Raw genomic sequence first — 249,715 nt, forward strand, 5'->3', positions numbered from 1 at the left:
CCCAAGCAAAGACTTGACCCTATCAGACTCCTACTAACCAGGACCCAAGGCCAATGTTCTCAAATTTTAGTGTACACCAAAATAACCTGGAGGGTTTGTTCAAACTCAGATTGCTGGGTCCCACCCCCCAGACTTTGCATTTTGAACCAGTTTCTAGGTGATACTGATACTGCTGGTCTGGGAACCACATCTAGGGAACCTAGGGAACCGCCCTGGGGCATTAGACCATGATGTGAACTAATAGAATCACCTAGGAACTTCAAAGAAGCAAATTCTGTGAAACAACCTGGCACATCTGTCTCCACATCAGGCAGAAACAGGATTCATCTGCTACCAGATCCAGGGTTTGGAAGCAGGGTGCATGGGGCATCTGGGTGGCTCAGTGGTTGAGCATCTGCTTTTGGCTCAAGTCGTGATCCCAGGGTCGTAGGATTGAGTCTGACATCAGGCTCCCCACAGGGAGGCTGCTTCTCTCTCTGGCTATGTCTCTGCCTCTCTCTGTGTCTCTGATAAATAAATAAATAAAATCTTATTTTTAAAAAGGGGGGAGAAGGAAGCAGGGTACATTGAGTTAGATAAGGCCAGGTCTGGGAATATAAGTAGATCCTAGAGCTTAAACAAAGACTGCAGGAAGCAATGAGCCCAGAGCTGGAACCATATGACCTGTGTTTCAATTCCTGCCCTGCCCTCTTACTTTGACCATGGACAAGTTCCCTCATATCATTAAAGTACAGTTTCCTCCTCTAGAAAATGGTGTTTGTAATCCTAGCTAGAACCTCAGGGAGTTGAGGTAATCCATATAAACCATGAAAGTATGTTTAGAAGATTCCAAATAAGTTGACTGTAAACGTTGAATAAATTCCTAGCATGGGAATAAGGCCAAGACTTGCACTTTACTGGACTACAAGACCAGCAAAGACCTAGGTACAAAAGCTTTGTCTACCCGATGAAAAAGAAGATGAGGGACACCTGGGTGGCTCAGCGGTTGGGTGCCTGACTTCGGCTCAGGGCATGATCCCAGATTCCTGGGTTCGAGTCCTGCATCAGGCTCCCTGCATGAAGCCTGCTTCTCCCTCTGCCTATGTCTCTGCCTCTCCCTCTCTGTGTCTCTCATGAATAAATAAATAAAATCTTAAAAAAAAAAAAAGATAATTAAATACAAATAACACAGTGGCCAGAGGTGAAAGTAAGGTCTGTGGCACAGATTTTCTGCCCGGCGGGGAGCAAAATACCTCCAACTGGTGCGGACATTTACCATGTGGTTGTATTTAGGAGATCAGGCTTCAGAATAGTCAGAGAAGACTAGAGCTCAAGGCAAGGTATCAATCATTGGAAAATTGAGGTGAAAGACAGAATCCAGTTGTGCTGCCAACATTAGAGGGTGAGCAGATGACTATGCAAAGTTAGGCAGCTGCTGAAGGAGGACTGGGCCCAGGTTCCCAAGCAGGGCTGAGCATACAGCTACAAGTGAAACATACGGATAAAGGCAAAGGAATTCCGCTCTAACAGGAAGAACAGAAAGCAAACAGACTAGGGTATCTATAGGCTTCCAGCCACTTTGGACTCCAAACTACACCTATGCCTAGCAAGCAATATGAAATTTGGATAGCAAGCAATCCAAATCCCCTTCCCCTAGGAGCCGAGTTGAGGTCTGCCCTCTGGTACCCCTCTTCCTGTCTCTGACCACCTACCGTTTGGATTCCACCTGCCTAGATCTCTAGTACTTGTCTTGGCTGATCACCCTGAAATTGACTTCTCACCTGTCTACACCTGAAGTCATCCCCTTCTTAGCTGCAGTGACAATCCCTTACCTTTTGACATGGCCTGTCACCTTGCTGCCCACAAAGAAAACATCAAACTATACTGAACCTGGTGCCCCACACACCTTGTGGTGCTGGGTGTCAAGGCTAATGAGTCCAACTGCACAATCCATTCCTTCAAAATAAGCAATGTTCTAATACTATTCATAAAAATGATTTTCCTGCCCTCATGGTTTACATGTTGCCCAAATCAGGTTGCCTTCACTTTGTTCATCAATTCCAATTGCTTAGCAATGGTTGCCTGGGGTGTGTGTGCATTTTTAATTATTTAATTAATTTTCTTTTTATTGGTTTTTTAATAATTTTTTTAATCAGATAAACATGCATGTTTAGAGTTAATAGTCAAATAATTCTACAAGGTTTATTACAAAAAGGTGGTAGTTTCTTACCTCTCTCAGCTCCATATCTCCCTTTCATGAGGTAATTACTTTCACAACTTTTCACCAATTAAATGAAATTGCTCTCTAAGTCTTTAAACAAGAGGTTTGTAATCTACTGCTTGGTTGCTTTTTTTCTTCCAGTCTTATGCATTATTTATTGACCTCCTATTATAAGATTTACAGATCTTATTCTTTTTCTTTTCTCCATCTCACCATACTCATGCACCTTTCTCATCTTCCCAAAATAATTATAATTTTGTAATTTTAGGCAGACCAATATTTGGAGTTTATAGCATTATTACTATATAAATACCCTTCACATATAATAACTAGAATTATTTTTCCTTTTCTGTGCAACTTTTTACTTTCCTTGGAATTAATAATTGCATTATTGTCTTCTTTTATTTCATTTTCCATATATTTGGCACTAATTTAATACCTATCTTTGACAGTTGTCTAAATCCCTTCTCAAGATTCTCAACACATGGGATAGCCTATTAATTTCATCTTCCTGAACAAGTGTGTTCAGGAACTTTCTAATCTGTTCCATACCTCTATGCGTGGTACATCCACTGTCTTTCTGGTGTCTCCCTTCATTGACCTTCTGAGGATTCCTTTTGCTCCCAGCTTCCTGTGTCTTATATCTAGCTCTTTCTTAGTTTACACCTTTCTTTTCATGGAACACATCTATCAGTCACTTTCTTTAAAAAAGGCAACTTGTTGTCTTTCTAAAAGCTTGTGGGGGTGGGGGAGACACCTGAGTGGCTCAGTGGTTGAGTGTCTGCCTTTGGCTCAGGTTGTGATCCTGGGGTCCTGATATCAAGTTTTGCATCAGGTTTCCTGCAGGGAGCCTGCTTCTCTCTCTATGTCTCTGCCTCTCTCTGTGTGTCTCTCATGAATAATAAATAAATAAATAAAATCTTTAAAAAAAAGGGCTTCTAGGATCTTCTTTGTCATCAATATTCTGAGATCTCATAATAAAGAGCCTTGATGTGGATCTATTTTCATTCATTTGAAGGTTCTTAGTGAACCCTCTCGGTCTGGAAGCTTATGCCTTTCAGGAGAAATTTTTCTTGAATTGTTTCATTGATGAATTTCTCCTATCTTCTCTATTTCCTTTTTCAGGAACTTTCATTATTCAGATGTTGGACCTCTCAAACTGTCCTTAAAAATTATTTTTATTAATATCTCATCCTCTATTTTCCATCTCCTTCTATTTTTGCTTTATTTCAGGGAGATTTACTCCACCTTATCTTCCATCTTTCTACTGAGTTTTTCACTTTTGCTGTTATTTTTTAAATTTTAAGAGTCTATTTTTTTATCCACTGAATATTCCATTTTAAGTAGTATTCTTTCTTATCTCATGTGTAAATAGTATTCTTTTCTTATTTTGTGCAGGCCATGTCTTCTCTCATCTCCCTATATTAATGATAAGCCTTAATTTTTAAAATTTTCTTCTCCTGTTTAGTTTGTTTCTTCTAAGTTGCTTTTGTTTCTGTTTACTTCCCTCTCTCTCTTTCTACCTCTCTCTCTTTTCTTCTCTCAAATGTTAGAGGCTTTCCTCAGATGTTTCATAATCTTTGGTTCTCTGCTCATATTTAAGTGGGAACTGAAAACCTGATTTTAATACAAGCTTACTCCCAAATATGATATAATGTTTACCCTTTTCTCCACTTGGAGTCAATTTTCACATTTTATTGGCCACAGGGGAGGGGGCCTCCTCCACATCACCAGAGGTATTCACTATTTCTTTAGCCACTCCAATCTTGGCCCCCCAAGGTCCTGGGGGTAGCTGGGCATGTCAGGCATGTTCCCATCATCTCAGAGGGGCACTGGATAGTTGTAGGGTGTGGCCTGTTTGATCATGGTGGCATATTTGGTGAAGGAACTGGGGGGGGAGGTATTTGTAGCAAGCCCCCCCACAATGATGAAGAATGCAACCAGCACTGGCTCCGTGGTCTAGGCATCCAAGAGGCAGGCGACAGGTCTCTCAGCCATCCTGGTGGTGGTGGCAACTATGGTGGCAAGGATATAATATTTATCTTAAAGAAAGATCAAGATTGTTTCTGTATCTCATTAATCACTTTCAATCAGAGTCACCAAGAAGGATTCCATTAGTGTCACATTGAACAGTGGATTGGTTACCATTAAAGGCAGAAAATTAGAAATAAATAAGAGAAGTCCACAACGGGTTAGATTTAGAGGAAAAAAATCATCAGAAAAGCTCTCTTCCAAGATTCCTGAAACTATCGAATGTCTTTCCACTGAAATTTTTAAAGAATGAAGTGGATAAACTGACTTTGCAAATGACTTAAGGACTAAATTAGCCAACACTCTCACTTGGGATTTAAATAAGATACTCTTCACAAGACTGACTCACTGTACTATTGTAGTGATGCTAGCAGTCATCCCCAACCACATACCTTTCTCTGAGGAAAGAAAGTTTACATTCCTGGAAAGAACAGTCCTGTGTACCCCTGTCCTCCACCACACCTGAGTAGACCATAAATGGACCTAACTCAAAGTGAGCCTCTCTGATTCTCTCTCGCAGGATATGAGAAATAGGACACTGAGAAACAGTTAAATGGTGGGGATTCCCTGACTAAAAGTTTAAATAGGATCAAAGCCAGAGTTTATACCATGGCCAAACAAAGTAAAAAGAAATAATAATCCATAAGACGGAGAGAATGCCAATATGTAGAAAGCAGCAGAAGCAAGCAGATGTACAGAAAAAGCAGAGATTAGAAAAGGCATAGTGTCACCATAGACTGAAGAAATTATTTTGGAAACTGACTTTCCAGATGATTTGGTGTTTGTCCCTTATCTCTCCTGCATCCTTTCAGTAAATTAACTTTGGACTTGAGCTAGTGTGTATGAGCTTCTGTTCTTTGTCATCAAAGTATAAAATATTCATCAAGTACAATATGAAGGAAAAGATCACATGTCAAACATGGTAACAGAAGAAAGTCTAATAAGTGAGTTATTTACAAAGAAGGACAGAGTGTAAGGAAACCACCCACAGGCCTCGCAACAAGAGGGAGCTGCTACTACTCTACAGCTGAAAGGACAAGAGGAGGAAGCATCTGTCTTAGTCTGGAGAGAGGAGGGACTTTCTGACAGGAGCTATGGTCATAAGTACGTGGACACAGCCAATCCACAGCAGCCTAGCAGGAAGAGAATTAAGAGAATAAATATCCTGACCTATTCCCTTCCTGACCTCCAGCATACCACAGATGCCTCCTACTGTCCAAACCCACTAGAAGACAGAGGGCAAAGGAGCCACCAATGTAGTTAGTGGGTGGAGAAGGTTGGTGAGCAGACCTAGAGAGAAAAATGGAAAATGCCTACCATACAAAGGAAGTTTTATCCACATTTTCTGGGAAAAGCTAGCTCTCCTCTCTTGATCCCTTGGTAACTTCTTTTTAGTCTCCCCGATAACCATGGGTGGAGGAGCACAACAGAAAGTCAAGTGAGTCCCAGTCAAATTCAGTTTCCTCATAGATTACTTATTTACTCATTTAATTACAAAGTAACACCAATATTTTAGTCCTATATAAGACATGTTAGTCATGGATTTCCTTCAGAATTTAGAAATAAAAATCCAGGTCTTCCATTTATGAGCACACATGAATGCAAATATGTGGAAAGCCCATTTCATTTTCCTGCAGAATTTCCAAGGCAAAGATTTGTGCCTTCTACTTCCCTTCTGGCTCCCCCAGAGCATCTTATCATCTTATGCAGTAATTCTCAGTCTATAGAGATGAAGCATAAAATAATCAGTGAATGAGAACAAACAAACACACACACACACACACACACACACACACTCCTTAGATGTCAGAGGCCACATAAATTAGAAGCTTTCTCTTGGAGAATAAGTTCAAAAAAGTAAAATTCTAACTTAAGGATATTATGTTTCCTTCAAATTTACCATTACTCCTAATGAGAACATGTCTAAATAACCTTAAGTTATGATAGAAGCTTAGCACAAGAAGGTCAAAAGTTCTAGAACCACCCATGTGGCTCCATTATGTCTTCATCTCCACAGCAGGCCCTGGCAAAACTCTGTCAGGGCAGGCATTAGAGGTGCCAGTGAGCCTCAATTGCATATCACCCCTGCTGTCTGGTCTTTGATGAGCAGATAAGATTGGTGATGAGCCTTTCATCTTTAGGTCATAGTTCGAGGCACTGCATCAGAGTCGTAGTTAAAAGCTGCTCCTTCTGGAGATGGTGGGAAACAAGTGGGTGTTTCAGCCCACCTCTTCCTAGATGAAAGCTGTCTAACAAAACCACCCCAATAACATTTGGCACTAATTAATCAGTGCAGATTCCTGTGGTGAGGAAAAGGGAGACTGGGAAGAAACTCTGAACTCATATAGACTCTGGGAGAATGTTTGGCCCAATTATGGCAAAACACAAAACAGCCTGGAAATGTTACTTTGAAATTGCTAACTCTAATCACAGGATCTTAAACTGTAAGAAAGGCCCTGTTTACATTATATTAGTGGGCTTGGACCACATGAATATTAACATCCTCCCTTCATGAGTGAGAACCTTTCCATGCTGGTGTGATACTCCTACGTAAGATTATAATACCAAAGGTTTTCATCTGCTCAGTAGGATCCAAGTCTCCCAACACCCAAAGACTCTCAATTAGTTGTATTTTCACTAATGAGTACTGATGCGGATGGGCAGATAGCAATATTAAGTTATGAAGTCTTGGCAGAATTGGTCTGCCTGCTTTCTTAATGTCTGGTGCTTTACCACTCAGATCACCACTCAGATCACCACTAACACAGGCCCAAAAGAAACAGAGAATAGAGATAAAGCTGGGAGGCAGATCTATCTGACAGGGGAAGCCACTGGGCCATCAAGAAGATTAGTTGTTTTAAGATTTTATTTATTTATTCATGAGAGACACACACAGAGAGAGAGAGGCAGAGACACAGGCAGAGGGAGAAGCAGGCTCCCTGCAGGGAACCTGATATGGGACTCGACCCAGGACTCCAGGATCAGGCCCAGGCCCTCAACTGCTGAGCCACCCTGGCATCCTAAAAAGATTAGTTTAAACAAAAACAATGGTTGCACATAGCTACAGGTTAGCAAGACCCAATGGGCTAAAGCACACAATAATCTGTGCTCTCCTATGGATGAGTTCTATGGAAAATAGGGGAAGGGTCAAACTGAGGAGTTTCAAGGGGCTGCAAGGCGACTAGCAAATAGATATCATTTATTCACCTCACCTTTTATTATGATAAAAAAAATTTTTTTAAAGATAAATGAAGTAGATTTCCCTGGTTGGCAAATTTTTTGCAAAACTCCAGAAATGACATTGTGTATTCTCTGTCTTCTGGAGAAGATAGAGGAAAGGGACAATTGGGGAGAACAGTACCAATCCGGTCATAGCATAGATGAGATTGCCTTATCCACTGTGTCCAACATTTGGGACAAAAAATGCCCCCAGATCTAGCAGAAAATATCTATTAGCATTTTCCTTGAACTGAACTCTTGCTGAGTGGATTGCAAAGAGTATGTATTATGATTTCATTTTATGCAGATTTACAAATACAAATACAGACTTAGATGCATAAAGAGCTGACTGGACCAACATTGTGCAAGTCTGCAGAATAGTTACATCTGGATGGTAGGCATTCAGGGGACTTCATAATTTTCAACATCATTTGATTTTCTACAATGACTATGTGTTATCTTCATAAACAAAAAAAGCAGTCAAAATAATTTTCCTTAAACCAATCATAAGCCAGCATATTCAGAAATTTTATTATACAAGCAAGAGAGAGAACAAACATTTATTAAATGCCTCCCTGGTACTCAGGACTGTGTGTGCCACAAACCCTGTGAATTGGGACACCTGGGTGGCTCGGCGGTTAAGCATCTGCCTTCAGCTCAGGGCGTGGTCCTGGAGTCCCCAGGATCGAGTCCCACATTCGGCTCCCCTTGAGGAGCCTGCTTATCCCTCTGCTTGTGTCTCTGCCTGTCTCTGTGTGTCTCTCATGAATAAATAAATAAAATCTACCAAAAAAACCCCTGTAAATTATTATTTTTATTTTACATATAAGAAACAAAAGCTTGGAGTTTGACTAACTTGATCAAGACTTCTGCAAATGTTATCAATGTTTCAGCAGAGCAGAAATCCAAGGCTAACTACTTTTCCCCTTACCTTGAGAAAGAATCCCAGGAGAAGAGAAAGTTTGGAGTGGAAAGCACCAGACTAGATGGTGCTGGCTCTCGAAGCTTCCCTTGAGCCTCTAATGGCAGAGCTGAGCTTTATGGATGCATCAATACAGAGCACTCTGCCCTCCTAGCAGAGATGTGGACAAAACAAATGAAAGCAAGATGTTTTGTGATCGTTGAATAATAGGAAGAGCTGTGAGGAGTCACATGCCACCCATGACACATGTTATGGGGAACATCTTCAGTGAAGGCAGCAGACCATTATTTGAAGTCCAGTTGATCCCACATCAAAGAACAATACAAAGGATCAGGAACCTAGGCTTTAGCCACTCTCATAATCACTTGAGATAGTCAAGCTTCTCTGAGCTCTAGTTCCCCCAGCAGTAAAGCCAAAAGGTTTGCCTCGAAAACCTCTAAAGGTCTTTCCAGTTCTAGGAATCTATAATCCATGATCTAACTCCAACCATTGCTTCTCTTGGATTCATTGAACAATTGCCTTAGCACGTTCAACTGGTCAACCAGACATTGCTTCAGGGCCTGAAATTACGTGTGCTGATGCAGAGATGTAAAACGTCTTTTGTAATCTGCGTAGGATTTGCTACCTACTTAGCTTTGTTTCACAACCCACAATTATCTTTGAAAAACAGACAAGTCTATTTACTCTATATCACCTATGTTCCAGATGGGGCAAATCTTTTCCTCCTCTTCTTACTAGAAAATCCCAAAATCTCAGGTGGGAGTCGGGATAACTCAGGAGATTTGGCAGGATGAGCTTGGAATCTTTCCCACTGGGTCCCAAATGCTTTATTTCCTAAGAGCTGCTTTTGTAAGGCCAGGAAGAAAGGCTGAGTTAATAGTTAGAATTTATAAATAGTTTTGTAAATTAAACAGAATTCTATGTCTGAAAGGCAACCAGTAGAGTGGTTTTGTCTCATATTATTTCCTCACAAGCAAAAATTCAAAATGCCAGTGAAAGCCCCTTGGTGCAGTAGGTAGGCACTTTCTTATCAAAATGGACCAGAAGAGTGAGTTGAACCACCCAGGAAATCATATGTCCACCCCTTAATAATATTAACCAGGAAAATCTCAGAGACAATGATAGCATGAACAATTATAAACATGGGCTGCAGATGGCTGAACACAATAGTCAAACTCAATTGCTATTTGGAAAGAATAAGCTAGAAATGAATTTAAATATGTGGTTCAGAGGTCAGCTTCTAATATTTTATCTGGTGCAATCCATAGCCTGATTTCCAGGGTAGATGGGCAAAGACACTGAGTCTTTCGGATAAGGGAACTGTCTTCTCTGATTTGTAAATTCTGCATAAACAGCATGAAGTCACTATTCAACCTCCTTGATGTATCCTTTTGTTTACTGTGGAGGCACCGTGGCCCAAAGATGCACCGACCTCTCCCTCACTCCACATCCTTCACAGGGCAACTTGTGGCCAACGGGTATATCTAAAGCTTGCTCTTCACGATCTGTGAATAGTCATTTGCAGTACTCATTCCAAGAAATCAATTTTCTAAAGTCTATTTCATAAACTTTAATGAGTTCTCTATTTAAAAAACAACCTTCAAGGGGCACCTGGCTGGCTCAGTCGGAAGAGTATGCGACTCTTAATCTCAGGGTCATGAGTTCGAGCCCCACGTTGGGTGTAGAGATTACTTGAATAAATAAAACTTTTAAAAAATCACAACCTTTGGAACTCTCTATTCAAACATATTTATATTTCATGCATTCTTACTGAGTCATTCCTTCGACAAACCATGCATGTGTCATCTGCTTGCTCTCTAAAATATGATATATTTCAATTCGGTCAAGAATATGTGTGTATTTTTTTAGAGAATTTTTTTTCATTTCTAGACACATGTTATATCTAAGGGTACATCCTAGTCCAAATTAATAAAAGAGTCTATTTGCCTTCCATGCCTTGGCATGTTCCTCCTTTTAAAGAGTCTAATGACTGACTCATATTTTTGGCTGACTTTTTCTTGAATATCAGGTCTTCTCTGAGTAAGCGACCCATCTTCTACACAGATACTGCAATGCTCACCCGCCCACCCATCCCAGCTTAAGTGCTGTTTGTCTTGCTTCCTCTGATAGGAAAAACTATTCAAATTCTGTCTTCCCACTCACTTCTTAAGCTCAGAAAATGGGTCAGGTTGAAGAATTTGGTGCCACCAGCTCTGAGATTCTTATATCTCTACTTTTGAACATGTCATGACTAAGCACCAGAAGGCACTAAATCCACTTATGACTTACTTTTTGCATCCATGGATGCTTTCAAATCTGATTCCAAATGTCAACATAACCTAAGGAACTTTACATACCCATGCAGACAGGATGGAAAGTCATTTAGGGAGTCAATTTAGCCAGTAACGATCATCTTCCCCTTCACCCAACCAATCTCCAATTCTCTCATCTAGGATGTTACCTGTTCCAAAGAGCTCCCCTTGGCCCCAGTGCTACCTACCCATATTTGTTATCTATCACTCCTCTCTGGATGTTTAACATTTCTATCCTTGCGTTTAATTTCACTGTATTATAATTATCTGTTAATAGGTCTATTTCCTCAGTGAAAACAGGAACTAAATATTTTTCATTTTTGATTGCCTATGCTTGATCCAGTCTAACACATAAAAGGCATCCATTCAGAGTGAGAATTAATGATCATTAATGTTGCTCAACTGCTCTCTGAGTCATTTAAGAAAATAAGAATTTTTGACTCAAAGGAAAAAATGTATGCAATCAGTAAGAAAAATATCTGAGAGCCCTCTGTAGAAACTTTTAAAAAAGTATTAGAAATAGCCGCTTGCTCTCCCATGCATTCATGCATATATTTCACTCTGCCGTCTGTTACGATTGGATATTTATGTAACCCAGTATGGTCTACCACCTTCACCACCTCAGCTACCACCACACATATCTCCACCACCACCTCTACATTCTCCACAACCTCCTGCCCCACTCGTTCAGCCTCCTCCATCACTTCCAGTGCAGTACCCACTGCCACCACCATCTCCATCTCCACCTGTCCTTACCTCCTCCACTATCTCCACTCCGTCTACCACCTCCTTCACATCTTCTACTACCTTGACTGTCTTCTTCACCTTATTGGTCACTACCTCCACCACCTCCAGTACCTCCATCACTTTCTCTACCAATTCTTCTACCACCACCCCACCTTCACCATCTTCATTATCATCTCCATCTCCTCCAACACCTCAACCATAACCTTCACTACCTTTATTATCATCACTACTTCCCCCACCAGCTCTACTACCTTCAACTTCACTATTTTTACCACTATTTCTTCCACTCCTCCATCTCCAACTCTATCACTTATTCCATTTGCATAACCTATTGTACTGCTTTTTCCTCTTCCTCCACTACATCCTTTACCTCTCTCTCCTCCTCTATCACCTCCCTCTGCATCCTCACCACCTTCATCATCACCAGTGTTTCTCCTCTTCAAGGATCATCTTCCTCAAATTTATTTGCAGAATATAAAAGAGACTGATTTTATAATCCTTTCTGCTTCTTCATGATCTCTTGCTTTCTTTCCTGCTCCCACTACTTTTGTTTTATTTTCATACCCCATAAACATCTTTAAATCTATTATAAACCTACCAGATATCCTGCTCTCAATACATGTTTAAAAATGAAATTGGTTTGCAAAGCTTCACTGGGAGTTGTAGAAACTTGCGGCAGGAATCAGAGAAGGTGGAGAATACTAAATGTGTGTCCTCCCTGACCTTCAGCAGTGAGTATCTCTGTTCTATGATTCTCAAACCTATGTCTACTGCTGTTCTCAAACCATCACTAGAAAGGGTCCCATCTGGTGGCATTAGAGTAGAAATGTAGGACGATTCTTCCCTTTCTTATAGGCCTTGAAACCAAAATTTTATGGGAAAATGTACAGCACCAGCTATTCCATCACTGACAATTACTTTAGCCAAAGCAAAACAGCCTAGAAACAAGGTACAACATAAACTGGGCATACTGCCTGTTCCAAAGATAATACTGGAGTCTGGACTGCAAACCTAAAAGACCCATCCATTACCAAATGGTTACACTCTTTCTTTCATACATGCATGAATATCACAGCAGAAAAAATACTTAGCTTCATGTTGCATGTGTTTGTGATGATGAGAATGACACAGTAAGAACTCAAGGCATAATGAAATATAAACATACAAAGGGAATTTACCATAAAAATCTAACTTGTCAAGCCCTCTCTCCTGTGGGAGATTTTGATAGAAAGGCATGGAATTTTCAGGTGTTATGGTGGCCACCAGAGGGAGGGAAGTTTGAAGAATGAAACAAATCTTAGATCTATATAGCCCCCTGGAACAGAATAAACACAGATAAAACAAAACTTCCATGAAAGTCATTGCAACAACTAGTTCCAGTGCCACCAATTTGGTTGCCTCTTGTTTCTGTAATTTTGAACACTAGGTTTAAAAAAAAAAAAAAAAAAAAGGAAGAAGAAATAAGGTTTTGTATTTTTTCAAACAAATACAAAAGCTTTAGGCACTGACTATCCATACCCTAACTTAACATTCAGATGAGTCACATTAAGCCTTAAATTTTATTCTCTCACAAGGTGAACAAGGAATGAATATAGAGAAGAGGAACTTTCCAAGGTTGTGATGATCATCACCATGTCCTAAGAAGTAGCATGTGAGTGTTAACCACCTCATTATGGATGTGACTGAAGTATATGCAGGGAAAATCAAGTTTCCAGGAAAATCCCAGGTATCCCTTCTCAAATCTCATCTAGTGACAATGGCAAGGAAAACTTTTGTTTATATTTCTTTTATCTCTTTCAGTTTAGTAGTGTTATTGTAAATCAAAGTAAAGGTTCAGTGTCACTGAATTTAAAGAATTAGTGGCAAGCATTTGCCATGTCCTCTGCCCAGATCCATATCCCTCATTCCCTTGTGCTGTTCAGGCCTCAGCTTAAGTAAAACTCTTTCTGAAAAATCTGGGGAGAACACCTTGTCCAAAATAGCACATGCCTCATTCACCTGTCATCATCTGTCCCCTCATCCTACTTTATGTTCTGTTCTTTTATTTATTTTCTTTTTCTTATTTACCTATCTTACACTGCTTTATTTTTTTCTTCTTATCATTACCCAACATTTGTTGAGCTACTCACTGTCTCTTCCCCCAAGAATGTAAGATCCATAAGAGTTTTCACCCCTTTGATGTCTATTTTTGCTCACCCACAACTGTATCTCTGGTACTTAGGGAGGTGCCTGGCACAAACATATTTGCTCAATAAACAGTAATTAATTAACAAGCACATATTTTACAGATGAAAAGCCTACAGTCTAATTGAAGGAACATTTCTATCTCAAAATAATACAAAATGTTAATACAAGTATAAAATTATCACTGAAAACTAAAATTTGTTTTTGTACATTTCCTTAGCTTCAAAATCTGAGGCTAAAGTCGGTCAAGATCACTAGCTCCTGCGTTTGTTTTTCAAGGTCTTTCATTCTACTCTGCTTTTGAGTTGATGAAAATGAATTCCATCCTTCATGCTCTCCAGGCAGCTCTCTATCTTGGCTCTTTTTCTTCCTTGAAGGAGAATAGGAGGAAAAAGAAGAGAGACAGGGAGGTGAGGAAAAGGGCTTGAGGGCGTATCAAGAGTAAATTATCTGGAAAAATTTGGCCTAGCATGAGGGCTCTTACCTCTAATCTCTGCTTCCATTTTTTTTTCATTAAAAAATTCATCTTCCAGGCGCATCTGGGTGGCTCAGTGGTTGAGCGTGTGCCTTTGGCTCAGGCCATGATCCCAGGGTCCTGGGATCGAGTCCTGGGATCTTCTCCCTCTGCCTATGTCTTTGCCTCTCTCACTGTGTCTCTCATGAATGAATGAATGAATGAATGAATGAATTCATCTTGCAAGATAATCAAGATGAGGTAGGAAAAGATTTAAGGGAAAACCTACACTTTAAAAAAGATCCCACTTTTTTTATCTATAAGACTTTGAAATGACCCCATCTGTAATTTATAATCCTTATAAAGGATAATATCCTTTGTAAGGATAGACCATTGTGGGTGAACATTATCAATTGGGAAAATTGTTTGTGTTAAAATATAAATATATAGGAAGCAAGAACATATGGTCACCTCTGTATACTTGCTTGAATGATGGGTAGAGAAGGCAGCAGCTAAAAACATTCTGACCCTAAAGCCAGAGTGGAAGGTTTGGGTATGCAGGAGCTTTGTGTGTGATGCTAAAGTCATCTTCAGGGTAGGAAACCCAAGCAACAGGGAAGATGGCCCCATGAGCCAAATAATAACTGATATTTTTCAAGTATTTATTATGTTCAAAGTGATTTTACAAGGTTAATTCATTAAATTCTCAGCAACCCATGAAGTATTATTATCAACCTCATTTTATAAACAAGAAAACTAAGGACTAGAGAGGTTTAAGCCCTTTGCTCAAGACCACACAGTCAGCAGGAAGTGAAGCTGGTCTTCAAACCTAGACAGTCTTACCCCAGAACCCACATACTGAGTCCCTGCTTTCAATAAAGATGCTGGGTATAGGCTTTAAATGCTGGGCTCTGTGTCCATAGGTTAGTGCACATCTTAGCCATACATAAGGAGTTAGATAAAAGTATCATCAAGAAGACAGCCCGTAGGATGCCTTTGTGGCTCGGCAGTTAAGTGTCTGCCTTCTGGCTCAGGGTGTGATCCTGGAGTCCCGGGATCGAGTCTCACACCAGGCTCCCTACATGGAACCTGCTTCTCCTTCTGCCTATGTCTCTGCCTCTCTCTCTCTCTCTGTCTCTCATGAATAAATAAAATCTTAAAAAAAAAAAAGAAGAAGAAGAAGAAGAAGGCAGCCCATGAAGGATCAAAGACAAACAACATCTATCATCTACTCAGAAGTGTGCCCTTACTGTCCTGTCCTTCTCCTGCTAACACCACACTTTTGGTCTTATTTGTAGCCTTCCTCTCCCTTTCTCTCCCTTGAGTTCTCTTGGTTTAAAGTGGGAGGAAAGGGTAGGGAGAAGGGGTAGAGGTACAAGCTATCTCTTCTTACCTTTGAATCATCCCTCAGGTCAAAAACAAGTCCAAGAGTATTCTTTGGAATTCTAAAATTCTGTTCAAAACTAATGCATAAGGTATGACAAAGAAACACACAGTACCTGAAACATTTATGAAACATTTCATGTTTTCCTTCTTTCATACAGGAGAAGAAAAAAAACAGGAAGAATATTCCCATCCTTAGTATCATATTCAGGTAAGAGAGTCCTTGGAAAAAATACCAGGACTCCCCAGTTACAGCTTCATAAAGCATAGTTCTTTCTCTCTGTGTTTTTTACTTTATTTATTTATTTTTATTTGAGAGAGAAAGTAGGGGAAGGGGAGAGCAGAGAGAGAGAGAGAGTCTCAAGCAGACTCTATACCAACTGTGGAGCCCAAAATAGGGCTTCATCCCATGATCCCAAGATCATGACCTGAGCCAAAATCAAGAGTTGGACATTCAACTAACTAAGCTACCCAGGTATCCTTGTGAAGCATAGTTCTTTTAATTCATGTACACAGAGCCATTTTCCTTATAGCATTTCCATAGTAAGAGCAAGTACTAGGTTGGGAAGGATTTTACTCTTAACTATATACTGAACTCAGAATTTTTCCCCAACCCTTCATTTTTTTAAACAACAACAAAAAGAATAATTTCAAACAAAAATTACACCACTATGGTGGTAGACACTGTGAGGTGGCATTCATATTCTCCTTTAGGAATGAAGGATTTATTACTCCTTATTATCTCTATGGGAAATCGTCTTGCTGAAAACAGCCACCTTATCCAAGCTGATGTGCTCTTTCAGGCACAGACTCATTTGATGACTAGTTGAAAGTTAAAAGTCTCAGCTCAAGACAAATCAAAAGAGTTATCCCTCACTGATTTTGTCTTATTTTATTTTTCCCTCCATTCCCCTATAACCCTCCCTTTTGTTTCTTAAATTCCACATATGAGTGAAATCATGAGAATTCTTTCTCCAATTGGCTTATTTTGCTTAGCATGATACCTTCGAGTTTCATCCATGTCATTGTAAGTGGCAAGATTTCATTCTTTTTGAAGGCTGAGTAATATTCCATTGTATAAATATACCACATCTTCTTTATCCATTCATTTGCTCATAGACATGTGGGCTCCTTTCATATTTTGGCTATTGTGGACATTGCTGCTCTAAACATTGAGAGGCATGTGCCCCTTTGGATCACTATGTTTGATTCCTCTGGATAAATACCTAGTAGTGCAATTGCTGGGTTATAGAGTAGCTCTATTTTTAGCTTTTTAGGAACCTCGGTACTGTTTTCCAGAGTGGCTGTGTGAGTTTGCTCTCACCAGCAATGTGAGAAGTCTCCCCTTTCTCCACATCCTTGCGAACATCTGTTGTTTCCTGACTTGTTAATTTTAGCCATTCTGACTGGTGTGATGTGGTGTATTACTGCGGTTTGATTTGTATTTCTCTGATGCCGAGTGATGTGGAACATTTTTACATGTGTCTTGGCTATTTGTATGTCTTCTGCGGAGAAATGTTTGTTCATGTCTTCTGCCCATTTCTTGATTGGATTATTTGGTTTTTAGGTATTGAGTTTGATAGGTTCTTTATAGATTTTGGATACTAGCCCTTTATCTGATAAAATATTTGCAAATATTTTCTCCCATTCTATTAGGTTGTCTTTTGGTTTTGTCAACTGTTTCCTTTGCTGTGCAAAAGCTTTTTATCTTGATGAAGTCCCAATAGTTCATTTTTGCTTTTGTTTCCTTTGCCTTTGAAGATGTGTCTAGCAAGAAGTTGCTGCAGCCGAGGTCATAGAGGTTGCTGCCTGTGTTCTCCTCTAGGATTTTGATGGATTCCTGTCTCACATTTAGATCTTTCATACATTTTGAGTTTGTTTTTGTGTGTGATGTAAGAAAATGGTCCATTTTTATTCTTCTGCATATGGCTGTCCAATTTTCCCAACTCCATTTGTTAAAGAGATTCTCTTTTTCCCATTGGATATTCTTTCCTGCTTTGTTGAGCATTAGTTAACCATAGAGTTGAATAACAGACTCTTAACTATAGGAAACAAACTAAGAGTTGTTGGAGGAGAGGTGGGTGGGGGGATGGGGTAATTGGGTGATGGGCATTAAGGAGGGCACTTAATGTGAGCATTGGGTATTATATGCAACTAATGAATCACTAAAATCTACCTGTAAAATAATAATATACTATAAGCTAATTTATTTAATTTAAAGTTTAAAAAAGGGTGTTCCCAGCTTCAAAACTTCTATTACATCTGCTCTTCTGAAGCTTCATTGCAGCCCAGTTTCTGCCTCTGCACTATCCTGCTTCCTTCTCTTCCCTTCCTTCCCTTCCCTTCTCCAACTGATGACCCCAAGATCACTCTCCAATAAACCTCTTACCTGCTAATCTCCATTCAGAGCTGGCTTTCCAGGAACCCCAGCCTACTATACTGATTATGCCAACAATTATAATTACCCCAGATTTTCTGAGTAAAAAAGTTTCAGTTCAATAAGGAACCCTGTTTGCTCTGACCACACCAGCCCAGAAGTAAATACAAATGACATCAGTGGTCCTTCACAAAGCAAAATACCTGGAATTTCAGCCCTACCCAATTTCTTGGTTGTCTTAAAGCCTCTTTAGAATAAGCCACATATACCTATGAATTATGATCTTTCTCTTGACTCCTTGATGTTCTACATGGTTTTTGATGTGAACATTGTGGTCCTCAGGAAGCTTCCTTAAGAGCACATGCCCAATTAAGGACGCGGTTCTACTTGCTCTATATTTCCAATGATCATGCCAAAGTTAAGAGAAATCACCTTCTATTAAGGAGCTACTTTATGTGCTCTATTTTTTCATATTTTCCATAATTTTCTATCTAATGTGTGAGTTATGTCTAAATAGAAGAGAGGGTTTCTCTTTTTTCCCACCTATCATTATTTCATTCATTATAAAGTCTCCAACCCCGGGGTGCCTTGGTGGCTCAGTGGTTAAACATCTGCCTTTGGCTCAGGTCATGATTCCGGGGTCCTGGGAACAAGTTCCACATTAGGCTCTCTGCAGGGAGCCTGCTTCTCTTTCTGCCTATGTCTCTGCCTCTCTCTTTGTCTCTCACAAATAAATAAGTAAAATCCTAAAAAAAAAAAAAAAGCCTTCAACCCCTACACCAGAAAAGAAATTCACCAGAGACTGGGCAAAAAGTTACATTGACACAGGTTTCATACAGAAAAAATGGTCTTGGTTTTTATATTATAAAATCTGCAGGCAAATTTTAGATACAATTTTTAGTTCCTACCATTTAGGTTTAGTTAGTTAATTAGCTTTTCTTGTATTACTAATTTCTAGTTCTATTGCATCACAATCAAGAAATATAATCTGTTTGAAATTGAGCCTTTGGAATTTATTAAACTTTTTTTTACTTATATCTCACACAGGCCTGAAAAGAACGTAATATATATGTTTGTTCTATATCTTTTATTTGTTTGCTCTATCAGTTTCCAAGAGGTGTTTTTTTTTTTTTAAGTTGTAACCATAATTGTTGATCTATGTCTTGTGTTAGGTAAGTCAGTAGTTGCTTTTTATATTTTGTGACCTTACTGTTAGCAGTATCCATGTTCATGATTGTTGTCTTACATCTCCTTTACCAACACACAGTGTCCCTTTTTGTCCTTTACTAGGTTTTTCACTTAAATTCTATTTGCCGTGATACTAAAAGTGCTACTTCTGATTTCTTTGTTTCATATATGCCTGGTATATCTTTTTCCACTCCTTTATATTAAATTTTTCTGTATCCTTTTGTACTTAAGACTTGCAAGTATTATGTACACATCATATGTCTAAATCTTTAGTTTTTAAAATTTTTTCTGTCTTTTGATTGGTCACATTAACTTACTTATATTTGTTATTGTTACACTGACATTTACTTTGCTGTTTTATTGGTGCTATTTGCCATGCTTTCATTTTACTTCCTATTTTTCTTCTTCCTTGATTTCCTTTAAATAATTCACATTTTATTCTGTCGATTTAAGTATTATAATCCAGGACACCTGGGTGGCTCAGCGGTTGATGTCTGCCTTTGGCTCAGGGTGTGATCCTTGGGTCTGGGGATCAAGTTCTGCATCGGGCTCCCTGCATGGAGCCTGCTTTTCCGTCTGCCTGTGTCTCTGCCTCTCTCTCTTTCTCTTTATGTCTCTCATGAATAAATAAATAAAATCTTTTAAAAACAAATCCCAAATTATTGCTGTGGTAGTTATCCTCATTCATTAAGATCCATACCCATGCTCATTTTTCCTAACAATATTTAACATTTATAAATATCTATATCTTCCCCCAGAGCAAGAACTTAAACATCTTCTTATCTTGTGATTTCTCCATATGTCACTCTCCAAATGCCTGAGTTTAATGTTCACACATAACTCACATAATTAGTCTTGTTATTTTTTAAAAGTCACCATTCATACACATTGTAAGTTTCAGTTCCACCAAATACAGCCTTAAACAAAGAAAATCAAGTATATCTAGTCCTCTGCTTACCATTCTTCTGTCTAGAACTATGTCCCTGACCAATGTGTACTGTATATAGTCAAATCAAGTTTTTAGTTTCCTTAAATCCCACTGTAACCCAGCCGCCTCTCTAGCCCTTAAGGTCCCAAGGGAGATGTATACAAAAGAAAGCAAAGTGATGACTTCTGAACACTGTGCTAGTTCCCTCCTCATAAGTTATTCAGCCCTAATTATACTGCCCAAAAGTCATTTCTTTGCCCTTCTCTGACTATTCCCTATACCCAGACTATGTCCTGAATCTTGCAACAGAGGAGAAAGGAAGGACCCAAATAAGGGACACATGCCAGCCCAAGTCATAGATGCAATAATAACAGTCAGCCTGGCACCTTGCAGGCATGGGCTGGGGGACAGCTGCCCTAGGGCCTGAACTCCAGAACAGAGGTCAGCTCACTACTCCAAGCACCTGGAAAAACAAAGTGAAGCCAAGCCCACCCTAATATACTTGGGCGTACAACCCAAATGGCACCCTGGATCTAACTTCCTATTTCCAAGGCTAAAATATTTAAAGGTGTAAAGTTGGGATGAACTGTGATGCCTCTGATGTATAGCTCAAAAACTGTGACATCAACTGTCAATAGAATCACAGGTGAGTGAGGCACCATCTCCATCCCTAGAGTGCTCATAGACAATTAGAGAAGACAGACATGTACAAGAACTTGAGATGTGCATAATAATGAAAAATTTCTCAAAACTCAGAAATTCCAGGGTGCCTGGGTGGCACAGTTGGTTAAGCACCTGACTTGGTTTTGGTTCAGGTTGTGATCTCAGGGTCTTGAGATCGAGCCTTATGTTGGGCTCTGTGCTTAGCATAGAGTCTGCTTGATTCTCTCTCCCACTCCCTCTGCTGTTCCCACTCATGTTCTTACTCTCTCTAAAATAAATAAACAAATCTTAAAAAAAAAAATCAGAAATTTCGAAGAGCAGTCACTGGGACCTACCAACCTAGGAGTACAAGAACTATTAGTAAGTCAAGAGAGAAAAATACTTTCTCTTCTGGACCAATCCCCTAACATACAAATTATTAGAATAGCTTCCCTTCCCCCAAATTGTCTCTTTCACTTTCTACTAATGCTCAAAATTTCTTTCAGAGAAGACAAAGGCTGTCTTTCTGCAATTAGAGAAAACAGGCTTAAAATAGAAGTGCTGTGGGATGGTTAGCATAAGTGGAAATTAGGTCAAACCCATGTGTGAATGACTAATGTCAGATCATTGCCAGTTTTGATAGCAGACAGAGGTTACTAATTCATAAACTCTGAGACCCTAGAGGGCCCAAGAATCCTACTGAAAGAAAACTGGAACACCAAAGAATATGTAGGCATGTGTCACAACATTGTTCAGAGTTTGCTCTGTTGGTTTCTATCTATGGAAAAAACAAATAGAACCTGAAGAGATATTGCCTATCACTTCTCCTCAAGTTGCCTTAGGAAAAACACCCTGTCTTGAAATTCTAAACTCTGTCTTCATCTCCTGGCATCTGGCCCTCTGAATTCCTATTCTGAATCCTACAAATCATAAATATCTCTAACCTAGCTATTCCCAGACCTCTGCCCAGATCTCAACATGTCCTGGCTCCTTTCTTAGCAAGCTAACTTGACCATGTTATCAACTGATTCCCATTACGGCTCTTAAATTTCCTCCAAGGTGTCTCCAGATCCTTTGAGGACAATGATCATCTCTCACATCTCCCCATATCTGTGATTATATGATAATTCCTTCATCATATTAATTTCGTTCACAACTGCTCTCTACTATTCCTCTCATTTATTCCCTTCTCCAAACAATTAGATCTCCATGTGGGTAGACAGTTAGGATAGAGGGTTTTCCAGGAGGAGGGGTGAATCTGATGCCTTTTATGTGCCTTCAGAGCTCCAGTCTGGTTTAATAATCCCCAAGCACCACTTTGCGTGCGGCAAGGTATAAATATATGCTAATAGGAGGTCTGGCTCCTTGTCACAACACATTGCAGGCTGCATTCGTGCAAGATAGAATAAAAAGATTAGATGCAATCTTGAAGTCAATCAGAAAGCAAGAGGAAACCAAAAAAACAGAGCTCAGATTGTCAACAAGGAGAGGCAGAAAAATGACTTGAATCGAATTGCAGTTTATCTCGTTAAGCGTTAAAGGAAACCAATTTCTTTCAGAAATTGGAAGGCAATTTAAACATTTCTACAGTTTTACTAAAGTTTGAAATTTTCCAGTGAAAGAAAAAGGTGTTTTTTTTTTTAATTTCTGCATATCTGACATTTTCCCTGTACTCTCGGAGACTAGAAGGCCCTAGATAAGAGGATATTTAAGGAAAAGAGAGCACAGTTATCAACAAGTAAGGAAAAGAATCTATTAAAGAAATACTCATTTGATTTCTTTAGTGCTTTCACATTTCATGCCAAAGACCTAAGGAAGCTAGAATCGGGTACAAAAAAGCCAGGCTGCAAAAATCTGACCTAGGCCTAGATAAATACCCATGCTGGATTAATTGACAAACACAGACATTACATTCAAACCATGAAGGTCAAATAAAATACACCAATCTCAAGGCCAAGCTACATTCCATTGAAGTTGACATCACAAGTTAAAGACACTGTTCGTTATAAACTCAAGTCTTCATTAAGAAGCTTCTTTCCCCATTCCCAGAAGCATGAACATACTGACAGTGGCCTCTGTTTTGCAAATAGTATAATTGTTATTGCTCATTTCCGTGCTGAAATGTATAATTCTCCCAACCATTTTCAATAGAAATTGCTAACTAAACCTCCTTCGGATGGCTAAGACCAAGTCATCCCCAGGCCCGTGGTCCATTTGGAAGGATTTGCTAGCCAACAAAAGCAGCTTTTTTTTTTTTTTTTCCTGTTATCCCAGGCAATGAGTCCTCAGTAGTGCCAGGAACACCAAGGCCATCATGGTCAAGGGTCATTACCCAAGAGAAGATCAACCAGCGTAAATGAAAGGTGAAAGGAGTACCCAAGTTTTACTCAGTACATATATGTATTGTCCAAATCTTTTACACTAAAAAAGCCAAGCACTGCTTCTGTAAATTTTAAAAATGCGCTTTAAAATGTTTGGAGAAAAAAAAAAAAATGTTTGGAGATAGGACAGCCTGGGTGGCTCAGCAGTTTAGCACTGCCTTTGGCCCGGGGCATGATCCTGGGGACCCGGGATTGAGTCCCACGTCGGGCTCCCAGGATGGAGCCTGCTTCTCCCTCTGCCTGTGTCTCTGCCTTTCTCTCTCTCTCTCTCTCTCTCTCTCTCTTTCTGTGTGTGTGTCTCATGAATAAACAAATGGAGTCTTTAAAAAAAAAAAGATATTTGGAGATAAATATGCAAATATTTGTTCCAGATTAACAAGCCTGAAAACTGCCAACTCTAACCTCTCAGGTGAGCTTAATGGGCAGTTCCTGTGTTAATGTTTGGTGGGAGCTGGACAAAGGTCAAGTGCACCGTCCTGCCACTGGGACTTTTGTCTTCATTCAATCCTTTTTCACACACTCACTCATCCCGTCTACATTTTCTGAACGCTCACCACCTCATGGACTGAAAAAGAAGCATGATGTGAAGCTAAAATTAATTTTCTTAACAAACAAATAAGATAATAAATGGCATCTGGGGCAGCCAGTTGTTCTCTACTACGAAAAACAAAATCTCACACGGGTTCATCAGGGAAAATATTCAGGAATTAGAGAAGTGCCTTCCCTGGTTTTTCACTTCTACTGACAACTTTTCCCTTTCAATAACTTGTTATGTGCCAGGAGCAAACAATATGAAATCCATTCCTAATGAGCAATAATTATAGCTTTAAGAAGCTGTACAATCAGTGTTCAGTGATTTCATTATTAGATAGCACCATAAATTATGCTAATGCTGATAACAGTTCTGGATGAGAGAGGTCCAGATCCGGGAGATTGCACTGAAATTATTTACATCCTCTATTTCTGAAACAATAGACCCGGCAATTTGAAAATCAGATGATCCGATTTATTCTGGCAGGACACACATGTAACAAGTTGCGTCAACCATAAAATTAAATAGGCTTCCTTTTTTTTTCTTTTTTCTCTTTTAAGCATTTCTCCTCAGTTTTCTCTTACCTTGCATATTACCAATCTCCTTTGAGGAGAGACTTCTAATTATTGTAAATCTTGTTTCTCAAATTCCTCAGTGATGGTGGTTGATGATGTCTTGCAACAGGATGGCGTTAGCACACCCAAGTCTCATACAAGCTAAGCTTGAAAATGCAATGCCTGAAAAGTCACAACTGCCTACCTCAGTGCAGAAAAGGGGTACAGGGCTTTGGGCAATAGGGAATTATTGCCTCCAATAATTGAATCCCCGAACTTTCAAAGGTTAGCAACGAAAGGAGAAACTCCAGATGGATATAGCGATCTGGTCCAGGTCTCCCAATTCTATTCTCCCCATGTTTAGCCCTTCCCCTTGGAATTTTCTCACTTCTGTTAATAGTAACACAAGCTACCGTTTTCTGAGTACTAATTATATGCCTGGCCCTGTGCAAAGGGCTTGATGTGCACTATCTCATTCAATCCCCGTAAGAACCTTAGGCATTGAGTCATTGATTCTCATTCTGCAGATAAAGAATAAAAGCCTCAGAAGACAACACGCATAAATACACACACACACACACACACACACACACACACACCATGCCTAAGAATATATAGTTAGTAAGGGGAGAAGCCATGATTCATACCCAGGGGAACCTGAGCTTGCTGCCCTTGGCAGTGAATACAAGAAATCTGACATATATCTGACTCTAAATTCTGGGTCTTCCTGAAGCCTGACAAAGAGTAGCAAAGGGGGAAACTATACCACACAATGCCCAAAAAGAATTCCTCAACATTCTCATTATGTGTTGCCAAAGATGTAGAGCAACTGGAGCACCTTAGAGTATTTGGAGGACACCAATTGGTGCAATCACGTTGGAGAACTATTTGGTAGTAACCAAGGGGAAGCCTACATATGCACCCTGTGGCCAAGCAATCGCACTCCTGGGCATTTGCCCAACAGAAATGACATATGCAGCAGTGTTCACAGCAGCATCATTCAAATTAGTCTCCAAATTGGAAGCAACTTGAACATCCACTGACAGTAGAATGAGCAAATTCATTGTGACATAGTCATATAATGGAATACTACACATGAATGAAAAAGAATAAATTACTGATACATGCAAAAACGCATATAATTCTATCTCACAGAATAATGTTGAGTGTAAGAAGTTAGAAACTAAGAATACATACTCTGTGATTCCACCGATACCAAGCTTAAAAATGTGAAACTCCTCTATGGGAAGAGAAGGCAGAAGAATGTTCACCCCTAGGCTGCTAACTGGGAAGGGTATGAGAGAGCTCTCTGGAATGATGGAAATTCCTATACCTTTTTTTTGGGGGGGGCAGTTTACAAAGTATATTCCTATCTAAGAATGCACTGAGCTGTTCACTTAACATTTTAGCCCTTCATGCAAGTTATATCTCAATTTTTAAAAAGAAAAATTAAACCTTTCTGTCCCCCAAAATCCCAGACATCATGGCAGTTGGTCCCCCAAACTTTTCCTCCTACTTCACCCCTTCAAACTTCACCCCCCACCCCACCCCTTATTCCTTCCTTCTACCTTCTAGATTTATTCTTTTATGTCCCACTGGTAATTTCATGTCCTTCCCTATATAAATCAATTTAGCTCCCTCTGGCTTCTTCCATTTTTCCTCTCTACACATTACTGTAATCAGCAAAATGAAAACACCAGCAGTCAAACCAATGAAATAAACAATTCTCTTTAAAAGAGTGTGCTTTTAGAGACAAATCTTCATTATATGTTTCTATCTCCTCTGGGAGATGGTTAAACTCCCTGAGGGTAAAGGACATATATCCCCAGATGTTCAATAAATGTGGAGTTGCATTAAATGAACACTCTTGGGGTGCCTGGGTGGTACAGTCACTTAAGCTTCTAACTCTTGGTTTCAGGTCAGGTCACCATCTCAGAGTCATGAGATTGAGCTCCCCATCAGGTGCGGGAGTCTGCTTAGGACTCTCTCTCTCCCTCTGCCCTTCTCTCCCACCCTCACTCTCTATTTCTGTCTCTAAAATAAATCTTTAAAAAAAATAAATGAACACTCTTTAACATCTCAAATTATGAAACCTGGGGCATTGACAAAGTTCATATCATCCACTCCAGAGTCAGTGTGGATTAAGGTCATAAACAAGGACATTTAGGGTTGGGATATAAAACTGTGTTTCAAACAAAGGGTTGCAGAAGGAGAGGTCGGTGGGGGGATGGGGTAACTGGGTGATAGTGACTGAGGAGGGCACTTGATGGAATGAGCACTGGGTGTTATACTACATGTTGGCAAATTGAATTTAAATTTAAAAATGTAAAAAAATTAAAATTTTTTTAAAAATAAAACTGTGTTTTGGAAACATTGGCCTGAAAACTACAAGAAAAATACAAGATGGCTAACTTTAATTATCTTGGGTCATTTTTACTATCTTTAGTCTTTTTTTCATCTCTTCCTATCTTATTGCCTCCTACTGAACAAATACACCCAACCAGTTCCCTAGTCAAGAGGAAATAGAATGAGAGTAATTCCCTTAGAGTTTTTAGAGGAGAAAACAAAAAGCAAAAAAAGTTTAAACACCCTATTAAATTATCTAACCTCTGAAATGTAAGAAACAAGTCAGGAAACACAATGACACTCATTTCTTACTTTTATTTATTTATTTTTAAGATTTTATTTTTTTATTCATGAGAGACACAGAGAGAGAGAGAGAGAGGCAGAGATAGTTGGCCAGGCAGAGAGTTGGCCAGGCAGGGGGAGAAGCAGGCTCCATGCAGACAGCCCGATGTGGGATTCGACCCCATGACTCCAGGATCACACCCTGGGCCGAAGGCAGGCGCTAAACCAGAGCCACCCAGGGATCCCCATTTCTTACTTTTAAATACAGCAGACCCTAGAAGGGTTATTCATTTTTATTTTACTGTGCAAGTGGAAGAGTCATATCCCTACTTGCTTGGGAAGATACTTAATGGCAGGCATCTCATAAGAATAAACTGATCCTTCAGATTTGGGGTACACCAGCTACCCGTCACTGACAGAACCTCAAAGCTCAAAATCAGGAGTGAAATGGAAAAAATAAAGATAAAGAAGATGAGTTTCACCTAATACTTGCTTTCAAGTCCATTTTGAAAGGCTATGCCAGGCCAGGACAAATTTAGAGGAGAGAACATCTTTTGTTGAAATCCTTCACCCAAATATAACTAAATGGAAACAAACATCTGAGGTCATGTAAAAGGCTTCAATTATTGGGCTGTCGAAAGCCTATTTGAAGTAGAAGCCATTCTTCTGAATATTGACATACTACAGGTGTTTATAGACCATCATACCACACAAAACATTTCCATGTTTAGAAATGGAATATGCCATTCCTTCCCAGTTCCCCAGGACAGCCATCTTAGTTGGATGACTATTGTATAAATACAGAAGTTAGCTGCTAAGAAATGTACCATCACTCCTTAGAAAGGTATTCCTGTGTTTATCTTCTGGTGAACATGGGCTTGCTAGACATAAACCATTTCTCACCAGCAACAAGTAGAGGTTTATTTTTGTCATTCATAAAATAAACCAGGGCCCAGCCAAAGGAAATGACTCTTGGAGGCGGCCCCGTCAGAGAAGTGCTGTAGAAGTTACAAATGGCTCTGTGGCCCAGGCCATAAACAGTCTTTAGAAAGGCTGGTGCTGAGCTGTTGATATTAAAAATCACCTCATTAATTATGTTTGTAAACAATGCAGCTGTCTGTGCTTGCAAGCTGGCTTCCTCAGCATAATAATATTTGTAACAATAATAACCATCATTTCAAGCATAGCAATAAATAGTCAATCCAAGAACCTCAAGTGAAGTCGCATCTGGGAACTGCCACCTGGTCATTCAAAATACTCCCTTGGAAAGTAGGAAGATTGCTATTTGTTTTCCACACAGAAGGCATTTTATCAGGATCAACTTACTCCACTAGAATTTTTCCCATCTCACTGATTGGAAGGAATTGGTGAATAGCTAGTGTGGGAAGAATAACAAAAGCAAGAGGGAGTCCAGGAGCCAAAAGAAGTGGAAAAGTTGGCCAGAAAAGGACGTGAGGTAGTACCACTGCCAGAGGGGATGATAGGAAAGGGACATAATCCTTCCTCTGCTGAACAATCAGCAAGCTCAGGATTGTACCTCAGAGTACCAATTAACCAGCCATACCTCTCAGCGCTCTTCTGTTCTACATTTATCTGACAAATACTTATTGAATACCGACCCTGTGCCGGGTGTGTACCAGGCACTGGAGAAAATTCACAAGGAAATATTCATTTTAGATGCCTATCGGTGATATAATTGAAACGTGCCTGGCAGACTAAGCAATTATATAATCCAAGTGGCCTGATACTTATTTTCCTTAACATCACACTTTTGGAGCATGTATTTCTAAAGTTATCTCAGTAGTCAAAAAGCCCTTAAAATGGTTAAGGACAAGAGGAAAAATATGTTTTCCGAGTAACATAGGTAAGCTAGAATTACTAGACCTCTTTTCACATGAGAGGACAACACCTTCATACCTCATTTATGCCTCCTCCACATGTAAATTTTGATTCTGAACTTCACCAGAGAGAGATAAATGTGGTATCCAGTTCCAAAGCATTACCCATTTTCTCTGTCTCTGTCCCTCTCTTTCATCTCTCACTCTGTGTATATATTAATTTTATAGATCTTTTTATTGTCTGAACTACACTGGTTGCGTGAGAAGCAGAACAATAGGCCAAGAAGTTCCATTTCACACATGCCATCCTTATAATTCAAATAGGACAATAAAAAGAGAGAGAGAGAGAGATCTATAAACTGGTGATAAATCAGTGTCCTAAACCAAATTAACCATCGAAATAGATTATCATAAAAATAACGCCATGAAAAATATTCTTCACCTTCCTGGTTCAGCTGCCTGTAATGGAGAGAGGGTGTATGTGTGCGTGTGTGTGCATGTCACACAAACATTCAGAGATGCACATGTACACACACGTGAAGAGACCCAGAGGCCATGCAGTTTGTACATGCTGCTTGCTCCTGCAGGAACAGGAGAAGGCTGAGACACCCCAGGACCCATCATTAGCATTTCCCAGCTTCTTTAAGCTCAGCTTTCACTCAGCATCATAAATGATAATACCATGTACCAGGTATTGTGCTAGACACTGAGGATACAAAGTGAGCTAAAGGGGACAATGTTTGAGGACAAAACTTCCAATCAGCGCACAATACATAGACATTAACCAAATGGCTACACAGATAAAAATTTTGAAACTATAAATTTTGATAAGTGCCATTAAGAAAAGACACAGGCTGCTCTGCAGCACATGACAGGGGAACCTATCCTAACACAAGGTCAGGAACAAACGGATCTAGGGAGGTACAAATGGTCCCACCAGCAAGCAGCATCCTACATCATCAGCAGGAGGAGTGAAATCACTGGAGAAGGCTGAGAAGGCCAGGGTAAGGATTGGGCCTGCTGGCAAGGAAAGGAGGGGATGTTCCAGCCAGACGGAACCACATGTACAGACGCTCTGAGGACAGGGAAGAGATAGCACATTCTAGTACTGAAAGTTCACAAAAGGCAGAAAGCAAGGGCAAGGTGGTGCCAGATGAGACAGGGAAGGTGGGCAGAAGCCAAATCGTGCTGATTGTTAAAGCGGGGTAGGGATCGGGAGAGGACATGTATGGGGTCATTGGATTTTCTTTTGCAAAAGCTCATGCTGTTTCCATGTGGAGAAGAGGATGACCTGAGAGAAGCAAGATGCTGGGAAGGCCTCTATCTGTCCCCTTACCAGTCCTCCACGCTTCTAGGTGAGATATTGGACCGGAGTCTGACACTAATTAGCTGTGTGACCTTAGATAATTTGCTTCACCCCTTTAAGCCTCAAATTCCCCACCTGTAAAATGGCAATAATAATGGTTTTAGTGGGGATTAAATGAGATCATGCCTGTGGAGCACACGGCCCACTGTAAGCCTTCAATAAATGTTAGCTATTGGTGGTGCTGGAGATGGAGAGAAATAGATTAGAGAGATATAAATAGTCCCCAGCAAGCAGCCACCCTGCCTAATTCATCACTAAGAAGAGTGACACATTTTCTTTCCTAAGAAAATGTTGAGGAGGTGGGAACAAATGGGGGGAAAGGGATTGGTACCACTGTGAGAAGTTTCCCTGATGTGAAACAATTCTTGTTCCTTCTGCCAAGCACTGCCAGTAATATTTAAACTGTGAAGGGTATCTGAGACCATTTAGAAAAATAATTAAAGTACCATAAAAATATGCATAGATTTTGTATATAAAGTATTTGTGTATAAAGCATGTATTTGTATATAAAATATTTTTAGTAAAAAGTGCTACAAGGGGCACAAGTGTATCTTAAACAAGCTTTGGGAGGATAGCAACAGAAAGATTATAGAAAAGCACCCAAGGTCATAGAGCTGTTAATGGCTAAAAGCCAGGAGTTGAACCCGGGTTAAACCCTAAGTCTGTACCCTTTCCAGGGGGCACAGCCTCCTGAGAAATCTAGGCCCAGTCCTTCCTTCTAGAAACTTTCAATCTAGTCAGAGGAACAAACAGTAAACACACACACACAAAAAGTGCCACTGAGAATCCAATTCTGTAGTTTACATTGAAAATTATGGTGACACTATGAATTGTTTGGGTGTTTTGGTAAGCAGGGTCAAACTAATAGAGCTATAAAATGGTTCTTGCCTTTGGATCTAATAATGTCACTTTGAGGGCTCTATCAAAGAGCATACAGGAAGTTAAATAAAAGGAAGCAGGCTTATTTACTGATTGCCAAAGGCAATTGTTAGTTCCTTTTAAGACAAGTTGGACGATAGGCTATTTACATATCCAAAATTTCTAATGCAGTAAGAAGAAAAAAAAATTATCTTCTGTATTAACCACAGCCTTGAGGACTGAGAGACTTCCTTAATTAAATCAAACGGAAGCTTTTGGTAGAACCTACTTGTGGGAAGCTTAAGGTAATTGATCCTGAAATTAAGCACTCGTTCAAAATCCAGACACAGGACTTGGACTTTCGGTGCATCTCCTGTGGATAAAAACAAACAAACAAACAAACCTCACTCACAAAAACCAGAACCGGTTTCCCCTAGCTGATCCTTGAGGGCGTCCCCTTTAAACTTGCCAGCCTCCTCCAGTAAAAGATAAAATCATGCAGGGCTATGGATTAGCTATCATGTCATTATAGCAGGCACAGCCGTCTGTTACAGGTAAATTGCTAGGCAATGTAATAACAATGCAGTTTATTTACTGTGCAGGGTGCTTATCTACAGAAATGTTCCTGACAAACAAAGAAAGGCACAGCTCAACGCCTTTTCCTTAGAATTACAGACTGAATCTATGCCAGCACCTTTAGAGAATAAAAATGCTAAATAATCCCTATATAAATAGAGTCCCTAAAAACCCAAAGCATCTCTAACAGAGGAAGCAGAAAAAGGCAATTGGCAGTTGGGACATCCACCAGGTCTTCCTCAGGCTCCCACCTCTATCAACCAAATCACATCCCAAGGGGAGGAGGTGTGAGGAGGACCTGAAGAATAGTCCAGCTGAGGCTATGCTAGAGCACTCACTGTTAAATGATGGTGAGGATGACAGCGATGATGACAGCAATGAGGAAGCTGAATACCATTGGTTGCATGCTTGTCACCTGCCATTGTCTTTTTCAACATCATCTCTTAATTACCAAAACAACCCTATAAGGTCAGTCCTACTATTCTTCCCATTTCACAGTTGAAGAGATTCACAGTTAGGAACATGTCCACTAAGCTGTTAAACTGAGATTTGGAACCAAGGCTGCCTCCCTCCAAATCCAGAGCTCTTTATCTTTATACTAGACTGTTCTCAAGAACTGGAGGGACTTGACTGAAGTTGGACTCAACATACAGGCCTCCTGCCCTCCCCTGACATGGGCTCCCACCTTATACATATATCCCTCCCACTGAAGCATCCACCAAGCGCATACCTTGGGGGGCCTACACAATGAAGACCAGTAATACAAGGGGCACCATTTTATTAAAACCTAGTAGATGCCTCTTAAACACGTAGCTTTCCATGAAGAGAATAAGTGAACTAATGAATGAAAGAATAAAGAAACCCAGTTAAAGAGTCTAGAATGTAGTCTAGAGAGACATGACTGGAATGTGATTGCTTTAAAAGAAAGCTATCACTTAATCAATAGTATTAACATATCTGAAGAAAGAATGTGTCCACAGAAGGAAGGGGGTCTGCCCAGAGCTTGGAAAAATGGAGCACTATTGAATTTGGCAGTGTTTATCCAATTGGGCCCAAGGGACAGAAGATGTGCATCTGGTAGTCAATAGAAAGAAATACCAGGATTGTTTGGCTCATTTCAATAGCCTCTGTGTGCCTACAATGTGCCACGCTGTGTAACAGGCACCATGATTAAACACACACACACACACACACATACACACACACATACACATAGTTCCTAGTACAGAGGAACCTACAATGACAGTGGGTGAGACCAATACATAAACAGCTCTTGACACTAAGTGCTACAGCAGATGTATATGAAGCACATCACAGAGCACAGAAGAGATAAACTTAGTCCAAGGACTAGGAAAACTTCCTGAAGTGACCTTGGAGCTGTGCTTCAATAATTTAAGTAGGCATCATCTAAGCCATAAAGGAAACAAAGGAATTCCAGTCAGCAATTGTCCACATCACAGTAAGTCAGGAATAGAAGTGTTAGTCCAAAGACTGAGGATGGAGTACGTTCAGTAGCCTGAGATTTATCCCAAGGGAAATAGAAAAACCACTGAAGGATATTAGCTGAAGAGTAACAAGGTCAACCTGCATTTAGAAAGATCATTCTGGCAGGAATATAAACAATGAATATAAATGTAGAAAAGCCAAGAAATCAGTTAAGAAGCTATTGTCAAAGACCCTGGCAAGGATACTTCCTAGGTCAGTGGTAACTTGGATAAAGAAAAGAGTAAAACTAAATATTGAGGAAGTGATAGTATTGACTGGTTGGATAGGAAGGATTAAGGAGAGGTGAGAAATCTAGGATGACTCCAGATTTCTGACTTTGCTAACCAACTTGATGGTGATATCATGAACTGAGACAGGTAATATGGGAATACAGGAGGAACAGCAAATTTGGATTAAGAAGATGAAAATAAGTTTGGCTTTGAACACCTGAAGTTTGCAGTACTCATTGGACACCCAAGTGGAGCTGTCCAAGTGGGCTATTGGACATGATCAGAAGAGCCATCAGGCAAATATTTGAGCATCATAAGCAAACAGGTGATGCTTAGAACCATGAGAGTGAAAGAGAGTGAATAAGGATAGACGGATGGATGGATGGATGGATGGATGGATGGATGGATGGATGGAATAAGCTAGTTAAAATGAGTTTATTCTATATTAACTAGTTTTAATTTTTGGAAAGTTTCAAAACTTAGCTTTACTTAACAGATAAAAAAGAAGCTGAAGAGAGTAAAGGAAAATAAACCAGATAAATGTTTCTTTGCCGTAAATGGTATTATTTCTTAAAAGATCCCTCTAGGTTAAGAAGAAATGATTATTAAAAAGCATAAAGTGGTTAGAGCTGTTTTAAATATCAACTTCCTGGGGCACCCAGGTAATTTAGTTAGTTAAGTGTTGGACTTAACTTTTGATTTTAGCTCAGGTCGTGATCTCAGGGTAAAACCACTGATCTCTTGATTTTAGCTCAGGTCGTGATCTCAGGGTTGTGAGGGCTCCATCCCACATCGGGCTCTGCAGTGGGCTAGGTGTGGCGTCTGCTTGAGATTCTCTCTCTCTCTCTCTCTCTCTCTCTCTCTCTCTCCCTTTGACTCTCCCCCCACTTCCACTGGGAGCACTCTCTATCAAAAAAAAATCTACTTTCTGCTAAAAAAGATGAGGAAATTTGTACTCTCATTCTTCAACAATATAATGATTACCACTCATCTTTTATTGTGCTACATCATTCCTGAGTCCTTTATTTTTGACTTACCTCTTACATGGCTGCATCATGTCATTAAGCTGTTCTTTTTTCCAGGAAGTATTCACGCATTCTGTATTTCTTGAGTTTGTTGATGCACGATAATGTCTATCTATTGTCTTTTCATTTGGCCAACACCTTGACTAAGTATAATATCCTAGAGTCACTGTTCCCCTCAGAACTTTGTAGATACTACTTAATTGTCTTCTAGCATTGAGTGGAAGTCCAAGGCCAGCCAGATTTTCCCTCTTAATAAGTGACTTGCAAAGCCCATGTCTGGTAGGGAAAGAAAGACTCAAATAGTCTCTCTCAATATGCTCAACTCTATTTTTTAAAGTGGACAAAACTCTTCTCTGGCAATAACGAAAGGCAATGTTAAAAGTTACAAGCCCTTCTCTGCCTCATTAATCTTTTCATCCCTCAAGACTGTTCAAATGTCCTCCACCACCCTCTAAGACTTTGTCCTCCTTCCTTCTAGACAGAATTACTATATTATATAGCAGTTATTACATTTATAGTTGTAGGTATGCCCATTTCCCCACTATTTTTTTTAGAGAGGGAGAGAGAGGTAGTGGGGGAGGCAAAAGAAAAGGGAGAGAGAGAATCTTTTCTTTTACAGACTTTATTTATTTATTTATTTATTTATTTATTCATGAGAGACACAGAGAGAGAAAATAGAGAGGCAGAGATTTAGACAAAGGGAGAAGCAGGCTCCATGCAGGGAGCCCAATGTGGGACTTGATCCTGGGACTCCAGGATCATGCCCTGGGCCGAAGGCAGGCGCTTGACCACTGAACCACCCGGGTATCCCGGAGAGAGAGAATCTTAAGCAGCCTCCATGCCCAGCACAGGCCTAACATGGGGCTCAACCTCACAACCATGCCTCACAACCCTGAAATCATGAAATCAAGAGTCCAATGCTTAACTAACTGAACCACTCGGGCACCCTTTCCCCCCTAAATTTAGAATCATGTTTTCTTGATTGTAATTCCAGCACTTATCATACTTCTAAAATATAGTAAGGGCTCAAATGTACACTGAATGATCTACCTATCCTCCCTCTTCCCCTCATATACTCAAAAGACTCTTTAGGGCAATTGTACTCAAACTTGAGCATGCCTTAAAATCACCTGGAAGACTGACTAAAACATCAATTGCTGGGCTCCATCCCCAGAGTTTCAGATTTAGGAGTTCTGGGGTGGGGCTCAGGAATGTGCATTTCTAACAAATTCTCAGGTGATACTGATGCTGTTGGTCAAGGAACCACACTTTGAGAACCACTGATTTAGAGGAATGAATTGAACAAATCCTTGCAAATCAGGGATAGATAAGGTCCAGATAATAAGCTTACATGTTCCTCCCGAACCATCAAAATCTGGTGGGCCAAACTATTCCTTATTCCATAAACCTAACATAAACCGAAGTATTAGATTTTGTGGTCCATGAGAAAGACATTTTTTGATGTTTCACTTAATTTTTCTTGCTTAATTCAGTTTATCATTCATGATTGCAAGTACCTTTAATCAGTATTACTTCTCATGATTCTCTATTACAGTATATAACTATTAGCTATACTAACATTAATTCAGTTCAATGGTCAGTGAGAGAATAAAATCAGAGGAATTTCATGAGTTTCAGATCACATTCTTCCTCAAAATAAAATAATAACTTAAAAATCCATTCCTCTCTCATCCTTAGTCTGTCTTCTCAGGCTTCTTCTCTGCCTCCTCATTCCCCAAGCACAGAAGATAGTTCTGATTCTCAGCTTGTGTTTAGATTTTGCAAATCACCACTAGGTGCATATTCCCTCCTACACCATCCTTGCCATTTAGCCATTTGTTCCCTGAAGAGAATGGTCTGGGGTCCCAAGGCTTTTACAGCAGTAGCGATTTTTGTACTCCCTTCCTTAAAGTGTTTAACTTTTCTGAGCACTCAATGTTCCCCGGTTTTCTGCACGCTAACATGCTTTACAATGCATTATAATGTTGCACTGCAGTGCCACCTAGAGCCTGCTGCGGGTAGAGACCCAGAGTTAACTGATTCTGTGCACTCTCCACCCTTTCCTTGGCTAAAGGAAAATACGGTCGTTCTGGATTCAAATGAACTCTGTAGAAGAAATTGTTCAGTATAAGGTCGTCTGGAACTATGGATTGTCAAGCTGTCATTTGAAATGGTGTCATCAGCTTGAATGTTTGCTTCACATTAGGATTTTATCTCTGAAAAAAAAAAAAAGGATTTTATCTCTGAAGTTTTGTGTATAAAACATCTTTACGGCAGGGAACCTGAGTGGCTCAGTCAGTTGAACATTTGCCTTCGGCTCAGGTCATGATCCTGGAGCCCCAGGATGGAGCCCCACATCGCATCCGGCTCCCTGCACTGTGGGGAACCTGCTTCTCCTGCTTCTCCTGCTGCTCACCCCACTTGAACCCTCTCTCTCTTTCTCAAATAAATAAACAAAAGTCTTTAAAAATACGTATTTATTTTTTAAAAAACATCTTTGCAGCAAGAGACTCTCAGTGGTGAAGGTATAGAAAAGAGAAAATAGAAGCTCTGGGCCTTTCAGTTCTAATGTCATGGTTCTGGCTGTGGTTGAGCTTTGAGATCTGCAGGATGAAAATCAGCTTGGCCTGTCCAGGGAGCCAGACTGAAACGGAGCACTTGTGCGCTGCGCATTAAGCAAGCAGCAGCCACATTAGAAGCCGAGGGTCCATTAGCTCTCATTTAATGTTTCTTCTCAAGCAGATAAGTACAGGCATCAAACACCCCAGCCCTTTTATGACACATAAATCACAGGTCAGTGCCTTCCATGGAGACTCCTGTTTGCTAAGTGAGTAGTTAGACCAGAAGCTAGGAAGCAACATTTCAGCACACTTAGAGACCCAGGGGGATGAGCCGATTACACAGGGCAAGGCAGGAATTTCTCCCTGCAATTTAGTGATTAAAACCGTCCTCCTGCTTGAGAAGTGGCACATTGTCCCAGACCTTCCATGGGCAGCAGCTTGCACCAACAGCCACCTTGGTCCCCTGCCATTAACTTCTTTCTCAAGGAATTGGTTTCCACAAGCCTACTGGTTGGAGAGTGGGCTATGAGACACCATCTGTTGGCCTACCACTAATTGGACTGAGGTAGACTTTTTTCCCAGACTCAAGCCACAGAATCTCTCTCCTGATCATTCATGCCAAGAGGCACACAGATTGAGGACAGTAGGAGCTAAGCTTTGTTGATGGTGGGGCTCCAAGTAAAGGTCCATGAACTTGGACTGCCAGGGTCCTTGGAACCACCCTGGCCTCTGCCCTTCCTGGGCCTACCACAGCAGTTTTGCTGTGGATTCCATGAGTTTTGTACCTAAAAACCAGCTTCAGCTGATTCAGCTCCTTATTACTAAAATTGCTGTCTGAGAAACCCCAAGTCTTAGAGAGTACAACGATCAGATGCAGGAGGGTACTTCTGCTCCCTAGTGCACTCCATGTGGAGAGATCTTCACAGGCTGCCAATGCTCCTGTCATCCAGCCCAAGGCAGGAGCTGGCTACTCCCAGGGATGAAGGGAGGGAGTGGGGACAAGAGTGGGGTCTGCAGACTACTGCCAGTTCACAATCTCTTACTAGTCTACAACAAGAAAAATACAGAAACAGACAGTGTTTAGGAATTTTTATATCAGAGCACCTGGGTGCCTCAGTCAGTTAAGTGTCTGCCTCCAGGTCAGGTCATGATCCCAAGGTCCCAGGATCGAGTCCTGCATTGGGCTCCCCACTCAGTGAGGAGTCTGCTTCTCCCTCTGCCCTTCCCCCTGATTGTGATCTTTCTCTGTCTCTCAAATAAATAAATAAATAATTTTAAAGGTATTTCTATATCAGTTTTTCAGAACAATTTAATACCTATCAAATCTAATTTTTAAAAAATCAGAGCTTGTATGTTGTATGTCTTTGGGTTTTTTTCCATTCAATTTTCAAGTATTTTATTGTATTTTACCAAAACAAGTCCATTTACAAATGACTAGAAATAAGAAATAAACCAAAAAACCCACTCACAGGTCCTTCACTACCAACAGTTTAAAGAATACTACTCTAAATGCCCCTCCGTGCTCTAGTTCAGAACTCTTGGCCATTTAGCCGTCAGAATCTTGCTTAAAGAAGATAGGAATACAGCTGTACCACCTCTCCGAGGAAAAGCAATGACTCTTGGGCAGAGGTGAAACCTATTATTTACATCTGTTTATAAGGAGGACTCTTCCTTGAATCAGACAGGTCAGAGGCAGGGTCCCCAAACATTCTGGTGTTTGAAACACCTAAGACCCATAGCATCCTGATGGAAATGAGACAAAGTATTCCGAGAGGAGGGCTGGAAGCATTCTCAAGGGCAAACTTTGAGGCTGCATCCAGATGCCAGTCAAGTGGCCCAATGGGCTTCGGGGACTTCTAGTGCCTCTATCCAGTGCCTCTCTCGGCCATCTCCCCAGGTGCCCCCTACATACATACACACACACACACACACACACACACAGGCACAGGCACATGCATGAGCGCGGGCCCACACCTGCACCTTCCCCAAGCAGCACCACCTTCTCTCCTAGCCAGTGGCAAGAGCACAGATGTGCCCGCTCTCACATTTCCTCCTTTCCTCAGAGAGACTCAGCCTGGATCTCACCTTATCCTCCAAGGAAGAGAGGAGGCCAGTGGGGACAGGGATGTGCCAAATCTCTTTAACTCTAAATTCCTCCTGTGTGAGTCCAAAAAATGCAACATGCACATGGAAATAACTTTAAAAAAAAAATGGAGTCCCTTTAACATGTAAAATTAGAGAAGTAAGGGGAAGAGGAGTAAGAAATGCATGGAGAGTGAGCTAGAAAATGAGGGAAAGGCAGGAGAGAATAAAGAGCTAGCACATTCTGGGAGGGCCAGGCCTCTGACTGTCCCAGGGCCCCGCACAATGCACACACATAATGCTCTCAACAAATAAATGGCGAATGAAGAAAAGAAGGGAAAGTTGACCCAGAAGCAAGAGGGACAAGGCACCAGCTGGCAAGCAGCTGCCCACACTCCTCCCGCCCTCCAGACGGGAGGGGCGCAGCGGAGGCAGCAGGCAGGGGTGAGGCCCCGCCACAGGGCAGGGTGACGGCTGTGCACCCACTGCTCTGAAGGGTGACTCCTTGCTGCTTTCCTTCTTTCTTTTTTTTCTCCTTTAAAAAAAAAAAAAAAGTTTTAATGCAGGGAAGAGTCACTGATTTCATTTGAAACAATTCCCAAACAGGATATGGAGCCTCAAACAGCTCCTCGGTCCTTGGCAACTGCTGCGCGCAGGTGTTTCTTGCGAGTGCCGGGCCGCACGTAGGGCGCTGAGACCCGGGAGCCCTGGGAGCCCTGGGAGGTGGCCCAGCGGCCACAGAGCAGCCCGGGGCACCAGGGGCACAGAGCCCAGTGGCCCGACCCTGCATTTCAGGATTTAGACTCTTCCCACGTGCCTCCCTTGCCTCACCTTGCTAACCTCACCTCCAGCCCCCAGTCTTCAATATAATAGGAGTTTTCAATTCCTATTTCTGTAATTCGCAAGATAAAAAACAAACCAGGGCCCCAAAGGCCTACAGGGAACAAATGGAAAAGGGGGAAATGAAGAGGATTGTTTGATAACAACATACAAACAGTCTGGACTTTGACCTCCACAAGCTAAAGCAAACATGTGAACATTAAAAGAGTTGAATGGAAAATTCATCAACAAAAATCACTGCACACACATATTCCTAAACCAAGTTTCTAAGTAAAATGGAAACAAGGAGTACTGAAGTATGAAAAAATATCTCCAATCTGCTGAGCTTTATAAGGCAGCCCTGGACAAACAGTTAAACAAAGAGTTACTGTATAATCCAGCAACTCCACTCCTGAGTATAGTAGCTACACCCAAGAGAAATGAAAACCATGAAAATTTGTACATGGATGCTTACAGCAGTATTCCTCACAGTAACCGAAACATGGAAACAACCCATGTGTCTGTCAGCTAGTGAACGAATAAAATGTGGTATATCCACACACTGGCCTCTTAGTTGGCAATAAAAAGGAATGGGGTACTGACCCCTGCTATATCATGGATGAACCTTGCAAACATGTTGAGTGAAAGCCAGCCACAAAGGACCACCTATTGTATGATTCCATTTATATTGGGTGTCCAGAATATGCAAATCTATAGACACAGAAAATAGATTTAGGGTTCCCGAGGGCAGGGAGGGGGATGAGGGGGTTGGGGAGGACAATTTGAGGGTATAGGATTTCTTTCCAGGAGTAATAAAAATAGTCTGAAATTGACTTTAGTGATGATGGTTTAGCTCTATAAATATACTAAGAACTATTGAATCATACACTTTAAATGGGTGAATTGTATGGAATATGTCCATGTAAAGAAAGCTATGAATAAAAACAAAACAGGAGAAGTCATTTCCCAAGGACAGATAGGAACAGTGGGGCATGCCCAGTAGATTTCACTGACCCCCTCTGGCAAGGAAAAGATCAGGGGAGCATGTTAAGTCTTGCAGTTCCAGAAATGATTTCTTTGCCTCCATGGCTCCTGCTCAAAGACTTCACCCAGAGGGTTTAGGAAGAAGCCCCTCCCCTTCCCCCTGTGTTTCATAATGGAAAGGACTGGTAAGTGCTTACAGAGTTACCCTAATGGAGATATTTGTATTTTTGGATTATAATCATAAACCCTTGGAATATCTAGCCTTAGGAACAATCTCTTTTACTGGATTTCTATGTGTTCCTGGACACCCTTCAGGAGCCAAGAAGGAAGGGACTGCAAGAGGAGCTCTGTGCATACCTACATTTCAGCAAACTTCTCACTTCTTCATGTGGTCAAATAAAATGTTTGGGGGTTTAAAAGATAAATAAACCCTTAGCCATCCAGGAAGAAGGAGTTACCCAGAACATCTCAGCCCTGAAGTTTCTGGACAACTGATATCTCATGGTGCTCTCTTCCCAGACATTACAGGCACCACCAGGCCCACACTCCCCTCCCGTGAGATCCAGAGAGCCATTCACAGGCTTCTGACACATATGTCAACTGCCTCCCTCCACCTGTGGACATGATCGCCACACCTTTCTCAAGGCCTTGCCAGATCTAATAGCCGCTAAAATGCTCTACAATTCCATCCAACGCACAGCCAATTGACCCAGGGCAACAAATGGCCCATGTCAAATGTACCCTAGAACATGGATCACCAGGAAAGTCTGAACTGGGTCCTGGATAAACGTCCAGTGCAGGATTGGTAACAATCTGTTTACATAGACAGGCTAGGAAAGAGGCCAGAAGAAAAACACAGCTAAGTTTGTCCATTATACCAGCCATATTTTTCTTGCCCACAAGAAAATAAGGCACAGCAGAATCCCCCAGCTTCCAACCAAAAAGCTGAAACTGTTACATGATGCTAGATGCTCTAAAGTGCACAAAACACTGCCTGGAAAAATGTCTAAAAAATGGGTTTTCTGGCACTTCACTAAAGCCCCAGAATGATAAATATGGCCAAAGTAGCATCAAAAGCCCCAGAGAGTCAAGACATGAGGTCTCTAGTTCCTATTTACATGTTTTATTTGGATTCTCGCTCACCCAGAGCCCCATTGCTATCAAGCCCTTTCTCTGAGCCTGCTGTACTAAAAGCTAGAACTGGCAACTCAATGCCTGGCGAAGGTTTTTACAAACAACAGGCACTTGGTAAATGCTCTAAGAAATTGATGAGTTAGCTAAAGAGCAGATTAATGATTTCAGAAGTAAAATGGTTTTGAAATCAAGAAGAGTATGTCTCTTACTCATCCCTATTTTTATAATTTCCCCATCACCTTATTCAGAACCTTCTTAAAGTGAATGTAGTCCTAGCATCATAGAGCTCAGAAGGGACCATAGACACTATTCTTGTCTACTGCAATGTCCCAGAGCCACCTTAGAGGACAGGAGGAGGCCAAGGAGAAAAGGCATCTGAGATCTCCAGTCCCACTTTGGTTAGTATGTTAGGATAAGGCACAAACTCTTAGTAACATTGGCTGTCTCTGCCACGGTTAGGATCGGACAGAGTTTTAATCCACCTAATAGCTCTATTTTCACAAGAGGTTCATGAAGGACAGAACCACAGGAGAAAGATCTCGGTGACTCGCTAGGCAGCAGTATTGTTTCTTCCTTTTCATGCCATCCCTGGGACCTAGAGTTCTGGTGGGAAGAGGAAGAGGAGAAAATGACAGCAGCTGCTTGGTGTTCCTGGGAATAAGAGGCAGAGCGTCCAGAGATTATCATCTGTTTAAATTAGTGGCTCTTGACAGGGATACCCTCATGGAACATTTCTGAGGAAGCATGAAAGAATTGGTAAACAAGATAGATTTGCCTTCTGCCCTTATGGAGCTTATGATTCTATTTTATTAGAAGTCACACGGTAAGTGCTAAATAGAAAAGAACTGGAGCCCTGGGCTGAGGAGTAACAAATGGTCTTGCTTTGGACACTCTCTCAGGCTCCCAGTCTAGACTTCGGCTCCAAACATTTATCTGTAGGCCCAGCTCCCTCTGTCATCATCTTACAGGTGTGCCTACATTCTTAGTTCCTATATTTGTATTCCTAATCCTGGAAGATGACTTCCCACTCCTTAATCCTCAAACACTATAATCCATAAACTGTATTTCTGCTGCATTCCTGAACTCCAAGTAGGTAGGCTGGGGCCTGCCTCCTCATCAGCCAGGGCTGTTCCACTTGTACCTATTTCACCTATTAGGCTGTTTATCTAATTTGGATAAAAAGTTTACAAACCATGAATCCAGTTTAATTCCTTCTTTTACATGTGAAACAACAGAAGCTCGGTGAGAGGAGTAGACTTGCCCACAACTGCACAGCTAGTGTATCATGGAGCCTGGCCTAGACTTTAGGGTCCTGACCCCAGGGCAGTTGCTTTTTCTACTGTTCTCCTCTGGAAATCCTAGTAAAAATAGTTTCTCACACACATGTTCCTCATGGAAAATGCCAAGCAATTCTCTGCCCCTGACGATTACATTCATGAGAAATGTTTGTTTTCAGTGTTCTGCAGAGGTGCCCATTTCCTCTTGAAGTAGGGCTTCTCTGATCATAAGTGACAGAAATCCATTGAGAATGCTTAGGCCAAAATGAGGATCTTTATCACAAGGGGCTCATGGAAGTCAGGACAGGAATGCACCTGGGCCCCAGGTATAAGCTGAAACCAGGGATGCGAACAGCTTTAGAAATCTCTAGGGGCTCCTGGGTGGCTCAGTGGTTGAGGGTCTGCCTTCCACTCAGGTCATGATCCCAGGGTCCTGGGATTGAGTCCTGCAGTAGTCTCCCCACAGGGAGCCTTCTCCCTCTGCCTGTGTCTCTGCCTCTCTCTGTGTGTCTCTCATGAATAAATAAATAAAATCTTTAAAGAAAAAAATATATCGGGGGATCCCTGGGTGGCTCAGCGGTTTGGTGCCTGCCTTTGGCCCAGGGCATGATCCTGGAGTGCCAGGATCGAGTCCCACATCGGGCTCCCGGCATGGAGCCTGCTTCTCTTTCTGCCTGTGTCTCTGCCCCTCTCTCTCTCTCTCTTTCTATGTCTATCATGAATAAATAAATAAAATCTTTAAAAAAGAAAAAATATCTCTCCAGATCTGGCTTTTATGTACATTCACTTCAACCTCCACTCTCTACAGACCAGATTTTTCTACTTTGCTATCATGTGGCAGAAGACAGGGTCCTACCTGCTACCACAGTTTATGCTCCTAGGCCTCCCTGCCATTCATTCTTATTTTGGTCAGTTTTAATGAAGAATCAGTTACATATAGTAAAATGTATTCTTTGTTTCATGAGTTTTGACAGATGTATACAGTCATGCAACCACAACCACAAATAAACTATAGAACACATCACTCCAAATAGTTCCTTTGTGCTATTTTCAGCTCATTCTCTCCCCCACCTTCAGCCCTGGCAATCACTGATCTTTCTATTCCTAACATTTTGACTTCTCTAGAATTTCATACAAAGTCATTCAATACGTAGTATTACTTTTTCTATTCAGCGTAATGCCTTTGAGATATATCTATGCTGTTTTTATGAGTATTACTGGTAGGTCCCCTTTTGTTATTATATTGTATAAATATACCACAATTTGTTTATCTACTACTGATGGACATTTGGGTTGTTTCCAATTTGGAGCTATTATGAATCAAGCTGCTATGACCATTCATGAGCAGGTCTTTGTATAGACATATGTTTATGCTCTTGTTTCTCTTGGAGAAATATTTAAGAATGGGATTACTGGGTCATACTTTAAGTGTACGTTTAACTTTATAAGAAACTCTCAAACTATTTTCAAAGTGCCTGTACCATTCTGTGTTTCCACCAACAGTGTGTGAGCATTCCAGCTGCTTCTCATCCTTTTAACACTTATTATGGCTAGTCTTCTTCATTTTGGCCATTCTAATAGTATGCAGTGGTATCTCATTATGGCTTTAATTTCTATTTTTCTAACAAACAATAATGTTTAGCATCTTCCCATATGTCCCATCCATATATCTTCTTTGGTGAAGGACTTAATTCTTTTGTCAACTTTTAGAAGATTGTTTCTCATCACTTCTCAGCCTTTTGGCTAAGATCAAGTTGTGGGTTGTTTCTCTTCTCACTGGGTTGTAAGAGTTTTTATATATTCTATATATGAGTCTTTTATCAAATATGTCTTGTCCAAATATTTCCTCCCAGTCTGTGGCATGTCCTTTGATTTTCTTAACAGTACATTTCAAAGAGTAGCTTTTTTATATATAAAATCCAACTTATAAATTTTTCCTCTTCTAATTCCTATTTATTGTGTCCTATCAAAAGAAATCTTTGCCTAATCCAAGGTCACAAGGATTCTTTCCTATGTTTCTTTCCAGAAGTTCTATAGCTTTACATCAATAGTCCACTTTGGTTTGTATCTCTGATGCCTCTCTCACTTGCTCTCATTCACACTCTTTTCCTCTCTTCTGAAACTTAAATCTCTAGGGTGGGATTCCGGAAGCTTGGGTCAGGCATTCATTCCCAAACCAATCTATTTGGCCAGAGAGCCAGTGAAAATCTCTGACCTCCTCAGCTTGATCACATGCCTGCTCTGGGCCAATCAACAGTGTTCAGAGCTGTTCGCAAAATATGGCTACTATCAAAGCCTATGTGGTTGAGAAAAGGGGCAGATCGGTAATCAGAGAATGAAGATTTATTACAGACTGGAAAGATAACCTAATACATGTCCATATACCCTGTTATCTAGCTCTACTATATAACACATATTGTAAGCAATTAACTTGGAATCTTACAAGGTTTCTTATTATTGAATGAACAGATCTTACCAATATTCAGACATAATTCTCTATATTACCCAATGGAGTTCTAGTCATCCTTCCATGCCAACCTACTAAAATACCACCCTTGCTGTGAAGCCAGACCAGGTTGGCACTACTATGGTACTTAAAATATATTCATCTTCTCCAACAAACTGTTAGCTCCTTGTGGGCAAGAATCTTATCTTGCTTGTCTCTGTCCCAGATGCTAGTTTGATTCCTGACACATAATAGTTTTTGGTAATTTTTAAATGTTGGGTTTGTCCTATGACTATTTATCAAATACCAATTAGATAATAAGAGAATGACAACTTTGAAGACTCTCAAGTGGTAGAATTACTCTGCAGAATATTTAACAAGAAAGATCCTCACTTGAGATTGATGGCTGATTCATACTCAATGGAGAAAAAAAATAAAGGTAGGTAATCTAATATCAATCTCATTCTGACTTTTCACCCTTGCCAGGGGAAACATAATTCAAATGCTTCCTTGCAGTCATGATGTACAATGTTGAGCTGAGACCCACTTGGTAAGGAGTAGTTAGCATGGTGACCAAAAAGCACTAAGATCAGTGGAGTCTACTATATTTAATCTCACATCATTCTTAATAACACCACAGCTGGCATAGATGCTCAGAGAATAGCAGATATTAGAAAGAAGGTCTGTGGTAATTAATTATGATAAATGAAACATTCTGGAAATTTTGCAAAGAAAAGTATGGCCTTAAAATAGAAGTTTCTAAAAAAAAAAAAAAAAATAGAAGTTTCTATATAGAATTTAGGACAGAAATTGCCAAGAAGCAAAGTAGAAGCTACTCGGGTCAGAGTCACAATAAGTTTAAATTAAAACCGCTGTTATATAACTCTACAGGTATTAAACATGAGAACAAAGGCTGTAATTGTCATATATTTCTTGATTGAAAAATAAAACAATTTCTGAACATTTAGAACAAAATCTTTAAACAAAAGAATATATAGGCATGGAGAGCAAATTTCCATCATAAAACCTTTACATAAATCTTAAGCAGTGGTGGAAAGTGCACATCCTGATTCCATTTCAAGTGTCAACTGAGGCAAATGTGTGCAGCAGAAAGACTCAAAGTTGATCCTCTTTTCCCGGGCTCTGAGGAACCTCTATGGGCTCCCATTATTCTAGAGCCTTTAAGGTCCCAGCCTTGCTTCCCACTGACCCCGCCCCATTGTGCTGCATATTTGGGTGATCCTATGGAGGTCCTGCCTACACATGCATCTTTGTGCATGGGTAAACAAAAGTGGCTTCTGGATCTCTCCAGCAAAGGACAGATGACTCTGAATATAGACTCAAAAAAAGATCAACAGGCAACTCAAGTATCTAGATAGGAGGCAGAGGACAAGTACAGAAAAGATTTTTAAAAACATGTTTAGGTTGAGTTGAAATCAGGACTGGATGACTCAAGAGAGGGACATTCAGTCTGAATAGGTGGGAAGCTGGCAACAAAAGCCAAGTCTTGCTTCTTGCTGGAATACCACCTGAGAGCGACGCTCCCACTATCTGGAAGGTCCTGGACTATATTTTGGACTCTATGCACCATCTTCAGTTGCAATATGAATGAGGGGCTTAATTCTTTTTGCCCCTTTATGCACAGGCTATGTATTTGTATTGGACTTCTGATTCTTACCATTTTTTTGCCAGTTTAGAGGGAGGGATAAATCTAAGCTAGCTGGGCACATACAACAAATTCCAAGCAACAGAAAATGTTACATACCTGGTACTGCACTAACTTTGTCATCTTTCTTATAAAGTGAATTTCAAAAAAAAAAAATGTGGACTCCTATTCAAACGATTGCTGTTTTAGAAGTTCCCAGTATTTACTAAAACTTGATGTTTTAGTATCATTTATGAATACGTTTTTGTTTCCTCTTATTTACTGGCAAAAATTGTTTACTGCTCAAATTTTATATTATGGATAATTTATTTACAATGGTATTTCTCATACTGAATTTGGAAATTCAGCGAGATCTCTAGAAATCAGGTCCACTGAACAACAATTGTGTGATACTGGTACTCACACGGGAAGGCTGGTACTCCTATTTCTAAGTAAGAAACAGCTACCCAAAGTTTTCATTTTTCCAACTATCAAAATTCTTCTATTTCACACCAAATCTAAGGGCTATCTATGGCTTGAAAAAATGGAATTTGAAGGAGAGGTATATGACAGGCCAACAAGCTCTCTTGTTCACTTGTCCAAACTTTCCATCTGTTCTATAAACCCAACTCCATGGGGCTTAACCAAAAGTTAATTTAGTGGAAAGCAACTTGGTCAAAAGCAATTTGGCTCAAAGCAATTTAATCAGCATGAAAGAATTTAGTTGATATAAAAATTTGATCGGAAATTATTAACACTAGTTACTGGTATTTTTCTTTCAAGTATTACTAACTTTGAAGCTGCCCCCAACCATGGGTCTCTTCTTGAAAATTACTGAAGATGTTTTTCTTTTAATTTAAAAAACTTGAAGTATATTTTTAGACAATCATTCCTTCTCTCTTCTGTGTATGATAGTGAAAATTTGGAATAACCTAGCTAATGATAGGAGAGGAGTACTACACCTGAGCTGCTACTAAAATCCATGATCTCCCATTCTTAGCTGGAAGATTTTCACCTCATCTTCAGCCCACTCCAACTCCGCCTTCTACTCTCACACTCAACGGATGACTTCACCTCCTTCTGCAGAGAGTAATTAGAAAACACCAGACATGAAGCCTCATGTTCCTCCTCAGCCTTCTGTGACCTTGCATGTGTCTTCCTGTCTCTGCAATGGAGGCATCCTACCTTTATCTAAAGCTGCTCCCTCAGGAACTCGTACTCTGTGCTCTAGAGCTTCTCTCTGTGTCCCTGTGTCTGTGTCTTTCACTGTCTCTCTCCTTCTCTCTCTGTCTCTCCCTCAATCACCCTCTGTTTTTCCAGTGCCTCCTATCTCTCTTTTACTCAATCAGTCACAAGTCTCTTCACCCTAAAAAACAATAAAGACTCTCAGCTTGACATTCCCATTCCTCTCAGGCCCCTCTTGCATCCTCCCCCTCACAGCCAAACTCCGCAGGGAGTCATCAGCTCTTTCTACTTCCACCTGCTCTCTTCCCATTCTCTCCTAAGCCCTCCCCAATCTGGCTCTGGCTAAGATCACCCATGCCAGTGACCATTATATTGTCAAGCTCAATGGACACGTTTCTGTGCTTCGCTTACTCAACCTCTCTGAAGTATTGGCCGGCCAACTATTCTCTCCTTATCAAAATTCCATTTCCTTGGCTGCCATGACCACTCTCCTTTCTGACTTTTCTTTCTATGGCCACTCCTCATTCTCCTCTGGGGACTCGTCTTTTCCCACTCACCTTTTAAAGACCACCATTTCCCAGGCCCCTTTGCTTAGACTTCTGCTCTAATAATAATTAATAACTATTAATTAATAATTAACTTTGCTTAGACTTCACCACATGCTTTCTCTGGGCCACCCCAGCCCACCCTGATCCCGAGGACGATCAGTAGAGCATACTGGTTAAAGATGTGGGCTCTGAGTTTGAATCCCTGGTTCCATCACTCACTGTTTTCCCTCCAGCAAGCCACTCACTAAGCCTCACTTTCTCATCCATAAAATGGGACTAACAATACTTTTGTCACAAGGTTACTGTGATAATGCAAATGTGATCGTGCATGTAAATAACCATGTGCTTGGAGATACGCTAATAATTAGCTCAGTAAGTGCTATCTATCGTTACGATCTTGCCTTATGCTCCAAAACATCTAAAGGCTAAGAAGGTTTAGCTCATTACCAGAAATAATGCAGCCTCACTATTAGTTGATCACCAAGGCCAGAAGATGGGACAAAGCATCTTATTTCTTCAGGTCACCTTCTGACACCTACACGGTCCACTTAGGGGGAGTCTTCTTTGGACACATAACATGCTCTTCTTTGACCAATCTCCAGTCCTCTTCCCCTTCTATCCTTCTGTCCTCTATCAGGGTCCCAGCTCCACCCTGCCAGTATTGCCCCACACAGCCTGGACCACTGCTGGCTCTCGTATGTGGGTACCTCCTTACAGCCCTCCATAGAAGCAGGCCTGGGTTTACAGAGTCTTCTAAAGGGGTCCCACAAACCTATCTCTAGCCAATAATAACTGCCTCTCATAGCATTAGATACTGGGGAGAGGACTAGAAGAGAGAAAGAGGGTGAAGGAGACACAGTGGCTTATTCTACCACTGTATTATTATTTTTATTCTATCATAATTAATAAGTATAGTATATGTCTAGACGTGTGTGGATAAGACGTTCATCTGCACTAGATTGTATTTAAACTGGAATGTAAAGTAGCCAACTCTACAGGCACTAAAATGTCTTACTATACCTTAAACTCAGGATGCCTAATGCTGAAATACCTTTTCTCCCAATATTTCTTCCATTGTATTCACTACCTACCCTGCTTTGCAGAACAGAAAGCTGGGAATCAGCCCAGCCTCTTATCACCTCTCCCCTTCATTCCACCTCCAGCTCTGGAAGATCACCTATTCTTCATGACCCCTGCAACTACTCATAACCCAGATCCACACCAGTTTGGTCCTGAATCAGATGGCCCAGCTCCAAGTCACTGTAGCAATCCGTACTTCTCTCTGTGCTGGTACCATCATGCCGTGGGGCAACTGTGGGCCTCAGCATAACCATCTTTATGCTCTCAGTGAGAGAAAGGCTTGGCATAGAGTAAGTTAGGATGCAATAAATATCTGAGAAAGGAAAGGAAAGAAGGAAGGAAGGAGGAAAGGAAAAAAGGATTGGAAAGAGAGAGGGAAGAAGGGGAAAGAGAAATAGAAGTCAATTGTTAATCTTACAAATCTTTCTTTTGAAAGGTATTTATGAACTTAGATGTTGGGTATCAACTACTCAGACCCATACATATTCCCACCTTGTCTGCCAGACTCAGTTTGCTCTGAGGGCTAGGGCAGCGTGCAATCCCAGAAATTGTCATTTACAAATCATGGAGAGAAGGTAGGAGCTGTCTCATACCTACTGATTCTCCCTTTACCCTAAATATTTCCTACTCTAATTTCTCCTTTAAGGCAGAGAACTTTTGAAGACACGAGGGCAGGCACATAAAATGAGCGCTTAGCAGGCAGACGTGTCCCTGGGAATCTAATTCTGTCTCAGCAATCCAGCTGCCTCTCACCTCCTAGTACATCTTCTTGTCTATGTTAAGATTATTCTACATCAAATTGCTTAAATTTTCTCCTTAACTAGCCCTGTAGATTTCCAACTGCTTTCAAACTATTTATTAAAGGGGCTTGACCTTTTCCTTTGAACATTTTCATAGCATTTAAATAAATCAGAATTTTTCTTTTTTTTAAAAAAAGGGGGTACAATGTTCACCCAGTGAGGTACATAAAATGTCAGTTCCCACTTGTCAGAGATTCATGAGATGGGTTTAGGTGCAATTGGTATATATTGTGATTCTTTTAACAGGCAACTTATACAATGGTGATAATCCTTTCAAAACTGAAACTTACGACATAAAGAGAAACTTCATCATGTGTAACAGTCACCTGTCTAAAGAAGAAAAGCACTTTGCTTCCAGATATGCCAGCAGAAGCAATTTTACCATTTCAATGCACGCATTTTTCTGTTTTGGACATTATCTAAATGTTTCCTCTGAGTTCCTATGGATTCCTGGTTGCCCCTTGTCATAACAGAATGGTGATGGTGATCTAGTTTGGATCTGTCCTTATTCTTACACACATGCATGCACGCGCGCGCATACACACACACACACATATAATGCTTATATTGCTCATGGAAATTGAGATATTTTCTTGCTAGAGGTTTGCTATCAATAGGATCTTGGGCACAGACAATTTTTCAATGGTTTAGGTTATTCCCACAAGTATAAACTTGCCTAAATGCTTGCTGTGTGGTATATCCAACCCCAGGAATCACCAATTACTACATGGCTGCCAGATTGAACAGCTTCTTCTCAGTCCTCGCCTTTATCTACCTTCACAAGCACACAACATAGCTGACAACTACCTCTTTTTTGAAGACTCCTTGATTCTTAGCTTGGGCAACACTATTCAGAGAATCCCAATCCTACACGGGGCAGAAGCCAAGGGAATATGGATGGCACTGGGTTTGGAGGCTCTTAAACCTGCAAACTGTTCATATGGGAACAAAAGACATGTATCTTGGGGCACCTGGGTAGCTCAGTGGTTGAGCATCTGCCTTTGGCTCAGGTCATGATCCCAGGGTCCTGGGACCGAGTCCCATATCAGGCTCCATAAGGGGAGCCTTCTTCTCCCTCTGCCTACATCTCTGCCTCTCTCTGTGTGTCTTTCATGAATAGATAAAATCTTTAAAAAAAAAAAAAAAAAAAGACATGTATCTTTTTTGTGCAGATTCCATCACTGAGCCTGGGCCAATAAGCAGGTTGTTACGGAGTCATGAACTTCCCCTGAGAAGAGGGACTCAGAAGGAGAGAGAAGAGTTAATAGTCCCATCCTCAGCCATGAAAGCAGAAGGAAGGAATCAGGGAAATGCCAGTTAAGGTCTCGGCAAGGGAGTCAGGAACACAGGGAATCAAAACCATATGAATTTTTTAAGATTCTCTAAATCTTACAAGTTTGAGGATTTTATTATTTCCATTATATTAGACAGCAGTGATTAGGGGTAAAATTTATTTCAGAAATAAACAGACAAGTAAATAAGAAAATCCGGTTGCTTGTCTTCAGGGATCCAGAGGCATTAGAAGGAGCTGGGAACACCACCTCCCCAGGGGGACAGAGCCACAGTGGGAGTCAGAACTGGTAACGTCAGCACCCAGGAGGAGGAGAAGTAGGTCGTGTGCCTAAGACCTGTGGCTGAAGACAGAGGAGAGAATGACAGAGCTGTCTGGTCAGAAGAGACGGGGTAGGGTGAGGGGCATGGGGTCTCAGCCTCCTTTGCCAGTCAGTTCCTTTTCCTTTACTTCCACCCTGAAATGCTGAAGATTCTTACATCTAAATTCCCAGTCATGCCCTCTCTCCTGACTCCAGACCCACATCCCCAGTGATACTCTACACACAAGCGCCTGGAGCTCAGCCTATGCGAAATGAACCCATCATCCTCCCATCTCCATCCCATATGTGTTCCTTTTCCAGTATTCCTGATCCCAGTGGAAGATGATGCCAAGCTCCCGAGCACCAAGGCCAGATACACTCCTCGGGGGGATTTATTTCCATACTGAATTGTGTACAGCTCTTGTGCCTTTGTTTACACTGATGGTGGGAATAGCTGAACTTACTGATTTAAGCTAATGTCGTTATCTCTGGCTTAAAGATCTTCGTAACCCTCCATTTCTATCGCCTAGGATCACTTCCCAAAATAAAAGCCCTTGTCTCAGGCTCTGCATTCTGGGGAAACCCAGGCTAGGGGTTTTACCCCTCCCTGTCCTCTGGTCTGAAAGGCTGCAAAGCTACATCTCCCCCCTCCTTCATGCTTGCGTACTACCAGGTTCTACCAAACATCACGTAGACTTTAAAGGCCTAACTGAGCCATGTCTGTAGCCATAACAGTAGGAGACAGGCCAGTGTGGCTGCCAAAGCTCTGTTCTGTGGCAGCTGTGACTGAAGTTCCAGTCTCCAGTCCCTAGATCATAGGCGCCAAGCCATGGGCAGGGGCTCCAGTGGGGTCTCCACAGGACACACCAATTGGGCTGTGCTGCTCCTGGCTGGTTTCTTCTAACCTTGGTTCTCCAGTTTTCCTGGAAATTCCGGAGGCTATTAACACTCTGTAACAAGTTTCTTTCTACTAAAATTAGCTTCTGTGGTTCTGTTTCCTGAGATCAAGATTCCTGATTCGGAGCACCTAGGTGGCTCAGTCGGTTAAGCATCTGCCTTCAGCTCAGGTAATGATCCCAGGGTCCTGGGATCGAGCCCCCCATGTTGGGCTCCCTGTTCAGCAGGGAGTCTGCTTCTCTCTTTTCTTCTGCGTGCTTGTGCTTTCCCTCTCTCTCTCTCTCTCTCAAATAAATACATAAATCTTTATTGTAAAAAAAAAGGAATCCTGGTTCAATATAGTAATTTACAGTCTTACTTAATAGTAGAGACTTGTTTTGTTTTGTTTTTTTAAGATTTATTTATTCATTCATGAGAGACACAGAGAGAGAGAGAGAGAGAGAGAGAGAGGCAGAGACACAGGCAGAGGGAGAAGCAGGCTCCATTCAGGGAGCCCGATGCAGACTCGATCCCAGGACCCCAGGATCACGCCCTGGGCCAAAGGCAGGTGCCAAACCACTGAGCCACCCAGGGATCCCCCTTGTTTTTGTTTTTTATATAAAAGAGAAGATATCACTTTATACTTATTGAGCAGAAATATCATGTATTGAGAGAAATTTTTACTTTCAGGAGGTTTTGTTTATAGCCTTTGTATTTCTATCTATGAGAATTCATTTAGATAGCATGAATCAATGTCTTGGTATCAAACATGAAAGCAACAGTTTTATAAACCTTGGCTTAGAATGTCCTATTAATACTTAGTGCATTTTCATAATAGCTATGTTTTTAGTGCCTATTATGTGTCAGGTACTGACATATTCTCTGCATCTGATATCTAATTAATACTCATAACTCAGAAACTGAAGTTCAAATCTCACAAATTGTAAATGATAGATTCAGTGTTTTAACCCAAATCTTTCTGCCCACAAGCCCATGCCCTCTCCCCTGTGCTATGTTCCTCCCTGACCAAAGGCCTTACTAAAATCTGGGCCACACGCTTCTGGTCAGGTTTCTGGCCTACAGTTCACCCACACTATCAGCCACGCTCCCCAGGGAAGTGCTGGGTTCAGGGAGGACACATGCTAAGTTCAAGCACCCTCCTCAGAGACAGGCGTGTGGTTTGCCTAGTTGAAGTAAATCAGTAAAATATTCCCCTCAACTCACAGCTGCTGTATTAGTAAGAATCTCTCTCCTGTTGAGAGTAGTGAAATAATCTAAAACAACAATACCTTAAACAAATTAGTTTACCTCTCTGACTTTCAAAAAGTAGAGAGGTTGGGTTAGTCCTGAGCTGACCTGGGGCTCCACACTCTCAGGGACCCAGGCTTCTCTGATGTAGCTTCTCCCATTTCCATGGTTACTTCATGACCCATAATGGCTGCTGCAATTAAGCTATCACATGTACACTCCTGCCAACGAGAAGAAGAAATGCACACAGTTCCTTTCCTTTAAGGACGTCTCCCATATGTTGCATTCACCACTTCCACTAATGTCCATTGGCCAGAACTTAGCTAATATGAGTCCCACGGCTGGAAGGAAAGCTGAAAAGTAATACAGGCTTTATTCTGTGCATCCATGTTCCAAGCCAAAAATCTGGGCTCCTTCCATTGTGAAAGAAGGGGAGGACAAGTATTGGGGACAGCTGCCAACTCTGCAACCAGAGTCTTTGACATAAATGGCCCTTCCAGGTTCCTGAAATAATCTTTGCATTTGTTTTCTGGCGTAAACGAGAAATGCCAGTTTGTCTTATGGGAAACTGAAGATCCCCACCAAATCTTAGACTCAGCAGGAATCATCAATGCATGGAGGCAAGCAGGGTGGTCGACTCAGTGACAGAAGCCAAATGCAGGGCAGAGGTGACAAACATCTCATAGTGTCTTAAAGCAATCATTTCATCTCCATGAAGGGATCTTGCCTGGTCTTTCTCTTTCCTTTCTCTCCAGTCTGTATGACAGAGCTGTGATCATCCTTCATGAGCCAGCTCATTCATCATCCATTCCATAAACACGAGGCATTTTCTAGGGACTTCCCTGGGGACATTCACCACCTCCTCGATGGGGACAAATGCCTGAAACAAATAATGGTGCATGCCCCTGTGCACTGAAGATTCCTACAGAGGCTAAGATTCAGCAGGAATCCTCTGTGCAAGTCCTGCAGAGAGTCATCCGAAAACAGACGATTTCCTGAACAAATTGTGACATCACGTGGTAAGTGCTATAGAGGAATAAAATTGTCCTGTGGGAATCTAGAGAACCTCTAGAAGATGTCAGGTGAGAGGTGGCATTTGAGGTGGTTCTTGATTAATTTCTGAAGTCCCCCTATATAGCCCCCCATTCCTAGCACAGTGCCAAAAACATGGTAATATTTACTGGACACAAAACTGAATTACCCTTGGACACTTGGGAGATAGATGACGAGAACTGAATGTATCCTATTGTTCTACAGAGAAGCAAATGGAGCAATCTTTCCAGTGATGTCCGGACAGGTGAACAATAAATTATACCCTCCTCCCACACACGTACCCAAATATTTCTTTATCCATTCTCTTGAAAGATTTTATAAAATCACCTATTATCGTGTTTGATCATCCTTATGGTAAGAATAGCCATGTAAAATGGACTTCCTAGAGCAGCCCGGGTGGCTCAGCGGCTTAGTGCCACCTTCAGCCCAGGGTGTGATCCTGGAGACCTGGAATCGAGTCCCACGTCAGGCTCCCTGCATGGAGCCTGCTTCTCCCTCTGCCTGTGTCTCTGCCTCTCTCTGTGTCTATCCTGAATAAATAAATTAAATATTTTTTTAAAATAATAAAATAAAATAAAATAAAATAAATAAAATAAAATAAAATAAAATAAAATAAAATAAATAAAATGGACTTCTCTCCCTACCATAACTCTAATCACTCCTGATTTTAAAACCTATGAAAATACAAAAACAAGAAGTATTATAAAGATTCATTTGTGGGTAGCTGTAGGTACTTAACATGTGTTATTTTCTTTCAATTCCTTAATTAAGATCACAATCTGGTCAAAAAAAAATAACTTGGTGAGAAATGAATAATATTTCCCAGAAAAGATGTTAGCCCATTTTTCAGAATGGGGGAAGGGCAGGGTGTTTCTACTTTCATTTAAGTTCATTTTAGCTGCATTTACTCTAGATTTCTTATACTAGTGAGAAGTTATAAAAACTAGATATCTAACAGTATTAAAGAAATTACAGTAAATAATAAAATAATATGTACCTGTATAATATACTCAAAAGTTACAACAAATACTTTAATAAGTGATTATTGTAACTTGAATTTTCTAATATTTAGCAAAATGTTTTCTTTTATAAAAATAAGACAAGTAGGGGATCCCTGGGTGGCTCAGCAGTTTGGTGCCTGCCTTTGGCCAGAGGCACGATCCTGGAGTCCCGAGATCGAGTCCCACATCAGGCTCCTGGCATGGAGCCTGCTTCTCCCTCCTCCTGTGTCTCTGCCTCTCTCTCTCTCTCTCTCTCTCTCTCTGTCTATCATGAATAAATAAAAAAAATTTTAAAAAAGGAAAGAAATGCAGCCTACCCTTAAAAAAAATAAGACTGGTATAATTATCTAAAACTAAATTAGAAATTGCTTTAAAATCATAAAACCTTTCTTTTGTTTTACTATTTTGGGGGTTTATTTCCCTTTAATACAAAAACAATGCATACTCATTTTTATAGTGTTCAAGGAGATCAAAATAAAAATAAAGGGAACCCATGATAACATATATATCACACGTAATCATTGTTAACAAATTTATATATATAATTTTTCACATACATGTGGCCAAAAATGAAATAATTTCAAAAATACTGTTTTATAAACCTCCAAAAATTACTTACCTACTCCCTCCCCACCCCGAAAAGACACTGGCCTGTTGACATACTTAATGCCACAGTGCATTCTCAGAAAGAGCTTTGAGAAAGCTAGACAGAGGTGGTGAACTCCTGGACTCTTGTGACAGATCAAGGATTCATCCTGCAAACAATTCTGAGTATGGTTCTGCACGGAACATACTAGAAACAAAGGCTCAATCCTCCTGAGCCTCCATTTCTTTGCCACAACATGAGGATAATGATGCTTGTGTCTCACAAATGCTATACCAAATGAGGTCAGCTTTTTAATGAGCTTTGAGTTTTGGAAAAGTAGTATCACGGTATTTTATTATGTTGTTGCTCGCTCATTATTGGTATTATTGTTATTATATTACCTGGCTTTGAATCCTCAGCTCTCCTTTTCAGAATACCTCTGCTGATTAGCCCCGTGATGCTCTAATCACCCGTGGACTCTGTTGTTTATCAGTTCTAACTTTCTTGAATAAACACTCTTAGCTCTTTTCCATGAACTTTTTTTTTTCTTTCCCATGTGGACAGTGAGGTCCTTGAGGGCTGGGCCTGGGTTTTACAATTGTTTTGATATTTCCCACACATCCTTCCACTACCCTCCAGGCCGGTACCATGGTGACATTTGCGATGCCCAAATCCACGGTGGCTCCTGCCCGTGGAGGAAACACTGTTGTTCCACACAAGCTTCTTTTTTTTGTGGAAGAATGGGAGGTGCAGGCCATGGGGACTCCTATGGGAAGTTGTCCAGGTGGGAATTGCCAATGCTGGGAAGTGAAATGTGCTGCCAGGAAAGGTGACTGCGGCCAGTAACCCCTTGCTGAAGGCCACCTGGCGTGATCTCATCAGGAACGGCCCCTGCAACACAGGGCTGAGAAAAAGCCAAAAATCAACAGCACACCATCCCACTCTATTCTATCCCATGTTCAGCAGCAGCAGGGCTGAGATGAGCATGGGAACCTTTCTCCCCCTGTTCACTTAAGCCTTGTTCTCTGTATCAAATACCAAGAAATCCATTTGTGGACACAACCAAGATAATCTAAAACACAAGTGCCAGTCTTCTAAGGACAGGTAGGATTTTTCTAAACGAAGATTTTTTTTCCTCCTCTAACTCTGTGTTTCTTTTTCTTCTGATTTTAATTCTTCAACAAAATCTTCCTCTTCTCACTCTCGATCAATTCCTTTTTCATGAAATGAACCGCAGTCACCTTTCACTAAGGCAAAACACACACGAACCGTGCCCAGCCTCACTCGGGAATTCACAGATATTTCGTGATTCTGGTCCCACAGGACCGACAGGCCTGACCCTCTGGCCCCTGTCTCCTCACTCACAACCATGCAGGACCAACCAGGGATCCAAGCTTGGAAAATAACAGGCGAGAAAACAGGTGTCTTCCTGAGAGCCCGGTGCTTCCCAGATGGGAGAAGCGATTAAGGAGAACAGGAAGTGTGTCGGCTCCTCGGCAAAGCCAGGGACAGATTGAGGATTGTGCTGTTCTGATGAAAGTGCCAAGGTCATGATTAAATGGTTTGGAAACTATTGTTCATAAAAAGGCACTTGTACAAACGTGAAACTCTCTTAACAGCTCTGTTTAAATTTATCTTAAAACAAAGGCTTGTCACTGAAGAATCAGAGTGCTTCCCCACCATCGTTTTAACCACACACAAACACCACGTAAGCCTCTCAGCTCTTATTCTGGATGCTTCTCGAGTGGCAGCCGTGTCCTCCCTGCCCTTGCTGTGCCCTGGGTCCCCAGAGACCCCATTTCAAAATGCACAAAAGCTTAAAAAAAAAAAAAAGCTTCCCCACCTTTGGAAATGAGTCGCTAATTCTCCACTATGGAATGTTTGGGCCAATGATAAAAACAAAATTGCTAAATTTATTTTCCTCGAGGGTTCTGTGAGGGTCCAACCCATTCTAGAACATTTTCGAGTCACCTTCGCACCTTTTCCTTCTCCTGACCCAGGGTGGATCCTTCAGCACACTGACCTCACCTCCTGCCATTGGCAGGAAAGCAGCCTGGACTCCCCGGGGCATGGCAGTGCCAGGGCAGGAAACGACACAGGGTGTTGCCTGTGTAAACCCTGGCCCGGTCCGGTTACTCCCACTCCCACTCCTACTCAAGTAGGTGGAATGTTAAAGAACCTGATCCCGAGCTTGGGTCTCACAGTGACCCCCACCCCCAACACCTGGGTCGTATGGAAAGCTTCCAGGTGCTGGAAGCAGAGGGAGACTAGGGTTCATGCTTTAGAATGATCAAAGAGACACCGAGGGCCCAAAGATGGCAAAGTGGTTCTAATGCCAAAATTTATGACTGCTTGTGTCATCTGACATTTATAGTCTCCACAGATGGGGAAGATTTACGTGTGCTCCCACTTAGAGGCTGGAATTGGTCTGGCTCTGAGGTCCCCAAGCCCAGCTATTCAACAGAATCACTAGGGTGCTTTCTTTGAAACATAAATTCCTAGGTCCTCACGATGACTGAATCAGAACTTCCAGGAGTGGGGCCTGGAAACTGAATTTGTCAAAGCTCCCTGGAGGTGCCTAATTGCAGAGCCAGGTTTAAAAACAGCTGCACAAGATGGCCTTCTGTGCACCCGTCCCCAGGCCTAGAGACCTGTATGGGTTACTGATTGTCCCTGGAATGCAAGGCCTGCCCGCATGCTCACACACACACACACACACACACACACACACACACACTAAAATGTACTCCCTTAGGAAGAAACAAGAAAAAATGATTATAAAAAAAAAACACACAAATTCATTCCTAGTACAGTAAAAATATTGCAGCCTTGTCCTCTGCCTCTGCCCAAGATGACTCTTTCCCAGCTCACAAGAAGAACTTGAGAGGAGAGAGAAAGGCAGTGAGATGCAAGGCTAATGCCTGAAGCCTGAAGCAGGTTCCATTCTACACAACTGTGTGTCACAGATGTGCACCCCCTTCACATGAGCCACTGTCTGCAGGGTACCCCATGTCATGCTTGAGCTACCTAACTCCTACTAAGGCCAAAGCAAATAGCATTGCCCCCTCACCTGCAAGCCAGGAAGTGGGGGATCCACACACTGATTCCTATACACACATGCTATGCTGGGTACAAGGGGTTGACCTTGGGAGAACAGACTCTCCCAGTGGGGCCGCCTCTGACTCTAACCCAAACCCACATGGTTCTCCTGCCATGGCTCCCTGACCTCAACCCCAATTTAGGAGGGCAGCCTCCATTTGTGCTTTAGACAGATCCATGCAATTTATTACCAATGGAAGAACAGTAATTATATCATCTTCAAACTGAACTAGGTCCCTTCTTGTAGCTAAAGTTCATTTCTTCCACCCTCCTCCAAGAATACCACAAAAAACAAATACTCTTAATACTAAAAGTACCAGAAGAGAGCTACAGACCATTCCTATTTCCTCCAGGAGCGGACTCTGACCCCACACACACATACTCAAGGTAAATGTATAAAAGATGTAGGACCAAAAATCACTTTTGCGCTTCATCCTTTGAAGAAGAAACAGAAGGTATGACAATAAAAATGTTTACGTTATCCAACTTGAACAATACAAATCGATAGCCATCTACAAGGCTGATTTCAACATTTAACCAACAAAAAACAGCAATAACAGTAATTGCCCAACCTTGGATATTTCTATTGTTTTGTTCTGTGATAGCAACTAGAAAAACAAATTGTTTAATAGGCACCTGGCTCATTATGCATTACAAATTAAATCTTCATTTATCTATATGCTCCAAACAGTACCTATCCATCGCCATCACTTAAAAACACATTGCCCTTCTTTCTAGCCTTGTTAATTTCCAGGTGTTAATTAAATTTAAATTCATAAAAGTATCTGTTTAGCATGCACGACAAGATCATCCTTCAATATCCATTACCCACTGTACATTCCGGTGTGTTTACCTACATCTCATCTATATGCCTCAGTTTCAAGGGACAGACCAGGGATTTAACCTGGAATTCAATCTCTCTCCTATTTCGATTCTACGCAAGTTGTCCCCTCTGCTTGGTGCCTTTGTAAGCAACTTTCTTTCAAATTATTGCTGAGAAGAATGACTTCCAGATAATAGCACTTAAATATGGAACAGCAGGATGATAAAGGAATTCTGGAGGAAAGCTATATTTCAGCCCCTTTTCACCAGGCCATTACACAAAAAGAGAAGACTTTCGATCTCTAGAGATCCACAGTCACTTATTTATTGCTATAAGAAGGCTGACAGACAGTCTGAAAGCCACGCAGATAATGAATGGCACTGCTCACCACCAGCACCTAACATAAAACATGCTACCATCCCACAGGGGTGTCCCAAAGGCCTGGGAGAGAATTCGAAGTAGCACCCAGCAGGAAATGATATTCACATTCTCTTTTCTCACTAATGCCAAGTCCTCACAGCAAGCAAATAGGGAAAAAGAGAGGAGAGTCCTAACTCGACAGGTCTGTGTTCTGCTCGGCGCTCTGCCTCTACACCAGAGCACCTCTGCTCTGGCCTGCCTTTCTCAGCTGGAGAGATATCCCTCCCCTAAGAATTTATACTAGGCCTTCCGATGTGTCCGTTCCAGGCCACATGAGGACATCCAGGCTTCCATGACTATTTCAAAAGAGAAGGGAGTATGACACCACAGGCCCAAACAATTACTCTCTGTATCACTGTGTAAGTGAAGGTTCCACAAAGATAAAAACAGGCTATAGTTCCACCTCACCTTCTCTTAGCCCAAGGAAAGGGAAAATTAATACTTTGAGTCACAGTCCTACGGTGACAGAGGCATCCTCACCCCCTCTAGTCTTTCTTTCTTTTTTAAAGATTTTATAAAAAAAATAATAAAGATTTTATTTATTTATTCTTAGAGACAGAGAGAGAGAGGGAGAGAGAGAGAGAGAGAGAGAGAGGCAAAGACACAGGCAGAGGGAGAAGCAGGCTCCCTGCAAGGAGTCCAACATGGGACTCGATCTCAGGTCTCCAGGATCATGCTCTGGGCTGAAGGCAGGCGCTAAACCACTGAGCCACCCAGATGTCCCCCTTTGTATTAGTCTTTAATACAAAGCTTGAAAAACTTCTCTATAAAAAGCCACTTAGTAAATATTTTAGGTCTTCTAGGCCACATAAAATCTGTTTCCTCCTTCTCTTCCTCTTCCTCCTCTTCTTCTTTTTCTTCAACTTTAAAAATGCAAAATCCAGTTGCACCTGGGTGGTTCAGTGGTTGTGCATCTACCTACAGTTCAGGTCATGATCCCTGGGAATGGAGTCCCACATTGGGCTCCCCCCAGGGAGCCTGCTTCTCCCTCTGCCTATGTTTCTGCCTCTCTCTCTCTGTGTGTCTCTCATGAGTAAGTAAACAAAATCTTTTTTAAAAATTCATAAAAGTAAAAATATAAAATCCATTCTTAGCTAGTAGGCCATACAAAAACAGGCCAAAGGCCATATTTCACTTATAAGCCATAGTTTAACAGCCCCTGTCTTATTATAAAATACAAAGTAAAAATTGTCTGAGTTCTTCAATTCATGTCATATACAGATCTTTATTAAAGAAAAATATATCCATTTTTTTGGATAGGACATTGTCCTCTAAGTGTTCATCCATACATCCTGGATATCCCAAATCCCAAACCAAAAACTGCATTAAAATTAAATCTGTGACCATAAAGAATTCCCTTTCACCAGTAGAGATAAATACACAATATAAATTAACAGTACTATTATAAGATGGTGGTCGGAGGATTCCAAATGCCCTTATTTTAATGTTTTTAGATTGCCTATGAATTCAAATCAATCTTGAAAAATTATTGTCTAAAAGTTAGCTGGGATCTCCCAAAAGTCCACAAGTCAGCATCACACATCAAATGTATAGTTTATAAATGGGAGAGGGAACCATAATGCCTTTATGGACAAAACTCTATTTAACATAACTACAGTCTCACAGAAGAAATGTGTGGCAAAGCAACAACTGGAAGTAGCTACCACCATCTTTCTTTCTTCTCCCCATCTTGCCTCATCTTGCGCACCCCCACCACTACTTCATCTTGCGCACCCTTCCACCTCTTTGAATTGACTGCCATCCCTGGTATTAGTTGGCATAGTGATCAGAGGACCAAACTGTCAGCTCCTAAGTTCAAAAAGCCTTGTTGCAGGTAAAACACTGATGAGGACTGGAAGTCAAATAGATCTAGCTAAGCCAGGTTTTTCCACTTTCTGCATCAGCCCATCATTCCAAACTGGAAAGAAAATAAAACAAACAATAACCACCTTTGAGTTAAGGTAAGGAAAAAAAAGTTTAGAAAGGGAGATAAGAGGGCGTAGAAAGTTAAACATTGGCATTGGAAGGAGTGGGAATCTAAGTTAAAGTTTGAACATCCAGGATAGATGACTTGTGCTTTGATTCCTGTCCAGAATTATGAAAGGCAACCGTCTCATAGAGGTGCCCTCTCCAAAAGTGCATGAGGCAGGGGTAACAAAAATAGCCCTAGACACAACACAGATATTGGAATTAGCCAACAAGGACTTTAATACAACTACTACAAATATATTCAAAGATTTAAAGGTAAAGATAGACATAACAAGTGAAACAATGGGTGATCTTAGCAGATAAACAGAAACTATTGAATAAAACAATGAAAAGTCCAGAACTGGAAAAAATAATATTTGAAATGAAAAATTCACTGGATGAGTTTTTCAGCATATCGGTCACTGTAGAAGAAAACATCAATGAGGGGCACCTGGGCACCTAAGTCAGTTAAGCATTTGCCTTCAGCTCAGGTTGTGATATCAGGGTCCTGGGATCAAGCCCCATGTTGGACTCCCTGCCCAGCAGGGAATCTGCTTCTCCCTCTCCCTCTGTCTCTCGCCCCACTCGTACTCAGTCACTCTCTCTCTCAAATAAATAAATAAAATCTTAAAAGAAAATATCAATGAACTTGAAAATGGGCAACGGAAACTAGAAATTGAAGCACAGAGAAAAAGAAAGCTAAAAAAACCCAACAGAGCCTCCATAGCCCATGGGTCAATACCAAATAGTCCAACATAATTGGTATTCAAGTCATAAAAAGAGAGGAAAGAGAATGAGACATCACAAGGAAATATATATGAGTAATATAATGAAAATATAATGACATAAAATTTTCCAAATTTGATTTAAAAAAAATACATAGCACCCCACAGATCCAATAAGCTTTACAAACTCCAAGCAAAATAAACACAAAGAAAAGTACACCTATTCACATCATAGCAAGCTGCTGAAATCCAAAGAGAAAGAGAAAAATTTTAAAGCAGCTAGCAGAAAGAAGCTGTATTACATGTAAGAGAACAACACTGAAGATTACTATTGATGTCATCAGAAACCATGCAGTCCAGAAGACAATGGAACGGCATCTTTAACGTGCTCAAAAGAAAAAAATTAAACCATCAACCTAGAATTCTATAGTCAGCAAAATATTCTTCCAAAATGAAGGAAAAATCAAGACATTTTCAAATTTGGGAGAACTGGTCCTTAGCAGACCTGCGAAGCATTTAGAAATGTTAAAAGGACATTTTTTCAGGATGTAACAACATAAGAATTCACTTATATGTAAACAAATGAAAAGTTCCATAAATAAAAAATATATGGGTAAGTATATAAGGAGCATTTTTTTTCTTGTTTCTTCATTTTCTTAAAGGATAATTAACTAGCCCATCAATAGATGAATGGATAAACAAAATGTGTTAAATACATACAACTGGATATTATTTAGCTTTAAAAGGAAATGAAGTTCTCATATGTTCTACAACATGAATGCTAAGTAAGATAAGCCAGACACAAAATAACAAATATTATATGATTCCAATTATAAGATACTTAGAACAGACAAATTCATAGAGATAGAGAGTAGATTAGAGTTACCAGGGGTTGGGGGCACTTGGTGGCTCAGTCGGTTAAGTGGAGGACTCTTGGTTTCAGCTCAGGTCATGATCTCAGGGCCATGAGATCGAGCTCCAGGCTGACATTGGAGCCTGCTTCAGATTCTCTCTCTCCCTCTCCCTCTGTCCCTCTATCCCCACTTTCATGCTCGCTTGCTCTCTCTCTCTCACTAGAATAAATAAATAAGGGGCACCTGGGTGGCTTGGTTGGTTGAGCATCTGACTCTTGGTTTCAGCTTGGGTCATGATTTCAGAGTCATGAGATCAAACCCCATAGTGGGGCTCTATCCTCAGCCTGGAGTCTGCTGGAGATTCTCTCTCCCTCTCCTGGTGTCCCTACCCTGCTATAAATAAATAAATAAATAAATAAATAAATAAATAAATAAATAATAAATCCACTTTAAAAACTAAAATAAATAAAATCTTAAAAAAGAAGAAGTTGGGGATCCCTGGGTGGCGCAGCGGTTTAGCGCCTGCCTTTGGCCCAGGGCGTGATCCTGGAGACCCGGGATCGAGTCCCACGTCGGGCTCCCGGTGCATGGAGCCTGCTTCTCCCTCTGCCTGTGTCTCTGCCTCTCTCTCTCTCTCTCTCTCTCTCTCTCTGTGTGACTATCATAAATAAATAAAAATTAAAAAAAAAAAGAAGCAGTTACCAAGAGCTGTAGGAAAGAAAGAATAAAGAGCTATTGTTTAATAATTAGAGTTTCTGTTTGGGGTGATGAAAAAGTTTTGGAAACATATTGGTAATAGTTGTACAACATTGTGAATATAATTAATGTCAATTAAATGTACATAGAAATAGTTAAAATGGCAAATTTTTTATGCATATCTTACCACAGTTGTTTAGTTAATAATGCAATACACCCAAATCATTAAATTATATACTTTATATGGGTGATTTTTATGTCATGTGCATTTATATCCCAAGAAACCTGTTTTTTAAAAAAAGACAATTGTATAATACCAAATAACAATGTATTGTGGTGTTTATGAGAGATGCAGAAATAAAATGTCATAAAACAATAACACAAGGATGGGAGTGAGGGAGGTAGAAGCTTACTATTGTGAGAGTTTTTTTTAAGATTTTATTTATTTATTCATGAGAGACTTACAGAGAAAGAGAGGCAGAGACACAGGCAGGAGAAGCAGGCTCCATGCAGGGAGCCCAATGTGGGACTCGATCCCGGGTCTCCAGGATCATGCCCTGGGCAGAAGGCAGGCGATAAACTGCTGAGCCACCCAGGCTGCCCTATTGTGAGACTCTTAACATTTATGTAAGGTAGAATAATATAAGCTGGAGGTAGACTGTGAACGGTTAGGGCGGTATACTGTAATACATGGAGTAATCACTATGTACATACCTACCCACAGACATGTATAAAGCATAGCTAATAACCAAACAACAAAAAAGTAAACAAAAATACTGGGAAAATCTGTTTCCAAAGCAACCCATTTTCCTGGGAGTTAAACTTTGTTCTAGAAGGTACTTTTATCCTGAATCACCTCCTTCCATTGTTTAGGAAACATTACAATATTATCTGTTAAGGCAGAGTTTCCCAACCAGAGCTCATTGGTACGCCACAAATGGGTTATGGACATTCTGCAAAACATTGATTCCCTCAGCCTTGGAGATAGCAAAAGGGCATGTGGGATGACCAACCACATCAGAGGTCACTTCTAGCCTCAAATAGCCTCATCTGGCACTCCTCACAAAATGGCCCCAAAGCTGAGCAGAATCCAATGGCCACATTGTCCCTGCAGGCAGCCATCTCCATAGTCCTCACCGCCTGCTAACATGCACTTGTACAGCCAAAGGAGATGCCCACTCCTGGCCATCTACAGAGCGCACGTTCTCTGTAAAGCAGACCTCTCCCACAGTGAACAAGGGGATCTTGAAGCTACTAGAGAAAGAATTTCGTGCTCCCGGTGTCCAGGGAATGCAACATACAAGCATGCAGCCCAGAATGCAGCTGAGCAGTGAGGGTCAACTGTTGGGGCTGGGGGTTCCTCAGAGACATATTCTAGGCAGTCATTCTAAATATGTCTCTGTATACATGAGCTATTTCTCCCTATTTATGGGCTTATGTTCCATTTTAGTAGCATCCAACTTACCTGCAAGAGATTGTTCAAATCATGTATGCTGCTGACATGCAGAAATTCTACTGGATCAAAAATCTATCACCATCGTAAGAAAGTTTAACAACGCACTTGTCAATAAAAGTAAGGGAGGAACTGCCACACTTGTAAATATAATTTAAGCTGCGCTAAAATGGTTGTTTAAAAAAGTTTTACATGTTTTATCACTTAATTGAGTAAGCAAATTTTTTTGTTTAGTGACTATCATAACTGAAGAGATCATGATTCTAAAGCCTTGATTAGGAATTGCATGTAACCATTTCAAATAAAATATGAAATTAAAATGTTATGTTTATGCAAGCAAGATCAAGCTTCACATTTAAAATTTTGGAAAGATCTTATTTGTAAGATTTATACAGATCTTACATTTAATATCTTCCCTAAAACTTTTTCATTTCTTTTTCATAATTATAAAAACCATGTATCAGAATTATAAGATATATAACAGATTTTTTTTCACCAAGCTCTATGGAGATGCTCACAAATCTCCCATTTGATTTGATCATTTGATCATTTGATCAATCTCCATTGATCTCCCATCAACATGCTGTACAATGACATCTGTGTTTGTCAAGATGTGACAAAAAGTCGGAAACTGCCTAGGAGGCCTGATGGCCAGTAGGGGGACCTCTGGAGAAGGGACAAAGAGTAAAGCTCGCACACACAAAGGCAAGTCAGAAGTAGAAACCAAGATCATGTGAAATTTTTGTGATAATGTTTTTCCAATAATAATAATAATAATGTGTTTCCAAACCAAAATAAAGTTTTCATATCAACGTGCAAGCACTAGTAGAGCAGTCACACACTGCAGCTAGCTTGGGCATGACACAAGGGGAGCTTTGAGCTGGGTTCTGTCCCTGGCAGCCAAGATTTCGAAATGATCCATTCCTCGTGGGAAGGGGATCTTGTAGCCCAGATAGTAAATACACTTGAAAGCTACACTCTCAAAGGGGCAGCTACTATTAGTAAGAGAAATTTATTGCTTAAATCAGAAGTCATCAGAATTTATATTAGAAGGGCCAGATTGTAAACGATTTAGACTTTGTGAGCCACGTGGTCCTTTTCACAAATATTCACCTCTGCCCTTATAGCATGAAGATAGTTGTACGTAATATAAAAAGAATGAGCATGGCTATGTTCCAATAAAACCATAAACACCAAAATCTTAATTGTGTGTAATCTTCACATATCCATTTAATACTCTTCGTCTTTTGACTGTTTTTAAATGTTTAAAAATATAAAATCCATTCTTAGCTCATGACCTGTACGCAGTGAGCAGGATTTGCCCCACAAGCTATAATTTGCCAATGCATGGCTTAGATGAGGTGATGATACTCTATTGCCCTCCTGAGGCAGGAAAGGTAATAGGTCTTCCTGATTTCAACTGCAAGGAGAGCAAAGTGGAAGGGACTTGCCAGATTTACTCCAAGGCTAACTACGATTGGAAAGAATAGGGAACAACTGGGTGGCTCAGAGGTTGAACTTCTGTCTTTAGCTCAGGGCGTGATTCTGGGTCCCAGTATTGATTCCCACATCGAGCTCCCCATGAGGAGCCTGCTTCTCCCTCTGCCTGTGTCTCTGCCTCTCTAAGTGTCTCTCATGAATAAATAAATAAATAAAATCTTAAAAAAAAAAAAAAAAGGAAAGAATAGCCCAATGAAACACCTTGCCCATCTTCTAACTCTAGGTATATTTGTGATTGTGAGTAATGCTGTGTTCTTTATGCTAACAGACTCTTACTGCCATGCCCCCTCTAGATTCTGTAAGGTTTAGAGATAAGATTCTAGTTCTGTCTTAGTCTTGAATATTCTTGCACAGTGATATCCATCATGATCTTCCCACTGGCATTGGAGTGAAAGACCTTGAGTAACAGGCACTAGAAATTCTCTGACATGGTGAAATAATCTTTAAGTAGAAGGGGGAACCAGTCTTGGAATAGGTAGAAATGAGATCAGGACATCTCTTTCCTCCTTAGAATCAGACTATGGGTCCTAAAGAAGGGAAATTATCACCTTACGAATGCCATTCTGAAGCAGTTCCGGGTCTTTAAGGAATGCAGAACTTTGACTTGATCAGAATTTAAAAAGGAATTGGGGAAGGAATGAGGGCAAGCATAGTTCATAAACATAAGGTTGCTAGATTTGGAAAATAAAAAAATATACCCAGTTAAATCTGAATTTCAGATAAGCAACAAACCATTGCTTAGTGTAAATATGTCCTAAATATTATATCCTAGGTTTTATGTGACAGTCCTAGGGGCTGTGGTGAGGGAAAGAGCTATGTTCCCCAGCACTTTCTGCAAAGAGGGAAAGAATTGGGACTTCTGGGGAGCCCCACGTGGATGCCAGGAGCTTCTGTGCACTCATTAATCATCCAGTTTTAGTTCTGATCTCTTACCCTACCAGGCAATTTCTAACCTCCATTTGGAGGAGATTAACAGCATGTTACTGTGAGGCTCTCATACCACATGTGCAAGGGCTTGTGGCCCCCAATACCTTAGGAGATCATGGAAGACAAATCTGTGGCATTAAACTCCACCTCTTCCCTCTGATCTTTCTGTATATCCTCCTCCCTCCCCTCCCCTCTCCCTTACTGTATAAGTGTCTGTACACCTGGGACTCGTGTGTGTGTGTGTGTGTGTGTGTGTGTGTGTGTGTATTCTGGATCCTATCTTAACTAGCTCCTGCTTAAATCTCTTGTCAGACAAAGACTTGAGGAACCTCAAAATGGACTACTCAATTCCCCATTGGGTTCCAAAGAACACTGGTTTTTTTTTTTTCATTGACTAAAACAAGGATCTCCCTTCCTCCAGCTCTGAACTAGCTATCCCTAAACTATAAATGTTCAATTACTTCCCAGACAGCAAATGCACATTTTCCTTCCTCCATGCTATATATTTTCTGTGGTTTGCATTATCGTTAGCTAAATACACTTGGACACTCTATTTACCTCCAGATGCATCTCTCAGACCTTTGTGTGACTTCTCACCCTCTAGAAGCAGCCCAGATAAATCACTGTTTAGCCATTTAGCACACAAAGAGGAGAAGATTCCAATTTTCTAGATAGGGCCATTTGTTTAATTTATTTTACTGCTAGGGAGTTGTGGAAATGGTGCTGATGTAGACTGGGAAAGAACACCATCAAGCCCTCTAGGTTTTTGTCTCTTATGGGACAGTCCAAATGTTCTCACCAGTTTCTGTTATAAAAATGTTTTGAAAATGCCTTCTATTCCTTCAACTGGGTGGTAGGTTAATGAGTGAGTTCATTGAATTGTTATTCTGTATACCTTACACATACATTATAAATATTCTTGGCATTTATTCATTTGTTAATAAAAATTTTTAATGAAAAATCCACCCCCACACACAAAAAGAAATAAAATGCTTTAACCTTTATGCCAACTGGAAAAGCTATCACTTGGCAGAAAGCAAGTCAGAGTGTGAGATTCTTCACAGGTGGTTAAATTTATCATATATCCAAGAGACAGATCGTTGCACTAGGAAATTGAAAAACTTGGGTTCTAATCCCAGCTCTGCTGGTGGATAAGGTCATTAGTCAATAAATTCCTCAAAGACAGGAATTGTGTCCTGGCCACTATTTTCTTCTAGTTAATTTTTCAGGGATAAATTATATATGATATATTTGCCTAAAATATATAACATTACAAATATGGATGAAGTCTCCTTGTACCTCTTCAGTCTTTTCCATAAACCAAGAAATAACCACTATTATAATCTGATACGTATCTTTACCAGGCTATTCACCTACACTGCATAAATTGTGTAGTATTGATTTGGGAAGGATGTCTTTTTTCCCCCCACATAAATGGTCATAGAGTACATACAAACTCTGCAACCTGCTCTTTTCACTCTACAATATATTTTTGATATCAAGCCATGTTGATGTGGATAGCTCTAATATATTCCTCTGAGTTTCTTTGTAATATTTCACCATATGAACATACCAAGTCCTGTGTATTCACTCCAGGAACACTTTGGTTGTTTCCAATTTTTCTTGATACAAACAATCTTCATAGATACTGTCAAATTGTCCTCCAAAGTCAGAGATCATTTTACTATTCCCACTAGAAGTATAGGAAAGCAGCCCTTCTCCCATAACTTAATAATACTCAATATTAATAAACTTCATTGTTGCCATGCTACCAGGTAAAAATAAAGTAGTATCTTGTAGTTGTTAGGTTTTTCCCAAATGAACCCGGAGAAAGTAAAAATGGTAGAGCCAGGCAGTAGGTTCGAGTGTGCTTTAATGGGTTCCGTGACTTGGAGGGGCTTGAGTCAGGGAAGCCGCACCCAGGCAAGCCGCAGGGGGGTCTATAAAGAGTTTTCTGTGGGAAGATGGGGGCAGGGCGGCATTCCTATTAGGGCAAGGGTTACAGGTCTTTGTGAGCTAAGTTAGGGTAGGGAGACAAGGCAGCCTTATTGGGAGGTTGCTGGCCTGGGGGGCCTGGGGTTTTGAGGTCCCCAGTCTCGCCAGCCCAACAGTAGTGATTTTAATTTGCATTTCCTTTTTTAAAATTTTTTATTTATTTATTCATGAGAGAGAGAGAGAGAGAAGAGGCAGAGACACAGGCAGAGGAAGAAGCAGGCTCCATGCAGGGAGCCCCACGCGGGACTCGATCCGCAGTCTCCAGGATCACACCCCCGGGCTGTGGTCGGTGCTAAACCACTGTGCCACCGGGGCTGCCCTTAATTTGCATTTCCTTACTAGCTTACTGAGGGTGAACATCTTATCAAATTTTCCTTAATATTTTTTTATTAGAGAGAGAGAAAGAACACAAGCAGGGGGAGAGGGAAAGGGAGAGGGAGAGAATCCTGAAGCAGACTGCCCACTGAGCATGGAGCCCAGGGCAGAACTCCATCCCATGACCCTGGGATCATAACCTAAGCTTAAATCAACAGGCAGATGCTCAATCAACTGAGCCACCCAGGTACCTCTTACCAAATTCTCTTTAGCTTTTCATGTTTTCCTCTTCGGTGACTCCCATTTCTATATCATTTACTCATTTGTCTGTTGGTTTATTTGTTCTTTTCCTATTGATTTGTAGGGTTCTTTGTAAATTCTGGATACTTATTCTTTGTTATACATGTTGCTTTTATTCACTTTTCGAGACTCCCACAGGTAGCAGAGTATCTGGTTCTTAGTAAGAGGTAGTGATTATTTGTTAACTACATGAATAAATAAATGTTGCATAAACACACCACATACTGGACAATCACTCTGTAGTTCACAACATGGCTGTAGTATTTTCATTACAGTTGACCCTTGAGCAACACAGGTTTGAAATGTGGGACCACTTATACACAGATTGTTTTTGGTAAGCACAGCACAGTACTGTAAATGTATTTTCTCTTCCTTATAATTTTCTTAATAGCATTTTCTTTTCTCCAGCTACTTTATTGTAAGAATACAGTATGCAACACATATAACATACAAAATATGTGTTAATCAACTATTTATGTGATCAGTAAGGCATCCAGTCAACAGTAAGCTATCTATAGTTAAGTTTTGGGGGAATCAAAAGTTATACACTGATTTTTTACTGGGCAGGAATTGACACTCCTAATCCCCACATTGTTCAAGGGTCAGGTATATTTAGCTATGAAGACCACATAAGTAGTTACATTAAATATGATCTAGTAAATGCTATGCCCTACTCATTTCTCTTTTTTTTTTTTTCAAGATTTTATTTATTTATTTGAGAGAGAGAACATGAGCAGGAGGTAGAGGCAGAGAGAGAGGGAGAAGCAGACACCCACTGAGCAGGGAGCCTGACATGGAGCTCGATCCCAGGATCCTGAGATCATGACCTAAGCTAAAGGCAGGAGTTTAATTGACTGAGCCGCCCAGATGCCCCTGCCCTACTCATTTCTGAATTCCCAATTCTTAGGGCAGGACCTTCTACAGAATAGCCATTCAATAAAGATAAAATGAACTAAAAACCAAAATGGAAAAAATCTAAAGAGTATTCTCCCTCTCATGTGCCTGAAAAACAAATTTTCCATCCCATAATAAACTAAGTTTTTTTTTTTTTATTGTAATAAAGTCTGGCATGCAGCCAGGACAAAAGAATGTATTCCATTTCTGCTCAGTTCAAAATCTCTTGATCTCCACTGCAAAAATGGGAAATTAGAGCCAGAGTGGATACCTCACAAGAAAAGCAAATAAAAACAAAATGAACACTCTGAGCCACTTGACTCAGCATAGGGAATTCAAGTTAAAACCTGATCATTTCATCCACTGTTTCTTCTACTGGGACCAGGGAAAAGGCTCAGGGACCAGGCAGCTTCTCCCCTCGCCTATCTCTTCCTCCCTCTCTTCCTCCCACATCCTCATCTGTCCTTCTCAAGATGCTCCCAGGTTTTTTTTCTTTCCAGATTATTGTTCTTTTCTATATGGCATTGATCCCTGGATTTTCCTGGATTGTCATGATTTCTGTTGAAAGACTCTCACAGCAGAAACACCACCCACATTTATATACATATAAATATGTTTCTTTTCTTCTGCTTTCTTGCTCCATCAGGGTTCTGTGGAGCTATTTGGCTTAATTATTTCTGGCACTTTGCCCATCAAAATGTGCAATTCTTCAAAGGGATAGAAATGACAGTGAATCTGCCTCCTCCTGAGTAATTGAGGTTTTCATTTGAATCCTGTTGTCTTGGAAACAAGTGAGTTTCATTGAACATACACCTACCGTAATGGTTAAAACATCAGCTAGAGGCATGACTCCCACACAATCCATTCTCTGTCTTCCCCAACTCACAAGCTGGTTAGCTGCTGGAGTGGAAACAGACTGTGAGTCAAGACATCTGGATGCTAACCTTAACTCTGAACTATCCACATGGCTCTAGGCAGGTCATATAACCTTTTTAAGACTTTATTCCCTTATGAAAAAAAATGGGAATACTACCTCTTCTACATATCTCAGACACATTGTGAAGATTGAAAGAGAAAATAAATTTGAGAAGCACTTTGAAAACTAGCAAGGCATCCCCTAGCTCATCTACACTGGGATTAAAAGTAACAGGACAATTATCAGGGAAATGTAAGTCAAAAACAACAACCTAAGAAACAACAAGTGTTGGCAAGGATGTGGAGAAAGGGAAACTCTCTTACATCATTGGTGGGAATGCAAACTAGTGCAGCCACTCAGGAAAACAGTTACGGAGGTTCCTCAGAAAGCTAAAAACAGGGGCACTTGACTGACTCAGCCAGTAGAGCATGAGACTCTTAACCTCGGGGTTGTGAGTTCAAGCCACAGTGGGCATAGAGCTTACTTAAAAAATAAAAAGGTTAAGAATAGAACTACTCTATGATCCAGCAATCAGTACTAGATATTTACCCAAAGAACACAAAAATAGTAATTCAAAGGAATACATGTACGCTGATGTTTATAGCAGCATTATCTACAATAGCCAAATTATGGAAATAGCTCAAGAGTTCATTGACTGATGAATGGATAAAGAAGATTTAGTGTATACACACACACACACACACACACACACACACACAGTGGAATATTACTCCACCATAAAAAAAGAATGAAATGTTACCATTTGCAACGGAATGGATGGAACTAGAGAGTATCATGCTAAGTGAAATAAGTCAGTTGAGAAAAACAAATACCATATGATTTCATTCATATGTAGAATTTAAGAGACAAAACAAATGAGCATGGGGGAAAAAAGGAGAGAGAGAAAGACAAACCGAGAAACAGACTTAACTCTAGAAAATGAACTGATAGTTACCAGAGGGAAGGATGGGGGGGGGAGGTGGGTTAAATAAATGAAAGGGATTAGAGAGTGCACTTGTGATGAGCACCAGGTGATGTATGGAAGTGTTGAATCATTATATTGTACACCTAATACTAATGTTACACTGTATGTTGACTGAAAAAAATTTTTAAACTTTTTTTAAAAATAAAATAAAAATTTTAAAAAGCACCCACTGAGACTTTGACTACTTCCAGATCTTGTTATCAGAGCTTGGAGCTTTCTAGGAGCCAAAGGAACACTCCAGATCTCAGATTCAGATTCCTAGGAAATTCTAGTTTGGATCACTCACATCTGAAAGGGGCTGTGGTATACCAGACCTCTCCACATCTAAGCACTTTCTAGGAGCACCTTGAACACAGAAACCAACCTAGAACAATGAAAAATGTGATATCGAAGACTACATTTATGTCTTACTACACACATTTAACATGTGTGTGATCTTGGGTTAATTACATAACCTCTCAGTTTCCTCATCTGAACAATAGGAGACTTATACCTCTATATTTACTTTCCCACAACAGTTGAAGTTATTGAATTATATCTGTAACAAGCTTTTTTAGTTTTAAAGCAGTATACTGACATCAATTATTAAATCAGAAAGGCAATAGGGGCAGATCCTGGCTTTGCCCCTTCATGGATATGTGACACTTAAGCAAATTACCTTAAATATTCTGTGCCTCCATTTCATCTTCCAGAAAGCCTAGTTTGGTATGCCAGATTTTAAGCATCTAGCATAAATCAGCAATTAAAAGCAAAATGCCAAACCACCTACCAAAAGAAAACTAATGCACATTGTAGCCACCATGGGGTAAATTTACAGGTGTGGTTTTTCATTTAAAATATTAAACCAAATATGGGATGGTTGATAAAGTATAATCTCCCATGTAGTGACTTAGAGATGGCTCTGGAACCACACTTCTGGATTTATATCCTGACCCCACCTTTGATTAATTGTGTGCACTAGTGCAAAATACCTAACTTCTGGCCTCTCTTTCCTCACCTATAAAAGGAAAGTAATGATGTCACCTACTCATAGGATTGTTGTAAGAATTAAATGTTTCAATGCACTGAAAACAGTGTATAAGAACATAATAAGCATTAGTAAATGTTAGTCATTATTTTTCATCTCAATCTTTTTATATCTGCTATGTACCTGTCATCCTGCAAAAGCAGAAAGGATCCCCACTCAAAGTTTGATTCCAGTGTCAAAACTGATGACACCACAAACACATAGCAAGGCATATTTTAAAAAAAAAAAAAAGTGTATTACATATATAATTGAGATATCTGGGGGAAGGCAGGGCATGGCTCTCAAACAGGTCCAAAATTGCTTCAAGAACAAGGAAAGTAAACCAGTCTAGGTTTTGTGCGTGGCTGGAGTAGTGAGGAGTCTGGCATTTGTTTTCTCACATGTGACAGGTTGCTGTCTCCTGCCAGGGCCCGTAGGAGAACTCACTTTCTTATCAGCCTGCCCAGAAGTTTGCCCCAAAGGAAAGAGGAAAGAATAAGGCTTAAAAGTTGTTAGAAGTTAAATATCAAACAATAAGCTCTTCACATTTCTCCTTAAGCTTATAGTTAAACATAAGGAAAACATCTTGTTAGCAGCCACTTTTATCAAGTTTTAATTGTTCTTCAGCTAAGATTCTTGGGTTTTTTGATAGATAATTATACTATCAGTAAATAATGAGAATTTCCTACTTTCCCTTTCTAATAATTATGCCTCCAATATATTTTTCCTATCTTAATGCATTGGCTAGAATATACAAAATTAAATAATGGTGACAGGGAATATTCCCATCTTGTTTATGATGAGATGGCTTTAATGGCAATGTCTTTAATATTTTGCAGTAAGAATCATCTTACCGGGACGTCTGGGTGGCTCAGCAGTTGAGCACTTACCTTCAGTTCAGGTTGTGATCCTGGGGTCCTGGGACTGGGTCCTGCATCGGGCTCCCCATGGGGAGCCCGTTTCTTCCCCGGCCTGTGTCTCTGCCTCTCTCTGTGTGTCTCTCATGAATGAATAAATAAAATTTTTTAAAAAATCATCTTACCCATTAATTTGAGATTGATTTTTCCTACCATATTAAGAAAGTATCCATCCATTCTCTTGGTTTATTAATAGATGTTATCAGAAACAAATATTAATCTGTATTAAATGCTTTTATGAAATATACCATGATGAATTTACATCTTAACTATTTGTTATTATCTTGAATACAGAATTTTCCATAAATGAATGGAACATTTCTTCATTCAAGTGATTATTATTGGACACAGAATATCAGAAACTTAGACTTTAATCTTAGTTGTATTTTACTCCCCCAATCTAAAATTTATGAACTTAGTGTAATATTCACGAGGAGTAAAATTAAGGATTTTTCTTTTTTTTTTTTTTTTTTTTTTTGGATTTTTCTTTTCTATGTACCATATTTCAAGTAAGAGGAAAAATAAAGGACAACATAAATGTATTCTAAACCCTTATATAATCTCTTGTGGGATTCAAATGAAGGTTTCCAATTTTTCATTTCTAATTATTCCAGGACTCACTTGAGAGATGTTCATTTAGACTTTTATAGCCTATATAAAAGACTTCTAAAAATCTGGCTTCTTCTCAATCCTCAGGTAATTTTATATGCTACCAACAATTTGCGTTATCTCTTTTGTTTAAAATAGAAGAGACCACTCTAGCCAACCCAAATGCCATGAATGCAAACTGAGAACTGATACCACTTCCTGAAGGCCAGTTGAAGTCCTTAGTATGTGGCAGATTCTTAATCAAAAAGAGTTTGCTACAGGGGATCCCTGGGTGGCCCAGCAGTTTAGCGCTTGCCTTTGGCCCAAGGTGCAATCCTGGAGTCCCGGGATCGAGTCCCGCGTCGGGCTCCCGGCATGGAGCCTGCTTCTCCCTCCTCCTGTGTCTCTGCCTCTCTCTCTGTCTCTCTCTCTCTCTCTCTCTCTCTCTCATAAATAAATAAATAAATCTTAAAAAAAAAGAGTTTGCTACAAAGCAAAACTCTCCCAAATCCTCAGGTATTATGAGGACAAATATGAAGTGCAGGATGAGACTCAGATTTCCAGCAATGGGACACAGGGAATGAAAATGAGGCTCAGAGAAGTTGAGTAACTTGACCAAGGTCACAGAGCTAGTAAATGGCAGCACCAGAGTTGGATCACAGAACTGTGATCCAACAGTTGACTCTAAAATCATATAGGCTTCATGCCAGGCTAAGACTAGAGAACTCAGGGAACATCTACCAAAAGCTCATTGCCAGGGACTATTTGACTATTACTTAAAGCACAACACCTACTGTCTTATTTAGGATGTTTTCAGCTGAAAATAGCAAGAAAACCCAAGTACAAAGGCTTAAGCACAGAAGTCTAAGGTAAGGCAGCTACAGCATTGGTTCATGGGTGGCTAAACATCATGGACATATCTGGGCTCCACTTTCAGTGTTTCTTGTGGCTTTCTTCCTAATGGTCAGAAAGAATAGTACCAAGTACCAAGTCTCACCCAGTAACATCCAAAGCAGGAAAGAAATCTTCTCTGAGTTGTGACACTTATTAAGTGAGGAAAACTTTCAAAGTCCCCCAGCAGGCATCCCCTTATATTTCACTGGCCAGTGTTGGGTTTGATGCCCACTCCTAACCGCTCACTGGCAAATGCGAATTACTACAATTGACTCAGAGTAATCATTATTTTCTCCCTGGAGCTAGGAAGGGTCCCACCATTCCTGGGGCATATGGCCACCCAGTACCTTAGCAAAATGGGGTTCATTGGCAGGAAAGGGATAGAGGAGCTAATGGTGTGCAACTAAGTGCTGCTACATTCACATCACTGTCCTCATCCTCAGAGGTCCCAATGATTTGCTTTTGCCTTAGTTTCCCTGCACTTCGTATACTGTTATTTCTGAGATGGGAGTTCCCAGGGTAAATGGAAAAGATGTCCAATCCATTTCTAACCACCAATGGCAATGAGTCGACTATGTAATGAAGCAATGAGGAAACTAAATGAAATAGAGAAACAATCATAAGTAAAGATGACTTCTTAAAAGAAATCACAGTAAAACATGCAGAACACAAGCTGCTGGGGGTCTGAGGGGCTCTAAATCCAAATAAAGAGCTGAATTTCTTACATAAATCTTTTTTTTTTTTTCTCTTTCTTTTTTCTTACATAAATCTATGCAAACTCTAAACCTACAGGACAGGTGTGGCAGGAAAACTTCACAAGGTCTATAGACTCCAGCTAGGCATTATACCGAAGACAGAAAAAGCGAACATAGGGAAAGCAAGAAAATAATAATATTTCATCCATATTATAATTATATTCAATGAAATTCAATAGACACTAAGCACCCACTAACCTCTTCAATACCCCCAAGCAACATGCTGAACTATGCAGGAGCACCAGGCATGAATCAGACAAGGTGTCTACCTTCAAGGAGCTTACGATGAATAAATCATACACTTGTAGGAAAATCCACATTAAGCAAATTGGTTTCCTCCCTTGACTTTTGGTGAATTTAATTTGGCTAAATGACTTTGGAGAATTGATCTTCAGCAAAGCAATCTGCTGTCCATACGAGCAACTAACTTTAGAATGTCATACATAATATACAATGAATACAAATAAGCTGTTTTGGTTGCAGAGAAGTGGGAGGAAAGAATTTCTTAGGGGACATTTGATGGGTCTTGAGGAATGAAGGAGTGTAGCAGACTTAGAGGGAAAGAGAAGAGTGCGACATGGATGTGAAGTGATATCAAATTCCAGCACTTGAGCAGATCCCCTATCGACATTCCCTCAAATGAACAAAAGAAGTATTTTAAGTCCCGCTCTCTTTTCAAAAATGACTGTCCTCGTTGGCCAGAAGCAAGTGCCATTAACAAACCTGCCAAATTAAACCATCTCTTTTTCAGTGGTTCCAACCCCAGTTTGCTCTCCTGTTTGCCATCCTCGGCTTTTCCTATCTGCCACCAACTCCCACTAAGTCGAGAGGACGTGAGTGGCAATCATTGGCACTCAAGAATATTCCTCAGACTGTCAATCCCTACCCAAGCCTATACAAAGGCAATGAATCAGTAAGGCCATATAATTCCCTCACTTTCCCAGTTGGAGGAAAGCCCTTCACGATCCAAGTCTGGGATTCCTTTTCCCAATTTCTTGTGATTGTTACAGCCCTTTATAGAGAAAAATGGTCCGTTCTTGAAGTTATTCAAATAAAGTCAGCCTTCTCTGGCCTTTTATCAGAGGAGGATATACAGCACCCAAATTCGATAGCCAGATGGCTAAGGTTTCCGCACATCCGGCACTTTACAGTGTCACTCAAGTGTATCATTTTTTTTTTCTAAATACTTTTTTTTTCTCTTCCTCTGTTTCTCTCTGCATTGGAGCCTCCACCCATGAAATTGAAAGATTTCTAGTAGAAATTCCTTTGTTGCATCAGCTTTGGAAATATGGATTACAGTATTCTGTGAAAAACATTTATTACCCTGAACTGTGACTCAGACATTGTTGCATTTCTGGGGTTATAGATTTTCTTTCAGCTAAACTAAGGCTCTAAGTCACAGTGACAGTTGTAATGTGTGTAATACCACAGTACCAGATTCTATTACACACATATTTTTGCTAGAGGTTTACGATGTTAAAAATATTTCTTCTTTTTTCCAATACCTTTCTGTACCTGTTGTGTAAATATATTAGAACCTATAACACCAAAGTCAATTTCCAGATGAAATGTGCATAACAACAGTAGTTTGTCCCTTAAAGAAAAAAAAAAGCGTGTGGGGGCAGGGGGGTGCTGCAGACAAGCTAATGATATTCAAGCACAATATTGAATTGTAATAAAAGATGAATGAGAGAAAGTGTGTGTCATTGTGAGGGATGGAGAAGGTTACAGAAAGCTGAGGACAAGAAAGGATTTATCATGGATGTTGCTGCAGGCATTGTGTTGAGAAATCTGCGGGCTTATTTGGAAGTGTATTTTATGGGAAAATAGAGCAGTCTACAGAGGAAGGAATTTCTAAAGATTACCTTTTATACAAATTTAAGATAAAACTTAAGAAATATGTGAGAGAAATCTCAACTGATTCTCAAGGGAGTGGAACTTCCAATTCATCAGTGGGTCCTGTCAATTCCATAAATGCAGGAAGAGATCTTTGTTAAAGTGCCATTGGTACTGTAATTTTTCAAGGTAGGTGAGAAAAGCCACACATAGAAAAATGAAGTGTACTTAATTAGCACACCCTCTTGCAAAACCTTAATCCATTAGAATTATGCCAACAAATCCTTCCGCTTTTCTTTAGAATCCAAATTTTATTTAACACTCACAACAGTTCTCCTGGGTATTTAACCATATATCTCTTTCTCCTATAAGAATCCAGTGTGACTAATGCTTTTATGGGGGGAAAAAAATCTGATAGCAGTTGATTAAATCACCTGATGCAGAGAGTTTGAAAAGATAACAAGACCAGAGATATTCAGAAATTCCTTCTATTGGCTAAGTTTTAACTTCTTATACTTTTTTATCTTCCATTTAATCAGTAATAAAAAAAGCAAAATTAACCAAGTTGCACGTGATCTTCCCTTCCATAGCTCCTACATTCATGTGGAAGTGGTGAATAATAAAATGATCTCAAGGAGACAGAATGCAAAGAACTAAGAGACAGACCCAGTCAGCTCCATAATCCTCAGCACAATAATGTTCACCTCAGAGCTTGTTCTTCTTCACAAAAGAAAGAATGATTACAATTTTGTCTAATTTCAGCTCACTCGGTAATTCCTAAAAGAAAACTTTGGAATGATTGGGCTTTAGTTTTTTTGTGGTGTTTGTTTTTTGTTTTGTTTGGAGGGAGAATCTAGTTTCTCAAGGTCCTGTTTCAATTGTAAATCCAGAATTCCATAAAAAGAAAAATATTAAAATTCCTGTAATGGGTATCAAGTGCCGTAAAAATATGTATGCCCTTTGATCTAGTAATTCTACTTAGATGAATCCTGCTACAGAAAATTATCTAAGATACAAAAATACTTTATATGCAAAAGTATTTTATTTACAAAAATATTTTATATTTCCAATACGGAAGGAGGAAATACTCTCTTAGTTACCTAATTGATAGCCACATTCCTCCTCTTCTTTCCTTGATAATTCCCTTAATAATTTGTTTGAGTGGAATTGGCACATCCTAGAGGTAAATCATGGCAATGATTATTAGTCCAAGAACGTATGAGACCCAGTTCTGTTCAAGGAATTTTAAGAGAAAGCTTCCTTAGAGGATTCCCGAAATAGAATTCCTAAATCAAAGGGTATATAAATATGTTCAAGGCTCTTATGGCTTGGCAAAGTTTTCCTCTCTTCCTCCTCCTCCAAAAAAAAGTACATTGTTAAAAAAAAAAAAAATTCCTTTCTATCTGCCCTCTTGCTTCCTACTTATGATTCAACTCTGAAGAAACATGAAGTTCAGAAATGTGGCAGCCATTGTGAAACTATTATGGAAGAGCCTGTGAATCACAGATAACGGCCTATCACCCTGATCAACTCTGGAGCCATCTACTTTCAAACTACACTTCAAAAGTATTCTAACTAAAATATACCTGTGTGATAAAATATTACAGATTTTTAAAATAATGCTTATGAAGTTTTTTGACATGATGAAAAAGCTTATGACATAGCATTAACTAAATAAAAGACTGGCAGGTTACAAATCTGCATGTAGAATGCAGTATCAGCCATGTGCAAATATGTATGGAAAAAACTGGAAACGGACAACAGAAAATGTTACAAATATTTGCTTCTAGATGATGGGATCATAAGCCATTTGTCCCTCTGCTTCTCTGTGTTTTCCTGTATTTTCCAAATTCTATACAGTTTCTATTAGTTGTACTATCAGAAGAAACAAAGACAAACAATAGACTCCTATGAGATCAGAGAATTAAACTAAGATATTATATACCAACTCAAAAATAGTACCAGGGAAAAAATAACCAAGTATCATTTTCTAGCCTAAGAACCATGAATTGTGATAATCTCCAAGACCTTCCCTTATCTTTGTAGCAGGAATGGGGAGTTTGGGGGTGTTGTTCAATCAAGTACTATCTCTGATAACTAGATTATCTAATCTCACCAGTAACAAAATAATCACTTTTTCTTTTAGAATAATAAAATTGATTTTATTATTTTTACAAAAGCATCTCTTGCTCTTTGTGGGGAAAGAAAAAACACCACCACACCACTCCTTGGAAGTAAACACTATCTGTGGATCAGTGCGCATTTTCCCATAAATAACAATAAATGAACTTTAAAAGAAAAACAAAAAACCACAATCTCTAACTATGTAAGTTCTTACAAAAGTTGCCTCTCCTCACCCTTGGCATTATATGGTAGACATTTTTCTATGTCCATATATAAGATTACCTCATTCCTTGTAATGGCAGTGTAGTGTTCTATTGAACAGGAGTACCACAATTTATTTAATGGACATTATGGTTGTTTAGAATTTCTATTACTGAGCTTGAAGGGACTATCAATAATACTCCTCATATTCCTATTGGATTCTAGAATAATTAAAAGATAAAGACATAGGATTTAGATATAGAAATCAAATATCACTTCCATTACTGATGTAAGTAGATTCTGGAGAACATGACTTCAATGTGAGAGCCAAATAAGATTGCTAGTAAGATCCCTACCACCACCATCAGCATTTGACTTAAACCCCAAAACTGCAGGTTATCCCAAAGGGCAGAGGTCATCCTATGATCAAGAGCTGATAAAAGCACAACTTCACACAGGCAAATCCAATCAAGGAGAGGAGGAGGAAGGAGCCAGAGAAAAAGTGCTCAGCTGTTTGTCCCAAACTTAAAAACAGTTTCTCCCTCCAGGCTTAGGGTAGGTGAGGAGATGGGGCAAAAGGACAAGAACATTAGTCGGGTGGACCTCCCTCCACGTGCAAACATGAAGCCTGGAGAAAGGATGGCTCTGCCCTCACTGTCCCAACTATTACAATTATAGTGAATATCCTCGTACAAATAAACTTGTGCTACTATTTCAGTTCTACTGCAGGACAAACTCTTAGATTGCTAGATCAAAAGATAAGTCTATTTAAAATCTCAAAAGGCATTTCAAAATTCCCTTCAAAAAAGTGGTAGTGTTAGGAGTTGGTTGGACATTGAGGTGGTCAGGGCCAGGGCCCACAACAAGAAAATATGGAGTCAGGAAAGCTAAGAGAAGACAGCACTAACATCCTGTCTGCAACTTAGACATGATCGCATTGACATTCTGCTTTGCAGCCTTTGCAGAAATGACTTCTGCAGAACGTCCTAAAATAAGACAGTTAACCACAAAGCATTCGTCCCTATTACAGGCAATGGGGAGTGAGGACCTAAGCCTCAGATGTCAGCCCCCCAAAACCATCAGCACACGGACATCAGCCCACCAGGTAGACAGATACGTAACCAAAGCCGTGATTGGCACCACTCAGCACGTCCTGGTTGCTTAAGGTTGTTCCGCAAAAGAGCTCATTAGACCCCTAAACTCCGAAACCCCGAGAGCAACCCTCTGGGATCCCCTCCCTCTTCGGGAGCGTTGTACTATCCTCAATAGCACTCTGCTTGGCTGACCACCACTCGCATCTGATCCACCTCTTCATCCTTGCATGCATGTGACCAAGAACAGAGGGCGCTATGGGGAGAGAAATCCTGCAACAGTATCAATTTATACTCCCACCCACAGTGCATAAGAAAGCTTACTTTGCCCCGCCTAGCCAACTACCCACAATATTTTTCATCTTTATCAATCTGTTATACAACAATATGTTGTCTTTGACTACCAATGAAGTCAAGCACTTTTTCATAAATTTACTGGACATTTCTACCTCTTCTGTGCCTGCCTGCTCAGGAACATACATTGTTTTTCCAGCTGTGTTATCCCATTGGTTTTCACCTTCCACCATCTCTTGCCAAGTCCTCTCATAAACAACTGTACAGATTTATGAGATGTCCAGATGGGGTTAGAGGTGGCACCTCTGGGAATGAAGTCAGGTTTTCCTGGAAATATGAGCCAAGTAAACACGTTCCTTTGGCTTTTATCAAACCACCTCCCAGTGAAAATATTTAACCAGTCTGTAGGCAGCTATAGTATTAAATGCCAAAGTATCATTGGGAGTCAAGAGGTCAAACTTGAGGTCTAGCTCTGCCATTTAATAAACTCAGTTACCTGGGGCAATCCACTAAAATCTCTTTAAATTCCAGTGGCTTCTTCTAGCACATGACTGTAGAATGAAATGAACTAGATGGGATGTTTTCAAGATTTCTTTTTAGCAGCAGAACTGTTATGTGAGGGACACCTGGGTGGCTCAGTTGTTGAGCATCTGCTTTCAGCTCAGGGCGTGATCTTGGACGGAGTCCAGGGATCAAGTCCTGCATCAGGCTCCTTGTAGGAAGCCTGCTTCTCCCTCTGCCTATGTCTCTGCCTCTTTCTCTGTATCTCCCATGAATAAATAAATAAAATCTTAAAAAAAAAAAAAATAACTGTTATGTGAGTTCAAAATATAAAAGTCAGAGTAACTGAAGCCAAGATGGGAGACCCTAAGCCTCAGCTATAGCACATCCAGCTTGCCCCCCAGTACCCCCTGATGTACTCCTCATAGAATACTTAGAACCTCATGAGACCCAGCTTGAAAACCACTCACTGGGCTCAGAACTATCAAGTACCTCCCAGCACTACTATAGACAATGGGAATTTAAATGAAGGACGATTCTGAATCACTCTAGTATATAAACAAATGCTGCTACATTTCCTAAGGGCCTGTTTCATTTTCAGGTGCATCTAAATTTGAATATAACTTTGTAAAAACAAATTGACACAAATAACATTAGCTTCTTTAACAGAATGACTCTAGGTTAGAATGGACTCTAGGAACGCTTGAACACTTTAAATACCTAGATTTGTAAATATCTAATATTAATGTTTTATAAAATTACCTTATGGGGACCTTTGAATCAAGCCTTGCCTTAAACGTAGGGCCAAGTTTCCCCTTGATGGGATTCATCATTTATATTGTTGATTGGCTTAAGAAGACATCAACACAACAGCAGAAAACAGGCATTAGGAAGAAGGCTTAAGAAGAGTGAGGAAAGAATATCTCCAGACGGGCTACATAATTTGTGGAGCTCAGGCCAAAATGAAAACATGGAGCCCCTTGTTCGGTATTATTAAGAACTTCAAGATGGCATTAAACTACGTGTAAGATGATTCTTTTTTTTTTTTTAAGATTTTATTTATTTATTTTATTTGTTCATTTAAAGAGAGCATGTACGCGTGAGGTTGGGGGGCAGGAGCAGAGGGAGAGGGAGAGAATCTCAACAGAAAACCCAACACGGGGCTCCATCTCATGACCCTGAGATCATAACCTGAGCAGAAATCAAGAGTTGGTCGTCCAATCAACTGGCTCACCCAGGTGCCCCTATGTATAAGATGATCCTAAGGGCAAAACCTTATACAGATGGCTCGTCTGCCGGTAAAGCTGGGCTACCACCACCCCTAGGTCTAATGATGAGTTTGGCCCAGGCTCTAAAGAATAGCGATGCCTTGCATGAGCATGAATAAGAGGAAGTTAAGTTATGAGAGACTCCTAACTCTGGGAAACGAACAAGCGGTGGTGGAAAAGGAGGTGGGCAGGGGGTGGGGGTGACTGGGTGAAGGGCATTGAGGGGGGCACTTGTTGGGATGAGCACTGGGTGTTATGCTATATGTTGGCAAATTGAACTCCAATTAAAAAAAAAAAAAAGAGGAAGTTAAGTTGACCTTAGCCTCAGAAGAGCCTGGGAGCAAGGCAGTGAACCATAGAAAACCTGGTTCCTGACTCACTAAGGAGTGAGTGAACTATTCTCTGCATGTCACTGCCTTTGCATTATCCAGGAGCCTTCTGGGACTCTCCTTAAAATGGTCTCCACTTACGCTTTGGACTTTTGGAAAAGAACTTCACAGAACAGCCAAAGGAAGAGCCCAGCTTCCTCTCCAGGGGACATGTGTGGATCACAGAAGGGGAGAGCTTTGCCTAGTAGAAGAGGGTGAGCAAGAGAAATAACCACAAAATAATGTGATAAGAGCTCAGAGAGATCTGCACCCAGTGCTATGCAAATGACAATAAGAGTGTGATGGTTTCCCCTTGGGAGCCAGTCAGAAAAAACTCAGCTGGACCAAGGGGAGAATGTACAAATGACTCTGGAAGAAAGCACGGGTCTTAGCCAGTGCTTCTTCACCAGAAGAGGGACAAGTAAAGTAAGTTACCATAGGCAAACACATTCTGCTGTGGCGTTGGCTTTCAGGTATTTCAAAACGACCCTCCAAAAGTTGCCCTATCCTTACTTTGACGTAGGATATGTTTTGTTACGGTCTTGGGGAAATCATTCATTGATGGTGAATTAATGAAAGCATGTGCTTTTAGACTTCTTTGTAAAGATATTTTTCAGAATTTATGTCAGATAACTGCCAGGCCCAAAGAATGAGCCACTTAGGCTATGTATGGCAAAAGACTTCATCCTCGGTGGGCTTGAAACAATTGAGTTGACATGATTTTTGCCGAGTTTCCAAAATTTCACAAAAGATTTAAATCAACAAACGAACGTGTGTATGTGTGTGTGTTCAGTGAATAAACACTGCATGTGATGAAAGCAGATGAAGCATTCACAGCATAGCAATGCCTGCATTTCTAGTGTCACCTATACCTTTGCTTTTTGCCCCTACGTCTGTCTCAGTGGTCTCTGTTCTCTCCCATAAGAACCTGGACATCTGTCTGAGTTGCCCCAAAAAGAATACACACAATACACACACACACACAGACACACACAGACATTACAATTAAGTGAGCAACGCAGACCCAGCTACCACTCTGTAGGGGAAGCCAGGGAAAGAGGCGTGCGCCACTCACCCCAGAACAAACAACACAGCGCTTTTACTTCTCAATGTCTTTCTTCAGCTTTGGCAACTCTGGGAGTTTCTCTTGCTCCCTTTCCAGCCAGGTGCCAGTTTCCTGGCTCCTCTCATCCCTTGCACTACTCCCAACTTTCACTTTCTTACCCTCTCATTACATCAAGCTCCTCCAGTTCTGTTTCATCTCTTAATCCAAATTAATTTGGTTGGACTCATGAGAGGATCCACATTTCTTAGACGTTAGATTGATGGTCACTTTTGTCCTTGGGGTCTCCTTCTTTACCCAAAATGTCTTATCAATGTACTTATCCCAAACAAGCAAACATTGTGCATTCCCAAGAGAAATTCTGGTGAATTCAGGTATCTCTTTACAGAAGAGCAGAAGTGGTTCTTTACAGAGGTTGGAATTATGCATACTCCCCTGGGTTTCTACAGAAGTTCTTCCTGTATTTACAGAGAGGCAGCAGGACTATTGCCAGGCAAAGTTTTGCCCACAACTACAGCCTTAAGGAAATCCAGCCAGTTCTGTAAGAAATCAGAGTGGCTGTATTTGCAAGATTAGATTGTGTCTTTGCTTTGAGGTCTCAATAATTGATGGAAGAAGGTGGTATGAGCAAAATGAGTTTCCTAGAGTCTAAGCCCATTTTGGAATGTATGGGGCCAGGGGAGGAGGAGTCTTCTTGGCAGACAAGCACATCTTTTTAAAAAGCATTTCCTGGGGTGCCTGGGTGGCTCAGTCTGTTAAGTGTCTGCCTTCAGCTCAGGTCATGATCTCAGCATCCTGGGATGGAGTCTCATCAGGCTCCCTGCTCAGCAGGGATTCTGCTTCTCCCTTTGCCCTGACCCCTGCTCATGTTCTCTCTGTCTCATGCTCACTCTCTCTCTCAAATAAATTCATTTTTTTAATCTTTAAAAAAATTAAATTAAAAAAATATATGAAAGCATTTCCTGTTCCTAAAACATTTCTTACATCGAGTCCCCCCTGCGTAACCACTGCCATTGGCTTCCCATTAGCCCACAGTAGAATGACCAGAACTCAGGCCCTCCACTGTTTGACCTAACCTTATCTGTGACTAATCCCCAAAAGGATCCTCTGCTTCTTACCATCTGACTGAGCAGCCTTCTCCAGTAGGGTGGGCACTTTACTACCTCCTTGTCTTGCTCCTCTGCCTAAAATGCTTTCTCACCATCCAAAGTCTGATCCATCTGCTAAGTACATGTGTTTTTTTATTTGACTTTACCTATTTTTTTAATCCTTATTTGTGTGCAATAAGTATATATTGCTTATGTTACTTTTAAAGTTACTTTAGGGATGCCTGGGTGGCTCAGCAGTTGAGCATCTGCCTTTGACTCAGGGCCTAATCCCAGGGTCCAGGGATCAAGTCCTGCATCAGGCTTCCCATAGGGAGCCTGCTTCTCCCTCTGACTGTGTCTCTACCTCTCTCTCTGTGTCTCTCATAAATAAGTAAAAAATAAAATAAAATTACTTTAACTTATTAAAAAACATTTAGCTCAATTTTCAAAAAACACTTTATTTTTTTTTCTTAAAGATTTTATTTATTTATTCATGAGAGACACAGAGAGAGAGACAGAGAGAGGCAGAGACACAGGCAGAGGGAGAAGCAGGCTCCATGTAGGGAGCCCGATGCAGGACTCGATCCTGGGTCTCCAGGATCATGCCCTGGGCCAAAGGCAGGCACTAAACCACTGAGCCACCCAGGGATCCCCTCAAAAAACACTTTAAATCTTCTTTCCACCATAATCATCCCAATTGGGACAAACGTTAATAATAATAATAGCTAATATTTATTAATACCTACAATGAACCCACCTCTGTGCTCTGTGTTTATTTATAAATACATTATCTCATTGACTCTCCACAGCAACCCTATGAGATAGATATTCCCAATGTACAAATTAGAAAACTGAGGCTCTAAGAGGTAAAGTTATATAGCTTACACAGGTCTCCCTGCTGGCACATGTCAGAGTTGGAGTGTGAACTCAGCTGATCTCTGCTCCTTTCTTTTTTTTTAACTTTATTTATTTATTCCTGAGAGACACAGAGAGAGACTAGCGCTGAAGGCAGGCGCTAAACCACTGAGCCACCCAGGGATCCCCCCAGTCTCTGCTCTTAACCAACCATTTGCCTTGAGCTGGTCCAAAAGGCAAGGGCCAGGGATCCCTGGGTGGCTCAGCAGTTTGGTGCCTGCCTTTGGCCCAGGACGCAATCCTGGAGCCCCGGAATCAAGTCCCACGTCAGGCTCCCGGCATGGAGCCTGCTTCTCCCTCTATGTCTATCATAAATAAAATCTTCAAAAAACAAACAAACAAACAAACAAACAAAAGGCAAGGGCCATGGGCTGCTTTTGTATTGTAGATAATTGCATATTCGTTATTACTCCTACACTGTAACTTCCTTGAAAGCATTTTGGAGTTTTTCTGAGTGTCTCACACAAAACTCTACACATAATAAAGGTATTTAACCTTTCAAACAAGAAAACAGAGACCCAGAGAGGTCAAGCAACTTGCCAAAGTCCCACAGCCATTCTGACAGAGGGGATTAGAAGCCAGCAAGTCCTGAGTCAGCCCTGGTAACTTTCCACTACACACACTGTCAATATTTAATATAGGTTTATTGAATGGATTTATTTTGGGGGTTCTCTTTATCTGATACCCTTCTGGCCATATAATTTGGTCATAATTGCAAATTAGTTTGAATAATGATAATTATTGGAAACCTAAATTATTATTTGATAACTGTTTTTCAAGTAGGTTAAGTTGGCTAGATAAGAGTTAATACCTCATATAATAGAATTCTCTACCAATGCTTTTTTTATTTATGGAAAATAATTTTAAAGAATTGCAAAAAATATTGTCTGCATCAGTAGTGGTAAAAGGTTCTACATAACAAATTTGTTTATTGAAGCTGCATATCAGATGTTTATTAGAAGACACATGTTTCAAGTTAACCATCAAAGTACACCTAAATTTAAAATACTTTATGTATATGTAAGTATTCTATGACTGATATTGTTGAGAAGTTATATTTTTTGAGTTATCCACACGTGCCCCCCCCAAAAAAAAATACTGAATTGAATAATTCTGTCTGCCACAGAAACCAGAGTCTAACCCCTTTTCCACAAACAGCTAGAAACTCTGACTCTGGCCTGTGCCCCATGCAAACCTTAGACATAAGTAACCAAGGTTACTAGAATTATATAGAAAGTCCCCTTGAGGGCATACATGTAAGTGAATAAAGAGAAAACTTTCTGATCTATAAAAAAATTTACAAAGAAATACATGTTAATCATTTTGAAAATTAGTGAAGAAAGAAAAACAGAATCATTCACAATCCCATGACCAAGTGATAATCATAAACATGTTAATATATCTCCTTCCAGACTTTTCTCTATGTACACCAATGCATTTTTTCACACACAAAAAATGGGATACTTTATACAGTTTTATAAGTTGTCTTTTCTCCTTAACAGGTGGTTAATATCTTCTTACAACACTAAGTTTACATATACGTTCACTATCCACATTGTATACCACTGTATACCTGCATCACTATGTGAAATAGGTGTAGACACATGACAGTAAGACATAGGAGTAAGATGGCCTATCCGGAGGCTTTGGGCTGAGGTCCAGGGGTGAGACATTGTAACAGATGCTCTTGTTGCCCCACTTTCTTTGGATTCACTCAGAGACCCACCTACAGCTGCAGGGGACAGCTCTATAATACTTCAGAGGGTCCCCACTGGGATTGAACCCCAGTTACCCAGAGCTGACTATAGGTTTAGCCCATTAACAGAATGCATTCCTGTTACTAATCTCTTTCCCACGTGGAGAACAGATGGTACCACAAATTACCACCCCATCAAGTTATCTGTTAATTTACTCAGCATCCACCTTGGATGGCAAGGGATCCATCTCTCTGTGGTCTCCACCTCTCTTCTCCCAGTCGGATCCTCTCAGGTTTTCCCACCTCTCCACTCTGCCCCCAGAGCCCTAACTCCAACTTAATGAAAACTAAAGCTGTGAGCTGAGCTCCTGAGTCCATCCAGGCAAGGAGCATCAGATCTTGAGGAAGCTTTAGATCTTTTATAATCATTACTAGATATTCTTCAGAATAAACTATCTGCAAAACAAACAGACCCTTCTCTTGCTATCATCGGCCACATCCAATGGCACTGTATTTTGCATACTTCAGTTCTAATCCTTGCCTTACTGATTTCCTGAGTGGTCTATTAACTTAGTATTTCTCACTTTTTAAAACTTTAAGAAATGGGGCTGCATATGCAATAACATCCACAAAATTGTGGGTTTTGTTATACTGGTTATATTTTTCAACTAATTATTATAACAAAATACATCACTACTAAAATAAAAAATGCTCATGCATGTACCACCTGAAATCATCCCAGTGGTGCACATACCACAATTTGAAAAACACTATATTGAGTAAATAAAAACCACAAACTCAACATTTTAAGCAAGGCTCTCCTGTTTACTAAAATCTGTAGGCAAAAAGAAAAAGAGTACACACATAGCAGGGTTTCAGCTCTCCACTCTTCTCATGCTAGCTTCAACAACATGCTATTACACATCTTTATGCAGAACAAATATGCAAAACTAGCTTAGTGACTTGAATAAGCCATATAAATGGTCTTTTCCAAGATCTATTTTTCTTTCCAGTCAAGGGTCTTTTAGATCTAGGGGACCTGGGGAGAGAGGCCTCTCAGGGCCAAGGGGAATGGGTACTTCCAGCATGAGGGGGGCAGTGGAGTTGCCCTCACCTCATAGCCTTCCTAGTCACAGCATTATTCCAACAAAATCTCTGTATTCTGCTTTTGTCGTGCCAAATATTTCATCCCCACCAGGACAAGGGAAGAAAGTAGGACTAGCAAGAAAAAGGAAGGGATGAGAGAATCCCATCTTGCCCCTTATGAACTCCATGCTTTAAATCAGTCCCCATCACTTGCCGTCTTTCAGTTTTCAGAACAGAAAATGCTGCCAACACAGAGCACCCTGGCCATGCTGACAGATGGAGGCAGAGTTCAGACAAAACCCTTTGGAGGATGGGACCCAGCTCCTCTCTGATGACTGACATGGCATAGAAAGCAAGGAGGTATGTAGGTGGAAATGGCCTCCTGGAAGGCCCTGGAAATTAGTAAAAGAACCTGCTGCCCCCCAGTGCCTCTACCTATGGCATCCAGATGCACCATCTCACACCGGCCTCTAGCAATCATGTTTCTCCTGTATTTCAAAAGAATTAGCCAGACAGAAAACAAAGTGAATTTTTTTACCTATCAAGTATGTAAAGGCACCTCAAATTTTGTGGGATACCTTTGTGATAATAAAAGTAGTAGATGCTTCATGAGGAAATGTAATTTCCTAACCTCATATTAGGTTCTTTAAATCTGATAGGTATAAAAGAACAAGGAAAAAAAATAATATCCAAAGTTAATATCATTTTTGTTATTTTAACATTCTCTCCAGTTTTTTTCTGTGCATCCTTGCATCCTCAAAGATTGGACCATATGTTCAATTTTTATAAATATTTTAGCAGAAATATTTCATATTCCTATAGCTAAAGTATGATACGTATATTAGAGAGAACATAACAAAAATAAAGATAAAAATTAAAATAACCATTCATGATCCCACCACCTTGAGACAACAAGCATTAATATTTTTATTATCCTAGGTATAGTTTGTTTTTCTTTAATCCAAACTCATTTACTTGACTTTCTTACATACGCATCACAATTTTTTGCAAACATCATTTGTTTGTGGAGAGTTCATAATTAACTTTTTTTTTAAGGTAGGCTTGTTGAAATATACTTTCTATATAGTAAAATTCACTATTTTTAGGTACACAGCACCATGAGCTTTGACAAATATTTAGGGTTGAGTAATTGCCACCAAAATTGAGATGTTTTCATTAGCATTTTCATCACCCTAAAAAGCTCCCTCATGCCCTTGTCTGGAGTTAAGCATCATTTTGAATAGCTTATATTCTTAGGTCTACAAAAACCTGCACATAGAGGCTCAGACAGTACAGCATGTGACTCTTGATGTCAGAGTTGTAAGTTTGAGTTCTCTGTTGGGTGTAGAAATTACTTTAAAAATAAAATATTTTTTTAAAACCTGCACATAAATATTTATATCAGCTTTATTTATAATTCCCTAATATTGGAAGTAACCAAGATGTCCTTCAATGGGTAAATGGGTAAATAGATAAACTGTGGCACATATATTCAAGGGACGGTTTTTATTCAGCAATAAAAAGACATGAGTTGAATATGGTTTCACTCATATGTGGAATATAAGAAATAGTGAAAGGGACCATAAGGGAAGGGACCAAACTGAGTGGGGAAAAATTAGAGAGAAAGATAAACCATGAGAGACTCCTAACTCTGGGAAACAAACAAAGGGTTGCAGAAGGGGGGGGGGGTGGTATGACTGTGTGACAGGCACTAAGAAGGGCACTTGATGAGATGACCACTGGCTGTTATACTACATGTTGGCAAACTGAATTTAAATAAAAATTTAAAATAAATAAATAAGGTAGAGTTAAAAAAAAAAAAAAAAAGACACAAGTTGGGGCACCTGGGTGGCTCAGGCAGTTAAGCCTCTGCCTTTGGCTCAGTTCATGATCCCAGGGTCCTGGATCAAGCCCCACATCTGGCTCCCTCCTTAGTGGGGAGTCTGCTTCTCCCTCTCCCTTTGCTCTTCCCCCTACTAGTGAATGCACGGGCTTTCTCTCTCTCTCTCTCTCTCTCAAATAAATAAAATCTAAAAAAATTTTTTTAAAAAGACATGAGTCATCAAGCCACAAAATAATACAGAGAAAACTTAAATTATCTTGCTAAGTGAAAGAAGTCAGCCTGAATATCATGATTCCAATACATAGCATTCTGGAAAAGGCAATATTTAGGGACAATAAAAAGATCAGTCATTGCCAGTTCTTGGGAGAAGGAGGGGAACAGTAAATAGGTAGATAACAGGTGACTTTTAGGGCAGTGAAAGTATTCTGTATGATACTATAATGCTGGCTACATGACATTAAACATTTGGCAAAATCCATAGAACTGCACAATACAAAGAGTGAACCCTAATGTATATTAGAGACTTTAGCTAATAATAATATATTAAAATTGGTGCATCAGTTATAACAAATGAATCATACCAATATAAGATGCTAATAATACAAGAAACTCTTTGGGGTATAAGGGAATATATGGAAAATCTGCATTTTTGTTCAATTTTCCTATAAATCTAAAACTGCTCTAAAAATAAGGTACATTCATTTTATATATGTAACGTATTACAAAAGATGTCCATGTGCACAAATCAATGGTATATAAGTCAATAAGTGAACCTCTCCCTGCAAAAAAGAATCACTCTCTGAAAGACTTTCTATCAGCTTGAAATAGTCTTCTATATGGCATAAGAACTTAATAATAAACAAATAAGAGAGACTAAGAAAGCAAGAGGAAAAAAAAAGAGAGGCAGGCACAGAGAGGCATTTTATTTTATTAGATTAAAAACACAAGGAGGAAAGACGCGGGGGGGGGGGGGGGGGTGGAATCTAGAAAAGAGTTGGGCAGGGCAGCCCGGGTGGCTCAGCGGTTTAGCGCCTGCCTTTGGCCTGGGGCATGATCCTGGAGTCCCAGGATCGAGTCCCGCATCAGGCTCCCAGCATAGAGCCTGCTTCTCCCTCTGCCTGTGTCTCTGACTCTCTCTCTCTCTCTCTCAAGAAAAAATAAATATAATATTTAAAAAAAAAAAAAAGAGTTGGGCAAAGATCAGATAACAAAGAAGAGAAGCAGGTAAAGTTGGGAGGATTTCAAGAGCCCCAAAGTCAGGGCAGGAGAGATTTCTCAGGACTAGACATCTCTTCTTCTGATGACAGTGCTCTGGTACAAGGCTGGAGCCCAGAGCAGGAGGGGCTCAGGAGGTGGTGGCCCAGGGTCTAGGGCCCAGGTAGTGAGCAGCAGTATGTGGGCAATGATCCCCTTCTTGCAGGCCTCACAGATGATCTTGAAGGGTCAAGCAGGGGCACAAGCTCTGTTTCCAACAGGTTCCCAGGGTCAACCATTTAGACTCCAAGACCTGACCTTTACTGCCCATCTGCTTGTACTCATGAACCTTTGTCTCACATTTTTCCTTAGGCTCTTTGTTTTGGTTAACCTCTTAACTCAGAACAATGAAACCCAAAACCATCCCTCAGGTGATGATGAGTGCCCTGAAAGTCCTGCAGCCAGCCCAGACCACTCAGACTATTTAAGCAAAACCCCTGACTCACACCAGTGCAGATTGGGAAGTGACACCCTAGAATGACTGGTAATTGCCTTCACCTCATTATAACACTAAAACCTCCACTGGAGGAGGAGCCTCTGCCTCATTTACATTACCATACAATGTGTGTGGACATGTTTCTTTAAGGTGCATGCAGGGCCTTATACTGGCCTCTACATAGGATGACAAGGCTTCCCTCTAAATATTCATCCTAACCCTAAACAAAAGGTACCCATTCATCCCCCCCTACTGGGGAGTCACAGCTTTGGAAGCCATTCCAGTGATCTCATTGTTTGCTGCAAATAATGGGTTTTTTTGTGCAATGACAATTCACCTGGTGCAAGTTCTATGACTCACCAAGGAGAAAACTCACGTTGATTTCATTACACCAGTACCGGGTTGGGCAACAGGTCACCGAGCAAACCTTCAGAACAGGGACCTTTGGGGGGCCACCCTTAGGGAACCCATTCTTCAAACGTCATAGCATCACTAAAAGTGATGAAGTTACAGGAACAGAGAGCAGTGCAGAGGACAGACCGAATCCCAGCACAGAGGTCAAGGCTGAGACAGTGGAAGCAGGAGGAAGTGCCTCTCCACTGACATTCCCTGCCTTGGGGCCCAGCTCCTCCAATCGGGGGCACTGTCACTGAATAACAAGTGGTTATGTGCCCTGGGAACTCCTGCTTCTTGCAAACCTGCTGCTTTCTGGCTGCCTCGAGCTACTTACGCTGTAAGCAGAGAGAGTTAGGGGTCCCCAGAAAAAGAAAGATGAAACATAGCTTTTGTGACACAAGAGAAGTCATTTTAGGCCTCTAGCTATTTTCCATGATCTATGCCCTACTTGCCCAAACACACTTCTCTTGTAGAAGTTTCTGGAAGGTGTCAGTATTACAAAAAATGCAAAAACCACGATAGTTAAGGATTTTAAGGGAACAAAGGGAATGCAAAAACAGTCTCCAACAGGCCAGGAAATAGGATATCACAGACAACAAATCAGTGGTAAAATTCCCAGTGTTATTTCAAGAGTAAGCAAGACCCTGCATTCCTTATCCAAGATAAGGAACCCAAGACCCTAATCCGGTTATACGGGCTCTCAGAGCATGCCCACAACCCCTTCTCCTGGTCCCAAGATTACCTCTGCTTCATTATAAAGTCTCCACCCTAGGAGGAACACAAGCTTCATTAACGTAAGAATGCAGTAGCTAGCCACGTTTTCTAAGCAGGCCTGTGCCTACTTATACCCTCCTGCCTTTACCACTGTGACAAATCTCCCCTTTCTGAATATTCATCCGAAAACCTAAGTTTAAAAAGCTGCTCACCCCTGCTTGAGGAGTCACCGCTTTGGAAGTTATTACTGTGATCTCCTTATTTGTTACAAATAAAGTCTCCTTTGTGTGACAACCCCACCTGGGGTATCTCTACCTGTAACTCACAGAGGAGCTAACTCACATTAGTTCGCTTACAATACGTCATCTCTGATGAAGGTAAATTGCACTCCTCTGTGATCCTGGCCTCCCTGAGCAGCTCCTCCTGGGTCAGCGGCCACCCACACTGGGGCCTCTCCCACCGCCAGGACTGGCCCTGCGGTTCTGTATACGCTCAGTCGGAGACTGACCCATGAACTTCAGACTGTCAGAGCCATCATCGTGTAGTTCAGAGCCATCATCGTGTAGCCCTGGCCATAGCGGTGCCTCTTCTTCTTGGGCTTCCAGACAGCTGCCGGCAGAGCTGACCTTTGGAGGTCTCAAGCTCTTGGGAGGCCCCTCACAGGTTTGGTGACTATCAGTGCTTCCTTCCTGGCCCTTCAGCTTCTCAGCACTAATGTCAAACCCAGGACCCACTTCGTCCACTGTGTCTGATGGTCCTCTTGATGCTCAGCATCTCCAGATTCCTCTGTGAAACCCCCAGAAGTCATCTAGTAGAACTCTTCTGCCTCCAGCCCAGAAAGCTGGTTCCTTGAAGTCAGACCGCCTTCCTTCCCAGACTGCAGTACCACCAGTGGCCCCGCACCCAGATCAGTCGGGCAGAGGAGCAAAGGCAAAGTCCCAAGGTGAGCTCAGCATGTTATGTCAAAGGACATAGGGCTAAGGTAAAGCAATGGAGAAAGGGAAGTTAAAGGAGGTAAGATCACAAAGACACCTAGGGCCAAATCACTTAGGCCTGGGTAGGGACTTCAGACTCTAAGAGTGATGGGAAGCCACTGGAGGACTTTGAGCAGAAGTGAGTTGTGCTTGATTTACATTTTACTCTAGAAAATGTTTAGCTAACAATCTGTAGGAGGATATGATAGGCAGCATCTAAAGTGGTTCCCAACAATTTCTGCCTCCTCATGTGAGTGCCATGATATTATGACTTTTATGTGAGACCGAATTCAATCACCAACGGCCAATTAATTAATAAACCATGGCTACGTAGTAAAGCTTCCTTCACAAAAACCCAAAAGGCTCAAGTTCAGAGAAGTTCTGCGTGTGGGAACACGTGCAAGTGCTGAGAGATTGGAACCTTGGAGATGACAAGGAAGCTCTGCACCCTTCTCAGGCACTTTGCCCTAAGCATCTCTTCCACCTAGCTGTTCCTGAGTTATATCTTTTATAAGAAACCATTAATCTAATAAATAAATGCCTTCCTGAGTTCTAGAAGCCTCTCAAGCAAATTAATTAAACTGGAGGAGGGAGTGGCAGGAACTTTCGCTTTATAGCGAGTTGGTCAGAAGCATAGGTGACAACCTGGATTTGTGATTGGCTCCTGAAAGCACAGTTGTTTTCTCTGAACCCTTAGCTTGTGTGTAGGATCTGATGCTATCTCCAGGTGCAGTCATACCTCAGAGATATTGTGGTTTTGATTTCAAACCCACAGCAGTAAAGCAAATATCCCAATAGTTACTCAAGTGGATTTTTTGGTTTCCCAGTGCATATAAAAGTGATGCTTATACTACACCACAGTCTGTTTTAAGCGTGCAATAGCATTATGTCCTCAATTTTTTTTTTACATTCCTCAATTTAAAAATACTTTATTGCAAAAAAAATGCTAACCATCATCTGAGCTTTTAGTGAGTCATAATCACTGATCACAGATCACCATAAAAAAACAGAATAGTGAAAAATTTGAAATATTACAAGAATATCAAAATGTGACACAGACACAAAGCAAGCAAATGCTGTCGGGAAAATGATGCTAATGGACTTAGTTAACACTGGGTGGCTACACACCTTCAGTTTGTAAAACACATGGATGCCTGGGTGGCTCAGCCGTGGAGTGCCTGCCTTCAGCTCTAGGCGTGATCCCGGAGTCCCAGCATCGAGTCCCACATCAGGCTCCCTGCAGGGAGCCTGCTTCTCCCTCTGCCTATGTCTCTGCCTCTCTCTATATATGTCTCTCATGAATAAATAAATAAAATGTTTTTGAAAAATTGTAAAAAACATAAAAATTTTAAAATAAGATTTAAAAAAAAGCAAGCAGTATCTGCGAAGTGCAATAAAGCAAAGCACAGTAAAATGAGGTATGCCTATAGATAGTGTCAGAGCTAAGCTACGCTGTACAACACCGGGCTGGTGTCACAGAATTGAGGTATGTGGAGAACCTACACATCTGTCGTTTGGAAGGGTTTGATTGTGGCAGTTTTGTGAGAGTAAAGGAGCGACAGACACAAGAGGAAGTAAGCTTCTCCTTACAGTGCCCTCTTCTAATCCTCTCCCCTTGAGCGAGGGCTGGGTCTAGGTACTTGCTTCTGACAAGTAGAATACCGCAAAAGTAATTCCAGGCCACTTCGGAGATGAGGTTACAAAAGACCCTGACTTGGTTCTTACTCAGCCTTGCACGCTTGCTCTCCCTCTCAGAGCCCTCGCCTGGGGGAAGCCAGCTGCCTGGTTGAGACAAGGCTTCTGGAGAGGTCCCCCTGACCCCGACGACGGCTGTCTACAGCCAATACCCAGCGAGGGCCTGAGGCCTTCTAACAGCAAAGTGAGCAAACTCAGAAGGGGTTCACCCCAGGGGAATTTTGAGATGAAGGCAGCTCAGCCAACCCCGAGATGGCAACCTCCTGAGAGACCCAGAGTCAGAGGGCCCTGCAAAGCTGGGCCTGGATACCTGACCCTCAGAACACCTCCTGAGGTGGTAACTGTTTGTTGTTCTAAGCATCTAGTTATGGGGTAACTTGTCGCGCAGCAGTAGATAACCAACAGAGAAGGGAAGTTGGAAAGCAGGAAGACAGGGTTTCATAGGGCCGTGAAGTGGCCCATTTCTCCTGGGGTGAAGGCAGTTTGCACTAGTGCGAAGCAGTGGCTTTGGAGAGACCTAGTTGCACTGAAGATGACTTTTGCAAACTACCACTTAGCGATCACTGAACAAATGTTTATACCATTTCTACTCCTTCATAAGAATTAGCCTAAGCAAGGGACTAGAATTTCTGGAAAGACTGAACTAATTGACCCAATTTAGGAGATGCCATGATCCAGTGAAAAGCTGTGTGGCAGAGTCCAAATGACACAAAAATACCTATATACCTGTTATGGGTTGAATTGCATTCCCCTGTCGCCCCCCAAAAACGTGGTGTGGAAGCCTTAATCTTGCATGCCTCACATGTAACCTTATTTGGAAGTAGAGTCCCTGTAGATATAACCAAGAGAATACATTTCTGAGACTTAAAGCCTCTCAGTTTGGGACACTTGGGTGGCTCAGCGGTTTAGCTCCTGCCTTGGGCCCAGGGCATGATCCTGGAGTCCCAGGATCGAGTCCCGCATCGGGCTCCCAGCATAGAGCCTGCTTCTCCCTCTGCCTGTGTCTCTGCCTCTCCCTCTGTGTGTCTCTCATGACTAAATAAACACAAATCTTAAAAAAAAAAAAAGCCTCTCAGTATGTGGTACTTTGTTACCGTGGTCTTAAGAAACTAAGACAATAAGCTGTAAATGATCTTTCTTCTCCACCCCATCGCATTTCTAGGTTGTAAGATACTAAAGCCAACCATCAGATCTCAACCTTTAGCACCAACACAGCTGTACATTCTTAAAGACGGTTCGGGAATGCTTCATGGCAATGACAATGATGATTTACTTTTTTTTGTTGTTGCTTCCAATACACAAAAGATGAGTCTGTGCCGAACCCATCAGAAATCTTTTCAATTATGGCTAATGGGTGATCAGCCTCTGGTTCGTTCCACGGCAAATGAGGCTACGAAGAAGTTATCAGTAAGGGATTTATGTTTTAGTAGCATGTTTAATTATGATACAACCACAATCGTCTCTTACACAGGAATTTAGCATGCAAGATTTACAGCTTTTAGCACAATTTTGGCCTTTGTTGTCTCAAAGAGCCTGGTTTCTGAAGTTTTATTAGACTATCAACCTCTGTTAGATTGTGTCAGGCTGCCCCCTACTGATTTGGTCTCATAATCTCATCTGGGCTGCTACTGTTTTGGGTTGGTTTTCGGAATGTGTTTTTTACCAGGGCCCCTAGAACTGCCCACCATTTAGCCTCCAAAGAACACAGAGAACACTGGAACTGTGGAGGGATGGAGGGGGCTTTTTTTTTTTTTCTTTTAACAGAACCTGAACAACCACTGTATATATATATATAATATTATATATATATATATATGGGTTTTTTTGTTTCAAAATACATCAGCTGATCGGCTTAAGCTTGCAAGAGAAATTAAATTTCCAGAATAAGAACCAGATTCTTTTCTTTCTCATTTCTTGAGGGCAGCAAACGCCTTCGAGAGATATCCTCTCTTTTCATGATATGACAACAGGGAAATTTTTTTTTTTTTTTTAAGAAAAGCCAATGAAATTTTAACTTATCCAACCAGCCAGAGGAAAGCAATATTACAAAAGGCACCTCAAAGGAAGGGTAGGATTTCTTTTCCGCTTCAAAGGTGCTGCTGTGTGATGCTGTGAAAAGGTGTCCCCACCCTCCCTGGGGTGGGGGGGGGCCATGCTGGAGCTCAGCAAACACCTACATGAACCTCCCTCAGCCTCCTGTCCGCCGTCACTCCTTTGCTGGCCCACTGCTGGGCACATGGATGGGGCCAGCCAGGAGGAAGGTGACAGAGGTTAGGGAAAGGGTATAGTAATGTTTTAGTAATGAAGAAATAAGGAACCTGGAAATTAGTATTTGAGCTTTTTTTTAAGATTTTATTTATTTATTTGAGAGACAGCGAGAGAGAGAGAGAGAGAGAGCATGCCTAGCAGAGAAAGGGACAGATGGAGAAGCAGACTCCCCAATGAGTGGGGAGCCCAATGCAGGACTTGATCCTGGGACTCAATCCCAGGATTCCAGGATCATGACCTGAGCCAAAGGCAAAGGCTTAACTGACTGAGCCACCCAGGCACCCCAAGTATTGGGCTTATCACACAAATCTGTTCTCAAGGTATTTGGGGGGCCTCCAAAAGCAAAAGCTAATCACTAAGAACAAACCCCAACCTGCATCATTCCACTTGTACCAACCAGTGTTGTTCTTCCTCCAAGCCTTCCCTATGGATGTCTAACTAATCTGATTCTCAGAGCTATACTTCTGTGACCACATGCAGCCTCCTTCCATGGATCTGTGGCATTCTGGCATACATAGCAGTCTTGTAACTAGCTCCCAGGAGAGTCTGGCTTCCTGTGATCCCTCTGTCACTACCTGGGGCTTTGTTCAGAGTCCTGAGCCACATGTGCATTCCTTTATCACCTCGGTAACTGCCTTGTGTCTTGTGCTGCTTGGGCTGGAAGCCCCTGGAGAGGGCAAGTAGAGGAGCATTCTTTTTCCCTCCCTGCACTGTTCAGGGCTTCATAGCCTGTGCTGGAGGGGTGCTCCCTCCTAGGGGTTACAAAGGAGGGTAGGGATGGAGGTGCGGGTGGGAAATGTCAGTGGAGAGGGTTTAGCCTTATTGCAGTATGCCAGACAAATTCAAAACCTAGTCCATAAAAGATTTCTTTATCATGCATGGTCCGAGAGAATAGCCCAGCTGCTATCTTTGGCTATCCTCCATTCCTCACGCTTATTCATAAAATCTTTAAAGAAGGCCATGTGCTGCTTTCTCACAGAGCAGACCAAGTTGTGCTCCAACCCAGAATGAAGTTGGATTTAGATGCAGGTAGCTAGAAGGGCCCTGAAGGGTCTGTCTGTCCTCTCTCCTCTAAATCCCCCTATCTGACTGTACCCACCATGAATCAATAAATCACATGCTGAGTCTCTCTACAGGCCCAACACCATGTCAGAAGCATGCCAGAAGTACACAAAAGCGTACTACACTAAACTTCTGGTATTCATGGATTTACCTCTCGCAGCAGTCTGAGAAACTCATGATCTAAAGCAATTTGTCTTTTGCTGAGGCCCAGATCTGAATGGTAAATAGCAAGACACCAATGTTTGGGAGACAGTCACTTGGTAACTAAGCCCAGTTAGTCTAGTTAGCTAGCGACCCTAAAAACACAATGCCATTATTATTTTCTTAATTTACCATATGCCTGGTACTGTGCTAATTACTTCTTACATATTATCCCATTTAACCATGATTATGACCACTTTATCCCCACTTTATAGATTAAAAAAGCTGAGATTCAAAGAGGTCAAAGAATATACTCAAGATCATATAACTAGTCGCTGTGATTGAGCAAGACTACAGAGCTAGTTCATTTGATTGAGAAGATGATATGGCTAGTTAGTATGATTTAAGCAAGATCACAGAGCTACTTAGTGTGATTGAGAGAGATCACAGAGCCAACTGACCAGGGACTGACCCCAGGTATGACTTACTCTGCAGTTCCAGCAGTTAATCATGTCACTTCTACATCCTATGTTATACTCACTCCAGGCAGGCAGCAATGATGATGAAGCCATCAGAATTTTGTCACCATGTGAAAAGTGGCTCTAGGTGCTAGAGATACCTTTAGTGAACAGTGAAAAGAGTGGTGTGAGAATACACAAAGATTACGCTTGTCTCTGGATAGAAACATAAATCTAGAAAAGGCCAGGAGCCTGAGTTAAAACAATTACACTTTTCTGAATTAGAGAATTTTGAAAAGATCTGAGATGCTAAGTGCTTTACACACAGAAATAGAGGTCTATATACAGCTGTGTATGTTTGTGAATATTAATACAGATACAGATAAGACATATTTCCTGCTCTCCAGAATAGAACACAATTAGCATATTGTGAGAAAGAAGTTAGAAACTAAAGTATATAGTGGTGGCTATGTACTAAAGATGCTCAGGAACAGAAGTCTGTGGAAGCATTCGGAGAATGTACCTAGAGATGAAGTAAAACTGGAGTCAGGCCTTAAATGATGAACACAATTTAGATGGGTGAAAGGAAAAAGGAGAATGTTCACGCAGGCAAACAAACTCAGACTCAGGGAGATCCTCAAAATGAGCATAAACAGCACAGGGAATTTCAATCTAGATCAAAAGCCCAATGGGGGCAGGAACTGTGTCTCAGCTTGTTGTACAGTTATATCTCCAAAGACTTGCATGTGGCAGGCACTCAGAAACTATTTGGTGAGAAAGAAATAAAAGAAAGAAAGAAAAAGAAAAAGGAAAGAAAGAAAGAAGAAAGAAAGAAAGAAAGAAAGAAAGAGAAAGAAAGAAAGAAAGAAAGAAAGAAAGAAAGAAAGAAAGAAAGAAAGAAAGAAAGAAAGAAAGAAGAAAGAAAGGAAGGAAGGAAAGAAGGAAGGAAGGAAGGAAGAAAGAAAGAAAGAAAGAAAGAAAAGAAAAGAAAAGAAAAGAAAAGAAAAGAAAAGAAAAGAAAAGAAAAGAAAAAAAGAAGTGGGAAAAAAAGAAGTGGGAGAAGGGGGAAGGGGGCACAAGAGAGAACCCAGATGATGAAAGATAGAACAGAGAGTAGAAACGTAGAAAGCAGAAATGTCTGTCCACAGAAAGTATGTGTGTTGGTTATGAAGGGAAATCAGCTTGGTAAGAGTGTGTGGAGCAAGGGTAGGAAGAGCCTTGAGCAAACAAAGTCAGGACACAGTCAGAAGTAGTAGGCAAGATAGAGCCAGATGGAAAACCCAAGTGTTCCAGAGCTTCCAGAGAAGCATGTTAAAAGCCATGGAATATGAATGGCTTCATATTGAATGGGCTAAACTGGAGAAGACAGGCCAGAGGGGGATAGAACCTTTAGGGAGCCATCATGGCAGTCCAAACACAAGAAAAGATGAGAGTTTGACCTATAGGAGTGGCAGGAGGAACAAGAGAAGGGATGAAAAACTGAAGAACCTGTTGAAGAGGCAAAATCTATTCAATGCTGCTAACAGTTGAGACAATGGAGATAAATGGAAAGAAATAGGTCAAAATTTCAATTGGAGGGCCTGAGAGAGTAATAGTAGCATGCTTATAATAAGGGAAGTGAACCTGTTTTAAGATGAAGACAGGGAGATGCTAAACTCAGTATGTAATTTAAAAGCTCAAATATTATAAAACTATAAATAACATCCTGCACAATAGAGAGTTCAAGAATTTGCTCATGGTTTCATACATGGGTATGTTTGTAGGGTAAACAAATATGGTATAGCCACTAAGAAATTTTTTTTTAATTTATTTATTTGAGAGAGAGAGAGTGAGAAAGCGTGCGCATGCATAAGTGGAAGGAGGGGCAGAGAGAGAATCCCAAACAAATTCCCCACTGAGCATGGAGCCCAACTCAGGGTTCAATCTCACGACCCCAAGATCATGACCTGAGCCAAAACCAAGACGTAGTTGCTCAACCAACTGCATCACCCAGACACCCCAGTCACTAAGCAATTTTAATTGAACTACAGAATTTTTTAATTAAAAGAAACAAAAGATATCTTTATACAATATACAGTATATATGTTCCAAACAGTCTACAGCAGGGTTTTTCCACCAGCATCTGTTTGAATAACTTCTATTGAAAATACCTTACTTCTCTTTCTGAGTGACTGACTCTGTTTTTTAAAGTTTTTCATGATGTTGGTATATTTTGGCAAAACAAAGCTCATCTTAAGCATAAATTCAACAATCTTACAAGACAGATGAGGAAGACATTGCTACTTTTCCAATATCCACTTTTCCCTTCTTCTTTAGGAAAAAAAAAAAATCAGTGGGACAACTGACTACCCAAAATAAAGACTACCTTCCCCAGACTCACCTTCCAATGGGTTAGCCATGTGACCTAGCTCTAGGAAAGGAGTAGAAGGGATATGAGAATTCCAGGTCATGCCCTTAAATGAAAAGACCTTCCCTTACACTTGCTTCTTTTTCCTCCTTCTCACTGACTGTAATATGAGTGGGATGCTGGCAGCTGGAACAGCCATCTTGAATAAAATGAAGCTGCATGTTGAGGATGGTGAACCAACAAGAGAAAAGGAGCCCAAGACCATGGTAATTGTATAAACACATATGCTTACCTTCTTAGTCCTGATCTGCCTCAGAAAGAATTAAACTTCTATTTTGCTTAAGCCATTTTGTTGGGATTTCCTTTAAAACAGCCAAATTACATTATAATTATTCTCTGCATCTGTCATTTACTAACAAGTTGCTTAACTTCTCTGAGCTTCAGTTTCTTCATCTGTAAAACTTAGCCTACTCTGTAGAGTTACAGAAGAAATTAAATGAGATAATGTGTATTAATCTACTTAGCACAGTGAGTACTCCATAAATTGTAGTTAAATTGTTACTACTAATAATAGTTGATATGAAGATTTGCAATCTCAATAATAAATCCAAATAGCTACAATTCCTTAGTAGTAAAAAAAAAAAAAAAAGTTACTACATTTTAATATAGTAATTGAGGACTAGTTTATTAGTCTGAACAACTCTGACACAGAGTAAATATCTTCATTTCATAGTCAAGAGACCCAGAAAATTATAGAAACTACAAACTCTGGCAGCCCCAGTGGCCCAGGGGTTTAGCACCGCCTTCAGCCCAGGGCCTGATCCTGGAGACCCGGGATCGAGTCCCACGTCGAGCTCCCTGCATGGAGCCTGCTTCTCCCTTTGCCTGTGTCTCTGCCTCTCTCTCTCTCTCTCTTTCTCTCTCTCTCTCTCTCTCTCTCTCTCTGTCATGAATAAATACATAAAATCTTTTTAAAAAAGGAAAAAGAAAGAAAGAAACTACAAACTCAGGGGCATCTGGGTGGCTCAGTTGGTTAAGCGGTTGCCTTTGGCTCAGGTCATGATCCCAGGGTCCTGGGATTGAGCCCCACATTGAGCTTCACATCAGTTCCTTCCTCAGCAAAGAGTGTGCTTCTTCTCCCTTCCCCCCTGCCGCCCCCCCCCCCGCCTTGCACTCTCTCTTTTTCTCTCAAATAAATAAATAAAATATTTTTATTTTAATTAGGAAAAAAGAAACTACAAACTCAGAGCAAAACAATAAGTAAGTGGTAAAATTTCAATTAATTTTATATCCCTCACTCCCTTGAGGCTCAATCATTTGAACAAGCAATAGGACAGAGGTGTGTGTGTGTGTGTGTGTGTGTGCGTGTGTGTCAAATACTACCCAAGAATCTCCCTGGATCTTTTCAACCTCAAACAGCCTATGCTGCTAGAACACACAAAGGTCAGCACCCTGGGGAAGAGCTGCTCTTTATGCAGAGGCTTTTCCATCACTATTCCTCCAGATGTCCTTCCGGCACTTTGCAAGCCTCTCATTAATTGAGAATCATGAGTGTTTTCTTTTCCTTCTATGTGAGGGAAAATCTAGCTACACAGAACCTAGCCCACCAGTCATTGTTCTAACATCCCCTGTATAATTACTCCATCTCAACAGTTTCACCATTTTTTTTTTCTTCACACAGCTGAAGTCCCATCAGAGGGATAGCAACCTCAAGAATGCTGCTGAGGTCTCTCTCTCTCTCTTTTTTTTTTTTTTTTCAAAGACTTACTTTTACTTAGGCTATAAAAAGCCATAAGAGACATTAAGCATAAATATCTGAGAATGGATGAAAGGTTGGAGGAGGGAAGGAAAGAAACTAACGTGATGCAATGAAAAAAAGCTCCTTCAAATTAACCATATCTTCTAATAGAATAAAGAAAATTCTCTATTGGGGTGCCTGGGTGGCTCAGTTGGTTGGGCTTCTGCCTCCGGCTGGTGTTGTAATCCCAGAGTCCTGGGATTGAGTCCTGCGTTCCTGTGTTCCAGCGTTCCAGGACTCCCTGCTCAGTGGTGAGTCTGCTTCTCCCTCTCTCTTGGCCCCTCCCCCTAATCTCTCTCTCTCTCTCTCTAATAAATAAAATCTTCTTAAAAAAATCTGTTATGGGAAAAAGTCATGAAAAGAACAATGGAGTCATTGAAAGAAAACTGGGTTTTGAAAGAAAATTTTTTAATAAAACAAAGGCATTCTCATTGCAAAACATATTCCATTCCTAAAAGAATGAAGTAAGAAAATCTTCCTCACTTTTGACTTCCCAGCTCAACTCCCAAGAACTAAATATGCCTCATAATTTCTTATGTATCCTTCTAAAAACTGTCCTGCATTACAAGAATACAATGTGTATGGAATAATTATATATGTCTTCTTCTTGCATTATTTCTAAAACTGCCAATGAAAAAATTACTTTTAAAATACTGATTCTTAAAGCGAAAGTCCCTGCTAACAAAAAGTAAAAGCTTCACCAACAGCAATCTCAGGCCTTCACAAGAGTCAGCAAAAGTCCAGGTACTCTGTGAAACAGAAATCATCAAATGCTTCAAAATATTTAATTTCCTATTCCAGGAAAGTGAAACAGGTGTAATTAAAATAACACTTTTTTAATTAAGTGACCTCTCTTGACCAACCATCTGTGAATAATTCAGATTTCCCCCTTATTATTACTGTAAAATTAAAACGAGGTCATATAAACAGGAAGATCCTCTCTAACTATCTTTAAGCACCAGCAATATATATTTTCCACCAGTTAAAATCCTTAATGATACAAAAAAATCTGTCAAGCATAACTCCCCCAATTCATTTGCCTGAAACCATCAATATTTTATCATGCACTTGCAGTTGGCTTTAATTTAACAGTCCAGGTTACTAATCAAACAAAACACCCAAGTCATTAAAAGTTAGCGTGCCATTTAGAAAGTGCATTTCACGTTTATTAAAATATCTTTCATGCAGCCATTAGAAACCTAAAGTTTTAATTACAATCAGATATTTAGTTCTACTCCCGTTATGCATTTGGCACTTTCTTACAAGTGCCCTGATTAATCTTCCAGACCAAGTTCATCCATTACCTCCTGAAATTATTTTCTTCTCAATTTCTTCAGAATTCATCTTTCTACCCCACCCCCCACAAATAAGTAAAACGCACTTTTAAAGTGTACAAAATAACTACCCAACAGATAACTCATTTAAAAGATTTCATTTCAAATGTAATTTATCCTTCAAAAAAGACCAAAGAGGCATCATTCAGAAAGACAAATTGAAATTGAAAATTAGCTCTTGGTGTCTTTATTGCCAATTTTCATTATTTACTTTTCTTTCTAATGACTGGAAAAGTTCAACAGGCATTTTCTTACAATTTTCTAGCTACGTGATTCAACTGTTACTTTTCATTAGCTTTCCAATCTTCCTTACTCCTGTTCCTGCCCTGACTTGCTCCAAAGTTCTATGAATGAGATTGCCAATATGTAAAACATCAGATTTTATGGTAAATCTAGCTCTTCGAAATTTAGACTATCCATCAGTCATATTCACTGTGCACTAAAAGACACTGTCGATGAGATGCAGAGTTGATGGCTAGTATGGGATCACCTGACCTCAGTTCTAAGAGCCACAGCAGCAAAAATCGTGGGACCCACTATTGAGATGAAGGCCTGCAATTACCCAAGTGTGAATGGAATTGAGAGTCCATTCAATAAAAAAATGGGTTATTCTTCAATGATTAAAAAACATCCTGTATCCGTAGGGTGTCTGGGTGGTGCAGTCAGTTAAGGAGAAGACTCCTGCCTTAGGCTTAGGTCATGATCTCAAAGTCGTGAGACTGAGCCCCACCTCAGGCTCTGCACCCAGCACAGAATCTGCTTAGGACTCGCTCTCTCTCTCTCTCTCTCTGTCCCTCTTCCCACCTCTCTAAAACAGATAAATAAGATCTTTAAAAACAAATAAATAAATAAAAATAAAAATTTAGAAATTTAAATTAAAAAAAGCAATTCAAATATGGAAGCAATCCAAATCAATAGATACAGTCTATTGATATATATGCATATATATTACATCTTTATATATGTATACTTTATATATAATACTTTAACATATAATACTTTATATATAATATATAATACTTTATTATATAAATATAAACAAAGTATTATTACTATATATATATATATTACTACAATGGAATGTTACTCAGCCATAAAAAAAAGAATGAAGTCTTGTCATTTACAACAACACAGATGGACCTAGAGTGTACTTCGCTAAGTGAAATAAGTCAGAGAAAGATGAAAGCTATATGATTTCACTTATATGTAGAATCTAAAAACAAAACAAATGAACAAACATAAATAAATAGAAACAGAGAACAAACTGGTGGTTACCAGAGGGATGGGGAGATGAAAAAAATGGGTGAAGGGGATTTAAAGCTATAAACTTCCAAAAATAAAAAATCTATAAACTTCCAATTATAAAATAAATGAGTCATGGAGATGAAAAGTACAGTATAGAGAATATAGCCAATAACATTGTAATAACACTGTGTGATGACTACACCTATCATGATGAGCACTGAATAACGTATAAAATTGTTGAATCATTGTGTTGCACACCTGAAACTAATGTAACATTATATGTCAACTATACTTCAATAATAAAAATTTTTTTTAAATGTTTAAAGTCCCTCCCTTTCTCACTCAATTGCAAAATAATAAATCCTTGGTACACTATTGGGTGCAAAGAAATGAGGAAAAGGTAGTGAAAGTGCCATCTATGCTACTGTTAGCAGCATCTAAGCCCAGGTGGGCCAGGCAAAACTATCTTTACTGAAAATTCATGGAAGAACTGAAAAAAAAAGTTTCTACCACCCTCAAGAAGCCTCGGTTCTAAGGAGACAATATGGAGAATGTATGAAAAGAAGAGCAGCGGGGATCCCTGGGTGGCGCTGCGGTTTGGCGCCTGCCTTTGGCCCAGGACGCGATCCTGGAGACTCGGGATCGAATCCCACATCGGGCTCCCGGTGCATGGAGCCTGCTTCTCCCTCTGCCTGTGTCTCTGCCTCTCTCTCTCTCTCTCTCTCTGTGACTATCATAAATAAATTTAGAAAAAAAAAAAAAAAAGAAGAGCAGCTTCAAGGTCAGATCTCTGGTCTTCATAGTCTTCTTTAAGGAGTCATCTCTAGATGAAATTCACAAAGGATAGGCTATATTCTCCCTCTCAGATTAACATAGGTTGCTCCAGAGTTCCTGTTTTGAGAATTCCAAATTATTCAAATATTAACAGGTACTTGGACCCACCAAAGCCCCTTTGAGGAAAGACAAAGGATTCTGAATTCAAGATCCCACTCCTTAAGATGCTGACACTCTTATTGGAAAGATAAGCCACAGGTACATGAAATAACTGTACATCACCTATGAAGAAATGTAGCCACTAACATAGATTGATATAGTCCAAACTGAGCACCCAGAGAGCTGAGAGGACTGACATGGAGGACCAGTCAAACCAGGTAGGGTGATTTGCAAACAGCTTCCAGAAGAATGTGCAATTTGAGCTCAATCTTCAAGGACCTGTACCATCAAATAGCTATAGTATGATAGCAACTAGCTCAAAGTATGCACACATTAGGCATTCAATAAATCCTGTTGAAAGATGAATACTGGGAACAGTACTTAGTATAAAGGGTATGGTTTCAGAGGAAGAAAGAGAATTAGAATAACAGTGATAAGGGTTAGCATGTATTAAGTACTTACTATATTCTAGGCACTGTATTTAGTGCTTTATAATCTCATTTCATCCTCACAACTCTGTTCCAGTTATCTTTGCCACATGACAAACCATCAGTACTTAATATCTCTAAACAACAACCATTTTATTATATCTCATGGTGTCATGGGTCAGGAATTCAATCAGGGCTCAGACAGGTGATTCTCCTCTTCCATATGGCACGGGCTAAAGTTAATCAGTGGTATGTAGATATGAGTTGGGCTCATCTGGAAGATCCAAGATGGGATCATTCCCATGCCTGGTACCATGGCAAGGATGGCTGTAAGGTCTGGCTTAGCTGGGACTATGACAGGAATGCCTATACATGACCTCTCCAGCATGACAGTTTCAGGGTATTTGGACTTGGGGGCTCAGGGCTCCAAAAGCACTGGTCTACAAAGTGGTAGCTACTAGTCTTTTAAGGCCTGAGTCTGGAAATTAACACAATATCAGTTTGGCCATATTCTATTTTTTAGGCAGTTACAGAGTACACAGACTCATGGAGCAAGGACATAGATTTTACCCCATGATGGGAGGAGTATCAAAGAATTTATTACCATATTTAATCCAGCACAAATTGCCCTCTGGTCACAAATTATTTACATTCTTCCCACATGCAAAATACACTCACTCCTCTCCCAAGTCCCAAAAAGACTCAATAAGCTCGAAGTCTGGAATCTCATCATCTAAATGAGGTTCAGGTGTGGAGGAGACCCCTTAGGTATAGTCTCTCTCAATCTGAAGATCTGTAAAGAGACAAGTTATCTGCCCCTCACCCCCCCACACACACACACAATACAATAGTGAGAAAGACATAGGATAACAGCAATAAACACTCCCATTTCAGAAAGAGAAAGAACAAGAGGCACATAGCATTCATCAGCCCATGATAATTCTGAAATGCACTTGGTCAAATGCCAGCAGTTCCTAGATTAGGATCCACTCATGTTCCCTGGGATTTATATCCTATATCTCTTGATTCCATCCTCTGAACCACCTTTTTTTTTTTTTTTTTTTTCATAAGAACTAGCTTGTGGTTACAGCTCAGTAGCTTCCTTAAACTGCTTCCTGCCCATTGAAGTTTGAGAGCCCCAGGGCTCTTTTTATTTTGAGTTGCTCCATCCCTTTCAGCCAAAATTGATGGTGCTTCTAACAACTCAATTGTCTTAAAAACTTTGTGGAATTTCTATGGATCTTATTGGGGTTTACTCCATTAAATGAAAGCCATACCCACAGATCTCTTTGAGACCAGTCCTCCTCTCTCGGGCTGAATCAGAGTGCTCTGGGAGACTTAGAAGCCTTTTTGTCTACTTCTAGACATTCCCTTTAATCGTTCTGGAATATTAACAGAGGGTCTTACAGCCATACCTTTGACATGATCTTACCTTGAGGTCAGTTTTTATTTCAAAGCCTTTCGCCTTTGGAGAGGCTAAGAACATTTTATTTTCAGGCCCGTTAAGTCCTGGGTTGTTTCTATTTCCTTTAAAAACTATCTGAACAAAAAAATTTCCTCTTTTTTGGGGGGTCTCCTTACCCACACCTTATCATAAGTGGCTCAAAGTACCTAATGGGCACCTTCAACACTGCCAGGAATCTCTCTGGCCAAATCCACCAAGTTGTTAGGATTATGTTCCATTTTCCTCATTAGTACAGACTGCAGTGTGGTCAAACTTTCCTCCACAACAGAACAAGAGTCATGTTTTTTCCAGCCCACAAAACCAATTCTCTCCCTGTCCTTCCAGCTTTCTCTAGTGGGCCTCTTAAGGCCATCCGGCTTCTGTCTACTACTGCCCAGTTTCAAAGCCACATGTTTTAGGATTTTACTAGAGAGCACCCCACCCCCAAGTATCAAATTCTGTTGCAGTCTTCTATTGCTACATACTAAATAGCTTAAGACAATCGTTCTAGCTCATGTTTCTGTGTTTCAAGAATCCAATCAGGGCTCAGTTGGACAATTCCTTTGGCTGACATGCCATCAACTGCAGTTAGTGAGTCACGTGGTGGTTTCCAGCTCATGGATGAGCTGGTTGAAGGGTGTGAGATGGCTTTACTCACATGTCTGTCACATCAGTGGGGATGGCCGAAAGGTTGGGGGTTGGGTTAAGCTAAGATTATCCCATACCTAGACCCCAGCATGGCAGTCTCAGGGTGTTTGGACTTCCTCCGGGATAGCCCAGGACACCCAAAGAAGGTTTCTCTGGAAAGGGGAAGTAGAAGCTGCCACACTCTTATGCCAGAAACAGGCACATTGTCAGTTCTGCCATATTCTATTGGCCAAGCAGTCCTAGAGTGCAGATTTAAAGAGCAGAGACATAGATTCTATCTCTTAATGGAAGGAGTGCCCAAAACATTTGCAGCCATTTTTAATCTATGACAAATTCTATGAGCTAGGTATTCTTATTCTTATTTTACAAGTGAAGAAACCAAATTCTGAAAGAAAGATTAAGGTATTTGCCCAAAGTCATTCATTAAGGGAGAGCCAGACTTATAACCTAATCATCTACTTGCATGAGAAAGAAAGTAAATTAGCTGTCTGCTCCCAAAAAGTGATGCTTCCAACAGCATCATCTTCTAGAGAAACGAGGTATGTGCCTATGTGGCCCTGTTTTCCATTAGCTCAGGATACAAGCTTCCTCCTTCCCTTTCATTCCTGCTCTCAGGTGGATTTCTGCAAGTTGTATTTCATGAATGTTTATAAAAGAACAAATGATCACATACTACAAAGGTCTTATAAAGGCAATGTCCTAGTCCACTTATGAAAGTGCATCTGACAAATTCAGCCTGACAGTATGATCTCTCAGAGGTGGAAGAAATAATGAGGGAAACTACTCTTCTGGACCAACATGGGGGAATTGTTTGGCAAGGAGGAAGTGACAGGACCTTAGGGAACAAAGGAACTTTGTCATCCCAGAGTGATGACTATTAGGAAAGGGCGAGCTGATGTAGTCAGAAGCAAGGCCTCCAGCTGTATGGCAGGAAGGAAACATAGCGATGGGGCCAGTCTGTGGTGCTGTACGGAAGATTGCACAGGAAGGATGGAGCTTTCAGAAACAAAATTCTAACCTAACTTTTAGAAATTATTCCTGAGGAGGAGAAAAGAGAGCAAGGACTGACATAGATACACAGAAAATGCCGTCAAAAGCTCAGATCTAGGATACACAGACCACAGATGGGGTCAAGGGACCCAGAGCTAAGATTAAATTGCAGAAGTCAGCACAAATCCACGGGAATTGTGCCAAGAAGGCTAAAGCCCAGAATACACTAGTGAAGCTAAGGACAATGAGGAAAAATCATTTTTGTAATTTCCTTTGGAGCAAAAACAAGGAGGATGTAAGCTTGTTGTTAACAGATCATAAAGAAAGTGAAATTACTACTCCTGAAGCCAATATTGCAGTGTATGTTAACTAACAAAATTTAAATAATTTTTTGTAAAAAAAGCAAAATTACCCCACTTCTATTTTGTGCTTTTTTTTCTTTAAAAAGAATGGGAATTTCACTGCAAAGAGTAGCATGAATATTTAAGAAACTGAAGCCCATTGGGGAGTTTGGGGAGATGGTGGTGAGCAAAAGCACATTTCTATCATAATTGAGTTCACCTCTTCCTAAGAATCCAATATAATAGATGAGATGTGAAATTGTGTAATGCAGATTCTCCCTCGCACAGTTTAGTATGCAAAAAATATGTGCCAGACAGCTCCTATAGAGCAAGGCTCACATGTCTACACATAAGTAATGGCAGGAAGTCAGAGATCCAAATGGGGCCAGGGACACAGGGGAGTACAGAGTGACTGCTAAGTAGTATAGAGTTTCTTTAAGGGTAATGACATATTCTGCAGCAGCATCTGGGTAGCATAGTCAGTTGAGTGGCCAGCTCTTGGTTTCTGCTCAGGTTGTGATCTCGTGGTTCATGGGATCGAGCCCCATGTCAGGCTCTGCACTCAGCACTCTGCACTCAGGAGTCTACTTGAGTTTCTCTCTCCCTTTCCCTCTGCTCCTTCTGCCCCACTCACACTCTAATCAATCAATCAATCGATCAATCTTAAGAAAAGAAAAAAGAAGATGTTTTGGGATTAGATAGTAGTGATAGTTTTACAATCTTATAAATATACTAAAAACCATTGAATTATATATTTTTTAAAAATGAATTTTATAGTATGTGCATTATATATCAATTTTCTTAAAAGAATACATTATCATATTTTACCCATGTCCTCAAGTTTCAATTTTCTTTTCTATGTACACCTATCTAAAAAAATCAATGACATCTCTGCCAGTTTAAGGACAAAACCAAATTCCATTTTGAAGTCCTTTTTTTTTTAAAGTTCTTCTTTTTGGTTGATGACAAAACACACAAACAAAACAGTTTTCATTTTAGTTTTACAGGGGGAAATGAAGGGATATAACCAAACCTGGCACATTAAAAAATAAATTAGTAAAAGCAAATACTAGCTTATGTCATTTTTTAAAAAAAGAAAAAAAATGAGAGAAAAAGAAAAATCACAACTGTACCAATATTACACTAAATTGCCCATCACAAGAAAGCTAAATGGGATAATAAATCAGTGAAAGTAGTGAGTCCAGTTTCTCAAAAACTCTTTAGGAACTAACTGCATGTACAATTGATAAAAGAGATATGACAAAAGAGCTAAAACAGAAAAGTCTTAGTGACTTTGGTGGCCACAAGGTTTATAAGCAGCAGCAGCAGAGAGATGGACTGCTGAGCTATAAATGCATGTGAGCTATGAGATCTAGTGTCCAGGAGAGACAGGGGAGGTCCCACTCTAGTCTGGGTGGGTCAGAATATCTAAAGTACTGGGGCACCAGGCTGCTCAGGTTGTGATCTCGTGGTTCATGGGATCGAGCCCCATGTCAGGCTCTGCACTCAGCACTCTGCACTCAGGAGTCTACTTGAGCCCCATGTTGGGTGCAGAGGTTCCTTAAAAGTAAGATCTTGAAGAAAAAAAAGAAAAGAAGAAGAAGAATATCTAGAGTACTGCATTCTGAGTGTCAACAGCTTAAGAGGATTACAGGCAAACTAGAACCCAAAAGAACATTGAAGGTCTGACACCATGACATAATTGGAACAATAAAAGGGCAGATACTATTTAGCTTAGAAAAGGCAAAAGAGAACCCTGAAAATTGTCTTTAAAAAAATTATCAGAAAGATTCCATTTATTTTTGGACTCCAAAGAGAAGAAAGTGATCTTCATGAGCTATATTAGCAAGACCTCAAAAAGGAAGAACCTAAGGTTGTCAAACATTTGAGAACTGAGTTGAGTAAACTCAGGCAAAAATAGGTACATGAGCCAGAAGCCACAATTAACTGATGTCACAAGTAAATGTGAGGAAGCAAGAAAGGAGGCTTTCACTTTAAAGTGGAAAGAGAACATGGCTGTCATGGGTAAAGAAAAAGGGAAAGACAGTTAAAAGAGACATATGCTTGGTGAATTCCTGAGGAGTGTCCCAGGGATCTGTATTATTAAAATGTCCCCAAGTAATTCTTACTTAGGCAGCCAGACAAAGATCAGCTTACCATCTGGCATCAGAAACCACTCTTCTTGAGAATTCTTTGATCGCACCACATATGTCCTTAAAACCCCTCAATCATTCCCTGTGCCAAAATAAAATTCAAAGTTTTTAACTTGGTCTCAGAACCCTACCTACTATGACCCAGTTCTGCTTTCATCTCCCATTCTTCTGCATCATCAGTCATACCCTTTGGCCAAACTCATGTATTACTCGCCAAGCATACCTCTCTATTTACTCCCTACATGCATCTATTCATCCCATCCCTCCCATCTGGAACACCTGGTTTTTTTGCATCCACTCACCCATCACCAAATCCACTATTCATCCAACCCACCTTGAAGCAAAGGAACAAAAGCCTATTAATGAATTCTTTCTTGATTATTCCATGCAAAAGTTATTCCATCATCCATATCCTCTTCAACTCTTAATCACTTAGTTACTTCAATTTAGGTCTCATTTTTTTTCATCTGTAAAGCTATTATAATAATACTACTAACTCCATAGGGTTTTGTGAAGATTAAGTGAGTTTACAAGTGTGAAGTGCCTAGAAGAATGCCAAAAATATTTTATCTTTATAAATTATGGTTATTCTTTTTTTTTTTTAATTTTTATTTATTTATGATAGTCATACAGAGAGAGAGAGAGGCAGAGACACAGGCAGAGGGAGAAGCAGGCTCCATGCATCGGGACCTGACGTGGGATTCGATCCCGGGTCTCCAGGATTGCGCCCTGGGCCAAAGGCAGGCGCCAAACCGCTGCGCCACCCAGGGATCCCAATTATGGTTATTCTTAGTATTAGTTTTATCTTATTAGTATGATCCTTTTTACAGAAGGAAGTTAGTAGGATAAGCTATAGTATCTACTGCTGTGGTTGGTCCCAAAGCTGTAACTGACCACTCATTGTAGATTCTCTACCACCAATTCTAGATCCTTCTCCCTTTGTTTAGCATCACTGCTGGTCTAAGTTGCTTACCTGGTGGGTGACCTAGACCTTTAGTCCCAACTGGTCTGATCCCATGGCTACTTTGTCCCTATTAGGTCAAAATAGCTATAATTCCTTTTTTACATGAGAGCACCAAGGGACATGCCAGTGATCTCCTGAGTTCTAAATATACTATTCTAGGACTCCTGGGTGACTCGGCAGTTGAGAGTCTGCCTTAGGCTCAGGGCATGATCCCTGGTTTCTGGGATTGAGTCCTACATTGGACTCCCTGCAGGGAGCTTGCTTCTCCCTCTGCCAATATCTCTGCTTCTCTCCCTGTTTCTCTCATGAATAAATAAATAAAATCTTAAAATATATTCCCTGTCATTATGGAGTGGCAATCATATCTCTTCCTGATGATCAGGTCAATTATCTCTGCCAGTATAATAACTCCATTCTTAGCTTGTTAATTTAATAGCATGAGAAGTATAAATTGTTAAGATACAAACATAGTTTTAGGTTTAGTAGGATTCTGACTGAGACCCCTGATGAAAATATCCCATATGTGAATCAGAAACCTCTAGAACTCCAGAACCTAAAATTGTCAGAGACAAGGAGCATATAGTCCCCAAGCCAGTCAGTGAGATGGGTGGCAAGCAAGACTGCTCTTTCTTCTATCCTTTGAAATCCAGATTCATTCCCTACAGAAAATCACATAATGGCCATGGACTCAAAAGAAATACCACATCCTGAAAAACAGTGTTCCAACTTCACAGATTTCCATCTCCAAGGTGACACTTCAGCCACAACTTCAAAAAGTCATTCTAGGGATCCCTGGGTGGTGCAGCGGTTTGGCGCCTGCCTTTGGCCCAGGGCATGATCCTGGAGACCCGGGATCGAATCCCACGTCGGGCTCCCTGCATGGAGCCTGCTTCTCCCTCTGCCTGTGTCTCTGCCTCTCTCTCTCTCTCTCTGTGACTATCATGAATAAATAAATAAAATATTTTTTAAAAAAGTCATTCTAATGCTTTTCAATCCATCAGCACACTATGCAACACATGGCAAAATTGGTGACTCCATGACCATGTCCATGTCCATTGCTATACCTCCTTAACATAAAGTGATTATATCTTGGTTAGGGTAATAGGTGGGATCTCTATCGGTACACCATCCATGTGGTGAGCCCCCAGAGAGTGGTAAATCAGACACTATGAGAGATCTTATTTACAGGTGCTGGCTGAGGAACTAAAGGCAGGAAAGGCAAATCCACACCTAGAATACATTTTGATTCCAGTTAAGAAAAATTGTCACCCTTTCAAGGGTGAAAGTGTCAGATATGATCAACTGGTGGCCAAGTATCTGCTTGGTCTCCTCATAGTATTTACCATGTTGAGGACTTAGACTCAGTCTCTGCTGCTGATAACAAATATTAAACAGTGGTGGTAGCTAAATCAGCCTTAGTGAAAGAGCACCCAACACATGTATAACCTCATCTCTGGCACCATGATTCTCCATTTGTAGAGCCCTTGTACAAATGCTGGGTAATCCAGGACAAAGGCTGGCTGACATCTCCTGGATGAATCCTGACAACCCGGTTACCCAGTGTCTCTTCTTCAGTAGATGCTCTCTAAAGGGCATTTATATGCAATAAAAAAAAAAAAAAGGTTCTGACACTTTTTTCCCACTCTCATAGATGCATCCACATGGCTCCTCTCAAGCCCAGGGAGAAGAGTTTTGGGCAGTGTACCTGGTCGTCCATTTTATGTGAAAAGTAAATTTTCCAAAGAAAAGATATACATGGATTCTGAGATAGTGGAGAATGGTTTGCCTATCAGTCAGGGCCCTAGAACAATGATTGTGTATTGGTGGCCTCTCCAGGTCAAAGCAAACTGCTACTGGTGGTCTATAGCTAAGTCTATAGCTGCAGACCAACTGTTTGTGGATTTTCCTCCAGTAAATATTCTATATTAGAAGGCAAAAGCTGCAGAGATTAAGATTACAATATTCTTACTTATTTTCTAAGATCTATTCAAATGTTGCCCAGGTAAAACAGATGAGTTAAATGGGAATGTACTAGGTATTGTCAACCCCACAGCTTTCAAATCTTTCATAGACACAATAATAGCTATAATTCATCCACAGCTGCAGTATTGCCTCTTGTTTACTGCCTTGGTAGGAAGGGAAATTTCCAGAAGCTTCTATTTAGTCCTGTCATAATGGCCCTTACCCCAGGGGTCATAGAGTCAGCATAGGCATTCTGCCAGTTGTGAACTGTGTATATTTCTCTTTAAAAAAAAAGGGGGGGGTGGGATCCCTGGGTGGCTCAGTGGTTTGGCGCCTGCCTTTGGCCCAGGGCGCGATCCTGGAGTCCTGGGATCGAGTCCCACGTCAGGCTCCTGGCATGGAACCTGCTTCTCTCTCCTCCTGTGTCTCTGCCTCTCTCTCTCTCTCTCTCTCTATCATAAATAAATAAATAAATAGTTTTTAAAAAGATATTATTTTTAAGTAATCTCTACACCTAGTTTGGGGCTCAAATTCACAACCCTGAGATCAAGCGTCACATGCTTCACTCACTGAGCCAGCCAGGCACCCCAGGAACTGTGTATATTGCAATATTACATTCAGGACCTGGGAAAATAACCACGGGAATGGTCCAAGGATTAATTAGGGCCATTGTAAGTTAGAAGAGTTAATTTTCCATTTATCACTTGACCAGTCTAAGTCCCCACTTTGACTCTTAGACCCTGGTAGCATTTTTACTTCTCCAGAAATTAGCATCAATACAGAAACAGTATCTAATAATATCCAAAAGGTCTGTATATTGACCTTTCCTCAGTGCACAGTCACTCTAGTTAATAGCCACCAGTCCCATCAGTCCCATTAGGGAAGGCCTGGGGTAAGATTTGTAGTCTATACTTGTGGCAACATTGCAGAATCCTTTGTTAGAGGACCCAAGTGCCCTTCAATCAAGGGACTCTAAATCTGGGTCTGGAAAATGGGTAAATAGCCATGACTCTCCACTGTGGCAACTCAATCAGGCTGTTGGCTATCAGATCTGGCCTTTGTTCTGTTACTGTTATTGTTGTTGTTTTCTGCTCTATGGATGAAGCAATATTCTCATAAAATGCCCATCCTTTTCCTTCATAATTATACTATGATCACGTGGCCTCTGTGGCAAATCCCTTTAGACAAAGCCATTCTGATTCCCAGCCACCCTCCCACCCCTAACAGTGACGTTGACTGGGTGACCTGGAGCTGGTCCACAGCCAGCAGCATGCTGGATGACCACAGCAACTTGCAGGGCAGTGAGTGTCAATAGGCCTCTGTCTACTTGTAGCAGCCACACCATCAGAGGAAAAAGAAAATGTCAAAGGTGAGAGGATCGTGTAGCTATTCTCCAAAATTACAAAGCTTGGGGGGGGAAGTGAGTTTGGAGCTAAGAGATCTTAAGTTGATAACTAGCACATATGCTCACTGCTCTGAGACTTACAATTCCTTGCTTACCATAATGCCAAGGCAGTTCTGGCCTTTCTACATCCTTCAGTGTGGGCCATCATTTTTTTCAAGCTTCCAGGAGCCATCCAGCAACATATTGAGACTGGCTCCAGGAGCTCCTGCTAGAATATTAGAATCCGAATCCCAGGAGAGTATATTCATGGTAACAAATGCTCTCCTTATCTAAGTCTATAATCTCACTCCAGGACCATCAATCTCAAGAACTATCCATGGGCTAATGTGCTAGTATATATTAGCCAGTCTCAGCAGCTCTGTTCCTTTCTCCTTCAGCAGGGCCAACACATCCCTAATTGGAACATGATAATTTTTGACCGGAATCATCAGTCTAGTGCCAGGGAGGGAGGTGGAAAAAGATTTTGAGGACAACGTGCATGTTCTCAAAAAGCATCTGCTTCAGGCAGCCCAAGTGGTCCAGCGGTTTAGCGCCACCTTCAGCCTGGAGCGTGATCCTGGAGACCGGGCATCAAGTCCCACATCAGGCTCCCTGCATGGAGCCTGCTTCTCCCTCTGCCTGTGTCTCTGCCCCTCTCTCTGTGTGTGTCTGTCATGAATAAATAAATAAAATCTTAAAAAAAAAAAAAGCATCTGCTTCAGTTGCAACCTGGGCATAGTGTTCAGACAAGGAGCAGGTGCTGCCAGCCTCTGGCAAGATGAAATGGTCCATTCTAAAGACCTAAAGGGCTCGGGGGAATCTAGTGATCCAAAGGTCTCCAGTGCATCCAACTTTCCTTATCCCAAGTCTCAGGATCTAACACCTTCCCTATCATGATCTCAACTTTCACAGAAGAGCTGCTAATGTACTGTTCTCTCAAGTTACACTTCTCCTACACTTAGATCCTGAGCTTTATTGTAAACACGGTTGGCTCTCCGGTTGCTGCACTGGAGGCCTTCAAACTTTCACACCATAATTTGTTTGAGTAACAAACTTGTCATCTCTCCCTCAATGCATCTATAGTCACCCAAAATCAACCAACTCTTCCACGGTCCTTTTAATTACTATTTCTCTCAAATTTCTCAAATACCAGAGAAAGTGTGTAAATGAGAACATCCCCTTCAATCTATATCCTCATCTCAATTCATCTAGGTCAAAGTGTGAGTATTTGTAAGACCATACTCCATCAATATACCACATTACAGCATTAATTACCTATTAAGTAATGGTCCTTGTTGCCATCTAGCTGGTGAGTTACCCAGCTTTAGAATCCCATCCTGTCTTATGCAAGGTTCACATGAAAGTGATATATTAAGAAAGAGTCCCCTGGAAAAACTGGTAAGAGAATTGTGGGAATGAGACAGGGGAAAGGAGGAAGCCAGGCAAAGACACTGTATTAGCTCTCTATTGCTGCATAACAAATTGCCCCAACTCCTGCCATCAAAAAACAACATATACTTGTTATCTCAGTTTCTTTGAGTCCGAAATCCAAGCACAACTTAGCTACGTCCTTTCCTTCACAAAGTTGTAATCAGGGTGTTGGCCCAGGGTCTGTAGTCTCATCTGAGACATCAGCCTGAGAAGGATACAGCCCCACACTCACTCAGTGGCTATTGGCGGCTCATAGTTCCATGCAGGTTGTTGGACTGAGGGCCTCAGCTCCTTGCTGGCTGTTGGCCAGAGGCAGGCTGCAGCTCCTTGCCATGAGAGCCTATCCAACCAGGCAGTCTCCCTCACCAAAGCATGCAAGCTGAGAAAGCAGTAGAGAGGAGGCTAGCAAAACAGAAGTCACAACTTTCAAAACCTAATCAAGAAAGTGACATCCCATCCCCTCTGCTACATCCTACTGGTCAAAAGCAAGTCACTCTGACTATCCTACACTCCAGAAGAGTGGATTCCACAAGTGAATACCAAGAGGCAGGGGTGACTGGGAGCCCCATTGGAAGCTATCTATCATAGGTGCCATCTCAGGCAAAGTCCAGTAGAGGATAGTTTCGGCATAATCCTGCAGGGGAACTCTGGAGAGCTATGAGGTCTCAGAGTTGTTCCAACCCAGGGCAAGAGAGCCAAGCTTTGTACTTCCTTCCCCATCCATCACTGGTTGAGGATCATCCCCAGCAGGACACAAATTTTCAAGCACTTCCAGCTTGTTATGCATGCATGTTTAAGGTGGGTCCCAGTGGTCTGAGGGCAAAAAAAAAAAAAAAAAGAAGAAGAAGAAGAAGAAGAAGAAGAATCATTGAATGGGGGCTGGCTCTTGGAAGTGAAGGACAGTGAATCGGGTTAAGAGGAATCCAACGGGTTCTGAGCAGCACATCAGCATCATATGCCACAGTAAATGAGAGAATGTAAAAAGGCACTCTCCATGCAGTTATTAACAGCAAGTAATTATTACGTGCCTATTATTTTGTATGGCAATTCGGGTCAGAGATTTTTGATTTCACGTAATGATACCCCCCTTTTCGAGTTACTGAAAGGCTGCTGAGCACCTGCTCACAGATCTATCACAGGCTCCTGACTCAGGCCTGTGCCCTGGGAACAGAAAAAAAGACAGGAAACCCAAGGATCACTCTTGCTGTCTCAATTGCCCTCAGGGATCAAGAGTTTTTCTTTTTCTTTCTGAATCCCTATCTCACTTTTTTCCCTGAGAACAGATTTTCTCCACCCAGTGATCCACATGCATAAGACACATTATTCCTGCTCTCCAATTCATCTTTTAGCCCCATCAGTGATCTCCTGGATCAGCTCTCTACAAATAGTTGGCTCTATCTTTCCAATTTCCTGTAGCTATATAGAAGGAAACATTTGAAAATACTGATTTTAGTTACCTATAAGTGGTAGAATTATGAATAGTTTTTCTAAACTAGTCTGTGTTCTTTCCAAATTTTCTACAATGAATGTGCATTACATTTATAATCAGCAAGGAAGAAAATAGCTGGGCTAATTCTTTTTCTCCACCTCATCCCAATCTTCCATCACCAGCACTCTCTTTTGTTATATCTCCACCTCACCTTTTTCCTTGTAAATGATCTTGGGAAAGATAAAGTACTGTTAGCATAAAAGAGCAAAGTTAAGTAACGAGGAGCAGTCGTTATCAGCAATGTCAAGTTTATGGTCTTATCTATTATCTGTTCTCAGGTATTGGAAGAACCCAAAAAAGTCATATGCCATTTCTCCAGGATGAAACAGGACCCTGAGGGAAGACCTGCCAGTCTTGTGGGGCAGGAGAGGAAGAAAGGAGACCCATTCAAGGTGGACTCTCTGGGTGGACCAAGGGTAAGTCTGTGGAGAAAATTAAAAAAAAAAAAAAAAAAAAAAGTGGCGCCCTCCTGTGGACTTGATGTATAATCATGAATATGGAATGGTATAAGTCCTCCACATACTAATCTACCAGATACTATAGGTATAAATAAGAAATAGCAAGGGGATCCCTGGGTGGCTCAGCGGTTTAGCGCCTGCCTTTGGCCCAGAGCGCGATTCCGGAGTCCCGGGATCGAGTCCCACGTCGGGCTCCTGGCATGGAGCCCGCTTCTCCCTCTGCCTGTGTCTCTGCCTCTCTCTCCTCTCTCTATGACTATCGTGAATAAATAATAAAAAAAAAAAATTAAAAAGAAATAGAAAGCAAACAAAACAAAAAGTCTGAAGTATCATGTAAGTAACAAATGAGAGGTTCAAAAATAAGTATCAAGGAAGACATCTGATTCTCTTTTCTCCTGGTCATTGTCACTTCTCTAGTCCAGCCCTTACATATATATTTTAGAAACCAAGAAAAAAATGCTGGTGCTGCTATAGACCTCTAATATTACGTACATACACACACAATATAATGGGACACTCTGAAATCATTGCTAATCTCTGGTAAGTCATATTCGGTCCTAGCCTGTACCAATGGGCTGCAACGAGCATCATCCTAGACTATATCAAATCAGGCATCAAATAAGCACCATAATAAGGGGAAAAAAATATTCCATCTTCTAGTAGGGCTGCAAATAATCTGATCTGGACATGTTGAGACTTTTTTAATATTAAAAACAAATAGGGCAGGGTGACTGGGTGGCTCAGTTGGCTAAGTGTCCAACTCTTAATTTCCACTCAGATCATGATCTCAAGGCCATGGGATCAAGCCCTATGTTGGGCTCCATGCTGGGGGGGGCAGCTTGATATTCTCTCCCTCCCTCCCTCTGCCCCTCTCCCCCACACTCGTTTGCTTGCTCCCTCCCTCACTCTTAATTTTTTTTAATTAAGCAAAGAAAAATTTGACAATTTTCCTCATTATGATATTACACACTCTTGGTTTCAGATAATCTTCCTTGTGACTAACATCTCTCTCCTGTGGTCCGTAAGTCCATTTCTTCTTATTCTATTCTACCCTAAGGTGGAAAATGACAGCTGCTTACCATCTTCCCTAGGAATCCTTCATTGTTAGAGCCCACCAGGACATTGCCTAACCATCCCTTAAACACCATGTAATCCACGTTTATTTGACTTTCTTCATGTACTCCACTTTCCCATTCCAATCAAATTTAGTTTCTCTTTGAATCTACTCCAAGTTTTCTTATTCTCCTAAACCGTGAAACCAAATCAAATATGTTAACTTCTGGGTGACTTCTAAGCATTAAACACTCCCTATTATAAATGAAAGAAACATAGAATTGTAAAGGGATTTCTATGATGTGTTGGAATATATGGCTATGCTGATGTATGCTGTAAGAATTGTCTTTTTTATAGCACTGGACAAGTCAAAAGAACAGGTTTTGCCATAAGAGTCATTGATTCTTGGTAAAATGGCACCATCTAGTGCCCTGGGCCCATAACAACATCTGCAAGAGAAGGGCAGGAAGAAAACTGTAAATCAATTACAGTGCAAAATGACAATTCCAGAAACTAGAAGGGCCAAGGCAATTTAATAACAATAGGTCGATTGACTCTGGGGACCGTAATTCTTAGTCTATTGACTGGGCCACTGGAGCGACTTAACAAATAACATAGCCTCTTTCCAGAGAGAAAAAGCACTGTTCTGAAAGTTACGGGAGACTTACAAGGAAGACAGAGAAGAAGGAAGCGAACACCTCCTAGGACAGAGAAGAAGCAAGCAAAGCAAAACACCTTTGAGCATGCCTGGCACTGCTCAAGGCATTTCACATGCTTCCTTCCTTCTCCCTCTATTTAATCATGACACCTACTTTATGAGGCAAGTGTTATTATCCCCATTTTATAGATGAGAAACTGAGGCCCAGAGAGGCTAAAATCTTACCCTTATGATACACAACAGAGCCAGGCCTGACTCTAAAACCTACATTCTTTCCCTCACACTGTCCCCAGAGTGATTGTATGGGAAAACTTAACCCATTCTTAGCTCACTCTCCACAGGGTAGACCACGGAGACACTGCCGGTCCCATATCCCCACCAGGGAGTCCATACTTCGATGTACAGTTCTGTCAAAAGTTAAAATTTGGAAAGATGCCAGAAGGAAAATGTGGAAGTCCCAGACACAACTGGACAGACACTGTGCTAGAAGAACTCAACCAGGTCACAGAAAAATTTCCTGTAGCCCAGTTTGAACATTATTTTTTTTTGTCTTATTATTTTTGTCTGCCCTCAAATCTGAAAGCTTTTAGTTGCCAGGGGCTATCCTCTTGATAATGTCACAGGGGCACTAAATAAATATTGACCAAATGCAATGAAAGCTCCTTGTTCATACCTACATCTCTTTTGTCGTGACAGAGCTCCTGGCATTGATACAGATGATCCAAAGTGGGAAGCCTGCTTTCTCAGGAGAGAACAGAGCAGTCCAATTTAAGAACAAGGAACAGCTACCAGAGATTAGGTCCTCTTCAGACACAGGCTGACCTGGTCACTGACTCATGGAGTAACCAGCATGCATATCAAAGGCAGAGAATACAGAGAATGGGATTAAAAGAACTTATTTTTCTGGAAATTGGTCCTTGTGTGAAGTAGAGGATTTTTAGGACATTATATTTTTATTCATGTAATTATCATTTAATTCAGCCCTTAAATGTTAGGTAAATGAATCAATGGCACAATTAGACACACTCAAAAAAATGAATAAAACAGCAATAATATTGTCACACTCCCCCCCCCCAAAGAAAAGCAATGATGAGCTCCTGACATAAGAGGAGAAAAAGATAAGAAAAACAGAATTTAAAAGAATGGGAAAATACAGTGAATTCTTTAAATCCTCTGGCTAGTTTTTGTTGTTGACTTGCTTTGTTTCCTGAAGGAAACATCACTTGAAGCATGACTGCATCCAGGACATTTTTCTTGAGACTTCTACTCTAACTAGGAAGATAAAGCAAAGGGGAAAAATTAAAACATTAAAGGAAATTTTAGGGCACCTGGGTGGTTCAATGGTTGAGCATCTGCCTTCATCTCAGGGCATGATCCCGGGATCCTGGGACTGAATCCTTCATCAGGCTCTCCTCAGGGAGCCTGCCTCTCCCTCTGCCTTTGTTTCTACCTCTCTCTGTGTCTCCCGTGAATGAATAAATTAAATATTTATATGTATAAATGTTTTTAATAAAATATAAAGGGAATTTTACATTTCTTCTAACACACACGTGCATGCACACTCAATTTTGATGATTTGTCTGTAAGATATCCTCAAAGAGGGCAGCCTGGGTGGCTCAGCGGTTTAACGCCACATTCAGCCCAGAGTGTGATGCTGGGGACCCAGGATCAAGTCCCACATCAGGCTCCCTGCATGGAGCCTGCTTCTCCCTCTGTCTTGTGTCTCTGCCCCCCCCCCCTCTCTCTCTCTCTTTCTCCTCTGTGTGTGTGTCTCTCTCTCATGAATAAATAAATAAAATCTTTAAAAAAAAAAAGATATCCTCAAAGAAAAACCTTAGCCCATTACAAATTCTAGTCTACAACTTCAAGAAATAAACTCCTATTCTGCCTATTCTGTAAAGGAGTTCGTTGAGTATCTGAAGACTTCCCAATGAGTCAATAACATCTTCAAATAGAAACTAGGCCACTTAGCTTCTAGGTTTGTCCTAGAATCTCCACACAGCAAAAACTCATTATACCTATGTGGGCTTACTCAGTGTGTAGCAGTGAGGTTGGGGAATGAACAAAGTCTAAAATCTAGAGTCATGCCTTTCGATTAGGAAAATAGTCTTGGTTGCTTCCATCAGTAGAACAGAAGGTCTGAAAAATAAGAGAATTCATCATTTATGCTCTATTCTCTCTTGAGGGCTCTCTATAAAAAAAAAACCCACAAATTTGCAGACCCTTGCCTGTGTCAAGGGGTGCCTGTTATTGCCCAGGAACACAACTTTACCAGCTAGCCCTAATAAGGGTACAAATGACAAAAAGAGAAGGACAAAAGGAATATCATGTGGAGTATGAGATGTCTGTTCAGGTAAAAGCAAATCACTCAAAAGAATTGGCACAGGGGCACCTGGGTGGCTCAGTCAGTTAAGCGTCTGCCTTTGGCTCAGGTCATGATCCTGGGGTCCTGGGATAGAGCCCCGGGTCATGCTCCCTGCTCGGTGCTCAGTGCTCAGTGAGGAGTCTGCTTCTCCTTCTCCCTCTGTCCCTCCCCCCCCAACTCATGCTCACTCTAATAAATAAAATCTAAAAAAAAAAAAAAATTGGCACAAACTGTGCTCATGGGAGAGATAGCATGTAGGCAAGGGACAGATTATGAAAAGTCATATGTGAATGCTAAAGGGATACATACTTTGGATTGTACTTCAGATTACTGTTCCTCAGGCATAAGTAATGTAAAAGCAAAAAAATTCTCATAGACCCTGCGTTGGCTTAAATTCTCTTTAAAGACCATAGCAGAGACTACCAATAATTCCCTTATATTTGTTCTCCCCATTATCCTTTTATTCTTTTGAGGGTGAGAGAGGGACAGAGGGAGAGGGAGAAAGAGAATCTCGAGCAAGTTCCATGTCCAGTGCAGAGTTAGACCCAGGGTTGATCATGACCTGGGTCAAAATCAAGAGTCAGATGCTTAAACTGAGCCGCTCAGGCACGCCCCCTACTCCCCCCATGCCCCCCTTCTTTTTACTTACTGGAATGCCTCAAATTTTAGCCATAGCTTACATTTTCCAGCCTCCCTTGCAACTGAGGATGGCCATATGACCACGTTCCAGCCTGTAAGAAGTGGAGAGAATGTACACAATGTCTGGATCGTGTTCTCATAAGAAACTGCTTACTCTACACTCTCTACCCCATCCCACAGGCTGGAAATCCAAAGAAGTGACAAGCCGAATTCAACCAAATGAAAGCAAGCAATACTCTTAGACCTCGCCACTCACAATGGGTTCTGTGGACCAGCAACACCAGCATCACCTGGGAGCTTGTGGTAATACAGAATCTCAGGCCCTACCAGACCCACTGAAGCTGATTCTTCATTTGAATAAAAGAAGAAGAAGAAAGAAGAAGAAGAAAGAAGAAGAAGAAGAAGAAGAAGAAGAAGAAGAAGAAGAAGAAGAAGAAGAAGAAAAGAAGAAGAAGAAGGAGAAGAAAGAATAAGAATAAGAATAAGAATAAGAAGAAGAAGAAGAAGAAGAAGAGGAGGAGGAGGAGGAGGAGGAGGAAGAAGATCTTCTGGTGATTCAAATTCACATTAAATTTGAGAAGCACCAATCTAAGAGAAAGGAGAGAAGCAAGCTAAAAGGAACCTGGGTCTCCTGATGATCCTACACTACTGGACCACCTAGGAGTTCAGACATTGAGAATAAACATTTTATATTTACTTAAGCCACTTTTATGTTTACCCCTGTTTGATCCAATATATGAACTATATTAATATCTACAGATATAAAACATGGTATAAATCACTGTCCTGGGGCAGCCCGGGTGGCTCAGCAGTTTAGCGCCACCTTCAGCCCGGGACATGATCCTGGAGGCCCAGGATCGAGTCCCACGTCAGGCTCCCTGCATGGAGCCTGCTTCTCCCTCTGCCTGTGTCTCTGCCTCTGTGTGTGTGTGTGTGTCTCTATGAATAAATAAATAAAATCTTTAAAAAAAAAATCCCTGTCCTTATAGCTTTTTTAAAACATACATGGATTTGTGTTTTCCTGTGACTTTATTCGATACCATCACCACTACTAAATCACATATACTACACTGGTTTTATTGAGTAGTTGAGCTGATTTTGTGTTGATCCACAGTCATAAAACTAAAACAAATATATAAATTAAATAAAAAGCAAAACTATAAAACCAATAAAAACCCAAATGAACTATTGTTTTAATATAATGGGATGGATGATGTTTTTCTGCTGGTACAAAATCACTCTTCACAACATCGCTATGCTACTGATAATTCCACACAAATGATTTTTGAATTTGGCAGGTCTGTACTACCATGTGCTTTGTGACAGCTCAAGTCACTTGTCTCTATTTTAAGTACTGTCAACAATCAATGGCATCAAGTGTCAATGATATTATCTGACATCACTTGACCTAATGCATCACTTACATATTGTGACTTCTGTTTCTTTCTCATTCGCCCAGGAAAATTCAAGAAGCACTACATAACATCAGTGATTTTATAAATGCAGTTACAAAAGTTTACAACGTAAGATGGTCATAAATCTACAGAAATAAAACTTATATTGACACACAGAAGCTGTACACAAGTATTCATAGTGGCTTTATTTGTAATAACCAAAACCAGGAAATAGCTCAAATATCCTTCAACATGCAGTACATCATACAATGGAATACCCCTCCATAGCAAAAATAAACATATTGATACATACAACAACTTGAATGTATTGCAAAAGCATTGTGCTGAGTGAACGAAGCAAATCTCAAAGGTTTACATACCGTGTGATTCCATTTATATAACATTTTTGAGATGACAAAGTTATAGTGATAAAGAACACATCAGCAGGTGTCAGGGGTTAGGATAGGGGGAGTGTATGACAATAAAAGGGTAACATCACAGACTTTCTTCGTGGTGATAAAATAGTTTGGATGTGTCATTGTTTCCTCAGATCTACACATGTGATAATAGTTCATAGAATTATATACCCACATCCTCCCTCCAAAAAAAAAATAGTATACATGAAAGCTGATAAAAATCTGAATGAAGTCTGTAATTGAGCTAATACCAATGTCAATTTCCTGACTGGGTAATATAACATGTTCATCATTAGGGGAAGTTGAATAAAGGGTATATGGGAACTCACTCTATTATTTTTGCCTCTTCTTGTAAGTCTAGTAGTATTTCAAAATCAACTGTTTAAAAATCATAACCTAGTAACAAAGAGGCCCAGACAAGACATCTTTGAGATTTTTGCATTTTAAGATGACCCAGGCATGACAGTGTCAAAGGAATATTCAGAGGAAAAAAGTATTTAGAGAGAAGGAAGGAAGGAAGGAAGGAAGGAAGGAAGGAAGGAAGGAAGGAAGGAAGGAGAAAGAAGGAGGAGGAGAAGAAGGAAGAAGAAGAAGAAAGAAGAAGAAGAAGAAAAGAAGAAGAAGAAAGGAAAGAAAGAAAGAAAGAAAGAAAGAAGAAAGAAAGAAAGAGAAAGAAAGAAAGAAAGAAAGAAAGAAAGAAAGAAAGAAAGAAAGAAAGAAAGAAAGAAAGAAAGAAAAGTTCTCCTTCAAAGACAGCAAGGGAATCAGACTTCAAAAGGATTGGCTCACCAAATAAAAAACATAACAAAGACTTAAAGGAAAAAAATACAATATTAGTCCCTGCATGGTGAGAAACAACAGCTCTCTCCTACCTCCCTTACATTCACAAACCTCCTGACGTATCTCCAGCCAGCAACTTAGCAAAAACCAGGGATAACACTATTTTTGTTCTGGAGCCAGGGTGGCAGGAAATAGTCCATGTTTTTGTATTTAGAGGACCAGGCCAGTCAGTGTGACTCTCTTATCTCTGATTTATCTCAGGGTGCAGTTTGTTGTCTCTGTTTTTGGTTCTCGCTATGGTTGGTGAAACGTTTAGACCTACTGAAAGCAGTTTGCTTTTATGCAGCCACGGTGATCTGCCTAAAGCACCTGCACTTTCCCCTGTGGCATCTCAGCGTGACCAGGGGGAAACGGTTTTTTCCCCACCCCCTGCTGGGACCCCACTGGGCTGAGACTGTGTGTGCTGTCTCCCCTGGAAGGGCAGCATTTGAGAAATCACAAAGAATGCAGTCAGCAAACTACAGGACTTGGTAGCTGTCCCAGGTAACATCTAGAGCAAATTATTTAATGAAGGAATTGCAAGAACTTACAAAATAACAAGACAGCTAACCCTCACTGGGTTCTGTGACAGGCACTGTGACAAGTGACCCATCACCCCTTCCCCAGGGCATAAGGGGGAGGGGGTGGTACTCTCCCTTTAAGTAATGGGGCTGGGGTTTCAACCCAGGAAGTTCTGACCCCACAATTCGTCACCAGTATACTGAGCTCCTTTATAGGAAAGGAGGCCACGGTGGCTGGTAGCTTGGATTTACTAAGAATAGGCCATACCTAATTATATTCATTCTAAAGGGATCTTCTAAACAAACAGATTTGAGAAATAGGATAGACCCGATTTCAGCAAAGCATTAACGAGACTTTTATTATTCAGGGACACTTGGGTGGCTCAGTGGTTGAACATCTGCCTTTGGCTCAGGTCGTGATGCCTGGGTCCTGGGATGAAGCCCTGCATTATTAGGCTCCCCTCAAGGAGCCTGCTTCTCCCTCTGCCTGTGTCTCTGTCTCTCTCTGTGTGTCTCTCATGAATAAATAAATAAAAATATTTTTAGTCAGGAGAACGACTAGTTTGAATGGTTCTTCAAGGTGGGCCACCAGGAACCGAGACAGTCACATATGGGAATGCCATAGCAGGAACTGAAACCTCAGATGAAAGCCTGGAGTGGATTCTCTATGTATCCTGATTGTTCTTTCTTATACCTGAGCCTAACCAGGGCAACTCTCCTGCACACCCGGTCCCCTTTTGGTACAACCCCCCACCTCCCAAGGTGATCCTGGTCTCTTACAGTGGGCCTAGAGCGCCTTGTGAGAATACTCCACTATGGGCAGCAGAGCAGCAGGCCTCCCCAGAATTAGAGGCTGTCCTTCCCCTCCCCACCGCCTCCTCCCTGCCTGGGACCAGCTCAGCCTTCAGTCCTCAAGGCCACCCAGGCTGGGCCCCAAAATCTCAGCGTGTGCAAAACACATGACTTGACAAACTGCCCCTTCTCGGCCCCTCCTGCACCAACTGGCAACACGGCTGCCGATCAGACCGTCTACGCAAATGGCAGGAGGAAAGAGAGGGCCATACTCAGAGATTTGGGGGAGCCAAGAATGTCATACTTTAACACAACTTGTTTTTCTTTTTTTCTTTTTTTTTATCTTTTTTTCTTTTTTAAAGATTGTTTATACTTCTTCATGAGAGACACACAGAGAGAGGCAGACATAGAGGGAGAAGCAGATTCCCTGCAGGTACCTGGATACTGGACTCAATCCCAGGACCCCAGGACCCCAGGACCATGACCTGAGCCGAAGGCAGGCGTTCAACCACTGAGCCACCTAGGTGTCCCAACACAACTTGTTTTTCACATTCTGAAAAGCTACACCCTTTGCAGCTTTCCTTCATGTCCCTGACCAAAAGGGTATTAAATGCAGATGCACACAGATTAATATATCCAGAGGTTTGCTGAAAAGGACTCCTTCTGTCTTTCAGACCTGAAAGCTCAGAGAGAAGCAGGGGAGATTTCCCTTCTATCCATTCTAACTTTTGCTTTAAGAACTACTGGAGGGCAGCCCCGGTGGCACAGCGGTTTAGCACCGCCTGCAGCCGCAGGTGTGATCCTGGAGACCCTGGATCAAGTCCCATGTCAGGCTTCCTGTATGGAGTCTGTTTCTCCCTTTGCCTGTGTCTCTGCCCCTCTCTCTCTGTCTCTATGAATAAATAAAATCTTTAAAATTTTTTAAATTAAATTAAAAAAAAAAAGAACTCTGGAAGGTTTGATGTAAATACAGATTCCTGGGCTGCACCCCTCTCCAAAGTGTCACAACTTTGAAAATCCTGAGTAGATTCATTACCTGTTGACACTCGAGTAGTGGATGGTGGTGAATAAGTTGAAGGGACCCAAGCATTACAGATAATTGTTACAATGGTGTACAATATAAATGAGAGCTCTGACCTACTGCAACCCAGGTCTGAATCCAACCAGTGATCCCACTTTTACAAGAAAACTTCCCATGAGCAGGGAAGAGTCTTGCCCTTCAAATGCTACACCCAGGGCTCAGATTCCAGTTTGCCAGGCCCACAGGGTGTCCTTGTAACAGGTGCCTACAGACTTTACTTGTCCTGGGGCCTGAAAATGGCTGGGGAATACTCTGCATATAATCTAGCTAACTGCAGATCTCTTTCTTATAGATAAACATCATACAAACCTCATCGCACAAGCCAAGTGTGGGATCCAGGGGATGGAAAGGCAGGGTCCTCCAGCAGAGGCCTAACCAGCAGCGCTCCCGGTGAAAAAGGCATTAGCCATCCCTTCACCCCTCAAAATTCCCCTTAGTTCAGCCTTTTCCTCTGGGAAAAGATACTGGCCCCACATCTAAAACTACTGCCTCTGGCAATTCACAGACTCTAGAAGCTAAAATCAGCCCCATGAGAGCAATTAGCCCAGTTCAGGAGATCAGTGAAAATTTGGCTGTTTTTTATTTATTGAGGGTAATTCGGTCCCTGTATTTAATTAAAAAAAAAAAAATCCATGAGCTAAAATCCATCATCTCCAACATTCCCAATTTTCTGATATTAATCAAGACTCTCTATCAATCCATATCTTGACTAGAAGGAAATTAAGTATGAAAGCCAAATTAAAGATGACTTGTTGCCGTAATCTCTCCACAGATTTAATTTTAGACAATGCCCAGAAATTCGTGAATCTTTCTAGTCCAATTTCTTAGACCGACTAGGCTACTAAAAAGTCCTCTTATGCCCATCTGACCAAAAGTCCAGAAGGATTCTCCCGGCAGTCAGGTTTTCCCAACAACCTTCCCTCATCATTGACGCTAAGGGCAGTTGTTCCAGAGTATTCCAAATCACATTTTTAAAACAAAGGTGGAGGGACACGTGGGTGGCTCAGTGGTTGAGCGTCTGCCTTTAGCTCAGAGTGTGATCCCGGGGTCTTGGGATCGAGTCCCTCATTGGCTCCCCACATGGAGCCTGCTTCTCCCTCTGCTTATGTCTCTGTCTCTCATGAAAACATAAATAAATAAAATCATAAATAAATAAATAAATAAATAAATAAATAAATAAATAAATAAAACAAAGGTGGCCATAAGTCCCCCAGGTTCTCAACAACAGACACAGCCACAGTGCCCCAACATTTAAAGTGTGAGGACCTCCAGGGACACTGTTCTGGGGACTCATGACTCCTCTCAGCGCAAGGCTCCACAGAGCTTCCGACACATGGAATGTACGTGGGGGGGAATGTCTCTAAAAGCCCTTTGTGCCTATGGGCGTGTGAGAGCTGTGGTGGAAAAGCTTCAGATTCTTCCAAACAAACCATTTTAGGCCCTGATAGTCCCTTCTCTAAGATTCGTCTCTGGTGTAATTCTTGCCAACTAAATTTCCTAGTCACCCCATCTCTGTGTCCAGTTTAGTTCCCAAATGAATGATTTATAATTAGCCCATCTAGGGAGCCTAATCTGATGACTGTCACTCTGACTAACAACCAAGTCCCCTCAAATATTTTCTTGGCTCCGGCCCCATTCCTGAGAGCTGGGCCCTGGCCATACAGTCCTCTAGTAATAAGGACCAAGACATCCCCAGCATCCAGTTGACTCCCTCATGAACATTGCCTTCCCTCCCTCAAATGAACGAGAGTAGGAAGCCCACAAATCTTGCCGATAAAGATCTGACCTGCTACACCTCATTTCAGCTCAGATTAATTAGTTCTGCCTAATTGATGGTAATAACAAATCAGGAAGTATAGAATCACAAAACCTTTAGACCCAAAAGGAATTACTTGCATTTTTTTCCTACCCTGAGAGTATTTTTGGAATCTACCCTCAATGCTTTAGAAATCCTGCAATGCAGCAGAAAGAATGAGGAAGTAAATGCAAATGTCCTGATCACCAACCAGGCTCCCACTTCACCTGTTTATTACAGATCCAGCTTTGGGAAAATTATTTCTCCAGGTCCCGGATTTCTGGTCTTTCCCTTATCCTGCTTTCTGGCAGAATAGTTGTGATAAAGAAAACACAATTTATCATGTTACTTCCAGTTAGCAAAAGTGGAATCACTTCTAAGCAACTTGCAGGTACTTGATTCATTCCTTCATTGGTTCAACAAATATCTACATGCGAGGCTCTCTTGCAGCCTCTGAAGACCCATCAGAGAGGTAGCAGGCCCTTCTTCCAACTTGACACCTACTGGAGGAATCCGGCCAAACACATGGGCACAGATAATACAGCATTCCCGGGATGCAGGAAGCCCAGAGAGCTCACAGGAAGGGGTCCTAACTGTGTCAAGGGTGAGAGGGAATCAACTGGGAAAGAAACATTCTAGAAGTGGAGAAGAATATATGAAAGAGAACCAGAGAAGACACGCTTCCACAGGAACCAGAATGTAGTCCCACCGGGGCTGGAACAGGCTCTGAACGAGAGGCCATAGAAGCAAGGGTCAGATTGTGCTGTGAGTAGAAGAGACTTTATTCCGAGGGGTTTTAAACATTCATTCACTCTCATTTTTCTATCTGACTCTGTCTCTGAGTCAGAAAAGAAAAAAACAATAATTTCAGCGTGTGATGAGCACTATCAAGACAACAAAGCAGAGAACGAAGAAATGAGTGATAGGGCAGTGGCTACTGCAAGGCAACGACGTGATCCACAGGATCTCCCCTTTAGAAATCTGACCACAGAGGCACCTGGGTGGCTCAGTAGGTTAAGCATCTGACTTCAGCTCAGGTCATGATCTCCGGGTCCTGGGATTGAGCCCTGTTTCTGGCTCCACGCTCAGAAGCTCCTGCTTCTCCCTCTCTCCTGCCCCTCCCCCTGCTTGTGTGCTCTCATTCTCTCTCTCTCTCTCTCTCTCTCTGTCAAATAAATAAAATCTTTTAAAAACGGAAAGAAAAGAAAGGAAGGAAGAAAGAAAAAAGAAAGTCTGACCATGGTGCACAGAACCAACTGCAGGAAGACCAGTCAGGAGTCAATTGCTTAATTCAGAGAGAAAAATATCTGAATTGAAAAGATAATTTCCCAATGGATCCTTTCTCCATATATAACTGCATAAATAAAAGTGGAGAAAACATGATCCATACTGACTTTTCATCAAAATCTAAACATCTTAAGTAATAGAAGTCATGGAAAGAACACTGTGAGTGGATTTCAGGTATATCTTTGACAAAGGGGTTGGTATTTTTTATTATTTAAAATCAACTTTCTTTATCTACATTATTGATATTGATATTTTAGATGGCGTTGAGGGTGATTCTCTATCCTTTAAATTTACTTATAAGGCTGACAATAAAATTATGGTTAAACGAAGGTCTTGGGACGCCGGGGTGGCTCAGTGGTTAAGTGTCTGCCTTCAGCTCAGGCCATGATCCTGGGGTCCCGGGATCGAGTCCCACATCAGGTTCCCTGCAGGGAGCCTGCTTCTCCCTCTGCTTCTCTCTGTGTGTCTCTCATGAATAAATAAATAAAATCCTTTAAATAAATAAAGGTCTTAACATTTCTACAAGCAACTTTCTGAGAATTAAAAGGAATTAAATTTCTTTTCTGGAGCATCCTCCCTCCCGCCTATGAAAAGATTACAGACACTGAAAGCAGCATTGACCTCTCTCCATCTGGGCAACCTCACATTGATGTCCATCCTGCCTCCTGTTTGATAAGTGCTGCCAACAAAAAGAAACCCCTGTAGAAACAGTGAGCTCACCGACACAAGGAGAGGAACAACATTCGCCACTTTATTCATCTCTGAGATTCAAGGGCAATGAAATGTTCTCTTGTTGACAGCTAGGAAAACCAGAAATGGCAAACCGTTTTCATCTTGCACGCCAGCTCCGATTCCTGCACGGTGGCTGCCTGAAGCACGGTGCTGGGAAAGCGCTGCACGTGGGGTGAGTGGCCCCGGTGCCCTGGAAATGACCACTGTGAACCCGCCTTGCAGGGGGCGAGCCCTGCTTTCATCTCCCCTGACACAAGGACACCACTGGAATTAGAATCATTCGGGGAGGACAATGACCAACAGTCAGGGCAGAACAGGAACAATTCTGGTGGCAAGGAATCTTATCCTGAAGCTTTTTTTTTTTTTTCTATTTTTAAGTGGATGGAGTTCCTGAATCCCAGCTAGGGAGAAATCCATTCCTTCATATATCAAAGATGTAAAAATCTCACAAAGATCGTGATTCAGTAGATTGGAGCTGCATACTGAAGGCATGTGCACTACAGCACGTGTGTAACTTGATTTTTAAAAATATGATTAATTAAAAATAATTCCCAGACTGATGCTAATGATCAGGCTACTCTGGAGTCAACACTGTGACTGTATTTGTGTTTGCAGTAGTGCTGTTCACTCCGCCTCCAATGTCCCACTGAGGGCCTGACACTAGTAAGCACCTACTAAATAGTAGTGCAATAAACAAATGAATGCTCCAAGGGGAAATTCTTTTAACGGTTAAAATAAAACCAATAACATCTGCTTTTGCATTTTTTTCAGGTTGTCCAAAGTCTTGGGGTCTCAGAATAGTCCAACAAGCCTTAAGCATGTTCCACATTCATTTCTGAGAAAACCTGTTATTTCCTCTGTAGCCAACTAAATCACGAAATGGATGTGTTTGTCCCTCTATTTTTGCCTCCCACATCTACTTCCCCAGCTTTTGTCACGGCTCCTCAATGCTTCTCCAGAGAGCCCACCCACTCTAAGTCCATGGCTGCCAGATGAGGTTTGCTCCATGCCCGGCTCCATGGTGAGTACATGTCCCACCTCCAAGGCAATTAGCCTAGCACATTCTCTTGGCCACAATAATTTCCTCAGTGGAGGAGACATCGGCTAGGCTCAAGAGGGGGGAAAAGCTTTCTCTTATCCTCCACAAGACATCAAAAAGAGGGGCACCTGGGTGGTTCAGTGGTTGAGCATCTGCCTTTGGCTCAGGTTGTGATCCCAGGATCCTGGGATCAAGTCCCACATCGGGCTTCCCACAGGGGGCCTGCTTCTTCCTCTGCCTATGTCTCTGCCTCTCTCACTGTGTCTCTCATGAATAAATAAATAAAACACTAAAAAAAAAAAAAAAAAAAAGGCTGTCAAAAAGATAGGAACCTAAAGACTCCAGGACCCATTACATGGAGCCTTAGGAGGAATCAACATGGAAGCATGGAACCAAGTAGAACATCCTTTTGAGTCCTGACTCACAGCTCACCTGAAGGAGATTTACCTGTGATCTTCTCAGTGACAAGAGACAACAAAGTCTTTTGTTTGTTTGTCTAAGCTAATTTGTTTGAGGTTTAGGATCATTCACAATAAGAAGATTCCTGACTAGTCCATCTTCCATCAAGCGAATGTGAATGAGGACACAAGTCTGACTTCTACATCTTCACTGAAATGTGGATAAGCAGTATCTAAAACACATGAAGCTGCTTTAATCCAAAAACTGAATTATCAGCTCTTCTGACACTCCTTGGAGAGTTCAACATTGACATTACCCAGAGGTCCCCGTAGTTATCTAATGTGTGAAGAGCAGCAATTCTCAACAGCCAAAGTGCATAGTCTGTCCTCTGTGTGAACAGAAGCAACACACGTCACAAACGCTGAGTGAAATGGTTAAAAAACACCAATCTGAAGGACATTTTCATGGTCCTTCTCTCCAGGTTTGCCTATCTCCATTTCAACATCAAGTCAGACACTCAGAAAGCAACAAAACTGATCCAAATCACTGATTCTCTTCAATAAAGGAATTAATTGATTAAATCTCCATATTGTGTCCTTGAAGACTTAACATAATGGCCTTGGCTTTTATAGAGAGAAGAGAGAAAAGAGGGCCAATCGACAAAGAAAATTTCTAGTGACAGAAGGTGAAAAATGGTGCATGAGGACAGAGAAAATAATCCGAAAGAAAAAAATGTTAGGTCCAGGATTAGGGCCTAAAAAACTAGGTACCTCCCATGCATTGTCCATAGAAAAAAGCAAACTCCAGCAAAATTGCTACGATGTTTCAGAGGCATCATCTCTTCCCTGTTGCTCTTCTTGTCTGCACAGAGTGGAGGAAGCAGGGCTGACTGCATGGAATTGAGGGCTCTGGGACTTTAAGCCTCACATTAGCTTAGTGGTCCAAGCAGAACCCAATGAACAAGAGGCCTGCTCACACAGAGGCTTCTTCTGGGGTGACAGCGTCTCATCAGCTGCTCCTTCAATCTGACAATCCCAGACAATGTGCGCACATGTTTCTGAACTACAGCCTGGGACGAGGAAGAGACTCTACAAGGCTGGAAACTGCCTCTTGCCAGGGCAAAAGACGCAGCAGCAAATGAGGAACCTGAGATCTGGTGGGAAAAACAATGAGGGGGCAAGGTCACAGAGGAAGTTATAAAAACTTGTATTATTTCTCTTTTCTAAAACTGAACAGTAAAGATGACACTATATAATGAGAATCACCAACTATGTTGCACTATCTGAAATGCATAACCATGTGTAGTGTGCAATTATTTTTCCATTTACCATCTAATGCTTCTAAAATATTTTCAAACTTTCACTTCACCAAAGTTTGAACAAGATGGGACTTCTCAATCTGGGTAGTATGGCAATTAAGATCATTTGCAAATGTTGCAAAATATAACCCCCCCCCAAAAAAATTGTCAGATACACAATAGAGCTCACAAAAACAAAAGTGTAAAAGCTGAAGCTCAGAGAGATTATGTAACTGATTAAATTGCACACAGCTCTGGAGCAGAGCCAGAATTTGGAACCTGAACATGGAATTTAGGGGTCACATTTCGACTCTTCGTGATACTCTGTCAAACCCAACCTAAGTAGAGCACACGAACCAGATTTCAACTCCTGCGGGATTACAGTAGCTTTCCTCTTGACTGGTTATCGATGTCACTCCTTGGTTATGTCTTGTAGGAGGGTGTGTGGGTTCAGTCAATTACTGAGGGGAATCCTCTTAATAAATGTTTACAGAAAAGCATGGTGTCCAGAAGATGGTGCAAAACATTGTCACCTGATTCCTTCCAGTCACATGTGTACTGGGGTCTCTTCCCTCTCTGATCACTCTTCTCTTCCTCCACTTCCCCTTGGTCCCTTCCCACTCGAGTCTGCCTATCCCACAGTGTCCAGCTCCCTTCTGGAAAGACAGTGGCAGTTACTGGCTATCACTGGAGGTGCCTTTTAATCCCAGAAGGGAGTGTCCTTAGAAAATAATCTTTTCTGTTGTTTATACTACTCTCTCGTGGCATAACTTCAATGCATTATGTTTCTCAATATTCTGGGTTTTCTTCTGCTGTACCAGTCTCATCCTGGGGAGGGATAAGGTGAAAGAGGGACTAAGGAGGAGGAGCTAAGAAAATTCAGAATAGAAATATAGAATTTTCTATACCTGCCTCTTATAACAACTGGCTTGGCCTTTAATCTTTAAGCAAAGAGAACAATAAGCTTCTGGGAAACACCACCTTCTCCCTCTGCTGAGGGGTAGTGCTTCTCAGGCAGGAGAAGCCCACTGTGCACACAGCCTGGCCCATCTGAGAGCTGCTGACAGGAACCATAAATCTGCGAGGCATGTAAGGGCAACAGAGAGCCTCTTCTCTTCTCACCAAAGCAGGTTAATTCAGGCTGCTCCTGATCCAGGAGGATACTTTGGTTCCAAGTCAAACAAAGGTCACACCTGCTGTGTACTGGTAACTACATTACCCAAGTTCTGAGTGGGAGTGGAAACAGGTTCTTGCACACCATTCCATGCACTCACTCCCTCAGCAGGGCCCTTTGTCATCCTGCTCTTTTCCTCTTCTGTCTGAATGATAACCATCTGCTGGTCATCTTGCTTTGACAGGATGGGCCACACAGCGGAGATTCCCAACCATTTTTGTCTGAAATTTAAGATAACCATTGGTCTAGTCAAGTTCTCCATAGAAACAGAACCGTGTGTGTATGTGTGCATGTGTGTGTGTATGTGTGTGTGTAGAGGAGTGAGGATTTTAAGGAACTGGTTCCTACCTTTGTGGGGCCTAGCAAATCCCAAATCCAGTGGGTGGGCTGGCAACTCCAGCAATAAGTTGATGTCTTGAGTCTGAAGATAGTCTGGAAGCAGAATTTTTTCCTCTACAAGGAATCTGAGAATTTTCCCTTAAGACTCTCAATTGATTGGATGAGGCCTACCATGTTAAGTAAGGTAATCTGCCTTACTCAAAGTCTACTGATTTAAATGATAGTCATATCATAAAAAAGAAAACAATGCCTTTACAGCAAAATATAGACTGATATATGACCAAAAATTGGGCACCAGAGCCTGACGGAGTTGACACACAAAATGAACCATCACAACAGAAGGTGAGGACCTAGAGGATGGGTGACAACCATAGAGCCTCTAAATGAGAGAAGGAAACACACCCCTAGATGTGCATCCCTCCCCAGGGACACCTTGAGAACCTTGAGAAGTGATTTAGAGAAAGTAGAGGGGGGCACAGAGAGTGGGAGCTTGCCAACAGTAATTGTCTCGAAGGGCCAAGTGCCACGATCAGTATTCCAAGCACAACACTCACCTTCTGCAACCCCTGGATAAATTCCTCATCTTCCTCACTAGATTTAAACCATTCAATTTAATATCAAGGTTGCTCACAAAAGACAAAACTCCAAAGAAATCTGAAGCTTCATACATACTTTACGCATATGATATTGTTGTCAAGAGTACTAGCGTTGCAATTTTTCAACTGTTTCATGTAAATGTAAAGCAAATAAAACATATTGATGTTATAAGGATCCACAATTTTCTTTTTTTTTTTTTAAGATTTTATTTATTTATTCGTGAGAGACACGGATAGAGAGAGAGAGGCAGAGACACAGGCAGAGAGAGAAGCAGGCTCCATGCAGGGAGCCTGACGTGGGACTCGATCCAGGGTCTCCAGGATCACGCCCTGGGCTGAAGGTGGCGCTAAACCGCTGAGCCATCCGGGCTGCCCAGGATCTATGATTTTCAACACAAAAGAGATGAATGCAGAAAAGAAAAATCCTTTTTTTTGAGGGGGGAGAAAAAAACCTCTAATGTTAAATTGAATTGAAATTATCAGTTCAAACACATGATTTTTTTTTTTTTTTTTTTTTTTTTTTAGTGTATATTCCCTTGCTTTGTCCGGTAGAAGGAACTGAAAGCAATGACATCTCAATAGCCATGAGCACAACACCCAGACATGGCCTTTAAATACTATTCTCAATTCAAAAGAATGGGGCAGGGAGTGGGAAGGAAGGGTGCTTGGGTGGCTCAATGGGTTAGGCAACTGTCTTCAGCTCAGGTCATGATCCCAGGGTTTTGGGATCAAGTCTCACATCAGGCTCCATCTCTGTGAGGAGCCTGCTTCTCCCTTTCCCTCTGCCTCTCCCCCTGCTTGTGCATGTGTGCACATGCTTGCTCTCGCTCGCTCTCTTTCTCTTTGTCTCAAATAAATAAAATCTAAAAAATAAAATAAAATAAAGATTTCAGGCAGAGAGCATACAAGATTACAAGATGAGCCCAGAACACCTTTGCCAGGAAAGTAAAAGAAATCCATAAACATCAACACAGTCATAGCAAAGAAAATAGGGGGAATCTGTTTGATATTATCAAATACAGTTGAACATACCCTCTGAGCAAGCAATTCCACTCTGAGGTATGTGTCCCCCATCCCCAAAGACAAGTACCAGAATGTTCATAGCAGCATTACTGAAGTAGAACCCAGAAACATCCCAATGTCCACCTGTACTAAAACGGATAAATAAGTTGAAGGAGCAATGAAAAACAAAGACCTGCGAGCTACACACATCACAGATGAATCTCATGAACACAGCGATACTCAAAGAAGCCAGACATAAGTATGCTGTATGAGGCCATGTATATAAAATTCCAAAACAGGCAAATTGGACAACCAGGCTTGGAAGTAAGACTGGCGGGCACCTGGGTGGCTCAGTCAGTTAAGGGTCTGCCTTTGGCTCAGATCATGATCCCGGGGTCCTGGGATTGAGCCCCACGTCAAGCTCCCCACTCAGTGGAGAGTCTGCTTGTTCCTCTGCCTTCCCCAAAGCTTGTGCTCTCTCTCTTTTAAATAAAGTGAAAAACAATATTAAAAAAAAAAAGAAGAAGAAGACTGGTGGTTACCCTGGTAGGGGACAGTAGTGATAGGAAGAGGGTGTGATGGGGCCTCTGGGCTGCTGGCAATGTTCTATTTCTTGATTTGGGAACTAGTTCCACAGGTATTTCCTCTGTGAAAAAAAAATGAACTACAGGCTTGATTTTTTATGTGTATTGCTCTATATGTTAAAATTTTATTTAAAAATTGTACTTTTGGGATCCCTAGGTGGCGCAGCGGTTTGGCGCCTGCCTTCGGCCTAGGGCGCGATCCTGGAGACCCAGGATCGAATCCCACATCGGGCTCCCAGTGCATGGAGCCTGCTTCTGTCTCTGCCTCTCTCTCTCTCTCTCTCTCTCTCTCTCTCTCTCTCTCTCTCTGTGACTATCATAAATAAATAAAAAAATTAAAAAAATAAATAAATAAATAAAATGCTCTTTAAAAAAAATAAAAATAAAAATAAAAATTGTACTTTTATTTTTATTTATTTTCTTTTGGAGATGGAGGGGAGAGGGAGAGAGGGAATCTCAAGCTGGTTCCACGCCCAGTGCAGAACCATACAATGTGGGGCTCGATCTTAATACCCTGAGATCATGACCTGCCCTGAAAACAAGAGTCAGCCGCTTAACTGGCTGAACCCCCCAGGCGCCCCTTAAAGATTTACTTTTTAAAAAGCCAGCTTGAAGGGTTTCCCACTGGCCAAATTTAGTGCAATTTGAACATCAAAAGGGAGGTGTTACACTGTGTCTATAACTTCCGAGTTCATTGCGCTAATCTCTCAATTTGTATGTTTGTTTGAAATGGTTCATAAGAAAAAGGTGAAGAAATGAGAAAAATTTTAAGCAAGGATAAAACCCTATTCATAAGGCCATATAATTTCCATCTATATTACTTCTCTCGAGAATTTTCCAGGAAGACCCACTTACAACTCAATCTTACACAAACAACCTCACACCACACCCAACAGTTAAAACTGCATTTCTCAACCTTTGCCCACTGGCTCTAAATAGAAGACACCTGGAAAAGATCTCTTATTCAAATGAGTTTTTAGAAGCTCGGTTATGCGAAGTTTTCTTGCTATCACATGACTCAGAAATCTTCATATATTTAATATGCATTGTCCTGTGTGGGGGAACACACCTACAGAGTAAAGCGATATTTCTTTTTCTTTTTCTTTTTTTTTAAAGATTTTATTTATTTATTTATTCATGAAAGCCACAGAGAGAGAGGCAGAGACATAGGCAGAGGGAGAAGCGGGCTCCCTGAGGAGAGACAGATGCAGGACTCGATCCCAGGACCCCGGATCACGACCTGAGCCAAAGGCAGACATAAAGTGACATAAGTAACCCAATTTTATTTCCAACCCTTTTTTGAGCACAGACCCCTTATATCCCAGAAAATCTTGTAGGTTAAGGGTTCTCCAGGCTTTTAGGAAAGTACTAGTATGAGACATCCTCTACCTCATTTTACAACTTCTCTGTCTTTGATTAACCAAAGAGCCCTCAGATTTCCTTCTGGGTCCTGAAGTCTCCAATGACTCATTTGCAGCCACATGAAGATCTGTCTCCCAAACAGTGCAATTTCCTGTTCGCCAAAATACAAAATGTAATTTTTTGTTCAGGAACCTATTGTTTAAATATGTATGCACTGAAAAAGAAACATGTATGCACTGTTTTATGTGTATCTATGTAAGCTTTGCTTCAAGTGCACGAAAAATATGTTGGTTTTTTTTTTAATATCTGTTTAAAACAAAGGGTTGCTGGAGGTGAGGTAGGCGGGAGGATGGGGTAACTGGGTGATGGGTACTAGGGAGGGCACTTGATGGGATGAGCACTGGGTGTTATACTATATGTTGGCAAATTGAATTTAAATTTTAAAAAATAAATAAATCTGTTTAAATTGAGAATTCCTAAAAGACCACCCCATGCAGCTCCTTCTATTTGGCACCAAGGATGGCACCACACACCATAGACAGTACATGCTGACGCACCCAAACAGCAAGAAAGAAGTACTCCCACCCAGCTCAGCCCCTGCAGCACCGCTATTCACAGGTATCTCACTGGTTCTCCCCTCACAACCCTGTGAGGTGTGTGTTATAATCACAGGTAAGTTTCCTGAGGGTCAGAGAGCCTGTGAGGCCTATCAGAACCAGGGGGCCTGAGCCCCAGGAGCCTGAGACAAGAGCTCCTGTTCTCACACTAATCTGTTTCCTGTGACCCCAGCCTTAATCCTCATCCACAGCTCCTGCTTTGCTGCACACCATGTTAGGACTTCCAGGACTCCCAGGAAAAGCAGCCCCTGCCACCAGCAGCCTTCACTTCATGCATGGCACAAGCAACCTGGCAAGTGACAAGTACAGATTCAGAAGCTAAATCATCATCAAAGTCACCCTTTGACTAAGCCAAGTTGGCCAGCCCAGTGACACATCCAACCTCAAAAGACAGTTGGTAAGTGAAGGGCTAATGACAAGTTTGAACACAAAGTTGCTCAATGAGTCACTGCCCAGAACAACCTGGCTGAAGCTCACCCTGAGGTTCTCCAAACCTTGAGGGCTACCAGCAACTCTCATGAAACATGACAGAAAGTCCTGGAGATTTCCCACCACTCCCCTCCCACAAAACAGAAGCCCCATAGACAGAAGCAATGGGCGTTCACTCTACTAAGACCAACTAAAGACCAAAAACTGAGCTCAAACCAAAGAGATGAGAACTTGTTCTCAGCAGATCTCGGATCTAGTATAGAGTTTCAACTGGTCGAGGGGAGAAGGGTCTCATATTATTTCTTCAGTTGATCAAGGGGGAAGGGAGACCTCAAACCATTCAACTCTTAAACCTGCACCGGAGCCCTAGGCTCTTGGGCTGAACTTGGTCAAGGCCAAATTAGTGGAGCACCATAGTTGCCACCTACATGCCCAGAGTTCACAGTGGGTCCAGGAATTTAAATTCCTTCCCAGAATCTGAATCAGCCTGTGATTCAGACACATGAAGTTGTGGAGTAATGAAATGGTGAAATGTTAAGAAGTTCAACTTCAAGCCATGCAAAACTAGTTCCTCAGCTTAAATCAGGCCTTTCCTCATCTCTTACCAAAATGGTAGACATCGCAATCTGTCATAAGGAACATTTTTAAGCAACATAAACTTATGCTGTTCAGCAAGCATTTCCCAAGCACTTGCTCTGAACTGTGACCACACTATATCCTGGTTTCAGGGACAGTTTTGTCCCAATATCGTGGCAGTCTCCCTTCTCCCAAAAACCTCAGAAATGATAAGCACATTCTTCTTACAAATTAATTTGCAAGAGGTTCTGAACTCTGAAACATTGGTCTGAAGAGTTTTTACAGTGAAGTCTCTTTTTTCTACTCAATAGTAACGAATAATTAGGTAGGACTTATATTAGTTTATCAGACTTCTAACTTTGGTGTTCTCTCCTTAAATATTCAACATTTTTAAAGTCCAAATAAACAGTCAAGATCCCCCGAGTCAGAAAAGGTGAACTAAGGATGCCTGGGTGGCTCAGTGCTTCAGTGTCTGCCTTGGGCTCAGGTCTCAATCCAGGGTCCTGGGATCAAGTCTCACATCAGGCTCTCCAAAGGGAGCCTGCTTCTCCTTCTGCCTGTGTCTCTGCCTCTCTCTGTGTGTCTCTCATAAGTAAATAAATAAAATCTTAAAAAAGAAAGAAAAAGAAAGAAAGAAAGAAAGAAAGAAAGAAAGAAAGAAAGAAAAGAAAGAAAGAAAAGGAGAATCAACCAAGCTGTATCCACAGTCAAGCATGGTGACAACCACCTGTGATGCACCTGTCTCTTCAGGTGAGCCGCCTCCCTACCACACCACTGACAGTATCCAGGCACAAATTTTCCTACCTCCTTTGGACTTGACAAGTGGGCGTCTTCTAGTCTGTGCCAGAGGCACTTCAAAGTAACAAGGCTGAAAATATTATCATGATGTAATATAAGCCCTATATGAGATATAAAATTAATCTACAACCATGCCCTGTCTGGTTTCTCGTGGGATGGAAACGCCTAACCCATGCCCGTCGGGCTCTAGTGGTAATGTCTTAGCAAAGGAAGGGAAGCTGTAAAACAGGACAAATGGCAAAAGGCCATCTCAGTCTTTGCTCCTGGACTCTTCAGGGGCTGTGCCTAGCTGGAAAGAGCACAAAGTGATTAAGACGCTTGCCCGCCCACCGGCAAAGAGCTCACCGTCTACTGGGACAGACACCTGCTTCTCATCAGGCAGATTGGAATAACGGCCACGACAGGGGTATTTCCAAAGAGATGTGGGTGTTCAGAAGAGAGAAGCACTCATCCTATCTGTGGGTTTTGGAGAAAGCTACCAGAACCAGTTCCTGGGTTTCTGGCAGTTGGAAATGTCAAGAAAGTGAAGGGAATGGTGTCCTGGGCAGAAAGATACATCATCAAAAGTGCCAGCTTGTGAGAGCGCCCAGTGTGCTTAGGAAATGGCACCTGGTCTGGGAAGGAGGAGGAGCAAGACGGGACCAAGACGATCTGACTTTTTAGCAGGGCAAATTTTACTTAGTATGTCTGTCTGCTTCCATCCCATGTTCCTTTTACCTTTAGGTCCTTCCATCATTACGTGGCTCTCTGCCGTCTCTCTCCATATCTGTCTCCTTCTCTCCTTCTCCTTCCCTTCTCACCACTTCCCTCTCCCGATTACATTTCAGAGCCACAGAATGCTTCCAGGCCTGAAACAGACCAGTAATCTAGAATCAATTCCATATCATAAAACATTCCCACTGGCAGCCTGAAGACCCCAGGAACTCAAAGTCACTGCTAAAAGGCAAATGAAGGTAGCAGAAAAAAACGTGGACTCACAAATCAGACAGATAAAAACTCTTACAAGTTACACAAACCTCAGTCTCCTCATCTGTGAAACAAGTAACATAACCATCACATACAGCTATTGTGAGGAACAAATGCAATAACAGACATAAAGCTCTTAACACAGAGTCGGATATATGCTAGGCAGCTAGCAACAAAACCAGTTATGTTGTTACTATTATTACTCAGAGTGTCTTATTTGCCTTTAGACTCTGAAGCTAGCATCATACTTGGCACACAGTTGGAGCTGAGCATATGCTTGGAAAAACAAGACAGAAAGAAAGAAATACTGAGACACACATGGAAAGATACCAGACAGAGAGAAACCATGAGAAAGACAGACATGAGGGAAGAAGGCGGAGAAAGGCAGACAGATGCACAGACTGACAGACACACCGATCAACCCACTGACCAGGTATCTTGCTCTGTCCACATTTTCCTTTCCTACTGTGGGTCCCGTATATTTCCTTACATGATTCTCATAAATCAACATAGATGATGAACAGGGAGGTCACATCCCACCACCAGGCTTCCCATGCTACAGAGGAGAGCTGAGAAATAGGGGAACTCGGTGCCCACATCTGACATGGTATCATGGAGCAGTGCATGGCTGGCAACTGGCTGGTGCGGGAGCAGGCTGTCCTGGCACTCTCTGAAGCAGAGAGTTAAGGAGAACAGTGTTCGAGTTCAAGGAGAACAGTGTAGTGCCCTGTCCCGTCAAGTCCTGGCTGTGCAGACCCCGTGACCTTGAACTCATTTGCAGACGACTCCTTGATTGATGAGGCCACCCAACTCCATCCCTAGCAACACCACAGGGACTTTTCCCCACAAATATAAAGGGCAAGCTTTTATTTCCACATCGAAGGGAAAAGCAACCCAGTAGTCCAAAGGAGACATTTGACCCAGTCAGGAGGACACCTCGGCCTCTCCTTGCTGCTGTTGGCCTTCAGGGCAGCTGGCTGTAAACCGTGAGCCCATTAACATCTGTCATCAAGGCAGAACATGACAGAACATGACAGAACAGGGTGAGTATGGATAAGGTCACATGTGGAACAAGGAGGTCATTAGGGAGCAGGTGTTGAGTGAATCATTTTGAAGACGGTATCTCTCTTTCAAATGATGCCAAAGAAAGGCTGAATCCTGGGGAAAGAGGTGAAGACCACCAGAGTTGCATGCTTGAAATTTCTAAACTGCTAACCATCACACTCCCACCCTACAGCAGTCTCAGATTGCACGGGACAAAGCGGGAGTTTCCCACAGGATGTTAAATGGACTTCAGCTGCCCCGGGTGAGACCTTTCTCTCCTGTGAGCAGGCTGGGGCAGTGCCCTCCTCGCTCCCTGAGGACGGACCCTGTGCCGCTTCATCCGCTCCCAGCCACCCTGCTGCTGCTCCTACTGCTCCCGTGCGGTGGCCGTGGGGGCTGCAGAAAGTGACTGATTCGGCCGGAGATGTCGCTGCCAGCATGTCCCTCAGCACGAAGCCCACGGGAGCTCCAGACACGAGGCAAACCTGGGAACTCTCGGCCCTCCAAATAAAACTCACCTTAGCCGGTCAGCAAACAGTAGCTTCGAGAACCTTCGGGCTGAGCTGTGATAGAAGTCCTTAACTCCTGGGGACCCCGACATGGTCAGTCTTTAATGGGGGCCTCTTGTCTTCACATCTTTCCATTTCCTTTCAGAACCATTCCCCAAAAGTAAGAGGCTTCCCAGGAGCAAGGCGTCCCTCAGCCTGCCAGCTCACTACAGATCCCCGCAGAAGGAATCCCTGAAGCCAACACACAGATCATTTCCTTTCATTTCTATTTTGGAGACGGACGGTAGTGTCCGTAGCACAACAATGGGAATGTACTTAATGCCACTGAGCTGTATGCTTAAAAGTGGTTAAAACAGGAAGTTTTAGGTGATGTATAGTCTGCCACAATTTTTTAGAAGTAAAAAAAAAAAAAAAAAAAAAACACATTTTTTTTGTAAAAGTACAGCTAAGTCCCAGGTAGCTTAAAAATATATGCCCTTCTGCCAAAAATGCTCTTAAGTCAAAAATCAATACACTCTGGTGCATGAGTGTTGTCCCTGAGTAAGATTTTCTGAAGAATGCTGCTAAGCTTTTCTCTCAGAAACCGGTTCTTCCAAAATCAGAGCTTGGAGAACATTCAGATCACAGGAGTGGCTTAGAAGGGTTTCCAACCCTCCCTTCAACAATAATATGTTCAACATTGTTCTCATGGTACCTCTCAGAACTGTCAACAGACACAGTCCCCCAACAACGTAAGTGGAAACTCTTATTTGTTTTTACAGATTGTAAAATGAAAGCATGGGAGATCTTAAAGTCTGAGCCGAGATCATTCCATAGGACAAGAAATTCAGAGTTCAGATTCTGAATCCCAGACCCAGACACCACCCTTTCCCTGCCTTCTGGCTCAAGATCATTTAAGAAACAAAGGTCATTCCCTGTAAATTAATTAACTCCAATAAATATCCACCCACATAAGTACCTACTTTCTTGAATCCTGCCCATTGACTCACTCTTCTAGAAGACTCCAACACCGTTTGGCTTCTGTTACTTACCACCGAAAAAGCTCTGACTAATTTAAACCTACTCTCACTCCTGGTTCACCTCCTCTCTCTCTGGCTTCTCCTTCTAGGTCTTCTCAGCAGGCAACTCTTTCTCTGTCCATCCCTTAAACATTGGTTTATCAACCAGAATTGTGGGAGAGAGAAAGAAAAGTAGTCATCCATGTCAGTGAACCAGCATGACCAAAGTCTTTGGATATCACTGAGCCAGGCCAGGCCTCACTCAGAACAAGCTATTTGCAACACGGGTTTCTATGGGAAAATTGAAGAAAAAACCATCAGAATAAACAGCTGCAAAGCTGACTTAAGCTATATATCAAAGATGCAAGACCTAGAACATGTATCACTTTGTAGAAAAGACCACCTATCAATCTAACATTTGGAGCCAAATCTATGTCTTTGTCAAGTGCAATAGTTTGGATGGTTTCAGACATATAGGTCAAAAATCTGATTATAAAAGGGGCCTGACTTCGACATTAGCATCTCTTCTGATATGATGCAGTGGGAGGTAAAAACATCACTTACAGTGAACTGCTGGAAATGGCTGACCTAAATCTAACTATGATCCAGAATGTGGACTGTCCTGTAGAACAACTGACCTAGACTCTCAAAGCACTCAGCGCCACGGACAACAGAGGGAGGTAGGGGGACTTCTCAGACAGAGACAATGGAGAGGTGACAGTCAAAAGCAATCAAAGAATCTTGATTGGGGCCTGGGTTTTAAGGAACATCTGAAAAATACAGTTTGGGGAATTTGAGCACGGACAAGATTTTGAATGTTATTGAAGAAATGTGGATTTTCTTTGATGTAGAACTGATATCCTGGTTGTCTATAAGAATCTCTGTATTCTTGAGAGACACCTGTTGTAAGACTTTAGGCTTGAACTGTCCTACTGTCTGCAGCCTGATCCTCTTTCATTTTCTGTCTTGTCTTCTCATTTTTCTTACTCGACTCTACTCTTACTCCCTCATCTACTCTACTCCCACTTACTTAACCACACCCACCCACAGCATAACTCCCAAATCAATATCTCCATCCAGCTCAGAACGTTCTTCTTAGCTCCAGACCTGTGGAGCCCCTGTTCTTCTTGGCGTTCCCACCTGAATGTTCCAGCAGTTCCTTACACTCACTATACTCAAAACCAAACACATCTTTCCTCTTAACCCCTCCCCACAAAACCAATTCCTCTTTCTGTCTTCTCTGTTTGTTTTAGTTCTCTACTCCCAATGTGAGGCTCGAACTCACAACCTTGAGATCAAGAGTCACACGCTCCCCAGACTGAGCCAGCCGGCACCCCTGTCTTCCCTATCTTGATAAATATCAAACTGACCAAGCCAGAAACCTTCCTCTTCCTTGCCCCCCCGCCCCCCATCTAATCAACTACCAAGCCCTGGATACTTCATAAATCTCTCCTCGTCTGCCCTATTCTTTCCCTCTCTGTCTCCCAAACTAAATATTATGAAAGCACCCTCACTGGCCTTTCTCACCTCCTACCTTCTGCCCTCTAACCATCTTCCATCCTTCCACCAGACTGGATTTTTCTAACATAAAAACCAGATCATATCAGTATACTGCTCAAAATCCTTCAGTGGCTCTCCCATGTCTCCAAGATAAAATCTAGTAAACTCCTTTGCCATGATACTCAATACCTTTCATGATCTTTGTCCCTGCTTTCCTCCCAAGTCTCATCTCCTTCTGCACCACACCCCACAGCCAGTTCTTCAAACATACTAAATTGCTGTGGTTACTCCAAGCATGCCTTGTCCTCCAAAGCTGCTGGTCCCTTGCTCTTGCTACATGCCATTCTCTCAGCCTAGATGCCATCCCCTGCCACCTCTGTACCAACCTCTCCCCATATCGCATACCAGCACACTCCTACTAGAGAAGATATGTCTGTTGGGAAGCCTTCCCTATGCTCTCCAGGTCAACTTATGAGCTCCATTTCTCCTATGGCCCCATTAACACTGACACATAATCTCATTAAAGCAATTTAGCTTATTATATTAGGCTATTTGTTTATGTAACTGGCTTCCCAACTGACTGTATGATTCTTAACAACATGCGGCGACCTTATTTTTAGTTTGTTTTTGAAGTGACTAGTCCATTCCCAGTTGATAGTAGGCACTTAACAATTGTTTATTTAAAAATTGACAGTCAGGGTAGAGGAATGAACAGGTGGAGCCCAGAGGATTTTAGGGGAGTGAAACTACTCTGTAAAATATTATACTGGTGGATACATGTCATTATATATTCGTCCAAATCCATACAAGGTACAACATCAAGAGTTAACCCTAATAATCACTAAGTTGTACACCTAAAACTAATGTAACATCGTTTATCAACTATACTTTTTAAAAAAGTGAACCCTGGGATGCCTGGCTCAGCAGTTGAGCGTCTGCCTTCGGCCGAGGGCATGATCCAGGGTCCGGGACCGAGTCCCACATTGGGCTCCCTGCATGGAGCCTGCTTCTCCCTCTGCCTGTGTCTCTGTGTTTTTCTGTGTCTCTCATGAATAAATAAATTTAAAATATTAAAAAAAAAGGGAACCCTAACAAAAACTATGGACTATATATGGGTGATTATGATGTATAAATGTAGGTTCACCAACTGTGCCAAATGTCCCACTCTGGTGGGGGGACACTGATAATAAAGGAGATTGCATGTGTGGGGACAGGGGATATATGGAAAAACTAAAACTGCTCTAAAAAATAAATTATATATGGGGCACCTGGGTGGCACAGTTAGTTAAGTGTTCAACTCTTGGTTTTGGCTCAGGGTGTGACCTCAGGGTCATGGGATCAAACCCCACAACTGGCTCTGCATAGAGTCTACTTAAGATTCTCTTTCTGGGACACCCGAGTGGCTCAGTGATTGAGCGCCTGCATTTCATGCCCAGGGTGTGATCCTGGAGTCCCAGGATCGAGTCCCACATTGGGCTCCCTGAATGGAGCCTGCTTCTCTCTCTGCCTGTGTCTCTGCCTCTCTCTCTCTGTGTCTCTCCTGAATAAATTAATAAAAAAAAAAACAAAACAAAACAGATTCTCTCTTCCTTGGGACACCTGGGTGGCTCAGTGGTTGAGTGTTTACCTTTGGCTCCAGGCATGATTCCAGAGTCCTGAGTTCAAGTGCCACGCTGGGCTGCCCACAGGGGGCCTTCTCCCTCTGCCTATGTCTCTGCCTCTTTCTGTGTGTGCCTCTCATGAATAAATAAATAAAATCTTTAAAAATAAGAATAATAATAATAATAAAGTAAAAGTTTTTTAAAAATTCACCCTCTGCTCCACATCCACTCACTTTCTAAAATAATTAAATACATCTTTTTAAAAGTAAATACTATATATTAAATATTAAATTATATATATATTAAATATATATGTATTGGGGGGTCACCTTTGAGGACTACAGTTAACAAAGAAATAGAGGTGAGGAAACATATAAATGCCAGAAAGGACCAATGCATAGCAGCTATTCAACGCCAAAATGAAGAAAGAAATGGACACCAAGAGAGGAACTTTGCAAAGAGCTTGTTGAAAAACTATTTTAGATGAATCACCACAAAAGTACTGTTAATAAGCAGGAGAATTTTCAGGGGAAAATTAGAAATGCAGCTTCCTGTATTCAGCTGTAAAAGACAAGCAGTGGAGATGAGAGATAAGCCAGGAATGAAATGAAAAATTTGAAAGTCTCTTGCATAGACATGGCAAGATAATTATTTAAACCACGAAGGCAGTAATTTAGGTCTAAAATGTCACCGCCATTAATTCTAAGTTTTATTGTAGTCTGTTAGGGAAGAGTTCTCTGGGGAGTATGAATAACTGCTTCTTGAAATGGAAACTCTGCAAAAACAATTGACATTTCTATAATCCTTAAGGAATAGAACTTGGAGAAAAATGACTTTGCAGGTGGCTATCTGAACATCAGTGTCTGAATAGCTAATATTCATCCTTGCTTTGTGTCACCTTCATTAATCAGCTCCTATTAAAGATAATGCCATACATGAAATTATATGGCAAGCATTACGTTAAATATTTAAGATGTTCCTATCACACCATATCTTGGGTGTGGTGATGATATATTGCCCCAATTTGAGTACACGTGTCAATTTTTCATAGATTTTCATCTATATTCACGACTCAGAGCCCCTTAGCAAATTAATAACCAAAAGGGTATAAACTCCTCTGCTTGTAAGTCCACAGTCAGGTGCTTAGCAAACTTCTCCATATTTGTTTTAACCCTAAAAAACTAGTCAGCTTTCTAAAAATGTCTACCCTATCTTCTAATTGCACTGGTTCCCACATTAGATTCTTTTTAAGATTTTATTTATTAATACATGAGAGAGACAAAGAGAGAGGCAGAGATATAGCAGAAGGAGAAGCAGGCTCCCTGTGGGGAGCCCGATGCAGGACTCAATCCCAGGACCTCAGGATCAGGCCCTGAGCCACACAGATGTCCCTAGATTTTTTTTCTTTTAAGATTTTATTTTTAAGTAATTTCCACATCCAACGTGAGGCTCAAACTCAGATCAAGAGTGCACGCTCCACCAACTGAGCCAGCCAGGCACGTTATTTTTAATAATCTAATCACAAGTGACTTTAAAATTACAACACACTTGTAAACTGAGTCATCAAAACAAACAATAAAGGAAATAAGCATTGTACAATAAGGAAACACCAGATTAAACTAAGTCCAACATCTTACAATTAAATCTATCTTATCCCACTTATTCTGCATTTTTAACAAACAACCAAACCCACTTTAAAAAAAAAATTACTCATTTTCATAAAGTATCCAAGTGCAAACATGGGATTCCATTCATTATTCCTTACAACAACCCTATGAAAAAAGTCAGTTTTGTCCTAATTATATAATCAGTGCAACAGAAAAGGCAAGGCCCTTGTCCAAATGTCCGTGACAGACAGCTAAACGAGGATCAGAACTCTCTGTTCATACGCTTCTAGTCTGTTTTCTCCTGCAGACTTTTTCTGAAAATTCTGCTGTCGGGCACCAGGCCTCTTCTGGGCTGCTCACATCAATCATTAACCACCATTAAGCCAATAAACTCCTGCTGCTTCCTTCCTGAACCCAGCCTGCTCTTGGGAGAGTGGTGGGGCCAGAATCCAGGGCCGGATACTGCTCTGAAGACGGCTGCCTCTTTCTTGGAAGGTTCTCTTCCACCAGAACTCCCCAAATAAATTTCCCTTACCCTTTCTTTTAAGTCACACAAACCCAAACATACTCTTCTAATTTGGTGAAAATCTATCTGGCTGTGTTCATTTAATGTCATAAAGAACAGGCATGGAGACACCTAGCTGGTTCAGTTGGTAAAACATGTGATTCTTGATCTCAGGGTCTTAAGAACAAGCCCCACTTTGGGAACAGAGATTACTTAAAAAAAATAATAATACAATAAGAAACTATAAAGAAGAGGCAGAAACTTTGTTTTATCCAAACGGATAAGTATTATCATCCAGCATGTTGGAGCAAACTCTTTAGCAGTCGGCAATGCACGGGCATAGGGTATTAAAACTGTTGTGGGGGCACTTGGGTGGCTCAGTCAGTTAAGCACCTGCCTTCAGCAGAGGTCATGATCTCAGGGTCCTGGGATGAGCCTGCTTCTCCCTCTCCCTCTCCAGCTCCCCCTGCTTGTGCTCTCTCACTCTCTCTCTCTTGCTTGCTCACTCGCTTTCTCGTCTACTCTCGCAAATAAATAAAATATTTTTTTAAAACTGCTCTGGTATGTGGTGCTGATTATTATTTCTCCATCAGTGGCCTTAGAACAAGGGGCTAACAATGAAGATTCCTAGGTCCCAACCCAGACCTATCGAATTTCAGGTACTATGGTTATTCTTAGATGACCCGAAGTAAGAAAGCACCAGGCTCACCTGGGACTTCTCAGACTAGATAAGACTCTTCTTGGGGGCAGGAAGCAGCTCTTACTCACCCTCACAGCTCCAGTGTCCAGGTGAGGTGCTTAATAACGCTGAAGAATGGACTGCATATGGATTGGCTGTGGCCAAAGTCTTTTATGTTAGAATTAGTTCATGCATAGTGTGAAAGAATTTCAATCTAAAATACAACGAGGGATGCCTGGGTGGCTCAGTGGTTGAGCGTCTGCCTTTGGCTCAGGGTGTGATCCCAGAGTCCTGGGATCAAGTCCCACATCGGGCTCCCTGCAAGAAGCCTGCTTCTCCCTCTGCCTGTGTCTCTGCCTCTCTCTGTGTGTCTCTTATGAATAAATAAATGAAATCATAAATAAATAAATAAATAAATAAATAAATAAATAAATAGATAAATAAATAAATAAATAAAATACAACCAGAGGAGGGGCACCTGGGTGGCTCAGTCCCTTGTGTCCAACTCTTGGTTTCAGCTCAGGTCATGATCTCAGGGTCATGAGATTGAGCCCTGCATCTGGCTCCATACTGAGTGTGGAGTCTGCTTAAGATTCTCTTTCTCCCTCTCCCTTAGTCCCTCCTCCTTCTCAAAAAAATGTTGTTAGTTAGTTAGTTAGTTAGTTAGTTACTTAGTTAAAAAATACAACCAGAGGACATAAAATGGGGAATTTCACACATGTGCCCTCAGGAAAACAACTGAGTGATTCCACATAAATACCTGACATACAGAAAACTGATAGGGTGGGATTTTTTAGCAGATTGGAGGTTGATCAGAGGTTGTCTCTTATCAGTCTAGGGAAGTTTTGCCAGAGGCATAAACTGGAAACGACCTAGGTCAGACTATCCCACAAACTGGGCTGAATTGAGCTTTGTGTGTATGACTGGTCTGATTCTATCTGCTTAGGAAATTTTTCAAGGGTGTTTCTGTTTGCTTTTTACTTGAACAGACTCTAACTGGACTCCCCCCTCCTGTGCTCCCTGCCAGTAGGTGCAGCCCACCCCAACCCTCAGCAGACCCGCCTGCAGCTTGCCAGTTTGCTTGTCCTGAATTGCGATCCCTTTACCCTTCCTGCATAAACTCATTTCTTTTAGCTTGCCTCAGTTTGCCTCTTTATTTAGGTCAACAATAGGTACTTAGGAGGCAGTATAAACACTTATAAACCTTTTAAACTGATTTTTAGATTCATCCTATTCACAGGGTGTAGAGTGCAGAACTGAATGACCCAAAGGTATGACTACCTCTACAAAACCCACTGGGTAGACCTGCTCCTTCCCAGCTTAAAGCTCACAGATTCTCCAGCTACTCAAAAAATAAAAATCCTTTAGTCACTTTTAGGCAAAAACTCTTGTCTGCTCAAACAGTTTATCTACAAACTTCCCTGTTTTCTGATGGAAAACCTCCTGAGGATGGTGGGTGTGGGGCCTACCTTCTATGCCTACCTCAACCTCATCCCTGGTGTCCTCTGCTGCTTCTGGCTCCTTCCAGGACTGAAAGGGAAAACAGGTAATGACATCGAAGTCCTCCAACACCGGAGGAGTTATAATCTGAAAGTAGGTCTCAATGCGGAGATGCACAATTACTGGCTCTTCTTCTCACTGGACCCTCCTCCCCACTGAAGACTTTGATGTAGTCACCAGTATAGGTGGGAGTTCCTCCAACTGGCCACCAGTGGTGTCCCTCAGCTCCAGCTTCCCCTCTGCCCACCTCCAGCCTCTTTTTTTTTTTTTAAGATTTTATTTATTCATGAGAGACACACGGAGAGGCAGAGACACAAGCAGAGGGAGAAGCAGGCTCCCCATGGGGAGCCTGAAGCGAGACTCGATCCCAGGACCCCGGGATCAGGCCCTGAGGCGAAGGCAAACGCGCAACCACTGAGCCACCCAGGCATCCCTACCTCCAGCCTCTTAATGCTGGGTTCACCTAGCCTTCCAGGAGATCAATCTTTTTAGGACAACCCAAGTCCCACCTCCTTGTCCCTGGGGCCTCACCTGTTCACACCTTAAGCTCCTCCACCACTGGAAGTACATTTCTTCTATCTTCATCTTCTTGCCTTACTGTGCTGGCTCTGGCAAGAAAAAGACATGTACCAGTCCCTTCACCTGGATCTCTGAAGCTTCATTTGGTTTACAGCCTCATGGAAGCTCTCTCTCCTCCCCAAGCAAGGCACACTGACAACTCTCCCCAAGAATTCTCATTGCCCACACTCACGATGATTCTTCACCCTCTTCACCCTCTCCTAGAGCATCTGAGGGGTGAATGCTGGCAATACCAGCTCACTGTCTCTCAGCCATGTCCTTCCTAGGGGGGGGTCCAACATTTCATGAGTGGGGAAGTGGGGGCATTTGTCACCTGTCATACCATCTGGTGAGACAACCAAAAAGTCACTCTAACATCCTAACATACATTTGTCAGACTCTCAGTTACAAGAAGAAGAAAAAAAAAAAAAAAGACTCTCCCAATTCATCTTAATTAGTGGAGACTTGAGATAAGAATACTCACAAAGAAATACTAAAATATTATGGCAGCCAAGGGCAGTTGTACCCAGACCTCACAATAACTGGAAGGCAGTTCAGAGTGTGAAACAGATATAATGACCAGGAAGTCTTGTCACCCCCTTAGCAAGAGTGCCCTCGCTCCCCTAATGTGGGGACAGAGCTGCCTCTGATTCTGCTCCCATTCGTCCTTTGGGAATGGTTGCCCTCATGCCAGCTCCTCCTCTAAATTCTGTTCCATGGAACACGGTTTTATAAAAGATGTTAACAGGAGAGAGTTCTGTTGTCAATTAAGTCTGGGAAACACCGAGTTAACATTAGAGAAGCTTCTTCCTGGGGATCCTCAGAGTCTTTAAAATGCCAAAGCACCATGGGACTCTCCCACAGGGGATGTACATATGGTGTTTCCTAAATGCCCTGGCCCAGGGAAACCCCCTTCAAGGATTGCCTGTATCCGGCTGCAAGACCCAGCTCAGGGTACATGACCAGGGACTGTATGTGCTCTTCCTCTATCTCTTGACCTCAGCCTCCTCATGGCTTTGAGGAAGCCATGGCATCTGCAGACTTCCCTCCCTTTGTATTTTCAGTTCCTGCACCCACAACCAATCAACTCTCTCTGTATCTCGATCTTCTTAAAGATGAAGACATTGCTCATTCCACTGTGATCACCATCAGAACAATCTGGGCAGATCCTTGGTATCATGTCGTCTTATAGACCATTGACCAACATGTAGCCTGACTCACATTGGTCTGGGTACTCACCTTTGACTAGGAGAATAGAAATATGACCTCCCACCCTCAGCAGGAGATGGTGGAGGGGACAGTACCATGAGACCAGCCTATAAGGAATTGCAGTCTCTAACCCTTTTGTAACAGCCATCCACTAATTGAAAAGGTATGACCAGGAGACTTAAATCAAACAAATGTTTTTCAAGTGCCTTGACAGTCCCCCCAACCTAGTGAAGTATTCCATAATCAAAATGAGACCAGGATCCATATTAATACCTCCAAATTTCTTCAGTGAGTAGGTGAGCCATATTTTAAACATATACATTTTCAATGTGTGTAAGGGGGGTATATTTCAGTACTATATAGGTATATTTTAAGTATATATATTTAAGTAGCATTGACTCCTTCCCTTAATCCACTATATAGCTCATTTATCAAGGCTAAATTATATTTGATTTTATTACTATTTACCCAAATGCTTAAAGTCTTTAACAGCTAGAGGCAAACCAATAGTAAATAATTTTTTCATTTAAATCATCCAAAGTAAAAAACTAGATGAAAAAATGCTTTGTAGGCTTCTTTTTTTTTTTTTTTTTTTTTTTTTAATGTTTATTTGCAACACTGAACTCTGTAGGTGGGTTTGGACTTTCTGCCATGTACAGCCCTGTTTCTATTAAACAGCTCGTCCCTCCTCATCTTCAGCTCGGTGGTCATATTCAGCCCATGTGAGGACAGTAGCCGTTCATTGACATTCCACAGACTGGATCATAAAAATGCACCTTCGATATTATAAAAACATAAGTCGGCCACTGTGACCAATTTAATAAGTCATGCACTCGTCCAGTTGCTCCTCCATAGGGTCATTTGTGAGCCATAATTAATATGCAGTGGCGACAGAGGGCTCCTGAACCAAGAGAAGGCAGTGTAATGTAATGCACACAGACCAGGAGTCAGGCGGCCAGTTAGGCCAAGACTTCAAGCAAGAATGTTAAATTGTCTAAGTGGCAGTTTCCTCTTCTCTAAAATGGTGAGCATCATGGGTAATATTCAGAAAGGGCCTGTGTACATAAAGGACCTGCTCTGTGCCTAGGACACAGGAGTTGCTCGATAATGGTGGTGATGGCAATATCGTCGTATAGACATCAGCTTGGTTGCCTTTTTTTCCCATCTGCCCAAAATTATTTTCCTCCATATTCTAGTAGTAGCACCCCCATTTTCTTTGGGTAGCTACCCCTCCAATTCTTTGTGCTTCTGGATAAATACCAATCACAGCGTCCCACACCCTTGACCTTAGGGATGAACTTTTGATCCAGGCTTTGGTAATCAATGTTCCCCTTCCCCCTAGCCCCAGGGATTAGAGGGCAGGGGGTAAACTGAAGCAAGGACAAATTAGGAAAGCAGAACCAATCATTCTTTCTTCTTTTTTTTTTTTTTTCCTTAAGTAGGCTTCACATCCAGCATGGAGCCCAATGTGGAGTCCAATGCAGGGCTTGAACTTACAACCCTGAGATCAATGCCTGAGCTGAGATCAAGAGTTCAGACGCTTAATCAGCTGAGCCAACCAGGCACCCCCAAGAGTCTTTCCTTGGTATTTTATGGAGAGATGTTGAGAGCAGCTTCCAATTCTTATGGGTAGACAGAAAGCTGCAGGCTAGCCGGCCGCCCTTCACCTCCTACACACCTCCTAACACATCTTGAAATAGGAGAGAATGTGGCCAACACAGAGAGTAGCAAAACAGAAGGGAAGAGAGAGAAAATAATATTTATATCCCTGGATTCAGCTCTACCCCTAAATGTACCAGTTTTAAATATGTCAATAAATTCCCTTTTTAGGCTTAAATTAATTTAATTGAGTTTCTGCCTTTTGAATTAAAAGGTTCCTGTCCGGGACACCTGGGTGGCTCATTGGTTGAGTGTGTCTGCCTTCAGCTCAGGGTGTGATCCCAGGGTCCTGGGATCGAGTCCCATGTCAGGCTCCCCATGAGGAGCCTGCTTCTCCTGCTTATGTCTCCGCCTCTCTGTCTGCATCTCTCATGAATAAAGAAATAAAATCTTTTAAATAAATAAATAAGAGGTTCCTAATATAAATATACTTTTTATGAATGAAAAAGAAAGAAAGAAAAGAAGAAAGAAAGAAGAAAGAAAGAAAGAAAGAAAGAAAGAAAGAAAGAAGAAGAAAGAAAAGAAGAAAGAAAGAAAGAAAGAAAGAAAGAAAGAAAGAAAGAAAGAAAGAAAGAAAGAAAGAAAGAAAGAAAGAAAGAAAGAAAGAAAGGAGAGGGAGCGAGGGAGGGAGGTAAGAAGGATAGGACAGAAACAATACCCAGAGGCATCCTTGCACCTTCATTCCAGCCCAGCCAGCGGAAGCCAGCAGGCATGCATCATAGCTACACTGATGTGAGCAGCAGCCCAAGTGGCACAGCCCCTGAATCAGAGGTAGGTGACCTGCTGGAAGTCACAGAAAAGTGTGACATCACTGCAATTTCTTGCCTGCAGCTTAGGCAGTGGAGGTAGGAAGGTGACCCCTGATCTTGTTTCCCCGGCCAGCTCTGTCCTCTGGTCTGCCCCCAGGATAGAGAGACGACAGCGAGCAAAGCCAGGGAACTTAGGAGAGACCATATTACTGTAGCCTCACAGTGAAGTGAGAGCTTAGATTTTCTCTAATAAGCCACTGAAGTTTTAAGAAGGGGGATGACATGATTTTTGTGTTTTTGAAAGCTTTCTCTGGCCCAGAATGATGCCTGGGTTGGAGGAGGACAAAGCTGGAAGCAGCAGGACCAGTGAATATTGAGAAACAATCAAGTGAGTACTCGAACGAAGAAAAACCAACAATGACAGAGGATAGAGAATGTGCATTTAGAAGGTAAAGTCTATAAGACTCGGTGGTTGATCACGTAGGGTGAGGTGGGGGCACGGAGGCAGGAAGAAGGAAAGAACCTAGGACATGACTTCAGGGACCCAGAAAGGAGGTCCGAAGCTAGGCGTGGAAGAAGGGGAGGAGTGCATGTGGGAATGTGCTCAGTTGGAGGATCCATGGGGATATCCAGGTGAAGATGTCCAGAAATTAGGTTATTTGAAGATTATTTGTTTATTTGACAGAGATGGAGCGAGAGAGCACAAGCAGAGGGAGAGGCAGACGGAGAGAGAGAAGCAGGCTCCCCACTGAGCAAGGAGCCCGAGCTCCATCCCAGGACCCCCAGATCATGACCTGAGCCCAAGGCAGATGGTTAACTGACTTACCTTTCCAGGCACCCTGGAAATTAGGGTATTTGAGCTGCTGATTTTGTGATCATGGGCAGGTTACTTAACTTCTTAGAGCCTCAGTCTCCTTATTTGTCAAATGGGAATAATTTGTTTAATTTAAATGTTACTTATTTAACATACAGTGCTCAAATAGGAATAATATTCTCTAATCAGAGATTTTAATTACCTCGTCCAAGTTCCGCCCAGCATAAAACATTGTTCTTAAATAGAAAGAACTGGTAGAGGGTCCTAATTACTCTGAAGGTGAGATCCCTAGGAGGCCACTGGTCCTGAGGGAGTATTCTGTTCTCCTCAGTCACCCATGCCCCAACTCCTGCCTCATCCCAGGGAAGCCCAAGGACTTGCGTAGCTTTGCCCTAGGGGTTTTCTTGCAACTCAGCCTACCTAAGGGTTCAGGCCCTCTTTTTGGCCTTTGCACATGGGTTCCTTCTGACTGGAACACCCTTCTTACACTGCTTAGTGGTTAGTTCTTCCATGGGTTCTTCCCCTGCCCAAGGAACTCCTTTTCATCCTTCCAGATTCACTTCCTAACACCAGCCTGATGATATTTTATCTGCCTCGTCCCCCTGGAACAATTCAAATGTCATGCTGCAATAAATCATTCTTCCTTTAGTCACCAGACTGTCCCTTTAAGTAATTGAAATCTGTAGACCTTACTTATGAGGCTGACTGATGCAACTTGAAACTATCTGAATTTAGACACCATCGAGGTGTATGCCAATTACTAAGCTATATACACAGCTTCTCAGCTCCAAACCCATCTTCTGTGCTCGGCTTTGTGGCCCTGGGACTGGGACTCTGCAAGCCACATTTCTGCTTGGCCAGCAGTCTCCCAGTTAGGCTCTGTTCTGTAGATCAGGGCTGGGAGGCTGGAGGAAGGAGAAGAGAATCCTTCCCGTCTGTTCACAAGCCCTCTGAGCAACACATTGGCAACGCTTCTGCCCCAGCAGCAGCATTTAGATGCAGTTTGCAGTTTTGTTTGTGCTACTAGCCTCATCCCAGCTGTTTTCTCCTTCCTGGGGGTCTGGTTCTCAAGCCCACAGCACCCCTACTCAGAGCTAAGACAGTTCCTAGCAAAGCTGTGCCTCCCCCTTAGAGGTCTAATCTCTGCCTCTCTCTGTGTGTTTCATGAATAAATAAATAAAATCTTTAAATTTTTTTTCAACATCCTCACCTAAGCTGTGACCCCAGCCCTTCTACTTGGCTTGGTCAGAGCCCTCAAGAGACTATCCCCAGAAAGCCAACTACTAGTAGTTCCCCACATGTACTGCTACATATGTACAGACTTGCATCTTGGGAATCAATGTATATAAAACACAAATTCCCTCCAGTTAGGCCTTTCTGTGGTGACATTCAGAATTCTAGGTGTGCCTGGGTGGCTCAGTCAGTTGGGCATCTGCCTTCAGCTCAGGTCATGACCCAGGGTCCTGGGATCAAGTCCCGTGTTCCAGCTCCCTGCTCAGTGGGAGTCTGCTTGTCCCTCTGCCACTGCTTGTGCTCTCTCACTCTCTGTCTAAATAAATAAATGAAAATCTTAAAAAAAAAAAAAAAAAAAAAGATAGTGAACTGGAGGTCAGACTGCCAGTACTGACTAGGTAATCTTGGGCAAGTAAATGAACTTCTGAAGACTTGACTTCCTCCTCTGTAAAATGGAAATAATAATAGAATCTAGAATTAAAAGGAATCAGGGGCACCTGGGTGGTTCAGTGGTTGGGCCTCTGCCTTTGGCTCAGGTTGTGATCCTGATGTGTCCTGGGATTGAGTCCTGCCACCAGGCTTCCCACAGGGAGCCTGCTTCTCCCTCTGCCTATGTCTCTGCCTCTCGCTGTGTCTCTCATGAATAAATAAATAAAATCTTTAAAAATCAATCAATCAGTCATTATTAAAGGGCTTATCACACAGCTAAGCCTATAGTAAATACTCGATAACTGTTAACTGTCTGCAACAATAATTACGACACTATCAAGCCCACCCCCAGTTGGATGCATACCTGGATTCTAAGGAGTACAAGTAGCATGAAAAGGAAAAAGCTCTAGTGATATGTTTGGGCCCTACTGCTCTGTAATCCCCCTAGCTGAGAGCACCATCAAGCTCTAAGGTCAGAGGGCATCCCTCCCCACCTCACAGATGCCACACAGCTCTGGTCTGTGGAAATCCTAGGGCATCGGGGACAATATGAGGACTGAGGACTCAGACATGGCACTGGGCCCCAGCAGGAGACAGCAGGACCTAAGGGGTACCTCATGGAGGTGGCAAAGCAGCAGCAGTGCCAGGCTGGAGAGTGTTCCTTTGCACGCCCTTAGGAGAACCCTGCTGGTGACTTCTTTTTTTGTTTTTTTGTTTTTTGTTTTTTGTTTTTTGTTTTTCTGCTGGAGACTTCTAAAAATGCTTTACAGGGTGAAGCCCTGCTGGAGTGTGTGGGATAAGAACCAAAGTCATTTGGGTCATTATGATTGAGATGATTCTATTTGTACTAATAGGCAGGTATCTTGAGTCACATGTCAGGTGTTGCCTAAGAACCAATCACAATCATATCGCAATCAACATTATCATTGATGATATCATTATCATTATCATTGATGATAAGAGGGCTCACATTTAATATGACAACCAAAACATGCTGCCTCACTTAACTATAAGGAGTCTTCATTTTCCTGTGCCCAAGAAATGTTTATCACACAGTAATTTTATTTAGGCAATAAATCCGTACAAACACAAAAACAAATTGAACTTCATATACACATGAGTTGAAATTAAGTATTACCAAGCAAAAGTCAGTGGAAAAAATATATATAAAAAGGTATCACTGTGGCAGGGCTGGATATCAGGATACTAAATTGCTTCCTACCCCAGCTGCTTTCACATGTTAATAGGCTATTACCCATGATTCGATACTTTTTTTTTTTTTTTTTTTGATTCGATACTTTAAAGGGCATGTCAAGAGGTTTCCACTTTGGACCAGCCACAAGCAAAAAGAGCTTAACTCTAAGAGTTCCTCAAATTCATAAGTGATAACTTCTTTAAATGAGGGGATCCAAACTATCGCATCTCCATTTCTACTGATGACTAAGATATCCTTTGATCCTGGAACACACAGAAAAATAACTTTGGGTTTCTCCTCGCCCAGAGTTTTGGTTATGCTTGAAGGATGAAACAGTTTGAGGTATTGCAGAGGGTCACCCTAACTGTCATTTCTTTTTCTCTCAAATCCATTAAGATGGAAACCAAACATCCTGGCTAAGGTAAGAGCTGACCCTTTCCTAAATTCATAGAAGAAAACTCCTCTTGGCCAATCCAGAGCTCCTTGAATCAATGGAAGTGCAAGGCCACTGCTTTTGTAGATAACAAATTGGTTCAGTCAGGGAAAGACTGTAGATCTGACAAGGAAAAAATGGCATACTCAAGAGAAGATGAATTTTTACCATATTTCATTATAGAAGACCACAATGAAAGAAAAATGACTTCATCAATCCCTTTCTGGGAGCCCTGGTGAGGCTAAGGATAAAAGGAGAAAGCCCCTGGAACCGGCTTCCTGTCATACAAGTTGCATCCATCAATTCAGGACAGCTTCACAGGGGCACATGCAATCACAACTGACAGTGGATAAATCACAATTATCAAGACCTTATTAGCTATTGCCCTAGAGTTAAAGAGGGTCATTTGCTTCAATCAGATAGCAATCGATTGCTTTGTATGGGCTACAACTTATAAGGCCAAGGTCAAGGTATGGTGATGGAAAATTAGGTTAGATATCATAAATCCTCCAGCACCAATCCCTCTTATCTGAACGAGAGTGCTATAAACTATTAACTCTGAAGACAGGTTTGTGGGAAATATAAGGGAATCCAGAATCATAGCAAACTTTCTGATGGATAATACAGTATATCAGAAAAACCTAGAAAGATTGAACTTTCTTCACTTGCTAAGAAAAAAAGAAAATGGAATTCACCCTACCTTGATGCACATGGTTAATTCTTCAGACCAGCAAGTACTCAGCAACAGGGGTGAAAAGACATTTTTTTTTAATTTTTATTTATTTACTTATGATAGTCACAGAGAGAGAGAGAGGCAGAGACACAGGCAGAGGGAGAAGCAGGCTCCATGCACCGGGAGCCCGATGTGGGATTCGATCCTGGGTCTCCAGGATCGCGCCCTGGGCCAAAGGCAGGCGCCAAACCGCTGCGCCACCCAGGGATCCCTGAAAAGACATTTTATAGAGGAAAGATAGTCTTCTTTCTCCTCTTCTTCTCTTGCTATGCTCCAAGAGAACCCATGCCCTGAACAAATGGCTCATAAGTAGCAAATACCATGAGGTTGACACTGACCAAAGTGAGGGGATACTTCTGTTGTACTGTCTTTTTGTCTCTGTAACTAATCACCAAGAAGCAAACTAACAACAACAACAAAATAAACAGAAACAAAATACAATTCTCAGCTGGCCAAATAAAAGATGTGCTGTAACTCTTTAGAATTGTCAGGAAATATTAACAATTCACAAACCTAAGGTAAAGGCCATTTAGTGTTACTTGTACCATTCTTTCAACTTTTTTGACTCAAAATATTCCAATTAAGAAATTGGGGGAAAAAATCATGCCATAGTTGGTACTAAAGTAAAAGTAGCTGTGGTTTAACTCATAAAAATAATTTTGTGTACTCATCTTTCTGTTTTTCTTATAGTTACTTGCATTTTTACTGTCATAATGAATGCTATCTATTTTTGTGTATACTAAAGTTTTTATACCTAACATTGTACCAACTAGAAATATCTATAAATCAGCTTTTTCATACTGATCACAACAATAATCAATGGACCTCCTCATGTCCTTGTTCAGCAATTTCAAAAAAACTCTGAACAAGGTGGAAAAGGCAAAAAATAATGTTATCTCTGATAATGGTCTTTAACTCGGTGACAAAAGTTACCAAGGTATAAAATACTTTGGCATTTTATGCTAAAGTAACAAAGTTACTTTATACTAAAGTATAAAATGTTATTAAATCCATGAGAAATGATAGATATTTCTCTAATGAATCCTCTTCACAAATGTTGTAAATTAGAGATTGTTCTTAAAGATTAATGGGCAATGAGAATGACTGATAAATTCTCCAAGCCTAGGAAGGAACACAAGAAAATGTAAATCCAAAATTGTCTCTGGATTCCTAGCTAGCTGAACAAACCTTGACACCAGCTCAAATTTTTCTTAAATCAAAAACCAGATTTTTCCACAGATTTCTATAAAGCCTGAAGCAGAAAGCTTCAGAAGCAGATGCCCATGAAAATTTTAAAAGGTCCAAAATTTATTACTTTGCAAACTCCCACCGCTTTCTTCCCACTATTGTTGGACACTATTTTTTCCCAAAAATGATCTATAAGAAATGCTAGCTTTATTGTTATTATGTTATTATGTTATTGTGTTATTATGTATCCAAGTCTCACTAGTCTATATATATTTTTAATTACTCAGTGTCAATGTATGTCTGCTTTAGTAATCTTTCAGTTATAAATACATTTTTTTTACTAGAATCTTATATTTTAAAATGCTGTGATGTTCCACAACAGGTCAAATTTACAATAAAACACAACTCTGGTTGCACTACTAATTGTAATGAGTTCTAGAAGATTTGGGGAAAGTATAAAAGCCTCCTAGATTGAATTACATTTTTACAATATTTGTGCTGAGGGTTTAGTGAAAACACATAAGCATAAGGGAAAAATTGTCCTGGAAATGTCCTTAGTTTCTTCTGCCAGCTAAACATTAATGGTAAATCACAAAGTGAGCTTTTACTTTCCACCCTCCTAACTAAAAAACTGGTGTTTCAGGAAAGACTTTTAAAAATTAATATGATTTGACAAAATACAGCATCCATTTCTGATCAAAACTCTTCAGAGTGTAGGGATAGAGGGAACATTCCTCGACATCTTAAAAGCCATCTATGAAAAGCCCACAGCAAATATCATTCTCAATGGAGAAGCACTGGGAGCCTTTCCCCTAAGATCAGGAACAAGACAGGGATGTCCACTCTCACCACTGCTATTCAACATGGTACTGGAAGTCCTAGCCTCAGCAATCAGACAACAAAAAGACATTAAAGGCATTCAAATTGGCAAAGAAGAAGTCAAACTCTCCCTCTTCGCCGATGACATGATACTCTACATAGAAAACCCAAAAGTCTCCACCCCAAGATTGCTAGAACTCATACAGCAATTTGGCAGTGTGGCAGGATACAAAATCAATGCCCAGAAATCAGTGGCATTTCTATACACTAACAATGAGACTGAAGAAAGAGAAATTAAGGAGTCAATCCCATTTACAATTGCACCCAAAGGCATAAGATACCTAGGAATAAACCTAACCAAAGATGTAAAGGATCTATACCCTCAAAACTATAGAACACTTCTGAAAGAAATTGAGGAAGACACAAAGAGATGGAAAAATATTCCATGCTCATGGATTGGCAGAATTAATATTGTGAAAATGTCAATGTTACCCAGGGCAATATACACGTTTAATGCAATCCCTATCAAAATACCATGGACTTTCTTCTGAGAGTTAGAACAAATTATTTTAAGATTTGTGTGGAATCAGAAAAGACCCCGAATAGCCAGGGGAATTTAAAAAAAGAAAACCATATCTGGGGGCATCACAATGTCAGATTTCAGGTTGTACTACAAAGCTGTGGTCATCAAGAATCAAGACAGTGTGGTACTGGCACAAAAACAGACACATAGATCAGTGGAACAAAATAGAGAACCCAGAAGTGGACCCTGAACTTTATGGTCAACTAATATTCGATAAAGGAGGAAAGACTATCCATTGGAAGAAAGACAGTCTCTTCAATAAATGGTGCTGGGAAGATTGGACATCCACATGCAGAAGAATGAAACTAGACCACTCTCTTGCACCATACACAAAGATAAACTCAAAATGGATGAAAGATCTAAATGTGAGACAAGAATCCATCAAAATCCTAGAGAAGAACATAGGCAACACCCTTTTTGAACTCGGCCACAGTAACTTCTTGCAAGATACATCCACGAAGGCAAAAGAAACAAAAGCAAAAATGAACTATTGGGACTTCATCAAGATAAGAAGCTTTTGCACAGCAAAGGATACAGTCAACAAAACTAAAAGACAACCTACAGAATGGGAGAAGATATTTGCAAATGACATATCAGATAAAGGGCTAGTTTCCAAGATCTATAAAGAACTTATTAAACTCAACACCAAAGAAACAAACAATCCAATCATGAAATGGGCAAAAGACATGAAGAGAAATCTCACAGAGGAAGACATAGACATGGCCAACACGTACATGAGAAAATGCTCTGCATCACTGGCCATCAGGGAAATACAAATCAAAACCACAATGAGATACCACCTCACACCAGTGAGAATGGGGAAAATTAACAAGGCAGGAAACCACAAATGTTGGAGAGGATGTGGAGAAAGGGGAACCCTCCTGCACTGTTGGTGGGAATGTGAACTGGTGCAGCCACTCTGGAAAACTGTGTGGAGGTTCCTCAAACAGTTAAAAATAGACCTGCCCTACGACCCAGCAATAGCACTCCTGGGGATTTACCCCAAAGATACAAATGCAGTGAAACGCCGGGACACCTGCACCCCGATGTTTATAGCAGCAATGGCCATGATAGCCAAACTGTGGAAGGAGCCTCGGTGTCCATCGAAAGATGAATGGATAAAGAAGATGTGGTTTATGTATACAATGGAATATTCCTCAGCTATTAGAAATGACAAATACCCACCATTTGCTTCAACGTGGATGGAATTGGAGGGTATTATGCTGAGTGAAGTAAGTCAGTCGGAGAAGGACAAACATTATATGTTCTCATTCATTTGGGGAATATAAGGGAAGGGAGAAGAAATGTGTGGGAAATATCAGAAAGGGAGACAGAACGTAAAGACTGCTAACTCTGGGAAACAAACTAGGGGTGGTGGAAGGGGAGGGGGGCGGGGGGTGGGGGTGAATGGGTGATGGGCACTGGGGGTTATTCTGTATGTTAGTAAATTGAACACCAATAAAAAATAAATTTAAAAAAAATTAGTATGAGAGACAGATAGCAGAAATGGAGAGCAAAGGCAAATCCCCAGCAACCTGGAAAGGTAGGCAGCTGATCTGCAAAACAAGAAGATATCCAGTCACTATTCTGTACACCTTAAACTGATATAATGGTATATGTCAATTATGTCTCAGTAAAACTGGAGGGAGGGAAGCAAACATTACAGAACCACACAGTCTAAAAAGGGAAAGTCACCAAGATCCCCTTTCCTGGAGACCCCTGCCAACTGTTTGGCACCCTTTCCTCCTGATGCTTTCTTCCACATATATACTAACATACATATGTATTGAAGTTGTAAAGTTTAATTTGTTACAATGCATATTTGCAGAGAAAATGAATTTGTGTTACAGTTCTCTTCTTAGGCATAAACCGCCTAACATATAGTGTATATATTATACATATATTATCATATAATCTATATAATATTAATATAAAGTAGATAAATATTTTACTGAACATCTCCTGCAGCTTAAGCTTAGATCCAATATTTTGAACAGTCTTTTAGGTCTTCTGTCTGGATAAAGATGCTCAGAATCTCAGAAGGCTTCCTCCTCCCTCTGAAATACGCTAACACATCCTTGGGGAATATTGAAGGAGAGTCGTGGTCTGTGCTGATCATTGGGCTACAAGCCTCATGTGCCCTAAGCTCTGGGGTGACTCTCTGTGTCTGCTAGATGGCCCAAGTCCAACTTGTCTGCTGGCCCCCCTGAAGACTCCATGGCCTGTTCTTTTGGCTCACTCAATGTTCTCAAGGATTATTGGCCAGCTCTTGATTGACTTGACCTCCTCTCAGTTCATGTTGCTTCAATAGACCCTTCCAATTTTTCCGTGACCCCCACGAGGTCCTAGCATGGAGGAGCCACTCCATAGCCTCCTCCCTAACATACAGAGATACCTCCCTCTGCCTTAGGAAGTCCTCTCAGGCTCCCCAGTCTGTCTCTCGGTGGTGTTCTGGGTCTCATCCAAACCCCAAGAGAACTAGAGCAGCCTAGAGAGACACAAATTCAGTGTCTCCCATTGCAGCACATCAGTAAGTACGCTTTGTTGTGGCAAAGTCCCAAGTCGGCAATGTGCAGCCTGAGAGGTAGTCTTCTCCCAGAGCCCTCCTGTCTTCCATCTAACATAGCTCCCCACCTCCAGGTAAAGGCCTTTGAACCACTTCACTCTCTACCCTTCTTTCTCATACAATCCAAGGCTCTCAAGCCTATTGGTTTGCTGCAGAAATTTCTCTTGCACCTCTTGACTTTTGTTCTCATGTCCAGATGCAGGTTTTTTTTTAATAGGATGATTCTATAAATCTATTTTGCAACTTTTTATGTTTCTTTTTTCTGTTTCACAACATAGTATGGACATCATTTTAAGTCATTTCAGAGAAAGTTAACTCATTCTATATATTATATTTAACCTATATATTATTCAAAATATTATCATTTCAATATGTAATCAATATTAAAAATTAAGTGCTTTACATTCTTTTTCTTATACTAAATCTCCATAATCCAATGTTAATTTTACACTTACAGCACCTCTGAATTCCAACTAGCCACATTTCAAGTGCTTATTTGCTCTAAGTAGCTAGTGGCTACCACATTGGACAGTCCAATTCTAGCAGACAGGAGAGTTAGGAGAGAGGTGAGCTCTCAGGGAGAAAAGTAGAGCTGTAATTGGGAAGGACATGTGGGAAATTCTGGGGAACTGACATTGTTAGCTTCCCTGAGATGAGTGTTGATTATGTATTTGCATTGTAATTATCTATTAAATCATACGTGTAAATTTTGTTAACTTTTTTTAATGCGTTTTATTTAAAAAAAAAAAAAACAAGTTTTAAAAATACTGAATGTATACTCCTATACATGTATCAATACAAAGTTGAGCAAGTCTTTCTGAAGGATAAATTTATAGAAGTGTAACCATTGGGGGCGCCTGGGTGGCTCAGTCAGTTAAGCGTCCAGCTCTTAATTATGGCTCAGGGCCTGATCCCGGGATCAGGGATCGAGTCCCACATCAGGCTCCCTGCGTGGAGCCTGCTTCTCCCTCTGCCTGTGTCTCTGCTTCTCTCTTTGTGTCTCTCATGAATAAATAAAATCTTTAAAAATAAATAAATAAATAAATAAATAAATAAATAAATAAATAAATAAATAAATAAATATTTTTAAAAAGAATCATAAAGGGCACCTGGGTGGCTCAGTCAGTTAAGTGTCTGCCTTCAGTTCAGGTCATGATCCTGGGGACCTGGGATTGAGCCCTATGTCAGGCTCCCTGCACAGTGGGGAGTCTGTTTCTCCCTCTCCCTCTGCCCCTCCCCACTGCTCGTTTTCTCTCTCTCTCTCTCTAATAAATAAATAAAATCCTTTTTAAAAAAGCATAACTACTGGAACAAATGATACAAACATTAAAATATTTAATAGTACTAAATTACTTCCCATATGCTTGTATCTGCATTTCAGGGCTACCCCAGCCCTGCACCAGCAACCTTGTCCTGCAGCTCCATGAAATCTGAAACAGCCTTCCCTTGAAAGTGCAAACACCAACCTTCATTGGGACTGAACATTTTAGATTTGGACACTTCATTTCAGGGTTGTTCATGCTGTCAAGTGTTGGCTTGAGTGGTGGCCAAATGCAGAGACCTCGAAGCCAAAGATGACCTTGATTCCACAGAATTTTTAAAAAATCTTTCCATCTAGTCCCCTAGCCCAAACTTTCTCCTCTAGAGCATCATCACAGTCCTGTTTCCCTTTATGTGACAATGTAAAATGTTTAAAATACATGTTTGGAACTCCCCTAATAAAACTGTCTTCAGAGATGGATTATCGGCCATACAAGAAAAATGAGATTTATTACTCTTTTGTCAGAGTCTTCTCTCTCTCTCCTCTTTCTTCCTTCCCTTTCTTCTTCCTTCTATCTCTCTTTTATTTCTCAACATTGTTTGGCTTAGTTCTGACCTCTCCTTCCTTGCTCTTCCACTTGAGCCTGCAACCTAAGAATCCCAGGAGGTCTCAGTCCACAGGCAAGATGCCCCAGGATCAAAAGGTAAGCAGCAGAAAAGTAAGGAATCCTAGAGATAAAATGAGACCTTGACCACGGAAGGACACACCCAGGAGAATTAGCAAGCAGGTCTACGGAGGAGGGCTCCCATGGTCAGTGTTTCTCTGCTGGCCGGAGTCAGTAACATGAGCATAAACAACTTGGCACCTTAAGTGAAATGATCAGATATTAAGTCAGGGCCACTTGTACTTTTCTCTAAATTAAAAAAAGACGACTGTAGAACTATAACTGTAGAACCACATATCTGGCTAGTAGTTTTCAGGCTCCATGCCATAGCTGAATCAGAACTATCAGGGATGATCATCCTGGTTAGGAACCACTTACCAAAGAGAGGCACACAGCGTTTGTAGCCTAATAGCCCTGGGCATAAATCTGCAGACACACTCACACAGACACACACGTACACCCTTTAGTGTGTGACCTTTGAAAGTCTCTATGAACCTTGCTTTCCTTATCTGTAAAATAGAGATGATGCCTACCACACGGAACTAGCTTAAGGATTCTGTGTGCAAAGCACTTGCACATAATAGATTCTCAACAATAAGTACTGATGATAATACGATGATTTTAACAAAATGTGATAAGTACCATCCAATTTTACTGAAATTTGTCCAGTAAATTTATATCATTGTTATACTTACAGGAGAAAATAAAGGTACTTCTATTTTTAATAAGTCTTGCTTTTTCAGAAACCTAGACTTTAAGTATCCATTGAGTATCCATCTGCTACTAAAATTTTAAACAGGAGGGAGAATGTGGTTCAGTTCCATGGAATAGGAACTAGGAGGAAAAGTAATTTTCGTATCTTCAAAATATGTTTTTTCATCCCAATTATATTTACAGATATTGAAATAGAAAAGAGCAAGACAGACACAAGACCTACTCTCACAGGTTTTATAGACTAGTAGGAAAGAGATGACTTATAACAGAAATAACTGAAATGTGCTGACACTGTGTCACAGGGCCGTTTCCTTGGTCTGGAGTGTCACAGAGCTTTCCTGAGGAAGAGACACCTGTACTGGGTAGATAAGAGAAAATCTAGAAGGAGGGTGGGGAAGCACCCCCCAGACTGAGGAAAGAGCTTACGTAAACACCCTGAGCTCACAGGTGGAAAGGCTGAGGAAGGGAGGGGTGGTTGAGTAAAAGTCAGAAGGAAAAGCTTGTGAGGGTAATGGGCTGGCTCAGTCAGTGGGCTTGAGACTCTTGATCTCAGGGTTGTGAGTTCATGCCAGTGTGCAGATTACTTTAAAAAAAAGAAAAAGAGGGATCCCTGGGTGGCGCAGCGGTTTGGCGCCTGCCTTTGGCCCAGGGCGCGATCCTGGAGACCAGGGATCGAATCCCACGTCGGGCTCCCGGTGCATGGAGCCTACTTCTCCCTCTGCCTGTGTCTCTGCCTCTCTCTCTCTCTCACTGTGTGCCTATCATAAATAAATTTTAAAAAAATTTAAAAAAAAAGAAAAAGAAAGAAAGAAAAGAAAGAAAGAGAGGGAGGGAGGGAGGAAAGAAGGAAGAAAGAAAATCAATTGATCTTGTGGAATACAGAGGGGCAAATCAAGTAGGCCTAATGGAAACGTTAAGGGCTTAGGACATGGTCTCAGATGCAGTAGAAAGCCTTAGTGGGTTTTAGGTAAAAATACTATAATTTAACCTGTTCTTTCATAGATCAGTCTGGGTGCTTTGTGAAGAATGGAAATGTCATGACATAAGAAATACATGTTTGTCTTCATCCTAGGTTCCTGGCACAGAGCTCCTAAAACCCTTATAACTTCCTGAGTGATAGAAGTATTTCTTGTTATTCATAGTAAGTCCCTTTTAGTCATAACTGGGTTTAAGTTAATGAGGGACTCTTAGGGTGCCTGGCTGGCTCAGTCCGAAGAGCATGTGACTCTTGTTCTTAGGGTTAGGAGTTTGAGCCCTGTGAGTGGTGTGGAATTTACTTAAATTTTTTAAAAAGGATGGAGCCTTAAATAGCCTTAGGATGGGGGCTGGAAGAATCAACCTTATAATTAGTGTTGGAGGGGATCCCTGGGTGGCGCAGCGGTTTGGCGCCTGCCTTTGGCCCAGGGCGTGATCCTGGAGACCCGGGATCGAATCCCACGTCGGGCTCCCGGTGCATGGAGCCTGCTTCTCCCTCTGCCTATGTCTCTGCCTCTCTCTCTCTCTGTGTGTGTGACTATCATAAATAAATAAAAATTTAAAAAATAATAATAATTAGTGTTGGAACTTTCAGGCCCACCCCACTTCCTCACCTCCAGGGAGAAGCACTAGACACTGAGTTTAATCACCAATGACCAATGACTTATCCAATCATGCTTATATATTGGAATCTCCATAAAAACCTTAAACAACAACAACAACAACAAAAACCCTAAACAGGGGATCCCTGGGTGACTCAGAGGTTTAGCGCCTGCCTTCAGCCCAGGGCGTGATCCTGGAGTCCCAGGATCGAGTCCCACATCAGGATCCCTGCATGGAGCCTGCTTCTCCCTCTGCCTATGTCTCTGCCTCTCTCTCTCTCTCTCTCTCTCTCTCTCTCTGTCTCTCATGAATAAATAAAATCTTTAAAAAAAAAAAAAAACCTAAACAATGGGATTGGGATTGGGAGAGCTTCTGGGTTGGTGAACACATTGAGGGTGATACATCTAGTGAGGCCATGAAACTCCATGCCTCTTCCCACATACTTTGTCCTACACATCTCCATTTGGCTGTTTCTGACTATTCTTTATAATAATAAACCAACAGTAGTAAGTAAAGTTTTTTTCCTGTGTCCTTGAAAATTATTGAACCTGAGGAGTGAGTCATGGGAACCCCCGATTTATAGCCAGTAGGTCAGAGTATAGGAGCTCTGGACTTTTCATTGGCAGTCTTGTGGGACTGGGTGCATAACCTATGGCATCTGATGCTAACTCCAGATAGAGAGTGTCAGAATATAAATGAATTATAGGACACCCAGGTGGCATTGGAGAATTGGTTTTGGTGTTGGAGAAATTACTCACATATTTGGTACCGGAAGTGTTGTGAGTACAGGATAAGAGTTCTTTTAAGAATGGATTCAGGGAAGGTAGGAATGGATGGAGCAAGGGCAGTGTATTTAGAAAAATAAAGTGAAGGGTTCAGATCGATTACATAGGAGGTGGAATTAACGAAACGCAATTGATCAGAAATGACAAAGGAGAAAAAGGGAAGCAATCAGATAAATCCTAAACTTCTGACTTGGGTAACTGAACTTTAGGTACCATGTATTGAGATGGGAGACACTGAAGCAGGATCCGGTCTTAGAAGCCAAGAAGAGGAAATTAGAGTGTCCAGTACATAGCAGGAAATACAAGACAGGCACTCAGAAGCAAGGTCTGGGCTGCATTATCAATTCAGGAGTGGTAGGCCCAGAGATGTACAATCAGTATGGCCCCAGACCCCATATCCTGTAACTCCAAAGTGAGGCTACATCTCCTTGAACACCTAAATTGCTCCATCCCTTCCCAGGGCTCTCTTCCAGAAACACCCAGATACTCTTAGGGCTGCTCATGCTAGCCCAGCTCCCCCAACCTCCATGTGTCTCTTGCTGCCATCACAGGACTCAAGATGTGTCCCCCAAGGCAGGTCTCCACCACCGCTGGCCTCTCTGAGGCCAGACCTACAGGCTGCTGCCAGTAGCTGCTCTCTGGATGCCAGACTCAGAGGCCAGTGTTACCATCAAAGGAAGAATTGCTCCCACTCCCAATTTCCTGGAGGAAAGATTTTTCTTCACTACACTCCTGGCTTCTCTCCACCTGCAGAGGTGAAATGACTTAACCTGCTTGGAAATTTGGGAAGAACTGGGAATGCAAGACTTGTATTCACCTAGCTTCTTGGGAATGAGCTGCCCACAGGGAGCACCAATTTGGATGCTCCTCCAGAGGCTGACTTCCCCTCCACGGCCTGGTCCAGCAGTGCTTGTGACTGAGAGGGTAAGTCTGTCTTATTCTGGCTTTGAGGTAAGCAAGTCCACCTGAATAGCAGACACGAAATACATCGTGTCCTTCATCAGCAAAAAGAAAAAGATGGTTATATAACACTTACCACTTGCCATCTCTCTGTAACAAAAACTAGCTGTGTACCTCATTTTTAAGGCTTAACAGTTCTCCATATAGAGACAACATTACTTAACTATTACTATGGTTAAATGTAGAAACCATTACTATGAACAGCCATTCCTCTTGTTACTTTTCTATTTTATATCTTACCTCAATCAATATGCTTGAACATACAATTTTATACAACTGTCTATAGCCGAAGAGTAGAACTACTTGGTCAAAAGAACAATATATAGTTTGCTTGTTGTGTTTGCTTTTTAAATATTGATACATCTTATTTGAGACAATATGCACTTCTACCACTATGAATGTATTAGTTTTCCATTGCTGTATAATACACTGCCGCAAACCCAGAACATAAAAGTTTCTGTGGTTCAGGAGTGCAAGTACACCCTCGGTGTCCTCCACTCAGGGTTTCACAAGGTTGCAACCAAGGTGTCAAGTGGGCTGTGCTCTCATCTAGACATTCAACTACAGTAGAGTTCTCTTCCTTGGAGCTGTACGGATGAAGCTCTGGCTTTCTATTTGCTCTCAGCTAGAGGCTGGCCACAGCTCTTGGAGGCCACCCATACTTCCCCACCATATGGCTCTCTCCATAAGTTCAAAGCATGGCTCTTTGCTTCTGGGCCAGCAAAAGTATCTGTCTATCCAGTCTTACAAAATGTAGCATAATCATGGAAGTGACATCTCATCCCCATTGTCACAGAAGCAAATCTCATCTCCTATCCCCTCTCATAAGGAGGGAACTCTAGAGAACACAACACCAGGAGCAGAGATGATGAGGCCATCTTAGTATAATGAGGGTGCCCAGCTACCCATGCCAATCCTAGTTTATCAACCTCTGCCAATCTGACGGAAAACAAAAAAAAAAAAATCTGCCAATGGATGGGTCACAAAAGATACCTTGTTTTTACTACCATTCTTTACTAGTTAAATTAAAAAACTTTTTATGTTTACTAGATATTTCCTATTTCTTATTTTGTGACATGTTTCTCTCTCTCTGCCCAATGTTTTATTGATATGTTAGTACAAATCAATAATCTCTTATCTACAATCCAAAAAAATGTTTTTAAGTTCTGTAAATCTTAAATTGTTTACAATCCATTTCGTGACATAATCTGGATTGATCTGTATTTATTATCAGCAAAACCTTTTCTGGACTAATGCAAGAGATTATTATAGATTTGCTTAAGTCATGTAGTATGATTATTCATATATTTCAATACAGAACTAAAACGTATTTGATTAACCACATACTAACATGGGCATACTAAATAATATATACCATTTACCTTTCTAAAGACCCCCAAAATGAAATATTTATAGTCCCAGGGGTTTTGATAAGGGGTTACAGAACTCTATACCTTACTGATTTCCAAAATGTTCTTGTAGATTAGGAAAGTAAACCCTTTTCATAGATTCTATCAGTTTTCCCCTTTTTTGTCATGTTCCAATCTAGCTTACAGTGCCATAGATTTTTTTAATTACTAATTAATTCATGTCCATTTAAAAAAAGTAAATATAGATTATATAACAATGGGGCTTAATCCTTTCAAGTCAATGAAGACTTTGAAAATCTGAAGTAATGGGAAAGCTCCTCAGAAAATTTACATATAATTTTGCATATAATTTCAGGAGCTTTAATAGGCTTACGTACCAGATTATGAACCTCTGCTTTCTATGCTCTTCCTAGGAACTTACCTCCTTTCCTTTTTTTTTTTTTTAATTATTTTTTTATTGGAGTTCAATTTGCCAACATATAGCACATCACCCAGTGCTCATCCCATCAAGTGCCCCCCTCAATGCCCGTCACCCATTCACCCCTACCCCCCGCCCTCCTCCCCTTCCACTATCCCTTGTTCATTTCCCAGAGTTAGGAGTCTCTCATGTTCTGTCTCCCTCACTGATATTTCCCACTCATTTTCTCTCCTTTCCCCTATAATCCCTTTCACTATTTTTTATATTCCCCAAATGAATGAGACCATATAATGTTTGTCCTCCAATTAACTTGCTTCACTCAGCATAATACCCTCCAGTTCCATCCACGTCGAAGCAAATGGTGGGTATTTGTTGTTTCTAATGGCTCAGTAATATTCCATTGTATACATAGACCACATCTTCTTTATCCATTCATCTTTCAATGGACACCGAGGCTCCTTCCACAGTTTGGTAATTGTGGACATTGCTGCTAGAAACATTGGGGTGCAGGTGTCCAGGCGTTTCACTGCATCTGTATCATTGGGGTAAATCCCCAGCAGTGCAATTGCCGGGTCATAGGGCAGTTCTATTTTTAACTCTTTGAGGAACCTCCACAGTTTTCCAGAGTGGCTGCACCAGTTCACATTCCCACCAACAGTGCAACAGGGTTCCCCTTTCTCCACATCCTCTCCAACATTTATGGTTTCCTGCCTTGTTAATTTTCTCCATTCTCACTGGTATGAGATGGTATCTCATTGTGGTTTTGATTTGTATTTCCCTGATGGCCAGTGATGCGAAGCATTTTCTCATGTGTTTGTTGGCCACGTCTATGTCTTCCTCTGTGAGATTTCTGTTCATATCTTTTGCCCATTTCATGATTGGATTGTTTGTTTCCTTGCTGTTGAGTTGAATAAGTTCTTTATAGATCTTGGAAACTAGCCCTTTATCTGACAGGTCATTTGCAAATATCTTCCCCCATTCTATAGGTTGTCTTTTAGTTTTGTTCACTGTTTCTTTTGCTGTGCAGAAGCTTTTTATTGATGAAGTCCCAATAATTCATTTTTGCTTTTGTTTCCCTTGCCTTCATAGATGTATCTTGCAAGAAGTTGCTGTGGCCAAGTTCAAAAAGGGTGTTGCCTGTGTTCTCCTCTAGGATTTTGGTGGATTCTTGTCCCACATTTAGATCTTTCATCCATTTTGAGTTTATCTTTGTGTATGGTGCAAGAGAGTGGTCTAGTTTCATTCTTCTGCACGTGGCTGTCCAATTTTCCCAGCACCATTTATTGAAGAGACCATCTTTTTTCCAGTGGATAGTCTTTCCTCCTTTATCGAATATTAGTTGGCCATAAAGTTCAGGGTCCACTTCTGGGTTCTCTATTCTGTTCCATTGATCTATGTGTCTGTTTTTGTGCCAGTACCACACTGTCTTGATGATCACAGCTTTGTAGTAAAACCTGAAATCCGGCATTGTGATGCCCCCAGCTCTGGTTTTCTTTTTCAATATTCCCCTGGCTATTCAGGATCTTTTCTGATTCCACACAAATCTTAAGATGATTTGTTCCAACTCTCTGAAGAAAGTCCATGGTATTTTGATAGGGATTGCATTAAATGTGTAAATTGCCCTGGGTAGCATTGACATTTTCTTTTTTTTTTTTTTTTTTTTTTTTTTTTGCATTGACATTTTCACAATAGTAATTATTCCAATCCATGAGCATGGAATATTTTTCCTTCTCTTTGTGTCTTCCTCAATTTCTTTCAGAAGTGTTTTTAGGGTATAGATCCTTTACCTCTTTGGTTAGCTTTATTCCTAGGTATCTTATGCTTTTGGGTGCAATTGTAAATGGGATTGATCCCTTAATTTCTCTTTCTTCAGTCTCATTGTTAGTGTATAGAAATGTCACTGATTTCTGGGCATTGATTTTTATCCCGCCACACTGCCAAATTGTTGTTTGAGTTCTAGCAATCTTTGGGTGGAGTCTTTTGTGTTTTCTTTTTTTTTTTTAAGATTTTTATTTATTCATGAGAGACACACAGAGAGAGGCAGAGACACAGGCAGAGGGAGAAGCAGGCTCCATGCAGGGAGCCAGACGCGGGACTTGATCCCAGGGCTCCAGGATCACACCCTGGGCCGAAGGTGGCTCTAAACCACTGAGCCACTGGGGCTGCCCTCTTTTGGGTTTCCTATGTATAGTATCATGTCATCTGCAAAGAGGGAGAGTTTGACTTCTTCTTTGCCAATTTGAATGCCTTTTATTTCTTTTTGTTGCCTGATTCCTGAGGCTAGGGCTTCTAGTACTATGTTGAATAGCAGTGGCGAGAGTGGGCATCCCTGTTGTGTTCCTGATCTTAGGGGAAAGGCTCCTAGTGTTTCCCCAGTGAGAATGATATTTGCTGTGGGCTTTTCGTAGATGGCTTTCAAGATGTTGAGGAATGTTCCCTCTATCCCTACACTCTGAAGAGTTTTGATCAGGAATGGATGCTGTATTTTGTCAAATGCTTTCTCTGCATCTATTGAGAGGATCATATGGTTCTTGTTTTTTCCTCTTGATATGATCTATCACATTGATTTCTTTACAAGTGTTGAACCAGCCTTGCATCCCAGGGATAGATCCCACTTGGTCATGGTGAATAATCTTCTTAATGTACTCTGAGATCCTATTGGCCAGTATCTTGTTGAGAAATTTTGCATCTGTGTTCATCAGGGATATTGGTCAATAATTCTTCTTTTTGGTCGGGTCTTTGTCTGGTTTTGGAATTAAGGTGATGCTGGCCTCATAGAACGAGTCTGGAAGTATTCCATCTCTTTCTATCTTTCCGAACAGCTTTAGTAGAATAAATATGGTTTCTTCTTTAAACGTTTGATAGAATTCCCCAGTGAAGCCATCTGGCCCTGGACTTTTGTGTCTTGGGAGGTTTTTGATGACTGCTTCAATTTCCTCCCTGGTTATCGGCCTGTTCAGGTTTTCTATTTCTTCCTGTTCCAGTTTTGGTAGTTTGTGGTTTTCCAGAAATGTGTCCATTTCTTCTAGATTGCCTAATTTATTGGCGTATAGCTGCTTATAATGTTTTTAAAATCATTTGTATTTCCTTGGAATTGGTGGTGATCTCTCCTTTTACATTTGTGATTTTATTAATTTGAGTCTTTTCTCTTTTGTTTTTAATAAGGCTGGCTAATGGTTTATCTATCTTATTAATTCTTTCAAAGAACCAACTCCTGTTTTTTTTTTAATCTGTTCCGCAGTTCTTCTGGTCTCTATTTCATTGGGTTCTGCTCAAATATTTATTAACTCTCTTTTTCTGCTGGGTGTAGGTTTTATTTGCTGTTCTTTCTCCAGTCCCTTTAGGTGCAAGGTTAGCTTTTGTATTTGAGTTTTTCTGGTTTTTTGAGGGATGCTTTTATCATGATGTATTTCCCCCTCAGAACTGCTTTTGCTGTATCCCAAAGATTTTGAATGGTTGTATCTTCATTCTCATTAGTTTCCATGAATCTTTTTAATTCTTCTCTAATTTCCTGGTTGACCCATTCATCTTTTAGCAGGATGCTCTTTAACCTCCACATGTTTGAATCTCTTCCAAAATTTCTTCTTGTGATTTAGTTCTAGTTTCAAAGCATTATGGTCTGAAAATATGCAAGGGACAATCCCAATCTTTTGGTATCAGTTAAGACCTGATTTGTGATCCAGTATGTGGTCTATTCTGGAGAAAATTCCATGTGCACTTGAGAAGAATGTGTACTCAGTTGCATTTGGATGTAGAGTTCTGTAAATACCTTTGAAATCCATCTGGTCCAGTGTATCATTTAAAGCTCTTGTTTCTTTGGAGATGTGCTTAGAAGATCTGTCATTTGCAGAAAACACCGTGTTGAAGTCTCCCAGTATAAGTGTATTATTATCTAAGTATGTCTCTTTTTTTTTTAAGATTTTATTTATTTATTCATGAGAGACACAGGGGTGGGGGGGGCAGAGACACAGGCAGAGGGAGAAGCAGGCTCCGTGCAGGGAGCCCAATGTGGGACTTGATTCCGGGTCTCCAGGATCACGCCCTGGGCTGAAGGCAGCGCTAAACCACTGAGCCACCCGGGCTGCCCTCTAAGTATGCCGTAACTTTGGTTATTAATTGATTGATATACTGGCAGCTTCCACATTAGGGGCATACATATTCATGATTGTTAGGTCCTCTTGTTTGATAGATCCTTTAAGTATGATATAGTGCCCTTCTTCATCTCTTACTACAGTCTTTGAGATAAACTTTAATCTATCTGATATGAGGATTGCTACCCCTGCTTTCTTTTGAGAACCATTTTAATGGTAAATGGTTCTCCAACCTTTTATTTTCAGGCTGCAGGTGTCCTTAGGTCCAAAATGAGTCTCTTGGAGACAGCAGATTGATGGGTCTTGCTTTTTTATTCAGTCTGCACCTTTTGATGGGATCGTTAAGCCCATTCACGTTCAGAGTTACTATTGAAAGATATGAATTTAGTGTCATCATAAAACCTATTCAGTCCCTGTTTTTCTGGATTGTTTCTTTGGGCATCCTCTTTCTTTTACAGAGTCCCTCTTAATATTTCTTGCAGAGCTGGTTTGGTGGTCACATATTCTTTCAGTTTCTGCCTATCTTGGAAGCAAGATAGGCAGAAACTCTTCTGAATGAGAGCCTTGCTGGATAGAGTACTCTTGGCTGCAGGTTCTTCTCATTTAGGACTCTGACTATATCCTGCCAGCCCTTTCTGGCCTGCCAGGTCTCTGTGGAGAGGTCTGCTGTTAACCTAATACTTCTCCCCATATAAGTTAGGGATCTCTTGTCTCTTGCTGCTTTAAGGATTTTCTCTTTATCTTTGGAATTTGCAAGTTTCACTATTAAACGTCGGGGTGTTGAACGGTTTTTATTGATTTGGGGGGGGGGAATCTCTCAATCTCCTGGATCTGAATGCCTGTTTCCCTCCCCAAGTTAGGGAAGTTCTCAGCTATGACTTGTTCAAATACACTTTCTGGTCCTCTGTCCTTTTCGGTGCCCTCGGGAATCCCAATTAAACATAGAATTTTCCTTCTGAGGCTGTCATTTATTTCCCTTAACCTTTCCTCGTGATCTTTTAATTGTTTTTCTCTTTTTTCCTCAGCTTCCTTCCTTGCCATCAACTTGTCTTCTATGTCACTCACTCGATCTTCTACCTCATTAACCCTCATCGTTAGGACCTCCAGTTTGGATTGCATCTCATTTAATTGATTTTTAATTTCGGCCTGATTAGATCTAAATTCTGCAGTCATGAAGTCTCTTGAAATCTTTATGCTTTTTTTCCACAGCCACCAGTAGCTTTCTAATTGTGCTTCTGAATTGGCTTTCTAACATCAAATTGTAATCCAAATTCTGTAACTCTGTGGGAGAGAGTGGGAGTTTCTGATTCTTTCTTTTGTGGTGAGTTCTTCTTTCTAGTCATTTTGCTCAGTGCAGAGTGGCTAAAAACAAGTTGCACTGGAAAAAGGAAGGAAAAGAAGGGAAAAAAAACAAACAAAAAAACAAAACAAAGAACAAAAAAAAAAAAAAAAAGGAGGAGGGGTATCCTCTGGTTCTGTATACTGTAAATCCCTTGACTTCCCCTGGAGCTTTCCAGAGCTGCTGGGTCAAGGACTTGTTCTTCCCCTGTCCTTCCAGCTGGTCTTCTGGGGGAGAGGCCTGCTGGGCTGACCCTCAGGTATGTGCACCTGGGGGAGCTGCTCCCCCCCACCAGGTGCTGGGCTCAGTGGGAGCTGTTGACCCCATTGGGCCCCTGTTCCCTGGTGGCCCCCCTCCCAGGCACAGGGTGACACCAGGAGGAACAACCCCACTAACGGCAGCCAACTCCCCAGCCCTGGAGTCAGCTCCCGCAGTAGCTCCCGCAGTAACTCCTGGAGCTCCCAGTCCGCACTGGCCTAGATGCTCCAAGGGCAGGGGGGCACTGATCTGCACAGCTCGGGGTGCCCGGCAGCAGGAGCGTCCTCGCTGGCCTGTGCCCACCCCACCTGTCCTGGGGTGGGGGGGGGGCACAGGATCCTGGGCTGTGTCCCCCAGCGCCCTGGGATCTGGGGCCTGTGCTGCTGGAATCGCACTCCTGGGGTGCGGCTCCCGAAGGCAGCAGGGTGCAGCCCCCTTCACCTGGAGCCCCCGCCTGACCCACTGGCTTCTCCCCAAGGCCCTGCCAGGTACGCGCCCCAGCCCTTTACCAAGATCAGCCCGCGGGGTGTCGGGCGCTCTCCCCCGGGCGCACCTCCTGTTAGTGACCTCAGGAACCTGGGGGCCCCACTGCCCCTCCTGGGATCCTGCCCGAGCTCCTTTCGAGCACCTTTCTGTCTGGGAAGATTTTTAAAGTTCCTGCTTCTCCAGGGCTGGGCTTTCCTGTCCTGGAGGCTCTCACCACCCCCTTAGCCCAGCTCCTAGCGGGGGCCCCTGCCCCACTGGATGCTTTTTTATTTTATTTTTTCCCACCTTCCTACCTTGTTAGAAGCGCAAACCCTTCTCTCTGTAGCATTCCAGCTGTTCTCTCTTTAAATCTCAGGCCGAATTCATAGTTTTTCAGGATGACTTGAAAGTTATCTAGGTAACTTGCTGGGGACAGGTGACTTGGGGACCCTACTCTTCTGCCATCTTGCCCCGCCCCTCCACTTTCATCCTTTCCGAGGGATGATCCTTTTCAGTCATCTATCCAAGACTGGTGTGTGTGTATATATACATATGACATATATACTGACATATATATGACATATATATATATACTGACATCTCTATTTATATATCTATACCTATATACAGCTTCATCCCAGATCCATTTCCTGATTATATCTCCATATTCATCAGACTAATAAATATCTCAAGTATTTCACTAACATCAAACTCAACATATCAAAAACTAAAATCATTTCCTCCTATGCCAAACTCATTCATCTCTTTAATTTTAAAGAATGAAACCACTAACCATTCAACTGAGTCAGCCAAAAATCTGATCAGCAACCATGATACCCATCTCTCCTCATCTTTAATTTTATCTCTTCTCAGATTGGTATCTTTCAATTTTATCTACTTCTTATCTCCATTACAACAAACTTAGTTTTGGTCACCATGCATTGCATGAATTATTCTAACAGCCTCCTAAATAGCCTTCCTACCAGAGTTGTATCCTTTCCAATCTTTGTTCAACGGCACAACCCTTTTAAAATGTAAATCTGTTAACACTCCATTACTTAAAACTCTTCAAAGACTCCCCACTGCTCCAAGGATAAAGTCCAAACTCCTTAATATGGCTTACAAAGTCCTTTACCATGTACAACTCACCTAATTCTTGCATGATCACCCTATATCTGAACCCTTCCCCCCAGTGGCTGCATTAATGAATGTCACCATTTACCAAATTGCTCAAGACAGAAGCCTGGCCTTTCTCCTTCCCATTGCCTTCTATAATTTGTCACCATATCCTCGTTTCTACCTCCAGCATCATCACCCTGGTTCCAAGTTATCACATTTTTCTCACCGACTACTAACCTAGCCTTCTCTCATTGAGGAGAGAATAAAATAGAAGGTTCTCATGAATAAACTGACCAACCAGGCTTAATCATCTTTCTCCTTAATGAAACTGCAGTCAGGGTAGAAGAGAAGGGAGAAGAGGGCACGGAAAGAGGGAGCAACCAATAACCAAGGCTTTGCGTTCAATTTCAGTGGTCACTCGCTCATGGCTCACCTGAATGAACTTCTAATATTTTCAGATCTTTATTAAATAAAATATCCCTCACTGCTGATGCCATTTATTTGTTTTCAAGATTCTTTTGCTTCCCAGCCACAATCACATTGTCTTTAAAGTTGTCCCATTATCATAAGATTCCTTCTTCCAACTGCCCAGAGGAGAGTGACCAACAACTAAGGCACCTTTTGGGCAGCTTGTTTCAATCCTACTTCTCACTACTCAGCCTCTAATCATTAATTAACAGGTAGGGGACTTATTCCCATAACCCACTCAATATTTGGGAAACAGCATTTACTACTGGATCACAGGCAGCTGTCTCCATCCTCAGTCTGGCCTGTGGGGCCATCACCCTTCCTCTTCCAGAGACCATGTCTCTGTCAACAACTCATCCTCAGCTCCCTAACTGCCAAGAACCATGAAGGGTTTGAGACTTTATCCTACCTGTAAACTAACAAGTTAGTCTGGCACAGTTTTGTGGGTGCTGTCAGGAGACTTGAGATTCTAGGGCTGGACACAAAGGACCTTATTACTCATAGCAATAGCCAAAGTATCATTGTCTTGATCTGGTTCCCAAGCCCCAATTCCAACAGGACAATCAAAGGAAAGTCCAGGTGATATATATAAATGCAGGGAGTGACATTACAGGCAGGAACCCTGAGCCTAGGGAACCCAAATCTTTTATAGTGTCCTTTGCTCCAGAAGGAGACACTCTGTCTTCTAGGTCACTAAGTTAACTTGCCCTTTGTTCTAAAGAGAGACATCATTTCTTCTCTATCCTCTCTATCAGAATAAAGGCAATCCGTTACCTCTGTCTGGAAGACATATAGAAACATACAAAACTCATGGAGAACTGGCCAATAAACAGCTACTTATAAAAAGATAAAGTAAAATGATTTCCAAATTCATTACTTATTAACAAATAGGCCAGACTTGCATCAGGTGGTGGAGAGTACACTTTGCTGATAAGATTCAGATAGTAGACATCCGCTGTCAATGGTTCTGTATGGGGGGAGGGGGAGGTCCCTGGGGCAAAGTCAAATATGAGCATTAATTAAACAAATTCAAAGTTAATTGCTCATATTCATTAATTTGCTTGAATTCTGAACCTAATTACATATTATTTTCACCATCCCTATTTAATAGTGATGATATAAATTGACTCTTTGAAAATACCAAACTTTTATAAATTACTCCATACCTCTAGACTAGAAAACACTTCAAAAAGCTAGTCCTTAAAAGTTAGAGCCAAAAACACTTACATCTTTTAAAATAAACTTACGGGATCCCTGGGTGGCGCAGCGGTTTGGCGCCTGCCTTTGGCCCAGGGCACGATCCTGGAGACCCGGGATCGAATCCCACATCGGGCTCCCGGTGCATGGAGCCTGCTTCTCCCTCTGCCTGTGTCTCTGCCTCTTTCTCTCTCTCTCTCTGTGACTATCATAAATAAATAAATTAAAAATAAATAAATAAATAAATAAATAAATAAATAAACTTACTATGGGAGGCATGTTAAAATATGTCTAGTTTTTTTTAATTAGCAATACTTTTATGTTGAGAGACATGTTAAGATATACTTACTTACTGCTTACTTGTCCACAGCAATCAGTTCAGAAATTTAAATACTAGATCAATATTTAACAATCAAGGAAAAAAAATATACTGTTACATCAACTGATTTTTCTTTGAATTTAATGAGTTTACGTCAAAAAATCAGGTAGTCATTTTACATTTAAGGAATAAAAATCTTTAAAAAAAAATACAAAGAGTGAAAGGATTTTAACCAAGTTTACATTTCTTTTTGCTATAGTTTTTAACAATTCATCTCATCTTATTGCAATGTGCAAATGCATTTGCAGCACCCATTACAATCATGAAACTAAATTTAAGGAAGTACATTGTTAATAATAACTCAAAGGAAACTGATTTACTTTCTACTAAAAACTCTGTGGCATATAAGCATTACATAATAATGCTATTTAACCACCTCTTGTCATAAGAATCATCACCAAATTTTTCTGGAAATGAGTCCACATAAGAATTAAATATTTAAAAGGTGAAATGTTCCTTATTTTAACTTTAGCAAGATCTTCCTTTTTCATTGTTAAGAAATACTTTAATAGTGATAAGCAAAAGCTGTTAAGAGTAGAGTCTAGATAGCTAAAACTGTACTCCTGAGTTCAAACTTACAGATAAGTCTTTAGTAAATAGTTCTCAATAAAATATCCTCCCTCCCCATCCCCCTGCCCCAAATCTTGTATTGTTTCTTACAAAACTTTGGTCAAGAGTAGAAATATATCCAGGCAGATGTATGTGCCATACAATAGCAAGAACAGTAAAGCCCAACTAATGACTTTGGGTTTTAGAAATAGAAGGCAATTAAAATGTACTCAAAGTTACATTAAGAAAAGCTTTCACAGGGTAATATTGAAACAGTCACAAAGGTTAAGAAAATACTGATATCAAAGTACAAATGACTACAATGTTAAAATAGACAAAAACTACTATACAAGAGCCTCTTTTAAAATTAAAAATAAAGAACACAACACATGAGTCAGGATTATTTTCCTGTTCTACTCATGAATTTTAGTCTGTATATTCATAGGGTTGGTTATGTTGACATCTAGTAGAGTTTCTTATGACATCTGATGAGGTTTCATTCCAACATCAAAGGGTGGTTCTTCCCTAAGGAGCCGCTCAATTCTGGTCACATCTTGGTCATTGTACTATTTCAAAGTAGTGCAGTATTGCCATGATGTGCTGAGGCATGAAGACATATCCTGTGTACAGTGCCATCCCCACGATGGAAACCAGCATGGAATCTGAGTTGTAGTTAAGGAAACAATTTACTTTTTCTTAATTTATTCAAAAGTTAATCCCCACATTTTTTCAACTGCTTTATGTTGAAGTACCCATTCACGTAATACTTTCTCATATATGTCAAGAACTCATCATTATAGCCACTAATATTAACTATGCCTGGCACCTTCCAAGATAGGTACCTGTTTGTTACTTTCCTTATTATACTTCGAAACATCAGACAGCTTAAAATGAAGCATAGAAAGTGACACTGTTCAACCTAAGAAACAGCAATAAAAATAAAATTGTATGTAATGACTTCAAAAGGTCTACTAACTTCAATAATAATGTATGGGGGAAAAAAGAATGCATGATCCAAGAATGTTTAGATTATTTAGATGATTTGGCTAAAAGCACCAGCTTTTAGAATCTGAGCTAAAATCAATCATATACCTAATGACATATAAGCTGACAGTACCTACTACTATTAAACATTTATTACTATTATCACTAAACTTTACAACATCAAATAAAAGTCATCTTGACAACCTAAACAATAAATATTTGTATTGTGTTCCTTTTTCCTCATTCCAAAGGAACTAAAATGGTGTACATGCAAATCAGCAAGGGGCCCACTTCTTGGGCCACACAAAATACTGCTAACGAAAAGTCCATAAAATCTAAGGGCTTTCTGCTTTGCTATCGTGTCGCTATGTTCAAAGGAAGAACTGCTCCTGAACTGGGACCACATTTTATTAATTCATTCATTCATATTCTCTCTCTCTCCCCTGTCCCCCTGCTCCTATCTTTCACACCTTTCAGCTCTACATACTAGTAGTTCTACAATGTGACATTCCTTCACGAGAAGATAGGGTTTAAATAAACAATGTGCTTACTACCAACTAATATTTGTATAACAGTTCAGTTGACAAATCTCTTTTATGCTATCTTGCTTGACTCTAACAGCTTTCCTGTGAAATGTTTATCATGACCATTACTCATCTGAGCCTGACAAACCAGAGTGACTTGACCGGGGCCCTACAAGAAGCTATCTCTGGAGCCAGAGCACAAACTGAAGCCATCTGACTTAAACCTTCAATTCATTCTCCTCATCCAGCAAACATGGATGAAAGTCTCCCATAATCATTTTTTAAATTTACTTTTTAGCCTCCCTTAATCCAGTTCTTTCTAAAACTACCACCTTCTATTTACCTCTTAATTTCTCTAAACACACACACACACACACACACACGCACGCAGGCACGCACACACCACACCACTTACTGTTTCCATATTCTTGCCTATCACCCACACGACCATCTAAATCCTACCCCTGCAGGCTACTGACACTGTTCGCAGGTCATCAACAGCCACCTATCAAAACCAATGGCTGAATTGACAGGTTGAGTCCTTCCTCCTCAAAACTCTTCCCACTCAGAGCTAAGAAGGTACTTTTCTCTATGACTCTCCTCTGATTTCTCTCACCATTTTCCTGTGTCACCAGCTCTTTTTCCCCTCTCTCTGTCCCTCATACATAAGATAATTAGAGTGAATTTTGTACTTTCGTCCCAAACACCCACTCCACCCCTTTTCCTAGTATAGTAGTCATGCTCTTTAGATGGGCCTAACCTAACCCATCTCCAGCCTGGACTGATCTTCACCAATTAGAAAACCCTTCTCTTGGTCACAATGCCCACCCTCAAAACTGATCAATCAGCTCAAAGTTTAGAATTTCTACCAGGAATTAAGGAACACAGACTCTCTCCTAAAAACGCAGCTTGCTGATGAGATCCTGGATTCACAAGATTCACTTTGCCCCCATGAGGAAAGCAAAACTTAGAACGAAGCTGACCCATGAAGGTGATGGAACAAAAATAATCACAGAAAAATGCAGCCAGAAACCTCACCAAAACACCTGAAACCCACCCTACTACTGGATTTTCAGATACAGAAGCCAATAAACTCCCTTTACTCTTAAACTGGTTTTATATTTTGTTATACTTGTAGCTGAAAGCATTATTTAAATAAAATGGAATCCCCAAAGTTTTGTCTTCGGCCCTACAAACTCTTACAGCCTAAACAATCACTTTAATGTTGTTTACCTGAAACCACCTTCTGTACTGCAAACAGGTATTTCCTACAACTTATTAAACATTTTCACCTATGACATTCCTGAGGTACTATAAATTCAAGAGAGCCAAGACCGAACTCATTAACTTCCTCCAAAACTACCTCTTTCTACGAGTCCTATTTTTTTCCACTATTTGAAATAGTTGATATAACTATTAACTATTTGCCTAGTCACTCAAACTAGAAACTTCTTTGATTCCTCCTCCACAGATTCCAATTATCTAAGACTTCTCAGTTCTTCCTAACCCCTACGAATGACTTTTATATCTCATGTTCCCCTACCCTAATCTATGATACATGAGTGAGGTATTTATCATTCCATAATTGTGTCAAAGCTCCCATTGTAGGCCTCTAGCCACTTCCACGCCACTCTTTACTAAGCAATCCTTTTAGGGATCTGGGTGGCTCAGTCAGTTAAGCATCTGTCTTGGGCTCAGGCTGTGATCCCAGAGTTCTGGGATCAAGCTCCACATCAGACTCCCTGCTCAGTGGGGACTCTGCTTCTCCCTCTCCCTCTGCTTGTGCTATCAAATAAATAAATAAAACCTTTTAAAAATAAAGTGATCCTTTTAAAATACATTAGGAGGGGCAGTGGGTGGCTCAGTCAGTTGGGCATCTGCCTTTGGCTCAGGTCATGATCCTGGAGTCCCAGGATCAAGCCCACATCGGGCTCCCTGCTCAGCAGAGATCTTACTTTACCCTCCTTCTCTGCTCCCCTTCCACCCCCGCCCCCCACCTCTGCTCATGCTCTCACTCTTGCTCACCCTCTCTCTCTCAAATAAATAAAATCTTTTAAAATAATAAAATAAAATAAAATACATTAGGCTTCCCAATGCTACAGGATAGCACTTTGAATTCTAAGCCAAACATCCAAGAACCTTTTTTTTTTTTTTTTAAGATTTTATTTATTTATTCATGATAGTCACAGAGAGAGAGAGAGAGAGAGGCAGAGACACAGGCAGAGGGAGAAGCAGGCTCCATGCAGGGAGCCCGATGTGGGATTCAATCCCGGGTCTCCAGGATCGCGCCCTGGGCCAAAGGCAGGCGCCAAACCGCTGCGCCACCCAGGGATCCCCATCCAAGAACCCTTCTAATCTAGTCCAAAGTACCGGTCTTGGGTTGGAGTCCCTAGAAATAGACCGAAATTGAGAGACTGGGGCAGGGATTCTTGTACAAGTTATTCTTGAGATAGTTTTAGCAGAAGAGGAGTAAGTAGAGCAGAACTGAGCAAGGAGGAAAAGCTAAGTAGGTTGAGGGGCTCAGCTCCCACAGGATTCTCTGGAGCATAAATCATACCACATGTTGGTTTTGCTTTGAAGCAAGAGGCCTGACTTTCTATATCTCTTTATCTGTCAATCATTGGCTGTAGAAGTGAGTGAGAAAAACCCACCTGGGTAAGACAGCTGCCTTGGCCAAGGCTAATACTCTGAAGAAGGCGACAGCTAGAAGGGATTAGCAGACAACAGCTGGGGGAGAGATATATCAGCTAGTATAAGGGGTTGAGGTGGAGACCAAGAACATCACCTACTATGCTACTTTCCCCTAACATTCCAAACAATTCCAAATAATTCCATCCCCTGACAAACACATCCTACTCACAGCCATAATATGTCTCAGAAAACAAGGCTTTATATTTTCATACTGCTCTGCTTTTGCTTATGGCTTAATAATAATATGAATAAGAATAACAGTAGTAATAGCAATTTTCATTCTGTGAATGTCCACTGTGTTAAATCCTTCAGCAAGTTCAAGTAATCTTGAATCTCAAAATCAGAGTAAGCAATGGAGCCAATTCCAAATCAAATCAATCAAATCAATCACACCAAAAATCTGTGTTCTTAACCATTATGCATATAATGCCTTTCTATATGTGAAAAATCTTATTCCATCTAATAAAATCCAATCATTCTTAGAGCCTGGTTTGTAGTTATCCTCTCTCATCTGAGGCCTTTCCTAGCTTTCATATTTTTCCCATTCTTACTCCCAGCTTCCTGGCCCTACTGCACATAAAGCTCTTTCTTCATATAATTTGGCACTTATCACCTGACATTGCCTATTCTTTTATATATTTATCTCATCCAGATTTTCAACTTGTTGAGTATGGGAACAATGTCTTCTACAATCTCCAACATCTAACATAACACATGCTTAACATTTGATGAATAATGAAATTCCTCAAGAAACATTATTTGATTCTAGATTCACTGTGGCACTTTCTGCACATTTCACACACATTACTGTGATGAAAAGCTTCATAGTGACTACAGAAAAGAAAAATAAGATCTATTTCTAGGCAATATTGTATTTTCAGAATGTTTATGTTTTTTACACTTCTATTTTCAAGTCTTACAAATGTACACACTAGGGCGTCTGGGTGGCTCAGTGAGTTGAACATCTGACTCTTGATTTCAGCTGAGGTCATGATCTCTGGGTCGTGGAATTGAGCCCCAAGTCTGGCTCTGTGCTCAGCTGGGAATCTGTTAGAGATTCTTTCTCTCCTCTCCCTCAGCCCCTCCCCCATTGCTCTACCAAGTAAATAAATAAATCTTTAAGAAATAAGCAAATTAAATGGTAAAGATTTTCAAATCATTGGCTCAAATTCAACTCAACTAGGAAGTGATTAGTAAAAACAGCCATTTGAATGATATTATGTACTCTTTATGGCACTATAATTCTTTAATTTAGTATAGAGAATATATCAGTTAAGAAACATGTATAAATTACCTTAACAGGTTACTCTACTGTAAGACAAGAAACTGAAACTTAAGCTCTATTTTGTGAATATTAAACTGTCAAAATTTTAAATTCTTGTATGCACATAAAATTATGTTTTGCAAGTGAAACAAGAATTTACCAAATTTGAAAGGTGCTTTCCCTGATTAAAACATAAGGTAATAGAGGGGCACCTGGGTGGTTGGTTAAGCATCTGCCTTTGGCTCAGGTCATGATTCCCCGGTCCTGAGACTGAGCCCCGTACTGGGCTCCCCGTTCAGCGGGGAGTCTGCTCTTCCCCCTGCCCCTTCTCCTGCTTGTGCTCTCTCTTGCTCACTCTCAGATAAATAAATAAAATCTTATTTAAAAATCATAAGGTACTAGAGTTCATAACTTTTTTTTAATTTTTATTTATTTATTTATTTATAAGCGCCAAACCGCTGCACCACCCAGGGATCCCCGAGTTCATAACTTTTTACAACACTATGCTATGATGCATATATATGTGGAATAAAAGCAGTAGGAAATAAGTTATAATCATATATATTAAATTCAGGATGGTTATTTGGTGAGGTGAAATGGGGAAGAGGAAGAAAGGAGTAACTGAGAAAGGGCATAAATGGAACTTCAAATGTATTAGTAATGCTGTTCTTCACCTAGTTGGTAGTATATGCTCATTCACTATATTACCCTTTAAGGAGTTTTTGTATGCCTAAACAGTCTATAACTTTTTTAGATCCCCTATAAAGGAAGGGGATCCCTGGGCGGCTCAGCAGTTTGGTGTCTGCTGTCAGCCCAGGGCGAGATCCTGGAGTCCCAGGATCGAGTCCCACATCGGGCTCCCTGCATGGAGCCTGCTTCTCCTCTGTCTGTGTCTCTGCCTGTGTGTGTGTGTGTGTGTGTGTGTGTCATGAGTAAATAAATAAAATCTTAAAAAAAAAAAAGAACTGTAAAGGAAAATGAAACTACATACAGTACTAGACTAATAATTGTCTTGTGTGAAGGATTTTTCCCCTTCACAAAATTTGAGTTAGAGACCACTGAGTCTAATTTGTTACCAGGAAATAAATAGAAAATCTCAGCTCTCAGAAATAGAATAAACAATTCTTTTTTTAATTTTTTTTTATTATTTATTTATGATAGTCACACAGAGAGAGAGAGAGAGGCAGAGACATAGGCAGAGGGAGAAGCAGGCTCCATGCACCGGAAGCCTGACGTGGGATTCGATCCCGGGTCTCTAGGATCGCGCCCTGGGCCAAAGGCAGGCGCTAAACCGCTGCGCCACCCAGGGATCCCAGAATAAACAATTCTGATTCTGGCCAAGACAAACAGAAAATTATTGAAAGTCACTTGAACCTAGATGCAAAAATGCCAATTTATAAGCTTCCCAAAAAGTGCCCAGAGCCACTTATTAAATTTAGCTTTTATCCTGTGTATCTCCAAGAAATGTTTCTATATTCTGATCCCATTTCTCAAAATTATTTCCAGAATCACAATAATTAAATAAACCTCTAACAGTAAATTTTCTGGATAATTAAATGTCAAAATTATTCCAAAAAAAATATCTTAAAGCTCTGAAACATAAGAAAATATTTAAAAGCAACTTGTACAGTGACACTCATACTAGGTAAATAAACAATGGGACCATGAGGAACATCTACTCGTCTTAATAATCACCTTTTTAAAAAACACAAAAAGAAGGCACCTGTTCTAAGTAGCTTTCTAGGGGCGCCTGGGTGGCTCAGTTGGTTAAGTGTGTCTTCGGCTCAGGTCATGGTCCCAGGGTCCTGGTATTGAGCCTCACATTGGGCTTCCTACTTGGCAGAGTCTGCTTCTCCTTCTCCTCCCTGACTGTGCTGTCACTATCTCTGTCTCTCTCAGATAAATGAATAAAATCTTTAAAAAAAAAAATTGCTGGGGCAGCCCGGGTGACTCAGTGGTTTAGCACTGCCTTCAGCCTGGAGACCAGAGATCGAGTCCCACATCAGGCTCCCTGCATGGAGCCTGCTTATTATCTCTCTTCTCTGTGTCTCTGTCTCTTTCTGCCTCTCTCTGTGTGTCTCTCATGAATAAATAAATAAAATCTTTAAAAAAAAATTGCCTAAAAGTAGCTTTCTACAATTTCTTCAATGCAATTTAAGCAATGTAGTTGGAATAGCTCCCACGTAACTGAGTTGAATATTCCCTGAGAATATGCTTGACATCACTTAAAATGGTAGTTTTATTGACATTCTTAGACACTGGTTTTACTGTGACATTTGCAAGATTAGGGAACATGTGACATTCATCTCCTTAGAAGTATTCTCACAAACTGAACTAAACATATACCACTTGGAGTATACTACCTATAATTTGCTATCTGGTACCTGAGTGGATTTCTCAATCCATTGCATTCTTTAACACACCTCTCAAAGTTTCAAGAATCCTTCACACACTATGAAGTACAAGTAATAGGTACTGGAAACATTACGGCCCTGGAGGAGACCTGGGTCTGAGCTGTGACTCTGTGATCCCCTGATTGTGTCAAAAAATCTCCGATCACTAGTCTCCTTACCCATAAAAAAAGGACACACATGACCTACCTTTCAGGGCTGATGTGAGAATTTTGGACAAATCCATTGGGCAACAAAAGGCAATACAGTCCTTATTAAAACTATTGTTTGAGGGCTCAGGCATTTAACATCATGACTTAGACAATGCTTAGGAATTGCCTAAGGTCACTCCACTACTAATTTATTATTAATTTATAGTGCAATTCTGGGACATCACAGCCCCTCTGGAACCAAGTTTTTTCTCCATAAAATGAGGCCACTTCCTACATTAACATTTTAGGATCCTACTTGCATGGGGAGGGCACTTAGGCACCACCTCTCAATCACTCTTAATGTAATTTTCTGTTTCACACACGCAGAAAAAAATGTAAACAAATCAATGTTTTATAACACATACATTGGAAGGTAATATACAATATACCTTTTAGTAGCTGTACACAAATTAACCTGGTTGACATTCTAGAGAGGGCTACATGATTTGCGAAGTATAGAATAAAGTTAGTGAAATCTAGAGTATAACAACAACAAAACTCAAAAAATTAAAAAATTGTCTCGTATGTTTATAACTGTCTCTACCACTGAATTTTAAGTGCTTAAGAGTGAGAGAGCCTTGGCTCAGCTGCTCCTTTGCTTCCAGCTGTGGTGCATTGCTAGATAAAGCAGGTACTTCATAAATCATTCAAAAACTGAGGAGATAATGTGCCAGGATATGTGCAGGCACTAAAGATAAACGTTTGTTCAAGGACTGAATGAACAATCAGAGGTTATTTATAACCTGGATGTAACATAAATATTTTATGGCTTCAGTGGATTTAAGAGCAAATGAATTTGAAAGCAAATGTGAAACCATATTTCTGCATGTTGTTTGCTGTTTCTTTAACAGGGATCCCCAACTAATCATAAGCTGATAAGTTTCTAGCTAAATAGGAAAAAATAAAGATTTCTTTTACTCATACAAGGACCATCCCCCAACCCTTTTCCCAGCAACTTAAAAAAAAAAATCCTGATAACAAAGAGAGGAAATGCTTTAAAGATAAGTACAATACATCAGAAGCAAGACCACAGTAACTTAACACTTTCCAACCCAACCAGTAACTGCACTATCACTGCCTACTTTAGTAACCTAGTAAACTCCAAGACTTTGGGGAAATCAAAAGTAGTTTCTCAATGGGAAAAGGCCACGGACCTTTGTTCCAGCAGGTGTGACCTACACCTCTTCACTAATCTAAATAATTCCAATGCTTTAAGTCTCTGATTGCACTGGTCACTCAGAAGACAAAGCTAAACAATCCAGTCTTCTATCAGTCAAATTCCTTTTATAAAGTCAATTCTGAATGCTACTTTTATCCTTAGAAATACTCAAGAGGGGATCCCTGGGTGGTGCAGCAGTTTGGCGCCTGCCTTTGGCCCAGGGCACAATCCTGGAGACCTGGGATCGAGTCCCACGTCGGGCTCCTGGTGCATGGAGCCTGCTTCTCCCTCTGCCTATGTCTCTGCCTCTCTCTCTGTGTGTGTGTGTGTGTGTGTGTGTGTGTGTGTGTGTGTGTGTGACTATCATAAATAAATTAAAAAAAAATTTTTTAAATCCTTTCTTTAAAAAAAAAAAAAAGAAATACTCAAGAGTTCTATAAATCTAATTTAAGGAACCATTATATAAAAAAAGGAAAATCATTTAATAAAGTATTATTGTAGGTTGTTTTGTGAAAAGCAATCAAAACTCCAAGTGAGGGATGCCTGGGTGGCTCACTTGGTTGAGCCTCTGCCTTTGGCTCTGGTCGTGATCTCGGGGTGCTGGGATCGAGCCCCACATAGGGCTCCTTGCTCAGTAGGGAGCCTTCTTTTCCCTCTCCCTGCTTGTGCGTGCTCTCTCTCTCTCTCTGTCAGATAAATGAATAGGATCTTTAAAAACAAAACAAAACCCTAAGTGAAAACAATTGTCGACACTGAGTAATGCTCTAAAAAGGAAATCTTCCTTACTACTCTTGGGGTTTTTTAACCTTGACCTCAAAAAACTGGGGATCACCTTATATAACTCAACACCCAAAAAACAGGTAATGCAATTTAAAAATGGGCAGACGACATGCAGACATTTCTCCAAAAAAGACATACAGATGGCCAACAGACATATGAAAAGGTGCTCAACACCATTCATCATTGGGGAAATACATATCAAAACTACAAAGAGATATCACTTCACACCTGTCAGAATGGCTAAAATCAATAACACAAGAAACAAGTGTTGGTGAGGATGTGGAGAAATGAACCCTTGTGCACTGTTAATGGGAGTGCAAACTGGTACAGTCACTATGGAAAAAAGTATGGAGAATCCTCAAAAAATTAAAAATAGAACTACCTTACAATACAGTAATTGCACTACTGCAAATTTACCCAAAAAATACAAAAACACTAATTCAAAGGGATACATGCACTCCTATAATTATTGCAGTATTATTTACAATGGCCAAATTATTGAAGCAGCCCAAGTGTCCATCGACAGATGAACAGATAAAGAAGGGGTGTGCGTGTGTGTGTCTAAATATGTATTTATACACATACACACATATATAATGGAATATTATTCAGCCATAAAAATAGAATGAAATCTTGCCATATGCTACATGGAGAGTATAATGATAAGTGAAAAAAGCCTATCAGAAAAAGACAAATACTGTATGATTTCACTCATATGTAGAATTTAAGAAATCAAATGAGCAAAGGAGAGAAACAAAAAAAGGGGAGAGAGATAAACCAAAAAAAGCAAACTCTTAACTACAGAGAACAAACTGATGGTTACCAGAGGGCAGGTGGGGGGGATGGGTAAAATAGATGATGGGAATTAACAAGTATTTATCCTGCACTGGGCGGCTCAGTCGATTGGCTGTCTCTTGGTTTCAGCTCAGGTCTGGTCTCAGGTCATGGGATCAAGCCCTGTGTCCAGCTCTGTGCTCAGAGCAGACTCTACTTGGGATTCTCTCTCCCTATCTATCAATCCCCACTTGCGCTCACACATATGCTCTCTCTCTCTCAATAAATAAATATATAAACAAAATCTTTTTTTTTTAAAGATTTAGTTGTTTCTTTTTAATATTTTATTTATTTATTCATGAGAGAGAGAGGCAGAGACATAGGCAGAGGGAGAAGCAGGCTTGGAACTCAATCCCAGGAACCCGGGATCATGCCCTGAGCAGAAGGGAGATGCTCAACTGCTGAAACACCCAGGCATCCCTATTTAGTTATTTGAGAGAGAAACAGAAAAAGGCACAAGCAGGGGGAGGGGGTAGAGGGAAAGAGAGAAACAGACTCCTTGCTGAGCAGGGAGTCTGGACCCTGAGATCAGGACATGAACTGAAAGCAGATGCATAACTGACTAAGCCACCTAGTCCCCCCCTAAATAAACAAAATCTTAAAAAAACAAAAGAGTACATTTATTATGAGCACTGAATAGTGTATAGACCTATTGAGGTACTCTACTGTACATCTGAAACGAATATAACTGTATGTTAACTATACTCAAATCTAAATAAAAAACTTAGTTAAAGGGGCACCTGGGTGGCTCAGGGGTTGAGCATCTGCTTCGGATCAGGGCATGATCCCAGGTCTGGGGATCGAGTCCCACATTGGGCTCCCTGTGAGGAGCCTGCTTCTTCCTCTCCCTATGTCTCTGCCTCTCTGTGTGTCTCTCATGAATAAATAAACAAAATCTAAAAAATAAAAAAAATTAAAAAACTCAGTTTAAAAAAATAAAAACTGGAGGTCATCATCAAGAGAAGTGTTAAGGAAGTGTATTTTTTTAAGGAAGTGTATTGTTACCAAACATACCAAGTATCTCTTGATACTTTTCTGATTACCTTAAATGAAACCAAGTGGAAGATACTGATACTGTTACAGTCATGTATGTTAGCCAATTTGATATTTGTGGGTCATATTAAAGGACATCAGCATCAGAAGTTAATATTTAGCAAGCAAAATACATTCTCTGACCTTTCTGTAGTGTGTGGATTATACCAAAGCATAGAAATTGATTTTAGAAGCTACAACTTGATGACAAACTCTTTTAAAACTAAACAAAAAAAGCATGCTGCTGAAACCAGCAATGATCATGTTCAACTCTGAATGGAAGTCCTAGAAATGGTTTCCAGCTCTGAGCCCAGAGACACCAAGGCTATGCATCACTGTGCACCTTTATAATTAAAGCGTCTTTTAATTTCATGCAGATCTGAAGTCCAAAGGTCAAAGGGGAAATATAATCTGTTCTGCTGTCATACATTTCCGGAACATCAGCTAGCTCACATCTGACCAGTATAGCTTAAGAGCCACATTGTTTCATATGGTATTTTTCATAAATTAGGGGAGCCAGATTAGTGGGAGAAGAATTATAACCTTCTTCAAGAAACATCCTTTAGCTCAGTTGATGCTCAGGCAGGAATCCTCTGAGCTCCATCGTAAGAAAATTAAAAGTAAGCATCTGTACCCAGGCTCCCTCTCCAGAAAGGCATACCTCCAGGCCAACACAACTGTCAGCGGGTGGCAGGTTGCCCTGCCTCCTGCACCTCCTCAATGGCAGCCCACACCATCTGCACTGCTAAGCATTTCCAGTCAATTCTGTCCATGCATTGTTAATGTCCCCTGAGGCAGCCTCCAGACTGCTGGCCTGGGCTATCCAAGTTATCCTCCAAGATGCCAATTATTGTTTTGGTTAGTGCTTGATTACTAAGTTGCATAGGTTTTGAGTGGTCTGTTCTACTGCTATTTTCCCATGAACCCCATTATTTGGGGATTTTTCAGGAACACATGGTGACCAAAATTCTTGTTTTAGTACTAATTCTACTTTTCATAGCTATTGATCATAAGTAATAACTTTCATCATTTCATAACTACTATTTTTAAGCATTCCATTTATGAAAAGTATATATGCTCTATTACATAGATCTTCAGGGACATATAGTTTTAATTATTAAATTTGAACACTGGAGTTTTGTTTTTTTTTTAAGTAAAAGAATCAATCTTTTATCTTTGCTCCTAAGTACCATAAATGTTACAACACTCAAAGCCTAGGGGTAGGTCACAAAGTCTTTAAGAATATGAAGTAGTTAATGGGACAACTGGCTGGCTCAGTCTGTAGAGCATGGGACTCGATCTCAGGGTCACACGTTCAAGCCCCATACTGGGCACAGAGCTTACTTAAAAAATAAATATATACATATATATAGGACCCACAGTCCTTCTACTGACACATCACTGGTACCACATGCCAAAACACTGAGAATATCTATATGTGTTCTGTCCCCACTGCCAACCTGTTGTGACCTTCTCTGCCCATCCTGGTACAGACCACTCAGTTCTTGTGTAGCAGTTTTATTCCTCTACCATCTTTCTTGAGAGCTATTAAAGAAAAACTTATAGTATCTTTTAAGAGTATAGATAGGGATAGTCTAACATTTTCACTTAGCCAACCAAGTAAAACAGGCTAGAGCAGCTGCCTTTGAACTAAAAGCACAGGAGCCTCAGACAGACAAGACTTTCCAGACAGTTAGGATGGGTTGAGGGGAAGGGCTTACACATTATCAACTGCCACTGTACTCCCTCCTACAACTGATCTGAGAATTATGGTGACCTGCTAGTTCCCCTTCCCCTACTGCTTACAACTCCATTTCTCCCACTCTACTTCCTGAGTCTTACAATTATGCATTTCCTCAGGGTGTGAAGTAACTTCTGCATCAGCAAACAAAGGAATAATAACTAACTTAAGTTGTACTTTATTTCATTCAGGTAAGAAACTCCTGGCACAGCTACCAGCCTCACCATCTACCCATCTAGTAATCTGAATTCAGAAGTGAAACACCTTTCCAGTCTGGGCCTCACAGAATGACTCCCAACAAAAAAGGGTGGTGAGAAGAAGGGCCTTTCTGCCATCAGTGGGGTAGTGGCCAGAGAATACACTATAACATTTACAAGTGCACCCATGGTGTGGGCTTTAAGAATCATGTCCTTCAGGCACTCAAAAAAAAAAAAAAAATCTAGAAATTTGCCTAACGAAGATGGAACTCCAGATATGCACATTGACATCAGGCTCAACAAAGCTGTGTGAGTCAAAGGAATGAGATATGTCCCAGAGCACACCCATGTGTGGTTGTCCAGAAAACGTAATGGGGATGAAGATGCACCAAACAAGCTTAATACATTGTTTATCTATGTACCTGTTACCACTTACAAAAATCTACAGCCAATATGGAGGAGAACTAACCAATGATTGTCAAAGTCATAAATTCGAGAAAAAAAAAGAGGTAAAATGAGTAAAAGTGTTTATGTAACATTTATTTGAGCAGAAAAATGGCACTGAGCTTTTTCTTGCAGAAATTATGATTGATTTTGCCTATTTGACTTCATGATGAGAACTCGCTTTGCCAGTTAGGTTATGTGACAAATATTGTTCAGAGAAAACATAGTTTTAAGGTTTCAATACAAATATACAATAATAAAATACACATAAGAAAACTAAGGAAATTGGGGATCCCTGGGTGGCTCGGCTATTTGGCGCCTGCCTTCCGCCCAGGGCGTGATCCTTGGAGCCCCAGGATGGAGTCCCGCATCAGGCTCCCTGCATGGAGCCTGCTTCTCCCTCTGCCTGTGTCTCTGCCTCTCTCTCTCTCCCTCTGTGTGTCTCTCAAGAATAAATAAAATCTTAAAAAAAAAAAAAACCTAAGGAAATTAAATCTTTGTTAACTATCTAAATTTACTCTGAAATATTCCAGATGTTAACTTAAAGGAACAAGATGATATCTAGTAGAGTATGATTTTTGTTCTTCTAGGGGCTACAAACAAAAAGTCTGAATACCTCTGGGGTGGAGACTTGGAAGTATTAATTTATCAGTTAAAATTATTCTGACCTCTGCTTCCCCTCCCTTCAGCCTTCCCTTGTAACAGAGACTGCTTTCATTTCTACAAAAGGAAGTTCAAAAGGAAATGACACAAAATATAAAAGACTGAAGATTATTAAGAAGAAATTCTTTTTTTATTTTTCCATAAGTTTGAAGGCAATGTTTAGGTTATTCCAACATTATTCTGAAATCATATTTTGTTTGAAGGTACCTTGAGAAATCTTTCTAAAAGGCATTAAGCTGATTTGCTGTGAATATTTTTCTAGAAGTAACTTTCTCTGATGTTAAGAATTTTGCCTAATCATCAAACCACATGCTGATTTTTACTGGAACTCTATTTAAAGTGTCAAAGAATTCTGTGCGCACATTTTCTTCAAAAGGCACTCATTAAGAAGAAAGTTATAGTAGAAGACTCTGGTGAATTAGGGTTTTTATGATAATTTCTTCTATTGAATAGCTCAGAGGAAGCTCTGCCAAAGACAGAGAAAGTGATCTAAAGTCCCCCCCTGGCCAAAATATAGGGTTTTTCTTGATCAACTTTGTTTTGTTTGTTGTATTTATTTACAAAAATATGTTACATAGGAAATACACAGAAAGAAATACTAACTTAATTATTGCTACCTCCAAAAGTTGCATGGCAAAATTTATTCCTCAAACAACTCTCCACTGGCTTATAAAAGCTCTGATTTCGCCCAACCAGGCACTATTAAACACAGATATAGAGCATTCTCCAAGTTTTCACAGAATATTTCAGGAGAGATGCACAGAAAACTAGTGACACTGGTTGTCCTGATGTGGCTGGGGTGGAAAGAAGACTTTTACCATCTACCTTTTTGGCATCTTTTGAGTTTTGGACCATGAGAATGTATAATGTATTTTTATTTACAATTTAAGAATTCATTTATTCTAAATTCTCAAGTACTTTTTTATGTTAAGATGCAAAGAAAAATTCACAGTTCTAGCTGTAAACACTTGAGGACATGGCAAAAATCTAAGAAAATAAATTAGCTTAGCTGCTACTGAAATAGCACATACCATTAATTTTTTAATGCTGTTTTTCCATTATCATGCAAAGCCTACCGCAATCCAAAATACCTTCTACCCTTGCCTCCTCTCACCACCCTTAATCTATCCCGAACCCTGCAGCCAAAGTAAACCTTTTCAACTAAAAGTCAGATCGGATCACTCCTCTTTCAAAATCTTCTAAGAACATCCTTTTCAACTAAGATTAAAAGCCAAAGGGTGCCTGGGTGGCTTAGCAGGTTAAGTATGTGCCTTTGGCTCAGGTCATGATTTCAGAGTCCTGGGATGGAGCCCCTCATTCGGCTCCCGGCTCAGCGCAGAGTCTTCTTCCCTCTCCTGCCTCCTGCCCACCCCCGACCCCGTCAAATAAATAAAATCTCTAAACAACAACAACATCAGAAACAGCCAACTTCCAAACCTACCCTAAAAGTGTTTTAAAATCAGGTCTCTTGGGGCACCTCGGTGGATCAGTTGGTTGAGTGTCTGCCTTAGGCTCAAGTCATGATCTCAGGGTCCTAGGATAAAGCCCCACATCCGGCTTCCTGCTCAACGGGGAGTCTGCTACTCCCTCTCCTCCCAGCTTGTGCTTTGTCACTATCTGTCTCGCTCTCTCTCAAATAAATAAAATCTTTTTAAAAAATAAAAATAATAAAATAGAATCAGGTCTGATGAAGAGAATTCAGGGTTTTTTTTTAGATTTTATTTATTTATTCATGAGAGACACACACAGAGAGAGGCAGAGACACAGGCACCCATAGCCAACCATTTCTTAAATGTGTACTACTGGTCACATGATGTATCATATAAGGAGAGTGAATGAGTTGAGAAATGAGTGGTAAGACTTATTACTCCTTTGGTCATATTATGTTTTTTGCCTTTTTAGAGAAACCACTTACTGAGTGCAAGAATGGTGGCTTTGCATGTTTAATCCTCATGACAACTCAGTGAGATATGTACTATTATCCCTACTTTACATATAAGCAAACCAAGAGAGGTCAAGGATTTGTCCAAGATCAAATAACTCCTGAGTAGCAGGACTGGAAATCAGTGGTACAGCTGTGGATCTACCAAAGTTTGGACCTTGAATGGGCATCCTATATTTTATTCTTTGATATAGGTTTATTATTCAAAGTTGTAAGGAAATCACATTTTTAAATACCATATAATAACTTAAATTCACCAAAAGAGCTTCTTTTGTATAAGAATTCTTTCTTTAAAAGATTTTATTTATTTATTCATGAGAGACAAAGAGTACGAGAGAGAGAGAGGCAGAGACACAAGCAGAGGGAGAAGCAGGCTCCACGCAGGGAGCCCGACGTGGGACTCGATCCCGGGACTCCAGGATCACACCCCAGGCTGCAGGTAACGCTAAACCGCTGAACCACCCCGGCTGCCGCAGAATTCAGTTCTTGGAGAGAATCGGGTCTCTTTACCATTCCCAAATACTTCTGTGATTCCTTTGAAATGACAAAATAATATATAAACATGTTTCTCAAGCACTAGTTGTGTGTGCAGTACTGTGGTTTAAAAAAATTATTTTCTTGGGTGCCTGAGTGGTTCAGTCAGTTAACATCCAACACTTGATTTCAGCTCAGGTCATGATCCCAGGGTCATGAGATCAAGTCCCCCATGGGGTTCCCTTGTCAGTGCACAGTCTGTCTACTTGAGATTCTCTTCCTCTATCTTGGCCTCTGCCCCTACCCACACCCCCTAACTTGTGCCTGCTTGCTCTCGCGCTCTCAAAAAAAAAAAAAAAAAAAAAAATTTCCTTGAAGAAATACAGACTGTCTTTCAGGGGTAATCTAATTCCTAACACAAACCAAAAAAACTGCCCACAGTTTACTTAAAATAAATAGAAGTATAAAATGCCATGGAAACATAAGAAGACAGAGAAAGATAACAAATATAGCTCAGTGATTACAGAATAAAGCCTTTTTTAATTAAAAAAAAAAAGACTAACTTTTACTTATGCTTCAAATAATTTTAACAAGGTATTTTTAATTTTCCACACCTCTCCTCAACAGCATGGTTACAATGTTATTCCGTGAGGCACCACAGGGAGTGTCTCACTGGTTACAAAACCTGGGCTTCTCCTTTCCCACTGAGGCTACCTGTAGGGAAAGGGAGCTTTAGAAACATGTTAAAACTACTCTGGAGAAGGAGCTCAGTGGATTTCAGTCAGCTGCGGTATTCATTATGACTCTGCACTCATTTGATTCATTTTATTGTTACCTTCTGTTTTAATCAGGAGTCCATCTCTTTTTCCTGCATGATAGAAACTATGTCTGCACAGGGAAAAAGTTCAAATACTGGCTGACAAACCAAAGCTAATGTATCATTTCAAATGTGATTAACAGCAGGCAGATAATAAGAGAAAATTTGGGATATGAGCCCTAGCATGGAAGGATTTACAAAATGGATTTTTAAATCTTATTGTTTCAAGAACCATTTACAGTGTGCCTGACTTGACACAGATGCATTTCCTTAAAAACATACTTAAAATTATTTTTTGCAACTCACAATTTCCTTACCTAGATAATTTCAAAAACCCTCATATTCAACTAGGATTGACCTTTCAATTGACAACAACTATCAAATTAACTTCTAGCTATTTGATATGGAGAAAGAGAAATAAATTCAGATGTTCAAGGACGTCCCTCTAGAAAATGTGCAGAAGTAGTTAGTAGCAGGCTTCAGTGTTCTCTAAAACAGACAATTTATTAAAGGAGTTATAGCAGTGACATGTTAACTAACGCAATTACCTTCTTCTGGAGTCTCGATCTAGGACTTCTACCTCAGAGACCATTTCTCAGACAGCCAGACAAATTTCTCTTATATGAAATTTTAAGATGCTAGCAGTGATAAATGGATTCAATGTATTTTTTTAAGATTTTTATTTATTTATTTATTCATAAGATACACAGAGAGGCAGAGACATACGCAGAAGGAGAAGTGGGCTCCCCACAGATAGCCTGATGCAGGACTCAATCCCAGGACCCCAGGATCACACCCTGAGCTGAAGGCAGATGCTCAACCACTGAGCCACCCAGGCGTCCCTCAATTCATTTTTTTTTTGTATTTTTAAGAAAGTATGTCTCTTTCTAAAACCATGTAACTAGCCACAAAATGGTTCTATATGAAGCTTACAATTAATGAATTTATGAAATTCAAACTACACAGTAATTAAATCTCCTAACGAGTGGGGAAAAATCCAACTTTCTCATTCAGTTCCTTCCTCCAACCTAGAATGAAGGTTCATCTCAAATCAATGTTCCAAACTATACAATAATTAAATGCCTGACTTTAACTCCAGAAGTTCAATTAGAATAATATAACAGCTGATAGTAATTTAAGATTGGCTTACATCAAAAGGATTACATTTCTACCTTGGGTTAATTCAATCATGCAAGCTTTGATGTAAGATTTTTTTTTTTTTTAATCTTAGGTATAAAACCATAGCATTGAGCAGCCCAGGTGACTCAGCGGTTTAGCGCCACCTTCAGCCCAGGGCCTGATCCCGGAGACCAGGGATCGAGTCCCGCATCAGGCTCCCTGCAAGAAACCTGCTTCTCCCTCTGCCTCTGCCTCTGCCTCTGACTCTGTGTGTGTGTGTGTGTGTGTGTGTGTGTGTGTGTGTGTGTGTGTGTGTGTGTGTCTCATGAATAAATAAATTAAAAATCTTAAAAAAAATTAAAACCATAGCATTCTATAGGACCCAACGCCAGTTGGTTGCAGTTCTATTTTTTTTTTAAGATTTTATTTACTTATTCATGAGAGACATAAAAAGAGAGGCAGAGACATATGCAGAGAGAGAAGCAGACTCCCTGCAGGGAACCCTATGCAGGACTCTATCCCAGGACCCCTGAGCCGAAGGCAGATGCTCAACCACTGAGCCACCCAGGTGCCCCCTCATTAGTTTCTTAAAAACACAAATCACTTGGTTACATAAACCAATGAGAAGTTAAAAACTTCAAAGGGAAAAATCTACAAAAGCACTACATTTCAGTTCGTAATTTATTCCTCCATTCCCCCCAAAAGCCATTATCTAGGTTATTGACAGGATACTATTATTAATTAAAATATCATACTGAAAAACCTTAATATCATTGACACTGTAGCATGTATCCACATGCAAACAAAAGCTTTTTTTTTAAGATTTTATTTATTTATTTGACAGAGAGCACAAGCACAGGGAGCAGCAGGAGAGGGAGAAGCAGGTTCCCTGCTGAGCAGGAAGCACAACATGGGGCTTAATCTCAAAACCCTGGAGTCATGTCCTGAGCTCAAGGCAGGTGCTTAACCAACTGAGCCACCCAGGCACCCCTAAACAAAAGCTTTTAAGTGTGAAATCTGTAATAGACTCTGACAGAGGCTATACACTCAACTTCTGACTTAAAGAGTGTCAATTTAGCACATTATTTAAATTCACTTTTAAGGGGCGCCTATGTGGCTCAGATGGTTAAGCATCTGCCTTGGCTCAGGTCATGATCTCCATCCTGGGATCCAGCCCCATGTTGAGACCCACATCAGGTTTCTGGCTCAGCAGGGAGACTGCTTCTCCCTCTCCTTCTGCCTTTTCCACCCTGCTCGAACTTGCTCTCTGTGTCAAATAAATAAAATCTTTTTTTTTTTTTAATTCATTTTTAAGATTGTTTTAACTGAAAAACACCTGGCTGGCTCAGTTGGAAGAGCACATGGCTCTTGATCTCAGGTTTGTGTGTTCGAGCCCCACATTCAGTTTAGATTGCTTAAGTAAATAAATACATAAACTTTCAAGGAAAAAAAAAAAAAAAGATGGGGCTCCTGGGTGGCTCAGTCTGTTAAGCATCCAACTCCTGATTTCAGCTCAGGTCATGATCTCAGGTTCTGCGATGGGCATGGAGCCTACTTAAGATTCTCTCTCCCTCTCCTTTTGCCCATTCCTCCCTCGTCCCTTAAAAAGATGATTTTAACTGAGTTAAGAAGTTTGTTGTTTTTCTTCTTTTAAAGATTTTATTTATTTATTCATGAGAGACAGAGAGACAGAGGCAGAGACTCAGGCAGAGGGAGAAGCAGGCTCCATGCAGGGAGCCTGATGTGGGACTCAATCCCTGGACTCCAGGATCACGCCCCGGGCCAAAGGCAGGCACTAAACCTCTGAGCCACCCAGAGATCCCAAGTTTGTGCTTCCATATTTTAGTATACATTTTACAAGGATGACTTCATGAGCTCTGACCTATAGAACTTAGAATAAAACTAAACTGCAGCTACAAATAAATGGAGCCGGAAATCAGAACACATTTTACTTTCGGACTTTAAATCCAAAATATAAATTATGGTTCTTAAAAAGTTCTGGAAAGCTTTGGAACAAACAATAATAAAAAATAAATTTCCTCATAAGCAGCTTAAGATTCCTCCAAAGTACTGAAACAAAAGACAGCTTTGAGTGCAATCTCAGGCTAGTTCAATACAAATAAACACATTTATTAATGCCTGGAATGAAACCATCTCAGTCACTCTACCTGAATGCAACAATGCATTTGCAAAGCTGTTCTGAACTACTCCAAACTAAACCACGTTGACAAGGAGGCGGTATAACATATAGAGTTGTCAAATCGCTGTTGCATACCTAAAACTAAAGTAACACTCTGTTAACTGTACTTCATTGTAAGAAAAGGAGATCTTGTATGAAGTAAGCATGTTATGTGAAATATATTTCATATTGGTCCCCAAATTAAAAAAAAAAAAAAAGAAGAAGAAGAAAGTTACAGCTCATTATCAGTATGTATCCTGCAAGAACAGTATCAAGGGATGTCAACACAGACAAATGAAGACACAAACATCACAGACTTCAGAAAGCCTACTTTCACGACCTTGCGTATTAAGTGAGGTTGTTACGAAGTTAGAGGAGTTAAGATACAGATAAAGCACTCAGCACAGCTGCTTGGCTCGTAGGGAACATTCAATAGTCCTTAGCAAGTATCCATCAGCTATCTGTTAAAACACAGTTTTCTACAACTAACCACAAATTCCTTTCTGGGCTCGACTTCTACGGACTCTAAACACAGCACTTAATGAATAAAACACACTTTTTAAACTCCCCGTCCCTGCAAACCAGAAAGGTACAACAGTTTTCAGAAACGATATTGGGATGTAACAAACACAAGTTCACATGATTAAAAGTCTGGTAAACCGGTTAGCAGTCTCGTGAGGACCAAAGTCAGCTCACTCGGGGACAGGTAAAGGTCAGAGGCGTCCCAGCCGGGAGCGGTCTGCTCCACTTACAAGGTCCCTGCCTCCCAAAGGCAGGCGCGGCCGCAGCGCAGGCAGGCGAGGACGTACCTGGTTAGACATCGCCCCGGGGGATTTCCTCCAACGGTGGAGCCGCTTCCACGTCGGCTCCAGCGACTCCCAGGCCCCCGCCCCTCCCGAGCCGCGCGGGAGCCGCTCGCCCCCCGACCTCCGCCCCCCGCCCCCGGCGCCTGGGCCCGGAGGATGCGGCCCGGGCTCCAGCTCCGCCGCCCCCGCCCCGGCCCGGCCCGGCCCGGCCCGGCCCCGGCCCCCGCGCCCGCGCCCGCGCCCGCGGCCTGGGCAGGATACTGAACACAGTCCGCTCCCAGGGCTCCAGCATGTAGAGCGCCGTGACCAGCAGATACTGGTAGTAGAACCAGGACATTTGCTTCCAGGCCCGCGCCAGCGCCATCCCCGCCACGCGCTTCCCTCGTTGAGGCGGAACGTCAGTCTGTCCGGCCGGCCTCCGGGGAGCGTCCTCCAGCCCCGGCCGCGAGGCCCGCCCTCGCCCGCGCGCGCCTATTGGCGGCTCCGGCCCGGCGCGTCACCCGTGGGCACGCCCAGCCCCGCGCGCGCCCCGGCGGTCGGCCCCGAGCCCCGCCCGCCCGACGCTCATTGGCGGGTCCGCGGCCACGCGTCGCGCCCGCCCCTGCCCGCTTGCCCCCGCCCCGGGCCGCGCCCACGCGAGCCGCAGCCCTGTCCGCGCGAGAGCGCCCCGCCCGCCCCCGCCGCCCGCCTGGCCCGGCCCTCGCCCGGCGGGGAGCTAGTCCGCCCGGGGGTGGTCGGTACCTGCAATCGGGGCCAGAAACGCTGGTCGGGGCCTCCTGGTGCCAATCTGGCACCCTACCGGGAGCGGAGTGCAGGGGCGGACGGGGCGAACGCATTAGGTTCCTTACCTCGAGCGGTTTACGGTCCAGCGGGGGCACTAACCACACGAAAGCGGGTAAAGCTGTGATGGGTGCACAGAGGGAGAATAAGGTGCTCTGACTGTGGGGAGACCAACGTCACCCAGTCAACGAGGTCAGAGAAGGCGGCTCTGAAGAAGTGATGCGCACATTGCCTCCTTCCTTCCTCCCCCATCCATCGCGCGCGCACACACACACACCCGCATGCACCAACATGCCCCTTGCACTCCTTAACCTAAAGACGAAAGAGATTACCTTAAATATGTCTATCCGCATACCTCTTTGAGTGCCTAGAGGTACCCTACAGGTCAAGTCCAGGAAAAGGACTCTGATCTGGTGGGTTCTGTAGCCAACAGGCTGCTTAAGATCTGTCTGTGGGCTGACGGTACCTCCGGAAGATGCACTTTTAGATGTCCAGGTCTTCCCACTGGCAAATAGGCCAGCTTTACGGTACTCACCTTCAGGAACGAGATAAACAGCATGTGAAATGGTAATTAAACGGACTGCTGTTTAAATGTTTAAATACCCGGGTGGCTCAGTGGTTTAGCGCCGCCTTCAGCCCAGGGAGTGATCCTGGAAACCCGGGATCGAGTCCCACATCAGGCTCCCTGCATGGAGCCTGCTTCTCCCTCTGCCTGTGTCTCTCGTGAATAAATAAAATCTTTAAAAAATAAATAAATGTTTAAATATCCTACTGCTTAAACCTTAAAACTTCCATGATTGATGCCTTTTATTTATTCATTTAGAAATATCAGCTGCTGTTTATGAGCTAAATATTGGGGATAGAAAGCCAGCTACTCTGAGATCTGCCTTCATAAAGTACCCAGTCTACTAAGGAAGAGAGACAAGTTAACTGATTACAGTGAGATCTGGTAAAGGGTATCTTTATGTTATGTGTAAGCTGCCATGAAAGCCCAGAGAAAATCAGATTGGGGTTGTCAAAGGCTTCTGGGAAATGGTACTTGAGCTTAGTCTTGAAGGAAAGGTAGAAATGACAGAATGGATGACTTTAGAGAGGAAAGAGTGAGAGGATATTCCAAGCACAGGTGCATGGAACCCTATAGGAAGGTGTGATGCTCTCAAAGGGCTGGAAGGACTTTCATGTGGCTGAAGCAAAAAGAATGTGTAGTCAGTAGCAGGAGATGGAGCTGGATAGTAAAGAGAGACCACATCCCGCAGGACCTTGTGTAAGAAACCAATGACTTTTTACCTGGACATACAAACAATGAAAGAGCCAATGGAAAAAAAGAAAAAGAAAAAAGAAAGAGCCAATGGCTTAATACGATTAAACAAGACTTGGGGGTGAGCAAGTTGCCTAGAGGATACTAAGAAGAGGATTAGGGACACCTGGGTGGCTCGGCGGTTGGGCATCTGCCTTCGGCTCAGGAGCATGATCCTGGAGTCCTGGGATCGAGTCCCACGGCAGGCTCCCTGCATGGAGCCTGCTTCTCCCCCTGCCTGTGTCCCTGCCTCTCTCTCTGTCTCTCATGAATAAATAAATAAAATAAAATAAAATAAAATAAAATAAAATAAAGAGGATTGGGTTGGAGACATTACAGAGGTAGATCCTGTAAATAGAGCATCTATAACCCACACTCACTATCTTCACCCTTGAGAGATCTAAGTACACCTGACCCCCCATTTCCGAATCTTACTGCGTTAGGCTTCTCTCTGTCCCCATTCCTCTCTGAAGTATTTCTTTTTAGATCTGTTTGGGTGTATTCAAGCTTCATTCCTTTTTCTTCAAGACCTCCAAATACCTCAGCATGTGGTGATGCTCTGTTAAGTTTATCCAGGATTGGGAGCATCACCCAGAGATACCCTTCCCTCACTGGACCAGCTCCCTAAATGCCATTCCTACCACGTGGTTCTCCCCAATGTATGTAACTCCTCAATCTCTCTGGGAATACAGCCCTACTAAGCCATTCTGCATCCCTCAACTTCCTGAGTATCTAGGGAACAAAAATTTCTTCATCTTGCTATTATTGACAACCGGCTAGAATGAGGGAAAAGAGACTGGGATCCTGGATGATGACAATATTCACAAAGAATCCAGGGGAAGACGCTTGGCTGAAAAGACATGAATTCTGTTGGGATGAGGGTGAGTCTGAGGTACCTGAGGGAGGTGGAGGTGTCCAGTGGGCAGTTGGGCCTATAGGCCTAGAACTCCAAAGAGAAGCCTGAACAGGAGCTAGAGGCATGTGAATTTTCAGTAAGCCCCTAGTAAGTATGATTGCAGATAAGGTCACCCAGGGAAAGCACACAGCATGGGAAGAACAGTACAGAATAAACCCAGCCACTCGAGATTTAGGGGATGAGAGCCCAAAGGGAGCCAATAAATGGGCTGAGAGGAGCTGAGATTTGATAACAAAGAGGAGAGACCTAGGGGAGAAGCCAAGAAAAGAAGGGACAGCCAGGAGAACAAGTGGCTCAGGGAGGACAAGCCAAAGGAGGAAGGGAAGTACCAGTTTGTTTTGTCCACTTGGGGCCCAACTGATGACTCATTCATTGTGGAATGATAAGGGGCACAAACCGGATTAGAGAGGGAACTGGGAAATCAGAAGAGAAGTGAGCTCATCAGCTTTATCTCCGCAGGAAGCTTGCCTGTGAAGAGAAAAAGATAGGATGGCAGCAAGGGCTTTTGTTTGGTTTGATTTTCAGATGGGAGAGGCGTAAGCAAGTTTATGGGCTTAAAGATACAGGTGAAGATGGTGAGCTGGGGGATCAGATCTAAAGCCTTAATAAACTGGAGCCAGTAGTTCTTTTCCTAAGAGGAGGGAAACTGAGGAGTCAGAGGGCCATGAACATGAAAGAGTAAGTTAAGGAATTCCCTACCTTACAGCTTTAGTTTTCTTAGAGAAAAAGAAAGGCCTTTTCTAAAGTATGACTTCTGTTGTGAGCAAGTTGTCGAGGTGGAGACTTTGAAAAAGAAAAAGGGGAGTGGGCAAAGCTCTCTAAAGCTTCTTAGGAATTGGCAAGCAAAAAAAATCGAATCATTTTCACCAGCAATCCACAAGGACCCCTATATAGAATTGGAGAGGATGAATGAGGAGACTCACTCCAAGGTGGAGTGTTGCTGGCCGAGTACAAAAGAGAAAGAAGCGGGATCCCTGGGTGGCGCAGCGGTTTGGCGCCTGCCTTTGGCCCAGGGCGCGATCCTGGAGACCCGGGATCGAATCCCACATCGGGCTCCCGGTGCATGGAGCCTGCTTCTCCCTCTGCCTGTGTCTCTGCCTCTCTCTCTCTCTGTAACTATCATAAATAAATAAAAATTAAAAAAAAAAAAAAAAAAAAAAAAAGAGAAAGAGAAAGAAGCGAGAAGGTTAGTGGGGAGGGGAACAACTGAAATACCTGCTATGAGAACTGGATGAGAGTTCCTCTTAGCTTCAGTAGAGTTATACCAAATCTGTAAAATTACTCCGTCCACTTAGACTTTGAATGTCACTCTTCGTCACAGCTCCCCAAGAATCTCCTCTCTCTCCATATCCCCAGCTTCCCTGTACCCTCCATATGTTCTTCCCCTATTTTTCCCTTCAAGTCCTTTTTGGAATAATAGTATAAAATTTATCAAGCTATCTTCCCTTTGCCGTTAAGTAACTCCAGCTGTGGTGATACCCTAGGCCATCACTTCCTCTCTTCCAGTACCTTTACACCTATTCTCACCCACCCCTCCAAAATACAGAGCCTGGGTTCTACCTCCACCCCCCACCAAAACCAGTTACTCAAGCTTACCAAATCTGATGCAAATTAATGATTTCTCTTCTTACCCAGCCTCTCTTTCTGTAGCATTTGATGATGCTGAACATCCCCAGCTTCTAAAACCCCTCCAGTCTTGGTTTCTACCTTACCCAGCCTTCTCGTGGGAGTTCTCACAGAGTACTCTTTGATAAACCCTATTTTCTCTCTCAACCATAAAGACTTGCTGACCTGTCTTGCTGACCATTGATGCCTGCTTCCTCGGTTGTTTCATTCCCTTAGATCCCAAATGTCACTTTAAGTCTTTATTCTAACTCCTGGCAGAAAATATCTAATTAAAACAACCATAAAGGTTATCATTAATATAATTATCTAGTCCTTTCCTTTTCAAATTTCAAAGTGCTTTCACATCATCTCATTTCCTCAGAAAGAGCAAGCACAACCCATATTTAATAATTATGGATGCTGGAATCAGAGGCCTATTCAAGTCCAAACTAATCTTCTTTCTTATCTCACTTTCTTATCGCTGTTAATGGCAAAATGTACCTTAATCTCCAGGGCAGAAACCTTGTACCAGGTTTAATTCCCTTCCCTTCTCCCCACTGCTGATTTCCGTCCCTGAGTAATATGGGATCATTCTCCCAAATATCTCAGGTTTGCCTTCTGTGGTAGGAGATCCACAGATTCTGTGCCATTTTAGAGGTCCACACACAATTTCACTCTATCAAGATAACAAGCTGACTATTGCCATCCCAACTGGCTTACCAGCTACCACTGGCTCCTGCTTTGTTAACCGTGTACTTGAGTTCCAAGAAAACTTTCATATTGCAAATACTCCTATAAGAAAAGAATGACAGGTTTTCAAGAAACTATGCCATTTTTTTTTTTTTTTAACCTCCTGAATGTTTTTACTTAAATCGTCTCTTCAGGGGCACCCTGAAGAAGTGGTTCAGGGTGGCTCAGTGGGTTGAGCATCTGCTTTTGGCTCAGATCATGATTCCAGAGTCCTGGGATCGAGTCCTGCGTCAGGTGCCCTGCTCAGCTGGGAGTCTGCTTCTCCCTCTGCCCCATCCCTTGCTGGTGCTTTCTCTTTCTCTCTGTCTCTGTCTCTCTAGCTCTCTCAAAATGTTTTTTAAAAATTATCTCTTCAGGGGCAACCTGGGTGGCTCAGCAGTTTAGTGCTGCCTTCAGCCCACGGCATGATCTTGGAGACACAGGATCAAGTTACACGTCGGTTCCCTGCATGGAGCCTGCTTCTCCCTCTGACTGTATCTCTGCCTCTCTCTGTGTATGTCTCTCATGCCTAAATAAATAAAATATTTTTTAAAAATAAAAATAAAAATAAAAATAGGGATCCCTGGGTGGCACAGCAGTTTAGCGCCTGCCTTTGTCCCAGGGCGCGATCCTGGAGACCTGGGATCGAATCCCACGTTGGGCTTCCGGTGCATGGAGCCTGCTTCTCCCTCTGCCTATGTCTCTGCCTCTCTCTCTCTCTCTCTCTCTCTCTCTCTCTGTGACTATCATAAATAAAAATTAAAAATAATAAAAATAATAAAAATAATAAAAATAAAAATTATCTCTTCAGTTAAAAATGAGCCAGTCATTCACCACCAACCATTCACTTACCTCTCACTACTATATGCCCACGATTGGCTGGCTATGCTAGTGCTGGGTTACAAAAAGACCAATGCAACATGACCTCTGCCCTCAGAGTTTATGGTCTAATAAGAAACATATCCACACATCCCTCTGAAAGAATGTCATAATTAAGTTTAACTATAGTGAGTACCTCCCTTTGCCAGGGGCCATGGGAGTGGGTAGGGTGGGTGACACAGAGTCAGCACTTAAGGAGTTCATGGCTCAGGCAAAGGCCAGGAAAACACATAATGGCATTGAAAAATAGATCTGTCCTGCCCACTAGGTTTTCATGACATTCCTGGGCCACAGCCACAGTAACCTCAGGGTTCTTGGCCCAAGTCTCTCCTACCGGGGCTGGGCAGAGCCTCTGAAGGCTAGCTATTCCAGGAGCAATGGGGGAAACATTTGTGGGTAAAGGAGAAAGAAAAGGTGAAAAGTAGATGGGCTCTGAGGACAACAGGGGTGAGAGTTGGTCCACAGGGTAGAGAAAGTGCTGGGATGGTGGCTTGGAATGGGAGGAAAGAGTTCAACCAAAGGTAATCAATTTGAGTACATAAACTAAGGAAAACCCTCCAAACATGTCGCACACAGCCTCAAAACAGTATATGCTTGCTAAAACTTTTGTGCACTTTTATTGTAGTAAATACAAAAAGATACAAAGAACATAAACATTTATGATAGAATGACTATAACATTTCCCCCCAATAATTTATTCAAATAGGTTGTTTCTTGTGGAATAAGAGAGTTCAGCAAATGGATGTGCTTCATGATGGGATAGAATAAACTAATGAATTTTGGAATTTCCCTCAGCAATGATATGTGTAAAAGTAGCCAACCTTAAAAGTAAATTTTATCAGCAAAAAGGGTTTATTTGGGACTAACAGAGGAATTTTTTTTAATTTTTATTTATTATTTATGATAGTCACACACAGAGAGAGAGAGGCAGAGACACAGACAGAGGGAGAAGCAGGCTCCATGCACCGGGAGCCCGATGTGGGATTCGATCCTGGGTCTCCAGGATCGCGCCCTGGGCCAAAGGCAGGTGCCAAACCGCTGCACCACCCAGGGATCCCCTAACAGAGGAATTACAAAAACAAAAACACTTCGCTGTTCAGTAAATCATTTTGATAGGTAATCAACAGTTTTAGGATGCTGTGTTTTTTTTAAAAAGACTTTGAAACAGAGAGAGAGGAAGAGAGGGAGAGAAATCACAGGGCGGGGAGGTTAGGGGGAGGGGCAGATGGTGAGGGTGAAGCAGACTCCCCACTGAGCAGGTAGTCCAGTGGGGCTCAATCCCAGGACCCTAAGATCATGACCTGAGCTAAAGGCAGGCACTTAACCCACTGACCCAGGTATCCCTAGGACTCTGTACTTCTCAAGTCTAGAATTCATATGCAGGAGATTTGACTACTTGGGAAGAAATTTGAACAGTTAACCTATGAGACTAGATTCTACAAAAAATCATTTGATAAAGTAAAATAACTTCCCTTCTATGACTCTGAAAATTATATCAAATAAGCTTTGGACTGTCTATTTAATCTAGACATAATTAACTTAAGGTCCTGGAAGAGCTTCTCCAAAACTTAAGGTGGAGGTGGGTTTCCAACTGTTTGCTCAAAATGCACATCTGCTCATTAAAGCTAATTGGTGTTTTCTGTCGTTAATGCTAGAATGCTGAGTTTCCTACTGCTGAATTTCAACCCCGTTTGGAACATATATTACCAGGCCAGGGATTTAAGAGCAGCTGCCTTGAATTATTATGTCATTTCATCATAATATTATAAATTATTTGTATAATAAAAGCTGGGTTATCTGATATTGCCCTAAGAAGTTCTAGGAATCTTCTTTATCTCTGATGTGCTACCAAAATAAATCTTGATGCTAGTTGACTATTAATACTGAAATTCAATCAGTATTACACATTCTGAAGACATGTCAGAGTCATCTCAGTCTTTAGGTAAACAGAGGAAGGAAAAAATCTTTCTCTCAAAATTCAAAAATAAGAGAAGCTTAAGAGATTCATAAGATATTCCTTTTTTTAAAGAAATAAAATGTGATTTAGGATACAGGGCTGCTGGATTTTTTTTCAGGTGATGTGTTCCCAAATACTTTATATAATTTAAAACATTAATTCAAGACAGAGCCTGACAAAGGGTGGCCTTTGTTTTTGCTTATCTTCTAAAGAAGAAATGTCATGTAGCAATATTTAAATGGCATTTACTAAGCCAACTTCTTTTAGAATATATGATTTTTGATTTTTTAATTTGGGAGGATTTTCATTGTTTCAAACTTTGCGTATTAAGTATGACTTAATATCTTTATAATGCTCTATTTCAAATATAATGAAAAATACATTAAACATTATTACACTACAGAAGAAACTGGAAAGAATAGGAGAAGAAACTGAAGAATATTCTTTAAAATAATCTGGTTGGGATGCGGGGCAGCCCGGGTGGCTCAGCGGTTTAGCACCACCTTCAGCCCACGGCCTGATCCTGGAGTCCTGGAATCAAGTCCCACGATGGGCTCCCTGCATGGAGCCTGCTTCTCCCTCTGCCTGTGTCTCTGCCTGTGTCTCTGCCTCTCTCTGACTCTCATGAATAAATAAATTAAAATATTTTTAAAAAATAAAATAAAATAATCTGGTTTAGTTTAGCAACTATAATTTTTCCTTCATAATATTTGCAGCATATATGACAAAGAACCAATGTGCCTAATAATATACAAAGAATTCTTACAAGTCAACAATAAACAAGATAAGCTATTAAAATAAATCCTTCTCTCTACAGAATCTTCAGTAAAATCCACTTTACTCCTTAAAAAAGAAAAAAGATAAACTATATTTTTTAAAAGGACAAAAGAAATGAAAAAGTGTTTCACAGAAGAAATATAACCTGTAAACATTAAAAGATGCTTGATATCAACAACAACTAAAGAAATTCAAATTAAAGAATGATTACATGCCATTTTCACCCTCTCAGAATGACAAAAGTCAAAAAGACTGATAAATAGCCACTCTTATTATAGGTGGGGGTTGGAGGGGAGAAGGACTGTAATCACTGTTCATGAGGGTATAAATTGTTACAACCTCCAAAAGAGGGTGACAACCTGTGTGAAAACCAGAAATTTCACTCGTGGGAATTGGCCCCAAGAAAATAAAGCCATAAGGGGGACAAATGTCCATAAGCATTGTTGCCAGGATGCAGGATGTGGCTGCCAGCCTCATGCATGACGCCTGACCCAGGTTTCACTGCTGCCAACTAGCACACATTACCTGGCCCTCCAGCGGCTTCCACCAGGAATCCAGGCATACAGAAAACACAGGTACTTCAGCAGCTGCTGTGAGGTGGGCAGGAACGCAGGGTGGATGGGACACCTCTCAGTGGCATTTCACTGAAAAATCCTCCAAGGAACTGCCTTTTCACTTGGGCCTCTGGCCAACCCTGTGGCTCCTCCCAGGTCACTATTATTCAGGAAATCCCGTTGGCCCTTCTTAAAAAGCCAGGCACAGGGGCTGGCCTTCAACCTTAGTCACAGTTTACCAGACTATCAGTGCCAAGGAGGCAGGATTGCTTGCAATAGCTGCTAAGAACATGAAAATGCCCCCGTTATTATGTTTGTAACAGTGAAAAACTAGACCACAAGCACAAACATGTTCATATGAAAAAAAAAAAAAAAAAAAAACATGTTCATATGGGGGATTAGGCAAATTATGATACATTCAGCCAATGGACTCATTTTTGAAAGGATGAGTGGGGTCCATTTCAGACTAAAAATGGAACAATGTCTATGAGGCACAACTAAAGAGAAAAGACTTGCAGAGCAGGATACATGCCTGTTTGTACGTGGAGGTACCCCAATGCCTGGAACAATGTCTTGAACAAATATTTGTTGACTGGATTTGCAAAGAGAAAAATCTAGAAGACCTACACCCTGGTCTACTCTGTTCCCTACAGTCTCCCAGAAGCTAGAAAATCATCTGGTAGCTCAGGTAATCACATAGTATGTCTTTAAAAAAATACAACTAACCCTGACAGGAGGAAGACTGCAGGAAGAAGGAAAAGAGGCCTCTTTTTACTTTACGGGATCCTATATTCTTTAGCTTTTCTTACAAGCATGCCATACTACGGTGATCATTTATATAGTGTTGGAAGAGGGCAGAAAGCTCAAAGTTTTGAGAAAAATATAGGTAAAATAAAGTGTGTCCCACAAACTGTTATCCTTCAAATGATTCTCATTTTAACTATTTCATTCCTGCCATTGTGTTCGAAGTCTCTAAGTGGTCTAGGAAAAACTTAAAGTTAAAAAGTATACAACTAATTGACTATGTCTGTTTCCAGGAATATTTCTTTCCACATCTACTTTAGGTCCACAAGTATAAGTCTTGAATAATAGGAATTTTGGAGACCTAAAAACCCCCATTCCTCCAACACAGAAAGTAGCTAAAGCTTTTAATGTGGCATAAAGTAATATTCAGGTGTGGTATGAAAACAACACTCACGGGTGGTGTCAAAATTGGAGAGTTTCGTGTCCTTGCTTTCAGTGGTGTGCTCCTGACCCAGGGACGGTGGGAGGAAAGCTGACACAAAATAGAGAGGGAATCCCGGCCCCACTGCGCTAGTAGGTGCCAGCCACGGACCTTAGGGCACCCGCTGTCACTAGTCTGTGAGTGTCCTGACCTCTCCCAGCACCCCTCGGAGAACATCTCCTCGGCCTTCTCCACCTGTTACCACTGAGATGCCCCAGAGCCAGGGCAGTGAGTTCTCCCTTGAGGCAAGGGAGGGGCCAGCCAGAATTTCTGGCCCAACATTTATTTGAAATCTTATTTTAATATATGTTTTAAATATTTTATTTATTTATTTATTTATTTATTTATTTATTTATTTATTTAACAGAGAGAGCACCCCTGAAATCTCATTCTAAATGTGCATTCTTCTCGAAACTGTGTATCTGCATTTGCTCCAATATAAAAGTATAAAAGTATTTCCCCAAAATCTCCCAAATAAATCCTCTGTTCCAGGAAGGTGGGAGCTGTGTATATGGTGGTTTCAAGTATCCCCAGCACACACAGCAGCTGAGATTTGAGTTGAAAGACTACGGCAGAACCTGTCCGACCTCACCTTCAGCTCAGGTTTGATGATCAAAGTCTCCTGGCACCTCCAGGACTCCAGGATTCCCAGGCTCCAATCAACCACTCTATCTCCCCAGCATATGGCTGTCCTTACCACTCTTCTTTCCACTCAGAAAACATAGGGGACTTCTTACTTCCTTCTGCATTCAGCACAAACTCCTTCATCATGTTTTCCGGAATCTTCCACTCCCCCAACCTCATGCCAAATCCCTGTCTACCTTGTCTGTCCAAGCCTCCCAATGATCCTGGCCCTGAGCCCCAGCCCTATCCTGCTTTCATGTCGGTCCTCCCTAATGCTCACCTATTGCTGCTACCAGGTAGCAAGGGGTCCTGCCCCCTGGCTGGGCACCCTCATGTAGCCTCCTTATGGTGGGCTCTGGGTGCCAACCTTCCTAGGCAGACAAAACACTGGTTACTACATTTCTATGTACACCTCAACCAAATCAATTCAACTTATGCTGTATCCAGGTATGTGAATAACGGCCTTTCAAGATGGGCACATGGAGCTTCTGTTAAAAGAGGACACAGTCTGGGCAGTCCTGGTGGCTCAGCGGTTTAGCGCCGCCTTCGGCCTGGGGTGTGATCCTGGAGACCGGGGATTGAGTCCCACGTGGGGCTCCCTGCATGGAGCCTGTTTCTCCCTCTGCCTGTGTCTCTGCCCCCACCACCCTCTGTGTGTGTGTTTGTGTGTGTGTGTGCCTCTCATGAATAAATAAATAAAATCTTAAAAAAAAAAAAAAAAGAGAGAGAGACACAGTCTACTGGAGAAAGCAGTCCAGAAGAGGCAATGATTTTTCCTGCCTACAATGTGAAGATGTCAAGAAGGCAGAAGGGGCAATATTCAGCCTGGGCCTCAAAGAGTGTGTTATGCTTCCCCAGCCCGAAGTTGGAAATGGGGCATGAGGTTGGCATGTGGAGACATCCCAAACAGAAGAAACTGCCTGAGCCAGAGGCATTGAAGACATGAAAGGCCCAAGCCTCTTCAAAATACCAAACACACTAGCTCAGTTCAAGACTGAGTTTTCGGGCAGCCCGGGTGGCTCAGCGGTTTAGCGCCGCCTTCGGCCCAGGGCCTGATCCTGGAGACCCGGGACTGAGTCCCACGTCAGTTTCCCTGCATGGAGCCTGCTTGTGTCTCTGTCTCTGTCTCTCTCTGTCATGAATAAATAAATAAAATCTTAAAAAAAAAAAAAAAAGACTGAGTTTTCACTAAATCTTCCCAGTCATGATATGCTTTCCCAGTTCCAGATAAAAGAAAACATTTTCAAGAATAGAGCAAAGCTTGGGCATGTTCTCTTGCAAATCCTTACTAGGGGGTAAACCTTATCCTTTGAAAGTAGATCCTTCTTTGTAAATATCCCGAAGCCAATTAAAGGATAACCTAATGATTCATGTGGGTTACCAAACTGGTTCATGCACTATGGAATGAGTAAAAAAGGAAAACTAAATGAGTCATCTTTATGCTCTAGAAACTGAGTAAAAAAGGAAGGACACTGATCTTGGCCTATGAAAGCTCTCAGAAGGCAATGTTTTTTTTAAGATTTATTCATTTATTTTAGAGAGAATGCATGTGATAGGGGTGAGGAGAGAAGCAGAGGGAGAGAGAATCTCAAGCAGACTTCCCGCTGAGCACAGAGCCCAACGATGCAGGGTTTGATCCCAAGACCCCGAGATCACGACCTGAGCCAAAACCAAGAGTAGGATGCTCAGCCAACCCCTCAGACACTCCTCAGAAGGCAATTTTAAAACTTAGTGACAAAGCAAGAAATATAGGAATAATCCTAGGTACTCCCTCTGCTTCTACCTCCACCTTAAATTACTGACCAAGATCTATAATCTTTTCCCTGACCAGTGAAAGACTCCATTGTCCTGGCTACCTCATTCCTTTCCTTCGAGTCCCTAACTTAGGTTAGCCATTGATTCTCATCTGGATAAACGAAAGATGCAACATGACTAACATGTTTTTTGGTTTTGTGGATGGTGAGGGAAGCCAGGTTATCATTAACTATCTTGAAAAATGTTGGGGTGCATGGCTGGCTCAGTCAGTGGAGAATGAGACTCTTGATCTCCGAGTTGTGAGTTCAAGCCCCATGCTGCATTTAGAAACTACTTTAAAATTTTTCTTAAATCTGGGCAGCCCCAGTGGCTCAGCAGTTTAGTGCAGCCTTGAGCCCAGCGCCTGATCCTGGGGTCCCAGGATCAAGTCCCGCATCGGGCTCCCTGCATGGAGCTTGCTTCTCCCTCTGCCTGTGTCTCTACCTCTCTCTCTCTGTGTCTCTCTGTCTTTCATGAATAAATAAATAAAATCTTTTTTAAAAAATGTTTTTCTTAAATCTTTAAAAAAGTGTTTAGGGGGGCACCTGGGTGGCTCAGTCAGTTAACTGTCTGCCTTCAGCTCAGATCATGATCCCAGGGTCCTGGGATCGAATCTCACATTGAGCTCCCTGTTCAGCAGGGAGTCTTTTCCCTCTGCCCCTCCGCTCCACTCATGCTCTCTATCAAGTTCTCTGTCCCTGTCTAAAATAAATAAATAAAATATTTTTAAAATAAAAAATTTTAAATGTTTAGGGGTGCCTGGGTAGCACAGTCAGTTAAGTGACTGACTCTTGGTTTCCTCTAGGGTCGTAATCTTGGGGTCATGAGATCGAGCACTGAGTCAGGCTCTGCTCTCAGTGTGAAGTTGGCTTGAAATTCTCTCTCCTCTCCCTCTGCCCCCTGGCTTGTGCTCTCCCTCTGTCAAATAAATAAATAAATCTTTAAAAAAAAAGTTTAACTGTTAGGTTCTTGAAAGACACATGAAACTGTGGCTACATTTCACCATGCACATAAACTGTTCTTTTTTTATTTTTTTTTTTAGATTTTATTTATTTACTCATGAGAGACACAGAGAGAGAGGCAGAGACACTGGAGAGGGAGTAGCAGTCCCCCCACAAGGAGCCCAATGTGGGACTCGATCTCGGATCCCAGGATTACACCCTGAGCTGAAGGCAGCCACTCAACACCTGAGCCACCCAGGCGTCCCGCATGTAAACTGTTCTTATACTGGATAGTTCTAACGTGTTTCTCAGCATTTCAAAAGTATTTTACCTCCCTCTAGGAATTTGGGGGGCAGTACATATTCCCTTGGTCACCACACACAGAGTGCCACCCAATTTTGTGTAGATGAGCAGCAGTAGCCTCCATACCTCATTTTCCTGTCTTGTCTCCAAACCCAGTCATTTCTTCTGACCACTGCAGGAGGGAACTTCCCAAGAATCTTTCCATGATTCTTTATTATCTCAGCATGGCAGGCAAGGTGCTGCTCTATCTTGTCTCCCACCACACACATTGAATGATTACAACTCTCTGTGGGACATATTCTCTCATTCCCTTGTGCCTACTACATAAAAAAACTGTTATTCCTTCTGCCAGGAAGCACCTGAGTCCCCACTCCTGTGCACCCCGGTAGAACTCCAGTTCACCTTTCAAGGGTCAGCCCCAAAGTCTCCTCCTTCATGTTGCCTCTCTATATCCTTCAGACCCCACACAGCCCTCCCCACCCCTCACCCTCACCCACCACAATGACACAGCACCTAGCTCGCCCCTCCCCTGGAGTACCTTAACTACCTATATTGTCACTGTCACTGCACTGTCGCGGTTGCCCCATCATTCAGTGAGCTCCTGAAGAACAATCCCTAGGCCTTTTCATCTTTTTTTTTTTTCTCATATTGTATTTATTTATTTGAGAGGGTGACAGAGCACAGGTAGTGGGGGTGAGAGGCAGGGAGGGAGAAGCAGATTCTCTCCTAAGCAGGGAGCCCAATGGGGGGGCTCAGTCCCAGCACCCTGAGATCATGACCTGAGCTGAAGGCAGATGCTTAACCAACTGAGCCACCCAGGCGTCCCCCACAGGCCTTTTCATCCTTATGTTCCCAGCAATACCTGGGACAAAACACATTCTCAACAAATTTTTGTTGAAGGAATAAACGAAAGAATGAAGAGCTCTTAGAATATTTTACCAACAATAGCATCAGGAAAATATGCACAGTTTCACAAAGTCACTGCTATTAAGAATAAAATTAGGGTGCCTGGGTGGCTCAGTGGTTGAGCATCTGCCTTTGGCTCAGATCATGACCCAGGGGTCCTGGGGTCAAGTCCCACATCAGGCTCCCTGCAGGCAGCCTGCTTCTCCTTCTGCCTATGTCTCTCTCTGCCTCTCTCTCTCTGTCTCTCATGAATAAATAAATAGAATTTTTTTAAAAGAATAAAATTAAATATTAAAAGTAGTGGCATATTATATTTACATTGGATCTTGCAGGGGAAAAGCCATTTTTTTTTAATTCAAAGGTTTCAGTGATACCATCCCCTGACTTAGAAAATATTTAAAATGTCACACTTAAACACCTAATAGCCATGACTAATCAAGCTAGAAATTATCACCTTCTCTTTCCTGTTCCAACCTAGGATAAAGATAGAAATCAGAAGGCATGAAAATCTGATGACTAGCAAGGAGTTCTTTGGAAGAAAAAAAAAGTAAGTGTCTGATTTACTGATATCATTCTAAGTACTTAATAGAATATGAACCAAACCAACAAACTGGAAGATTTTTGCCTTCTCTGTCAGTTTTTTCCTTCATCCTTCTTAGATCAGCCCAGCCAAGAGCTCATTTATTGAACTTCGTCAATGTGCTGGGCAGACACTATGCTAGTAAGACTTGCCAGCCCCTGCAGGGCTCTTAGTCCTGTCTGAAGGATGCTTCCTGGATGTAAACACTCTCTGATACAAGGTTACTTGGGAGCCACACGGAGCCTCAATGGGAGGCACCCAGCCCAGCAAGGAGCACCACCCATTCCCCAAGGAGCTCATTTTGTTGCTTTATTTCATCAGCAGGCTGCCCTTGACTTTCATACTTACTGCTTCCACAGAACTTGCATTTTTCAAACATATACTGAGGCCCCAAAATAATCTTGTATGAACAGAATTCAGCTCTTTTTCGCCAGCTTGGCCAACATTCTATCTTCCATCCTAGCACTTCCCATTCTAACCAAGAGGATCTTGCCATTTCCCAGGCACAACTTGCTCATTCCCAAATTAGTGCCTCTATAAAATGCTATTCTCTAGAAAGCTTCTCCCTCAGGCAATCCAATTTGTTCTCCTCCTGTAAGTCAGTGGTTCTCATCCAGGGTGATTTTGCCCACCCACCCCTGGCAATATTGGATAATATCTGGAGACATTTTTTGGTTGTCAGAACTAAGTGCTGCTACTGGCATGTGGTTCCTATTCAGTAGAAGCCAAGGATGCTACAAAACATCCTACAGGACAGCCCCCCCACACACACAAAGAATCATCTGGCCCCAAGGTACCAGTAGTACCCAGATTGAGAACTCTTACTTTAAGTTAGTCTATTTCAATTAGTAAATATTCCCAGATTAACCATATCCAACTCTGATTATGCCTTTGCTCTGCATTACCTCAGAACGTATAGAGTGCTCTATATTAACTCAGATATGATAAGAATCAAAGAGTCTCAAGATCTCAGACAGGACTTTAAAAGTCACATAGTCTAACCACATTCTTACTGACTTTCCTTCATAAGCATCTGTTGCATGTAAAAAACTTGTCTTTCTTCAACTAGATGATAAGCAGTTCCATTAAATCCTTCTACGTTCATGCATTCTGCAAACATTTATTGAGCACCTACTTGGTACCAAGCACTATCTTAGCGCTGGGGATGCAGTGATTTATAGACATTATTTCTACCCTTGTGATCTTAAGTGTAGTGGGGTAGAAATATTTTTTAAAAACATGTAACTTCAGGGCACCTAGACGGCTCAGTCAGTTAAGCGTCTGCCTTTGGCTCAGGTCGTGATCCAGGCATCCTGGGATCCAGCTCTACTTTCAGCTCCCTGCTCAGCCCCTCCTCCTGCTTGGTCACTCTCTCTCTGTCTCTCTCTGTCTCTCTCTCTCTCTCTCTCTCTCTCTCCCTCTCTCTCTCTCATAGATAAACAAAATCTTTTTAAAAATTAAAAATAAAATCATGTAACTTCTACAGTAATAAGTGCTTATCTAATAGAAAGAACATGGTTTGGGGCACCTCGGTGGCTCAGTGGTTGAGAATCTTCCTTTGGCTCAGGTTGTGATCCCAGGACTCTGGGATCCCAGGATTCCCTGTAGGGAGCCTGCTTCTCCCTCTGCCAATGTCTCTGCCTCTCTGTGTGTGTGTCTCTCATGAATAAATAAGTAAAATCTTTAAAAGAAAAAAAACAAACAAAACAAACATGGTTTGCCTGATAGATAACAGAGGCACCTAACCTGATCTGGCCATCAAAGCTTCTCTGAGGATGGGACTTTAAACACATATTAGGCATTCACTTAGTATTCGTTAGATAAATAAAGGGGAAGCCTGAAGTATAAATAGAGATTATCCAGCTAAAAGTGTGCGAGGCAGGAAGGAGACAGCAGGGGAGCTGAGAGGCCATGATGGGTTTGAAATGTCTATGAGATCTCAAGGTAGAGAAACCACTTGGGCCATTAGATGTTGATGTCTGGAGCCCAGAGAGGGAGGCTGAGACCACACCCAGGAAATTCTAACTTCAGCATGTTAAGTCAAGAGGGATGGAAGAGGGACGCCTGGCTGGCTCAACGGTTGAGCATCTGCCTTTGGCTCAGGTTGTGATCCTGGGGTCCTGGGATTAAGTCCCACGTTGGGCTCCCTGCAGGGAGCCTGCTTCTCCCTCTGCCTGTGTCTCTGTCTCTCTCTGTGTGTCTCTCTTGAATGAATAAAATCTTTTTTAAAAAATCAACTCTATTAATAAAAAAAGAAGAAGAAGGGATGGAAGAATCAATAAGAAACAGAAGGGGAGGCCAGAGACACAGAAAACCAAGAAAGCTTTTCAGGAAGAGGATGGCCAATTTGCAAGACTGACCAGGAGGCCCATCCTCTTGCTGCTCACATTTCCTCAGCACTAGGAAGTGAAGAGCCTGAGCTAATCATACAGGCATCCTATAGGATGAACAAACTACTGTTTTTATATTTTGGATTAGCATAAAATCTTTTCCTGATAAATTTTCTACTTCAGAGTTAACCACATTGATCTCAGTATTAATCAGAATTATATTTTGTGGGTGTTTTCATTTATGACACTCAAATTTATCATGCTTATTTAAAAAGAGAAAGTCTACCTAATTTTAAATTCCTTTTAGGCTAGTGTCACAGTGTTCTACCAAGTTAGGGCATCATTGAGAAAGAGTTTGAGGCTAGCATCTCAGTAGCTTAATAAATAAAAGATGCATCTGGCAACATGCATTTAGATCTTGATAATTTGTGCTAGTGAGGGATAGGAATTCATGAATAAAACTAATGGAATTGGGGTACCTAAGCAGCTCAGGAGGTTAAGCATCTGCCTTCAGCTCAAGTCATGATCCCAGCTCAAGTCCAGCCCCAGGTCATCCAGCTCCCTGCTCAGTGGTGAGCCTGCTTCTCCCTCTGCCTCTCCCTCTGCCACTCCCCCTGCTTGTGCTCTCTTGCTCTCAATCTTAAATAAATAAATAAATAAATAAATAAATAAATAAATAAATAAATAAATAAAATCTTAAAAAAAAAAACCTAATAGAATCTAAACCCCAAGCTCAACCTTTTTTCCAATTAAATACTTACATTTTTTAAAAGATTTTATTCATTTATTCATGAGACACAGAGAGAGAGAGAGGGGAGAGGCAGAGGCAGGCAGAGGGAGAAGCAGGTTCCATGCAGGGACTCGATCCCAGGACTCCAGGATCATGCCCTGGGCTGAAGGCAGATGCCAAATGGCTGAGCCACCCAGGGATCCCAAATACTTACATTTTTAAAAATTGCTAAACAGCAGCAGATCTGATGGCAATCTCATTCGTGGTTCCCTTTCACCTGATCTGGAAGGGATGAAGCTGCTAAAAAGCCATTGACAAACACCTGGGTGGCTCAGTGGTTTAGCACCTGCCTTTGGGCCAGGGCATGATCCTAGAGTCCTGGGATCAAGTCCCAGGATCAAGTCCCACCTCGGGCTCCCTGCGTGGAGCCTGTTTCTCCCTCTGTCTCACCCTCTGTGTGTGTGTGTGTGTGTGTGTGTGTCTCTCATGAATAAATAAATAAAATCTTTTTTAAAAAAGCCATTGAGATGGGGAAAATTAATAAGGTGCCCAGACAACCTAGAAATTGAGAAATCAACGTCTCAATTACGTTAAGTATAGCAACTTCTTATTGCATAACTTTAGATCCCCAAAGAGTGCTTTCATTTCTAATTCTTTTCATTTACTTGGAGACACTGGATGGCTCAGCGGTTGAATATCTGCCTTGGCTCAGGTTGTGATCCTGAGGTCCTGGGATCAAGTCCCATCTCAGGCTCCCTGGAGGGAGCTGGCTTCTCCCTCTGCCTATGTCTCTGCCCCTCTCTCTCTCTGTGTGTCTCTCATGAATAAATAAATAAAATCTTTTTTAAATTTTTTAATTTATTTGAAAGAGAGAGAGCATGAGTGGGGGGAGGGGCCGAGAGGGAGGGATAAGCAGAATTTGCTTAGTAGGGGGGCCAAATCAGGTTTCCACCCCAGGACCCTGAGATCATGACCTGAGCCAAAGGCAGATACTTAACTAAGCCATCCAGGCTCCCCTCCATTTCTAATTCTTTTAGAATGAGTTTTCATGAGTACCCAATACAAGATATGCTAGAATTATGAGAGGAGAAAGGAAGTGTCTTGCCCTGAGAGGTCTTAGACTCATCAGAGAGGCAACAAGCTGAATGGCTAAATGTGATAGGTCTAACAGAATCATGAACAAAATGGTAGAAGCACAAAGAAGGCAGTAAGCCGTTCTAGCATGTGGGGTAAATGGAAAGTATATCAGAGAGGGCTTCATGGAAGATAGTTGGAGGTAAGGCAAGAGCATTCTGGGTAAAGGAAGAGCAGGAGCCTGACCTTCCAGTTACTCTGTGAGCCTGAGGTAAAACTCATGATTAATTTGGCTGAAATGTGCAGATGCATAAGGTAAATGGTGGAAGACTGGGTGGAAAGAAACTGCTAGAGTCAAAACACAGAAAGTCTTGAACATCTTGAGTATGGACTGTATTTTTCACAAAAATAGGGAAGCTTTCTGAGAACTGAAGTCCCATGATTGGGTTTGAATTAGAAATAAAAATGTGGCAACAATGTAAATCATGGATTTAGGATAAGAGAGATGGAGACAAGGAAAAAATCCCATTAGGAAGTTATTGAAATGACCAAGTTCAGGATTGCCCAACGTGTTCCAAGGAATACTGGTATTCTCAAAAGAAAGGGTCAGGGGTCCTTCTTGGAGAGTTATAATGCATATTAGCATATTAGCTGCTCTTAGAGGTCCTTTGCTCAACCCAGTGTGTCCCAAACTTAGATCAAGGCATCTCTGTTGTTACGATGGTGGTTGTTACAGAATACCTATTAACACTAGGCAAGACACTAAGGCTAAATGGGGTATAATTTGTGAAATGCAGTTCAGGTAGGAGATGATGAGATTCTTAACTAGGATATTATTATAAGATACAGCAATCAGTCCTATATTTGGTATTTAAATCTTGAAATCTTTCCAATATAATGCTTTCCTTATTTCAGTCATTTTTCTTTATATCCTATGCATAGGAAAAGCCAAAGTTAAGAATTTGGGGCCTCTCAGGAATTGGAAGTACTGGGCTCTGCTAAAGAGGTAGGGAGTGAAATGAGAGGCTGAGGACAAGAGTATTGATTGAAAGGCTGTATAAGGAGCTATTTGACATCAGGTCTTATCACTACCCTGAAAAGCCAAACAACCTTCCTTTTCCCCAAACCCAGCAGCAAACAGGAAATTTACTCGCTGGAGATACTGAAGCAGAGAGGCTCTAGTCTTGGGATACTAGACACAGCAGAGAGTAAGGGTACCAACTGAAAATGGAGGGATTAAACTTCTGATCCTAAATAGCAGACTTTTAAGCCCCTCAAGTATAGTAAAATTCACCAACCCACAAGCTGCACCCAGCCACACCGAATATCCAGTTGGCTTAGCACTTCATCCATCAGTGTAAATAGTCAAGAATCACTGGACATATGTGGGATACTTGCTCCACAAAAGATGGACATCAAAACAAATAAACAGAAAGAACTAAAAGCATGAGAAAATTTCAAACCAATATCTTCAGAATCATAAAAGAAATATTCCTAAATCAAGAAGAGGATGTCATTTTTTTCTTTCTTTTTTTTTTAAGATTTTATTTATTTCTTCATGAGAGACACAGAGAGAAAGGCAGAGACACAGGCAGAGACACAGGCAGAGGGAGAAGCAGGTTCCCTGCAGGAAGCCTGATGAGGGACTCAATCCTGGCACCCTGGGATCACAACCTGAAACAAAGGCAGATGCTCAACCACTGAGCCAGGTGCCCCTCTCACCAAAATTTTTAATTTTAAAATTTTAAAATTTTAATTTTAATTTTTTTTAATTTTTTTATTTATTCATTTAGAAAGAGTGAATGGGAGAGAGAGAGAGACAGAGAGCTCATGAGTTGGGAAGAAGGAATGCAGAGAGAGAAGCAAACTCCCTGCTGAGCAGGGAGCTGGACCTGGGGCTCGATCTCAGGACTCTGGGTTCATGAACTTAACCAAAGGCAGATACTTAACTGAAAATTCTTTTTTTTTTTTTTTAAGATTTTATTTATTTATTCATGAAAGACACAGAAAGAGAGGCAGAGACATAGGCAGAGGGAGAAGCAGGCTCCTTGTGGAGAGCCAGAAGCAGAAATCAATCCCAGGACCCTGGGATCATGACCTGAACCTAAGGCAGACAGTCAACCTCTGAGCCACCCGGGCGCCCTTAACTTAAAATTCTTAACTGACCAAACTTTCTTATGCATTAGATCGCATATACCCTTACTCAGGTATTGGAAGATATGCTCTAGCAAAAAAATGAGGGATTAACCCAAAAATGATTAAGACATAGAATTCCAAAAGCAAGATCCGACAAAGGAGAAAAAGAGAATTCCTCATATTATGGCAAAAGAGAAGTCCCAGAATGGCAAGTGTATGGCAGAGCTAGAGGGAGGTAGAGTAAAATCAAGGATTCCAGGAGGGTGATTTCTAGGAAAACATGGAAGGGATAGATCTGACAGGTTTGATCACATGGAATGATTCATTGTAAAGTACTTAAAGATGTGGGAAGACTTACTTAGATGTTCAAGAAAATTAAGCAAATGAATAAAGGTAATTTTTTTTAAAGATTTTATCCTTAGGGGTGCCTAGGTGGTTCAGTGGGTTAAGCTGACTCTTGATTTCCGTTCAGGTCATGATCTCAAGACCTGTATATGGCCCCATGCCCAGCTTAGGATTCTCTCTCTCCCTAGTCTTCTATCCCTCCCCCTTAAAAAAATACATTATAAGACTTTATTATTTATTTATTTATTTTAGAGAAGAGTGTGCGTGCATGTACACACAAGCGGGGCGTGGGGGGGATGTCCTTTGTTGCTCTAGATCTTTATTGACCAGACAGAGTAAACACTATTATCTAAAGTTGATGAATCAAGAATCTATGGTATAAGCATATCATTTAGATAGGAGAAGTAAATTCCAGAAAAAAATTACTAAATTGGAAGGAGATGCCTCTGGGTAGCAGCATCATAGCTAGAGGAAAGAAACATTGCTTTTCTGTGTACATTAGTATTATTCTTAAAAGTCTATATATTAACTTGATAAAAACCATAATTTTAAAATTCTAAAAAAAACTAAAATTCCACGATTTACCATGATAAAGAGCCATATTTTATGCATTATCTGAAGATGAAGATCATTCTTTTATTCAAGACACATTGGCAAAAAAAAAAAAAAAAAAGACACATTGGCAAAGGACACTTTTTATGCAAGTCTAGATCATCTGTATAAACCTCTCCTGAGATCTCCAGGTAAAAGCTAACAAAGGCACAAAGTATATTTTGACAGACTACGATCCTCCCTATGAATTATTTATCATGTTATTATACAGCAGTAAACTGCCCTGGCAACTGGTATATTACGGTTACATTGTGGATGCACATGATTAATAAGCAGGGACCATGATATTTAATTTGATAAAATCATTCTGAACCAAAAGCTGAAACTTAAAAGCTGAAGTTACTTCATAAAGCAGCTTGTTATGGTAAAAAGAAAAAGATCCCTCTGGTCTTAGTACCCAGAGCCCTGAGAAAGCTGGCATTTCTGCATGAGCCCTAGAGGAGCTTTGGGTTAAGTACACCCTATCTGGCAATTTAAAAGCCCAAGAAGTGATTTGGTTTGAGGGCCAATAAAGTGATTCATGTTACAGGTACCTGGCTGGCTCAGTCGGAGGAGCACGTGAGTTTGAGCCCCACACTGGTATAGAGATTATTGAAAAAAAAAAAAAAAAAGTTTTTTTTAAGTGACTTATGTTGACTGCTCCTACAACAATACAGACAGATTATACGCCCAGTGAAGGTGGTTTAAGAGGCTAAGAGTTCATCTAAATATGATACCACTTCTTTTAAACTCTGTGAGATAAAAAATCTATAACCGTTGCTTACCTATCCACGTTTTATTTAAGGATGTTCCAGGAAAGCATCACACTTCCCCAGGGCAGCTCATACCAGGAGGGAATGCTAGGGCCCCACCTCCACAGCTAAAGGAGAGGAGGTGTTCCTAAAGGCCGGGCCAGAGGTTCTGCAAGAAGCTCAGAATATGACTTAAAGCCCTGCATGAGGACTCTGGGTTAGCTGATTTTGACACATACGCAAAGGACTCCCCTACTCTCCTTCACTGATTAAGCAACACGAGGAGTCAAAAGAACTTTTACAGTCCTTGGGAATCTGGGGACACACAACTTGGGAGAGACGTAGCACTTGTTACCTCCACCTTGGATATGTTGAAAGAGTGACAGATTGGTAAAACTTGGAGGTGAGCAATCTTGATGACTCACTTGTGAATTCACTCAACGTCATGTGCCAGGAACTGGCAGTACAAAGGGAATCTTTGAAAGGCTCAGCTCTCAAGAAGCTCACAGCCCAGAAACATAACAGGTGATTATATGCAATTCCTTACGACCAACCGCAGAGGTAAGCAGCTGATGCCAGGAGCAGTAGCCACCAACCACAGGCCTCACGGAGGAGCACCTGCCCTCATCAGACTTCTCTGCCTTTTGTCTACAGATCCTGCTTTATTGTAATGTGAGCACTGAAAAAGCCAAAATTCAGCAAGACTGTGAAAATTAAAAATCTGCTTTGCCATTGCCCAGGCTAGGATGGGCAGCCACAAAATAGAGAAGTATCTCTACAGAGGACACATTATAGCTCTAAAGCATCAAAACCCATTCTTTGGGTGACTACTGCTTTCTACCCCTCTGAAAGCTTTTGTTCCCTTTGGAGATTAGATTATCAGAGTCATAACAGATTATCGGAATTTTTGCTATTTAAAATTAAATCAGTAAAAAGGAAACATTCCACTCCTGGACACAGAGAAGCAGCCCTGATTTACAACTTAGGTGGAAAGCTTCAGAAAAGGGGCTGTGGACACAGCATTCCACAACTAAACTCTAGTTTCTAAGGAAACAACACTCAACAGTTTAGACCTAACATTGATCCCTTTAATATGAGTCTGTTTTGCTCCTAACCCATCCAAACACTGCTTTATTTAAATTTTATTTCCTCCCTCCCCCCAAAGCTTGTATTAACTCTTATCTTTTGTTTGGTCCTCTGGCGTAGCCTCCCCCATTGGAATGGGTTAATAAATCTGATTTTTGTCAGATTATAGGTCTGTAGATGGGCTAGGACAGCATCAAGTCTATGAGAACCTTGTTGATCTCCAAAATGCCATCATAATTCTCTAGATAACATAATACCTGGGGTATGACAGGGGGGATAATTAGCAAATTTATACCTGAAGTTTAGTTTCTTAGTAAATATAGTCATTTTGTAGCTTGAAATTTGGTCATGTATTTGAATTACAATGATTGAAACCTGAAAATAGCATTTTAAGAATCTTAAAGTCTCCTGGGTGGCTCAGCGGTTGAGCGTCTGCCTTTAGCTCAGGGTGTGATATCAGTTTGGGGATCAAGTCCCACAACAGGCTCCCTCTGCCTTGTCTCCGCCTCTCTCTCTCTCTCTCTCTCTCTCATGAATAAATAAATAAAATCTTAAAAATAATAATAATAAAATAAAGTCTCCTATTTAAAAAAAAAAAAAGAGAGAGAAGAGGGATGCCTGGATGGCTTTTGCTTAGGTCGTGTTGCCAGGGTCCTGGGATCGAGTCCCCCATGGGGCTCCCCACAGGCAGCCTGCTTCTCCTTCTGCTTATGTCTCTGCCTCTCTCTGTGTGTCTCTCATGAATAAAAATTTTAAAAATCTTTAACAAAAAGAAGAAGGAGGAGGAGGAGAAGAAAAAGAAGAAGAAATATGGAAAATATGCATTCGGAGAAAAATATTTCCCAAAGAAGAGTCTGGTCAAACAAAGAGTTAACAACCTCAGAGGGGCTGCATTCCTGACCAATTCATACTAATCCCCTAAGATTCAGCTCAAACTTGATCTCCTTTCGTGGAGCTGTCCCTAGTCCTTCTTCTTTTATACTCTGGTGGCATCTGGCGTTACACTGGTGCCATGGCACCTATCACACAATACTGTGATTGTTGGGCTACCTGCTTCCCTGACTCATCTCAACTCATTGATGGCAGGCCCCTGTCACTGACTGGCAAATACCTAACACATGGCATAATCCCTGGCACATCGGAGGAGCTCAATTACTGTTGAATAGACAAACCAATGAAGGAAAGAGAAATAGGAAGAAAGAAAACCAGTTGGCAGGCAGTTGTAATGTTCCACAGGGGATGAAAATGATCTGGACTCAGTGTGACTAGAAAGCAAAGATAGATGAAAATGGGCCATTTGAGGATGAGAAGGAAAAAAAAGACTCTTTGGGGTACCTGGATGTCTCAGTTGGTTAAGGTACTGCTTTTGGCTCAGGGGTCCTGGGATGGAGCCTCAGGTCCTGCTCTCTGCTTCTCCTTCTCCTTCTGCCACTCCTCTGCTTGTAATTTCTCTCTTTCAAATAAAGAAATAAAATCTTAAAAAAAAAAAAACTGATTAACTAAGGGCAAGTGTGAAGCAAAGAGAAAGGAATCACCATGAGAATTTTTAAATTTTAAACCTACACAAGTAGGAGGTGAACACTACAACTGGCATAAAGGAATCCTAGAGTTGTTCAGCTTTATTGAAGCAGATTTTGTGAGGTCCTCAAAAAATACAATATGCTTTTGCACATTCAGAATGAAAATCAAGGCCCAAAACAGACTTGGGAGCCACTGGCATTGAGGCTGAAACTTTTTTTAAATGCAAATGAGGGCAGCCCAGGTGGCTCAGCGGTTTAGCGCCACCCTCAGCCCAGGGTATGATCCTGGAGACACGGGACTGAGTCCCACATCAGACTCCCTACATGGAGTCTGCTTCGACCTCTGCCTGGGTCTCTGCCTCTCTCTCTCTCTCTCTCTCTGTGTCTCATGAATAAATAAATAAAATCTTTTAAAAATAAATAAATGCAGATGAATTCTCTAAGGAAGAGTAGTAGAAGGACTGCAATCTCAAGAATGCAAAGTCCTCGAGGAAAGGAAGAAGAAAAAGGGTAGGAGAGTATGTTGTGAAGGAGTGGGGCTGTGCAATATCCCAGACACCAATGGAGAAGTACTGCCTGAGGACGACAGGCAGAAAACCCAAGAGGATAACCTGAAAAACTATTAGAACTCGAAGTTCAGCAAGGTGGTAGTTACAGAATACAGCAGGCAATTGCTTACAACAATCAATGGCTTTCCTCCAAATACAATCTGTTAGAAAATATAATGGACAAAAGATCCCATTTGCAATAGCAAAAACAAAAAACAAAAATAGGGATAAACGTTGGAAATGTGTGGATCTTCTATGAATTTACAAAAACTGAAAGAAAGTTTTAACAACAAGAAGTCCTGGTAAATTGAAAACATGAAATGTCAGTGTCCTGACACTGTATACACTTAATGTATACACTTAATATATTTAATGTATACATTTATTATTTTATATGTATACATTTAATACAATTTCAAGCCAAAATAAATTCCAGGTGGAACAGTGAAATATTTGAAAAACAAAAACAGATAAAACAGGGATCCCTGGGTGGTGCAGTGGTTTGGCACCTGCCTTTGGCCCAGGGCACGATGCTGGAGACCTGGGATCGAATCCCACATCGGGCTCCCGGTGCATGGAGCCTGCTTCTCCCTCTGCCTATGTCTCTGCCTCTCTCTCTCTCTCTCTCTCTATCATAAATAAATAAAAATTAAAAAAAAACAGATAAAACAAGTATAAAAGAGAAAAAAGGGGGAGGGCATTTTTCTAGTCATAATCCCAAAACAAGACTAAAGAATATCAGGGTTTCTGCTTGCCAGATAGGATTTTGAACAAACCATGATTCCTAGAGCCCAAGCATCTCAGCCTTTAAAATGTCCTTCTCAGTCCTTGGATCTGTGATAAGGCCATTGCAATTTTTCTCCCCCTTTGCTCAAAATATTTCCATCCACCCAAAAAAAAATTTCCATCCCTTGTGCAGATGAATCATCTGTATTTATCAATGAGCTCCACAGTCTTGCTGTGAGCAAATCCATACTGCACATTCTCACATTCCACAACCTCTCTCAAAGCCTTGTAATATAGCAAACACTTAGCCCTGGCTAAGAAGTGAGATCAAGAGAAAAAAACAACCAGGCCATGTTTGGCACTGATAAGCCAAACACCAAAATTCCACACCAGGAGTATGTTTGGGGCTAGAGTTTTTCTAGCCCTAAAAGTAGAAGCAACACACTTCCACCTGACCAGAAGCAGAGGGAAAATAGTAGTAGGTGTCTGCATTTGGATGAATGTTTGAATGTTATTGGGCTTGCTTTTTCCTTGACATGTTTTTCTTTTTTTCATCAACATAAGTGTACTCTTTAACTCACATCCATCCCCTATTTCTATCATCCCCCCACCTACCTCCTCTCTGGTAACCATCAGTTTCTCAGTTCATCTCTCTTTTTTTTCCTTTGCTCATATGTTTTGCTTCTTAAATTCCACATATGAGTAGATTATATGGTATTTGTCTTTCTCTGGCTTATTTCACTTAGCATTTTACTCTCTAGCTCTATTCATGTTACTGCAATTGGCAAGATTTCATTCTTTTTATGGCTGAATAATATTCCATTGTGTGTGTGTATCCGTATATATAGATATATACACACACACACTATATATATATATATATATATATATATATATATATATATACACACCACCTCTTCTTTACCCATTCATCTATCAATGGACACTTGACCTGCCTCCATAGTTTGGTTACTCTATAAATAATGTGGCCATAAACACAGGGGTGCAAAAAAAGAAAAAAAAAACACAGGGGTGCAATGTATCCTTTTGAATTAGTATTTTTGCATTTTGGGGGTAAACACGCCAGGGTGTGCTTGCTGGATCATAGGGTAGTTCCATTTTTAATTTTTTTTTAAGATTTTATTTATTTATTCATGAGAGAAACTGAGAGAGAGGCAGAGACATAGGCAGAGGGAGAAGCAGGCTGGCTGTTCCCTAATTAAAAGAAATTAATCAGGGATCCCTGGGTGGCGCAGCGGTTTGGCGCCTGCCTTTGGCCCAGGGCGCGATCCTGGAGACCCGGGATCGAATCCCACGTCGGGCTCCCGGTGCATGGAGCCTGCTTCTCCCTCTGCCTGTGTCTCTGCCTCTCTCTCTCTCTCTCTCTCTCTCTCTCTCTCTGTGACTATCATAAAAAAATAAAAAATAAAAAAAAAGAAATTAATCATTTCAATAAACAGAGAACATACTTGATAAAATTCAATATGCATTAATTATAAAAACTTTTAGCCAATCATAAATTAATCTGATAAAATATATCCACCAAAAAAATCTACATCAAACATTATTTCTTAAAACATTAGAAGCAGGGGTGCCTGGGTGGCTCAGTCCATTGAGTGGCCAACTCTTGGTTTCTGCTTAGATCATGATCTTGAGGTCATAAGATTGGGCCCCATGACTGGCTCTGTGCTCCACACAGAGCCTACTTCAGATTCTCTCTCCCTCTCTCTCAAACTCACTCTCTCTCTCTCTCTCTCTAATAAATAAAATAAAATAAAGTAAAATAAAATAAAAAACATTAGAAGCATACTCTTTAAGTCAGGAACAAAGAAGAATGCCTGCAATCAATGCTTCTATTCAACATTTTACTGGAGATCCTCACCAGTCCAGTAAAATAAAGAACTTTTATTTTATTATACCTTTTATGTATAATGATTGGAAAGGAAAAAAGAAATTCCATCATTCATAGATGATAGAGTTGTCTACTCAAAAAAAAAAAAAAGCCAAGACAAAAGTTTAGGAACACAAAAATCTAGCAAGATGACTGAATATAAGATTGATTTATGAAATCAACTGGCTTTGGGGATCCCTGGGTGGCTCAGTGGTTTGGCACCTGCCTTTGGCCCAGGGTGCAATCCTGAAGTCCCCGAATCGAGTCCCGCGTCAGGCTCCTGGCTCCTGCTTCTCCCTCTTCCTGTGTCTCTGCCCCTCCCTCTCTCTCTCTCTATGTCTATCATGAATAAATAAATAAATCTTTAAAAAAAAAAAAAAAAAAGAGGGACACCTGGGTGGCTCAGCGGTTGGGCATCTGCTTTTGGCCCAAGGCGTGATCCTGGAGTCCCAGGATCGAGTCCCACATCGGGCTCCCTGCATGGAGCCTGCCTCTCTCTCTGCCTATGTCTCTGCCGATCTCTCTCTCTCTGTGTCTCTCATGAGTAAATAAATAAAAAATTTTTTTTAAATAATAAAAATTAAAATTAAAATTAAAAAAAATCAACTGGCTTTAAATGGACAAATTATACAGTATACGAATTGTATCTCAATACAGCCATTATGTTTTTTTTAAATCAACGAGGGCCAGTGAGTGTAGAGCTTTGGTGAATGGAGACTGAGTGACTGAGCGTTTATAGTTTGTGCAAACAAAAGGAATGACTTCGAGTCTCATCCAAAAGCAAATACCAGATTTTTTAAAATATAGCAGCTGGGATCCCTGGGTGGCTCAGCAGTTTAGCGCCTGCCTTTGGGCCAGGGTGTGATCCTGGAGTCCTGGGATTGAGTCCCACATCAGGCTCCCTGCATGGAGCCTGCTTCTCCCTCTGCCTGTGTCTCTGCCTCTCTCTCTCTCTATCTCTCTCTGTGTCTCTCATGAATAAATAAAATCTTTTAAAAAATAAAAAATAAAATAAAATGAAATATAGCAGCTCTACTAAGGTATAATTCATATACCATACAACTCACCCATTTAAAGCCAAATGAGATATACATATGCATATATATACGAGATATATATATGCATATGTATGTATAAATATATATCATATTCAGTCATTTTGGTAAACTCCCATATTCCTGAAAACTTGGCATGCCAAATCACTATGTTGTACACTTGAAACTAATATAATAACATATGGTAATTATACTTCAAGTAAAAATAGAAAAAAATTTTAAAATAATCTAGGCCAGACGTTTACTAAAGTTAAGGCACTCTAACAGAGACCATGATAGTGATATTGTTGTTTTGTTTTTTTAAAGATTTTACCCATTTATGCATGAGAGACACAGAGAGAGAGAGAGGCAGAGACACAGGCAAAAGGAGAAGCAGGCTCCATGCAGGGAGCCTGATGTGGGACTTGATCCCGGGACTCTAGGATCACATCCCGGGCTGAAGGCAGGCGCCAAACCACTGAGCCACCCAGGGATCCCCTGATAGTAATATTGTTTAACTATACTTTAAAAATCCAAAACAAAAAAAAAATAAAATAAAATAAAATAAATAAAAATTTAAAAAAAAAAATCCAAAACTAGGGATGCCTGGGTGGCTTACCAGTTGAGTATCTGCCTTCGGCTCAGGGCGTGATCCCAGGGGCGGGTAGTGAGTCACACATCAGGCTCCTTGCAGGGAGCCTGCTTCTCCCTCTGCCTATTTCTCTGCCTCTCTTTCACTGTGTCTTTATGAATGAATGAATGAATGAATGAATGAATGAATGAATGAATGAATGAATACCCAAAAGTAGGGGCACGTGGTTGGCTCAGTCAGTTAAGCATCTGCCTTGGGCTTAGGTCATGATCCCAGAGTCCTGGGATCAAGCCCCTGGTTGGGCTCTCTGCTCAGCAGGAACTCTACTTCTCCTTCTCCTCCCCATTTGTGCTCTCTCTCATTATCTCGGTCTCTTTCTCAAAAAAATAATAAATAAAATCTTCTTTTAAGAATCCAAAAGTAATCTGGAATTAGAAACAAACACAAGTTCAAAATTGAAAAATTTGAGGATGCTCCACTTCAAGAGAAAACTGCATCCTTAAATGACAAGCTCTACAAGAGAAATCTAAGTTAATCAGAAAACTAATATAACATTGCATGTTAACTAAGTGGAATTAAAATAAAGACTTAAATTAAAAACAAAAAGAAGTTAATCGGCATTATCAGAAGGAACCATCAATTTTCCACTAGTGTGCAGGGACTCCAGGTTAAAGGAATTGAAACATACCACAGTACTAAAAAAAAAAAGGAATGAATGAATGAGCCTTCCCATTTGTCTAATTGCAGCACAATTAGTGATTATTTAAATTTGAGTAAAATAACAGAGGACATGATTTTCATGATACTTAATGCTTGGATAGGACAGAGGATGAGTCTTTTATGTGGACACATTAGACCCTGTATTAGTGATCGGACTTCAGTGAAAGTGAAGAAAATAATGAACTTACTATGAGTAAAAATGGAAGTTTTTTGGTTTTTGTGAAAGGAAAAACAAAAGCCCCAGTAAAAATGGGAGAAGAATCCACCTAAATAAAAATATAGTACTTTGGGGACCCCAGGAGATGCTGCTGCTATAGCAGCCAATAAATTAATCAGCTCATACCAAAAAGGGTTTCTCTCACTTCAAAGCCCATAAACAAATATTAAGGGCAGCCTGAGTGGCTCAGTGGTTTAGCGCCGCCTTCAGCCCAGGGCGTGATCCTGGAGTCCCAGAATCGAGTCCCACATGGGGTTCCCTGCATGGAGCCTACTTCTCCCTCTGCCTGTGTCTCTGCCTCTCTCTCTCTCTCTCTCTCTCTCTCTCTCTCTCTGTTTCTCTCATGAATAAATAAAATCTTTAAAAAACAAAAAAACAAATATTAAGTCCTGCAGCTAAAAGTGACAGGTCTAAATAGATTCCACAAGCAGCATTAGGAAGTAGTGGGAAAAGCAGCAGCCGGCTCTTTGGACTGAGACAGCCAGGCACCCTGAAAGCAGGAACAATTTTGAAGAATTTCTCAATATATTTCAGATCCTCTCCCTAAATACTTTTTTTTTTTTAATTGTCTTTCTCTAGTCCTTTCTCAAACCAAGAGCATAGCTTCCAGGTACAGAGTGGCTCCATTTCACGGGGCTTCTATAAGTTGGCTCCCATTTCTTTTGTATGAGATCTCAGTGAACTCTCTCTCCTTCATCTGCCTTGCCCTTCCCACTCTTGTGATTCTCTCCCTCCTTCCTTTAGTTTTCAATGTTACCATGTGCTAAGGCCTAGAGAAACAAAGTAAGAAGAGGCAATATACTTCTTTTCATAGAGTTTCCTGTATCTTAGAGAGAAGACAGACCTCAAATAAATGCACTGATTTCAGATAGTAACTGATAGTTGTGTCTGGTTGTAAATGTAGCTGCTAGAAGACAGTGACCGAGTGTAGGTGTGTGTTCTGAATTTAAAGAAAGCTCAGAGAAGGCCTACTGAAGTGGCATTTGAGCTGAAACTTGCCTATTGAGAAGGGTTATTTTCCTGCTGGTTGATTTTTGGGTTGCTTATTATTGTAGATTTAGTGGAGCCAACATGGGGCTTGAACTCAGGACTGACCCTGAGATCAAGAGTTGGAGCTTAACTGACTGAGCCCCCCAGACAGCCCGTTTATCTTGCTATTATAAACATCGGTATTATCAACATTCTTATCCATATTTCTTGATGCATGTTTGTCAGAATTTCTTAAGGTATAAATTTAGGAGTGGTAATCATAGGTTGTAGTATATTTGCATGTTCCGTTTCCAAGATAATGCCGAATTGTTTTCCACAATAGATGTGCCAATTTATACGCCTATGAGGAAATAGAAGTAATCCCAGTTAAAGATCTCCCAGCCTTTATTCTAGAATAAAGAATCTTTATTCTTGCCAGTACTTACCAGATTTATTTTTTACCACTCTAAAAAATACGAAACAATTTTTTAAACATTTATTATTTTTTTATTTTAGAGAGAGACTGTACACTCGTGCATGAGCAAGGGGAGAGCAGAGGCAAGGAGAATCTCAAATTGATTCCTTGACAAGTGCAGAGATTACTGCGGGACTTGATGTGATGACCCTGAGATCATGACCTGGGCCGAAATCAAGAGTTGGTCACTTAACCAACTAAGCCACCCAGGTACCCCTCCATTTTACTTCTTTTAAAACATTTAAAACATAAGTACATTTTGAGTAGCAATCTTTTGTTAGTAATAGGCATTGCAAATACATTTTCTTATTTGTGGCTTATCATTTTACCTTTCACTGTTTCTTTTCCTTTTTTTTTTTTTTTTTTTTTAAAGATTATTTGAGGGATCCCTGGGTGGCTCAGCGGTTTGGTGCCTGCCTTTGGCCCAGGGCGTGATCCTGGAGTCCAGGGATCAAATCCTGCATCGGGCTCCCTGCATGGATCCTGCTTCTCCCTCCGCCTGTGTCTCTGCCTCTCTGTGTGTGTGTGTCTATCGTGAATAAATAAATAAAATCTTTTAAAAATAATAAAAAATAAAAAAATAAAGATTATTTGAGAGAGTGCGTATGCATGAGGATGTGTGAGGCCCAAAGGGAGAGGGAGAGAGAATCCCAGTCAGACTCCATGCTGAGCACAGAATCCAACTGGGGGCTCAATCCCACAACCCCAAGATTAGGACCTGAGCTGAAAATAAGAGTCTGATGCTTAACCGACTAAGTCACCCAAACACACCAAGATGCAATTGCTTTTATTTTATTTTTAAAGATTTTATTTATTTATTCATGAAAGACACACAGAGAGAGGCAGAGACATAAGCAGAAGGAGAAGCAGGCTCCCTGCAGGGAGCCTGATGCAGGACTTAATCCCAGGACCTCAGGATCACAACCTGAGCCAAAGGCAGGCGCTCAATCAGAGCCACCCAGGCATCCTAGCATGTGACTCTTGATCTCAGGATTGTGAGTTTGAGCCCTAGAGTATAGGGTATAGAGATTACCTAAAAATAAAATTTAAAAAAAAATCTTTAAAAATTTGTTCCTGCTTTGTAGTTTACACTCTTACTCCCCCTATTGATATGCTTTATCAGTGGTGGCAGGATGGGAGGCTGTCCTAACTGGAAGACGTTGGGAAATAATAAGACTCACCTTCATTGAAATGTGCTTTATCGTCAACTTTGCTCATCTCATAAAATGAAGGATGACGATTCTTATGGGCTTAATTGCATCCTCCCAAAATTCATATGCTTAAGTCCTAACTGTGGTGTCTAAACGAGGGGTTAGTCCAATCAGATGGGGGCCCACAAATGTGGGGTGATGTTTTGGTGGAAACAGGTGGCTTGGGCAGGGAAAGAATTCACCCCAGGCCCTAATTCACTGTGACTGGTTCCTATCAAGAGGAAATTAGAACACACACTTGTGAACAGAGGAACCATCATGTGAAGACACAGCAAGCAGGCACCCTTCTGCAAGGCAAAGCCAGGGACCTCAGAAGAAACAAAATTTGCTGACACCTTGATTTTGAACTTCTAGCCTCCAGACCTATCAGGAAATAAACTTGTATTAAGCCACTCAACCTGTGGTATCATGGCAGCCCTAGCAAACTAAAGCACTGATTTAAACGAAAAGTATTCTGCCTAGAATTGCTTTAGTATGAAGAAAATTTTTCCGGTGCTCCCCTAAGTCCCATAAACTAACACCTATTAAGTGAAAGTAAAATCTATCATTCTATTAAGAATTATTGAAATTGCTTAATTTTCTTAGTACGGGATAGTGGTAAACTGCTGCCAACCCTACTGATCCACAGGAAGAGTCAAACAAAACCAATTTATCCATTTGGCACTGCAGGCAAGGAAACAGGCATGAAGTGGATCCTGCCAATAATTTAAGGGAGCTCAGAGGTGGAATCTTCCCCAGTCAAGTCTCTAGACAAAAATGTAACCTGGCTGACAACTCAATTATAACCTTCTGAGACCCTGAGTAGAGGACACTAAGCTGTACCCACACTCCCAACTCATAAAAATGATGGGGTGAGGGATCCCTGGGTGGCGCAGCGGTTTGGCGCCTGCCTTTGGCCCAGGGCGCGATCCTGGAGACCCGGGATCGAATCCCACATCGGACTCCCGATGCATGGAGCCTGCTTCTCCCTCTGCCTGTGTCTCTGCCTCTCTCTCTCTCACTGTGTGCCTATCATAAATAAATTAAAAAAAAAAAAAAATGATGGGGTGATAAATGTGTCATTGT

General features: G+C 41.2%; 1 protein-coding gene and 1 pseudogene across 15 annotated transcripts; both read right to left on the reverse strand.

The window, feature by feature from the left end:
- Positions 1-52,030: 52,030 nt before the first annotated feature.
- On the reverse strand, positions 52,031-240,221 carry SPTSSA (serine palmitoyltransferase small subunit A). Of its 15 annotated transcripts, none has more exons than XM_072838231.1 (5): positions 213,840-213,941; positions 160,333-160,409; positions 159,771-159,831; positions 73,764-73,846; positions 52,031-52,255 (listed from the first exon to the last, which is right to left on the reverse strand). In XM_072838231.1, exons 2-5 carry the CDS (start codon positions 160,384-160,386, stop codon positions 52,208-52,210), a joined length of 246 nt encoding a protein of 81 aa, XP_072694332.1. In that variant the 5' UTR covers positions 160,387-160,409; positions 213,840-213,941; the 3' UTR covers positions 52,031-52,207. The 15 variants fall into 15 exon arrangements, 3 of the variants coding, with proteins under 3 accessions (XP_072694332.1, XP_072694333.1, XP_072694334.1); XR_012036460.1 differs by lacking the exons at positions 52,031-52,255; positions 73,764-73,846 and adding exons at positions 128,783-128,978; positions 129,854-129,935 and having other exon boundaries at positions 159,784-159,831; XR_012036455.1 differs by lacking the exons at positions 52,031-52,255; positions 73,764-73,846 and adding exons at positions 137,004-141,271; positions 149,610-149,740 and having other exon boundaries at positions 159,784-159,831.
- LOC140640603 (uncharacterized) lies at positions 95,462-151,503 on the reverse strand (annotated as a pseudogene).
- Positions 240,222-249,715: the final 9,494 nt, after the last annotated feature.

This window comes from Canis lupus, chromosome 9 (assembly GCF_048164855.1).
Source record: "Canis lupus baileyi chromosome 9, mCanLup2.hap1, whole genome shotgun sequence".
Classification (NCBI taxonomy): domain Eukaryota; kingdom Metazoa; phylum Chordata; class Mammalia; order Carnivora; family Canidae; genus Canis; species Canis lupus.

What these genes read in the sequence shown, in the direction of transcription:
- SPTSSA (XM_072838231.1), bottom strand. Translation starts at nt 160,386, where the DNA reads ATGAAGATAGAAGAAATGTACTTCCAGTGGTGGAGGAGCTTAAGGTGT. An exon ending in GGAGCTTAAGGTGTGAACAG is followed by an intron (nt 159,832 to 160,332) that starts GTGAGGCCCCAG and finishes TTTCCCTTTCAG; the next exon opens with TCCTGGAAGGAGCCAGAAGC. An exon ending in GGTTGAGGTAGGCATAGAAG is followed by an intron (nt 73,847 to 159,770) that starts GTAGGCCCCACA and finishes TTTCCACTCCAG; the next exon opens with CAGCTAACCAGCTTGTGAGT.